Here is a 288,358-nt window from a genome sequence, read left to right on the forward strand (position 1 = left end):
TTGAATATTTTAAGTGTAGACATTACGAGCTCTTAAAAAGCCAAAATTACAGCTTTTCAAACTAGAAATGAAAAGGCACTGAAGCATCCTACAGGTTTTAATTTCTAACAAGATATTGATAGGCATAACCCATGTAAACAAAAAGCCCTTTGGGGTCCTCAATTTTTTTTTTTTTTGTTTTTGGCTGCTCCGCTCGCGGCATGTGGAACTTCCCTGACCAGGGATCGAACCTGTGTCCCATGCAGTGGAAGTGCAGAGTCTTAACCACTTGACCATCAGGGAAGTCCCTAATTTTTTTTTAAGAGTAATGGGTCTCACTTGAGATCAAAAAGTGAGAAAATCACTGTGGTTATCCCCAACTTTGTTGATAGGTCTGTTTCTTCCTATGACCTCATAAGGAACTATTGTTTTAGAATTCCAAGAACCAAATAAGCTCCCGGTTAGGACTAGTTTATTAGTCCTTCTGGCTCAGTAAGCTGCTTTTCAGTGACCTGAGGGACTTTGACGAAAGTCAGCTTGTTTCCTCCTTGGCATTTTGGTCTATTTTAGTTGTTGGGGTTTATTTTTTTCCCCCATCTTATTTTTTCCTCACTTCTTTTCTTTATTCTTTAATTTTACTTTTATCATTTTTCTTTTCCCTCAATTTTTTCTTTTTAAATTTAGTTTGTTAGTATTTGCTTCTGTTTCTTTTTAGTTTTGTCTGGCATTGTGTTTTGATTCAGTCATAAAGACCAGTTCATGGGGTGAACTTTGAACTGATTTTCTTTTGATTTGGACCAAGCTTCTCACCAGCTCTTCCCAGATGTAAGCCGACCTTAGGACGCCTCGACTCCAAGCGCAGCAGTGAGTCCAGCGTGCTGTGGGGCCTCTGATCCGTCTCTGCTGAGGAGAGACCCAGATTCACATGGCCTCCTCCAGACCCTCGAGACCGTCGGCAAGGGAGACTGGGCTACGGTGAAGTTGGCCGGCACATCCTGGCTGGGAAAGCGAGAGCCGTGAAGATCCTTGATGAGACTCAGGGGAACTCCTCCAGCCTCCGGAGACTGTCCCGCAAAGCAGGAATCATGAAGGCTTGGATCATCCCAACATAGTGAAGTATTTGAAGTGACGGAGGCTGAGGAAACTCTCCGCTTGTCAGGAGGACGCTAGTGGAGGAGAGGTGTCTGAGCACCTCGTGGCTCATGGCAGTAGGAAAGCAAAGCAGCTGAAAGCAGAGTCCACCAGGAGGGTACTGTCCACAGAGACTTAAAGGCAGAAAACCTGCTCTTGCATGAGAACACGAACATCAGACTTTGGCTTCAGCAACAAATGCACCTTTTACAACAAGCTGGACACCTTCTGGGGTGGTCCCCCTCATGCTGCCCGGAACTCTTCCAGGGAAGAACCACAGGAAGTCATCCTGTCTACACTGGCCGATGGATTCCTGCCTTTTGATGGACAGAACTTCAAGGAGCTGCCAGAGGGGTACTAGAACAGAATATATTATATTCTCTTCTGCATGTTTATGGAATGAAAATCTGTTTAAGAAATCTCTGATTCTCAGTAAGAAGTAAGAACAAATCATGAAGGATCCGTGGATTACTGTGGGTCATGGCTATGAGGAACTAAAGCTCTACATGGAGCCACTCTCTGACTACCAGGATCCCGGGCAGACTGAATTCATGGCATCCATGGTTACACGTGGAGACAGAGATCCAGGACTCACTGATAGGCTGGAAAGACAAGGTAATGTTCCAGTATCTGGTCCTGGGTTATAAGAGATCTGAGCCAGAGGGCTACCCGGCCACCCTGAAGCCTCAGCCTTCAGCGGATCTAACAGCAGCACTCCTTCCCCCGCCCCCAGGAACGGCACAGGGCCCCCGCCAGCTGCAAGCAGCACATTCCCACCTCTAACTGCTGCTCTGAGAACACTCCGAGGAGGAACGCAGATGTGGAGGAGGATCAGGGCACGGGGCGGAGGGCCACAGCACAGCCAGCGAGCCGGCAGGGGAAGACCGCTGCTGCCGCCCACCCCCCAGCGCCCTTTCCACCGGCACAAATCAGAGCAGGAATCCCGCGCGTTGGGAGAGAGCCAGCCTTGGCCAGGCCTCCGTGCAAAACGGCCAAGGCAGCCTAGCCTAACCGTGAGGGTCCGGGGTCCCCTTGGCTGGTGCTTCTGCCACAGTCTAACCCGGCCCCGCCTGCACCAGGAATCCAAGTGCAGCCCACGCCGGCCTCCGGCCCCGCCCCACGGAGAGTACCTGTGAGAAGCCCAAGGCCAGCACAGCCCCCAGCCTGTCCCCGAGTCTACCCGTCTACCTGCAAGGTCAGTAGGGAGTGGAGCCCCAGGTCTGTCCAAAGGGAACTCCGCCCACAGGGGCAGCCCGACAGGTGCCAGACCCAGACATTCTGCCCTGAGGTGAGACCCCAGACTCTGCCAGTGGCAGAAGTCACAATCGGCTCCACTGGGAGCTTCTTCAGGAAGTTCAAGTCCAAATCGACAGGAAGAAATCGAGGTTTGCCAGAGGAACCTGAATGAACCTGAAAGCAAAGACAGAGGGAAGACACTCCTCCCTCACGTGGTGAGCAGCCGAGGCAGTGATAAAACAGTGAGCCGCGCTCACTACACTTGAGATGGACGATGGAGACCACGAGCTCCGTGGAGCGGGAGGAGATGATGCGGAAACAGGAGAGGATGCGGGGGCAGGAGAGGATGCGGGGGCAGGAGAGGGTGCGGGGGCAGGAGAGGATGCAGAGGCAGGAGAAGATGCGGGGCCAGGCGGTGCTCCACGCGAGCAGCTGCCGGTGCAGCAGAAGCAGGACCAGCCGCTGTGCGGGCAGCCGGGACTCGCGAGCAGGGAGGGCGGCCTTCCGACCCGGGGGATCGAAACGCAGACCCTCGTCCCCACGGCTTCCAGAAGCATCGCCTCTAGAACCACCGCCCGGGGACCAGAGGAGGCGCCGCCCCGAGCTGAGGCCGAGCTCGCCCACCTGGTCCAAATCGCAACCAGGCCGGGCGCCTCCCTGGAACCCTGCTCCCGCCGCGGCCTCCTCCTCTTCTCTTCCACCCAGTGGGGAGGCGCGATGCCCTGTAAGATAAACACAGGCGACTCCAGTGAGAACACACAGCTGTTTACTCAGAGTCGGTGGAGTGGCCACCATCACTTGCATCTGGCAGGGATCCCAGGCAGGCAGGGCAGTGGGAAGCTCCCAGGTGGAAAGGGAAGGCTCGGGGTGCGTTGATGGAAGTTGCTGGCCAGCGGCCCCCTCTCCTCCCCGCTCCACTGGGACACCGAGACTGGATCTCTGGAGTTCCCCGGGAGGAACACTTCTACTCTACCCGCTCCGCCCCACTTTCCCCTCCAAGCAAACCACCAGCGCAGCCTGCCCCGACCTCGGCCCCTGGGCTGCAGAGGTGAGGGGGGGCGCCTCTGGTCTCCTTCCACCGCGAGCCCTGAGCCCTCCCTCCTTCCCCAGAGCTGGCGTTTCTCCACAGGGCGCTGTGCAAGGGGTGGCTGTCCTCCTTGCCAGCTCTGTGCCATCCCTCCCCCACGCACTCTGGGGCTGGGAGTGTGGAGGGGCTGCAGGGACATTAGGCTCCCCTGGGGCCCCTGGGTCGTTAGTCTCCCTGGTGACAGGGACACAGCAATCTCCGTTCTAGGAGAGCCTTTGTCTGAAAGCACCACTACACCACCACCCACCATCCTCTTCCCCATCGCTTCTCTGGATTGCACTGATCTGGGCCACATCTAGTTCCTCTGCAGTGAGCTCCTCCCACCGGACCCTGCTGCCTCATCTTTCTGTCTCCCAGCCGTCCCTTCCTGACAGTGTCGCCTGTCCGTGGGCTGGGGGACAGATTGGGCAGAGTGGCTCCCTGCCTGCTAACCCCGCAGCTGGCGTGGAGACGGATGGTTATGGGTGCTGGCCGGTGATGGCACTGCATCCCTCCCTTAGACCAAGGGCTCCCCTTCCCTCCACTCCCTATTCCTGCCCTGTGGAACAGCCTGGATGCTCTGAGGGGTCCAGGAAAACATGGCTTTGCTCCCAAATGGGGTGGGGGCCAGGGGGACCCCAGCAAGTGGCCCCTCCCCTCCCAGCATCCCCTCCTGCACTTAGTTTCTCCTGGGATCAAATGCAGAGTAATGAGAATGTTTTGAGGGGAAAAACTTTAGTCCTCTATAAAAGACTTTTAATCTGAGAGGAATGGGGAGACATTGGGGAGTTTTCACAGAGAACTGACATTGGCTGATGCTATGTTTTCTCAGGATCCCTGTGTTGGATAAAGCGTTTAGGGGGACAAGGGCAGAAGCAGATGGATGCCAGGAAACGGTGCCACATTCCAGACGAGTGGTGATGGCAGACTGGACCGGGTCATGGACGCAGAGGTGGAAAGAGGAGTGTGTCCCTCTGGCTGGCGGCTTGCACCTGCTGAATTAGCAATGATGGCCTCCAGCAGGGCTCGCTCCGCCTCCCAGACCCAGTATGGCCTCCCATCCTCTTCTCCTGATCTCTTCTCCAAGACCCCCTCTTCCAGCTAATATCAGAAGATTCAAGTAGCATAGGCCAGGGGAGTGCTATAAGATGTAAGTAGAGAGTAAAGGAGTAAAGGAGAGATGACACAGAGAAAGACAAGGCTATCGGTTCATGGGTCTCAGCTGCAAGCAACGGAAACCAACTCAGGTTGAGTTTGACAAGAAAGGAATTTATAATGTTGGGTAGATCACGAAATTGCCAATATGGATGGAGAGCCAGGTTCTATGAAACACAGGATCAATGCCCACTACTACGTGGCACAACTCATCAAGTGTGGACATCCCTACCACCACCAGCAAGCAAAAGAGTCTACATCTTGCACCACCAACCCCTCTAGCACTGCACCCTGCATACCATTTGCTGCCACTGCTGCCCTAGGAACTCAATCCATGTGGAGGCTCCCAGTCCCTACCCCTTTGAGTCACTGGTTCCTACTTCCAAGTCACTGTAAGTCACTGGACCATGCCCTAGCTGCAAGGGAGTCTAGGAAAGCAAGAGTTTGGCATTTTCATCTCCCATTGAGTGAGGCAACCTCTGCATCCCACTATGGCTAATAAGGGTGGGAAAAGACCAAACATCCAAGGGATTGCAGATGCAATACACAAGTGTCCATAAGAGAAAGTATATCAGTTGGGGACCAGTGAATGAACTATGATTATAAAATTACCAGACCGATTTCACTCTGTGGCTCTAATCCACACTACCTGAAGGAAAACCCAAGAGAAAAATTACTCTCCTGAGGGAACCACCTGAAATGAAACACTTGTTTGGATATTTGTTTAAATATTATTGTCAACAGCCTGATAACATTTTTATGAAACAATGTTTCTGACAGATAGATAAATAGATAGACAGACACACATTACACTCAAATCCGGACAATATCATTTGACACCCCCTCTGATCCAGCTGTAACTAGAGCTGAATAAACCCTTGGAACTCCCAGGTATTCAAACAAATAAATTACCTTTTCAACCAGTTAGTTTGAGATGAGTTTCTGTCACTTGCACCCAAGAGAATCTGAAATATTTGAATAAAATTGGTACTTAACATTTGTTGATGCTCTTTGTTTGTACTACAGACATAAATAGACTTATGTGAGAGTACTTTTAATTCATATCAGAAGGAAATGGAAAATAAAAACAGAAATGATTGTAGATTTATTTTTATAACCCTTCATCTGTGAGAGCTGTGATAAATTTTATTTTCTTTACAATTTTTTCTTAGTTTTTAATGTTTAGTTTTTTTTAATATTTGTAAGTGGGACAAAAGCATGTTTAACAAAAAGATGAGGTCCTACTGTATTTTGAAAAATTTATACATTCCAGGCAAGGCAGGTTCTACTTGTTCCTGGAAAGGAACAAATATTGACATAGATTTAAGGCCAATTTGTGAAAGAATAGATGTTAAAACTTAAGCTATTTATAAAATATGAGGGGAAAGGAACAAAGAAGATTACATTTGTGATTAAATATAGTAATAGTATAAGATTAGGGTCAATTAAACACTTGAGTCTAGCACTGATGCCCCCTTATCCCCAATACACACACACACACAGAGCAGTTACTTTGCTCTAAGGGTTCTAGGACACTAGATTAAACTTAAATAGTACATAAAATGTGTATAAGAATTTTATGAGATAGTTCCCACTAATCATCAAAAAATGAACAAGGGCATTTACCTCCCCGCCCCTCCTATAACTCCTAAAATGATAGTAAAAGGAATAATTTACAAGGTCAAACCACAAGGATAAGCAGAAGTGGCAGGAAGACAATAGCAATAAAAGTTTGGAAGCAAGAATGCGTGTGTACAAGTAGTAACTTTTCTGCAAACATGAGGAAGCCAAACCCTAACCAGCAGCAACAGAGTGTGAGCAAGCTCTTCCCTGCTGCGGCTCCTGGGAAGCTCTAGACCAGAGGCGTCAGGGACCCTGTGGAGGATCAGGTGGGTGAAAACTCGGGGGAGTCAATGCAAGTCTGAACACAGTGGCTGGAAGCCCATATCCACTCCACCGGTTGAAGACTGGAGGTTTACTCCCTGGAGATGCTCATTCAACAAAGCTCTGGACTCTAGGGCCCCAGCCTCCCGTGTAGGCAGCAAGGCTGTGCTGAAAACACGGGAACAAGTGAGAAGCTACACACCAAACAGTGAGCCTCTTGTCCGCTAGGGTCCCCGAATATTGGGGGTTAATTTAGGGTGCAGCCTTCAGGCTACCTTTACTCTCTTCTGTTTATATTTATATGTTTTGAATTCTTTACAATAACGTGTATCATTTATGTATGTAAACAAAATTCAGGTGGTAAATTACTTCCAACTTAGACATACCAGGCGCCAAAGAATGTGTGGCTTTGCTCCAACACAGAAATGACATCTTGAAGAGCAGCTAAGTTGGAGTGACCATCCGAGTAAGTAGATAATTCACTGTTATTCACCAAGATCCACCTGCCCTTTGCATAGACATAATTGAGCAATCCTTTAAAGAGAAAGAAATTGGGGTTAAGATTGCACAACTGATAAGTGTCTGACCAGAATTCAAACCCATTTGTCGGGCTCCAAAGTCTAAGCAGACGTCCCACACCGTAAGACCTCAGAGGCTCTGTAATCACATCAAGTTGCCACCCACAAATCTGGACTTGCAGATCCATCACTAGGAATTAGTTAGTCTCACTTTTTGGTGAAGAATACATTTTTTTAAAAAATCACCCTCTCCCAAACATTAAATAAATTGCAAGGTGGGTACCAAAGTAAGATCCAGTCCTCCCACGGTAATTGAATGATCTCTGATGGAAGTTTAAATCATGGCTGGCTTTCTAGATGGTCGTTTGGTAACGAATCAACATCCTTAACGGCCGCAATGGGCGCGAGTGGCAGGACTGCCGGGGGACCGAGTTGTCCGTCGCCCTCCAGCCTTGCGCCCCTGTCCCCGCTTGGAGCCCCAGCTCCTGGGACTTGGGACGCCGAGTCCGCCAGAGCTCTGGGAGGCGCTGAAGCGCGAGGCGAGGCTTTGACAACGACAAAGTCACTTGCAAGTTGCCTACCCAGGGTGAAAAGAGCTTCGACTCTGTGGCCAAACTGCACAACATGAGGAGCTTGGAGGAAACGCGAACAGTTTCAGCCCGTAGACCGTGCACGAAGGCGAAAAGCCACTGCGGGAGAGGATGGGGACCCGGCTAAGGCCCAGAATTCTGACAGTGATTCGCGACATTTTATGACCCGTTCCTGGCTGTTCCTCTGCAGATAACAGCAGGTCATCTAAAGCAACCTCACACAAACAGGAACTGCGCAGTCCCCTTCATGAACGAGTCCGCAGCGACGAGCACCGGCCTTGCAGCTGTAGAGCCAAGACAAAGAAAATGATCAGGGATAAAGAGGGGCATTACATAATGATGGGTCGATTCCCCAAGAAGCGATAACAGTCTTTAATGTGGATGAACCTAACAACAGAGTGTCAAAATTTGTGAGGCAAAGATGGATAGAATTGAAAGGAGAAATAAACCAATCCTCTATCATTGTTGGCGACTCCAACACCCCTCTATCAGAAATGGACAGATCCAGCAGGCAGAAAATCAGTTAAGGATGTAGTTGAACTGAACTGCACCATCAGCCAATTGGATCTGTTGACATCTATAGATTACTTCATCCAGCACTGCAGAGTATACATTTTTCTCAACCTCACATGGAACATTCACCAAGATAGACTACATTCTGGGGTGTAAAACGCACTTTAACAAATTCAAAACAGAAATAATACAGTGTACTCTCAGACCACAATGGAATTAAACTAGAAATCAAAAACAGAAAGATAGCTGCAAAACCCCCAAATAGCAGAAGATTAAATAACATACTTCTAAATAACACATAAGTCAAAAAACAAGTCTCAAGAGAAATTAAAAAAAATTTTTGAACTAAATGAAAATACAACTTATAAAAATTTGTAGTATCCAACAAAAGTGATGCTAAAGGAAAATATATATAGCATTGAATGCATGTATTAGAAAAGAAGGAAGATCTAATATCTGTAAGCCTCCACCTTACTAAACTAGAAAACAGCAAACTAAATCCAAAATAAATAGAAGAAAAAATAAAAAATTAGAGCAGAAATCAATGAAATTGAATATAGGAAATCAATAGAGAATATCAAAGAAACCAAAAACTGGTTTTCTGAAAGATCAGTAAAATCGATAAGCCTCCAGCCAAGCTAACCAAGAAAGAGAAGACACAAATTGCTAATATCAGACATGAAAAAGAGGCCAGCACTACTGACCCCACAGACATTAAAACAATAATAGAGGAATGTTATGAACAACTCCATGTGCACAAATTCTGTTGATCTTTTTAAAGAACCAAATTTAGGTTTTGTTGATTTTCCCTATTGTTTTTTCTATTCTTTATTTCATTTATCATTTCTCTAATCTTTATTATTTCCTTTCTTCTGTGACATTTGGGTTTAGTTTTCTCCTCTTTTTCCAGTTATTTAATGTAAACAATTAGGTGATTGATTTGAGAAATTTCTTCTTCATTGATATATGTATTTACAGCTATAAATTTCCCTCCTAGCACTGCTTTGGCTGTATCTCATATTTTTTAGTATGTTGTATTTTTTTTTTAACATCTTTATTGGAGTATAATTGCTTTACAATGGTGTGTTAGTTTCTGCTGTATAACAAAGCAAATCAGCTATACATATAGTATGTTGTATTTTTATTTTCATTTTTCTCATGCTATTCTCATTTCCCTTGTGATTTCTTCCTTGACCCATTGGTTCTTTAAGTGTATGTTGTTTAATTTCCACATATTTGTGAGTTTTCTATTTTTTTCCTTCTGTTATTGATTTCTAGTTTTATTCCATTGAAATAAGAAAGGTACTTTGTATGATACCAATCTTTTAAAATTTATTAAGTTTTGGTTGTGGATTAACATATAGTCTATCCTAGAGAATATTCTATTTGTGCTTGAGAACAATGTATTCTGCTGTTGTTCAGTGAAGTGTTCTGTATGTGTGTTTTAGGTCTAACTGGTTTACAGTGTTGTCAAAGTCCTCTGTTTCCTTATTGAGCTTCTGTCTGGCTGTTCTATCCATTATTGGAAGTGGGGTATTGAAATAGTCAACTATTACTGTAGAATAGTCCACTCTTCCTTCATTTCTGTCAATTTTTATTTCATATAACTTGGGGCTATGTTATTAGACAGGTATTTGTTTATAATTCTTATATATTCTTGATGAACTGAAACTTTTATCAATATATAATATCCTTTCTTGTCTCATAAACTTTTTTGACAATCTATTTTGTCTGATAATAATATAACAACCCCAGCTCTCTTTTGGTTACTATTTTCATGGAATATCTTTTCCATCCTTTTACTTTTAATCTCTTTGTGTCTTTGTATCCAAAATAAGTCTCCTTTAGACAACATGTGGTTGTATTATACATATACAATATATATATATTATCTGCATGAGGAAAACTACAAAATTCTGATGAAAGAAATCAATAAAATCTAAATAAATGGAGAGATATTCCATATTCATGGACAGGAAGACTCATGTTAAGATATCAGTTCTTCCTAACTCGATCTATAGATTCAACACAATCCCAATCAAAACCCTACCAAGTTACTTTTCAAATACCAACAAACTGATTCTAAAGTTTATATCAAAGGCAAAAGACCCAGAATAGCCAAAACAATATTGAAGAACAAAGTTGGAGGACTGACACTACCGACTTCAAGACTTACTATAAAGCTACAGTAATGAAGATGGTGTGTATTAAAGAATAGACAAATAGATCAATGCAACAGAATACAGACCCCAGAAATAGACCAATACAAATATAGCCAACCAATACTTGACAAAAAGGCAAAGGCATTCAACGGAGAAAGGATAGTCTTTTCAACAAATGGTGCTGGAACAACTGGACATCCACATGCAAAAAAAAGAATCTAGACGCAGACCTTATACTTTTCACAAAAATTAACTGAAAATGGATATTATACCTAACAGTAAAATATAGAACTGTACTCCTAGATGATAATATAGGAGAAAACTGAGGTGACCTTGGGTTTGGCAATAGTTTTTATTTTTATTTATTTATTTATTTTTGGCTGCACCATGTGGGATGTGGGATCTTAGTTCCCTGACCAGGGATCGAACCCACATCACCTGCATTGGAAGCACGGAGTCTTAACCACTGGACTGCCAGGGAAGTCCCTTGGCAATAGTTTTTAGATACAACACCAAAAGCACAATCCATGAAAGAAAAAATTGATAAGCTGGACTTCATTAAAATGAAAAATTTCTGCTCTGTGAAAGACAACTTTAAGAGAATAAAATGACAAGCCACAGACTGGGAGAAAATAGTTGCAAAATACGTTTCTAGTAAAGGACTTGTAACCAAAATATACAAAGAACACTTAAAACTTAATAATAAGAAAACAACCCCATTAAAAAGTGAAACAAACGTTTGAACAGACACCTTACCAAAGGTGGCAAATAGCAGATGAAAAGATGCTATTTCAATATCAAATGTCATTAGGGAATTGCAAATTAAACAATGAGATACCACTATATAGCTACTAGGATGGCTAAAATCCCAAACATTGACAATGCCAAATACTGGCCTGGATATGGAGCCACAGGAACTCTCATTCATTGCTGGTGGGAATGCAAAATAGTAGAGCCATTTTGGAAGATAGTTTGGTAGTTTCTTACAAAGGTAAACATAGTTTCACCATACAACCCAGCAGTCATGCTCCTTGGTATTCACCCAAATGAGTTGAAAACTATGTCCACTCAAAAACCTGCACACAGATGTTTATAGCAGTCTTATTCACAATTCTCCAAATGTAGACGCAATCAAGATGTCCTTCAATAGGTGAATGGATAAACTGTGGTACATCCATACAGTGGAATATTATTCAGCAATAAAAAGAAATGAGTTATCAAAAAAAGAACTTGGAAGAAACTTAAATGCATACTGTTAAATAAAAGAAGCCATGCTGAAAAGGCTACATACTGTATTATTCCAACTATGAAATTCTGGAAAAGGCAAAACTATAGAGACAGTAAAATGGTTGGTGGAAGTTCTAAGAGGAGAGATAGATGAATAGGTGGAGTACAGGGGATTTTTAGGGCAGAGAAACTATTCTGTCTGTACTGTAATAATGGTTGACGTGACATTATGTATTTGTCAAACCCTTTGTACACAGACTGTACAACACAAAGAGTGAACCTTAATGTAAACTATAGACTTTAGTTAACAATAATATATCAGTATTGATTTGTCAATTGTAACAAATGTACCACACTAAAGTAAGAAGTTAATAATAAGGGAAATTGTCTTGGGGTGGTAAAGTGGGGGAGAATGGAGCATTTTGGAATCCATACTTTCTGCTCAATTTTTCTATAAACCTAAAACTGTTCCCCCCCAAATAAAATTTATTAAGTTTTTAGGGGAATTCCCTGGTGACGCAGTGGTTGGGAATCCACCTGCCAATGCAGGGGACACGGGTTCGAGCCCTGGTCTGGGAAGACCCCACATGTTGCGGAGCAACTAAGCCTGTGCGCCACAACTACTGAGCCTGCGCTCTAGAGCCTGCAAGCCACAACTACTGAGCCCACGTGCCACAACTACTGAAGCCCGAGTGCCTAGAGCCCGTGCTCTGCAACAAGAGAAGCCACCGCAATGAGAAGCCCGCGCACCGTAATGAAGAGTAGCTCCCACTCGCTGCAACTAGAGAAAGCCCGAGTGCAGCAGCAGAGACCCAGCGCAGCCAAAAATAAATAAATTAATTAATAAATTTTAAAAAATCTATTAATTTTTTAAAAGTCAGTTAATTTTTTAAAAAATAAATTCATTTTATTTTATTTATTTATTTTTGGCTGCACTGGGTCTCCGTTGCTGCGGGCGGGCTTTCTCTAGTTGCGTGGAGCGGGGGCTACTCTTCGCTGCGGTGCGCAGGGTTCTCACTGCGGTGGCTTCTCTTGTTGCAGAGCACTGGCTCTAGGCGCGCAGGCTTCAGTAGCTGTGGTACACGGGCTTAGCTGCTCTGCGGCATGTGGGATCTTCCTGGACCAGGGCTTGAACCCGTGTCCCCTGCATTGGTAGGCAGATTCGTAACCATTGCACCACCAGGGAAGACCAGTCAGTTGATTTTTAACATAAAATGGGAAAGCACTAGAAAGACTTTAGTCAGGAAAGCGACCTGGTCAGATTAGGTGCGGGGTAAAGCTGTCTCAAGGCAGTGTGGAAAGGAATGGGGGTAGAGTGAAGACAAAGAGGGAAATATACAAAGCCTGGCTTCAAGGAGTCATGCCCGGTCCACATCGAAGATGGAGACAGTCTCAGCTAGGGTAATGAGGAAGGGAAAGAGGAGATGGGCTTGAGAAATGTTTAGGAGGTCAAATAGGCAAGATGTGGTGGTTGGTTGCATGTAAATGGTAAGAGAGGGAAAGGAGAGGATGACGCCCTGGTGACCAGGTGGGTAATATTCTACCTGATTAGACAGCAGTCCCCCTGTTGACTCTCAGATATCCTCTGGTGTCCTTTCCTTTGTCATCACAGATTAAAATATGTACTCATTTGTGTGCTTATTTGCTTAGTAGCAGTCTGTCCCTCCAGACTGAAAACGCAGTGGGGTAGAATCATGTCTGGTTTTGCTCATCCTTGTACCACCAGCACTAGCAAAGTGAGTGGCACATAGTCAGCACTGAATAAAAGCTGTCCAAAAAATACACAGAATGGGAAACGGAATATACAGGAAGAAAAGACACTTCAACGAGTTCCTTTTTGGACATGGTAAGTTTGAAATGACTGTACAAAAATCCAGGTGGCAGTTGGAAATGAGCCTGAAAACTCACGGAGAGGTTAGGTTTGGAGATAGACTTGAGAGTTACCAGAGTGTAATAAAAGCCTGAAAGTGAGAAGCACGTCAGGAGCAGACCTGATGAAGTTCAACAATTAAAGGGATTTACTTCCTCCTACTTCCTAGTCAATTACTTTTGCTTTCCAGATGTACACCGTCACTGTTCCCTGGGCAGCTCACAGAGCCGGCTTACGACAGCTCCAGGGTGCACAATTCTATGTTGTGCTCCAGGGAGTACCCACCCAAACCTTTAGGACCGTTCCAAGGAGACCTCATATGCCTATAATATCTTCCCCCTATTTTGCCAACTCAATTCTCCCAAGTTCTTTAAACAACCCCTTATTTCCGAGAAATCCTATTCCATGAAATTCTCCTGCACTAGACCATAGAACAGCAATTATCCTGAATATCCTAGCCATCAAATAGCAAATTGCCCACTCTGCTTAATCAAAATGTAGAAATCTTACTCTTTCCCAGTTCATTTTCCAATTAGATACCTTTGTTTCTCGTCTGTCCACCCTAAAGACCAAATTAGGCCTGCGTTGATACAAATACCTGTTTTTTATTACGATTTGGTTTATTATTTCTGTTCTGTTGACTGTGTGTTCAGTCACAGCAGGGGTCTGTACTTTAACCTGGTGCCAACCCTGAAGAAATCACAGACTATATCAGGTAGGGTGACAGGACTTCCTGGCTTTTCTAGTACCATTGTGTTGAAAATGTTCACCCTAACCAAGTGGTATGTCGAACTAGGGATTTTGGCTCAGATAACGTTCATCAGGGAAGGATCCAGGCTCCTCCTGCCTGTCCTCTCTGACATCCTTAATTATACTGGCTTTTATCCTCACACTTGTCATCTCATGGACAGTGATGGTTATTCCACCTCCAAGTTTTGTGTCCCCAGGAATATGGAGCAGGAGGAGGAGGGAACAAGGGAGAAAAGGAATTTTTTTTGTACTAAGTCTTATCATTTCATTCTGGAAGGGAAGACTCCCTAGTGTTTTTTACCTACATCTCATTGACCATCTGCAGCTAAAACGGGACAGAGATTAAGATTGTAGCTTTTATAGCTTCTATGAGCTTCTGTGATAGAGCTTGGCAAGAGATGGGAGAAACTGAGAGTTGAGAATTGCCAATCAAGTATTTCAGATTTAGGAATAAACATAAAGGAGAATTCCCTGGTAGTCTAGTGGTTAGGACTCTGCGTTTTCTTTGCTGAGGGTGAGGGTCTGATTCCTGGTGAGGCAACTAAGATCCCACAAGCCGCATGGCCAAAAATAAAAAAATTTAAAAAAAGAAATAAACGTAAGGTTCATTATTATGTCTGCATATTTCCTAAAATCCTGTGAGCATATCTTAAGCTAATCTACTCATGCTGATGTTGATTTCTATTTGCATAATTCTTAATTTTATTTCAAAAATTTCCACTCTATAATATATCAACAACGCTACCCATCCTTTTTTATTTTCAGTTTTTTTTTAAAATTTTACTTTATTTATTTATTTATTTTTGGCCGTGTTGGGTCTTCATTTCTGTGCGAGGGCTTTCTCTAGTTGTGGCGAGCGGGGGCCACTCCTCATCGCGGTGCGCGGGCCTCTCACTATCGTGGCCTCTCTTGTTGGGAGCACAGGTTCCAGACGCGCAGGCTCAGTAGTTGTGGCTCACGGGCCTAGTTGCTCTGTGGCATGTGGGATCTTCCCAGACCAGGGCTTGAACCCGTGTCCCCTGCATTGGCAGGCAGATTCTCAACAACTGCGCCACCAGGGAAGCCCTATTTTCAGTTTTGATGTCAGTTTATATGGTCTATTTTATCAAAGTGAGCTAGAAAAGGAATTGAAAATATTTCTAGATGCTAGTTCTGGGTGAATAAGATGTATTTTTCTCCACATGTTATTCCTTAAGTTAGACCTGGAACTTTTGCCAGTGGTGGCAAGAACAGTACCAAAGATGATTTTACCTATCTTCTCACATTTGTGCTGCCTGGCACATTACATAAATTGGAGTTGACGCAGCAGTGACTTCGGAGAATGGGTTTTATGTGGGGCCTTTTTCATGGAGAAGTGCTTTGTCTCCCTCTGGTGGACACACTCATCTTTGCAACGTCAGTGGTAATTCTCAGGCCCGGGTGCACTTTAGGATCACCAGGGGTGCCACAATCCCAATATGTGCTAAGCAAACACACAGACACACACAAACAGACACACACACACACAGACACACACACACACAATTAGACTGGTCCCTGGGCAAAACTGTCAAATAATTTCAACCCAATTTTGATACCCTATGTATTTATCAAAAACTTTCTCACGTATTTTCTCATTTAATCCTCTCAAGAACTTGTTAAAATAAGTTTTCCCTCTTCTCATGAGTACAAACACTCACCTAAGAACACAGAGCCCTTGCATATCTTAGGTGCACATTCAGACCCTGCTTTTCCCTGCATCTTTGTGCATTAAATCTTACAGTGCCAGAACTGGCTTCCTTCTCAGTTTGCTGTCTTTTCAAAAAGCTTCTCAAATTAATTCCCACTGACAATGGATCAATTTTAGTTATTAAAAAGGAGATCAAGTTCTGCTTCTGGCAATGGTTGACCAGATGGTTCTGTGCCCTCTCACTGAAAACAACTAGGAAAGTACATACTATTAAAAGAGTGAAAAGGCAAGCCAGAGAGTGAGAAATAGTATTTGCAATGCATGTAACTGACAAAAGAGCTCAGATCCAGAATACATACAACTCTTATGACTCACTAAGAAAGACTGGCAACACAATAAAAAAAAGGGGGGGGGCATGAGACTTCACAAAAGGGAATATTCAAATAGTCAATAAAGACATGAAAAGGCTCTCATCTTCATTAGTATACAAAGAAAAACAAATTAAAACTACAAAGTATTCACCTACCACACCCATTAGAATGGTCAAAATTGAAAAGACTACAATACCAAGTGATGCGGAGCAACTGCAACTCTCATACCCTGCTGGTGAGGGTGTAAGTTGGTACAACCACTGTGGAAAATTGTTTGATGGCATCTCCTAAAGTTGAACATACATGGTTATCTATGACATAGCAATTTCACTCCTAGGTACACCCACAGAAATGCATGTAAGTGTGTACCCAAAGACATGTTTAAGAATGTTTATAGCATTATTTATAAATAACCAAAAACTGGAAACCTAAATGTCCTTTAATAGTATAATGGATAAATTGTGATATATTCATACAATGGAATTCTATAGAACAATAAAAGTGGAAAAAACTATAGCTACACACACAATAAATGGGTAATCTAACATGAAATTTTGTACAAAGTCAGGCACAGGCAATGCATATTTTAAAAATTTCATTTGTATAAAGTTCAAAGCAGGTAAAACTAATCTATGCTGTAAGAAGTCAAGATAGTGGTTACCTTTAGGTAAGAGGGAGAGGTAGAAAGTGTAAAGGGGAAAGGGATAATGATACAATTCTTCCCCTGAGTTGTCAGTACACAGATGTGTTCACTTTGGGATAATTCACTGAGCTGTAAACCATTTTGTGCACTTGAGTAAAAGCAATTTCTAAAGCAAAACAGAATATTCAAAAATAGTTTTGTAAAACTAACTAAAAGTCTTCCTTGTGTTTTTCACTGTAAGTGAGGAGAGTTTTAATTGATGGGGTGTTATCAACAGTGTTCCCCAAACTTTACTGTACATATGACTCATCTGAGAATCTTGTTAAAAGGCAGCTTTGATCCAGTATTCTGGTGTGGGGCTCACAATTCTTGCATTTCTAGTGTTAAAGAAAAATGCACAACATGAGAATTGTGGGTTTAAGTTTGACTCGGGGTCTTACTGAGGACTCCCGCCAGGGAGACAGCCACTCAGTAGCTCTGAGGAACTGCTCTGAAGAGGTGGGCGAGGAGCCAGGGTACACATGACTTTTTGGGGCTGGGAAATACGTGTAGTCAGGCACGCATCTTGGTAAAAGATCACTGCTAATCACAAAGAACAGACGTCTCAAGTTAATGATTTTAGGTTTTTCTACGTATGGGAAGATCCAAGAATCTGGGGTCACTGAAATTCTTTCTGAGACTTCCCTGGTGGCGCAGTGCCTAAGAATCTGCCTGCCAATGCAGGGGACACGGGTTCAAGCCCTGGTCCTGGAAGATACCATATGCCGCGGAGCAACTAAGCCCGTGTACCACAACTGAGCCTGTGCTCTAGAGCCCGCGAGCCACAACTACTGAGCCCATGTGCCACAACTACTGAAGCCCGCACGTCCTGGAGCCTGCATGCCGCAACAAGAGAAACCACTGCAATGAGAAGCCCACGAACCGCAATGAAGAGTAGCTCCCGCTCGCCACAACTAGAGAAAGCCCGTGCGCAGCAACGAAGTACCAACGCAGTCAAAAAGAAAAAAAAATAAAATAAAAGAAATTCTTCCTGAGATATGCACCTAATTATCTAGGGGCCAAAGCACAGAATGCCTCATCCTGTTTTTTCATCCTGAATTCCCCTCAGGGTGCACTGTTGGTGGGTTCTGATTTAACCCACTTGTATAACTGGGTGATGAGTGACGCTGTTTATTCTTTTTTGTTCACAGTCTCTCCCCTTTTGGTCATAAATTCAATTAAGGTTTGAGAGGCATTTTATGACAAATTTGTCCCATGGTGCTAGGAAGACTCATTCCTAGGTTTAGTGAGGATTTCATTGAGAGGCCATTCAAGTGCTATATCTGGATTAAGTCCTGTTAATAACCTAAAAATTCTCTGGATCATCTGTTTTACTAGTCTATTATGATCCAGGAAATGTTTCTCCCTTGTTGCTTCTTCCTATATCTATAAAAATTAATTTTATACAGAGCTATATATGTGATCAATTGCCTCAAGATGTTTAGCTGTCATCAATTTTGTCAGAGAGCTGGTTACACAGCAGGTGATGCAAGAAACAACAATCATAAGATAACAGGATATCACTAGTAACATTAATAAGATTATAGTACAGCAGCAAGAGACACAAAGCATAAACAGTTTAAAAACTACAAAGAGAGATCAATTAGAACAATGATTAGTATAACTAGTTGCAACCTGGATCATAATAAACCACCAAGTCCAGAGGGGAGCCAGCCAAAGAAGCCAAATTCTGGATGGATCAGGTAGAGAGAAATAGATGTTAACTAACTATAACTTAAGAAGGCTTATCATCACTTATTTGACAATGCTTCCCATGTAATTTAACACACCACATAAGTCTAATTAGTTTAATACCTCTCTTTGAGATGTTTCAGGGGCCCTCTGAAACATCCCAAAGTTAGCTAGAGGTCAAAAGAACTCTATTTAGAATCTGATTTGGGGAAGTTTGTCAAAAATATCAAAAGTTTTAAAAACACTTGATCAATTAGGATCCTAGCGTAGATCACTGTGAAACAGTACTTATTCATTTAACCAAAGTGATAACAAAAGATTTCAAAGGCAAATATAGAAAGTTACAACAGATTACTTAAGAGGTAAAGAAACTGTTATCAAAAGCAGATATTCCAAAAAAACTCTGTCCTCTTAACAGAAAGAATCAAATTCTAGTTTTGTACAACCTTACTTTTAAGATTCATTTATTTAATTTGTTCTAATCCTAGCCAGTCCTAACCATACACAAAACTCTTTTCTCAGGGTTCCTTTTCCATAACCTTTCTATAACTTCCTTTTTTTATCTTTAACCTTAGCCTCCATTAGGACCCCATCAACAAGTCTTGGTCTTATAAGGAGTTCCAGAAACTCTTCCTTCTTATCCGCCAGCTGTTTTATCCATTCCTGTATAAAAGGCTTTGGGGTCCCCAGTGAGGGGTCCAGCCAAGGAACCCAGGCCCTTTTGTCAATGTTTAACTTGATTAATTGGCCTAACTGTTGCTCCAAGCAATTGCTGATCGGGTCTCTCAGGGTAAATTTTCCCTTCCAGCCCCTTAATTTTTTCCAAACTGGGGTAAATAGAGCAAACTTGTTTGGGGCCCTTTAATATTGGGTGGACCCACAGAGGGTCCCTTTGGCTCATCCAAACTTAAGTAGTGCTGTTTCAAAGCCTTTGTTTTAATCCCATGAATATCCAAGCCACAGGGCTTTTCCCTTAATAACCCTTTCTATTCCCTTGTTAACCTAATTAACATTAATTAACCTAATGTTTTATTAGCATCTGCAAGACCCAGTGAGGGAAGCTGAGATCACAAATTCAAATAGACTTCCCGAACAGATGCTTTTTTGTTTTTTTTTTTAAACTAAGAGCGTTCTTAAGGTTAGTCATTACATTTCTTTGTGTCCACCTTTTAATTTGGTTTTTCCATAGCTACCAATAAAATAGCTGTTTACAAGGAGAGCTCTCTAAAAATTTACCAGAAGTTTTTCCAATTTAAAGGATCCATCATTTGGCCATTGATGAGTAGGATCTGAATAGGGATTCAAACGAGTAAGACACAAGAGGTGTCCCCATAGGATCGTGCAAAGGATGCAGCCCTCACAAGATCCAGAAAGTTTATTTGCAAAAATAGTCTAAGAAAGTAAGGGCCTTTATTGTACAGGTGGATCCAATGAAAGTTGACATGATGAAGGCCCCTTATGGATTAGGAACCCTTATGACAAACTCTCCTGAGAGCTGGCAGGGCCAAAGGGATTGCTCGGAATCCTAGTCTCTTCAACTGGCTTCCAAATGGACACTGTATGAGTACCTTCCAGATGGCAGAGGCCAGAAAGAGTTTTCTCACTGATCAACAAACCAAGCTCTCAAGACATAGAACAAGTTGCCTAAGAAGATCAGGTACATTTACATCTCAAAGGCACAGGGAGATAATGCGAGTTCCTCCTAGAAGGGTGTCTGGGTTTCTCTCTCCAGCCAACCAAAACCACCATGGGTGCTCAAGCACTGGATGGCCAGTTCTAATGTGTACAACTGCAGATGAGCGGATCTTTAATTAACGAGTGGGTTTCTCTACGGGACCGCTGCATGGTATGAGGACTTGCCTCTACCACTCCTGTAAATTTCTCAGTTGCCTGAGAAAGCTGTAACCAGCTGGCAGGAGCTTTTGTCTCTTATTTTGGAGCTAAAAGCTCTCATATGGTGTCTTCATTTTTATTCCAACAAACTCTGTTAAAGTAGCCCATTCAAGGAAAGACACCAGCTTAGCCCTTACCTAATCACCCAGTCCAAACCTTTCCAGTGTCTTTCAGCTAGACAATTTTCTCAGTGCATTTGAACTGAGCAACCTTCCCAGTGTCTTTCAACTGAGAATTCAGGTACCTCTTCTTGAACTGCCTTAAGTTCAAGGAAAACCTACTCCTCATAACAAGTTTACCAACCACTGAATAAAACTCAGAATCGTCAACCAAGACGGGAGATCCAAGACCAAGAGAGACTTACCCAGTCACTGAGGAGGTGGATGGGCCTTCTCTAAAAGTTTCTTTATGTCCTTTGATCCCATCTGCTGACCTCAGTCTCCAGGCAATCACCGATCTTCCTTCTCACTGTAGTTTTGCTCTCCTGTTGGCTTAAATTTGCATTTCCCCATGACTCATGATGTTATCTTTTCAGGTACATATTGACCATTACTTACATCTCCTTTGGTGAAGCATCTATTGAACTCTTTTCCAACATTTTTGTCTTACGAGTTTCTTGTATATTCTTATATATAAGTCCTTTGTCTGATTTACGTATTGTAAATATTTCCTCCCAGTCAGCAGCTTGCCATTTTCTTTTCTTAATGGTGTCTTTTAAAGAGAAGACAGTTTTAAACTTGAAAAACTTCAATATGTCCATTTTTTCTGTGATGGTTAGTGACTTTTGCATCCTAAGAAATTTTTGCCTAACAAACTTCGAAGAGATTTTCTCCTATGTTTCCCTGTAGAACTTTTACAGTTCTAGTTTTTGTGTTTAAATCTGTAGGCCTTTTTGAGTTAATTCTGTATATACTGTGAGATAAGGGTTAAGGTTCTTTTTTTTTTTTTTTCCCATAAGGATATCCAGTTGTTCTTGAACCATTCATAGAAAAGACTACTTTTCCCCCATCAAATTACCATGACACTTCAGTCAAAAATTAATTGAAAGTAAGGTGGGGCTCCATTTCTGGACTCTATTCCCTTCCATTGATCCATATGTCAATCCTTAAGCCAATACTCACTAGCTTGATTATAGTTTCATATAAGCCCTGCTATCAGGAAGGATAAATTTGTTCTTCTTCAGAATTATTTTAGCTGTTCAAGATTCTTTGCATGTTCATGTAAAATTTTAAATCAGCTTGTCTGATTTTAATGTCTGCCCAAAAAGCCTGCAAGAATTCTGACAAGCATTGCTTTAGAATCCATAGCTCAGTGGGGAAAAACAGATGTCTTAAAAGCACTGTCCTACAATCCATGAATATGGATTTTGTCCTTTTATTTGGGTCTTTAAAAACTTTCCTTCAGTAACGTTTTGAAGTTTTCAGTGTACGGGTTTTTCACATTTAAAAATATTTTGCCCCTAAATACTTAATTTTTTGGTGCTATTATAAATTATTTGAATTTTGTGGACAGTATAATTTTTTGACATAAAATTGATTTGTTAATGTTATTTCCTGCAATCTTGTTAATTCAATTATTATAAGTACCATTTTTGTAGTCCTTAGAGTTTTTTTGGTATGTGCTCATGCCATCTGTGAACAGTTTTACTTCATTCTTCCCAATCTTTATTGTACTGACCAGGACCTCATATACAAGTTTGAAAAAAGTAGTGAGAACATACATCCTCATCTTGGTGCATCTCTTAGCGTCAAAGTATTCAATATTTTATCCTTACTTATGATGTGACCAGTAGGTATTTTTTAAATTCCCTTTATTAGGTTGAGGAAGTTCCCTTCCATTTCTTGTTTGCTGAGAGCTGTTAGTATGAACTTTGTAAAATGCTCTTACTCTACCTATTGAAACGACTATGTGGTTTTTCCTCCTTAATTCTGTCACTATGGTAAACAATACTAATTGATTTTCAAATATTATACCAACCTTGCATTCCTCCCACTCTGTCTTCATGTAAAGTTGGTATAATATTTGAAAATCAACTGTATAAAAAAATTCCTTTTTATACATCGTTGGATTCAAATTGCCAACATTTTGTTAAAGACTTTCAGGACTTTTAAAAGGGTAATTGATTTAGAGCTTTCTTTACTTGAAATACATTTGAGTTTGGTATAAGGGTAATGCTGACCTCATAAAAGGGTTCCCTCCTGCTTTCTAAAATGTAAGATTGGTATAATTTCATCCTTAAATGTCTGATAGAATTCACCAATGAAGCCATCTGGGTTTGGGATTTTCTTTGTGGAAAGGGCATTAATTCAATTTCTTAAAACAGATTAAGGGAATATTCATATTTTCCATTTCCTTTCATGTCTGTTTTGGTAATTTGTGTCTTTCAGGAAATGTACCTCTTTCATCTAAGTTGTCAAAATTACTTGTCTATAATGTCTAAACAAAAACAAAGGGGACACAGGCCAGACCTACCTTTGGGCGAGACCCAATTCCTGACTACACATCGACCATGTTATTAGGAGATACTTGATGAAGTATTTAGGGGTGAGGAGCCACGACATCTACGGAGAGAGGAGGGAGCAATGCGCAGCAAACATTATTAAACTGGTGAATACAGGGTGAAGGCTATATGGGCATTCACTGTACTATTTCTACAACTTCTGTAGGTTTAAAACTTTTCCAAAAAGAAGTTAAATGATATATTCATATTCTACAACCCAGTGATTTAAAGAAATAATCAGAAAACCACACACATACTCTGTCTACACAAGGAGTTTTATCATGGATCAGAGTTTGAAAACACCCTAAATATTCCACTCTTAAGAGGACTGGATAAACAAACTACAGTATGACACCAAAAACTCAACAACAATGACAACAACAACAAATACCACAAATTTCCCAAGAGTATCCACGTGGAAAATTCTCAATATAGATAGACTATGGAAGGAAAAAGTTGTAACACTGAATATATGACCCCATTCTACATACACGGGAAAAAGACTGCAAAATAACAATGCAAAAAATGTGGTTGTCTTGGAGTGGTGGGGTTACAGATGAACTTGACTCTTCTTCACACTCTTGTTCAGAATCACTTGAAGGATTCCAGATCATCTCACCACTCCAGGGGCGACAGCAAGGAGAGCTTGCATTGATTTAAGGGCCTAGCAGGCCAGGAGGCATGGGTCTGGATTGACTCCAAGAGGGAGGGAGATCCCAGTGGTGATAACTGTCCACAAGGGAGTCCAGCAGAGGGGAAACAACAGAGGACTGGAGGAGAGGCACATACACTCTTGAGACTTGGTCTCACTCCCTCCAAAATAGGCAAAGGTTGGGAGACTGAGTAAGGTGGTATCTGTGAAAAAAGTTAAGTTTCATACACATGTAAAAGCAACTGCCCTTCTACTCTGTTCCACAAGTACCTTTGTAGACTTGGTACCCATTATTACAGGAAATCCACATGGAACAATGAGAATTAGAGTTTAAAGATCTGAGTGGAGGTTTGAATCCGTGCTTCTTGCATGGTCTGGGGCAAACTGTTTAGCCTTTCTGAGCCTATTTTCACTTCCGAAAACCTGGGATGATGATAATTTTAATCATCGTCCTCCGATGTCAAAAGATTGGGTGAGAAAAGTAGCAATTCAGTACTACCAATAAGCTTTGCCACAAGAAACCATGGAGTGGTCAACGTTCAGGTTGATAAGGACAGTGAATGAACTTCATTGGATGGGCAGCACAGAATACTAGGGATCTAGAAGCCTACTGGTCAGAGGCCCTTCCAGGGAAGGGTTAGGAAGGCAGGAACCATCCTTACAAAGGGAGATGAGTATGTGAGAATCCTTGGTTTTCACCATAAACATGCTGCGAATAAGAGAAGGGGACCAGATGATTCCCCTCACACACCATGAGAGAGGGGGAAACTGCACCAAGCCCTAAAACCTGGGGTGGCTCCAGGCCTCCAGATGGGGCAGCTGTGTCCTCCCTGAGCACAGAGCTGACCATGTGCCCTGCACTACTGTCCTAGGTTGGAAGCTGAAGAACAACCAGATTCCCTCTTGAAATGCTTGATCGAACCAGCTGGTAACCACACGAGTAGAAAGATTATTTTGACAGGGAGTAAGAAGCCAGGGATCGGACAAGATATCTGCCTAACCTGCTGCTGGAGACATGCGAGGAAGATGAGGAGAGAAATATTTTTTCTACCTTCTGAATTCTCCTCCCTGTAACTCACAGGACAAACCTTTCTGGGTTTGGGGTCAGCAAGGAGTTCAGCCTCTCACACTGAGATTCCTGTTTTACAAAAGTGATCTACTCTTAAGACTGTGAAATTGACCCATTTATTTGACTAAATCACTGTTACCCAGATTCACTTAGAAAAAAAAAAATCCACTGCTTTCTACATTAGGAACACTGAAAGCAAGAAAGATCGTCAAATCGGGATGTTGAGAGGTAGGTTGAGGACTGGCCACTGAAACTGTAAAAATACAAATGCAAACTCCAGAGGTGAAATTCAGGCAATTTATTGTAAACAGGATTACCCTAGCACTCTACCACGTACTGGCTGTGTCACATGCTCTCTCTTCCACATCAAGTAGTGAAAAAGAAGACTTTTCAAAAAGTCACGGGTAACTAACACCTTAGTGTGTTTCACAAATCTCATTACTAAGCGCTGAGTGAAGAGCAGTATCCAGGTTGTCTGTTATTGCTCAGGGACTGCAGTTTGGACCCATGTAGCTGAATCCATAAGTATGCCTGAGTGACCCCACAGTAGCTCTGGATCCAAAGTGGAAACCAGACAATGCTGGAGCACGCTCGAGAGCAACCACAGACTCCTGTAAGACTACATGAGATGTCGTTCAGATTTCTTCACGTGACTTTCTCATAAAAATGACATGGTTAAATTTCACCCCCTCCCTTTTTTTTTAAAGAGCTAAAAGTTACCCAGTAGCACATAATTTTCCACAGAAAAGATATAAGTGGATTATTTACTTTTCCAGTGGTGGATTTATGCACTCAGGACTAGTTTTTGATCCCTCTCGTATATATTTGCAGTTTGATGAAAAGCTGCATAGTCTACAAATGCATAAAACCAGAAGGAAGTGATGATGACTCACGTACCTTCTGATGGACAAAGACAGGCTTCATACAAGGAAGCTCTTGAAGGTAGGGATAAAAAGACGGTTACAGCACCACATATATCTGACAGTAGAAAGGGAGCCCTGCTTTCAAAAGCAGCCTCCACAGTTGTAATTATCATTCTTGCCCCAAATTCAGATTATTCAGAAAAATAGCAAATGTGAAAACTTAAGATGTGAAACGACATGACTCTACAGAAAGAAGTCCTGGCAAATCAAGTCATATGGAGGTAAAATGTCATTTCAAAATGCCATTCTTTACTTTGCCTGAGTTAGTGAACTACAGGGCCACTTACTGTTACTAGTGCCTGTAGGTTTCCAATTTCTCTTTAAGTTTTAGTAACAGTAAATATTTCAAAACAGCTGTTAAATCTACAGTAACAATTTCATCCAAAATTGTATCTCATGAAAAAAATATTTTTTAAAAGTTCACTCCAGTCATCATCTGTGTGTTTGTATGTTTGAATTTATATATTCAAAAAATAACTTTACACTTAAGGCAGTATTAGACTGGTAACAAAACAGGATTTAGAGTCTCTATGGAGGGCATGCTATTTAAGAATCCAAGGCTTTCCTTTTTATACCTCCAAAAAGGTGTCTTTGCACGTGTTGCCTTTTATATTCATAATGGGGCAAATATTTTGGTTCGTATACTGACTGCAATTTCGTGGTAGTAAAAAGTTACAGGTGTTTAGAATAGATGATGTTGGAAAAGCATGTCACACACTCAGTGGGATCTGAAGTTGACCCTGTTTGTTTTTGTTAAATAAATACAGCAACGTGTTGATGGGAAAAAGTGACACTGATGGAACACTGCAAACCAACTATGAACAACAAGAGTGTCAATATAATTCAATCAGAAAAAAACAAATCACAGTAATCCTGAGAAATTCAGTTTGGGACAAAATTGATGTAAGGTAAGTCTGTATTTGTAGCACTGTAAATAAGTAGGGTGTTCTACTAGAGTTTTCCAGCATTTCACTAGTTTGAATAAAAAACATGTTCAAATTCTATAAAAAGATTAAAACCATGCCTTATATAATCAGCAATTTCACTAATAAAAGAAAACTACATTGCTTTGTTCATTATCTGCCAAATGTAATGTTCTCCATTATTTACATGAAACCATTAAGTAGAAAGCAAAATTGAGGATACATTTTTAAAAAGGTATTATCTCTCTATATGTTCTGAAGTCTTTTCTGTCAACCTAGGAGGCTTTTAGAAAAAAGCTAACATATTTTTCTTCTGACAAGTGACTATTTTACAGAATAAGGAAGAAAGTTTCTATAGGAATATCATCCATCATTTTAAGTATTGTTATATAAGGGACATTTCTCTTAGTAATGAAAAGAAAACTTTTAAAATATTAAGAGGCATGTATTTTAAAAATATTCTACATCTATAAGATTTTGTAATTTAATTACTTTGGATTTTTAATATTTCTACATAATGACATTTGACAACTTTTTTTTTTTCTGTTTGTCTCTCTAATAGTGAACCAGAAAATATTAAAGTGGCCAAGATTGTTTTCCTAGCCCTTGGAAGACTCAGGAATGCATCCACTTGCACTTTCCCGCCCATGAGGAATCTTCAGAGTTTTGCAGCCATGAAGTTAATATGTGGTTTCACAAGGGGAAACAGTGGCAAACCACGCTTGAACTCAGTCATGTTCTGAATCACTTCAGGCTGCAAAGAAAAAAGTTTTAGTGTATTTAGCCTAAAAAGCAGACTGAACAGGACATAAACTTTATTTTTACATATACATACTAGTTTCTACACTATATATTACATATTATATCTACTGACCTCTCTTCCTGGATCAGTAAGGTCAGAGGGTCTATGCAAACCTATGGTGAATGTCCCCAGTGGGACTCTGGGCCAGAGGGAAGAATCTTGGCTTTCCTCCGGGCACTCAAGGGCAGGCCTACTGAGGGCTCAGGACCACCGCTTTGGCGGAGTGGTAGAGGCCAGTGTGCCCACCCGGCAAGAGCCTGCTTACACTGCCAGCTTCCTCTTCTTGCAAGTAAATCCCAACCTTTCCAGATGATTAAAATGCACAAGTACCATGGAAAAGGCTGGGACAAATGTGGCTGGAGATGACTCATTGCAGAGTAACACAACTGTTCAAGCTAGAGGACAAGGCGGACAAGGGCAAAGGCTGAGTCTCTGCAGCTGAAAAAGGAAAGAATGGCAACCTGGTCTTCACGGGAGACCTAAAGTAGATGCCCGAATACCTCGTAACCTGAAATCTCTAGGTCTTATGTGTCCTGGTGAACAAGCTCCTTCTAAGTAGAAAGTCCTCTAACAGGGCAAGCTAACAAGAAATCTATATTTCTTACTTGTGGCAAGGCTGGTGCTTGTGACAAATTTATATCATTTTGACATGGGAACTCTCCAACCACAGGACCTATAAAAAACAAAAGGTTTAATGCTTTGTACTTATTGATACTTGTACACAAGAGCAAACAAACAAACACAAACCAGACTCAGCTCACTAAAAATCTGCACCAGGCCCCGTTCATGTACCTTTCAGATCCTTTTAGGGTGTGTGCTCCCAAGGCCTTGTTCGCTTGTCCTGCCTCCTATCCAGAGTGTCCCTAATGATGGTTCATGACGTTACTGTGCTTAAATAGCCTTGGCCGCAGCTGCTTTAATGCCCAGCTCTGACCTCACTGGATCCTGAGGCTCTGGCCACCCGGAAGGACCCAGTAAAACAACCTGGAAGGCTGGGGGAGTAAATGGTCATGGGGCAAACCCTGGCCAGTCAGAGACAGGCGATGGGAAGGACAGATAAACTGCTCACCCTTCCCCCGCCACATGCAGTTGTTTCATACAGATTCTTTGGAGATGTCCTACCAGCACCTGGCCTTGTTTTCTTATGGAGCTGTGGCCAGCTCGGCACTGTGTCATCTGCTGTTGGCTCCCTCCTTCACTGCCTCGTTTCCTTTTTCCCCTTATTTTTGCTTTGACAGAGCAGACCTTGTCTCCAGTTAGTTCCCCTTCTGTGCCCCTTTACTTCCTGGTGCTCTATAAAGGATGTGGCTATGGCATGGTACAGCTATCGTGTGCCTAAAAACACACTTTTGAAAAAGTCAATACTCAATACTTACAAGAATCCATTTCTCTGGCAAGAACATGGACGGATACCTTATGTCTTCTCGGGGCATCTACCGCCAACATTTCCTGGGTGGAAAGAATAGCAAGGTCACCCTTTTGCCCCACTAAGGAACTTAAAATGAGGTGCTCTCTTACGACCATGAACAATCAGCTCTCACGCAGTCAGAAACAGTAAAGACGCCTCCCTTTCTTTCCCCTTACCTACAGCATTTCATTTGAACTCCACAAAGATTAGGAGGGTAGGCAAGAATTATTCTTTTTTTTTTTTTAATTAATTAATTAATTTATTTTTGGCTGCGTTGGGTCTTCATTGCTGTGCGCGGGCCCTCTATGGTTGCTGCGAGCGGGGGCTACTCTACATTGCGGTGCACTGGCTTCTCATTGTGGTGGCTTCTTGTTGTGCAGCATGGGCTCTAGGCGCGCGGGCTTCATTAGTTGTGGCATGCGGGCTCAGTAGTTGTGGCTCGTGGGCTCTAGAGCACAGGCTCAGCAGTTGTGGCGAACGGGCCCAGTTGCTCCGCGGCATGTGGGATCTTCCCGGACCAGGGCTCGAACCCACATCCACTGCATTGGCAGGCGGATTCTTAACCACTGCGCCACTAGGGAAGCCCAGCAAGAATTATTCTTAACCCCATCTTACGATGAGAAAACTGAGTCCAAGGAGATTAAGTGCTCAAGCTCCTACGGCTAGTAAGTACCTGGGCTGGGATTAAAACCTTAGCTTAGTTCTCACTGGGGTGTGACGCAGGGCTGCACCTAGTGATCTGCAGTGTCTGCAGAGACAATGGCCTGAGCTTAGTTAAGGGATGACCACAATGCTTGCCCCCCTAAGAAAAGAAGAAAACTAACATCTCTTGAGTGTCATCTTGTATCAGCCTCTCTCCTATGTTAGCTCACTTGATTCTCTGTAAGCTAAACATCATGATGATTCCTATTTTAGAGACTCTGACTCTAAAACAAAGAGTCACACAGCTGGAGTCACACAGCTTGGAAGGGATGGTGCCAGAAGTGAGGTCTGCTTGTTCTCTCCATTCCACCACGTTGCTCTGAGGGACTCCCCTTAGTTACTACCAAGAAAGCCAGGAGTGGTATGTTGGCAGAAGGATCCTGTGGGGAAGTGTCTCCTCACACTTTCCTTGATGCTGGACCTGTATCTGTCTTTTGCAAAGGGAAAACACGAGTTGCGATGAAGTTTCCCCTGATGCCTCAGCCAGCAGCAATGTTTTGTAACCTCAGAGGAAGAGATCATCAGCAAAGCCAGACTGACTCACGGTTATTTACGTAACGTTATTTATTGCAAGCCTGGCCCTGTGCAGCTGCAATGGAAGCCCTGCTGAGGTTGCACAGCAAGCTTGCCCACGGCTCTGCCAGCTGGCAGAACAGCCTCTTTCAGGAGCTCAGCCCAGGTCGGCCTCCAGTAACATGCAGTGCCTCATCTGAGAGCATCTTACTTACTGGAGTAAAACGTTTGCTTCCAAAGATCTATTCTTGATCCCTTTTCACCCAAACCTTCATTGCCCTCTTAACCTGTATCGGTTACAGCAGAACATCCTGTTTAATTTCCTGACCAACTTTGGATAATCCCCATTTTTCTAAAAACCAACCAATTGCATTTTCTTGCAAACTCTATTCTAAGGAACACTAGAGTCCTAAGAGATATTTATAGGTATTCTGTGCAAAAAAAAAAAAAAAGAAGTGTCCATAGTGATAGCAGCTTAGGAAGTATTTTGTTAATCAAAACTAAACAAATGCTGGGCTAAAGAAATCTTAACTATGGGGTTCTTAGAACTTTTCAAAAGCTAACATGCTCTGTGATTCTCCAAGAATGAGAATAAAGAGTAGTCATTCCCAAACGTACATGGTCACGAAACCCTTCTTTCTAGGTACCCCCTATTAGTATCTTGTACCATGGAATATAGCTAGGGAAAGCCTGTTCTAGATTTAGCGTAAGCTTGGTAATAAATACTCTTATTTTTTAAGACAAGAAAGTCAGTCTTATAACTGCTATTTTCACAAATTCAATAATCAGGTACCACCTGCAACTTCAAATAAATAACAGAATTTGTGGAAGGAAAGAGAAATCTTCATTTCTTCTGGAAACATCACAGTAAGTCATATTAAGTCATCATTCTTTTTGAACACACATAACTAATAATGTCTTAAAATAAATGTCTTAGGGCTTCCCTGGTGGTGCAGTGGTTGAGAGTCTGCCTGTCAATGCAGGGGACACGGGTTCGAGCCCTGGTCTGGGAGGATCCCACATGCCGCGGAGCAACTAAGCCCGTGCACCACAACTACTGAGCCTCGCGTCTGGAGCCCGTGCTCCGCAACGGGAGAGGCCGCGACAATGAGAGGCCCGCGCACCGCGATGAAGAGTGGCCCCCGCTCGCCGCAACTGGAGAAAGCCCTCGCACAGAAACGAAAACCCAACACAGCCAAAAATAAATAAATAAATAAAATTTAAAATAAATAAATAAATAAATAAATGTCTTAGGAACCAAAAAGAGCTGAACACGAGCACCATCTTTTGCAGGCAGTTGAGGACAAGTAACTAACTTCACAAAGTGTAACAGTCTTAAGCAGTAAATCAACACAACTAAAATCCACTTTATAACACCAAGGAGGAAAACATATTCTGATCTAAAACATTCTGATTAAAATATTTAAAAATCCTAAGATTGAGTATTACTAATAAAGAGATAACAATAGAGACTGTTTAATAAATGCTACTAAGTGCCAATCACTTTACATACCTCATTTCAATGAATACCCCATAATCTCTATTTTGTAAATAAGGAAGCTTAAGTAATTTGGCCAAGGTCACAGAGCTAGCTAGTTGGTGATACGGCTGAGCCCCGAGTCTGTGCTCAGGGGCCACATGTGCTCCTGCTGCTGCCCCACAGACCACTGAGGGAGGCCAGCAGCTCTGAGCAGGGCTCTGGACGGCTGAACAGCCTGGCAACGGACACGTGTCCTGGAGCCCTGCTCTCACACCCAACTCTGCCCACCACGGTCCTACTGCAGCTCTCTCTCCACAGACACAAAGACTACCTGGCGTTACATTTCAGAACAGAATCTTATTTTATATATTGTTTTATTTAAAAAATATGTATGTGTTGGGAGTTCCCTGGTGGTCCAGTGGTTAGGACTCTGTGCTTCCACTGCAGGGGATATGGGTTCGATCCCTGGTCGGGGAGCTAAGATCCCACATGCTGCATGGTGCGGCCAAAAAATAAAAGAAAAAATTTTTTAAATTAAAAAAAAAAAAAGTATGTGTTTTTGTTACATACATACACACATTTTTTTAAAATAGATTTTATTTTTTAAAGCAGTTTGGGTTCACAGCAAAATTGAGTGGAAGGTGCACAGATCTTCCATATACCCACTGCCCCTTCACAGGCCTAGCCTCCCCCTTGTGAAAATATATATTTTTTAAAAGACTATCACTGCAAAAAAGCACAATTCCTCTACACAATGCAAGGGAGCCATGAGGTAAAGAAAACAGTAAATTGCCCAGGCAGCCATGTCCATAGCCAAAATGGTTCAAATCCCATTGCTGAGAAAGGAACATTCAAAATACTGTCTTTTACTGTCAAATTTTGAACCTAAAATTGCTACTGTCTCTCTTTTCTTATTGCTAAAGTGTTACTGGCTATATGAATACATGTTTGCACATACAGAGACCAGAAACCTTGTCGTCCTGCAGAGGATCTGGGGGGAAGTGTAAGTAACTGGCAGACAGTGCTAAATCACCCTTTTCTTCTATGAAACTATCAGCACCTCCAACTCAGGGCTATTTCCTTTTCCTCACTCTCCCACACAGCACCAACCGTGGTGAATTAGATCTGATTAGCCTTCACTGTACAACTAATTTCACAAAATCATTCCAATGAGAACTGCAAGCACCACTCCTGTTACGGCAGTTACAACAGATCCCTGAAAAATGACCTTGAAAAGCAGATGACATCCCTCCCAGAGATGTTAGCGTGAGGCAGGACCTGAGCTCCCAACAAAAAACCTGGTGTCTGATAAATCAGATATGAACCAGGGGAAGTGGCTAACGATACTAGATAGAGTATAATTCTAAGGTACTATGGTAATTATGGAGTAGAATTTTGTTCCTTGTCCTAAAAAACAGACATAAAAGTATTTTACACAAATTAGAGGTCCCAATACATTACAAAGAATATATATAACACTTTAGGTACAACTCTATTGCAGCATAAAATTTTAATTTCTGCACTTAGCATGGTTACTACACATTATATGCCCACTTAAAATTTTTGCTACCCTTCTATGAATTCTGTTACAGGTGGGGAAAATTTAGATGGTGTAAACCTCTTCAAGCTGTACTGGGAAAACTTTAATGGTGGTGCCTCTTTTCTCTTGATGAACTTTCTCAGTGAGCTCAGGCATTTAAAGCTCACAAACCTGGGACTTCCCTGGTGGCGCAGTGGTTAAGAATCCGCCTGCCAATGCCGGGACACAGGTTCTAGTCCTGGCCTGGGAAGATTCCACAGGCCGCAGAGCAGCTAAGTCCGTACGCCACAACTGCTGAGTCTGCGCTCTAGAGCCCACGAGCCACAACTACTGAGCCCGCGTGCCACAACTACTGGAGTCTGTGCTCCGCAACAAGAGAAGCCACTGCAATGCGAAGCCCGCACACTGCAGCGAAGAGTAGCCCCTGCTCACCGCAACTAGAGAAAGCCTGCGCACAGCAACGAAGACCCAACACAGCCAAAAATAAATAAATAAATAAAAATAATAATTAGTATAAAAATTTAAAAAAAAGAAGTCTTTCATTCTACTTTAAAAAAATAAAAATAAAACTCACAAATCTCTAGTTTGGGATTAGCAGATATAAACTACTATATATAAAATAGACAAACAATAAGATCCTACTGTATAGCACAGGGAACTACATTCAATATCTTATAATAACCTATAATGGAAAAGAATATGAAAAAGAATATATATATATATAAACTGAATCACTTTGCTGTACACCTGAAACTAACACAACATCGTAAATCAACTATACTTCAGTGAACACAATTTACAAAAAAAAAGACTCAGAAGATCTCTGAACACATTTCAAAGGTGAGTAATCATTTATTTTTAAAAGGAGCCATAGTGGCACCTAAATTAGTGAAGATGATTTATAGTTGTCAGAGACTGGAAAATAATCTGATTCCCAAGTTCTATTTGTTTTCTTTGCTCTTTCTTCCCACCAAAAGCTCAGCGATGTTCTTTGTGGGCTGGGGCGAGGAACAGAGAGAAGAAACAAAAGGGCAACCTAAACAGGTGGATCTGGAAGTCAGGAAGGGCCACCATGGTCCTCGGTCCAGAGGGAGAGAAAAACAGTACTGGGTTCAACAGGGACTATCTCTTCTTCCTAACAGTAATATGTGTCAAAAATACTTAGGTCCATAAAAATGCCTTCATAAATCCTGCCTGAATGGGTTCAAAGCAGCAACACACAACACAGTGCATACAATATTTCCTTACCAGTCAAAATCTAAACATGCAAATTGAACTTACCTTATAGAATTTGATAATATCTTCCTTGGTAAGTGTTTTTAAATAGGCAACTTCTATATTATCTGAAAAAGTAATCAAACAAGAATTTACAATATTTTCATTTTAAGTATCCCAGGATACTACACTAAATGACAATATACTTCACTCCAACACTCTTAAGAATCCACCTTTTTGAGTGATCATCTGCTCCTGCAAGTAGTAAGGGAATAAATTTCAAGTAAAAAGTAAGAGGATATCATGTCTCTCTAGTCATGAGCTGTTGGGTCTTGGGCTAGTCACTTCAACTTTTCTGAGCCTCAGTTTCCTCATCTAGAAATTGGGGATAACAACTACTTAACTGACAATAACACAATACCAGGGGCACAGGGCAAATGCTCAATAAGTGGTAGGTACTGGGTTGGCCAAGAAGTTCGCACAGGTTTTTCCGTAACATCTTACGGAAAAATCCGAACGAACTTCTTGGCCAACCCAGTACTATTAACGGTGAATCCAACTGCTAGAAAAATTACAGGTAAGGAAACAGAGGCCCAAAAAATGTGACTTGGCCGAGATCTTTGGCTTGTTGGTGTCACAATGAGAACACAACCCAACTCTTTCTGACTTCTAGTGTAGCTGAGCGCACTCCATTGTTAAGCTCTGTTCTAAGAAAGGCAAAAGGAAGCTGATAAGCAGGACCCTTTGGGGAGCACAGCTCTCCCAAATCTAAAAGCACTGACAAATTTTGGGAGATCCCTAAAGGAAAACATTTGAACCCCTGTGCCTCCAGGGCAGCACCTGTCTCAAGAGAGTTCAATTTGCACATCTTCCATTTACAGTTATGAGAAATACCTACATATCTGTGCTCAGAGCCTCAGGGGCGTACTGAATGAACACAAAAAGTGAAATCAGATTTATTATTAGTGCATTATTATGAGATACAGATAGACCCAGCTCTAGTTCAGAGAAGGAAAAAAAAAAAGATAAAGTTTCTACTAGGAAATCGTTGTTACATTAAATAAAGGTTCTTTAGAAGTGGTATGCCTCCACCCCCATCCCAAATCATACTGGAACATCACCTACAAAACAAATACCATTTTGTAGAATGGCATCAATGCCCTCAAATGTTTTACTTACATGCCATGAATGTTGGGGCCCTAATTTTGCCTTACCTCTGTCAAAATTGTATTGCTGGGAGATGATTTCCCCCCAGTATTTAGCACACTCTGCAGACAGTTTCTTTGGTTTGTCTAGTCGACGAATCGCTAACGCTTGGATGTGTTTTTGGAAGGCCTCTTCTGTCATGTCCTCTATGGACTTTTCCATGGTAATTAAGAAAGCTTCCACTCGGCTTTCTAGGTAGTGAGGTGGCTTTTCCGACTGGATGATGAACCGTAAGCCCTGTATGCCATTGGCTCGGCGTGGCCCGCTGAAGACAATATAGCCTGAAACGCAAACACCAGCCAGTGAGGATCTTGGCATTTGAGACATGGGTCACTTTTAATCTTTCAAAAATTATCCTGTCAGAGCAAATAAAATCTACTTTAGGGCTTCATATTATTCACCTCTGAAGAAATGAGCTATTAAAATATCTTCAGTTCCTAAGCACAGGGCAGAAGAGCTCTCTGAAGAATAGTTAGCAATTTGGAGAGAAAACCCTTGTTCATCTTTCAAACTCAATATTCCCAAGCTCCTCCCTGTCTGCTAGTTAATCCCCTTCAATCCATGTTAAAGTTATTCTCATCCCTATGAAATGCTGGACTCATTTTCATCCCCTAACCATTGTCCTAGCTCGCCTTCCTTTCACATCCAAGCTCCTTATGTGAACTTGCCTCCACTATTGCGTTTCTTGCTAGATAACCCATTCCTGGACCAACTCCATTCAGACTGCAAACCTTTAGACCAAGTAACTGAAGGTCATACTTCCATTGTCACCTTGTGAGCTCATACACTACCTACCGTCTACATCTTTCCTAAACAGCGTTTGTGGCTTGCCTTCTCCAGCTGCTCTGCCTCAAAGCACACCTCCCTACCTTCAGCATAGCCTTTAGAGTTTGAACACTCTTAGTAGCATTTGCCAAACTGTACTAAAATTATTCCTTACAGGTCTGCATTCCTGACTAGACTGTGAGCTCCATGAAGGGAAAGACCATCCATAACTTATCCATTTTTGCTGTCCAGCATCTACCACTGTGGTTATTTAAAAAAAGATTGTTACTTGGGGACACTCACCCAAATCCTTTTTCATTGGTTATTCAAAGTACATTACTGGGGCTTGTTTCTTTCCTTAATTGATCAAACCTGTCAGGATCTCCAAGGCTTTTAACAGTGCCTAGAACTCTGCCGAAACAATTCCTCAACAGACACTTACTGAGTACCTTCTATGTGCCCCAGGCTTGGGAAACAAAGATGAACAAAAGAAAATACCTGCTCCCTCAATGAACCCAAAATTCAGTAAATTTAAGCTTCTGTGGATGGCTTGCTTCCCACCTTGTCACCCATAACAGACTTCCCTTAGCATCCTACCCAAAATGACCTTTTTATAGACTCGTATGTAATGTAAACACAGTATCATCTCCTTAAGAACTGCTCTAATGTTCATGAGATGTTAACTGCTTATCTTCTAGAAGCGGATTCCCCACAAACAAGGCTTTCACAGTCTTTCTGAGTAGAGCATGCCTGAAGCATCATGCTAGGGGACTGTACATGTGGAGAATGCTCTCGAGGACAATGGCTGTTCCTCAAGGACTGAGGTATCCTGCCATCCCCTGCTCCCCCCTCACCCAGCTGTTCCTTGGTGCGCAGGGTGTTGAAGCACGGCTCGGAGATGATCTGACAGAAGAGCTCCAGAAACATGTTCTCCGAGGTGCTCTGCATGTCTGTTTGGTAGTATATCTCGATGCCACAGTTATTGTGAACTTCATTCCTCTGCTGATAGACAAACCATCCTCCTAGGAAGTTTCAAGAAGACAGCAACACGTTCAAAAATTTATTTAGGGTTTAATAAAGTTACTGTTTTGTTTGGCTGTTATGAAGTTGTTCAGTTTGGTTGGTGTCTTTTGGCAGTTCCAAACTATTACAATTAATTCATTACGAATGTGAAACTCAACTTACCCAAGGGAATCCTAATACAGTGATCTGTACTTGGTAGGCCCTCGATAAACACTCACTGACTTTAAAGGGCAAAACACTTATAAAAAACCCATTTTATGACTAAGTATTAATGCTAAATGAGATCCATAGTTAATGAAATCTACAATGTAGTGTACATACTAGATTAGAACTAGCTAATATCTATAAGAACTTCAACAGAAATACTACCTATGTTTTAATAACCACACAAAACAATTTTTAAATTACTAGTTGTGCCATTATCTATTTAGCATTCTATTCCTAATATTGTTTACCAACACCCACAATGAAGGTCAATTCACAAATTTACACAAATGTGCACAATGCTTAGAGATGACTTAGCCTAACACCTTACTTTAGAGATGAGGAAACTAAGACCCTGAGAAGCAGGGTGACTTGTCCAAGGACACAAAGTTGGATGGTGGAGAGCTAAGACAAAAACTCAGATATGCTGATCAAGTATTCATCAAAGTTATAAACAGATGGCCATGCTTTATGATCTGATAACTATTTCATGAGCAGTAAATGTGACTAAGCAAATACACAGTGTTTAGTCATTGCCTGATGACCATGTGCTATGGCTTTTGAATGGCAGTTTGTTCATTCATTCAATCATTTGTTCTTTCAGCTGTACCGAGCAGCTTGTGGGATATTAGTTTCCCAACCAGGAATCAAACCAGGGCCCTAGGCAGTGAAAGTGCAGAGTTCTAACCACTGGACCACTAGGGAATTCCCTTGAATGGCAGTTCCTGATTCTCCCTCTCTGCCATGCTGCGGTGACTGAGGAACAAACTAAGTGAAGTTTGAAAGTAACCATTACCAGGTCTGTAATGACTGGCCATGCAGAATAGCAGTGCTGTGCTCAAAGTGTCTTTGAGCATTCAACAAAGAGATCCTGAGGTAATGCTTTAGTAGCTACTCAAGTGAGCCAGACACAGACCCCAGCCTTAAGAAATGTATAGCCTAACAGGGGAGATGGAGATGCACTTCAATCCCAATACAAGAGAAGAAGTGCTGAGTAGGTTAAACAAGGAAAGGTTCAGAAAACCTGTGCTGGGGGGTCAGAAGAGGAAGTGATTACTTTTAGAAAAAGTTTAAAGAAAAAAATCAATGCTTCTCATCCCTGGTCTAACATACTTCCCACCATACCATTCTGAACAATATTGAAAATAATGCTTAATGAGTTCTATATCAAAGGAAACCACTGTTAATGTAAAAGTAACCCAACATTGCAAACTCCAATATATTATTATCAATTCTTTATATTAATTCCTTATCAAATATGCATGCAATGAATACATGGTGTTATCTGCACCTGTGAGTCTTCTGCCAAAGACTCCTATGCACTCCTAATTCTGATTTACATTTTTTATAAATAAATTTTATTTCATGCTTCACAGTCAACATTTCTTTAGTTTTGTGATTTTTTTCCTAACTCCTCTACACTCAATTACCAGTCAATTCCAGTATCATTCTCTTCAAAATAATTGCCTACCTCCAATTTTACCTCTCTGGCACTCCCACAGATAGTTTTCCTGCAGAATTATCTACCTTTAGCTATAAATAGTAGAGGATCCCAGTAGATCTTTACCATAAAACTATATATTATCATCCAAGTGACTTCAACCCATCTGTAATCACACACAATATTATGTCAAAGTAGTCCATTACCAAAGATATAACATTTCCACTTACTGTCAGGGAGCTGAACTTCTCTATACCGAACCAGCTGACTTGGAAGGAGAGGTTTTGTATGAGCATGTTCAATAAGGGTGTCTTCAACCATCTGCATAATTCCTAATGCAGCCTGTGGAAGAAGACAGGTCATAGCACATTACAAATCACAAATGTATCTTGATTAGACAGTAGTCCATGCAATATGAAACAACATGCTTGTGAAACAAACTAACCTAGTTTATCATAAAAGTGGATTTTTAAATCTTAAATACATTTGATCCTGTTCAAATGGATAAAAACTGAACTCATCAATTTGCAACAGAGTCAGTATGGTAGTAGTGAAGAGAAACAGAGACCCAGACAATCATCAGCACTGATCTCGATTCTGGGGAAAAGGCACTGCCAAAGCTGGAGAGGTTACTGCTGATGGAAAGGTGGTCCCAAGTCAATGACCCACACCACAGACACCTGGGGTTATAGCAAAGCAAAGGAGGTAAGCATGAGGCTTTATTCTGAATAAAACTGACCTGGGGAAGAATACTGTCTCAGCCACTTATTAGCACCTGACCTTGGCATATTGTTTTGGAGGCAATATAACAGAGTGGTAGAGAGTGTGGGCTCTTAAGACAGACTACCAAGGGAATCTGGAAGGCTTTCCACGTGCTAAACACTTGGAATGTACTATTTAATTTAATCCTTATAAGTAATTTTACCGATAAGGAAACTGAGCATAGAGAGATTAAGACGTTTTCAGAAGATTACATAACTTGTAAGCGGAAGAGTCAAGATTTGAATCCAGGCTGATTCTACACCATGTGCTCTTATCCACTACACAGTCCTGCTGTCCTACAGAGCAGGGATAATTATTCCCATTTCCTTCAATGATTGCACGAGGCAGGCAAAAACAGAGGAGACAGCTGTGAAAGTAGGTCCACAGTTAACCATGATCATTCTGCTCCCCCTATACCCTCCCCTACCTTCCTGCATAGGGCAGGGAAGCCTGAGTCAACATTAATGTGCTTATACAGCCACACTGTGGTGGTTAGTTAGTAATCTTAGACCAACTAGGGTAAAATTTTCTCTTGCAATGATGCATAAAAGATTATTGCTAAAACCTCAATCCCCCACCTGCTTTGTTATGTTTCCATGGAGAAGGGCTTCAATGTGCAGCCGTGACAGGAGCTGAGGTATGAACGCCTTAAGGCGAGGAAGGGTAACATCTGTAAACAAGTGTAAGAAATAGTAAGCTCTACCTATAAGGTTTTTTTAAAAAAAACTCTGAGATAATTTGAGACTTACAGAAGAGTTGCAAAAATATTACAGGGAGTTCCTATATACCCTTCACCCAGTTTTCTCTTACGTTAACATCTTTAACAACCATAGGATGATGATCAAAACTAAGAAGTTAACACTGGGACAATACTATTAACTAAAATACAGACTTTATTTGGATTTCAGGTTTTCCACTAATATCCCTTTTCTGTTCCAGGATCTAATCCACAATCCCACCTTGCATTTAGTTGTCATGTGTCCTTAGTTTCCTCCAATCTGTAACAGTTCCTTGGTCTTTCCTTGCCTTTCCATGACCTGAAGATTTTTAAGCAGTACTGCTCAGTTATTTTATAGAATGCCCTTTATTTGGGCTTGTCTAGTGTTTTCTCATGCTTAAATTGAGCTTCTGTATTCTTAGAAAGAATACCCCAGAGGTAATATGTCTTTCTCAGGGCATCACATCGGGGGCACATGATGCTGTTATGCTGTAATACTGGTGATGTAAACACTGACCACGTGGTTATAGTGCTGTCTGCCAAGGGACTGCTTTAATCTTTTGGTTATAATTAAGTAACTCATGTATGCTCTACAAGCAATTAGGAAAAGCCACCCCACCAATGCCTTCTTTTCCCATTATAATTTTAAAATATTTACTTCGGAGGAAATACTTTGAGACTACACAAATATCTTGTCCTTACTTAACTTTTACCCACTAATTTAGCATCCAGTGGTGGATACTGCCTGTATCAATTATTATTATGGAATCCTAATAGTGAATTTTCTATTCCTCTCATTACTTTTACATGTACTGATTTAATTCTTCAGTAAAGAAGAGTTGTCCCTTCTCCATTAGGACACCATACTAATAAATGCTACAATGGATGCTAAAATTAGTGAATAAAATTTAAAGAGAGACATAGGAAGGGAATTAACAAGTGCTTACTATGCATCAGGCATTTTATAGATGTTATCTTATAAACTATAAATTATGTGCTATTATCCCCATTTTAAAGGTGAGAAAACTGAAGTTAAGAAAATTTAAGTTTCTTGTCCAAAGTCATCAAGCTAGTAAGTGGCAGAGCTGCATTTGAATCTTAGTCTAATTCCAAAATGCATACCCATCCCACTCCACTGCACTGCCCTACAAGTCCCCTTCACTAGACCCCCTCAGCTCTCTCTGCAGACTTCTGTAACAATACTCAGTCTCTTTGCCTCTACAAAAAACAATCTGTTTTACATTTATGCTTTGCCACTAGACTGGAGCTCCTTGATCCAAGAAACCCCACCTAATTGATCATTTTTTAATCTCAAGCACCTGCAGTCTGGCACCTGGTGCATAGCAGGCAGTCAGTAAATGCTGTTGGACCACACTGAATTCTGAGGTTCTTGCTACCCTGGCACCTGGATAGCTGACAGACGTAGAGTCACGGGGGAGCCAGCCTCTCATATTGAGTTGTCTCCAGATTAAGCCATGTTGGCATTACTGGATTATTGATGAATATATATATCAAAACAGAATGATTATTAGAGCAGAAAATTTCAGCCGAAAAAGTGCTAACTTTCTCTTTATAAAACACATTTTAGGAAGGCATCACATGCTTATGTGAAACTTTAGAACTAATTCTGCTTACAATTCATATACCATCTGACCCAGAATCTAACAAAGGGGGTGGGAATCCCCAAATCTCTGCTCTTGGATCATGCTGAATGCAGGTTCGGTTTCTTGAAAATGTATTTAAAATCAATTTGTGGTATTTTTTTAAAAAGGTAAAATTCCTGCTGTTACAACCAGATGTGACTCATAATCATTTTGCAAAGAAAGGTGTATTAACTGTCCAGATTAAAAACGTATCTGTTCTAGTTAATGAATTTTATAATCTATACGCCTACTCAACCAATAAAATAATGACCTTCAATACTTCGCTCTTGATTTGTCACTAAAGTCATCAAAGGCGTAGTGATACATAATAAGTAAGGACTTGTCATAAAAGATCATTAAAAATTCAACACGTCTTTTTTCTTATTGCTGAGCATGTAGGAAGAAAGATTAATTGGTAAAGTAATGCTGAGAAGTGGAAAGATAAAACAATAATAAAGGGTAATATTGGTCTATATTCTTTCCAATGAAACAACCCTGAAAGTAATTTCATTCCACTGAATAGACATTCATTAGACACACATTGAGGGCATAATATACTAGATACTAAATGAAGAGGATAAAAGGAAGGCATAATTCACTGCCCTTGAGGAATTTAGGACTTTAAAGCAAAAGCTCTGAAAACTAGATTTAAGATTTTAGGAAAAAAGCAACAAAAGATGACTCTTTAGGCTTTACATATTTTCCATTTTTTAACCAAACTGAATAGATCTAAAAATGCCTAAGCATTCTTTCTGTGTGATAAGACTTTCAAGCTCAGCCCTTTTTTCCTTTTCTGAAAACTTCAATATTAACAAGGTAAGTGCTTGGGTCAAAACACTGTCATCTGCAGAAATCTATGAACAGTAATAAGTGACTGTTGTGGGTCCAGGTTGAAAACAGCAAATGTGGTTAAACTGCCTGAATACAAAAGCCACTTCAAAGGCCACCACTGCTTTTGTAAAACAAAAACAAAAACAAAAAAAACCAAAAACCAGTATGCACAGCTGGCTTTAATGGAACTACAAGTTATTAGAAAGCATAAACACTAGGTAATAGGATAAACCAAAATGATTTTAGAAAAAAATGAAGAAAGCATTAGGCTATAAGTAGAAAGAGTCTCACCATCCAGGGCTTCTTTCAATTCATCTTTAGTCCAGGCCACTTCAGTCATCAGCAAGCGGAGGTAGTACATGGCGTGCTGGTGTGGCTGTTCAGCTCGGAAATTGTTAAGAGATCGCATATACTAGTGAAGGGAGACATGGGTTTGTTAATTTTATCGATCTTTTTAAAATCATTTCAAAAGGTCAGCTATAATCAAACTTCATTTTGCATAAATGATGTGTTAAATGGGACGCAGGGATATCTGCTTCATCCTCCTTTTCGAAGTTATGTAATTTAGAATGGGACTTACTCTTCTCTTCCTTCTGATACTTAAACTAAAGAGCATGCTTTTTCTTTTTTCTTTCTTTTTTTCTGAAGTCTTATTTTTTTTTAAAGTAATTTTTTTGTTTTTTGGCCCCATAATTAAGAAATGTAAAGTTAAAGTTAAGAAATGTAAAATGTAAAATTCTGAGAACAGAACTTCAATTAAATTCAATTAACATATATGTTCCTTATAACACCAGAAATAGTATCAGGAGTGAGGTGTGTACACTGAGTCTTAAAAATGATTGCGGACTTCCCTGGTGGCGCAGTGGTTAAGAATCCGCCTGCCAATGCAGGGGATACGGGTTCAAGTCCTGGTCCGGGAAGATCCCACATGCTGCGGAGCAACTACGCCCGTGCGCCACAACTACTGAGCCTGCGCTCTAGAGCCCGTGAGCCACAACTACTGAAGCCCATGTGCCTAGAGCCCATGCTCTGCAACAAGAGAAGCCACCACAATGAGAAGCCCACACACCGCAACGAAGAATAGCCCCCGTTCACCGCAACTAGAGAAAAGCCCGCGTGCAACAACGAAGACCCAACGCAGCCAAAAATAAATAAAATAAATAACTTAAAAAAAAACCGATTGCATGTTGTATTTTCAAAAGGTTTTTTTTTTTTGCCATACTGCATGGCATGAAGGATCTTACTTCCCCGACCAGGGATCAAACCTGTGCCCTCTGCAGTGGAAGCTTGGAGTCTTAACCACTGGACCACCAGAGAAGTCCTGAGCATACTTTTTCTTTGTCCAGGCTGCTGCTTTACCCCCAGCATCTGACATATACTCTAAGTACCTTCACTACGGGATCTCTTTCATCCCTCAGAAAGTTATCCCCAGTTTTCAAGGCCTCCACCTCTTGGCATCCTTTAATTCTTCACCATAAGGTCATCCCAAAAGTCTCTCTAAGCAAGCAACATGGATATGTATATATATAAAATACTGAATCTTAATTTGAAAACTGATGATAATTTCTTTGGGTGTACAATGAAGGTCATAGTTTGGCTTTTAAAGTAGGTATCCATCCCATATTTCCATTACTGGGCCAACCATGAGTTGAATTTAAGTGGAAGATACATCAAGCCTAAATAGTCTGCCCTAATGTGACCAAGGCTGTCATGGAAGGCTGAGGTCCCTGCCTGCAGAATAGAGTGTTCTTTTCTTCCCCCCCCTTTTTAAAATTAATTAATTAATTAATGGCTGTGTTGGGTCTTTGTTGCTGCACATGGGCTTTCTTTAGTTGCAGCGAGCGATGGCTACTCTTCATCGCAGTTCACGGGCTTCTCACTGCGGTGGCTTCTCTTGTTGCAGAGCACAGGAGCTAGGCACGTGGGCTTCAGTAGTTGTGGCTCACGGGCTCTAGAGTGCAGGCTCAGTAGTTGTGGCGCATGGGCTTAGTCGCTCTGCGGCATGTGGGATCTTCCCAGACCAGGGCTCGAACCTGTGTCCCCTGCACTGGCAGGCGATTCTTAACCACTGAGCCACCAGGGAAGCCCTGGAGTGTTCTTCTTAAATGGAGGCTGGATGAAACCTTCAAGGAGTCCCTGAAAGCCGCTAGGTCTACCTCAGGCTCCTCTCTGAAAGTCAGTGCTATCCTAGCTCTTAGGGCCTACGGAGAAGGGGGCCAGGTGTCCACCAGAGTCTCCCAGGCTTTCCTTCTGGACAGAGTATAGGATTTAGCAAAGATAGGATAAAATGACTGCCACAGGGTTATGAATGCTTCTTTTCCTCCTCGCCTCTTTTTCAAAAATGTTCATAATGTGGCAATATCACCTTATGAATAAAAAAATAAATTATAAAAATAAGTTGAGAAAACTTACTGCCTCCTTGATAATTTCAAATCTTTTTTCATCAATCTCAAAGGTAGCCATTTTCTCAATGATCTTCTTTAGCAAAATTGGCTGCTTGTCATTATAACCTTTCACCGAGAGCTATGGAAAGAGTTCAGGATATTAAAAGTCTAAAATTAACATGAAACACCTTCAATTTGACTTTAAAACATGTAGAAAATCCCCAAACCAGGTGTATCAAAATAAAAATAAAACAAGAAATTAAATAAATTTAATTTCTCATAAATATAGTTCAACACTTAGGAAGATAACATTGACCATCTTTATTTACTAATATCCTAAAGCATATGCTTTTCCTAAACAAAAACAATAGCAGGAAAACCTACCTGGTGCCAAACTATGGCAGTACACACTATATATCATCAAAATTCAAGTTCTCATTAAATCAAAATTAATTATAGAATGTGTTCTAAATTTAACCTTCAAAAAGAATTTCTAAAGAATGGCAGGCTTAAGATTTTTATAGTTGTGTTAAGAAGGTAAAAATCAGAGGGGAGGGTTACCTAGCCAACTACTGGATACGTCCCCAAATTGTTTATATTTAAATATTTTAAAAAATCATCTTTTAAGAAATCAGGAAGCCCCAATTTTGTATTATATGGCATTTTGCCACTTTTCTTGTTCAATGTTGCCCAATAATGGTCCATAGGTCTCACTACTTGCTTGTTTGATGAGTTCTGCTGATGTACCAAAAGCCAGTGGCAAAACAGATGTGAAGTAAGGATACACTCTATGTACTGTCTGGATTTTGCCTTAGGACAATTGACTTTAATAGTTTCTGAAAGCATAACATTTTGAAAAGCAGGGGAAGCCTATTATCACATTTCCTACTATTATATTGCCACATGGTGGCACCCACAGAAGTAGAGGATACACTGCAACTAGAGTATCTCTGGACGCCTCTACCTTATGAAAATTGATAGGCAAGAATCTCAGCAGGAGTGAAGGTCACTGCCCATGGAAAGCACATCATGTACCGTGGGAACTAGACTGACAACTAGCAGAAAGCCCATTTTGTCACAAATTAAAAATTATTTATTTTAATGGTGATATGCTACTAAAATTCAACAGCAAAAAATAAACCATAGATTATTACTTTTCTATTTGGATTTTATTTTGATCTCTGAGCTTCAAATTTCCCTGGACTCTGAGAATGGTTAGGTTATATACATTCTTATACGTGAAACAAAAACTACCAGAAAAGTTACTTGTATGAAGAAAAAAAGTCACTGCAAAATCAATAAAATTTAAAAACCCTAAAACCTTTTGTACAGAAAGAGTACACAGTGCATGCTCTCATTTTAGTTGTTATGAAAACATACAATATATTTTTAAGAAAAGTGAAGATGAATGTGTGCCAGAAGAGGGATGTTAATTTGGAAATGAGATATAAGTTTGGAAACATAACAGAAACGGTTTCAAGAGAAAGGATTTAGTTATTTCTTGGGATGCATTTAATGTTTATCTTAAAACACACTTAAAAGTAGTTAATGATACATGCTACAAAATAAATTAAATGAAAATGTCAGACGTGTTTGAACACAGGAACTTTCTACTACTGTCAGCAGAAATAAAGAAGCTCATAAGTAAAATTCAGCACCACAACAGTAACTATGGGTATCTTTCACTTACAGATGTTAATATATTCAAATACATGGAAAGAACAACATGCTTTCAGGATTAATATATTAAACATTTCAAGCAGAGGAACATGCAAATAAATGTAGCACAAATACATGTTCACAAGATGCACTAAACTCTACTAAATCATTTGTTAGTGGAACTAATACTAACTTGAGTTCTTCAATCATTAAAAAGGTGCAAGGAAAAAACCATCAATCTTCTTGTTTTAAAATGCAGAAGTTAATAGTTTTCCCAAGCTCAACATAATGCTTAAACGGTGTGACGCCTTTTCTTTCGTGTTCATTTTACTTACAAGTATTGCATTCATTCCTGATGCAATGCCATAGCTCAAACCTGAGAGGCGTGCTGCATATGTATACTCTTTTAAATCATCCTTCAATAACCTGATAAACAGGTATGTCATGTTGCAATGGAGAGGATCAGCATAAATGTAGCGACTAACAAAAAGAAAAACAAAAGAAATGCTTTGATACCTCAAGCAGTGGCATGGTAATGAAGAAACATGACCGAAGAGTATGAATATGCAGCCTCATGATCTGAATTTCTAGGGAAATAGTATAGGCCAACCTTGTTTTACAATGGCAGGAAGACTTCATTCTCTGTTGTCAAAGACCAAGACTTCAGATACAGAATGGGAGAGAGCTAAACCTAAATCAGGGTCCAATTTTGTTTTGAGGAGAAAAATATGACAGTCTGATGAAAGATGTTTAAAAAAAAAAAGAAATCAAGGAAAATTTGCATAATATGAATGGTATATTGCTGAATACTTAAGAGTAAGAGCTAACTTAAAAATTAAATGATGCGAAAATATGATTAGTCACAAAAAAAAGAAATTAAACTCACACCCTCAATCAAAAATGCTTCCAGCAAATCAATATAAAAAATGTTGATGAGTGGAAGGCTCTAAGACGTGGGTACTTACATACATCCCATAGATGGTATTTTGGAGGTCATAGCTCAAGCCTGCTAGCTCTGCTGCATATGCATACTCGTTGAGTGAGTCTTTGAGGAGCTCAAGGTACAAATAGGCCATGTTACAGTGCAAGGGGTCCACATAAGCAAATGGGCTGGAAGAAAATGTTGACAGTAAAATAGCTGATTTATTACTTCCCAATGTGATATGGCCTTTCGAGATGGATCAAGGAACTGAACAGGGGTTAAAATAACTTCCTGAAGATACACTTTTAATTCCTGAATCTGACTCTTCTCATGAGGAAAAAAAACAAGATGTTTAAAAAAGAAGCTTGAAATATGCCATGTGTGCTGGTAGTGGTGAAGAGGGAGAAGGAATTGCTTACCCCAGATGGCGTGGTAGAACTGACAAGTTGGAAACACTGGGTAGGTAAGGAGGAGGAACAGGCCAAAACGCATGCCTACATTTAGGCTAATAGGACAAGGCATGGCTGATAGAGCTGATACAGCACGTGCATGTCCTCTTTCCCCCTCTAAGCAAGCCATACCCTTGGGGGACAGGAGGATGAGATTGAGAAGTTTGTGTGCTATGATTATATAAACTTAAAAGGGAAAAACTGAGACGTGAAAGACAAAAACTAAGACCTGTGAAAATGTTAGCTTATCTCTGAGTTTCCTCCCAAGCCAAGAGACTGGAACACCGTCAGTAAAGTAATTGATAATATCCATCATACAACTACAGCCAGAACTAGGAAAAAATATTAAAACAGGAAAATTTTTAAGTGAGAAAGAGCAACAAAAGAGAGGAAATAATTACAGAGTGCAAGAGCTAAAGGGGACCACAGAGATGACCTAACTTAAATCTTCATTTCCCAAATAAGAAGCATCATTTTCCTCATGTCACCTGGGCTAGTAGCAGCAGAGTTAGAATTCAGATTTAAGTCAAATGACCTATTCATCTGACTATGTGACACTGCTTACCTTTATGAGAAGTAAAAGATTCCTTCATTCAACAAATATGTACTACATTCTCACTACAGTGCTAGGCACTTCTCTAGGTACTGGGAATAAAGAAGGAACAAATCAGGCAGAGTCCCTGACTTCACAGAGTTTAGAGCCTAGTTGGAAGAGACAAATGATACATTTAAATATGATACATCAGGTGGTGATAGTGTTATGGAGAAAAATTATGCAGGGTAAGAGGAATAGGAGTGATGGGTAGTGGTGGTGGGACAGGAAGACTGCTAATTTACATAAAATTATTATTAATAAATTAAATTGTTATTATTAAAATTCTTACTAATTATTAATCAAGGCCACTCTGAAAGGTGACATCTGGGTCCAGACCTGAAGGAAGCAAAGGAGCAAGCCCTGGGGATATCTGGGTGGAGAACTTTCCAGGCTGAGGAAACAGCCAGTACAAAGGACCTGAGGTAGCCTCGTGGCTTGGTTTGTTTGGCAGCAAATTAAAAGTTTCACTCTATCTATAGCACAGTAAATATAACCAACACACTGACATCAGAGCCAGAAATTTTATCAAAAACTGATAATTAAGTAAAAATAGGGGTAAAATGCTTAGCTACAGAGAATTAAAATCAAAGAGAAAATTCTAAAGCTACACATTCTCCACCTGGCAAATCTAAATAACACTCTGTCATTTAATTTTTTAAGTATTATACATGATGAAGACTTCCTTCTTTAGTCAAATAGAAGGAAGCAGTTCAGAAACTTACTAGCACAACTCACAAAAGCAGCAAAACAAAAGAGAGTCCTTGAAAGGGCTCATCCCCACAGGCACCCTTAGGTGGAAGTGAAAAGCTAGAAAAAAACAAATGTGGGAGTTCAAAGTCATATGGATCAAGCTCAGAACGCAATTCCAAGAAGTGTCCTAAAATGCTGCATCCACAGCAGCTATGCTGGTGAATTGGAGAGGGTCCTAAACCAACTTTTAAAAGAGAACATGATTCAAGTGGAATGCTTAAATCCTGGTTCACTTGTTAATTTAAAACATATTATTTTGTAACCAGATGTTATATGCTTAAATATGGATCACAGAGTTTTAAAAACTGTACATATGCATAATATTATCCTATTTCTGAAAAGATTAAAAGGATATACACAAACAGAAAATTTATTTAAGAACGTACAAGAAACCTAATAGTGTTTGCCTCTAGAGAGACCAGAACACGGAGAGGGATTGGTGGGAAGCAGACATTTTAAATTCTGAGAACTATGCTAGGCAGTTTAGAGAACACAAACACGTCAAATGGTCTCTCAAAAGGTATTCTGAAGCCAAATCATAGAAGCCAGATGGGAAAGTGTGACAAGCTGCTTAGAGTGTTAAAAATATCACCCTGAACTATCAAAAAATAAAACCAGCTTTGTAATGCTCTCTACCAACAGTAAGCCATAATCAGAAAGCCCATGTTTGATGTAAACAAACAAACAAGCAAAAAACAACACCAACAATCTCAGTGCAGCTCTAGATAATTTATGAATCTCATGTTATAAATAATGTTTACATCTCTACAATCTCAACATACTTGTTCGTGAACTATTAACTTCCTACTTAAGAGATTCTTTTTCTCTTTTCTAAAACATTTAAAACACATCCAGCTTTAATTTCATGCCAAGCAAATCAAATAAAAATTAATGAAAAAGTTGATCATTATATTGAACATTATTAAAAAATGATAGGTTTATTTTATAAACACAGACCACTGAATTTTAGAAATATAAAATTATAGAGTGCAAACTCACAAAGTAAAATTTGAATTGAGTGATAACATTATCACACAAATAAAATGAGACAGAGATAAACTAAAGATTTATACTGAGAAATCATTGTAACAGTAGCATTATTCATAAATTTTATTAAACATCTTCTACCAAGCCAGGAATAGAGAAAGCAATATCTGAGGGCTCCAGACAATTAAAGGGCTGGAAGGGATTCAAGATCATTTATTAACTACTACCTCTTCTTCTGGGCAAGTTCCAGGAATACAAAACCAAAACCACAACAAAAAAAAACACCCCAAATTATTTAATCTTTCTTCAGTGAAACTTCTGGTGAGTCTACAGCCTTCCCTTAACAGGAAGGAGCAGCCTTCCTTTGTCTAGGCTAAAAAACTCTAATTCCTTTTATTTCCAGACATAGGTCCTTAAGGAAGCAAAGAAAACTTTCAGAAATGTAATTGTTGATTTTCATAGGAAGCTTTGTAGCTAGATTCATTTTACGTACCTGAAAAATTCAAAGTTGAGACAGGCCTTGGGCAAGAAAAACTTATCATCTTGTTTGAACCAGAGTTTGCTCATAGCTGTATCCTGTGATGGAGAAACAGTATGTTTAGGGAAATACAGGCACATTCGGCAAAAATCTTCAATCAAATCACTCTTCAAGAGGAGGAGGACAGAGGCAATAGCTGAGCTTTGTTCTGGAGAGACTGCTGACCCATGGACTTGAAGCATACTCAGAGGGTCAGCTGGTGGGAAGCTGGAGAGATGACTGGTGATTCCAGTAGTAGAGAGAAATCACCCTCTTAACAGCACCCTGGGTCAAAGAGATGGGGAGACAGTGGAGGAAGAGACAGACAGGTGAAGCCAATACCAACTGTCCTGTCCCTGTCTTTCTGGATGCAGGAGTCCTTGGGGGGTGGGTGTGTGGCAGCCAGCCACCAAAGTGGGCCACACGGATCCCTGCCTGCTGGAATTCACACCCTTGTGTGGTCCTCCCTCCTGCACTGGACCAGGGTTGGTCTCTGTCTGACCAACAGATTATGGCAGACGTGATGACACGACACTTCTGAGATTAGATTATAAAAGACACTGTGACTTCCACCTTGATCACTCATTTTCCCTCTTGGATCACTCACTTTGGGGTAAGCCAGCTGCCATGTCACGCTACTCTATGGAGAGGCCCATGTACCGAAGAACTAAGGTCTGCCCAAAGCCACACAACTGAACTTGGAATAGAATCCTCCAGCCTTAGTTGAGCCTTCACATGACCAAAGTCCCAGCCCACAGCTTGACCATAACCTGAGAGACCCTCAGCCAGAACTACCCAACTAAGCTACTTCCACATTCCTGTCCCTTGGAAACTGCATGAGATAAAATAAGTGTTTGTGGTTTTAAACTGCTGAATTTTAGAGTAATTTGTTATACCGCAACGGATAACTAACACAGCCAAGGATGAACAAATAAGCCACTCCTTTGCCTCTCCACTCACTCATTCATACTATATTTTAAAAAGTCTTAGGGACTTCCCTGGTGGTCCAGTGGTTAAGAATTCGCCTTCCAATGCAGGGCATGCGGGTTCGATCCCTGGTTGGGGAACTAAGACCCCACATGCCGTGGGGCAATTAAGCCTGTGTGCCGCAACTACTGAGCCTGCGCGTCACAACTAGAGAGCCCGTGTGCCGCAACTACAGAGTCCATGCACTCTGGAGGCCGCATGCCACAACTAGAGAGAAGCCCACGCGCTGCAACAAAGAGCCCACACACCGCAACGGAAGATCCCGCATGCCGCAAAGAAGATCCCACATACCACAACTAAGACCTGACGCAGCCAAATAAATTAAAAAAAAAAAAGTCTTAAAGTTCACTTGAAACTACCTTGAAACTCTGACAAGAGATATAAATGGTTTAATGTTCTCCTTAGTTTATGCTTAGATGGCCTATTTAAAACAAACAAAAAATAAAAATAAGAGAAGTAAATAAGCTTTCTCTTTGAATAACCTAACCTATAACTCATTAAAATGTCATTTTTAAAGAAAAATGATTGTCTCATTAATAATCTAGTTGCTTGAGATAAATTAAATTTCATAGTCCTAAACACTAATTCTCATCTCATTGAGTTAATCTGAATGTTAGGTCATTTGAAGAAAAGGGAAAGAAAGATGTCTGTCTATGGTGGTAAGCTTAGAAAGAGTTAGTTTTAAAGTTTAGAAAAAAGGATGTGCTGTAATAATTTGATCCATTTTTCTACACAATCTACCCAAGGTGTGAAATAATGACATGAAAAGAACATTCTGAAAAAGAAAACCCCCTTCTCAGTCATTCTTCCCACTGGCTTATAACTCCATTAACTTCATATAGCGCTCTGCCAAAATGAGAAAGAATTGTTTTTAAGGGCAGGAAATCCAACAGCTTCCCCTGGATATGCTCTCTTCCAGGCTTTAGAGATTCTTTCTTATCTCTAACTTTCATGATGCAGCATAAATCTACTTCCTTATTGGGCCTTCAGTGAACATGGAAAAAAGTCCGCTTTCAATAGACTTGTAGTTACATTCCAGACTTACTATTTTATTGTCTGCAAAGAAAACAATTCCCTAGATTCTATGCTGTAGAGTAGTTTTGTTTGTTTTAAAATGTCTAGCCTTTTAATATTTCTTGTAGTTATTCTCTCTGCAACTTTTCTGTTATCTATAGGGTGTGAGCCCCGCAAATCAACATAGTACCAAATGCAAGAAACCATCTCTCTAGTCCCTTCTATGTAATAGGCCTGTCCCCTAAATTTAATATCAATGATTAACATATTACCTTAATAAGGGAAGGGTATGGTGTTGCTTCTTTTTCTAATGATAAAATCTCAAAATCTGTAGGAATAAATTCATTCTTCGTTGGAAGTTTAAATTTCCCATTCAGATCAGCATTTTGCCATTTCTGGATGAATAGTGAAAAAACACACACACACACACAAAAGCAATTAGAATCTGATTTAAGAGTTTAAAACAGTCACATTGCTTAATATCTAGGCAAATAATAAGAGAATAAATGTCACACAGCATTCTCTTCCATCATATATAAAAAGGCTACTCCCAAGATCTATCAATGACTTTTCACGAAACTTGAATTGGAGTCTCTGGAACTAATCAAGGTTTTACACTTATCTATCTTTCCTCTTTACACATGTCTAAAATGACCAGTTGAGGTGAAGGAACAATCTGAGACTGTGGAACTCAGGCTAACTGGTCCATATGAAGATCATGTTTGCTCCAGCTCTTTAAAGAATGGAGAATAATCTGCACAGAGATAAATACCCACAACTGCTAGACAACAGGTCATTTAAAAGAGTTAAACTTTCAGCTACACTAAATTACTTGCATGTATGGCTTGAAAACGAGGTTAAAGGGGGCTTCTTTGACTTCAGCACTTCTAAAGGCCTGGTCTACTTCTCTCCCAGACGACCACATGCATTTTCAAGTGGACCAATATTTCAAGCATAAGGTTAAGGACAAAGTTGAGATTTAAATCTGGATTGTGGAACAGGATTGACACAACCTGCAGGTTGGATCTGTTCCATGGGCTACTTCCAAAAGCTAAGTGAGGCAGATCAGACCACGATTGATGAACTCTGATTTATAAGACTTTTCATTATTTAAAAAAAAAAAGCAACCAACTGCCAATGATTCTGGGTTCAGTAATTTGGTCTCCAGCTCATGTGGCACAGCCTTGCAGCTCTTGTAGTTCTATTTTGGTCCCTGCATTTGTGTCTTTTGGCACTGGGATGGTGGGGATGTTGGCCATATTATTTATATGTAGCAACTTAAATCCCCAGTATGGCTGAATTGTAGGGACTGGTAAACACTTAGCAAGTAATTTCACTGCTGAGCTTCCAGATCAATTTGTTTAAATTCCCATTTGGGGCAGGTTTGTCATGGTCAGAATTTGGTGAACAGGGGTTTTCTCTTGTTTGAGGGTTAGTTCACACCCAGCACTAATTCATGGGAGATCAGCTTTCCTCACAGTTTAGTAAGATGGACATTTTCACATACTAAAGGGCTTCAGTCATCTCCTTATGTGCTGTGAGTATGTCAGAAAAGTACCAGTAATAATTTTTCTTTCTTAAACTACTTTTTTCTGTATCGTCATTACCCTGGTACATTTAAGAAATATCCATTACCCAAGTTTAACTAGAACTTAGTCAGAGCAAGGCTTTCTGGTGTCTCCCCATGAATAAAGGACACAGTCTCAAAGCTACACAGCCAATGAGAACCAAAAAAGAAAAAGTACCAGACAAGTAGATAAGACTCACAAACAAAATCCTGACTCCTGATGAATGGGGTAACATACTATCTATACATACCTGTTTTGAAACAAATCATAATGACCCTATGTTGACAATAAGAGCAACGATACAATATGAGGCATAAAATACAGCCCCTCCTAAAGTGAAGATGGTATGAATCCCAGACATTGCTCCCCACCTGTGTTCACAGCAAGATCGTGAGCTCTCAGCCCTTGCATCTGTCTTTCAGGTTCTCTATTTCCATCTCTTCCTGCCTGTCTTGGTGCCTTTGCAACCCTGTGTACTTTGGACTTCATTGATCTTTGACAGCATGAGACTTGGAGTCTGCTTTACAGCCCTGCTGGTCTGACAGACAGACGAGAAGGTGGCTACAGTACCATTTCTTCACGCAAAACCTAAGCTCCAGCTCTCCACCTCCCTGTTCACTCCTCTGGGGATGGTACAGGCAGTGCTGGGCCATCACTCTCCACACTTTGGGCCGTGAATTGGTTGATCTAGGGAGCTCATATTCTCGTGTGTCCCTCACACATCAGCTTATTCACAGATGGGTTAACCCTACCTTAATGACTTCATCTGGCACAGCTTCTTGTTTGTACTGGGTTCCGTACCACTCTTCTGTGCGATCAGTTTTTCCTTCAAAAGATTTGGAAACTATTGCAACCCTAGAGACAGATGGAAAAAAAACCTATAAACTCATGTTGTATACATAAATTTATAGAATCTGACTCACGAAAATATAAATAATATCCAAGAATGTGTTGGGCCTCTACAACCCTGTAAGTCCTATGAGGCCTAGCTGAAACGGCAATGTATGTATAGAAGTCTTTGATCATACTCTCTTTTATCCTTTGGTTATAGCCCATCGTTTTTGGTATGAAAAGCTGCTTGCAAGAAAGATTCTTGTTATGAATGCTATTGACTAAAATCGTAAAAGAAGAGTAGCTATGGAAAAAAGTGGAACCAGGTCAGTTGAAAAACTGTCCTTAAAAAAGCACAACAAAGTACTCCTTCCCAGGAACAGCTCAGGCCCCAGGGTTACAAGAATGGATAAGAAAATTTGTTGGCTCATTCAGAGATCCAAAAAAAATTAAAAACACACTTTCATTATAACTTGCTAAGTTTGTACTCTGTTATTTTTTTTTCCTGCCAGACACCACCATCAACTGTATGTACTACATGTACACTGGCCTTCCTGCTGCTAGGGGAGACAGGAACAAGACCAAGAAAACATCTCTATCTTTCTCTGCTAGGGTAGTAGAAAGAGCACGGAAGAGAAGTCAGAAGGAAAAAAAGTTCAGGGAGGGAAGGTAGAGGTAAAATAATGTCAAAAGATTACAAGTAGAGGAGCGAAAGGAGCTCTGTACCAGTGGAGCTTCTGTCCCTGTGCGGATCGTCACGGACAGTTCTGCCTCTGCTGCCTTTTAACTATCGAAGTTGGAATCATTTCACTCTCACTAGCAGCCTCAACCCCAGGCTGGGACCAATCCTACTTTGAATCTTGCAGATAGAGTGCTGGGCCAATAGCTTGGAAGGCTTGCCATGCAGTCTGTCCTGTTATTGGTTTCACTTCTTCTTTATGTCCCAATTCAAATAACTAGGTTCATGTTGTTCCTGCTTGTTCTCACTTGTCCTCCCAGAGGTTAGGTTCTAGCCTCTGAATGTCGGTCTCACGGCTGAAAGCCCACTACTTGCAGTCAAAACTTCCCTCTGCTGAACACCCATTAATTTTCAGAATCCTGATCTCTGTGTTCCAAACACCTGCCCATCGTTGGACCTCCTCCATTTCAATGCCTGACTGTCTGAACCACCATCTATTCCTTATTCATTCTAGATAAAATACTCTACCTGGCTAGCTAGACTTGGCTTTCTCACTTGCTTCAGGGTAGATATCATAAGCAATCTGACTCACCTATCTGTTAGAATGACTGACTAATCTTCCAGTTTAAGGTGTTCCTGATCTGGCCTAGCTGCCACTGACCACTAGCAGTTCTAGAAAACATGCTAAATAAGAATATGTTCGACAGAAACATACAGAAGAATCATAGGGTTTAACAGATGAAAGAGTTCTGTTATTGTATCTAGAAGAAGTGATACATGTTGGCTATTTGAAAATCCCTTATGAGGGGTATGTGCGGTGTATACAGAACGCACATGGCCACATGAAGGGTATGTGATGTTTCTTAAGGGCATTCATTCAATACATGACAGAGCCAGCTAAGAGTCAGTCATAGAAATTGCTTCTATTCCTGTTGATTTTTCAAAGAATGAATGGATTGATTCTCAGGGAGACCTCTGAAAAACACGTTAGGAAGTAGAATTCCGGGGTAGAGAGGTGGTATTCCATCTTCTCTTCCATGAGATGCTTGATTTTGGAAGTTTATTACATAGATGGCTCTGGTTTCCCTGAATGACAGCCCATGAATCAGAATAATGAACAAGGGATTGATTACAACTTGTGAAGACTGGAGCATTCATTTGGCAGTGGACTTGCCCTCTGGAACAAGAAAACTTTAAACTCGGTTCTGAGAGAGAAAGTGAAAAAACTCGGGAAAAGCTATCAAATGCTCTGGAGGATGACTATATGACACAAAAGGAAGCAGACCCTGGAGGCTGTCCAGTAATGCTCAGGTTAAAAAAGGAGGAGAAGGGAGATTTATTAGTTACAATCCTAAGGGATCTAGATAGTTAGATACCAAAGTAAAGTCTATGGGGTAACAGTTGACATGTTACCATAAGAAGTAAATATGAAGTAGATAAGCGTAGCTCCTCAAACTAGGGAAATACCAAATATTGGCCTAACAAAAAGAGATACCTTTGCAGACCAAGAGTTACTGTACCATCGAGGAATTCAAAACTGAAATACAATAGAAGAGTATGTATTTTCAAATAAATTACGAAGGGCGAATAACAGAAGAGACAGAGTAGACACATGTCAAATGTATACAGAAATCTATGAACCAGAGTGTGGAACCGCGAGAGCACCTGAATTAGGAGAAAAGGAGAAAAGAGTCACAATAATTGAGGTACACCACAGAGAGCTGCAGTATATTTAACTGCAGACAATTGAGAAAAACTGGCACAGACACTGCAGCATCTTAGACTACCTGCTGGAAACCTAATTATACTAAAAAATAGTCTCCATGAGTTTTTTTCTTAAATATGTGTGTGTGTTGTGGGGTGAGGGGGGAATGCTACTCTTCAATTCCACCCACAAAGAATTGGCTACTGACATGGTCCTTAGAAATGTGAGAAGAAATGGCCTCTTATTTTCATACTGAAGCTTACAACAGTAAGAAAAGGAAACAGTGGGCTAGAATGAATGCTGACTGTTGACTTCAAGTCAGCCATTTAGAAGTGTTCAGTGGGAATGAATAGCTGTTGCTGCTGATGGAATCCATTCAGAAATAATCCTGACTACAGACATTAAAAGGCAATATGGTTCCCCAGGAATGAATTCTCATGAGACCTTTGCAAATAATCCCGGAGAGAGAAAAGAGGGAAGACAGCCAAGAATGAGAAGAGGCTTCACAAGTAACCGTGATAAATTAAAAAAGAATTAGTAGAAAGTGCACAGACCTGGCCATGAGAAACTTGGATTCTGGTCGATACCGTGACTCACTTTCTTTGAGATCTTGCCAAAATCACAGTTAAGATCTAAATTAAGCAAGTCTCTGGGCTTCGGTTTCATTACTTTTTAAACAGGGATTCAAACTAGATGAACTCTGTCCTTCTACTAGTAGATTTCCACAATATCATGATATCAAATCATATTTTTAAAAGATACACAACAGAGGAAGAAAGAAGGCACAAAAAAAATCTACTAATGACAGACTCTAAATCAAACTTAAAAAACAGTGACAGGAAGGCTAAAGTGCTAAGAAATTGAAGTTCATGAAAAGTGCTCAAAAATTTTTTTTAAAAAGGGTTTCTTAAAGTAAGAAGGAATCAAGAAAGGTTAGGCTAAAAGTTTAGAGAATTCAATCAGCTTGAATTCTGGGCAAGATGTTTTAAAACATAGTTCCTACCTGGCAGGAACTCATAATCCAATGAGACACATGACCTAAAGCAAAATGTGATATGCTGGGACTTCCCTGGTGGTGCAGTGGTTAAGAACCCGCCTGCCAATGCAGGGGACACAGGATTGATCCCATGTCCAGAAAGATCCCACATGCCTCAGAGCAACTAAGCCCATGTGCCACAACTACTGAAGCCGTGCGCTTAGAGCCAGTGCTCTGCCACAAGAGAAGCCACCGCAATGAGAAGCCTGTGCACCGCAACAAAGAGTCGCCCCCGCTCGCCACAACTAGGGAAAGCCTGCGCGCAGCAACGAAGACCCAACACAGCCGAAAAATTAATTTATTAATTTAAAAAAATGTGATATGCTGATCCCATGTTAGCAGATACAGGACTTCATGGATCTTTAAAGTGCAAAGGTGGACCAAACAACAGAAAAAAAGAGTTGAAGCTCAGGACAGGTGAGTGAGCCAGCCGGGTGACTCAAATGAACTCACACCTGCAACACAGATGAGTCACATTCTCTGATGCTTAGGCAACTAACAAATCCCAGCGGGATCACTGCCTATCACCTTTTATAATTAATGGATGACAGGAGAAGAGGCAGAAGACTGAAGATGGGCAAATGCTCTGATTTTCAGAAAGGAAAAGGAGTGTGGCCTAAAAACCATAAACCAGTGGATTAGGCACTGACCTCCTGACAAAATTCTACAGTCAACTGTCAGACTGTCAAACATCTGGACAAGAAGACAGTTATCACTGGGACCTACATGGATTTACCAAGAATAACTCCTCCCAAACGAATGGATTTATTTATGACCTAAGCAAGGCATGTGGCAAAAACTCTATAGCTGTATTTGTAGGTTTAAAATGGTAAAATGGGCACCAAATGATAGGATCAAAGAAGGTGGGTGATGATGATGATGATGATGAAATAGTAACAGGTAAACATCTTTGAAAAGGTAAATCAAGTCTCAACATTGAAAAGAACTCTCTAACAATTAGAACTGGCAAAAATGGAACTGGCTACCTTGGTATTTAATGAGTTCCCCATCCTTGAAGGAATTTAAGCTGAGGCTGGTAACTACTTGTTAGAGATATTGCAGAAGAGATATATACTTGACAGAGGTTGGATTAAATGAACTTTAAGGTTCCTTTCATTCTGAAGGATTTTCCTATTAATTTTCCTACCTGGTTGCAATGTTAAACTTGTCTCAGTGGGTATTAAACAAAATAATCTTACCCTCCAGCAACCCCAATCTGGCTTGGCAGTTGGCATTATTATCCCAGGCTGTTCTGCACTACGTCACTGACTGCAGTTATAATTATAACAGCCACAGAGATCAATCCTATAGAGAAAAAGTGCTTTCTCATTAAAGGTGAAGGTAGAGAGAAAAAGAGGTTCTCAACTCTAACTGTATAAGATATGGAATTTAGAAACAGGCAATTTAACAGAAGTAAAATGTATGCTCCGGCAAATTCACTCCTGTAAAATGTTTCGGGGTCTGGGAATTCCCCGGCAGTCCAGTGGGTAAGACTCCACACTTTCATTGCCGAGGGTGCAGGTTCCATCCCTGGTCAGGAAACTAAGATCCCACAAGCTGCGCAGTGAGGCCAAAAAAAAAAAAAGAGAAAGAAAGTGTTGCAGGGTCAAATAACTGGATCTAGGGCTGCAAAAATTATACGAACATAATTAAATCATGATTTTTCTTGCCAAAAAATGCACATCTTTGTTATATGATATAATCTTAAATAGGATTACCTCGTATTTGTAAAAGTTTTCAACTTTGCTAAATCATTTTGCATCACATAGAAAGATAAAGCACTACTTCATTTTTCAGGTGGGCAATTTTCCAGGAAATTAAATGAGAGTAAGTGTTCATGACATTATATAACTTTTCACATGTCCCCTTTGCAGAATAATGAACTCTGAGGTTTCACATTAGTTACTCAATAAACACTGGTTGAAGGAAAAAAGTGATCTCTCCAAGATAGCATGACTAGTAGGTGAAGAAACCTTAAAAAGTGTTTATTGAGTTTTATGATTAAGTTTAAAGCTCTTTCTGCTCATTTTGATAGGAGGTTTTTTTTTTTAAACATCTTTATTGACGTATAATTGCTTTACAATGGTGTGTTAGTTTCTGCTTTATAACAAAGTGAATCAGTTATACATATACATATGTTCCCATATCTCTTCCCTCTTGCATCTCCCTCCCTCCCACCCTCCCTATCCCACCCCTCTAAGTGGTCACAAATCACCGAGCTGATCTCCCTGTGCTATGCGGCTGCTTCCCACTAGCTATCTATTTTACATTTGGTAGTGTATATATGTCCATGACACTCTCTCACCTTGTCACATCTCACCCTGATAGGAGGTTTTGTTTTTAGAAGGTATATAATAAAATTCAACAGAATTTAGGTTTTTTTTTTTTTCAGAATGTATAAGCTACTTTGAGGAAAATAGAAATAGGTAAACTGTTTTTACTTACTTAAAATGATTTAGCGTGTGTTCTGAGTATTTTTCTTCCTTGTATTTTAATCATCTAAGCAAATGCATAAGTCACCTTAAGAACAGAAGTTCTTAATCTTGATGAAGTCCGATTTATCAATGTCTTTTCTTTAATGGTTACTGCTTTTTATGTTCTAAAAAATCTTTGCTTATCGCAAGGTTTTAAAGATATTTTCAAACTGTACTTTCTCCTAGAAGTTTTCTAGTTTCAGCTTTCATACTGAGGTCTATGATCTATCCCAAATTAATTTTTATGAGTGTTGTGAGGTAAAGGTCACATTTAACCTTTTTTCCATGTGGCTATGCAGCATGTGGAAGAGCACCATTTGTTAAAAAGACTTTCCTTTCCCATTTTAATTATGTCAGTGCTTTTGTTAAAAAAATCAACTGACCAATGATGATTGGATAAAGAAAATGTGGTGTATACATACTATGGAATACTATTTAGCATTAAAAAGGAAGGAAATCCTGTCACATGCTACAACATAGATGAACCTTAAGGATGTTATGCTAAGTGAAATAAAGACATGTTTCACGAGTCCATCTATATTAGGTATCTAAGTAGTCAAACTCACACAAAGAGAAAGTAGAACGGTTGTGAACAGGAGATGGTGGGGTCGGGAAGGGGTAAGAGGAGTTGTTGTTTAATGGGTATAGATTGAGTTTTGCAAGCTAAAAAAGTTCTGGAGACGTTTCACAACAATACAAATCTACTTAACACTACTGAATTGTACACTTAAAAATAGTTAAGATGGGGACCTCCCTAGCGGTCCAGTGGTTAAGACTCCGGGCTTACACTGCAGGGGGCATGGATTCAATCTCTGGTCTGGGAAGTAAGATCCCACATGCTGCGTGGCGTGGCCAAAAAAAGGTTAAGATGATAAATTTTATGTTATGTGGGGTTTTTTTACCACAATAAAAAAGAAATCAATTGATCATATATGTGTGGGCTTATTTCTAGACTCTGTTCCGTACTAATGATTTCTTTGCCTATCTTTATGCCTATACTACAATGTCTTAAGTACTGTAGCTTTATAGTAAGATTTCAAATCTGGCAGTTTTAGTCCTCCAACTTTTGTTTTTTTGTGCAAGAGTGTTATGGGTAATCAAGGTCTTTTGTAGATCCTCATCAATTTTGGAATCAGTTTACCAATTTCTAAAAGAAAAAAAGCCTACTAGGATTTTGATTGTGATTATACTGAGTCTGTGAATCAAATGTGAGAGAATGGACATTTTAATAAAATCAAGTCTCCTAATCTACAAACAAGGTCTTTAATATCTCTGGGAACTGTTTTGTAGTTTTTTGTGTAGAGGTCTTGTTTATCTTTGGTTAAATTCATTCCTAAATATTTTGTTTTTGTTGCTATTGTAAATAATTTTTTTAACTTAAAAAGTTTTTGTTTTGATATAATAATAAATTCCTACAGTTAGGAAGTTGCAAAAATAGTACAGGGCGGAAAGTTTAGTTTATTCAACAACTCAGCATATAATCAAGATCATCATGTGATCATGATGTTTTTTGATGGCCAGGGCACTATCGGTCCTGAGGCAATTGTAATAAAATAAAGATTGCACTGGCTTGCAGAAGTTTTGGAAATTTCATTGTTGCTGTGATGTTTGGCTGGAGTCCTTGGAACTAGGGTGTGGCTGTCTCCACTTCCAACTCCAAAGTAGAGTTCTGGATAAGAAAGGAATCCCCTTCCCTTCCCAGTGCAATATTTTGCAATCTCTTCAATAATTCAGCTCCACCCCCACCTCTACCTCTGATACCTACAAATTCACACCAAATGGCTGGGTTTAGGAGTAATCATCCTGGGAGACATAGGAAAAATCAGTCTGCTCTTCCAAAATTTACAAATAGTTGAATATACTGAGAGTTCTTCTTCTCCTACCTCCTCTTTGGAGGAGTTTTAACATTTTCCCCATCTTTGTCTGCAAGGATGAGGATGCTGTCTTCATCCATCATCTTGACTAAAGTGGCATTGCTTGTTTTCTCCACATCATGAATAGATTTTACATTGGTAAAAATGTCATATGTAAGCATATAAACTAGGAGCATAGTGAAGAGAAAACATATGTATGTTGTCATGTGGCTGGTTCTGTATTAGATTAAGAAATGTAAAACAGACAGCTATAATGTTCCTTTATTGTAGAGCAGTTTTTACTTTTGCCACCATTGTTTCAAGCAGGAGTTATACTATTGGTCCCAAGGTTCTAAATGAAGCTTCCCTTAACACATGGAAATAGATAATCTAGACGAGACGAAATTAAAGCACACACACACACACACACAAAAACCAAGTCAAAATAAAAATAACAAAAATGTGTACACTCTCCAAAGAAGACATACAGATGGCCAAGAGTCACATGAAAAGCTGCTCAACATCACTAATTATTAGAGAAATGCAAATCAAAACTACAATGAGGTATCACCTCACACTGGTTAGAATGGGCATCATCAGAAAATCTACAAACAACAAATGCTGGAGAGGGTGTGGAGAAAAGGGAACCCTCTTGCATTGTTGGTGGGAATGTAAATTGATACCGCTACTATGGAGAACAGTATGGAGGTTCCTTAAAAAACTAAAAATAGAATTACCATATGACCCAGCAATCCCACTACTGGGCATATACCCAGAGAAAACCATAATTCAAAAAGACACATGCACTCCAATGTTCATTGCAGCACTATTTACAATAGCCAGGTCATGGAAGCAACCTAAATGCCCATCGACAGATGAATGGATAAAGAAGATGTGGTGCATATATACAATGAATATTACTCAGCCATAAAAAGGAATGAAATTGGGTCATTTGTAGAGACATGGATGGACTTAGAGACTGTCATAAGTCAGTCAGAAAGAGAAAAACGAATATCGTATATTAACACATATATGTGGAATCTAGAAAAATGGTACAGATGAACCGGTTTGCAAGGCAGAAATAGAGACACAGATGGATAGAACACATGTACGAACACCAAGGGGGGAAAGTGGCAGGGGGTGGTGGTGGTGGGATGAACTGGGAGATTGGGATTGACATATATACACTAATATGTATAAAATAGATAACTAATAAGAACCTGATGTATAAAAAAATAAATAAAAAATAATGTGTACACTATGGAAAAAAAAATAGTACAGGGCGGTCCTGTGTACTCTTCACCTAGCTTCCCTCAATGGTTACATTTTACATAATTATAATACAGTACAATATCAAAAGTATTATAAGTTGGATTATAAATTGGTGTTGGTGTTGGTACAATGTTGGTACAATGTGTACAAACAAAATTGGTGCTGGTACAATGTGTGTGTATAGTTCTATGTCATTTTATCACATATACAGATTTGTGTAACCAGCAATAATATTCCTTTTAACTTAATTTTCCTACTGTTTGTTGCTAGGATATATCTGAAAAAGTTCAAACAATGGTAACTAGGAAAACAACTTTGATAGAATAGTTCTGTCAGAGGATTTTTTCTTCAAAAAGTTCTACCAGATTGTTGATTTTATTCATAAAATGACTATTCCAAAAAACATATTTACTCAATCACTAAGTTCCCAGGAGAATTTTGGAAACATGTGCTCAAAAGAGGAGAAAAAGAAAAAATGCAAAGTATGTGCCAGCCAAGTGTATTCCTTTTATTCTTGACTTCAGAAAATATAGATGAAATTAAATTTTAAGGCAGAAATATCATGTGGTAGTTCATAAGCTCTTTAGGGCTGACCCTCCTCTAACAGGAATACTTCTGTTACTGTAAGAGCTTCTCCAACTTTTGATCTCCTGGTTAACCACTGGTCAGTCAGAAGCATTCTGAGATTGTAATCCTTACTTCTACTTAAAAAAAAAGAGGGTGTCCTCACTTGCTTTTTAAACCAGATAAGTGAGCTGACACTTCCGGTATCTGAGTAAGGATGAAGGCTGGTTAAGACGATCTATTACTATATTTTATTCATAATGAAATTATGATTATGTTAAAAAAAAAGAATCTTCATGTGTTCGAGATATTGATTTAAAATAATCTAGAGTGGAGGGAGGGGTCTTCCCTGGTGGCACAGTGGTTAAGAATCCGCCTGCCAACACAGGGGACACGGGTTTGATCCCTGGTCCAGGAAGATCCCACATGCCGCGGAGCAACTAAGCCTGTGTGCCACAACTACCGAGCCTGTGCTCTAGAGCCTGCAAGCAACAACTACTGAGCCCACGTGCCACAACTACTGAAGCCCATGCACCTAGAGCCTGTGCTCCACAACAAAAGAAGCCATTGCAATGAGAAGCCCGCGCACCACAACGAAGAGTAGCCCCCATTCACTGCAACTAGAGAAAGCCCGGGCGCAGTAACAAAGACCCAACGCAGCCAAAAATAAATAAATTAATTAATTAATTGAAATACATAGAGTGGAGGGAGGATGAGTGAACGAGTGTGGGTAAAGATAAAAAAGACCGGCCGTGTATTGACTGTTGAAGTTTGGTACTGTTTCATTCTACTTATTCTCTCTACTTTTGTAATCATGCTTGATAAAAACTTTAAAAGCACTTTATTCACAATTTCAAATTTTCAGATTCCAATCATTATTGAAAATTTAGTATGTAACAGTAAAATCTGTAGAGCAACTCACCGGACATTTTCTGGTCTGAGTTTATCAAGAACCATCTCTATTAAATCGGGTCTAAATTCTTCCAGTAAATATTCAGCTGTGAGCACTTCTTCTAGGGGATAATACTTTTTAAAAGGAAAATAAATAAATAAAATTTGCAAGGCTACAATAGAGTCTAACTTATTAAAGCAAACAGATCTCTAACATGTTAAATCCTCTATTTTACACCCCCCTCTTCCCTTCAATTAAATTTTACTCCACTGGAAAAATTTCTGAATCTTTTCTCTTTCCTACCACACTTTAAGCAATTTAATATTGTGGAATGATTCTGCAGTTAATCCCTAAACACATTTACATTATAGAGAACAAAATCACATTTTTTCAGGGAAAAATGTGAGTAATACCTCTAGCTAAAACTGAGTACTTGTTAATAAAGAAAATTTGATGATTAAATGCTGACACCTGTAGGATTCTTAATATAAAGTACATACATTTTAATAAACAGAATTTCTACTCAAATTTCTATGAATGAAATCAGACAAGCATTTAGAAAGTTGTTGTGCAGGAAAAATGGCTTATATTTTCAGTTAGTAAAGAAAAATAATGTAGAAGATGCTTTTTAGTACGAGCAACTTACTGAGAAAGACTGATTCATTCATTCAACAAGTATGTAATGAACACCTACTCTGTGCCAGGCACTGTTCTAGGTGCTGCTGTGGATACAATGGTCGATAAGACAGATGATATCCCTGCTCTCTAAGGAGCTTATATTCTTTTTTTTAGGAGCTTATATTCTAATTGGGAGGGAGGCTGACAACAAACAAACAAATACTGTCATTATAGTGATAGGTGCTATGAAGAAAATTTTAAAAGGGGCAGGGTCATGATGGGGAGGTCAGGGAAGGTCTCTCTGAGGGAGAGACATCTGAGTGGAGACCCAAATGATAAGAAGAACCTAGTCATGGAAAAACAGAAGTGTTCCAGGCAGAGAAAACAGCAAATGTCAGGGCCCTGAGAGGGAGGAGTAAACTTAATGCCTGAAGATTAGGCACATAGCCAGTGTAGCTGGAGTGGAATGCGAGTGGTATGGAATTCAGTCAGAGAGAGGCTGGGACCAGATGGCCATGTAGGTCAAGGTAAAAATTTAGATCTGTTCCAACTCTGATGGGAAACTTACTTGACACAGAGGAGTGGAACAATCTGATTTGGGTCTTCAAAAGATCACTGAGGCTGGAAAAATAAACTAAGGTGGGGCAGAAGAAGGCAAACAGGGAACCCAGGTAGGAGACTATGATTGTAGTCCAGGTAAGAAATGCTGGTAGCTCATATGAGGGTGGTAGCAATGGAAATGGAGAAAAGTGGATGATTTATAGCCTTCACGTAAGTAGCACCTGACACATTGTAGAATTGAAAAATATTTAAAGCCAACAAGCAAAATGTCTATGATATGAAATCATCATATTACAGATGATGATTTTTAGGATGATGAAAATTAAGATTTAAAGAATGTCTTCACATCAAATTTTAACTGGTTGCTACGAAGTCTAAAGTTTTAGACTATACCTTCAATTTTTATCATTTGTGTAGTAATGAAAGTAATATTATTTATACAAGATCACTGAAATACTCTACATGCCAATGTATAGAGTAAAATAACAATAAACTTACATGCAATATTCCTGCAATCTTAGAGGTATAACCCCGTGGCCTCTCTTTATCTTTAAACCTAAAAGCAACAGCATTCAAGTCCTAAATGAAAAATTAAATCAGTTAGACATAAGTCACCTATTATTTAGAAATACTATTTTTGGGGGGGGATTGGTTTGCACTATAGACTTTCTACTCCATATTTAACTATCACACTTTCTGGAAAAATGGCTATGCTTGACTTAGGAATGTACAGAACATGAATGAAAATAACAAACACAGAATATGACTCTGTTGAAACTATTAGTCAAAGAATTAGGAAAACTGTGGAGGAAGCTTGTGAGATCCAACAGTTGCATACATGATGATTTTGCTGACTCTTTCAGAGAACTGCAGCCTGATTAGAAGTTATTGTCATAAGTTTCACAAGCAGAGATTATACCTTTAAACTTTTATCTATGTAAAGAGGTTATCTCTTATCCTAAAATACATTTCAGAGTCTTGATAGTCCTTAATTATATAGTAGATATTTTAAAAAACTCTTAAAAGAAGGCTTTAAACATTTAAAAGACAAATACCTTCTGTTTTATGCAAAAAAAAAAAAAAGGCCAGGCTTTTCCATACAAACGACAATAAAATCACTTTTAAGAACACAATCATATATATAACAATTCACTGTTTCTTTGAGAGTATGCTACAAATTTTTATCACGAGATCTGAAAATGACACAGCTCATGCAACTTCAGGCCGGCAGAGAATAGAGTAAGCCCTGATAGATAAAACCTCAAGAAACTGCTGACTTTCTTCTGAGGGATAGAAAAGCAATCTGATTTCTTTCCTTTTCCTTATATTTAAATTAATTCACATATATTTGTTTCTTGAAAAATTTCCTTAAGAAAAATTTTGGTGAAACAAAAGTACCTTGCACTCTTGGAAAACCCATTCTTGAGGTCCTTCCGCACGTAACTTCTGAATGTATTGAAACATGTGCAAAATTATATCTTCAACATGTACTGGAAAAAAGGGGCACACTTAAAAACCATTCAGTCCTCGAATCCTTCAAAGCAATGAGCTCACTCCTAAGGTAAAGTCAGGTAAGTAGAAGACGGTCCCTCTTAGAGATGGGAGTTCTCACCTCCCTGAGACTGGTTTTAGGGTCCCACATACATGGCCCTCCAGGATTTGGTATATGTGACTGAAGGGGCTTTGGGGTAGTAAATGAGCAAATACAAAGTCAGGTACACATTTTACAAGTGCAACATAATGATCAGTTGTTAAGGAGGGAAAATCATCCATGAAATGAAGTTACACATGAAAAATACAATGGATAAAATGGTATGAATTAAAGTGTTTATAGCTTTACAGCAAAAAACAGATCCACAGCATAAGTTAATAAAAGTAAATCATAAGAAATCAATTTTCATTCAAAAACAAAAAGGTCAATACTTACATAATCCTTCCTCAGTCAAGTCCACATTAATGATAAAAAACATAAAACCTCGGGCTCCTTCCTTTTGCCCACCAACAAGAGTATTTACCCAGCCTGTAACATTCAAAGGAAATCAACATGATTGCATGTGTGTCTTCTTTTAAGACAAGGATTTTTTTAAAAAAATTCATTCTGTATGTGCCCAATGGAACACATAGAATGGCCCTCTTGCAGAAAAGATTGGAAAAAAAATCAGTTCAGAAAAGCACTGAAAAGCAGTTCAGACACTGCAAAAGATTCAAATGATTTTTTTAGTTTGGGAGCTTTCCTTGGGACGCTTCAAATCATTTCCCAAATCAAGAGTAGACGACTGTGCTTAAGTGTTATATAAAAAGAGTCTGAGTGGAGAGGAACCTTGGAAATCTATTGACTGATCCTAGTATACCCTTTGGTTTGATGGATAAGAGCAGGCAAATAAATATTTCAGCACATTTCATAGAGATGGTAAAGAATACCCAATGTGAGCTTTTACTTTTTTTAACCTCTATCTTATTTAAAACATGCACTACAATACCTTTTGAAATATGTAAACTTCACAGCTCAATACTGAAGGATAAAACAAATTATGGAAAAAGACAAAAACAAAAATCCCAAAGCAAAAAACAAGTGTACAACAACCAACACCTCACTCTCATCAACCCTAAACGGTATCATCTGAAAATGTTCCTTCACAGGAAAATATTTAGGAGAAATGAGAGTCAGAGTAAAAAAATATGGTGGAGGTGGGGTACTACCCTCAGAAGCTGGTGTCCAAGAGACTCACCCTTTGATTTAAGTTCTGATAACAGACTCCCAGGACCTTCATGCCCAATGAGATGACCAAGATAATGACCAGGATTTGATTTGTAGTATTTCTGAAGGTCAGGTATGGGAAATGTCACGTAAAGATTCCTAATGTCCTTAATGGGTACTATTTTGTAAAGTTGCTGGGGAAAAAATAAAACAAACAAATCACAAAAGGTTAGCTATGTACAACTCCTACTGAATAAAATACTTACAAACTATGAAGAATAGTGATTTTCAAAAAAAAAAAGAATACCGATTTTCATGGAAAAATCCCAAATTCAGGAGAGAATCAACTGCCAGAGAAAACCATACTGACCACACAGAAATAAACGACCTGGGCTCTTTCTTAGTGGGATTTCATTACAGTTGGTATGCAGTCCATGTTTGGTCCCCTTGACCATGCAGCTCAATACTTTTGGATACTTGCCTTCTGGCACTGGATAACAGCTTCTACAGTCTGCCAAGGTTATAGCTACCAAAACTACTTTTAACATGCAAAGATCAGAACATATTGTTATCTTTTTGGTGATACATGTCCCTAATAAATGTGAAATTGATTTGATTTGATTTTAATATAAACCAGACAAATATTAAAAACTATATAAATAATGGAACCTCCAAAAATGTTCATGTACTCTTTGGTAAACCAGGCATATATTATGTCCATAAATTTAAAAAAGAAAAAAATACTAGAAATACCTGCACTTACTTTAAGATGTTCTTCTTGGAAAGGATGTTCAGGAAATTCTGGCAATGGGACATTTTTGTTCTCCACTTCAGAAAATAACTTCACCACCAGATCAGTCAAGTCATCTAAAGATTCTACAAGAAAACAGACAATGGAAACAGAACTTAAACTAATCATAACACATGATGGGTAGTATTTAAAAATCTTAGGATTATATACACATATATAAAATCACTATGTTGTACACCTTAAGTTTTTTTTTTTTTAATAAATTTATTTATTTTTGGCTGCACTGGGTCTTCATTACTGCGCACGGGCTTTCTCTACTTGAGGCAAGCGGGGGCTACTCTTCATTGCGGTGGCTTCTCTTTGTTGCGGAGCATGGGCTCTAGGTGTTCGGGCTTCATTAGTTGTGGCACACGGGCTCAGTAGTTGTGGCTTGCAGGCTCTAGAGCGCAGGCTCAGTAGTTGTGGTGCATGGGCTTAGCTGCTCCGCGGCATGTGGGATCTTCCCGGAGCAGGGATCGAACCCGTGTCCCCTGCATTGGCAGGCGGATTCTTAACCACTGCGCCACCAGGTAAGTCCCTGTATACCTTAAATTTGTACGATGTTATATTTTAATTATATCTCAGTAAAGCTGGGGGGCGGGAAGAAAACACCTTACAATTGCCTGAAAAATCGCAGGACTATTAAAAGGAAAACCTAGGAATTTTTTAAAAACTCCATCTGATAAAGTTGAAGCGTTCAGTAAAATCCCACCAGTGCCTATATAACTTCTGAAGCTATGCAGTATTGATATTGATTATACCTCACACGTATCTGTCTCTTTATAGTTTAAAAAACTGTTTTACAAATATTATCTTGTAATAAATTTCAAACAAATATTGGAAACAATAATAGAATAATGAGTGGCATTTGGAAACTATTTTATCTACGATTCCCAAAAGGCACATACGAAACCACTGACAGATTATAACATTAACTTAATAAATAGACACAGTCTAAACCCATTGCTAAAAGTCAAATATTAGAGTTTGTAAGTAATTGATTTTGTGGGGGAATAGTATAAAATGGTGAGAAGAATCCTGGGTCTTCAATTCTAACCCCAACTTCACCAACCAATTATGTCAAGAGACTATTTGGACAAACTGTTTAACCACTCCAGGTTCTATAAAACATGAAAGCTGGGTAGGATGATCACAAGTCTCTTCAAGGTCTAACACTATATGATTCTGTACCATACTGTGTCAACCTCATGCAAAGATTTGTAATTGTTGATAAGATTATATAGCCACTTATGTGAAGTTCTTCTATGTTATCATCTATCTATATTTTTAATAGAGAGTTGTATTTGCAAAAGTATGAGATGTTCACTGCAACACCATTTATAACAACAATAAAAACTGGAAATGACCTAAACATCTATCAACGTGTGCATGTTACAAAAAGTCTGTATATTGGAATATTATGTAGCCATTAATGAGGGAGAGGTCTGTATGTGCTGATATGAAAATATCTCAAAGCTCTATTAAGTGAAAACCACAGACTTCAGTGCCATGTAGTATAATCTCATTTAATTTCTTAACAGACACACATAAATCCAAGTATATTAACAAAATTCTACTTTTGCAAGTATAACAAAAAATGATATAAAGTGACTATCTTTGAGGAGAGGGCATAGTGGTCAAAAGGTGGGATAAGGAAGAAGAACGTGATTTCCATTTTATATCTTTCTGTATGGGATAAATTTTTTTCTGTGCACACATATTACTATTATTCTAAAAAGAAAAAAGTGGAAAAGGTTATCTTTTTATAAACAAGATAACCACTCACCTTGATTCTGCCTCCTCAAAAACAGGTTATTTATAAATGGTATAAACATTCATTACTTGTCACTGTCAGGAAGCATTTGAATCGAATAAGAAATTTCCCTTGATATTCTAGGACCCATTTTGAACTTTTCCATGAACTCTCTAAAAAGCACTTACTCACTATATGAGAATTGCCTATAGATAGTATGAAGTTCTCTTTTAGGTCTATGAATGTGGGCATGTGCACTTTATTTATAAAACATATGTATTTTTACTTTGATTCTTTTGACATGTATGAAGGACCCTAAAATGTCCAGAGCCAAATAAAAGGCCAGCCCGTGGCTGTTTGTTATATGACAAGTGAACTCGGGAATGAATCGGGTGTATTTGGAGCAAGAGATGTCAGAGACACCCGACATAAAGACATAAAGAGACACACAGATGGGACACGTAACTGGAAACAAGATGGGCAGTCAACAATGATTTGTCACCCTGAAGTGAGGACGACAGCGAGGCCCTTTAGAGCAAGGTTCTACTAGGGTATGCCTTTCCTTTTAGAAGCACAAATTCACCATGTAGCTTTTTTTTTTTTTTTTTTTTTTTTTTTCACCATGTAGCTTTTTAAAGGTAAGGCAGCTGTACAATAATGCACCATCTGTCTTCACTGTGAGCTACCAGAGATCAGGGAACTGAGTCCCATTCATCTTTACATTACCAGGACTTGGCAATCCTAGGGTCTCTACTTGACAGTTACCTATCTGTCAAGTGTCCAGGTAATTGGTGCTGCCACAACTAGAGGGAGGACCCCGTGGGAGAAGAGAGAAAAACTTTTTTGTCCCTTTGTGACAGAGATCCTTCCACATGGTTACTCTTCCTCTCCCCTCGTCCTAGAAGAAGGAGCGGATTATCTATTAATCCTTTAAGAGATCCTGTTTCCTCCACACACCACTGTACTGTAAGGACACTTCTCCCAGACATGCCATCAAATCCACTGAGCTGAGCACAGGAGGTCAGTCACACTGGGAGAGGGAACTGGAACAAAGAAACTCTTTGTCTCTTTCAGATGCTTATTCTGTCATTTCCACTAAACCAAGAACACTGAGGGCAGGGCTTATGTATGCGTCATCTGCTGTCATTATTACTTGCCTAATAAGTGCGTAATGAAATCATGTGTTTTATCTCAAGATGACATGGACAAAAATACAGCTTAGAAACCTACTCCCAGGACTAGGCTCTAAATACCAAGTGATATTTTTTAACACTCTACAGATCTACCTACCTTTAGAAAGCACACAGGATTATAATATACATTTTTTATTAGCCTTACTCCTTGGATCCATTTTATATCCTTGTTCCTATTACCAAGTTAAAATATATATAGTTGTTTATTTACTACCCACAAAAGTAACATTTGCCAATAGCAGAATACTTTGAAAAACAAAAGCAAAAAAACAAAACCAAAAACAAAAGAAGAAAACAAAAGTCGCCCATAAGCTCATGATTATGGAATGCTGAAAGTAGCTACCATTTATGGAGCATTTTACTGTGCTGCCAGGCACTATGCACTTTTTCTGCATTATCTCTATTAAACCTCACAACAGGTATGAGGTACCACCTCCATTTTACAAATGCAAAACCTGAAGTGCAGAGAACTGAAGTAACTTTGTTAGCTCATAGCCACTATATACTGAGTAGGTGGTATATTAGGAATACAAACCCAAGCTCTCAGACTCTAGAGCATGAGTTCTTAACTACTATACCACATTATTAAATTTCTGGTATGTTTTTCTACTTTGTCTTATGTCTCCCATTTATGTCTATTAGAATTTTTTAGAAATCCCCAAATGGGATCAGATAGCACACAGTGCTTTTATAGAGTGCTTTTGTTTTCTATTTAATACAATAAGAATATTTTCCCAAGTTATGAAAACACTGTCATGAAACTATTTATTCATGCAATATTTACTTACTGAGTACTTATGATGTGTCAAGCACTAACCCAGACAAAGCAGTGAACAAACAGTTTCTATTCTCAAGTAACTTACATTCTGGTACAGCAGACAACAATAAAGAATATTTAATATTTCAGGTGGTGATAAATGTTTTAAAGAAAAATAAAGCAGGTGAGAGGGGAGGAAGTGGGAGAAGGGATGCTATTTTCTATAAGATGCTCTATTATATACCTATAACATCACTATTTAACCAATCTTCTGTTAATGAACATTTAGCTTGCATCTAACTTTTCACTAATAAATACTATACTGAAACATCCTCGTACATCACCTGTTTGAACAACTCTAATTATTTCCTTAGATTGCACTTCTAGAAGTAAAAATGTACTTTATAGGGTGATGCATCTTGTTAAACTGTCCTCCAGAAAGTGTGGAGGAATTGCATAAATTGTATACACCACAAATACAAAAGAGCACCTCTCCTCATAATGGGTATTAGTTAAAACAAAACCCAAATCAAAATTATGGTAATTTAATAGGGGAAACAATATCAAACTTTGTTGCTTTCTAATAGTTTTCCTAGTTTATAATCATCTGTCTTTTATTTTTTTTTAGTTTTTTTGAATTTTATAAGGTCAAATCTCTCAATCTTGTCCTTTATACTTCCTTTCCTTGCTATTAATTTATATTTTCTTCAGGTCTCCATTTAAAATCACCTAAGCTTCTTTTTAGAACACAGTGAGTTAAAAACAAAATTCCCCTCCACATATTCTCCAACAAGATCATTTTCAAAAGCCTCTGAACAGATAAAAGGAAGTGTCTTATATCCTTCTTCCAAAGTGAAAAAGCCAAAGTGGAAAACTAAGATTATCCAACACCATGAAAAAATTTTAACGATTCTTACCTCGACCTAAAACACAAATAGCCATTAAGTTGGATGAATAATAAGTAGAATGGAATTTCAGTAGCTCTTGTCTTACATCAATGCCTTCTTGGTTTGGTCTAGTCTCTAGAGTATATTTGTTACCTGAAAGGAAGGAAAAACATTTCTAAGAAAAAGCAAAATATGCAAATTTTAAAGTCTTATAATTATTACTGACATTGTTATAAGGTAAACTTAAAAAATAGAGTCCAAACACATATAATGATTAGTCAAATATGTTTGACCATAACCTGGATAAACAGGATAGTATAGTACAAACTAATAACATTTTAATCTCTAGAGAGTCTTCCCTCAAGAGCTTAAAGTACCTTATAAAAATTATACTTCTTAAAATTCCTAAGAGATAGTAGGTATTATGAGCACTTATAAGACAAAATGAGATCCACATGGCCTCCATTCACACTTACTTTAACTTCCAATTCCCTAGGTGCTCCGTAATTAATTGAACATAGTCACTGGGGGATCTTTTTGGAACTTGCCAAGTTACTTGTGGAAAGAAATGTACTATTCTTGGCTGAAGCACTAAATTTGTGATGTGAATTCTCATGAATTTGACCTACACTGGTAAAAATAGGATGCAATGCTATTTTTGTAAGTCTCAAGCGATGTACACAGCGTACCACTATGAGATGTCTTATGAAATTTAATAACTAATTCAATTAGGATAAAATATGCATGTGAAAAGCAAATAGTCAAACTCTCTAAGTAGTACATTTCTAATAAAGATCTTGCCATTTAAAGGCTGGGAGGTGGAATTTCAATGATTGGTATCTTTCTAAAAATGGCATCTTCACTAGAAATACCCTAAGATCTAGTATAATAATTTTTATTATTGTTCCTGCTTATACTATTCAATGGGCTACTCTTTTTCACCTGCATAGATGAAACTATGGCAGAACATATTCTTGATGTGTTTTTTCCCCTTGGGTTATTATAATGGCTGAGGAACTGGCATTGGGAGAGTGCCCTTCACTAAACTGGATATCTAGAGAGAGCCATCAGATGGCGTTCTCAGACCCAGTCTTTAGCCACGTAGAGCTGAAGATTCTGAGCCAAGATTCATGCCCCAGAATGCTTCAATCAACAGATCTAGTGGAGTGTGCAAGAAACAGCCCAGCCAGTACTCGTTAACCTTTCTCTAGTCAGAAAGCAATCAAATGTACTCATATTCACTAGCATAGCCTGCTAATCAAGTCTCCAGGTCCTTTATCAGTCTTCTCAGTTTCACTAAAGATCCAGTTCAACTCCAGATCTGCTCTGCTAGGGGTCCTAAAATACCCCCTCATTCTACCTGAGGAATCCAGGTGATCTAAAAAGTATCCAGGGTCCTAACTCCTCAGAAAAAAAAAAGAAAAAAGATGTAAAAAAGCATAAGACTAATATTTAACAACCAATAAATAGAATAGAAAGTCTGATGACACCAGTGTTGTGGTGATGGTGAAATGAGAACTCAGACGCTGCACGAGGGAGTGCAAACTGGATCAACCACTACAGGAAACAACTTGGCAATATCTGTTTAATCTAAAAGATGTACATATCCTAATATACAGTAATTCCACTCCCAGAACCCTAGAGAACTGTGTACAAGGAAACATGTATAAGAATGCTTATAGCAGCAATGTTTCATCAACAGGAAAATGGATGAAGAATCATATATGCATTTAATAAATTTTTCAGATAGCAGCAAAAAATAAAAATAAAAAACTTATCAGAGGGGGCTTCCCTGGTGGCGCAGTGGTTAAGAATCCACCTGCCAATGCAGGGGACACGGGTTCGAGCCCTGGTCCGGGAAGATCCCACATGCCACGGAGCAACTAAGCCCGTGAGCCACCACTACTGAGCCTGCGCTAGAGCCTGCATGCCACAACTACTGAGCCCGCATGCCACAACTACTGAGCCCGCATGCCACAACTACTGAAGCCCACATGCCTGGAGCCTGTGCTCTGCAACAAGAGAAGACACCGCAATGAGAAGCCTACACACCACAACGAAGAGTAGCCTCCGCTCGACACAACTAAAGAAAGCCTGCGTGCAGCAACGAAGACCCAACGCAGCCATAAATAAATAAATTAATTAATTAATATATTTTAAAAACTTATCAGAGGCACACTCTCTAATATGGATAATCCTTACAAATATACCACTGAATGAAAAAATACAAGTGGTAGAGATTACTCACAATAAAATACCATTTTTATAAAACTAAAAAAACTATACAACATATTGCTTAGAAATAAATGCATGACAGCAATGTTTTATAAAAAAAAAGCATGAGAGTGACAATCACTAAAGTTAAGATAGTGGTTATCTCTCGGGAGCAGGGAGAAAAATGCAATTGGAGAAGTGTACAACAGATGCTCAAACTGTATTAGTAATGTTCTGTTTCTTTAAGTAGTGTGTAAAGAATGATCTGGCAAATGCTTTTATACTCATCTCTTTTATGACAAATAATAAATCTGTAAAAATGTTACAGAATTTAATATAATACTTGAAGTACAGCAGAAAATAGGCAATAAACAGTATCTACTTCTGTTACGATTTGAATTGTAGGAGGGATTCCTGGCTTCTGAGTACAGCACAGAAACCGTTCCACCAAAGTAGGGAAGAAAGCTCAGTAAATGGTCCAGATGACTTTCCTCTACCTAAGAATCCATATGTGGAGAACAATGTGAATATGGCTGGGATAACAAATACCAGTTCAGTCTCTAGACATATACTGTCCTAATTTAACACTAATTCAGCTGGGTCATTTATATCAAATTAAAATGCTGCTACAAAAATCTTGAATCCTACCTTTCTGGCTCTCTCACCGTAAGAGTGAGCTCCAGCAGAGGCTTGAGGATGTCAGGATTGCTGACCCACTGGGACCTTCCGCTCTGGGCCTGCCAGAAGACAGCACTGGCTTGGCAGTTGGGAGATTCAGGGTCTCCCATCCCGACTCCATCCTTGACTAATGAAGCAACCTTGGAAAAGTCTACAAATATCTCCAAGGGGTCATTTATTTTATCTGTAAAATGGGGCTAATATGGGTACATGCCCAATTGTTAAAAGCAAGGGTCAATCCCTGACCCCTTCGTTTACTAGCTGTGAGACAAGTTTCTTAACTTCTCTAAGCCCCAGTTTCCTTATTGGTAAATACGAATAATAAGAGAACCAGCCTCACAGGATTGCCATGAGGATTAAATGAATAATCTGTGTTAAGGCTCAGCATAGCATCTGTCAGACAATAATTACTTAATAGGAACTTGGGTTGCTGTGAAGTTTACGGGAAGTGATAACGGATATGAAGACGGTTTTGTAAATTGTAAGCTCAGTAAATTTTATTTTATATTTTCATTATAAGAACTATAAATTCTATTTTAAAAAAAGCTTACAAACTCAGTACTAATATATATGAGTACTGATTTTCGAGTAAATAGAATGTATTTTCCTGGAAAATTCTAAAGCCAGCCAAATATTTCTTATACTCTGTGGGAAGGACTGAGTTTGAAGTTTTAGAAATGTGTTTTAGAAATCAAAGCTGGCTCCAACTGTATGTCTCATAAGGTTCTCAGGGAAAAGTCATTTGATAGTTATAACCATGAAACTCTTAATTGCTCTCTGAAAATCTGAGATTCTGAAGGTTAGGTTAATATATCTACGGTTAGTTACTTGGAATTATTATAACCTCTTTTTTCTTTTTAAGCTCTTTCTTCTTGCTATAGCAATCTTCTAAAAATCCTGGAAGAGACCAAAGCCTTTGGAGATACATTAATTTTCCTAAAAAATTAAGAAGGACAATTCTCCTGCAGCTGGGTAAGTACATGTAAGTACAAGATGTGAGTTACAAAAGAAAAGGGGACTTGAAGTGAAAGCCTCTTAAGTGCCATAATAAAGCACCTGTACACTTGTTTTCAGTTTTCAATTTCTAGTTTTCCATAGACACATTTCCTAGCAAGGAAAAAAAAAAAAAAGATACTAACAAAAGCCAGGGGAAAATTTGGAGAATAATACATGACTAAGTGGGCTGAAACATATCAAATATTTTTATATCTATGAGTTTAGCATGATACTAAAAAAAACAAATTAGTCATCATTCAAGGATGCTAGGGAACCAACTCAATATTTTGAAAACTGGTAAATAAAGGGAATGAATCAAACATTTGTCTTGCCTTTCCTATAATAATTGTACCACTGGGTAGGCAAAAGTAGAAAAAGAGATCTTCTGTTTATAGTAGTATTCAAGCAAATCAATATGAGAAAAAAACAACAGAATTAGAATTAGAGAGATGATGCATTGAGGATGGTTGCAACATCATAAACAGAAAACTAGACATTATACGCCCCTGATGAAAGAACACATCACCACCTATGAAGCCCTCCCACAAAAAAGACAAAAATGAATCTGACCAAGCCTCTATATCCAACTGCCAATTTGTGGAAATACAGAAGACAGAGGAATATGTTAAACTACACTGTTGGGAATGCAATCAGCAAAAGCTAGGCTATGAAAAGTTCTACACAATAAATATCCTGATTCTTCAATAAATAAATTCCAGGGGGTCAAAGGGAGGGAGCAGAGGAGAGAGATGAAGAATGAACCTATAGACTAAAAATTTAAAAGACACATTAATCACTAACAATTGACACTTAAGTAGATCTTTCAAATAAACCTTTAAAAATTATGACTTTTATGAGACAACTAGAAATTTGAACACTACCTGCATAGTTGATGATATTAATGATAATGGTACTTTTACCTTGTTTTTTAAAAGTCATTATCTTTAGAGACATATATTGAAATATATGTGAGTGAAATGATATGATGTCTGGGATCTTTTCAAAATAATACAAGGGGGTGACTGGGAATGCAGATCAGACAGGACTGGCCAGGGCAAAGTGATGTATACACAGGGTTCGTTACAGTATTTTGTCTACTTTCGTACATTTTAAATTCTTCAGTTAAGAAGAGGAAGGGATGGAGGGAGGAAAGGGAGAAAAAAGTAAATGATTAACTTTTATTGGGGTCTAATTTTTTGTGTCATTATCATCATCCCAGGGTCAAGAGATGTTCAACTACCTTCTGGTTCATATTTCACAATATTTTTTTTGGTCCTAATCCATTTTCCTACTCCTTCCTACAAAAGCATCCTTTATTACGGCCAATAACAGCCAAGGGCTCACTCCTTGGTCTTTGCTTCTTGTCATGGTTTTGGGGGTCAACCTAACATTATCACAAAGAACACAGGCTTAAGAGTTCAGACTGATTTGATACTGAATCCCATAACCTACACAGACACTTCTGCTACCACCCTCCCTTTCTCCCTCCTCCCTGTATTCCCCACAAGGCTATGAAACTTTGGTCTAATTATTCTGTCAGTATTAGTTTTGGCATCTGTCAAATGGGATGATGAAAATTTCAGTATTGTGGTTAAAGTTAAATGAAATCATATTAGGTAAAACACCTACCCAGTGTGTGGCACTTAATACTCATACAATAAATATTGTTCCTTTTCTTCTTGAGTGGCTCTTCCTCTACTTAAGAAAATCCTACCCAACCTTCAGGAAAATTCAATTTGCGTCTCCTCTGAGATCCTGGAGAATTTAATTCTAGGCAAACCTAAAGCAGGTAGAATAGTAGTTAAAAGCACCAGACCTGGCTCCAGCATTCAAAAAGCTGAGTGACCCTAAGCAATTTAATTACCTTCTCTGAAGTCTTAGTTCACTCATCTATAAGACAGAAATAATAAGAGCACGTACCTACTGGGGATATTGTGAGAACTGAGTTAAATAATCCAGGCAAAGTGCTTAGTACAGCACTCAGTAAAAATTAGCAAGGAGGAAAAAAGAGAGAAGAGATTATGTTCCTGGAAAATCAAATCTGAGATTATATTCCAGTGAAATCCTGGGTTTGACTTGCTCTCCAACTAAACCAGAAACATCTTGAGTGCAAAGACACTGATTATACTTCTTTGCATTTTCTAATGCACTTTACATGTAGAGGACCTTTAAAAAATTACTTGTCAACTGAGAGAGAAGGGGAGATAATCTGAGCGCACTTATAACACCCTATTCAGATTCTTAGGATCCTGTGGTACGTGCTACAAAACATAAATGCCACATAACAATTAAGAAAGAAAAACATCACCCATATCTAAATACAGCTCCACCCTCTATTTCCAGGCACTCTCCCACTTTGCCTTTCATTCTATCAAGGAGTGCCTGTTTTGTTTCCCTCACCCACATCCTGACTTCCTTCTTTTATTTCCTTCTCAGCTGACTAAACCCAGTTGCTCCCACAGTGTCTGTGGGGTTATGATTAGAGAAACAGATCACTAAAGAATAACCAGAACTAAGTTTTCCCTTTCCTGTTCCAAACTACTTTTAAAAATTCAAGTGCTTCTGCTTTTATTCCATGGAGACGCAGAGAAGAAAATTTTTAAAGGCAACAGGGCAGAGAAAAGACATATAATTTATCAGGAACTATGGAACTAAAACTAAAGGCATATGTGAGTGATAAATGAAGGGGCAAAGGGAATGTGGTCACCAACCACTGGTTCAGCCTAAAAAGAGAACAGGAGAACAACACTGCTCTAGTAACACTGCCCAATAGTCAGTTCATCAAACCCACTGACTCTTCAAGCAGCCCTGGCTGCCCCTCACGACTTCATGGCAAAGACCTTTTCAAAGTTTTGTTGTCTTTCACAGCTACTGATCCTCTATTACATTGTTATTATGGAGGCTACTATCATTTACTGAGCACCTTTATGGCCAGACTTTTGGCTAACCACTTCACATGCACAACCTCTTCTTTTAAAATTTATTTTATTTATTTATTGTTGGCTGCATTGGGTCTTCGTTGTTGTGTGTGGGCTTTTCTCTATTTGTGGTGAGTGGGGGTAACTCTTCGTTGTGGTGTGCGGGCTTCTCATTGCAGTGGCTTCTCTTGTTGTGGAGCACGGGCTCTAGGCGCGCAGGCTTCAGTTGTTGTGGCACGTGGGCTCAGTAGCTGTGGCTCACGGGCTCTAGAGTGCAGGCTCAGTAGTTGTGGCGCACGGGCTTAGTTGCTCCACGGCATGTGGGATGCTCTCAGACGAGGGCTCAAACCTGTGTCTCCTGCATTGGCAGGCGGATTCTTAACCACTGCACCACCAGGGAAGCCCTACTCAGGCATTCTTTTATATCCATTATATATTTCTTGCTCTTCTGTTAGAGCTACTTCTAAATACCTTATAGCTATTTTTATATTGTAAATGAAATAATTTTTCCTGTAGCATTTTTCTAATTGATTACTATTGATACAAAAATGCAATGTTAGTGTTTCTCTTCTTTTGGCAACGCTGGTGAATAATCTTATTTTTAATGACTGATCTGAAGAGTTCTTGAATTTTTTATGTAATCACATTATATGGAAATAAGGAAAGTTTTCTTTTGCTTCCTTTCAACCTCTTACTTATCACGTTTTTTTCCCTTAACTTCCTGCAATGACTAGTACCTACGGCACAACTGAACAAAAAAGTGATTAGAGGGTATTCTTGTTTTGTTTTTGCCTTTCAACAGAAATCCCTTTGAAACTTCAGAATTAATCATGATGTCTGGCATAGGTTGTTATCAACTCAAGAGTTTTTTGTTGTTTTGTTCATGAAGGAGTTTTATCAAATGCTTTTCCTGGGTCTACTGAAATGACTGCCTTTCACTCTGAATTACTTAAACTGTAGGTTGGGACCCACTCGATTGTGATGAAATAAATTTAATGTATTGGCAGACCAGAATTTTTTTTAAAAGAAACAGAATATAACAGAGGGTACCAGACTACATCTGAAAATATAAGAAAGATATTGTTTGGTAAAACTTTTGTTTCAGTTGCTCACACAAACACGCATACATGTGCTCTGGGTAAAATATGTTTCTTACTGTGGGTTGTATAAAGAAAAAGTACTGCTAAGGACAAACATTTTATTGTAAGGTTTTCTTAAAAATATAGAACACAATGCTTGGTTTTTGTTCATTTAAAAATACCCAGCTTTTCCTGATATTAAATAATAATATTATTAAAATAATATTTTAATATTTTAAATATTAATGTTAAAACAATAAATCATAATCCCTTGATGGACAAAATGGCCTGCACTCACAGAAACATCTTAAGTTACTAAAAAATAAGAGAAGTAAATTAAGTATGAACTTCTGACAAGGATTCTTCTGCAAGAATAACTTTTGCAAAATTTTATACGTGTGTAATTTCTAAGGTAAGGGTATACAGCTTTCATCATACTTTCAAACTTGTCTGTGTCCTTAACAATCGACAGAACCTCTACTCCAAAAAGTTCAGTGTTAGTTTATATTTCTAAAATCAGTAGGTAACTTGGTATTTGCATTACTTATATCACATTTTCTGTACTTCTGTACTGAGTCTGGCTAACTCACCTCTTAGCTGTTTATATTACCTCATATTTTGCTAACTGCCCAGCCTTGTCAGTGGTTAAAAAACAAATATGCTCTTAAACTCCACCTCCACGTAACTGACCATTCAATGTTTTTCTTTGCCCATCACTCCTGAAACCTTCTTCTAGGACATTTTAAGATTGTTTCTTGTTTGTGACCAGAGGTAATACTGCTCACCTTACTCACTGGATTTATTTCTGGAAGATTTGTGGCTGCTTCCTGATTATGCTGATTGTGATTTATCACCAGTGAGACTATTTAAAAGAAGGCAACTCCCAAAGAGGAGCTCTAACATGTTCTGCACAATAGCAGCATTGTTGGTGGAGGTATCTAACCTGCCAAAGGGACTATTTAAAGGACAACACTCATTTGGATGTAGTGATTTTGAAATTTGGTTTTTAAAACTCAGTCCCTCTTGATATACCATGTATGCTGATGTTCTCTACGAAAGCCACTTTTCAGATAATCATTACATAGACATTTTAGAGACCACAATATTCACCTTAGCAATGATGCTGTCACAGGGTGCCAAATATTATAAGTCTAAAGAATACAGTATCACTGCTTCTAATTACAATTTTTAAAAATTCCTATTTCTATAAAGCTATGCTAATTCCCTGGCTGCTGCTAGATATATTAGAATGGTATCCAAACTGAAAGAAAGCTGTCTTTATAGTCTTTTTTTAAAGTCCCCCAAATTAACTTATGTAATAAGCATAAATTTTAAGTATACTAAACAATCTATTATTTTTATGCTATTTCATAATGCCCAAAGCAGTATTTTAAAATCACAGCAACCTTTAACGATGATTACATCTGGTGAAGTGGTAATGGCAAGAGTAGATGAAGAAAAGGGCAACTTTTTGTTTTTGCTTTTTAAAAAAAATACTTTTGTATCATTTAAATATTTAAATTAAATGTACTTTTTAATGAAAAACTGAATAAAGAAAAAGGGTACAATCGTAAAATCAAGAATCTCTACATTTATTTTATTCTACTCCCTGTTATCCCCACCTCTAATCTCCTACCAGCATGTTGTAGCACTTTGAGAGCAGGGACCTTGTGTGTCTTCTATAGTCATGCCCGGAGCAGATGCTATGCATCTACCTGTAGATAGTAGAGGTGGAGGTGATGGGAGCAGGGGGGTTCAACAAGCCTTGAAGTGAGCATTCTATTTATTCAGAATAAAGAGATCTATTATCTCCTCCCTTTGAAATGCTGGTTAATATCTACTCACGGGGACTTCCCTGGTGGTCCAGTGGCTAAGACTCCAAGCTCCCAATGCAGGGGGTTCCAGGTTCAATCCCTGGTCAGTGAACTAGATCCCACATGCCGCAACTAAGAGTTTGCATGCTGCAACTAAAAGATCCTGCATGCCACAACTAAAGATCCCACATGCCACAACTAAAAGATCCCACGTGCTACAACTAAGACCCGATGCAGCCAAATAAATAAATAAATATTTTTAAAAAATATTTATTCACAACTCTAACTGCTCTGTTCCTTAAACAGTCAGACCTCTATTTGTATGGGATGGCCAGAGTAACCTCTAGAGGGCTAAATAACTGCTTAGGTCACTGTTACTACAATTTTGAGAATATCATTCCACGTATTATGTACAAAGTCCAATGCCAGAATCACTCTGTTGTACACCTGAAAATTACACAATATTGCTCATCAACTACACCTCAATTAAAAAAAATATCCAATGCCAAGGGCCCAACTCCTGTTGACATCCTTCTTTTTGAACTACTAGCCAAAATGTTACTCATCTGTTAAAGGGATTATTGCCACTTCATTCTTACTATTTCTAAAATCTAAATTCAATTCTATCACCTTGTTATCCAACAAACTTGCTTCATATTTGGTCACTCTTCTTCTCAATAAACTATCACCTTCTCCATGAAGCTCACATACCTAAGCTTTAACCTCTTTTTAGGTCACGAATCACAAATATAGGTGTCTACATAGGGACCTGCCAGATAACATATGTGTAGGGGCATGGTTTAAGAAATACCAAGGAGTAACAATGATATAACAACCATTTATCAGCTCCAGACTCTGAGTTTATGAACAACAGGATAGGTAGGAACAAGGAGTTCTGCAATCTTCTATCCTGAACTGTAAAATACAATACTGGGCAAAGGGGCCATGGTTTAAATGAGGTCAAGGAGAACAGATGCATTAGAGCCGCAGCTGACAAACCTGTTCCAAATTTGTTGAAGGGGTGTTTGGGATTCCCTGTAGCTTTTTCCAACTGAAAGAGTCTCCAAGCATCATTCATCACATTCTTCTCATGTTCTGAATCAACTGCATTTACCTCTCTGTCTTTGCAACTCTCATCAAACAAGGGGCACAGGAAAAACTGTGCAAACCTAAGGGTATGAAACATAATTAACAATTTGAAAGCTGTTATTTTAAGTGGCCTTTTAAAAATATGTTTAAAAAAATATGTTTGAAACTTAGATAGGAAATATGAATTCTACAGAATAAGAAAAAACTACCATTGCTGCTAAGAAAAAAGGAATATAAGTTCTAAGTAACAGAAGAAAAATATAATATCATACATATGTAAATTCAGAGAACTCTGCCCCAGATATGTTAAATAATTAGTGAAAATATAAAAAGATTAACAACTCTGATTCTGACAATTCCCACGTGTTGTTACCACACCACCAATCAATTCTCCGACACCAGCTGGGTGGCCTAAAATTCAACTCAATACTGATATCATCAGATCTCACAGGTCCTACAAGACTGCCCCCAACTTCGAACACCAATTGCAAGTCCAGGTTGTCACCTGGGCTTCTGACCAACTGGCTGTAGATCAGAGGTTCCCGTGACCTCCTCCTCGGGTTCGATTAATTTCCTAGATCAGCTTACAGGACTCAGAGAAATGTTTTACTTACTAAATTATTGGATTTATTATAGGATATGGATATGGATATGATTTATATATTTATATAAATATTATATATTTATATTATAGGATATGGATAAGGATATGATTCAGGAACAGCCAGACGAAAGAGATGCATAAGGCAAGGTATGTGGGAAGGGTATGGAGCTTCCATGCCCTCTAGGCAGGCCACCCTCCCCAAATCTCCATGTGTTCACCAACTTGTAAGTTCTCCAAACTTCGTCAGGATTGGGTAAATCACTGACCCCTGGTGACTGAAGTCAATCTCCAGCCCCTGGACTGAAAGTTCCAACCCTTAATCACAGGGCTGGCTCCCCAGGCAACCAGCCCCCAAACTCAGATTATCAAGGGACTTCCCCAACGTCACTGCATTAAAATAACAAAAAGCAACCTCTGGCTCTCATCACTTAGGAAATTCCAAGGGTTTTAGGAGCTATGGGCCAGGACCAGGGACAAAGACCAAATATATATTTCTTATTATAAACCACAATACAGCAACAACAAAAAGTCAGGGCAGACTTATGAGACAGCAGCAACGTACTTAAGATTTACAATTCGGCATGTCTATGAAAATCCCTGTTGTATATGGCTAATTCTCCAAGAAAGGAAAAGGCAGGTGATGGTTCTTAGGCAATAAATCTTACATTTACACTTTTAAGTGCAATTTCACTAAGACTCAGGCATTTTAGGACAAACTAAGTGACCTATTTTTAAAAGGCTCTATCTGAATATTTTTCCTTCTTATAAAGAAAAGGAAACAAACTTTAATTAGTGGAAAAAATAATGGAGTGAAAAACCTATGACACAGTAGTTTGACTAAGACATAATTATGGGCTTTTATGAAATATTAAGAGAATTTTAAAAATTTAATAAGCAGTGGTTCAACAAATAACATGGCATGTAACTTTAATATAAGTAACCAATATGCTTTTCTTGAGGCTATTCTTTAATAGTAGTACCAAAGCAGAACTAAGATTCCTTTAGTTAATAAATTAACTCTCCTATATCAGGTTGAAATTTAAATCATGATTTCATATAGTAATAAGTCTTCTTAAGAAACTTTAGACCCCATCTATAAAAAACAATGTCCAGAATTCAGATGAAGCCAAGAGAAGAGGCTCTGTCTGAATGCGACTACTATTCAGTGGGCCTAAGAGACTCCTGGGTTTATAAACATCTCAGCAACTGCACCTCAGTCCAGCTGTCAAAAAGACTGTTATCATTACTTGATATTATTTTAAGCACATAGTGAATACAATCCTGTGCTAAGTACTTTACGCATACCAATCCAAAGGGAAACTCCATCTATCTGGAGCCTATATTCAAAGATATATGGAAACATAATTCTAGACATATAACCACTTTTATCTACCTCAATTCAGGCTGGGAAAAGTGCCTAATAGCTACATACCATAGCTGGACAAGTTCACATAAAGGGTCATGATTCTGACACAGTATAATCAATATCTTTGAAAGATGCTCTATATAAGTGGTTTTTTTACTCTGATCCAAGTAACAGACATCCGCCATCAAACAGAGATCTATTATATGAACATCTGCTGAGGCATTTGTAAAGCAGGAAATTAAATTCAGTGTATGATCCCAGGGAACTCATTAATGGAAGTCTTCTGGGAATACATATAAAAGATGATTACACCTCCAAGCTGCTGCCTGAAGACTGAAACATAAGCTAGAATAAATAAGAAACAGGCTACTCCGACCCAGTCCTGTATCCTGAACCCATGGCCTTGTTCTGTTAATGTTCTTTGTGCTACAGAATAAATTCAAACTATTAGGTTTGAAAAAAAAATGACTATTAATATAAGTAAGCAATTAAAGCTGAGAATTACTAAAACTGTGAAATCAAACTTCATTATAGACCCATCAAAAGGCTGCAGAATTACACCTTCTTGGTAACACAGAAAGCTGTAAAAATTCACCACGGGAAAAATTACACTTTGAACAATGAATCAAATCACTGATATGATAAAAAATTATATATTGTTAGCTGTATAGAAAATTGACCAAGAAATTAAAATAGCCTAATGGAGTTTGCTCCAGAAAATACTTTCACAAAATGTCCCCAGGGTTGAAACAGCAGGTCAAAACATTCTGTATTCACTAAGTATCCTTGAGGATTGAGGAACTAAAGGAGAACAGACTATTTAAGTTCTAGCATTCTGGAACAGGAGTATGGTTGAAAGGAGATCCATGACTCTATTACAGTTTATTCTTCATCACATGCTTCATATGTAATACCAGTTACAGTGGGAAGGCCTGGTGAGAATTTTATAAGTCAATAAAATATTTTGTAGGCTTAAAGGCTGGTTTAAAGTCATGCCATTATTTTTCCTCTACCACAAAGTAAATATATGACATCATTCATTATTTTCTTTTTTATAAAATCCAGAGGGGGAAAATACTGGTTAAAATATCTTTTGTTAAGCTATAAAGCTGTGAAGACATCTTTGTAAAAATATTAATTATTATTATTAACATGATAAGTGAACAAAGGTGGATAAATTCATAGGGTATTTTCAGCATTACCTGTCTAGGGCACCTTCTAGGTGTTCATGAGAAACATCAAAATAGTAATTGGTATGCTCTCCACTAGTAAAGGCATTTGAACTTCCTGCATGCTCACTGAGAAACTGGCTGTATTCATTTTCTTTAGGGTATTTCTTTGTTCCTAAAAATAGCATATGTTCACAAAAATGACTTAAGCCAGCAATATTTGCAGGATCTGACAAGGAACCTGAAAGAGAAGAGAAAATATACATATATAATAAATCATTTTTTTAAATGTTGAAAGCTGTGGAGTACAGATGAATCACAGATGATTTGGAACTTCTGTTAGCATGATAACTCCAACCACAGTCAGAGAAAGTTAAGCATAGGCTACTCTAAATGGTGCAGTTTAGATTCAAGCCCCAGCTTTTGACATCAGTTAGTTGGTGGCCTTGGGCAGATACTTATCTCCTCTGGACATTAGTTTCCTCACATATCACACTAAGAGGAAGAGTTGAATTCACTGTTTTATAAGAGCTAGAAACTTTCTAGCTCTTATATTTTATTGCAGGAGACAATATAGCATAGTGCTAAGAGCATAAGTTTGGGGGTTAGCAGCTCTACTAGCTGTAAAACTTTGAGCAAAATATTTTGCTTCAGTCACTTTTTTTTTAAACATTTTATTTATTTATTTATTTTATTTATTTTTGGCTGCACTGGGTCTTCGTTGCTGCGCCCAGGCTTTCTCTAGTTGCGGTGAGTGGGGGCTACTCTTTGTTGTGGTGCATGGGCTTCTCATTGCGGTGGCTTCTCTTGTTGCAGAGCACGGGCTCTAGGCATGCGGGCTTCAGTAGTTGTGGCACACGGGCTCAGTAGTTGTGGCTCGTGGGCTCTACAGTGTAGGCTCAGTAGCTGTGGCGCAAGGGCTTTGCTGCTCCGCGTCATGTGGGATCTTCCCGGACCAGGTCTTAAACCCATGTCCTCTGCATTGGCAGGCATATTCTTAACCACTGCACCAACAGGGAAGCCCTCAGTCACTTTTTGTATACATACCTTACTTAAGAGAGTTGTGCAATACAAATTAGATGATAACTTGCAAAGCACACTGAGCTGTGCTTGGCAATAATTATTTGTTCAACTTATGATGGTTATTATCTTATTTTCCCAATTCTAAAATGCCATTGAGTTAAATAAAAGCTTTTCAGAGAGGAAAAAAAGAAACTAAATGTACATATAAATAAGAAATAACTTGATTAAAGCAGCATTAAATGTGGAAGAAATGTGCACACAAGAATTTAGGAAATATGGTATTCCCTAGTATATCAAAAGTTTATAAAAGTAAAGGCATTAGAACTGTTACTGTCTTAAAGGATGGGAATGAATTTCCTTGTTTCTAGGTCACCTTAGCTGGGAACCTAACAAGATACTTTTGGTAAATGTAAGGTGATTTAACTTAGACAACTGTAGATTACCTATAGCTGTACAGGGCTACTGTACAAAGTAAGGTACATCGAACTGGTAACTACCAGGTCTCCATTCGCACAAATATGGAGAGTTCTAATAATTGTCAACATTAGGTCAATGAAACTGAACAAAGCTTAATTCATAATTTTAAACTGTACCTATGTGTACATCAAGTGCTGCTGATGATTTATCTGTTGTGGGATCACTGATGAGAAGTACTTTGATCCCATTGACCAGCTCTAGTCCACGGTATTCTCGCTTGTCTTCAGGAGATTTGATGATATGATTTCCTATTCTCTTGATAGCTGGATTATTCATTTTGCTGTAAGTCTTTTTTTGGAAACTGAAAAGAAGAAAATTATTAATTGTTGGATTGTGCTTTTTTCTTTTAATGAACAAAGAGTAACAAGCAAACCCATATAATATATCATCAGATTAAAAAATGTGTACAATGAAGTACAATTAACATACAATATTAGTTTCAGGTGTACAACATAGTGATTCATCACAAACTGATCACCACAATAAGTCTAGTAACCATCTGTCACCATACAAAGTTCTTAAAATATTATTAACTATATTCCCTACATCCCCATTGACTTATTTATTTTATAACTGGAAATTTATACCTCTTAATCACCTTCACCTATTTTGCCCAAACCCCCCTCCATCCTCCCCTCTAGCAACCAAGAATTTTTCCTCTGTATCTATGAGTCTGTTTCTGTTTTGTTTGTTCACTTATTTTGTTTTTTAGATTCCACATATAAGTGAAATCATACGGTATTTGTCTTTCTCTGTCTGACTTATTTCACTTAGCATAATACCCCTCTAGGTCCATCTGTGCTGTTGCAAATGGCAAGATTTCATTATTTTCATGGCTGAGTAATATTCTTGTGTGTGTATATGTGTGTGTGTGTGTGTGAGGTATGGTACACAGACACACACACAAACACACACACACTGGAATATTACTCAGCCATGAGAAATAATGAAATTTTGCTATTTGCCATTTATCCATATCTTGGCTACTATAAATAATGCTGCAATGAACATAGGTCTGCCTATATTTTTCAAATTAGTGTTCTCATACTTTCTGGATAAATACCCAGAAGTGGAATTGCTGGATTGTATGGTAGTTCTATTTTTAATTTTTTGAGGAAACTTCATACAATTGGGGCATTGCATGAAGTCCACCAATAGTGCGCAAGGGTTCCCTTTTCTCCATGTCCTTGCCAACACTTAATTTGTTGTCTTTTTTTTCTTCTTCACATTTCTTTGTACCTGTCTTGTGATGATTGGCAATTGGCACTTCTTGCTTACATTGATTTGTTAATATTTCTGATTTCACAGCTTCACATCTCAATATTCAATTATAAATTCATATTCCAAAAGTTACACTAAGAAAAGATTCAGAAGGATCCAAATATAAAACGAATAATTCAAGCTTTCAATACAGAAAAAATCATGTTCAAATTGTTTTTTTTTTTAATTTAAAGTAACAATGGTTCTTAATTGTTGCCTTTTTGATGACAGCCATTCTGACAGGCGTGAGGTGGTTTTGATTTGCATTTCCCTGATGTAGTGATGTTGAGCATCTGTTCATGTGTCTGCTGGCCACGTGTATGTCTTCCATGGATAAATGTATATTCAGTTTTTAAATGCCCATTTTTTAAATCAGATATTTTTGATATTGAGTTGTGCGAGTTCTCTATATATTTTGGATATTAACCCTTTATCAAATATGTCATTTGCAAATATCTTCTACCATTCAGTAGATTGTCTTTTCATTTTGTTGATGGTTTCCTTAGCTGTGCAACAGCTTTTTAGTTTGATGTAGTCCCATTTGTTTATTTTTGCCTGAGGAGATGCATCCAAAAAAATATTGCTAAGAACGATGTCAAAGAGCATACTGCCTATGTTTTCTTCTAGGAGTTTTATGGTTTCAGGCCTTACATTTAAGTCTTTAATCCATTTTGAGTTTATTTTTGTATATAGGATAGGAAAGTGATTCAGTTTTCCCAGCATCACTTGCTGATGAGAATGTCTTTTCCCCAATGTATGGTCTTGGCTCCTGTGTTGTAAATTAACTGACCCACATGTGAGTGGGTTTATTTCTAGGCTCTCTATTCTGTCCAATTGATCTATGCATCTGTTTTTGTGCCATATAGTTTTGATTATTATAGCTTTCTAGCATAGTTTGAAATCAGGAAGCATGATAGCTCCAACTCTGTTTTTCTTTCTTAAGACTACTTTGGTTATTAAGGGCCTTTTGCAGTTCCATATGAATTTTAGGATTATCTGTCCCGTTCTCTGAAAAATGCCGTTAGTATTTTCATAGGGATTGCACTGAATCTGTAGATTGTTTTGGGTAATGTGTACATTTTACCAATATTAATTCTCCTATCCATGAGCATAATATAATCTTTCCATTTATTTGTGTCATCTTCAATTTCTTTCATCAACGTCTTATAGTTTTCAGAGTTCAGGTCTTCCACCTCCTTGATTAAATTTATTCCTAGGTATTTTATTCTCTTTGATGCAAATGTAAATGGGATTATTTCCTTCATTTCTCCTTCTGAAAGTTTGTTATTACTATACAGAAACACAACAGATTTCTGTATACTGATTTTGAATCCCACAGATTCACTGAATTCATTTATTAGTTCTAACAGTCATTTTGGTGGAGTCTTTAAGGTTTTCTATATACAGTAGCATGTCATCTGAAAATAGTAATCCATTACTATGTTGAATAAAAGTGGTGAGAGTGGGCATTCCTGTCCTGTTCCTGATCTTAGAGGAATAGTGTTCAGCTTTTCACCATTGAGTATTATGTTAGTTGTGGGTCTGTCATATATGGCCTTTATTATGTTGAGGTTGTATTCCCTCTATACTCACTTTGTTGACAGTTTTTCTCATAAATGGATGTTGAATTTTGTCAAATGTTATTTCTGCATCTGTTGGGATGATCATATGATTTTTATTCTTCGTTTTGTTAATATGATGTTTCATGTTGACTGATTTGCAGATGTGGAACCATCCTTGAATTGCTGGAACAAATCCCACTTCATTGTGGTATATGACCCTTTTAATGTATTGTTGAATTTGGTTTCCTAATATTTTGCTGAGGATTTTTGCATCTTTGTTCATCAGGAACACTGTCATGTGATTTTCTTTTTTTTATAGTGTCTTTACCTGGTTTTGGTATCAGGGTAACACTGCCCTTGTAGAATGACTTTTGAAACGTTCCTTTTCCTCTTTTTTAGAATAGTTTGAGAAAGACAGATTGATATTAAGTCTTTTTTAAATGTTTGGTAGAGTTCACCTGTGAAGCTGTGTGGTTCTGGACTTTTGTTTGGAACTTTTTGATTACTGATTCAACTTCATTTCTAGTGATCTGTCTGTTCAGATTTTCTAGTTCTTTGTGATTCAGTCTCAGAAGATTGTATGTTTCTAGGAATTTATCCATTTCTTCTAGGTTGTCCAATTTGTTGGCAAGTAATTGTTCATCACAGACTCTTATGGTCCTTTGCATTTCTGTGGTATCAGTTATAACTTCTCTTTCATTTGTTTTTATTTATTTGGGTCCTCTCTTTATGAGTCTGGCTAAAGGTTTATTTGTTTATCTCTTCAAAGAATCAGCTTTTAGTCTCATCGTATTTTCTATTGTTTTTTTAGTCTCTATTTCATTTATTTCTGCTCTGATTTTTTTTTTAATTTTTATTTATTTACTTATTTTTATTTATGACTGTGTTGGGTCTTCGTTTCTCTGCGAGGGCTTTCTCTAGTTGCGGCAAGCGGGGGCCACTCTTCATCGCGGTGCGCGGGCCTCTCACTATCACGGCCTCTCTTGTGGCCGAGCACAGGGTCCAGACGTGCAGGCTCAGTAACTGTGGCTCACGGGCCTAGTTGCTCCGCGGCATGTGGGATCTTCCCAGACCAGGGCTCGAACCCGTGTCCCCTGCATTGGCAGGCAGATTCTCAACTACTGCGCCACCAGGGAAGCCCTGTTCTGATATTTTTTATTTCCTTCCTTCTACTAACTTTAGGCTCTATTTGTTCTTCTTTTTCTAGTTCCTTTAGGTGTAAGGTTAGATTATTTATTTGAGCTTTTTGTTTCCTGAGGTAGGCCTGGCTTGCTATAAACTTCTTTCTTAAAACTGCTTTTGTTCTGTTTCACTGATTTTGGAACATTGTATTTCCATTTTCATTTGTCTCAAGGTATTTTGTGATTTCCTCTTTGCTTTCTTCACTGGCCCACTGGTTGCTTAGCATCATGTTGTTTAGCCTCCATGTGTTTGCGTTTTTTCCATTTTTCTTGTAACTGATTTCTATTTTCATACCATTGTGGTCCAAAAAGACGCTTATTTAATATAATTTCAGTGTTCTTAAATTTTCTGAGACTTGTTTTGTGGCCCAGATGTGATCTATCTGGGAGAATGTTCCATGTGCACTCGAAAAGAAGGTATATTCTGCTAGTTTTGGGTGAAATGTTCTGTAGATATCTATTGAGTCCATTTGATATAATGTGTCACTTAAGGTCAATGTTTCCTTATTGATTTTCTCTCTGAGTGATCTATCCATTGATGTAAGTGAGGCTTTAAAGTCCCCTACTATTATTTTATTACTGTCAATATCTCACTTTACATCTATTAATATTTGGTTTATGTATTTAGGTGCTCCTGAGTTGGATGCACACTTACAAGTGTTATATCTTCTTGTTGGATTGATACCTTTATCATTATGTAATGCCTTTTTTTTGTCTTCTCTGACAGTCTTTGTTTCAAAGTCTATTTTGTCTGATGTAAATATTGCTAACCCAGCTTTCCTTTCATTTCTATTGCATAAAATATCTTTTTCCATCCCTTCACTTTCAGTCTGTGTGCATCTTTAAATCTGAAGTGAGTCTCTTACAGGCAGCATATAAATGGGTCTTTTTTTAATCCATTCAGCCACCCTATGTCTTTTGATTGGAGCACTTAGTTCATTTACATTTAATTACTTACAGGGATATACTTATTGCTATTTTGTTAATTGTTTTATGGTTGTTTTTACAATTCTTCTCTGTTTCTTTCTTATTCTCTTGTTCCTTCCCCTGTGCTCTGATGACTTTCTTTAGTGTTATGTTTGTATTCCTTTCTCTTTATTTTTTGTGTATCTGTTATAGGTTTTTGTTTGTGGTTACCATGAGGTTCATATATAACAAATCTGAAAATCTGTTTTGCTAGTCCTCAGGTCATTCTCAGAGATAGTTGTCTATATGTAGTTGTAGATTTGGTGTGTCCAGGGGAGGAGGTGAGCTCAGGATCTTCCTAATCCACCATTTTGATCCAGATTCTAGAGGAAACTTTTTATAGCCTATCTATAGGGTATAATCATTCCTCTCCTCCCTCTTAACCATCATTCTTTCACAGAATGATAACAATATTGTTTCTGAGGAGCCATATTTGTACCTAGGAGGACACATCGATGGGGATCTGCAACAGGACTGGTTGTGCCATGAGTTGGTCAGTGTGCTGACCTAGAAGAGTTTTCAATTACCAATAACTGCTTTTCACATATTTCAGAGGTATCTACTAGAGCAAGTGAGGTGAGAAGTTGTGAAAGTATTATTATTGGGTTAACCAAAACACTGCTCAAACTTATGATATTCAGAGATAGGGCAGATCTGGAACTGATGGGTTTGATATTCACATGCTCAAAACCTAGGAAACAACACCATTGAGGAAAAATCCTGTGAAGTCCTAATAAAAATAAGAGACCTGGGTTGTCCTATGAAGGCAGCAAAAGCAAACACATAAAAACAAACATACAAAAAGTTGGAAGGACCCCAAGAAACTTTTGTAATCTGGTGAAGACTTGAATGTCAGAGTAGGAACAGTCCAATGATCTTAACAGAGATGTTTGATTTCTCTTACAAAGGACTTCACTTCCTCTGACAATCCTCTCCTTTCTTCTCTAGGAAGGCTGGAGTTACACTGATGGGAAGGGACCTATCCCTTCACTGCGCCCGTAAGTTGGTATGAGTGCAGTGAAAAGATTTTCCAGATCTGCAGCATGTATGTTTTTGAGACTAAGAGTGAACGCTATTTTTGTCTATGTTGGGGACTGCTTAAGAGACAAAAACTGAACCTGGTCAATATACTAATCAGGTAAAGCCAAAAACTTATCCGAAACTACAGAGAAAAAAAATGATCCTGTGCTAACACATATGCTTTTTACCTGGAACACAAAAGAAGTGGATCTAACTGCTCTTTAAAGACTGACAGACATCCAGATTTAATGGTAAATCAGAGGTGACATAAATAGGCACGCAATTAATTTTGGATAAAATATTTTTCTGTGTTAAAATCACTGGAGATTGGGACTTCCCTGGTGGCGCAGTGGTTAAGAATCGGCCTGCCAAAGCAGGGGACATGAGTTCGCGCCCTGGTCCGGGAAGATCCCACATGCCGAGGAGCAACTAAGCCCATGCGCCACAACTACTGAGCCTGCACCCTAGAGCCCACGAGCCACAACTACTGAGCCTACACGCCTAGAGCCCGCGCTCCACAACAAGAGAAGACACCGCAATGAGAAGCCTGCACACCGCAACGAAGAGTAGCCCCTGCTCGCTGCAACTAAAGAAAGTCCGCGCACAGCAACGAAGACCCAACGCAGCCAAAAATTAATTAATTAATTAATTTTAAAAATTGGTACTGGAATGTGCCTATGTTTTAAAAAAAAAGTCTCTGGAGATTAAGAGAGGGAAAAATCCAGTTTGCTTCTATCAGAATATCTTTCTCTATGAAATCATCTGTAACTAGTCTTCTGGGTAACAACTGAACAACTGATTAAATAAAGAGGTTCACTCTTATTAAGAATGTCCCCTAACCTACTGTATAGCACAGGGACCTATACTCAGTGTTTTGTAATAACCTATATGGGAAAAGAATCTGAAAAAGAATAGATATATGTATATGTATAACTGAATCACTTTGCTGTATACCTGAAACTAACACAACATTGTAAATCAACTATACTCCAATATAAAATAAAAATTATAAAAATAAAAATGTCCCCTAGATCTTCTTTTGAGGAGAGTATTTGGAATTCTGGAGATCAACACTATAGGTCATACTAAATGTGTAATACTGATTTTTTAAAAAAACACATAGTACTTTATAGTATTAATAATCTTGCCCTCTTTATAGTAAAAACTAATTTCTTTAAAAATAAAGCATAAAATATAATACTAACATTTTGGAGCTATAAGGCCACCATGGACAATTCAAAAGCAATTTGAAAGTGAAAAGGCATTATTATTATTAAGAACTCCTTTCTATTTCATTAGCTATAAGCTACTTAAGTTCAATATCGAAGACAAATTAAAATGTCTAAGTGGAAAGTCTTCAAATAGTGTTCTGTTGTTAAAAAAAAATTCTCAGGGTAATAAAAAATGGTCTATCTAAGCCTCCAAAGAGGGTCACAACAATAATAATCCTGGTTAAGGTATTTCCCAAAAGACAACCTGTTTGGACTGCAGCAAATGCCTTTGATACACAGCTGGCTTCAAAAACTTTAATTTGGGTTCAACATACATTACTATTTTAAAAATGAGTTCCAACCTAGCAGCAAGATTAAGATTAAATAAGCCACTAGGTAGCCTCCATTAAGACCCCCCAGCAAGAATGACAGCATTAAAAGGCAACATTAGGGACTTCCCTGGTGGCACAGTGGTTAACAATCTGCCTCCCAATACAGGGGACACGGGTTTGAGCCCTAGTCCAGGAAGACCCCACATGCCTTGGAGCAACTAAGCCCACGCGCCACAACTACTAAGCCTGTGCTCTAGAGCCCGCGAGCCACAACTGCTAAGCCCACGTGCTACAGCTACTGAAGCCCGCGTGTCTAGAGCCCGTGCTCTGCAACGAGAAGCCACCGCAATGAGAAGCCCATGCACCACAACGAAGAGTAACTCCTGCTCGCCGCAACTAGAGAAAGCCCGCACGCAGCAACGAAGACCCAACACAGCCAAAAATAAATAAATAAATTTATTAAAAAAAAAAAAAAAAGGCAACAGTAAAAAAAAGCTCCATGTGCACCACAGAGGATGCCTAAGCTCCCTACTGTAAGGCTCTACCAGGAGGGAGGGAGAAGGTTGGAATTCTAGCGATGGATTCCACTAAGTGGGAGCAAAAACCAAAGGCTATTTATTTTGGTTCCATTGCCATTGCTTATACCCAACTCCCTCTACTGTGTTTGTCCCAGCTAGTTTGAGCTAGGGGAACCAAGGGTTACAAATGATTAAAATGCAATGATGATGATGATGATGATGAAGCAAGCTCTAAAACTTCTGTTCAATCCACAACCATAGTCAGGACATGAAATACAGCTCACTTTGGTAGGACAAACTGTCTTATTCTGTGGGAGGTGAAAATTTCATTATAATTAAGATAACCACCCTCAACTATATGCTACATTCTGTACTTTTTTCATGGTTTAATTTCCCTTGTCCAGATTTTCATTTTCTTAGAGGAAAAAAAAATGATCAGAGTCCATCACAGGCATGTATATAACTCATTTGGACATTGAAGCTATGTCCGTTTAATATTCCTGGTGTGGTTAAGAGTAAAGAGATGGATTTTTTTTTCTATGAATCAAACATAAAAATTAACCCAACTACTTTTAGACATCTGTACACCAGATCAAGGACAACTATAAATTTCTAAGCTGGCAATGCTCCCAAATCAAATATCGTGACTTCTTGAGGAAGTAAAAGCTAAAAGAAACAGTAGCGACGTTTTCAAACAAGACCCATCCCCAGCAATCCATATTCAATAGGTACAGTCTGCCTTTACCTACAGCATATCTATCAATATGTCATATGACAATTTGATTCCCACCTTCTGGAGAACTGAAAGAAATGATCAGGAACTCCTCTGATGATGATGAATTTCTCAACAGCTTGCCTGCTTGTATTTATACTGATGAGATCACATGTCCACCCATCTCAACTCCCTCATTAGCACTTTATTTATTGCAAATGTTCTCTAACATGCACCAAAGAGCAAGCAAGCAAGTACTGACTTTTAGATGACAAGCTAGTGCTAACTCAAATGCTTTTCCGGACATCTATTTGATATTTTTAACCTGTCGAAGTCAAAATCTTGGAAGTAATACAGGGACATTATCATACAACTTCATAATAAGGCACAGAATTGTCAGTGTTTCACATTCTGATAAACTGGAGAGATGTTTAGCAATTACAGCATATCTTGTAATTTTGTTCAGCATTTAAAACAGTGACTAAAATCACAGAGGGTAAAAGCTGGAAAAGCCATTAGATGTTATCTAGTCCTTTGTAGTTCTTGAACCGGCAGCACTAGCTCTTTCTTGTAAGCTTGTTAAAAATGCAAAATATCAGAAACCACTAGAGACCTACTAAGCCAGAATCTGCATTTTTAACAAGATCCCCAGGTGAGCCAGTCCCCTCATCTTACTTTTAAGAAAACTGAAGATCACTTGTCCAAGATGATACAGCAAAAAGTTACAATTAGGACTTAGCTCTTAACTCCCAGTCCTTGTCTACCTCAGCACCCTGATAGCCAAACAGTTAAGGTCCAGACACCACACCATACACGCTGGCTACAAAGATGAATACACCAGAGCCCTTGCTCTGAAGGAACCTAGACTTATGACAGAGATGAAAACAAGACATTATTTTTTAAGTGTGGTGACAAAGTTATCCCCAGGGAACTATGGGAGTAATAAAAGGGGCATCTAACTCAGTCCAGGAGGGGAGACAGGAAAGAGAGCAGGTGAGTAGAAGCATGCCAAATAACAGGAAGGGGAGACCTGAGCAAATGAATGGTGGTGAAGAAAAAAATGTGAGGCATTCAGCGGAAAACCAAGAGCTTGATGTTAACAGAACTACAACCAGAACTTCCACTGAAAGATCATGGACTTTTATCTAGGCTAGGCCTAAATTGCAGGTCTGCAAAAACAAATTCCCAAACAGATCAATTATAACTTCCTGTACCAAGAGGAAAACTTTTACACAAATAATCTTTTACTCAGATGACCCTTTACAGTCTTTTTTCTCACGTCTCTAAGTGTTTCACAGCTGATTTAATAGAAGATTGAGCAAGTTTACTCTGCCGTTTGCTCCCTACCCACCCCATAGCCTGAGACATATTTAAAGTTAGACCTGATCCATTTCTAATTTCTAAATGGATGACCTATAAACCTGAACACATAAATGACTGGGCTAATAGTCAAATTATAAATCAAAACCTCCCTTCTGTGGAATCCATCCATCCACTCCCAAAACCATAGGCGGAAATGAAGCTTACCTATGGCACTCCTGAATGTGGAGGAGGTACCCAGAGAGAAAATGCCTTGAATCAGAACCACTCCACAAACACCCTTTCTTCCCTGTACAAGGCAGAGGTTAGTAAAACAGAATATCAAGGCAGTGGTGATACGAGCCCTCGGATGTCTCACTATAAGACCACATATTCCCCAATACTATCCATGTTACTTGACCTAAAAAATGACATGTCTCAGGGAACCATCTACCCCAGCGGTCCCCAACCTTTTTTTGGCACCAGGGACCAGTTTCGTGGAAGACAATTTTCTACAGATGGGGGTGGGGGTTGTGGGGGTGGGAATGGTTCAGGCGGTAATTCGAGCGATGGGGAGCGCTGGGGAGCGCTGGGGAGCAATGCGGAGCGATGGGGAGAGATGGGGAGCGATGGGGAGCGATGCAGAGTGATGGGGAGCGGCAGATGAAGCTTCGCTTGCTGGCCCGCTGCTCATCTCCTGCTGTGCGGCCCAGGTCCTAACAGGCCTCGGACTGGTACCAGTCCCCTGATCTACCCCATGGCTCTTCAGTTACAAGACCAGTGTATCTCACTTCATGCGCCAGATAGATCATAAAGGTGGGTATAAACTAAAATCCTGTCAATTAAGTCTTACTTTCCCACGATGTGATGCTCTGCCTTTGTGCCAGGCAGCATGTCCGCTGTTCGAACTCTGTGCCCTCTGGAAAGGAGTTTACAATGAAAAAACAAACCCTTAAGTGAACAAGGGTTATTTTAATTTAAAGGAATCCTACAGCAGTATCATTTTAGAGAAAAGAGCTTTTGCAAATTTTGTTTTAGCTTTGGTACATACATATCAATGGTTGTTCATTCCAAAAGTGACAAGCTTAGCTATGAACAATTTATAGAGACTTTACGAAGGTTTAAACAAATTAACAAAACCTCCATTTTATACCTCTTGCCACAGTTAACTACAGGTTTCTTACAGTCGTAGTTTGCGGGCCGAGGGTGTTTCACAAGCATCCTTCTTCCACAGGTAACTTTCAGGCTGTTAGAAAATGTGAGATAGATGCCACTGTAGAAAACTAATCCTAACAACCACTCGTGGAGGGGATATGGGGATATGTGTGTACAGCAGAAACTAACACAACATTGTAAAGCAATTATATTCCAAGAAAGATATTTTTTTAAAAAATCGTTCGCATTTTAGAAGCGTCATATGCTTTATAAACTGCTCGTTGAATCTTTCCATTTTCTGTAAGTGGCAGGTCACAGCAGCTGTTCATGGCCATTCTCCTCAATCTCAGATGAGGAAACAAAAGCTCAGTGATTAAGTGACTTGTCCAAGGTCATTTACACAATTGATTTGTGGCAAAGCTGGAACTATAAAGAGGAAGCGTGGGAAGGGGAGGAGCAGAAGGTGAGGCTTAAGGAAATCACATACGGCTTTCTTCCCCAGATCCCCGTCATCACCCCCTCAGCCCTTCCCTGACCCCATTCTCCTCCCTTACAATCCCAAATAACAAAAACAAGGAAATAAAAATTAAAATAGGTCAAAATCATGCTCTAAGGAGATTTTTCAGTTTTTCACTCATTCCTCCCTATATAAAATAGACAGAGGTAGTGGTAGGAGCCTGGAAGAATGTTTCCAATCTGCCAAAGTAGTCTCTGGGCTGAGAACTATATTATCTACTTTGCTGATAAAAAATAAAAAGGAAAATGTATGGTAGGTTTAAATGTACAGCAGGTTTAAAGAGAGAATTGTCTCTCTGTACAGAATTGTCTCATGGATGAAAGGGAATATGAAAATAATATTACAGCAGACATGGTAAGATTATACGTGATTTTTCAGAAGCATACATTAAGCCATAGGAATAGGGGAAAAAAAGAGAAAGTCATATAATCATCTTGGTACGTGCAGAAAAAGTATTTAAATTCAATAACCATTCATGTCTTTAAAAAAATGTCAGCAAACTAGAAATAGAAGAGAATTCCTTCATCAAAAACAAACTACAAAAACCACAGCAATTGTCATACACAATGATAAAATAATGCATTCATTCTCCATACCTACAAAAAAGATGCCACTATCACCTCTTCTATTAAACACTGTACTGGTAATTATGACCAGTCTGATAATGCAAGAAAAAAAAAAAGATGAGAAAGGAAGGGGGAAAAAAACTAACATTACTCACAGGTGACATCGCTGGGCACACAGAAAATCCCAAGAATCTGCTGACAACTTCCACTTTTGCATAGGATATAATAGGTCGTGCCAACCTGATTCAGCTTCAATAACTAGAAAAAGCCACAAAAAATTTAAAAATCACATTCTCATAGATGTTGGAGAGTTGTGGAAGCAATGAGGGTTGGATAAACTGGACTTCCAGAGGGGAGAGCCCTCTGAGGTGAGTGGATGATCATCACCTATTCTCTTCTCTGGAGGTATCTGCCAATTCTGGGTGCAGACTAAAGATCATACTTGACCCAAGAAGAAGGACTCTACTAAGGCAAGAGAAACAAATGAGGCTCTGGTGGGTGCATGAGCTTGGTTTGACAGATTAAAGCTCTAAGATGCCCCAAATTCACAGCTGATTTCTGCCACAGGAGGTTTTCTGAGATACCACTACATACCAACCAGAATGGCTAAAATGAAAAGAATAAAAAACACCAGTGATAGAGAAGTCAGGGCGCAACCCAAACTCTCATACACTGCCGATGGGGATGCGAACTGCCACAACTATTTTCAAAAACTGGCAGTATATACTAAAGCTGACAATATGACCTAACAGTTCATGTATTAGCTATATACCCCAAATAAATGCATTTATATGTTCATAGCAATACTATTCATAATAGCCAAAACTAGAAAAGATCAAATGTCCATCAGCAATGAAAAGGTAAATACACTGTGATATATTCACACAATGGAATAGTATACAGCAATGAAAATGAATAATCTAGAACAAAGAACAAAAATAAGGATGAATCTCACTAATGTAAGGTTGAGCGAAAGAAGTTAGATGCTAAAGGGTAAATGTTTTTTTTCTCCCATTTAAATAAAGTGCAAGAATAAGTAAAATCAAGCTATGCTTTATGTCAGGATGGTGGTTACCCTTGGGGGTAGTGGGTAGTGAACAGAAGAAAACATGAGGGGGGCTTCTGAGATGCTGACCATGTGCTGGTTATACAGGTATGTTCACAGAAGTATGGTCAGTTTGTGAAAATTCATCAAGCTGAACACTTATGATATATTTCGATTAAAAGTTTTTTAAAATAGAGTTTTTGAAAATATAAAACATAGTAAAATAAAAGAGGAGGGAGATAAATGAATTACTCAAGGCTGTAAAGATCATCCATCAAAGGTCATCCTGGAGGGACTTCCCTGATGGCGCAATGGTTAAGAATCCACCTGCCGGGCTTCCCTGGTGGTGCAGTGGTTGAGAATATGCCTGCCAATGCAGGGGACACGGGTTCGAGCCCTGGTCTGGGAAGATCCCACATGCCGCGGAGCAATTAGGCCCGTGAGCCACAACTACTGAGCCTGCGCGTCTGGAGCCTGTGCTCCGCAACAAGAGAAGCCACGATAGTGAGAGGCCCGCGCACCGTGATGAAGAGTGGCCCCCACTTGCCACAACTAGAGAAAGCCCTCACACAGAAACGAAGACCCAACACAGCCAAAAATAAAATTAATTAATTAATTAATTAAAATACTTTTTGAAAAAAAAAAAAAAAAAAAGAATCCACCTGCCAATGCAGGGGACACGGGTTCGAGCCCTGGTCCGGGAAGATCCCACATGCTGCGGGAGCAACTAAGCCCGTGCTCCACAACTACTGAGCCTGCGCGCTTAGAGCCCATGCCCCGCAACGAGAAGCCACCGCAATGAGAAGCCCGAGCACCGCAAGGAAGAGTAGCCCATTCACCGCAACTAAAGAAAAGGCCACGTGCAGCAATGAAGACCCAACACAGCCAAAAATAAATAAATAAAATAAATAATTTACTTTTAAAAAAAAGTCATCCTGGAAATAGTACCACTTAGATGTTGAGAAGTAGCTATCCATATCAAACAGGTGCTAAACTAAGAAGGCTCAGAAGAAATAATAGTCCAATTAACATAATAATTATCTAAACCTTCTCAGGTGTGTCCTGAGACAATTCTTTCTGTTGATGTCCTCTTGGCCACAACAATAAGGAGACCCATGTAATAAGCACAGCATGAGTCAACTGAGTCAATAATATGTTAAATCATTTAACAAGTCTTTACTCATTATGTATGATTTGAAGGCTAGCTTTTAGTAATTACTTTAGACCCCAGTTAAGATATAAAGATAAAACTTGACACTCCCAGCAACCAATTAAGAGTGACAAGCATGAACACACCAATCACAAGCAATGAAATTGAAACTGTGATTAAAAATCTTCCAAGAAACAAAAGTCCAGGACCAGATGGCTTCACAGGTGAATTCTATCAAACATTTAGAGAAGAGCTAACACCTATCCTTCTCAAACTCTTCCAAAAAATTGCAGAGGAAGGAACACTCCCAAACTCATTCTATGAGGCCACCATCACCCTGATACCAAAACCAGACAAAGACACTACAAAGAAAGAAAATTACAGACCGATATCACTGATGAATATAGATGCAAAAATCCTCAACAAAATACTGGCAAACAGAATCCAACAACACATTAAAAGGATCATACACCACGATCAAGTGGGATTTATCCCAGGGATGCAAGGATTCTTCAATATATGCAAATCAATCAATGTGATACACCATATTAACAAACTGAAGAAGAAAAACCATATGATCATCTCAATAGATGCAGAAAAAGCTTTTGACAAAATTCAACACCCATTTATGATAAAAACTCTCCAGAAAGTGGGCATAGAGGGAACCTACCTCAACATAATAAAGGCCATATATGACAAACCCACAGCAAACATCATTCTCAATGGTGAAAAACTGAAAGCATTTCCTCTAAGATCAGGAACGAGACAAGGATGTCCACTCTCACCACTATTATTCAACATAGTTCTGGAAGTCTTAGCCACGGCAATCAGAGAAGAAAAAGAAATAAAAGGAATACAAATTGGAAAAGAAGAAGTAAAACTGTCACTGTTTGCGGATGACATGATATTATACATAGAGAATCCTAAAACTGCCACCAGAAAACTGCTAGAGCTAATTAATGAATATGGTAAAGTTGCAGGATACAAAATTAACGCACAGAAATCTCTTGCATTCCTATACACTAATGATGAAAAATCTGAAAGAGAAATTATGGAAACACTCCCATTTACCATTGCAACAAAGAGAATAAAATACCTAGGAATAAACCTACCTAGGGAGACAAAAGACCTGTATGCAGAAAACTATAAGACACTGATGAAAGAAATTAAAGATGATACCAACAGATGGAGAGATATACCATGTTCTTGGATTGGAAGAATCAACATTGTGAAAATGACTATACTACCCAAAGCAACCTACAGATTCAATGCAATCCCTATCAAATTACCAATGGCATTTTTTACGGAACTAGAACAAATCATCTTAAAATTTGTATGGAGACACAAAAGACCCCGAATAGCCAAAGCAGTCTTGAGGGAAAAAAACGGAGCTGGAGGAATCAGACTCCCTGACTTCAGACTATACTACAAAGCTACAGTAATCAAGACAATATGGTACTGGCACAAAAACAGAAACATAGATCAATGGAACAAGATAGAAAGCCCAGAGATAAACCCACGCACCTATGGTCAACTAATCTATGACAAAGGAGGCAAAGATATACAATGGAGAAAAGACAGTCTCTTCAATAAGTGGTGCTGGGAAAACTGGACAGATACATGTAAAAGAATGAAATTAGAATACTCCCTAACACCATACACAAAAATAAACTCCAAATGGATTCGAGACCTAAATCTAAGACTGGACACTATAAAACTCTTAGAGGAAAACATAGGAAGAACACTCTTTGACATAAATCACAGCAAGATCTTTTTTGATCCACCTCCTAGAATAATGGAAATAAAAACAAAAATAAACAAATGGGACCTAATGAAACTTCAAAGCTTTCGCACAGCAAAGGAAACCATAACCAAGACGAAAAGGCAACCCTCAGAATGGGAGAAAATATTTGCAAACGAATCAACGGACAAAGGATTAATCTCCAAAATATATAAACAGCTCATTCAGCTCAATATTAAAGAAACAAACACCCCAATCCAAAAATGGGCAGAAGACCTAAATAGACATTTCTCCAAAGAAGACATACAGACGGCCACGAAGCACATGAAAAGATGCTCAACATCACTAATTATTAGAGAAATGCAAATCAAAACTACAATGAGGTATCACCTCACACCAGTTAGAATGGGCATCATCAGAAAATCTACAAACAACAAATGCTGGAGAGGGTGTGGAGAAAAGGGAACCCTCTTGCACTGTTGGTGGGAATGTAAATTGATACAGCCACTATGGAGAACAATATGGAGGTTCCTTAAAAAACTAAAACTAGAATTACCATATGACCCAGCAATCCCACTACTGGGCATATACCCAGAGAAAACCATAATTCAAAAAGAGTCATGCACCCGAATGTTCATTGCAGCACTATTTACAATAGCCAGGTCATGGAAGCAACCTAAATGCCCATCAACAGACGAATGGATAAAGAAGATGTGGTACATATATACAATGGAATATTACTCAGCCATAAAAAGGAACGAAATTGAGTCATTTGTTGAGACGTGGATGGATCTAGAGACTGTCATACAGAGTGAAGTAAGTCAGAAAGAGAAAAACAAATATCGTATATTAACGCATGTATGTGGAACCTAGAAAAATGGTACAGATGAGCCAGTTTGCAGGGCAAAGGTTGAGACACAGATGTAGAGAACGGACATATGGACACCAAGGGGGGAAAACTGAGGTGGGGTGGGTATGGTGTTGTGCTGAATTGGGCGATTGGGATTGACATGTATACAATGATGTGTATAAAATTGATGCCTAATAAGAACCTGCAGTATAAAAAAACAAACAAACAAAACAACTAATACTAAACTTTCATTGGGTTATTTGCATGGAAATATGTTAATATAAATGTTTCAGACATTAAAAAAAAAAAAAAAAGAGTGACAAGCAATAAATGTGATCCAAATAAAAGCAAAATAATTAAACTTAAAATAAATAAATTCTCCCATCAATTTTCAACATTTACATTAAACAACAACTTCTAACCCAGGATTTTTTTTTTTAACATCTTTATTGGAGTATAATTGCTTTACAATGGTGTGTTAGTTTCTGCTGTATAAGAAAGTGAATCAGCTATATGTATACATATATCTCCATATCCCCTCCCTCTTGTGTCTCCCTCCCACCCTCCCTATCCCACCCCTCTAGGTGGTCACAAAGCACCGAGCTGATCTCCCTGTGCTATGCAGCTGCTTCCCACTAGCTATCTATTTTACATTTGGTAGTATATATATGTCCATGCCACTCTCTCACTTCGTCCCAGCTTACCCTTCCCCCTCCCGTGTCCTCAAGTCCATTCTCTACGTGTGTCTTTATTCCTGTCCTGCCCCTAGGTTCTTCAGAACCTTTTCTTTTTTAGATTCCATATATATGTGTTAGCATATGGTATTTGTTTTTCTCTTTTTGACTTACTTCACTCTGTATGACAGACTCTAGGTCCATCCACCTCACTACAAATAACTCAGTTTTGTTTCTTTTTATAGCTGAGTAATATTCCATTGTATATATGAGCCACATCTTCTTTATCCATTCATCAGTCAATGGACACTTAGGTTGCTTCCATGTCCTGGCTATTGTAAATAGTGCTGCAATGAACATTGTGGTACATGACTCTTTTTGAATTATGGTTTTCTCAGGGTATATGTCCAGTAGTGGGATTGCTGGGTTGTATGGTAGTTCTATTTGTAGTTTTTTCAGGAACCTCCATACTGTTCTCCATAGTGGCTGTATCAATTTACATTCCCACCACTAACCCAGGATTTGAATTAGACAGGTTCTTTTCTTTTTTTAAAACAAAAAAAGAATACTATATAAAGTGAACATTTCTTCAAACTCAGAATTAATTTTACACATGGGTCATCTTCCTCATAGATTCTCCATGACCTCAGAAGAGCAAGGACAGCTCAAAGATCCCTATCATGGTCTCTAAAGATTAATTCAAATCACAGTCTAGGAAGAGTTACCCATCTGTAAATAATTCTCTCAAGACAGCCCTCCAAGGAAAGCAAACCACAAACACTCATGTTCTGTACCAAGTGGTGAATCTCCATGCGAAGGCTCAGTTCCACTGACATGTACACCCTGGTTCTGACAGAAAGAGAATCCTGCCCTCTTCAGATAACGCTGGTTCAGAAAGCTTGACCTGTACTCTGCCTCAGTATGATTCTCCATGTCAGTACTGACTCAATGACCACTTCCAGACAATGTTCAGTAATTATATACCTTCACCTTTACCAAATGACCCCTATGTTGCTCAGATCCTGGATCCTATTGAACTCTTGGTCAAATGGCTTTGGGGCCTCATCTGGTACTGCCAATCAAGAGTCACATGAAGTGTTCATATGGGTGCACTAAACTGACAGAGGTACCTAAAGTTGCATCAGACTTGGACAGCCTTTACAGCTTTTCTCCTGTACAATAGGTATAAATAAACTTCACCCAGGCAGTGTCTGGTACATAGTAGGCACCCACTAATGGTAACCTTATAATCATCACCATTATTATGTTCCTAGGGTGGTAAGAAGCAAATAGACCACCTCAACAGCCACCATGTTATTACTGGCATCCTTAACATATACTCATGCAAATTCCAGTTGTATATTGTCACCTCCAGGACAGCCTGGTAATAGGATGGTACTTTATAACACTATCGGAAAAACAGGCAAATAATTATCCCTTTATAATCGCTATAGGCAAGCCACTGTTTATAGTCAGTGGTTCTCAACAGAACCACTCGCTTCCCAAGGGGACATTTGGCAATGTGTCACAGATGAATTGTCACAACTGAAAGGTACAACTGGCAACTAGCGAGTGGAAGCCAGGGATGCTGCTAAGCATCCTACAATGCACAGGATAACGTTCATGACAAAATTATCTGGCCCGAAATGTCAACAGTGCTCAGGCTGAAAGACCCTAGTTTATAGTTCTGACTTCATCATCCAAAAATAATGGATAACTGCAACCAATTTAGCCCACTTAAAATAAAACCAGGAGATAGACTCATCAAAACACAGAAAGCTGTTATCTATTAAACGCCCACCTATTTATTTTTATTTTTAAAAATTTATTTATTTTTGGCTGCATTGTGTCTTTGTTGCTGTGCACGGGCTTTCTCTAGTTGCGGCGAGCGGGGGCTACTCTTTCTTGCAGTGCGCGTGCTTCTCATTTGGTGGCTTCTCGTTGCAGAGCATGGGCTCTAGGCGCGGGCCTCAGTAGTTGTGGCATGAGGGCTCAGTAGCTGTGGCTCACGGGCTCTGGAGCGCAGGCTCAGTAGTTGTGGCGCACGGGCTTAGTTGCTCCGCGGCATGTGGGATCTTCCCGGACCAGGGCTCGAACCCGTGTCCCCTGCATTGGCAGGCGGATTCTTAACCGCTACGCCACCAGGGAAGTCCTACCTATTTATTTTTAAAAATCTGAACCAGAAAAGGCTTAAATGAAGAGAGGGGGAAAACTGATAATGAAGGAGAAAGAGAGAGGTTTGTAGAAACCTTGTCCTTGAGTAAGCAATCTAGTACACAAGTAAAGGGATCTGCCTTAGAAGGAGCACAGCCAGGGTACTGGGACAGACTCTTACTGAATGCTCAGTCAGTATTTTACACAGCATAAACTCTTCGTAGGGATTATACCTTCAACAAACCCCTTAGGTAGATCCTATTATTCCTGTTTTTCCTGGATGGGGAAATTAAACCTCATAAAGTTATTTGGCTAGGGCCACACAAGCATTAAATAAAAGGACTAAGATTTAAACCCAAGTCTTTAGACACCAAAGCACCATGCTCTTCTTAATCACTCCATCAAGTTAAAAAGCTTATCTTATGTACAGAGACTAAATCCCTGGAAGGATACTCGCAGAAATGTTCAGTATGGTTATCTATGGATAGTAAACTATTAGGTGGTCTTTATTCTTTGTACTTTTCAGGTCAGTACAGAAAGAATCTTTTAAAAGATAAAAGTTAATGGACTTGAACTTGAACATATTAGTCTCTGCTTAGTAAATTTATAAGCCCAAAGTGAATTTTTTGTTACTGTTGTTAACTTGCATCAGCAACATCACAATACATCAAGCTCATTAATAAAGAAAAAACCTGAGCTCCATTTCCATTCACTGTTGCTGCTGACAACTTGGTTCCCTTAAGAAACTAGTTTGTTGGCTCACAACTTGGGCAATTTCCAAACAAATTTTTTTGAACCGTTTGTGATGTGAGGTAAAAGCTTTAAGCAGACAATGGAACAGAACCCACAGCCTAGTTCCGGAACCTACTTTCTCAATTGCTGACCTAATGTGGTTTGGCCCAATGTTGCTGTCAATTTTAGGATTCATTTTGTTACTTTCTACAAATAGGATAAGAATTTTAAGTAGTTTTGTAGGTAAGAGCCTAGATTCTGACAACTTTTTTTTTTTTAATTGCAGATGCTATTCTATTTAGATAGACTTTAAAAAAACTTACCCCTCAAGCCCCATCTAGGTGGCTGCCTACAAACTTTGAAATTACACCCCTGTTGTTGCATCCAAAAATAAAATACATAACACTTTCTTCTCCTCTTCATAGCAATGGTGGCATTGTTACTGTTATTAGTCCACATTTATTGAACACTTAACTATATGATGGAGACATACACATTACATGCATTTCCTCATTTCATTCTCACCACAAACTTGTAAGGTAGATACTATTATTGTCCCCATTTTGCTGATGAGGGAAAAGGCTTGAACAGGGCAGTAACGATTACCAGGCCACATGAGGTGAATGGCAGAGTCCAGGTGTTGTGGCTCCAGGATCCCAACAGCAATGCGAGCCAAAGAATAATTATCTACATTCTCGTCTAGTCCCAAAAGGATCTGTACCAGGATGGACTCTTCCACAACACTATGACCAATCCATAAAAGCAACGTTCAAATATCCAAGACTATTAGGTAAAAGAGCAAACCCACTTTGTGTTGCCTCAGCAGGCAAAACTAAGTTTAATGGTGGAAGGTGGAAGGAGAGCTACTGATGCTTATGTAACCGATGAACAGTTAGAATAGTCTTCACTGACTAGGTCGTGTCAGAAGCACCTGACCACCTAGTATTAAAGTAGAGGCTTGAATACTATTCATAATGTGATTCCCAAACTATTTTTTTTAAAAAGAAAATATGCTTCCCTCTACTGAAATCTTATAGAAGTGCAAATCATAAAACTCAACTACTCTGGTTCAAGAGGAGCAGAGGAAGTCAGAGTCCCCACCTCACCATCTCAGGGCCCCTCAGGGGCAGTGATACTGTCAAGCATTCCCAAGACTCTGACAGTACAGTTCAAAAGTTAATACAGAATCCCAACATGGATGAATCTTGAAGACGTTATGTTAAGTGAAGTAAACTAGTCACAAAAGGACAAAGACTGCTTGATTCCACTTATATGTGATATCTAGAGTAGTCAAATTCAGAGACAGAAAGTAGAATGGTAGTTGCCAGGGGCTGAGGGGAACGGGGAATAGGAAGTTACTGTTTGCCGGATACAGAGTTTCAGTTTGGGAAAATGAAAAAGTTCTGGAGATGGATGGTGGTGATGGTTGCACAACAATGTAATCACACTGATGTGATACAGTTAGTGCCACTGAACTGTACACTTAAAAATGGCTAAAATGGTAAACCTTATGTATATTTCACAATTAAAAACAATAAAAAACCATTAAAATCAGTCAGGATGTTAGTGTGCAAAATAAAATAAAAATACTAACAAAAGAAACGAACTGTATTAGAAATGAACATAATCATACTGAAGAGGGTGGGAAAGAAATGAACTAACTTGAGACTTCCCTGGTGGCGCAGTGGTTAAGAATCCGACTGCCAATACAGAGGACACGGATTCGAGCCCTAGTCCAGGAAGATCCCACATGCCGCGGAGCAACAGCCCGTGCGCCACAACTACTGAGCCTGCGCTCTAGAGCTCGCGAGCCATAACTCCTGAGCCCGCGTGATGCAACTACTGAGGCCCACACACCTAGAGCCTGTGCTCCGCAACAAGAGAAGCCACCACAATGAGAAGCCCGCGCACCGCAATGAAGAGTAGCCCATGCTCGCTGCAGCTAGAGAAAGCCCACATGCAGCAACGAAGACCCACTGCAGCCAAAAATAAAGTAATTTTAAAAAAAGACAGAAATGAACTAACTTTAACTGGAAAATAGTATTTTGACTGGATACAATACAGAAAGAACTGTACATAAATGTTATGATATAGTTATCAAAAGTGTTTCTTACAGAGGTGTGGGCTAGCAATTATGAAAGCACTTTATATGTATACCAGAACTGATCAAATAAGTAAATAAACTGTAGATAATGAAATCCAGTGTAGTTGTTGTTAGAGGAAGAAACTATAAATAGGGAAAAAGAAAAGACTAAAATAAGCTTTGTAATACTAAATTGGAATCAGAGATATCAATATAAACTCATGATTTGGAATATATCTATCCAGATTTAGAAACATAAATGTTTATGTGTGGGGGTAGCTAGACTATCCACTAAACGCAATGACACCTCAGTGACAGTAAGTACATCTAGTGTCCAGACTGTGATCCCTAAACATCATTTTCCAATAAAAAGAACCAAGCAGTTGATTTCAGGGCTAGGACAAAGAAAATACGAAATGAGTCTGAAACACCTTATAGTGTCAGAAGTAAAGAAGTTCTCTAAAAAAGATGGGGGCTTATTGAAAGTACACAGGAGCCAACCCAAATGCGTTCCTAATGGCCAAAGCTAGAACAATTTGTTCAACACATAAATAATGATAGCAATGAATTTTAACCCGTAGAGTAAAATAAATATCTGTGAATCCATACGGAAAGAAATAAGTAAATAAGTAAACAAATGAGGGAGAAAAAGTTCTCCCTCACAGAATTTCAATTAATAAATAAAAAGGGAAATAATCATCATTTAGTGCAGTACTAACTGTTGCAGAGATCTACTGGTGGATGCTAAAAAGTAAGGTAAAAAAGGATTTGCACAGTCGCAAAGTATCTCCTACAAGATATCTAACAACTACAAAGGTAAAGATATTAATTTCTTGTTCTTGATAATTATACAATGATTAAGTATAGGGGAAGTGTATTATTTCTGCAACTTTTCTGTAAGTCTAAAATTAGTTCAAAATAAAAAGCTTTTTAAAAAATTAAAAATACATCTGTATCCAGACCCTCTGTCCCCAACAACAACAAAAAAAGGTTGGGCTTCCCTGGTGGCGCAGTGGTTGAGAGTCTGCCTGCCAATGCAGGGGACACAGGTTCGAGCCCTGGTCTGGGAAGATACCACATGCTGCGGAGCAATTAGGCCCGTGAGCCACAACTACTGAGCCTGCGCGTCTGGAGCTTGTGCTATGCAACAAGAGAGGCCGTGACAGTGAGAGGCCCGCGCACCGTGATGAAGAGTGGCCCCCGCTCGCCGCAACTGGAGAAAGCCCTCGCACAGAAACAAAAACCCAACACAGCCAAAAAAAAATTAAAAAAAAAAAAAAAAAAAAGTTAACGCATTGGGATGTCTACACTACATTACGGAAGATGTTAAGAGCCAGGATTCTATGCTACTAGAAGGCCAAAGGTAGAAAAAAACAAAACTAAATTAAACTAAATGTTTATCAAAGGCTTTCCTAAGAATATGGGCACATACGTTTTTCGTTTTTCTTCTCCCGTATCCCAGGACCATCAAGCAAAAGTTCTCAGTACTGGGCATTTAAAGCACTTGTTTTATTTTTATTTCTTTTATTTTATAATTACTCATATAATAAAAGAAACAAAGTTATCCATGCTACTTGTATATAGTTTTTTTTAAGTATGAGGAAATACAAATTACCTAGATTCCACCATCTAAAGATAAACACATTTTTAATGTGTCTCCTTCTAGAAAATGTGCTTATATACTTTTCCCATATAAATGGTTACAAATTTAAGTCCAACAACCCACTCTGCACCTACGACTTCCTATTCAAACACCACCTGTTTTACAGCCACCAACCAGAAAACCCCTAGGAAAAAAGACAAGACAGTGTTGTTTTTGAGTACGTGGTTACCCAAACCCTTTTCCATCACTTTCTATTCCCTGAATTTTATAGACAACATACAAAGTTAGGCCTTGTACTCGGCTCTATTTACAAACTTTAGGGTATTTAAAATAAAGGCTAATGCAAATTTCAAAATATCCCCATTCCTGAGTGGGGTGAGGAGAGAAGAATTGCTCTTGGTGGCCCAGCATGGTAGTTGAGGCCCAAGCAGGGTTAAGGAGGCATGCATACTTTTGAGAAAACAGCCTCAAGCGGGGTGTCAAAGCTCTCACAGAATAAAAAGGGCAACCACTCCTGGGGCAGCCCAACACAGGGCGACAGTGCCCAGGAAGCACCTCAAAGGGAAGGGGGCCGCGTCAATGATGAGATGTTGGTTACATCTAGCGGGATGGATTAAATAAGTGTATTTAATAAGAATAATAAGAACCAGGGTCCTCACTATCAGGGCAAAGAATTACAAACACGGAAAGGAAAAAAGCTAAAATGAACTTTGTAGTCTTTGACTGGAATTGGAGGTTATCTGTATGGCTCATGGTTTTCAATATACACATATAGACAGACAGGAAATAAATACAGATGTTAACATGGGTCTGTGTACAGAATATCTGTCTATATCTATGTATCTGTATCTATATCAAATACCTATTTATGTATATACATGTATCTCTGGCTCTGTCTAATAAGAGGGCCTGGAAGTAGCTATCTTCCTCCTCTTCCTCCCCAAACAGCAGATGAGTACATTTAGCACCTAGAACTTGGTTTCTAAATTTTATTCTCCACTAAAAGGAACCAGGGTTCCTTGGAGAAATGGTTGATTCCAGGACTGGGACAGGGAAATGAGACAATGAGCCTGGTATATCTCATTGTGCCAAAAAATACAATAATACCAAAAGAAAGATGGATGTTAAATGGATACAGAAGCCAGCTTGAAAGGGTCCCCACTGCCCATGTGTGGGACAATCTGAGCATCAGATTAAATCACAACAGTAGCAGAGTAAAACTCTTTAAGTAAAACAGGACAACACAAGTCTATACTGATATAAATAAATAAAATGAATAAGTTGAAAGTCTGATAAGGAACATTATAGTTACATAGTTTTAAAGTATCTCCCCTGAAGATATTTATAGCAAAGGGAAAAGAGTAATTTTACAGTGGAGAAGCCTGGGAGGAACTATCTTAAAGTGATCAAAGTAAATATAGCCAATAAAGGACAAAACTGAGTGTCAACTGATAGGATGCAATGAAAACATACACTGCATCAATTTTGTGATATTTCTGCCAAAGCTGGGTACCTGAATTCGATCATGAGGAATAATCAGAAAAACCCAAATTAGGGACATTCTAAAAGTAACCGGTCTGTAAATTCTAAAACAGTCAAGGTCATGAAATGCTTTGGCTGTGGAACTTCCCTTCTGAAGAGACTAAAGAGACATGACAACTAAAGACAACGCTAATTCTGAGATGAATCCTTTCATTAAGGTATCCTTCAGTAAAGGATAAAACTGGACAACTGGTGACATCTGAATGGGATCTGAGATTTAAATGGCAGTAATGAATCGATGTTAATTTTCTGATTTTAACGATCATATTGCGGTTATATAGGAGAATGTCCTTGTTTACAGGAAATCACAGTAAAGAATTAGGTGGTGACAGGGCATCAAATTGGCAGCTTACTGTCAAATGGTTCAGGAAAAAACTTTGTTTAATATATTTGCAATATTTTCAATGCCAAGTATGAGGCTGTTTTTAAAATACATCTTTTTTTTTTTTAATTAATTTATTTATTTTTAGCTGCATTGGGTCTTCGTTGCTGTGAGCGGGCTTTCTCTCTAGTTGTGGTGAGCGGGGGCTACTCTTCCTTGTGGCGCGTGGGCTTCTCATTGCAGTGGCTTCTCTTGTTGCAGCGCACGTGCTCTAGGTGCGCAGGCTTCAGTAGCTGTGGCATGTGGGCTCTAGAGCGCAGGCTCAGTAGTTGTGGCTCATGGGCTTAGCTGCTCCACGGCATGTGGGATCTTCCCAGACCAGTGTCCCCTGCATTGGCAGGCGGATTCTTAACCACTGTGCCACCAGGGAAGCCCAAAATACATCTCTTCATACCTATTCATAATGAAGTCAAAAAACTAGGAACAGAAGGGAACTTCCTCAACCTGATAAAGGGTGTCTATGAAAGAGCCACAGCTGGCAACATAATTAAAGGTGAAAGACTGTTTTCACCCTAAGATCAAGAACAAGACAAGGATGTCCACTCTTGCCATTTCTATTCAACACTGTACTTGAAGGTTCTAGCCAGGCCAATTCGGCAAGAAAATGAAATAAAAGGAATCCAAGTTGGAAAGGAAGAAGTAAAGCTAGCTCTTTTCACAGAAGACATAATCTTGTATATAGAAAACAAAAAATCAACAGTACTTCTCTATAATAGCAATGAACAAACTAAAATTGAAATAAGAAAACAAGTCCATTTACAATAGCATCAAAAAATGAAACAGAAATAAATTTAACAAGGAAGTAGAAAACGTATACAGTGAAAACTGCAAAACTCTGTTGTAAGTAATTAAAGAAGATCTAAATAAATGGAAAGAACTCCATATTCATGGATTAGAAGATTTAATATCTTTAAGATAGCAATACTCCCCACATAGATCAAAATCCCATCTGGTTGCTTCTTTGCAGATATTGACAAGCTCATCCTAAAATTTGTATGGAAATGCAAGGGACCCAGGATAGTCAAAACAATCTTGAAAAATAAGAACGAAGATGGAGGACTCACACTTCCTGACTTCAAAACTTACAATAAAGCTATAGTAATCAAAGTAGTGTGGTCTGGATAAGGACAGACTTACATATTACTAGAATAGATTGAAACCCTCACCCTTACAATCAACTGATTTCTGACACGGATACCAAAACAATTCAATGGGGGAAAGAATAGTCTTTCCAACAAATGGTGCTGGGACAATCAGACATCCACATGCAAAAAGATGAAGCTGGACTCCTACCTTACACCATATACAAAAATTAACTCAAAACAGATAAAAGACCTAAATGTAAAAACTAAAACAATAAAACTCTTAGAAGGAAACATAAGGGTAAATCTTTATGACCTTGGATTAGGCAGTGGTTTCTTAGGTATGACCTCAAAAGCGTAAGCAGTTTAAAAAATGATAAATTAAACTTGATCCAAATTTAAAACTTTGTGTTTCACGGACTTCCCTGGTGGTCCAGTGTTAAAGAATCTGCATTCCAATGCAGGGGACGAGGGTTCGGTCCCTGGTCAGGGCACTAAGATCCCCCATGCCATGGGGCAACGAAGCCCGCGTGCCACATCTACTGAGCCTGCGCACCTCAACTAGAGAGCCCATGTGCTGCAAACTATAGAGCCCACGTGCTCTGGAGCCCGCACGCCACAACTAGAGAGAGAAAACCCGCACACCACAACTAGAGAGAAGTCTGCGTGCCGCAACAAAGATCCTGCGTGCCACAACTAAGACCCAACACAGCCAAAACTAAAAAATATATAAGTAAAACTTTGATTCTTCAGTATATGCAAATCAATCAATGTGTGATACATCATATTAACAAACTGAAGAATAAAAAACCATGTGATCATCTCAATAGATGCAGAAAAAGCTTTTGACAAAATTCAACACCCATTTATGATAAAACTCTCCAGAAAGTGGGCATAGAGGGAACCTACCTCAACATAATAAAGGCCATATACAACAAACCCACAGCAAACATCATTCTCAATGGTGAAAAACTGAAAGCATTTCCTCTAAGATCAGGAACAAGACAAGGATATCCACTCTCACCATTATTATTCAACATAGTTTTGGAAGTCCTAGCCACGGCAATCAGAGAAGAAAAAGAAATAAAAGAAATCCAAATTGGAAAAGAAGAAGTAACACTGTCACTGTTTGCAGATGACATGATACTATACATAGAGAATTCTAAAGATGCCAGCAGGAAACTACTAGAGCTAATCAATCAATTTGGTAAAGTTGCAGGATACAAAATTAATGCACAGAAATCTCTGGCATTCCTATAAAAATGAAAGATCAGAAAGAGAAATTAAGGAAACATTCACCACTGCAACAAAAAGAATAAAATACCTAGGAATAAAACCTACCCAAGGAGGTAAAAGACCTGTACTCAGAAAACTATAAGACACTGATGAAAGAAATCAAAGATGACACAAACAGATGGAGAGATATACCATGTCCTTGGACTGGAAGAATCAATATTGTGAAAATGACTATACTACCCAAAGCCATTTACAGATGCAATGCAATCCCTATCAAATTACCAATGGCATTTTTTACAGAACTAGAACCAAAAATCTTAAAATTTGTATGGAGACACAAAAGACCCCGAATAGCCAAAGCAATCATGAGGGAAAAAAATGGAGCTGGAGGAATCAGACTCCCTGACTTCAGACTATACTACAAAGCTACAGTAATCAAGACAATATGGTACTGGCTTAAAAACAGAAATATAGATCAATGGAACAGGATAGAAAGCCCAGAGATAAACCCACGCACCTATGGTCAACTAATCTATGACAAAGGAGGCAAGGATATACTGTGGAGAAAAGACAGTCTCTTCAATAAGTGGTGCTGGGAAAACTGGACAGCTACATGTAAAAGAATGAAATTAGAACACTTCCTAACACCATACACAAAAATAAACTCCAAATGGATTAAAGACCTAAATGTAAGACCAGACACTATAAAACTCTTAGAGGAAAACATAGAAAGAGCACCCTTTGACATAAATCACAGCAAGATCTTTTTTGACCCACCTCCTAGAGTAATGGAAATAAGAACAAAAATAAACAAATGGGACCTAATGAAACTTAAAGCTTTTGCACAGCAAAGGAAACTATAAACAAGACGAAAAGACAACCCTCAGAATGGGAGAAAATATTTGCAAATGAATCGACAGAGAAAGGATTAATCTCCAAAGTATATAAACAGCTCATGCAGCTCAATATTAAAAAAAAAAAAAACCCAATCAAAAAATGGTCAGAAGACCTAAATAGACATTTCTCCAAAGTAGACATAAGACGGCCAAGAGGCACATGAAAAGCTGCTCAACATCACTAATTATTAGAGAAATGCAAATCAAAAGTACAATGAGGTATCACCTCACACCGGTTAGAATGGGCATCATCAGAAGATCTACAAACAACAAATGCTGGAGAGGGTGTGGAGAAAAGGGAACCCTCTTGCACTGTCAGTGAGAATGTAAATTGATACAGCCTCTATGGAGAACAGTATGTAGGTTCCTTAAAAAACTAAAAATAGAATTACCATATGACCCAGCAATCCCACTACTGGTCATATACCCAGAGAAAACCGTAATTCAAAAAGACACATGCACCCCAATGTTCACTGCAGCACTTTACAATAGCCAGGACATGGAAGCTACCTAAATGCCCATCGACAGACAGAATGGACAAAGAAGATGTGGTACATATATACAATGGAATATTACTCAGCCATAAAAAGGAACTAAATTGAGTCATTTGTAGAGACGTGGATGGACCTAGAGACTGTCATACAGAGTGAAGTAAGTCAGAAAGAGAAAAACAAATATCGCATATTAACGCATATATGTGGAATCTAGAAAAATGGTACAGATGAACCAGTTTACAAGGCAGAAATAGAGACACAGATGCAGAGAACAAACGTATGAACACCAAGGGGGGAAAGCGGTGGGTGGTGGGGTGGTGGTGGGATGAACTGGGAGATTGGGATTGACATGTATACACTGATGTGTATAAAATGGATGACTAATAAGAACCTGCTATATAAAAAATAAATAAATAAAATTCAAAAAAAAAAAAAAAAGACCTCCCCCTACTCGACCCCAGACAAATTGGAAGGATGGATTTCTCATGTTCATAGTGCTGAGGGGACTCAAAGGGTCACACTGTGCGGCTCTTGATCTCAAGGAGCGTACAATCCACTATGTGCCAGGCACAGTGCCAGGCACTATGGATAGATACAGTAAGGCAGGGAGGGGGCTCATGGTCCAGATGGTAACATAAGTATCAATTCAAGAGATATCACTAGGTAGTGAATAATGGCGGCCAAAAGAATGATAGAGATTGAGTTTTCAATCCATGGCCCTTGACTCATTGGTGGATCATGAAAGCAAACTTAGTGAGTGGTGGATGTGATCAGCATCTTTTTTTTAAACAGTAGAATAGAATGAAAAATAATGAAGCTTATGGCACATATTTCAAATACTGCTTTGTGAAACTTTTCTTTTTCAGTTATATATCAAGCTGCATGTGTTTCAGTCATGATATAAAATATATTTATTACTGTGGATTACAGACATAAAGTTGAAAACAACTGACTTCACAGGAAAGAGTGATCAATGTACTTATGAGTAGCCAGGGAAAAATACCCCAGAAATACAGGACCCACCACTGAGTAGGTGCTCCAAAAATGTTTATTGGCTGTGCATGCTATAGGACTTTAAGGGAAGGCAAATAAAGCAAACTCAAAGGCCCTAACAAGCGAGGGGAAATTCATGGGATCAAATGTGGAGGCTGCTCAGGCAATGTATCTTGTATCTGGGATCCGTCCACTTTGCTCCAAGGCCATTGCTGCCATTCTAATGCAGGTCCCTGTCATCTCTGGTCTGGACTCTGACAAAGGCCTCTAAACTGGTATTCCTTCTCCTCTAGCCCTCTGTACCAGGAAGTAGTGTGTTCAGCTGTAACAGGAATCCCTACCTCAGTGGTTTAAATAAGTAGGGATTTATTATTCACATGTAACAAAAAGTCTGGATGTAGACTGACCAGAGCTTATATAGCAGCTCAAGGGTATGATCTGAAAACCAATCTCTTCCTATCTGCCTGCTCTATATCCTTAGCATGAAACCTTCATCCTCATGGTTTCAAGATGACTGCTGTACTTCCAAGCATTGTATCCTTTTCCCAGATAGGAAGAAGAAAGAGTGTAGGATAAAGGAACATACCTTTTTTCAGTAAAACAACAGCCTCCCCTGAGACTATTTAAGTCCACTCAGTAGACCTCCCGATTATATCTCATTAGCCACTTATACTGTCACATGGCCTCCCAAGAGGTTCCTTGTGCCAAGGGAACCAGTTTGCATTTTTGACTGAACACACTGAAGCCTTGACCAAAAAACAGGGTTTTGTTAGTAAAAAGAAATGATGTCTAGAAGCATCGGCTACATTCCCTTTAACATAGCCCTTGCTTCTAATCTTTCAATGGTTTTCCATTGCTCTTAAGAGCAAATCTGAAATCCTTAATGTTGCTGTTATGGACTGAATTGTGCTCCTCCCCCCCCCCCCCCCCCAATTCATAAGTTCATATGACTAAAAGATAAACTAAGGCATATTAAAGATTTTAAGAGTTTATTTGAGCAAAAATCAATTAGAACTGGGCAGCAGCCAATGCAGCAGATAGAAAGGAGCTCCAATTATACAAGGCAAAAAAGCGGGTTGGTTATTGTAAGGTCACCTTCCTTTAGGGGATGACAGAGGTCTCTCGGGCAGATTATCTAACTAGTGCAGATCAGACAATTCCTGATTGACTGGTTTAAGATTCCATTTCTGGGAGAGCCAGAACTGTAATTAAGTCTCAGTTTGATGACATGGGGCTTATAAGCAGCTCCAAGTTGTATAAGCAACTCCATTTTGGGCCTGTTGTCTTGCTTTTTAACATCCCACTACTTCAGAATGTAACTGTATTTGGAGATAGGGCCTTTAAAGAGGTAATTAAGTTAAAATGCCTTTAGGGTGGGCTGTAATCAAATCTGACTAGTGTCCTTATAAGAAGAGATTAGGACATACAGAGACACCAGGGATGCATGGGCACAGAGGAAAAGCCATGTGAGGACACAGAAAAGGCAGCCACCTGCAAACCAAGGAGAAAGGCCTCAGGAGAAAGCAAACTGCCAACACCTCAATCTCAGTCTTCCAGCCTCCATTTCTCCACTGTGAGAAAATAAATTTCTGTTGTTTAAGACAAAAAAACCCCACAAAACTTTGTGCTTCAAAGAACACCATTAAGACAACCTACAGAATAGGACAAAATACTTGCAGATCATATATCTGATAAGAGACATATCTAGAATATATAAAGAACACTTACAACTCAATAACAAGACAACCCAGTTGAAAAACATAGGCAAAGGATCTGAATACACATTTCTCCAAAGAAGATATATAATAATGGATAATAAGCACATGAAAAGATACTCAAAATCATTAGCCAGCAGGGAAATGCAAATCAAAACTGCAATGAAATACCATCACACACAGCAGGACGGCTATAACAAAACACATATATAATAACAAGTGTCAGCAAGGATGTGAAGAAATTGGAACTCTCGTACAGTGTTGGTTAAGAATGTAAAGTGGTACAACTGCTTTAAAAAAGTCTGGCAGTCCCTGAAAAGGTTAAACACAGTTTCCATATGACCTAGCATTTCCATTCCTGGGTACACACCAAGAGAAATGAGAACATATATCCACACAGAACTTGTACCTGAATGTTCATAGCTGTCTTATTCATAATATTTCAAGACTGTAAACAACCCAGATGTCCATCAACTGATTAATGGATAAAACGTGGCATATCCATATAATGGAATATTAATCAGCAATAAAAAGGCATGAAGCACTGACACATGCTACAACATGGATAAACTTTGAAAACATTATGCTAAGTGAAAGAAGCCAAACACAAAAGATCACATATTGCATGATTCCATTTATATGAAATATTCAGAATAGGCAAATCCTTAGAGAAAGAAAGCAAATTAATTGTTGCCAGGGGCTAGAGGAAGAGGGAAATGAGAAGTCAATGCTAAAGGGTAAGGGATTTCTTTTTGAGTGGGTAAAGATGTTTAAAATTGCCTGTGGTCATAGCTGCAAAACTCTGTGAATATACTAAAAGCCACTTAATGGCATACTTTAAATGAGTGAATTGGATGGTATCAATAAAGCTATTATACATATATACAGCATTTATATTATTACAACCCCTAATTTGTCCATTACTCTAATATTTATGGAAAGATGCTTTGTATTTTGCTGAGTCATGATAACATTAGTACCAGTCTGGCTGGTCGATTTATAAGTTTAAGTACAAACAAATACCCATTTTACCTTAGGGGAAAAAAAGTCTATTTTTTTTTTTTTTGAAGAGCTCCTGACTTATTTATTTATTTATTTATTTAATTTTTTGGGCTGTGTTGGGTCTTCATTTCTATGCAAGGGCTTTCTCTAGTTGTGGCAAGCAGGGGCCACTCTTCATCGCAGTGCGCGGGCCTTTCACTGTCGCAGCCTCTCTTGTTGCAGGGCACAGGCTCCAGACGCGCAAGCTCAGTAGTTGTGGCTCATGGGCCTAGTTGCTCCGCGGCATGTGGGATCTTCCCAGACCAGGGCTCGAACCCGTGTCCCCTGCACTGGCAGGCAGATTCTCAACCACTGCGCCACCAGGGAAGCCCAAAAAGTCTATTGTTTTAACCATGTATCCAACTGACCAGACAGCCTTGTCTACTCAGCTTCTAGGAATGGTATCTTCCCAGTGTCAGTGTGCACATCTGCCTTATTTATCTGACCTGATCTACCAGAGACCCTAATGTAGTCATCTTGTTTCTCTTGGCCTTCCCCACTCTGTTACATTATACTTATCATCTTCTTGACATGCTGTACGCTAATTTTTTCACTTTTCCCACTCTCTTCTTGTTGGGCATCTCTGGAGATGCCTCACAGATTGGAAGAGACTTGCTACTCCTTTTATGTTTGCCCATCTAGCCCAGGTTGACGGCTCTACCTACTTTCCTAGAAACAAGCTTAATGCTCTTCTACACCCACCCACTCTCACTCCTTCAGCCTTGCCCAGGTTCTAGACTATAAGGTGAATTCAGAGGCAGCAGAGCTACCTGAATTGAATTCAACTTCTTAAGAGATGTAGGATTCTTTTATTTCTCTGTCAACTACATTCAGTTGCCATAAGGATCAAATAACATGATGTGATAATTCTTTGTAAACCATAAACAAAGCAGGGGGTAGTCCTGATTACACAATCATTTCTGTAGCTTCAGAGCAATTTATATGTGTATTTTGCTTCATTTTTACTATTACCAAAAACTATGACTAAAAACTAGTAAGACTGATTTCTTCTAATCACTTCATAGCAAGGCTCATGAATCTACATGCTTACAAGGCCAAACAGGTAACATAAATGAGCAAATTGTGGTGAGAAGGAATACATGTCCCACATGAAAGGGAAGTAAATCTCAGCTCAGGCCAACTGCTGCCAGAGAGTAATGTGGGCCCAGTATCACACATCATGCCACTTTCCCTAAAGGGACTGAACTCTTGGGATTTTTAAGTGTTTATACACATTTAAAAAATAACAACTGCAGAGACTTCCCTGGTGGCACAGTGGTTAAGAATCCGCCTGTCAATGCAGGGGACACAGGTTCGAGCCCTGGTCCGGGAAGATCCCACATGCCGCAGAGCAGCTAAGCCTGTGTGCCACAACTACTGAGACTGCGCTCTAGAGCCCACAAGCGACAACTACTTAGCCTGTGTGCCACAACTACTGAAGCCCACACGCCTAGAGTCCACGTTCCTCAACAAGAGAAGCCACTGCAATGAGAAGCCCATGCACCACAATGGAGACCCAACGCAGCCTAAAATAAATTCAAATAAATAAATAATAAAATAAAAAATAACAACTGCAAAACATATTTGCATGCCACATCTCAGCCTACTGGTCCAGAGCCACATACTTTATAGTTGGCCAGAATCTCTCTAAAATAAAAACAACACAAAGTGAGGAGACAGCAACATTTTAGCACAAGAACACAAAAGAGATTATACATCAGTAGAAGCCAATGCTGTTCAGAAATCAAAACTTATTGGACTCAGGGATTTTGAAGCTACTTAGTCCAATGCTTAGTAAAAAAAAAAAAAAAAAAGGCCCATGCAAAGTAACCCGTTCAAGATAACGAAACCAACCCACGCCAAAGAGGGCTTTAACTCAGGTCTGACTACTAGACAGTGACTTTTCCACTGTATAACACTGGCTCCCAAGGGAATAGACTTATAGAAAGAATAAGACATTTTGTCACGGGATGGCAGTTTGGAGTACAAACTCAGAACCAGGAGTCCAGTTCACTGATATCTTCTTGGAACAGACTCTGAGCTCAAGAATATTTTACCCTAAATTAAATGGTGCCCAATACCTAGCCCCTTCAGATAGTGGCTAATGATGTGTACACGGTGACTTGTATTAGCCATCAGCAGAGCTAACAAAAACCACCGAGTAGCCCTAGGGAAGAAGGGAAGGTGGGAAAACTTTCACCAACCAAATAAAGAAGGAAAAAAGAAAGCTAATGTTTGTTTTCATTTCTTCTTGTTTGAAAAGCAAAATCTCAAATGCACTTGCTCCATAAAAACAAATCTTTTAAGTTCAATTAAAAACAAAGGATTTCATTCTTTTTTATGGCTGAGTAATACTACATTTTGTGTGTGTGTGTGTGTGTGTGTGTGTGTGCACCACATCATCTTTATCCACTCATCTACTGATGGGCACTTAGATTACTTCCACATCTTGGCTATTGTAAATAATGCTGCAATGATCACAGGACTCCATATATCTTTTTGAATTAATGTTTTCATTTTCTTCAGATACATACCCAGGAGTGGAATTGCTGGATCATATGGTAGTTCTATTTTCAATATTTTTAGGAACCTCCATACTGTTTTCCACAGTGGCTGTACCAATTTACATTCCCACCAGCAGTGCACAAGGGTTCTCTTTTCTCCACATCCTCACTAACACTTCTTGTTGTCTTTTTGATAATAGCCATCCTGACAGATGTGAGGTGAGATCTCTTTGTGGTTTTGATTTATTTCCCTGATGATTAGTGATGAGCATCTTTTCATGTGCCTGTTGGCCATCTTTATGTCTTCTTTGGAAAAATATCTATTAGATTCTCTGCCCATTTTTTTTCTTTTAGATTTTTTTTTTTTGATGTGGACCATTTTTAAACTCTTTATTGAATTTGTTACAATATTGCTTCTCTTTTATGTTTTGGTTTTTTGGCCCCGAGGCATGTGGGATCTTAGCTCCCTGATCAGGGATCGAACCCACACCCCCTGCACTGGACAGCGAAGTCTTAACCACTGGACTACCAGGGAAGTCCCTCTCTGCCCATTTTTTGATTGGGTTGTTTATTTTGATGTTGAGTTGTATGAGTTCTTTGAATATTTTGGTTATTAACCCCTTATTGGATATATCATTTCATTGTAGCATGACTTACAATAGCCAAATTATAAAATAATCCAAGTGCACATCAATAGATGAATAAAGATGGGAGAGATACATGTGTGTATATGTGTGTGTATGTGTGTGTGTGTATATATATATATATGTATATATATCTCAAACAATGGAATATTACTCAACCATAACAAAGAATGGAATCTTGTCATTTGCAACAACATGGATGGACCTAGAGGGTATTATGTTAAATGAAATAAGTCAGAGAGACAAATACTGTATGATTTCACTTGTATGTGGAATCTAAAAAACAGAACAAATGAACAAACAAACAGAATCACAGATACAGAGAACAAACAGGTGGTTGCCAGAGGGGAGGGGGCTAGGGGAGGAGAGAAATAGGTGAGGGAGATTAAGAAGTACAAACTTCCAGTTACAAAATAAATGAGTGATGGGTATAAAATGTACAGTGTGGGGAATATATTCAATAATTATGTAATATCTTTGTATGATGACAAATGGTAACTAAACTTATCATGGTGATCATTTTGAAATGTACAGAAATATCAAATTGCTATATTGTGTAACAGGAACTAACATAGTGTTGTAGGTCAATTATACTTCAAGAACAAACAGGGACTTCCCTGGTGGTCCAGTGGTTAAGACTCTGCACTCCCAACACAGGGGGCCCAGGTTCGATCCCTGGTTAGGGAACTAGATCCTGCATGCCACAACCAAAGATTCCACATACTGCAACTAAAGATCCCGCACGCGGCAACGAAGATCCCGCATGCTGCAACTAAAGACTCGGCACAGCCAAATAAATAAATAAAATATTAAAAAAAAAAAACAAAAAACTCCTAGAAAAAGAGGTCAGATTTGTGGTTACCAGAGGTGGAGGGATAGGGGAAGGGGGAACTGGATGAAGGCAGTCAAAAGGTACAAACTTCCAGTTATGAGATAAATAAGTACTGGGAATGTAATGTACAACATGATAAATATAATTAACATTGTTCTATGCTATATATGAAAGTTGTTAAGAGAGTAAATCCAAGAGTTCACATCATGAGGAAAAATATTTTTTTCTATTTCTTTAATTTTGTATCTATATAGATGATGGATGTTCAGTAAACTTACTGTAGTAATCATTTCAGGATGTATGTAAGTCAAATCATTATGTTGTACACCTAAGACTTACACCATGCTGTATGCCAATTAGATCTCAATAAAACTGCAAGAAAAGAATAAATAAAATGGAAATACGCAAAGAACAATCAAAAGAAAGGGGAGCAAAAGAAAAGTTATATGTCTTTTTTTGGTCAAAGTTCTGCAAAGGGCCTCTTCAAAAGTTTGTTGCTTTAACCATTTGCTAAATAATCTGTAAAATCATTTAATTCTCAAGTATTTAGAATCCTACAACTCTAGAGCTGGATGGAAGAGTGGAGGCCATTCAGATCATCTTTCTCAATTTTGTAGATTTATTCTACAAATATGTAGATTCATACGAAAACCCAAATCTACACTTTTCTGTTTAGGAAATCATTAGAAGATCTTTAAACAGTTATCTCCCATGTGCTCTCTTTCTCAAGAAGTTACTGGAATACATGTTTCAAATATACCACGTATCTTTTGAATGAAGGAGCAAACCAAGATAGAACAAAATATGAGATTCAGGAAATTCATTATTAGATAGAAACAAAGGGAAAGTCCAGGCAACCACTTCACAGCAGGCCTGGAGCAAAACTAGTCCAGACTGCAGCTCAGGGGAAAGCGTCTGGAGGGAAAGTCTCCAAGGAAAAAATATGGAATCAGTACATCATTTAATAAGTTTGGTCATGTGAGAAATTGTACTAAGCGGCTGTGGAAGCAACTGGGAAGAAGCAGAAATAAGTAAACAGAAAATGACAAAAGGCAAAAACAAAAATATGAACAAGAAAAAGAATGTAATCAGATTACACTACTTAGCCTGGCAGTGAATAATATTTGCAAAGGCATAATAATATAAATACTGAAGACTGCTATATCCAAAATCTGTGATATAACTAGTTTGGTAAGATGGAGCAAGAAGGAAGGATAAGGGAAGAGAATTAAATCTTTATCTACTGTGAAAACAAATCAACAGATAATTCCTAAAATTAAGAAATCAAGGAATAACAGTATTAGCATATTATTTGGAAATATTAAAATAAATTTCAAAATAAATAGCTTAAAAAGTTGAATGTGGGGACTGCCCTGGCGGTCCAGTGGTTAAGACTCTGCCCTTCCACTGAAGGGGACGCAGGTTTCATCCCTGGTTGGGGAACTAAGATCCCTGCATACAGCACAGTGCAGCCCAAAAAAAAAAAAAGTTGAATGTGGTTTCCTCTGGGAGCAGGGAACTGCTGTTTTTGCTGTAAACCTTTTAGTACTATTTAACTCTTAAAACTCTGCCTGTATTACTTTGGTAAATATAAAAATTAATTTTTAAAATCAGCCATGTATTAAATAGATTCATTTAAGTTTTCCCTTAAAAGGCAGAATGTTTGATTTTTAGCATATATGTAGTAGGTCATGTGTTCTTCAGAAAAAAAATCACCAGTGCAAGTACTGAATTCAGAATCTCATTCCTTAAGAAAGTCAATTACGCATTAGGTTTGCCCCACAAGGCATTTTTTTTGTATTTAATAGACAGAAGAAAACAAAAACAAAAACAAATGAGTTGCAGGGCCCATTATGCTAGTCATTGAATTGCTGGATATTTTTTATCCAGTTACTATTGCAAGTGAACTTGGATCCTTTGTGACAAAAAGCTCCATAATAAGCAGTATTATCTTCCTCATAAACTGATCTTGAGTGAGACTTTGTTGCTATACTACAAAGGCAACTATACAGCTATTTAAAAAATTAAAACTATTAAGAGCACCGATTACAAACATTGATATGTATCAGATGAGCTGTCAAAGGAATATTCTTTATTATTATAATGGTTAGAGTGGCAAGTGCAGAAGCAAGGAAACTGGTTAAGAGGCTATTATAGTAATCTGGGTAAAAGGGTGATTAGAACCAGGGTGGTGGCAGTGAGAAGAGTCTGAATCTGGATGTATATGCTGACTGGATGAGGGCTATGAGAACAATAAAGGAGTTAAGGATGATTCCAAGTTGTTAGCCTAAACAAGTGGAAGAGCAGAGGTGTCATTACCTGAGATAAGGGAGAAGTTGGTGGCAGGAGTAGGTTTTGACGTAGAAGATTTGGTGACAGGTTTTGGACATGATCAGTTTAAAATGTATATCAGGGGCTTCCCTGGTGGCGCAGTGGTTGAGAATCCGCCTGCCAATGAAGGGGACACGGGTTCGAGCCCTGGTCCGGGAAGATCCCACATGCCACGGAGCAACTAAGCCCGTGTGCCACAACTACTGAAGCCCGTGTGCCCCAACTATTGAAGACCGCACACCTAGAGCCTGTGCTCCGCAACGAAGGGGAGCCCCCACTTGCCGCTAAAGAAAGCTCGTGCCCAGCAACGAAGACCCAAAACAGGCGCAAAAAAAAAAAAAAAGAAAAAAAAAAAAGGATGTATATCAGACATACAAAGGAAAATGTTGAGTAGGAAGTTTATTACCTAAATCTGAAATTCAGGGGAGAGGTTCTGGCTAGCGATACACATTTGGGAATTGCCCGAATACAGATCAAGCCAGTTTCATAAAACTTCTGTGATGATGGATATACTCTATATCTGCACTGCCCCATTTGGCAGCCACAAGCCACATATGACTTGAAATGTGGACAGGGTGACTGAGGAACTGAATTGTTAATTTTAGTTAATTTACATTTAAATAAGCACATGTGGTAAGTGGCTACAAATTGGATGAAACACATATATGTGATGAGAACCCTGGTGAGTGTAGGTAGAGAAGATTGGGTACTGGGGCAAGCCTACCACATGGATTATTTGTGATAGAAAAAAAAAAGAAACAACTCAAATCTCCATCAACAACAGAATAAAAAAATAATTAGTGACATTCTCACATAAGATTGTCTTTCAACAGTGAACACATACATCTATGTGAATGAATCTCAAAAATACTGTTAAATGAAAAAAAGTAACTCAGAGAAGAAAATTTTCCATAAAGGTCAACAACAGACAAAACTAAACAATGTACTGTTTAGGAATATATTAAGATTGATAAAGCAATAAAGAAAAATCAAGGGAATTAATATCCAAATTCAGGATAACATCACCTCTCCAGGGGAGGTGAGCACAAAGGGCTTCAAAGTTACCAGAAATTTCCTAAACTAGATGGTGGGTACACATCATTCATTTTGTTATTCTTCTTTGTCCTATACACTCTGGCATGTATAATATTAAATAATTAAAAGAGTCAAAAATTATGAGGCAGTATATGGTTAAATGTAAAATGGGTATTTCAAAATATCTTAAAATCATTAAGTTCAGAAAAAGGAAAGATAACTGTGTGACCTGTATAAGGTCTAAAAAGGACAGGTTGAGTCATATAAAGAAAAGAGGGAAGGGCATTCTAGAATGGGAATCAACAGGTCATGTACAAGAATCAGTAAATTAGTGAGTCTGACTGGAGAAGAGCGAAGTTAGGTTGAAAAGTTGGGCTAAGATCAGCTTATGAGATGCTTAAATGCTAGGTCAAGAAGTTTGGACTTGATCTTGAAATAGTGCATAACCACTGGTGGTGTCTAAACAAGACAACAGCAATGATAAGCATCAACTAATAGGAAAATAGGAGGCTGGAAAAATCAGTTATAAAACTTGAAGATGTGAGATGTCAGGGAAGATTTATTATGGCCTGAACTAGGATCCTGATGGATAATCAAGTTTACTCCAAGAAACTTTAAGATGAAAGATTGAAGAGAGTTTGGTCTTGGGAATAGGCAGTGAAGGGAAAAGAGAGATTCATAGATCACTCCAATTTTCAAGCTAAACTGAGAAAATGATAACACCAACATATGCAAAACTAGGAAAATCAACAGAGAAAACCAGTGTTGAAGGAAGACCATTAATTCATTCATGGGATAAATATGTCAAGCAGTGTGATATCTTCCCCTCGGGAAACAGCCTGTGAGTCCTACTTTTTTCTTTCTTTCTTTTTTTTTTAGTTACATACTTTTAATAGGCAAAGAGAAAGTATACAGTCCTCTGGGAAGAATAAAAGCTTTTATAGCTTTTAACTCTATAAGAATTTTATAAGTACCATTTTATTTTATTTATTTATTTTAAAATTTATTTATTTGTTTGTTTTTGGCTGCGTCGGGTCTTCATTGCTGTGCGTGGGCTTTCTCTAATTGCGGCGAGTGGGGACTACTCTTCATTGCGGTGTGCGGGCTTCTCATTGCGGTGGCTTCTCTTGTTGCGGAGCACGGGCTCTAGGTGTGCAGGCTTCATTAGTTGTGGCACGCGGGCTCAGTAGTTGTGGCTCACGGGCTCTAGAGCGCAGGCTCAGTAGTTGTGGCGCATGCGCTTAGTTGCTCCGTGGCATGTGGGATCTTCCCGGACCAGGGCTCGAACCCGTGTCCACTGCATTAGCAGGCGGATTCTTATCCACTGCGCCACCAGGGAGGCCCAGTACCATTTTAAAAGAAGAGTACTGTGGGGACTTCCCTGGTGGTCCAGTGGCTAAGGCTCCATGGTCCCAATGCAGGGGGCCTGGGTTCCATCCCTGGTCAGGGAACTAGATCCCACACGCGTGCCGCAACTGAAGATCCCGCGTGCCTCAACGAAGACCTGGCACAGCCAAATAAATAAATATTTTTTTTTTAAAAAAAGAGGAAAACATGATCTACTAATTTAAAAAAAAAGAGTACTGTGATAATAATACTGAGTTGCTTTTCAAAATAAATTGAAAGAAGGAACAGAACACAAAAATGGAGATGTTCAGTGAAAGGTCAGAGGTGAAGGAATGGACGAGTCACTATATGACTGAACACTCCTTGAGGACAGAATTTATAACTAACTGTCTTTGCATCCCCCACAGCACTGAGCACAGTGAGTGATCACTACAGAACAGACATTCAAGTAAGGCTGAATGAACAGACAGAAGAGTGAGGGCAGACTGAAGACAAGCCAGTTAGGAAGACACTACCCAAGCCTTCAGAGCCCAACATACCTTAGAGGATCTAACCCTATGGAAAGAGAGTTTAGCCTTATCACCCTGGCTGAAAGGTAGGCTGAGCCTCTGGTACCTGTTTAGGAGATATAAAATACCAACAGGAGAACGGAAAGGAAACCCATTCTCAAGGAAACATATACTGAACTTCCGCTCCCCACATTACTCTCTAATGAGACCGTGCCCAGCTCTAACCTTTAAGGCAGATAGGCAGAATGTAACTTTTTATGTGTGTGGCTAATGCTAAAGATATTCAAGGGCATCCGGTCCTTTTAAATTGTTAAAAGACATTGTTCTGGTTAAAAGTGGTTTAAAAGCCTGAATCTTAATAGGTAGCCCCACCTGGCAAACCACTGTTTCTTAAGCCTGTAGAACAGAGAAAGGCAAAGTAGAGCTACCTGCAAAGTGAGATGACTGGTGCTCAAGTGCTTCAAGTGGTTGCCAGGAACTGGGCTATTACCTCCAGGTTCCCCTAGGTTCAGATGATTCTGCAGAGCTCCCGTTTATCCAATATGGCTGAACAGAGAACAATGAGGCTGCTTTTTAAATGAATTGATCTTATACAAATGCTGTAAGACCACTTCTTTCTCAAGAGGTTAGAACAGGAAACGAATGCCCAAACACTGGCAAAGGCAGTATAAAATAACAGTTAAGAGCTCAGGCTCTGGCACCAGACAGACACTGGTTAAATCCCAGCTCTTCCAGTAAATAGCTACGTAACCATCTCTGTTAACGCATTCTTCCTACTATGTAGAGTAGGATTGAGTGCCTTCCTTAAGATCAGAATATATGGTAACTTCCAGTGTTAGTATGTTCCCTCCTAAAACTACACCCTGATCCCTTTGATTGGACCTGCATTTTCCTTACTAGCTTCAGACACTAATTTTTAGTGTAGAGCTTTCTAAATGATTGATCTCATTTATTATGCTTTGAATCTCGAATTTCCCTCTCTGAGAACCACCATATTTTGAAGCTCTGGTTGTTCAACCCATGCCCTGGACTTCATCAATGAAAGTGAAGAACAGTGGCAGAAAACCATAGAGAAAAGTGAATTGCAAGTAGAACATATAAACCTTTTAGTTGTATAAAACTTAAAATTGATGCTTTCTGTAAAATCACAAATTCTGTACACTGGAGATAAGGTGGAGCGAAACACAGCCTATTAGCAACAATTTTAAAAAGTGTTCTGACATGAAGGAGGCCCAGGAAGGTACTCCACCTATGCTCAGCACCTCCACTTCCCCTTCTAAACTCAGGGATCTTTTTGCATGTTGTAGTGGATTCTGGGATGTAGAATCACAAGAGGGAAAACAAGTTCCACAGATTCTTCATTTGCATTAGGCCTCCTTTAGTACCATTACTACTATCCTAGTTCAGGCAGTAAAGACTAAGGCCCAACCAGTTTCTCTGCCTCAGGCCTCTCCACTCCCTTACAATCCTGCACACAGCTACCAAACTAATTTCCTAAACAACCAGTTTCATTAGATCACTTCCCACCTCAAAAACTCCTAATGGCTCCCAACCTATTATTCACCAGAAAAAGCCCAACTAAAATCCAAAGGTCAAGCTGGCATTATCCTACTTTTATAACACAGGACTTGTTTCCTCCTAATTCCCCCAAGGAAATTCTCTAAGGCTCCGACTAATCTGCTCACCGTCCTCCCAACACAGACAGGCTAACCTGCACACCTAGGTAGGATTACACCCACCTTCTGCCTCTCCTTCAAAGGCCAGCCCAGACCCCCTCCTCTGTCTTTGTCCCGCACCATTCTCCTAAAACACATCCTGCCCAGCTTCTGACCCTCTCAGCTGGCTATGCTCTCGTGGCATCTCAATCCGCTCCAGCAATTATGAAGGCAGACCATATTACACAGAGGGTCATCACTGTACCCTGCACTTATTAGGTCCCAGATACTTGTTAAACCAGACGAAGAGTTCAAATAATGTACCTAAGTAGGGCAAGACAATACTGCCCATCTTTGCCAATTCCTCTTTATTCACAGTAAAGGGTATTCAGCGTTCGCTACAACGCTGACAATTTCTACCACACACAGAGCAGCCAAGTGGAGAGAGCACGCCACCGGATGGCAAAAACCTGCGTCCCAATCCTGGTTTCTGCCACAATCTCTCCTGGACCTCGGTTGTCCCAGGTGTAAAACAAGGGAGCTGCGATGAAGGATCCCAGGGTATCTTTCGGCTCCCAAATTCCCTCCCACAGTAAAGCCAACATTCGGCTACTCGCTAAGGCGGAGGCCGGCAAACTTTTACACTTCCCAAGGCTGGCATTTCCATAGAGGAGTGGAAACTCAGTCCGCAGAGGAAAAAGCGGAGCTGAGAGGAAGGTGAGAAGCGGTCTCCCTGGACTCAGATCCTTTACCCCATGGCAAGGGACAGTCCGCCTCGGCTTCCCAGTCCCTCACAGGAAGACTCTCCGGAGAGTGGCGCGGCCCGGCGCGGCTCCCGGGAGCGGGCCGGGGTGACTGTCCGCGCCCGCGCCCCGCGCCCCCCGCACTTGTGACACACTCCCGCTGACCCCGGGTCACAGCCTCCGTCCGCCCTCACCGCCCGAGGGACACCTTCCTCTCCGGGCAAGGGCCCTAGCTCCCGCCCCGCGAGCAGCCCTTCCGGGCCCCGGGCGGCCTCAGTGCGGCCGTCCGGGCCCCAGGCCGGCGGGACAGGCGGCGTGAGGGGCGGCGGCGGCGGCTTTAAGTGCTGAATCACCACTTTGCAACCCGAGCTCCAAACCACCGTGACCCAAGGGCCCCGAGGGCCCAGGCGCTCCGCTCGGCTTACCCACAGAGGCGCTCCAGACGGGGCAGGCGGGCGCCGAGGACCGAGCGGAAGGTGCTGGACAGCGCGGGGTGCAGCAGCCACGTTAGCCGGTACTGCATACCCCAGCGCAGCCGCCGGGACCACAGCGAACGCTTCCTTCTTGCGCCGGAGCCGGCCTTGCTCACTGCGCATGCTCAGTCCGCCGCGCCGCGCCGCGCCGCGCCGCGCCGCCTCCCGGGAGCCTCCGAGCGGCCGCCTCCCCGGGTTTTGCCTGGAGCCAGACAGGGCGGGGACGGAGGGCGGCCAGGGCCGGAGCTAGCGGGCGGGCCGGAGTCTGGCCGGGGAGCTGTGGGAACCCAGCCACCAGGCTTCCCGGAGCGGGGAGGGGCCCGGCCGGCTCACGCCAGGCGCACGCGTGAGGGCGGCGATGTGTATCTGGCTCTGTGTTAGCAGGGGTCAGGGGGCTCACGAATACTGTGAGGACCCAAGGGACCACGTTTGCGGAGGCGCCCTCGTTGGTTGTCGGCCCCGGCAGTGCAGGTGTTGGAACAAGGTCCGCGGACTAGGCGGCCTCGCATAAAACCAGTCGGCGGCGGGCGCGCGGCCCGCGGGCTCCCTCTAGAGCGCGGTGGGGACGTGGACCGCGGGGTAGGGGACCGGGGAGAAGTTAGACTCGACGGCCCCCCCAGATGGAGGCCGGGACCCTGGGAGGAGTTTCCATCCTGGGAAACTAGCAACCCTTCAAAGAGCAAGGTGGAGATGGGACAGGCCACAGCAAAACAAGGCTTTCGGGGGTTTACAAATCTAGAATAGAAACTACCACTCTGTACTACTACTACTATATTGTTTTAAAAAACATTTATATGTAGTACTACTACTATTGTCAGTGTACTTCAGTCACTATTTGTTAAGACAAGACTTTTTTCCTCCCGATGGCTTTCTGCTGTTTTGCATCCGAAAATAATTTAATAGTTGTTATGAATCTGACTTTCCGTTACATTATTTTACAGGGGTCTTTAAAGAAAAGCGAAATTAGGGTCAGCAACTCTCTAGCTTAAGTGCTTTTAGGTTCTTGATGTGGCATACCGGAGACTACAGCCAAAGACAGTGCTCTGAATCCTGTTATAACTTCAAATGGGAATTCAGGAGGATTCCTTAATCAAGTGGTTGCTTCATCAAAGAGGTACTCGGGGATCTTTTTTACCAGTTTCTGCTAAAGGCAAACCTTTTATGGATGAAAACTGAGATAGCAGAGAGAAGGAAGCATTCCTAGTACAGTGTAAGGTAAAATTTCACAATGTTACTTTCTAGTTCCAGCCCATCTGTATTAGTTTCCTGTGGCTGCCATAACAAATTACCACAAACTTAGTGGCTTAAAACAACAGAAATTTATTCTCTCACAGTCTGGTTGCCAGAAGTCCAAATCAAGATGTTGGCAGGGCTGCACTCCCTGCAGAAGGTCTTAGGGGAGAATCCCTTCTTTGCCTCTTTCAGCTTCCGTGGCTTGAGGCCATATCACTCCAACGTCTGCCTCCGTCTTTACATTGCCTTCTCTTCTGTGTCTTTCTTCTTTTGTCTCTTATTAGGACATTTGTCATTGGATTTAGGGCACAATCAGGTAATCCAGGATGATCTCATCTCATCCTTAACTTAATTACATCTGCAAAGACACTTTTTCCAAATAATGTAACACAGGCTACTGGGTTTAGGACGTAGACATATCTTTTGGGGGGCCCTTACTCACCCCACCTTTCTAGCCTCTACACCTGCCATCCACCAACTCCAATTCACACAGCTGTCACAGCTAATTGATGCTTACAACAATACTAACTTGTCAGTGCTCTTTCAAGCCCTGTTGAAAAGGCATTGCCTTTACAAAACTTTCCTTCAATTCCATTCCTCACATACCCCATTGGAAGTAACACTCTCTGATCTGAGCCGCCACTCTCTAAAGGCATTTATTTGACTCTTAACCTTCCATATGGGTAAGAAGCAGTAGATTAGGAATGATGTCTTTATCATTTTTGTATATCATCTGGCAGCAAGCACAATGCTTAGGCAATGCTTGTCAAGTGCATGTTTGCTGAATCTTATTAAGCCTCTAGAAGTAACTACCATTTATAGGAAATACAGGGGACAAATGTGTTAACTTACACCATAAGGATACAATCAGCAAAGTTTAGAATATTTGGAACATTACACAACAAATGACTCTATTACTTTGACAAATAAATTGCAAAATAAAAAAGAGGAAGGAGAAGCCTATGGATTAAAAGGGACTTACAATTGTCAGGCTATGACAAGCTGTTATAAAATTTGAATGAAACTGCAAAGGGCCAGGAAGACCCAAGCCAATCTTGAAGCAGAATCTGAAACACTTAACGCTACCAAATTTTTTTCTTTTTTCTTCTTTCTTTTTTTGCCACACCACGAGGCTTGTGGGATCTTAGTTCCCTGACCAGGGATTGAACCTGTGCCCTCAGCAGCGAGAGCACAGAGTCCTAACCACTGGACTGCCAGGAAATTCCCACCACCAAATATTAAAAGTTACTATTAAGCTATAGTAATTGAGATAATATGTTAATGGCATGAGGGCAAATAGACCATGGAAAACTATTTAGTAGTATCTACTAAAGCTGCACACATGCGTATGTTATGACCCAGCAATTCCACCTTTAGCTGTATACTCAGAAATGTAAACATACATCTACAAAAATACATGTAACTAGAATGTTCATAGCAGCATAATTATTAATAGTCCCAAACTGGAAACAGTTCAAATGCCATCAAGAGTAAAATGCGCAGGAAAAGTAAACTGGGGAATAGTCACACAATGGAATACTATACAGTGATGAAAATGAACATACACAAATTACACTGGATAATATGAATGAATCTCACAAACATGATGAAAGAAGCCAGACCCAAAAGAGTATATGCTATATGAGTCCATGCTCTTTCAAGCCCTATTGAAACCAGACCAAACTAATCTATAGTATTAGAAGTCAGGTTAATGAGTACTCTGGGGTCTGCAGTGACTGAAAGAGAATGCAGGGAGCTTGTTTTACATGGGTGTGTTCAGTTTTTGAAAATTAATTGAGCTTATGATTTATATACTTTGCTTTTTGCAATACTTCAATAAAATCTTCAAAAACAGATCATCTTCAAAAATGTAAAGCAAGAAAAGAGACATTAACCAAATGAAATGCTTGGTTCTTGTTTAAATCCTGATTTGAACAAACCCATTGTGGAAAAGAAATGTTTATGAGACAATTAGAAAAATAAGAACACTGACTAGAATTTTGATGATATTAAATAATCAATTTGTGGGTTATGTTAGTGGCTGTTCACAGCAGCTTTTTTTTTTAATAGAGTCCTTTGAAATAATATGATGCCTAGGATTTGGTTCAGAATAATTCCATCTTCGGTGGAAGATGAGGTAAGAGGGGGAATATTGGTCATGAACCGATAATTACTGAAACTGGATAATGGATGTCTGGGGGATTTATAATACTATTCCCTTTGATTTTGTATATGTTTGAAATTTTCCATGATAAAAAGTTTTATAATGTATATTAGTTTTAAGTACAGTACTATGGTAATAAAATACCTAAAAGCAACTTTAATTTTTTCAAATGTTTATAGATAAGTGATTTATTAATTATAAATTTATTAAAAGTTTTCCTAAATGACTCCTACTTGCTAGTCCTTAATGGTGAATTTGAGTTACTTTATGGGCAGTTCTTGAAATATTAATGTAAAAATTTATAATTCATATTTTCCACAGTTAAGACTACTCTTGATTTATCCATTCAACAAATATGGGCCCAGGCCTTGCTTTAGATGTTGAGGATACCTCAGAGAAAAGAGCAACCGGGTTTCTATTCTTGTGGGGTTGATACTATAGTGAGAGAGAGTAACAAATAAATTAATACGTATATAAAGTAATTATATAATTTGATTAAAATAATGTTAGAGGGGACTTCCCTGGTGGCGCAGTGGTTAAGAATCCACCTGCCAATGCAGGGGACACGGATTCGAGCCCTGGTCCAGGAAGATCCCACATGCTGCGGAGCAGCTAAGCCCGTGCGCCACAACTACTGAGCCTGCGCTCTAGAGCCCGCGAGCCACAACTACTGAAGCCCACACACCTAGAGCCCATGCTCCACAAGAGAAGCCGCCACAGTGAGAAACCCGCACACCGAAACGAAAAGTAACTCCCGCTCGCTGCAACTAGAGAAAGCCCGCGCGCAGCAACAAAGACCCAGCGCAGCCATAAATAAATAAATAAATAAATAAATAAATAAATAAGTAAGTAAGTAAGTAAGTAAGTAAGTAAGTAAGTAAGAGTAACCGCGGTGGATTTTCCTGCTGTCAGCGTCACCCAATTAACAGTTCTGGGACTTCCCCTCCATCAACTCTACTGCCCCTCTGGGTAGAGGGAGGTGGCAAAGATCTCACCATCTATGCTGAGGGGCCTTATGCATGTCCTGGGCTGTTGACAACAGGAGTGTGCACATGGGACAGTTTAGGTGGATGTGCAGCAAAAGTTCAGAGCATAGGATTCAGGGTTTGGGCTGCATAGGCAGCTGCCAATGGAGAGCCAGCTTCCATGGCCCTTCTCATTTGCTAACTCTCCACCAGTTCCTCTCCTGGGATTTATATGTGTGTGTGTGTGTGTGTGTGTGTGTGTGTGTGTGTGTGTGTGTGTGTGTTTTAACAGCCCCTGACCTCCATTAGCTTCTTCCTCCTACATCCCTTTCTCTCCATCTGAGGTACCACCCAGGAGTTTCTCAACTAGAATTTGAAAGTTGTGGAGGGCAGTCATCTGCTTCTCTCTCTGTCACTGCCTTGCTCAGGGTTCTTCTCAGGGCCTTCCCTTAAGAGCCTAGTTTGAAAATTACACACATTGAATATTGTTTTTTCTCTTTGCATTCCTGCTATAAGAACACTAATTCTCCTGGACACCCTCCGTCTCTAGAGAAAAAGTCCTGAGGTACGGCAGATAAAGGAAAACAGAGAGAGTAAAATTTCAGCATCTTCTTTTGCTATGTGGAGAAAGAAAGAAATGGGGTTTCGGGCTTCCCTGGTGGTGCAGTGGTTGAGAATCTGCCTGCCAATGCAGGGGACACGGGTTCGAGCCCTGGTCTGGGAAGATCCCACATGCCGCGGAGCAGCTGGGCCCGTGAGCCATAGTTACTGAGCCTGCGCATCTGGAGCCTGTGCTCCGCAACAAGAGAGGCCGCGATAGTGAGAGGCCCACGCACCGCAATGAAGAGTGGCCCCCATTTGCCACAACTAGAGAAAGCCCTCGCACAGAAACGAAGACCCAACACAGCCATAAATAAATAAATTAAAAAAAAAAAAAAAGAATGCAGGATCTAGCTATTAAAAAAAAAAAAGGTATTTCATGAGAGAGATTGGGGGTCTCCTTTAGACAGGTAGTTGGGGAAGGACTCTCCGAGGAAGTGACATTTAAGTTGTGACTTGAAAGGTAAGAGGGAACCAATTACAAGAACAGGTGAGGGAAAGACTCTAGACAGCAGAAACATCAGTCACAAAGGTTAAGGACAAGAGAGAGTCTGGCATGTTCTGGAACTTGACAGAAGTTCAGAGTACTGGAAACCTCTTCTTTCCCTTTCTCTCCCAATGAATCTTTGCTACTGAGATGCTACTATTAGAACACTAAATAGTAACAAAAATTTGCATTTGGGGAAACTCAATACTTAAGCATTTCAGGATTTTTTTTTTTAACACATTTATGTACAGTTCATGAACTGATTTTTCCTCGGTTTATAAGCACAAGCAGACATGCTTACTATTTTTTCTCTTTGGCATTCATATCCATAGACATACAATAATTAAACCTAACATGATTCTGGCAACTATGGAAAATGATAGCTAAAGTCTATTACTCCTTGACTAGTCACTAAAGAATTGCATAGATGTTGCTCAAGAGCCTTAAAAGGTCATACAAGTAAAAATATTCATGAACACATTTTTAGTGCTTGGAAGAATGTTTAAGTTATGTTAAATAAAAATTCAGGTTGTGAAACTACATATTTAACTATGATTTCAATTATTAAAAATATAAATACAGACATTGGAAAGAAATACATCAAAATATTAATAGTAATCACTAGGTAGTGGCAATCTATTTTATATATATATATAGGAGTTTAAGAAAGAAAGAACAGAAAAAAAAAAGAAAACCAGTAGAAATATTCAATGGATACTTCAAAATTATTTTCCAGAACTGAAGGAAATGAGTTGCCAGAGTGAAAGGATTCACCAAATGTCAGCTCAGTGGGTGAAAATAGATGCACACCAAGTCAGATTATTGCAGAGTTTCAGCACGTTGAAGGGAGAGAGAAGATTATTTAAGGTTCCAGAGAGAGAGAAAAAAAAAAGAGGCCACAAACAAACGACTGGGAGTCAGAATGGCTATGGACTTCTCAGCAGGAGCAGAACCTAGAATACACTGTCTTCAAAGTTCTGGGGCAGCAATGCCCTTGTCCTAATGGTGGCACAAAAGCAGCAGAGTTCCCACTCTTCAGGAGCTATATGCAGTTGCACAATAGGCATATCAGAAGTAACTCACATAAATCAAAGCCTGGAGGGCTCTTCCCACGTGTTTTTCTCTGTATGAAACCCCTGGACCTTTGCACATCCCAGAATGTGAGTTGTGGGGGGGATCTACAATAGTAATCAAGGTTGAAGTTCCAGGTGGAAGAGGAACTCAGGGTCACCTTTAATATCATTTAAATAAAATAAAGTAATGTGATATTTCTTACACCACCCAAGATTGTGGTTGCAAAATCATATCTGCTATAATAGTTATTAGGGTAAAATTTAAGGACATAAAAATTATGGTAATAATCATAGGTATAAACTAATTACTATGGAAAATCAAATGTCGGTGAGTTGGTGGTTTATATAAAACACTAGGTTCTCCAGATTACTAATAACTTCCAACAGGTTTCACATAGAAGTTCCAAGATAGTAGCAAACGCCTGCCATCCTTAAATTATTCTTCGAAAAGACCTAGCTTCCTGCTTGGAAGGAAATACAGTGAGAACAAAACACAGATTTATATTTCAATAAAATATAATTCTGCACTAGGATAGTAGGATGCCTATTTAAAATGCTTTTCTTTATTGTGAAGGTAAAAATAAAGCTCTGTGAAATGAACAGAAGCACTTTTTTTTTTCAAGGTTTTAAAGACTATTTTTTTTAAGACCAGTTTTAGGTTCACAGGAAAAGCGAGAGAAAGTTTCCGAGATAGCCCATACACTCCCCGACCCCGCACTTGCATGGCCTGCCCGACTATCAACATCCTCCACAAGAGAGGTATATTTCCTACAATTGATGAACCCACATTGAAACATCACTACTACCCAAAGTGCATAGTTTACATTAGAGTTCACTCTTGATGTTGTACATTCTACGGGTTTGGACAAATATATAATGACATGTATCCATCATTATAGTGTAATACAAAGTATTTTCACTGCCCTAAAAATCCTCTGTGCTCTGCCTATTCATCCCTACTTCCCCTCTAACTCCTGGCAACCACTGCTCTTTTTACTGTCTCCATAGTTTTGCCTTTTCCAGAATGTCATATAGTTGGAATTATTCAGTATGTAGCTTTTTCAGATTGGCTTCTTTCTTTTAGTAATACACATTTAAATTTCCTCCATGTGTTTTCATGGCTTGATAGCTCATTGCTTTTCATGGCTGAACAATATTCAATTCTTTGGATATATCACTTACTAAAAGGATATCTTGGCAGCTTTTAAGTTTTGGCAATTATGAATAAAGCTGCTATAAACATCCACAGGCAGGTTTTTGTGTGGACATAAGTTTTCAACCTCTTTGGGTATATACAGTGGTCCGTCAGTACCCACAGGCATTGGTTCCAGGACTCTTGTGGATACCAAAATCTGCGGATGCTCAAGTCCCTTATATAACTTGGTACAGTGTAGGTGGTCCTCCATATTAGCAGGTTCCACATCCTTGGATTCAACCAACCACAGATCAAAAATCGATCTACAGGGCTTCCCTGGTGGCACAGTGGTGAAGAATCCGCCTGCCAATGACGGGGACACGGGTTCAAGCCCTGGTCTGGGAAGATCCCACGTGCTGCAGAGCAACTAAGCTGTGCGCCACAATTACTGAGACTGCACTCTAGAGCTCGTGAGCCACAACTACTGAAGCCCGGGCACCTAGAGCCCGTGCTCCGCAACAAGAGAGGCCACCGCAATGAGAGGCCCGCACACCACAACGAGGAGTAGCCCCCGCTCGCCGCAACTAGAGAAAAACCTGCACGTAGCAACGAAGACCCAACGCAGCCAAAAATTTAAAAAATAAATTTAAAAAAAAAGATTAAAAAAAAAATCGATCGACAGGGAATTCCCTGGCAGTCCAGTGGTTAAGACTCCCACTTTCACTGCCAGGGGCCCAGGTTCGATCCCTGGTTGGGGAACTAGGATTCCACAAGCAGCATGGTGTGGCCAAAAAAACAAAAAATGAAACAAAAACAAACAAACAAAAATCGATCTACATCTGTGATCCACTACGAGTTAATTTTTGTGACGGGTGTAAGGTCTGTGTCTAGAGTCATATTTTTTGCCAGAAACACTTTCTGTGTTTAAAAATTAATCACTGCAGAGAGAAGATGCAGAAGTACTTCTGTTTCAAATACCAAAAATCACACTGAAGAATATTTTTACTGAGATATAATTCACTTACCATAACATTTGCCATTTAAAAGTGTACAATTTAGTGGTTTCTAGTATATTAACAAGGTTGTGCAACCATCACCACTAATTTCAGAATATTTTAATCACCCCTAAAAGAAACACAATCAGCAATCACCACCACCCCAATGCCCCCCTCCCCCAGACCCTGGTAACCACTAATCTACTTTCTGTCTTTACGGATTTTCTTATTCTGAACATTTAAATTTTTTTTATTAAAATTATTTATTTATTTGGCCATGTCAGGTCTTAGCTGCCGCATGCGGGGTCTAATTCCCTGACCAAGGATTGAACCCAAGCCCTCTGCACTGGGAACGCGGAGTCTTAGCCACTAGACCACCAGGGAAGTCCTCTGAACAGTTTATACAAATGGAATCATACAATATGTGGTCTTCTGTGTCTGGCTTCTTTCACTTAGCATAATCTTTTCAAGGTTTATCCATGTTGTAGCATGTATCAATACTTTATTCCTTTTTATTGTAGGATAGTAAGTAGTCCATTGCTTAGATGTACCACATTGTTAAAACATCCATTCATCAGTTGATGGACATGTGGGTTGTTTCCACTTTTTTTCCTATTATGAATAACGCTGCAATTGAATATTTGTGTACAGTTTTTACGTGGACATTTGTTTTCATTTCTACTGAGTGTATACCTAGAAGTGGATTTCCTGGGTCATGTGGTAACTCTCTGTTTACACTTTTGAGGAACTGCAAGACTGTTTTGCAAAGAGGCTGCACCATTTTGCATTCCCACCAGCAATGTGTGTGGATTCCAATTTCTCCACATCTTTACACTTGTTATTACCCACTTCTAAAAAAATATAGCCATCCTAGTGTATGTGAGGTGGTACCTCCACACTGAGATTTTAAAAGTATTTGTGGAACAATTACTGATTGTAGACTAAATACTGATTGTAGAACAAATATTGATTATTTTGATCAGTGAGTTTTTCAAAGCCCAAAGTTCAGTTATTTCTGAAGTGATTAATGAGAGTGTAGTTAATGAATAATCACTATCTCCTACTCTAGCCATGTTTTATGACTTCCCACAAGTATCTATATCAAGTTACACAACCCAGACAATTATACAAATATTGAGTGATTGTGTTTGTGATGGATATAAACGGGCTATACAATAAAACCACTGACAGCTAGAGGGTCCTGTATAACAGCTCACAGAAAGAGAAATCTACTTTTGATAGAGAACAGAGTATAGCTACATTAAAAAAAATTTTTTTTTTGGCTGCACGGCACGGCATGTGGGATCTTAGTTCCCTGACCAGGGATCAAACCGGTGGAAGTGGAAGTGCAGAGTCTTAATCACTGGACTGCCAGGGTAGTCCCTAGCTACATTTAATATTTTTTTTTAATACATTTATTTATGGCTGTGTTGGGTCTTCCTTGCTGCTCGCGGGCTTTCTCTAGTTGCGGTGAGCGGGGGCTACTCATCGTTGCAGTGCGTGTGCTTCTCATTGTGGTGGCTTCTCTTGTTGAGGAGCACCGGCTCTAGGCGTAAGGACTTCAGTAGTTGCAGCGCGCGGGCTCAGTAGTTGTGGATCGCAGGCTCTAGAATGCAGGCTCAGTAGTTGTGGCGCACGGGCTTAGTTGCTCCACGGCATGTGGGATCTTCCCGGACCAGGGCTCGAACCCATGTCCCCTGCATTGGCAGGCGGATTCTTAACCACTGTGCCACCAGGGAAGTCCGCTACATTTAATCTTATTTGGGATATTTGTATTGGCTTGTTTAATCAGCTAACCAAAGCTCTTAAAAAAAAAATCCATTAGAGTATAAATTCAGGTTCCTTATCAGCATTAAGGCATTTAACAGAACAGCATCAAAATAAATAAGGTATTTTTATGATATCCTTCCTGTAGTAGGCTGAATAACAGTCCCCCCAAAGATATTTATATCCTAATCCTTTTGAATGTTACCTTATGAAACAAAAAAGGACTTTGCAGATGTGATTAAATTAAGGACCTTGAGATGGGGGTGAGTATTCTGGATGACCTAGGTAGGCCCTAAATGTAATCACATGTATCCTTATAAGAGAGAGACAGAAGGAGATTTGACACAGAAGTGAAATCATGGAGGTAGATTGGAGTGATGTGCCACAAGCAAATGAATGCTAGCAGCCACCAGAAGGCTGGAAGGCACATGGAACCGATTCTCCCCTAGAGCCTCCAGAGGGAGCCTGGCCCTGCTGACACCTTGATTTTTTGTTTTTTAAGGATGTTCTTTTTTTCTTAATTAATTAATTAATTTATTTATTTTTGGCTGTGTTGGGTCTTTGTTGCTGCCCACGGGCTTTCTCTGGTTGTGGCGAGAGGGGGCTACTCTTCGTTGCGGTGCATAGGCTTCTCATTGCGGTGGTTTCTCTTGTTGCAGAGCACGGGCTCTAGGCACACTGGAGCTTCAGTAGTTGTGGCGTGCGGGCTCAGTAGTTGTGGCTCACGGGCTTAGTTGCTCCACGGCATGTGGGATCTTCCCAGACCAGGGCTCGAATCTGTGTCCCCTGCATTGGCAGGAGGATTCTTAACCACTGCACCACCAGGGAGGTCCCTGACACCTTGATTTTGATCCAGTGAAATCGATTTCAGACTTCTAGCCTCCAGAACTGTGAAAGAATAAATTTCTTTTGTTCTAAACCGCCAAGTTTGCTGTGATTTGTTACAGCAGTCATAGGAAGCTGATAAACCTCTCAAAAAAAAAAATCTGAAGTAAAAATACTTAGAATCTGGAACTCTATGTATAACCTACCTAGCAATCAAGAGTCAGAGTAGAATAAAAACATTTTCAGAGAAGCAAGTTCTCAAGAAATTTATCTCCTCTGCACTGTTTCTCAGGAAGCTACATGAGTAAATAAGGGAGTAAAGCAAGAAAGAGTACACAGATGAGATCCAGAAAACATGATCTCCAACCCAGGAAACTGGCAAAGGAATTCCAAGATCCTGCATGCCACACAGCATGGCCAATAAATAAATAAATAGGAAAAAACCAAAAACAAGCCAAGGGAAACCCTAGGATGGCAGCTGGTACAGGCCTAGAGAGTAAGCAGTTCAATTACAAACAACTTGAAACTGATAGATTTCTGTTGTGATTGAATTGGTGGAAAGTTTTACTGAGGGGCTATAGGAAGAATTAGGAAAATAAGGAAAACTAATCAAACAAAACTGGGCAGTTATTAACTTTAGAATAGACAAAAAGTAAAGGAAACAATCTCACTAGATTGAAATGCTCAGCTATGAGTAGGCATATAACCTAAATACAGGTCTTTGATTTAACAAAAATTGTGATATTGTGGGTATGGGGAAGGGAAAGCAGAGGGGATAGTAAGGTTTGAGAAATAAATCCTCATCTTCCATAAGAGGAAGTCAATAAATGAAGTCTAAAATTGATTAATCAAAAGGTAACAGTACATACAAATTCTTTACAAAAATGAAAATGTGTAAATGCTAGAAAAGTAGCTAAGTTGAAAGTAGTTGTTTCTGGAGTGGAGGTCTGGAGGGATTGGGGTGAGATAAAGCAGGGAAATAGCTTTTTTGTTGTTGTTTTTATAAGCCCTTTAGAAACTATTTAACTTTCAAAATGATGTCCACGTTTTAAGAAAAATAAAATTCAATTAAAAATAATTTATACAAGAAATATACATACTCTTAAAAGAGAGAATGCCAGGTCAAACACATGGCCAATGATATTGCACTGGTAGAATTTAGGTTAACTATTCCTAGAGTATTAAAAATAATTTCTAAACATGGGCAAACTTTCAAGAGAGAAGTGTTGACTCGCTTGAGTAGTTTGAGCTCTACAGAGACAGTGTAAAATAACATATCAATGACAGCCACCTGCCTAGTGGAACAAAACTCTTACAAATTTCCATAAGACCCCGGCCATCTCCATTAGATTTAGTCTAGTCTTGAGGGCAGGAACTATAATTCAGCCTATTTCTACAATGCCTGGCTTGTAATAAGCAACTCAATAAGGGTATGATGAAAATGGGATGCAGGTACACTGACCACATGAAAAAATTAGGTGAATTAGATGAGGGAGATAGCAGTTAACAATCTGGGATTTGGGATCAGAAAGAATTCTGAGTTCCTTCTCTGTTATTTATTAGCTGTAGACTACAGACAATATACTTAGTTGGCCTGTTTATTCATAAAAGAGTGAGAAATACTAGTTTCTGTTTCAAAGAGTTGTTCTGAAGATAAATAAGATGGTGCACACAAAGTCTTTCATAAAGTCTGACACATGGTAGCCCTAGATAAATGGCAGCTATAACTATTAACAAATGGAGACTCTTGAATTTCTTGCATCAACCCAAATGACTGCTAATGTAAATATTGTTTTTTGTTTTTTTATTTTTTTGGCCGTGCCACACGTCTTGTGGAACCTTAGTTCCTGGACAGGGATCTAACCTGGGCCCTAGCAGTGAAAGTGCTTAGTCCTAACCACTAGACTGCCAGGGAATTCCCTAAATATAGTTTAGATATTTACTAATGAGAAAGAAAAGGAGAAGAAATTAACATTTTTTGACCTATTATGTGCCAGGTACTTTACACATGTTATTATTTTAATTCTTACAATAATAGTAATAATTATTCTCCATTTTACAGATAGGGAAACCAAGGTTGAGAGAGGTTAAGTAATTTCCTACAGGTACTCATATATTTTTTTAGTGACTACTTTGTGTAAGGCTCCATTCAAGACACTGGGAGGGACTTCCCTGGCGGTTAAGACTCCGCGATTCCACTGCAGGGGGCACAGATTCCATCCCTGGTCGGGGAGTATTGAGCAAAACAATCACAGTCCCTGAAGAATCTTTCATTCTAGCAAGGTAGACAGACAATACAGTGACAATGTAATTATAGATTATAGTAAGTGTTATTTAGGAAATAATCAGCATCTTGAGACAGAAAATTAAAGGAGGAATATGCTTTAGATAGAATGGTCCAGAAAGGCGTTTTTAAAGAGAAAGTTGAGTTGAGATCTGAAGGATGAGAATGGGTAAGCCATGCAAGGAGCCAAATGAGAGAGCTGTAGGGAGATGGTACAGCAAATACAAAGGTCTGGCTGCAGGAAAGAGCTTAGAAGTTCTGGAGCATGGTAGTAAGCTGTGTGGATAGAGGCTGGAGTTGTTTGTGTTGGCCAAGGCCAGACCATGAGGGTGTTGGGGCCCATGATAGGCTGCCCCAAAAATGTACCTCAGTGGCATATTGATGATTTGGAATTAAAGTTACTTAAGAAAGGGTCACTGCCACAGGGACACGTTGACCCTTCTGTCTCCCTGCGAGCAGGAAATAAACCTCTCACGTGAAAGGTGCACTACCTGCATCTAGAGGTAAAAGGACACCCTTATCGCCAGAGACAGGGAATTCAGGCAAGAAGCCTATATAAACAGATCTTGTTACTTCTTTAATTTGCTACCCCAAGCCTAAACTCTGTTTAGATTATTCACTAATTGAGCACCCCAAACTAAGTTTCTCTGTCCTGTCAATTTTTCATAAATTTATCGTTTGTCTAAAACTTACAAGCTGCCTGCTTTGGCCACTTCCTAGGTCCCATTTCTATGAGACCTCCTTGTGCTCCAATTAAAATTAGTTTTTTCTGCCTGTTAATCTGTCTTGTGTCAATTTCATTATTAGTCCAGCAACAAGAACTCAGCATGGGTAAAGGGAGAAATTTTTCCCTTCCTGACAAGGGCTTTACAGAACATGGTAAAGAGTTTGGATTTTATCCTAGGCATACAATGAGAAGCTAATGTAAGGTTATAAAGTACATGAAGGGCATAATCTGTTCGTTTTTAAAAATAGCCTTCCTTTTGCTGAATGGATGCAGTGGGAATGGAAAAGAGCAGAAGTGGCGAGACCTGTTAAGGAGGTTGTTAAGGACAGTTATTCAGGGAAGAGATAAAAGAGACTTTGAATAGAGTGGAGGACAGAGGTGATAAAAGCAACAGGACTGCACTGGACAGGGAGAAGAAAGGAATCAAAGGTCTGGTTAGCACCACGTGTCTAAATGAGAAAGATGAGGGTGGCGGTAAGGGGGGTAAAGAGTTCTGTTTTGGACAGGTCCATTGTGAGATGCTGGTGAGCCATCTAAGAGGAGATATCAGTAGGCACCTGGCTATGCAGGATGGAGAGGACCATCCATCTAAGCTGTAGATGTAGATGTTTCCTTGGGGGAATGTAGGAGGTTAATAAGCAGAGGAACACTTAAAGGGGCCTGAGAGCTTTCCACCCCACCTGGCTGTCACTTAAGAAACTACAACGTATCTTGGGACTTCCCTGGTGGCACAGTGGTTAAGAATCCGCCTGCCAATGCAGGGGACACGGGTTCCAGCCCTGGTCTGGGAAGATCCCACATGCCACAGAGCAACTAAGCCCATGAGCCACAACTACTGAGTCCGCACGTCACAACTACTCAAGCCCACGCACCTAGAACCCGTGCTCCGCAACAAGAGAAGCCACTTCAATGAGAAGCCCGAGCACCACAACGAATAGTAGCCCCCGCTCGCCGCAACCAGAGAAAACCCGCACGCAGCAACGAAGACCCAACGCAGCCAAAAATAAAATTAATTAATTAATTAAAAAAAAAAGAAACTAGGATATCTAGGTTCCCGTGGGCTAAGTGTGGCCCAGAGGCGCAGTTCCCAGAGCCGACTATGGCACAGGCCCATGATTCATTATTTCCTGGGTCCACAACCCACATCTAAGCTCGTCGAGTCACCCCAAGCACTGCCCAAACGCCCAGAGTACCCTTACGGAAGCCAGCGGTCACTGAGGGCGAGCCGGGCCAGGGTGCGTGGGCTGCCGGGATTTGTAGGCTGACTGGGGCGGGCGTTTGCGCAACCTCCTTGAGACTCTGCCGGACGCTGCGCCACGTAGACAGAGGGAAGTGCTCCCGGAGCCTGCAGCAGTTACTGCAGGACGGCTGTCGGAAAGTGCAAAACTGATCTTGCTTTCTTTCTTCGAATCATTTGGGGATGACGATTTCTCATCAGTTGAAGGATAAATTCCTAGTCCTAAAGTGACATTCAGTGTCCTTTTCATCACCATTTCGTACCCGTGGTAGCCTTAACACTTCCTAATTATTCTTCAAGACTAGTCTGGACGTTTCCTCCGAGAAAGGGGCTTGCTTTGCACCTCTCTTCTGTGCTTCCACAGCACTCTCTTACAATTCTCTAATAACAATTATAATCACGGCCAGCCTTCCTGAGCGCTTCCATGCTCTAGTCTAAGCTATTTACCCGCACCACCTCATTAACTCTCACACAGCTCTCTGAGACGGTTGCTATTATTCCCATTTTGCAGATGAGAAAATTTTGGTTTAGAGACGCGATGTAATTTGACCAAGTTGAGCAAGTTGAAGTGTAACACTACTAAGCCCGGCGTCTCTCCCACTAGACTACGAGTTCCGGGTGGGCATGGTCGGATCTGCTATTTACTTTCCCGCGGGCCACGCCCCGGGGGCGGGATCTGGTGACGACACCGCGTCCCATGGTGCCTTGCGCGCCTGCGCTGCAATTGGCCCGGAGACTCGGCTCCTTTTTCAAATTGAGGCGCCGAGTCGTTGCTTGGTTTCCTGGGCTTCGGGCGGAGACTAGGTCGGTGATTCGAAGGCTCGGGCGGGTGCAGGACAGACGCCGGGGCCAGTCACAGTCCCTGGTGGAGAGCGATTTCCCCGGCCACGCCAACACCCGACAGGGGAGGAGGGCACCCGGGTCCGCGCCGGCCGCCGAGCCGCTCCACGCCCCACGGCGCCCGAGTCCGCGACCAGGCCTTGAATTTTCGGCGGGGACCGTCATGGCGTCTCAGCCGAATTCATCTGCGAAGAAGAAAGATGAGAAGGGGAAGAACATCCAAGTGGTGGTGAGATGCAGGTAGGCCGAGCTTGGCATGATTCCGAGCCCCGGGCTTTGCTGCAGGGCTCCTTCCTGCGAGGTCCGAGGAGAGGGCTTTTGTTTGCAATTTCTGAAGGGACCAGACCTTCCTGTTTCATAGTTATCTGCGTTCTGTTTGATAAAATGACACCAGGTTGCTGTGAGGAGTAAATTAGTATTTTTTCTTTTTTTTTTCAGAAGAAAGGACATTTATATCTGAGTTTATAGTTTAAACTGCTATTGAGAAGGAGAATTTGGTCGCCGTTCTTTAGTGAAATGTGTTCTTTTCTAAAAAACTACTGTCGACAAAGATTTAGGTGTCACTCCTTGCAGTTGGTCCGTTTGGAGATGACTGCACACCTACTTTACAGATGTTTTAGCACTTATGTTGGGATTACCATCCTCTCCATCACCTCTAAAAACGTAATCAGTCCCCTCTTCTCTTTATTCTAGATGCAATATTTCCTTAATCCCTACTAAACAAGTAAACATCACTGTATTTAAAATTTAAAAATTAAGTTGTAGAGTGAGTTTATGTTTTTAAGATCAAGGAGAAAACTTAAGTTCTGCTACATTTCCCAGTGGGTGGGTGAAGGGGTTCAACTCTCCCCTGATTGGTTTCCATATCACTTCCCAATTTTAAAATGAGCTAGGAGAGGAAGAACATACTTGAACATACTTGAGGCCCTCCACAGTTTACTGGTATTTGTGTGTTTTTTATGTCTGTTTTTGCTGCTGTTGTTTTAAAAACTACCAACTATCAGAAACTTTTCTGTAAGTCCAAACATATTCTAAAATTAAAAGGTTATTTAAAAAGTGTATTAACAAACTTTCTTAGGTTATTGCCTACACAGCTTTGGTGACTTGAGTTGTAGATATCAAAGGTAATAGCTAACTTTCTAAAGTAGATGCCAGAGAAGACATTTGGTGGTAACCTTAAGTCTAGCCAATTACATTCTAGTTGCACTCTAGGGCTTCTGCTAATAGTTACTTGTTTTCAAGATTAAAAAAAACAGCCTATATTCAAATGCAAATTTTTAGATGATTTTTGATTGTTTAGTAAAGTCAAGTGGTATTACCTTTTCTGTGTGGCTTTATTTTCTTTAATTTCATTTTTATTGTTAGTTACAGAATATGTCAGACCTTTAAAAATTATAGAGAACAATGAAACAGACATTTGCGTATCCATCACCCAGATTAGAAACAGAACAATCATTACATCTAGAGTCCCGGAGTATCCCTCCGCATCCCTTTTCTCTACCCCAAGAGTTAAACATTATCCTGAACTTCATGTTTATTATCTCCATACATTTCAAGGCTTAACTTAAAAAAGATTTCTTTTACTTTATCACTAATGAAAATTGCTTAGGTTGTGTCTAATGTTTACAATAATTTCAGTATAAAGAGATGTTTTTCTTTTCAAGTTAGCCTTTTCTTTTTCAAATAGCCTTCCTAATGCAAATATGTCCATAAACTTTACTAAATAAACAACTTATGAGGCCCTCGGAGGTTGTCAAATCTTTTCTGTAAAGGGCCCAGATAGTAAATATTTTAGGCTTTGCAGGCCATATGTGGTTTCTGTCACATACTCTTATCTGATTTTTTCCCCTGGTTTTTTTTTTAAATTTATTAAATTTATTTATTTTTGGCTGCATTGGGTCTTCGCTGCTGCGCCCACGGGCTTTCTCTAGTTGCGGTGAGCGGGGGCTACACTTCATTGCAGTGTGTGGGCTTCTTATTGCGGTGGCTTCTCTTGTTGTGGAGCACGGACTGTAGGCGCGCAGGCTTCAGTAGTTGTGGCTCACGGGCTTAGTTGCTCCGTGTCATGTGGGATCTTCCTGGACCAGGGTTCGAACCTGTGTCTCTTACATTGGGAGGCAGATTCTTAACCACTGTGCCACCAGGGAAGCCCTTTTCCCCCAGTTTTAAACTTTTAATTGGCACAGTTTTTTGTAGCCTAAGAGATCAGCAAAATTTGAAGAGGTGACTTCATTACTTGATTACAATGAATACAGTCTTTACGATGTTCTTTACTTGTACAACAGCTATATGAATATTTATGGAATGAATGAATGGATTTAGCACTTCATTCAAAAAGTCCGCTGGACACGACTTTTTTTTAAAAAATCCTCAGTCTTTCTTTACCATTTTGGTTGTTTGAATTTTAATATACTGTAGTGAGGCCAACTAAAATTGATGGGTTTGCTAGTGTCATCAGCAGAAACCTTGCAATATCTAATTAAAGAAGTCTGGATAGGAAAATAGTTGCTTAGCAGCACTCTTTATTGTAGTGCAAACAGTCCCTTAAGCTTCTCTCTGGGAGCTTTGATAACTCTTAGGAATGTGTGATTTGTGTGAATTTCTACTACTCTGCCCTGACAGCTTGAATGGTATTCATTTGGTAACTTAATCACACATCCAGGCAAGAGATTAGACCAATTGGAAAAGGTTTAACCACGTGAGAGGAATTCATTCCACTTGATACTTTTGTCCTACCTCAGTACAAGTTGGTATTGACTTAATTTTGTTGAACTTTTAATAATACTGCATACTGTGACTTATGTGCATTGTGTAGGTTTCAGTACATTTGACAAATGACAGCATGACCAAATATTACTTGGAAGTTACTGAGTTAAATTTCCCAGGATCACAAATTTGGTCTTCTGACCAGTCAAACATGCTAGGGGGTGGGGCATGCCAGAGGACACTGAGGTATCCTTCTTAAAATAAATAGCACCTAGGTTCGTCTAGTAATGAGGGGAAAGATAATTTCCTATTTGGTGTTTCCTGTCACAGTATGTGATAATGAATGGGAAAAATGACCTCAGGTCAAGAGTACACCTTTCCCTTTGGCCCAGACGTGCGTTAAATATATCAATATCTTATAGATGCTATTCTGTGGACTATGGTTCTTTTTAGCTTTCCGATCATTCCCCTTAGGATGACATTTATTAAGCAGTGTAGTATAACAGATATTTGAGTGCCGACTGTGTGCTAAGCATAGTAGACACTGGGGAAACAATAAATTAAACAGGATTTCTTTCCCTACACTGTGAGGTTGGTACTATTACCAACCTTAATTTTCAAATGAGGAGACAGGCACAAAGGGCTACATTTCCCAAGCAGACTGGATGGAGAGTCCTCACTCTACTGAAATGCCTAAGGAGGCATTTATTATCTTAGATTACTTCACAGGGAGTCTTTCCCGTCACCCATGCCTCTCCCCTCTCCCACCCTGTCCCAATTAAGGCCACATTAAACTTTTGCTGTATGTTCCTACCTTTTACGTACCCTTTCTAAACATCACCTCTCTTATAATCACTTGTTTTATGTCACTGTTCCCCACTAGACCTCACAGTGCTGTGAGGACAAACTGAGTTAATACATGTGAAGCACTTGGAACAGTGAGTACCTGACACCTAGTAAGCACTCACGTATTAGTCATTATTTTAATCTGTTTTTTATTTTGTGCCATTTATCCACTGGCAGGTTAATATTTTGAACTCAAATCTGGCATGTTATTTCTACTACATCATAACCTAACTTGACTGGATTCTAAGAACAGTGGAAATAGAATTCTAAAAAATCAGTTTGGCATTTTTTACAAGTTAATTCTGTTAGCATCTACTCCAAGAAACTGTCAAAGTTGTACATGTCTTTCAAAACTTTTTAAGAAACTAATTTTATTTCTGGGAATTGAAACCTTAAAATTCTGCTGTCTGCCTTAGCAGTGTCATTTACTCCTCATTTAATCTCTATCACCAACAATGTAGTTAAAACTTCACATTGTTCTTGTCTGAGGTATTAACAAAAATGTCATCAGTAACCAGATAACTAAGAGTTCTTGAATAACCTTGTGTGTTTCTTTTTACAGACCATTTAATTTGGCAGAGCGGAAAGCTAATGCCCATTCTGTAGTAGAATGTGATCACATACGGAAAGAAGTTAGTGTACGAACTGGAGGATTGGCCGACAAAAGCTCAAGGAAAACGTATACTTTTGATATGGTACTTACTTCCTAAAATGCTTCTACTTCTTTATTATTCACTAATGTAAAGTTATCCTAGTACACATATTTTCTGTAGGTTCTAGTGTACAGTTACAAATTTCAGTTAATCCTTTAAGTTGTCAAATGGTTTCTAGTGGGCTGAATAAGTTAATATATTAAAAACAAAATTATTAAAGTTATTCTGAAGTTTTTTTTTTTAAGAAATGCCTTTTTTTTTTGGATAGGTTTTTGGAGCATCTACTAAACAAATTGACGTTTATCGAAGTGTCGTTTGTCCAATTCTGGATGAAGTTATTATGGGCTATAACTGCACTATTTTTGCGTGAGTGAAACACTATTTTTCAAATTGATGAAAAGGTTTAGATGAGTGTATTCATTTTTTTGTTTAACACTTTTGTTAATTTTGACAGATATGGCCAAACTGGCACTGGAAAAACCTTTACAATGGAAGGTGAAAGGTCCCCTAATGAAGAATATACTTGGGAGGAGGTATTTATTGTTTATAACAGACTTCTGTCTCTAAAGTGGCTGAAGAATAGCCAAATAAAACTTGGTTGAAGGCCTGTCTTGAAATGGAAAAGATCACAGTACCCATGTCAAACATGAATTTAGGATAAACTACTACTACAGTAAAATTAAAGTATATGGTATGGCTTTTGTTTAAGAAACATACATTCTTATTGGGAGAGAGAGGAGCAATACATATGGCACAGTTAAGTGATAAGAGAAGGGTCTGTTTCGGAGAGAATAGTTAGAGCAGACTATGGTGGGAAAGTGGAATGTGAGTAGGGCTTGAAGGGGAAAACCTTGCAGTGCGGGAGTTAGTATCATAAAGTTAGCATACGGGGGAAGCGGTATGGTACTTTATTAATGATGGCTTTGAGTGTTCAAGAAATTAAGATAGCTGTATTGTTGGATATTATAGAAAGCACATAGTACGTTTCACAAAGATTTCTATCAAATGTGTTTAAATGAGTTTAATAACTAAGTTAATTTTCCGTATTATCAACATTTAGGTAGATCCTTTTTTCTAGTGGTTACATACCTGAGGTATTAACTTACTTTATGCATGGATAATAAAGTTATGGAATTGTAATCATAGGAGATATGGAACAGGATTAAAGCACAGTTTCAAAATTTAGAGTCGTAACAGTTTTATTAAGGATGCTTAGACATTTGAGAAACAACTTTGTTTTATGTCAGAATTAGAGAATATACTGTTAGATGAACCACTTCTGATTAAAATGATGGTGTTATGTTCTCATGAGAAAACTTGGAAAGGATTATTGAAATTGGCTTTATAAGTAGCTTGGTTCAATTGGTTTCTGTGTAATGCTCAGGCATAAAGTGGCTGACAGGAATGACAGATTTGTGGAAGGTGTAAGGAAGAATAATTACTGTTAAACAGACTGTTGTAAATGGCTTGGCTTCTCCAACAGGTTAGTTTTTGTTTTGTTTTTAAACCTGTTTTGACATACTTATGTTTAAATATACTATAAAGGAGGCCCTTGTTATATGTGTTTTAACTATTGCAGTAAACGGCATTCTTTAAAGTCTTTATTAACATTACAATTTCAGGATCCTTTGGCTGGTATAATTCCACGTACTCTTCATCAAATTTTTGAGAAACTTACTGATAACGGTACTGAATTTTCAGTCAAAGTGTCACTGTTGGAAATCTATAATGAAGAGCTTTTTGATCTCCTTAATCCATCTTCTGATGTTTCTGAGAGACTACAGATGTTTGATGATCCCCGTAACAAGGTAACTTCAGTCTTTGAGAATGAAATGTCTCCAAATGTTAATGTGTGATACTTTGGGAAGTCCATATATATATATATATATATATTTTAAACCAATCTAATGGATGCTTTTTTGATATTTTGTCAGAGGGGAGTGATAATCAAAGGTTTAGAAGAAATTACAGTACACAACAAAGATGAAGTCTATCAAATTTTGGAGAAGGGGGCAGCAAAAAGGACAACTGCAGCAACTTTGATGAATGCCTACTCTAGGTGAGAAAGCCATTGTTTCCCCCACCGCTCCATTTCCTTTTTAAGAAGAATTATGAACTTGGGGAATCAAAGTGGGGTGAGTCAAGGTATGTGAGTCACACGTCTAGATTGTATGCTAGATTGCATGCCTTAGTAATTGGCTTGAGATTTATAGGGAGAGCACCAATGTTGGGAGAATGTTGAAAGGAGAACAAAGACAAGTTGAACTTGAGCAGAAGTATTAAGTCTTTTTAAGGAGAAGATTTCTTTTCCCAAATGAAATTATACATGGGAGCCCAGATTAAAATGTGGCTGCTGTAGTTGATTTGGCAGTGGGATGCTCAGAGGCTAACCTCCTCAGCCTTAGGAAGGTTTGCCCTGAGCACTTTTCTGGAGCCTCTCAGTGTACTGAGAACACAGTTTGAAAACCCCTGATTTGAGTAAGGATTAGAAGAAAATCAAATGACTTTATTTTATTTTTTTCCAGCTTTATTGAGGTATAAATGACAAAAATTGTATATATTTAGGTTGTGCAACGTGATTTTTTTTTTTTTTCCCCAAATGGCTTCATTTTAATGTAGGAAGACAAATGGTCACTAACACTGGCTTTCAAGAGGAGAAAGGGGCATATTTGATAGTACCCCTTATAGGATGCATCCCAAACTCTCCAAATGCAGTTCACCAAGTCAGAGGTGATTTTTTTTCTGCTAGTCTTTGAAGGAAACATCAGAATGTAATTGAAAGAGCTATGGATTAGGAGTTAGATATTTGTGTTTAGTTCCAGTTCTGCAGTTAACTAAATATGTTACTTCAGGTAGTTAAACTTATCTGAATATCATTTTCCCTGAGCTACAAAATGACTTTTAGGGCTAACTCTCATTTCTTTGCTCTCTTATAGTTGGACATTTCTACAATATGCTATAACGATTATAATTGCAACTCTGTAAAAATATGTATGCATTTAAAGAAAGAAGAAAAATAGCATAACATGAAAGTAATTAAGATCATGGAATTATGGGTGCTTTTACAATTTTAATTAAATTTTCCTATAATAGCTTTCCATTTAAAAAATTAAGTTATAAACCAATCATAGAATGAAATTTCCATTTTCATTAAATGATTGGTTTATAACTTTATTTAGAATTTGAGGAATGAACTTAAGAAAATTTCTTTTCTCTAAATACTTTTCTCTGAAATATGAAATTCTTATTCTGTAAATTTGCATAATTAGGGATTCCCTTTTTTGTACATAGACTGGAATAAAGATCTCTTCTTATGAATGTATGTGATAAAGAGAAGGAAAACGTAATTCATTTTTCCAAAATCAGACTTAACTTTTGTGCTTAATTACATTAATTCCATAATCTTCAATTAAGAATGGATAAATTATGGTAGGAAAACATGAGATGCATGTTATAATTCAAATCTATAGTTTATATTTTTCCATGTGCCCTTCCTCTTTTGTTATATAAAATAATTCAAATAATTTTGTAAAAATGATACTTATTGTAAAATTTTCCAAGTAACGTGAAAAGTACAAATGAGGAAATTAAAAATTACCATATGCCAACCATCAATGACATTAACAAACATAATGTCATTTACCAAATGTCACTGATGCAGAAAGGAATGATGTCTTTGGTTGTCTATATGATTTTGATATCTCTCAGATAAAAGTTGAATGTCAGTATACAGCATAAGACAGACTTTGGAAAACTTTATAGTCTAGCAGTGATTATCTTGTAGTGTTTTGGTAAACACTGCTGTTTACTAATTTCTGCTGTTCAGTGGAAGGAGCTACCTATCTCTGATGACATTCTCAAAGCAGAGCAATGTACTTTTAGAACAATTGACTTTGAAGGGGAGTAATCAGATGGCTTGCCTGGTGCTGTTTGAATTTATGGTAATGACATTTCAAGTGGTTCTTTTTTTAAAATTTTTTAATTTTTGGCTGTGTTGGGTCTTCATTGCTGTGCACGGGCTTTTTTCTAGTTGGGGGCGGGCTGCTCTTCGTTGCGGTGCACGGGCTTCTCATTGCGGTGGCTTCTCTTGTTGCAGAGCACGGGCCCTAGGCATGCAGGCTTCAGTAGTTGTGGCTCGTGGGCTCTAGAGCGCAGGCTCAGTAGTTGTGGTGCACGGGCTTAGTTGCTCTGCGGCATGTGGGATCTTCCTGGACCAGGGCTTGAACCCATGTCCCCTGCATTGGCAGGCGGATTCTTAACCACTGTGCCACCATGGAAGCCCCTCAAGTGGTTCTTATAAGTAGAAAGATCGATTGCAAGCCTTCCCTTTTGGGATCTCCCCTGCGGGCAGCAGGTACAAAAAAACAAAAACCTAGCATTCTATTCATCCACTGTCTTCCAAAATCTTATTAGTATCTTCTCTGATACTATCTTTTTCTACCCTGGTGGATTTAGATCTTTCTTTGCTGTTTTCAATATTTTATAGAAAGCAAATAATGTTTTGTATTATAATGACTGGACAACTTGGTCTTGTTTTCTAGTCGTTCCCACTCAGTTTTCTCTGTTACCATACATATGAAAGAAACTACAATTGATGGAGAGGAGCTTGTTAAAATTGGAAAGTTGAACTTGGTAAGCATCATCAACCTTAATACCACTGTTTCATTCTTTCTGTTTTTTTTTTCTGGTTTTATTGAGGCATAATTGCCGAATAAAATTATGTATTTAAAATGTACAGTGTGGCAGGATATCCTTTCTCATGGCTGAATAATATTCAAGTGTGTATGTGTGTATCACATCACATCTTCTTTATCTGTTCATTCATCAATGGGTACTTAGGCTGTTTCATACCTTGGTTATTGTGAATAATGCAATGAATGTGGGAGTGCAGATATTTCTTTGACATAGTGATTTCATTTCCTTTGGATACATACCCAGAAGTGGGATTGCTAGGTCAGATGGTAGTTCTATTCCAATGTTTAATTCTTTATCACCTCATAAAGCAGCTTGAAGGTTTGTATTTATAGACAATATTTTTGTAGTCACTGGGTTATTAGGTTTGTAGTGGATTGTTAATTATAGAAAAATTACTGGCTATTTAATATATTTATGTACAATACGAGAATGAAAGTCTTCTATTCCAAATCCAATAGACTGAGAACTTACTTTTATTTTTAAAATTTAAGGTTGATCTTGCAGGAAGTGAAAACATTGGACGTTCTGGAGCAGTTGACAAGAGAGCTCGGGAAGCTGGAAATATCAATCAATCCCTGTTGACTTTGGGAAGGGTTATTACTGCTCTTGTAGAAAGAACACCTCATGTTCCTTATCGAGAATCTAAACTAACTAGAATTCTCCAGGACTCTCTTGGGGGGCGTACAAGAACATCTATAATTGCAACAATTTCTCCTGCATCTCTCAATCTTGAGGTAAGCTCTTTGAAAGGTATCCGGAAGTGTAGTAGCTATAATTCTTATTTAATATCACATATTTTTAAAGTTCATCAATTGGCTTCATTCATTCTATACTACAGTAAAAAGAATCTGGACATTGCATGTGGACATGTAGAGGAGGACACCACTGAAAAAATTGTCTTTCTCCTTTCTGACAGTTTTTAATCTTAAAAAACTACTTACTGGGACTTCCTGGGCACGGTGGTTAAGAATCCGCCTGCCAATACAGGGGACATGAGTTTGAGCCCTGTCCGGGAAGATCCCACATGTCGCGGAGCAACTAAGCCTATGCGCCACAACTAGTGAACCTGTGCTCTACAGCCTGCGAGCCACAACTACTGAGCCTGCGTGCCACAACTAATGAAGCCTATGCACCCTAGAGCCCGTGCTCCACAACAAGGGAAGCCACCGCAATGAGAAGCTCACACACTGCAACGAAGAGTAGCCCCCACTCGCCGCAACTAGAGAAAGCCAGTGTGCAGCAACGAAGACCCAATGCAGCCAAAAATTAAAAATAAATAAATAAATAAATAGTTACTTAAGGGGGGTGGGATGAATTGGGAGATTGGGAATGACATATACACACTACTGTGTATAAAATAGATAACTAATGAGAACCTACTGTATAGCACAGGGAACTCCACTCAGTGCTCTCTGGTGACCTAAATGGGAAAGAAATCCAAAAAAGAAGGGATATATGTATACATATAGCTGATTCACTTTGCTGTACAGCAGAAACTAACACAACTTTGTAAAGCAATTATGCCCCAATTAAAAAAAAACCAAACTAGTTACTTAATTGCATTTTTCCACACAGTCTTCAAAGAAAATTGCTGTGGTCATTAGCAGTGGATGGTCTGATTGAGGACTTAGAAGTGGGTTAAGTGAATGCTACTGTTTTAGAGGCTGCTTAGAGAGCACTGAAGATGGGGTTGGATGTGTGGGAACAGGTAGGAAAACCAAGAGAAACAACAAAGATGGTAAAATCTTTTATTGGGTTATGTGCTTTAAATGGAATTAGGAAAGGTCTCTAACTCCCCTTTCATTTAAAAAAATATCTTTATTGGGATATAATTCACATACCATAAAATTCACCCATTAAAAGTATATAATTCAGTGATTTTACTGTATTCACAGAGCTGTGCAACTATCACCAAAATCTAAACTTTTTTTTAAAATTAATTAATTAATTTTATTTATTTATTTTTGGCTGGGTTGGGTCTTTGTTGCTGCACGCAGGCTTTCTCTAGTTGCGGCAAGCCAGGGCTACTCTTTGTTGCGGTGCGTGGGCTTCTCATTGTGGTGGCTTCTCTTGTTGAAAATTAATATTTTCAGTAATTGGCCTTTTCTTTTCATCACAGGAAACTCTGAGTACATTGGAATATGCTCACAGAGCAAAGAACATACTCAATAAGCCTGAAGTTAACCAGAAACTCACCAAAAAAGCTCTGATTAAGGTATTTGTGAATTTTTGTGGAGTAATGTAATCTTGCTTGACAAATGTGAAAATGAGGAACTGAAATAGATAATTGTTAAAAAAATTTATTAAATTGCCTATGGTAAGGCTTTCCATCTAATGATTTGAACTAAATACCCTATGTGTTAAAATGTTTTTCCTAATGCTAATATGTTGACTTTACCAGCTCTATCAAGTCAGCAAAATTTAAGTGTATAATGGTGCTTCAAGGAAGTTTTAATTAGTAGTTCCCTAATGAATAATGATATTGAGCATCTTTTCACATGTTTATTATCCATTTGTATATCTTTTTTTGTGAAATATCTACTAAATCCTTTGCCCAATTTTTTTTTTTTTTTCCAGCTGATTCTTTTTTTTTCTTTATTTTTTATTTATTTATGGCTGTGTTGGGTCTTCGTTTCTGCGCGAGGGCTTTCTCTAGTTGTGGCACGTGGGGGCCACTCTTCATCGCGGTGCGTGGGCCTCCCACTATCGCGGCCTCTCTTGTTGCGGAGCACAGGCTCCAGACGCGCAGGCTCAGTAATTATGGCTCACGCCTTTGCCCAATTTTTAATTGGGTTGTCTTTTTATTAAGTTGTAAAGAGTTGTTCATATCTTCTTGATACAAGCCCTTTATGAGATTGTTTGTAAATGTTTCCTCCCAGTCTGGCTTGTCTTTTCCTTTTCTTGGTATTGGTTTTTTTTTTTTTTTAATTGAAGATTTTATTGAGGTAACTGTAGATTCACATGCAGTTGAAAGAAATAATACAGAGACATGCTTTGTACATTTTATCAAACAAAATAGTAAAAAATCACCACAGGGATATTGACATTAATAACAACTCACTGATCTTATTCCCCAGTTTTCCTTGTATTCACGTGTGTGTGTTTAGTTAATGCTATACAATTTTGTCACATGTGTAGGTTCATGGAGCCACCACCACAGTCAAGATACTGAACAGTTCCATCACAATAAGGATTCCTCATTGCCCTTTTATAATCTTTTCCTTCCCACTTTCACCTCCCCTCCCTAATCTCTGCTATCCACTATCTGTACTCTATTTCTAAACCTTTGCCATTTCAAAAGTGTTATTGAATGGAGTCATATAGTATGCAAACTTTTGGAATTGCCTTTTTTTTTTTTTATATTTATTTATTTACTTTTGTCTGCATTGGGTCTTCGTTGCTGCGCGTGGGCTTTCTCTAGTTGCGGCGAGCGGGGGCTACTCTTTGTTGAGGTGCGTGGGCTTCCCATTGCAGTGGCTTCTCTTGTTGTGGAGCACGGGCTCTAGGCACACAGGCTTCAGTGGTTGTGGCTCGCGGGCTCTAGAGCACAGGCTCAGTAGTTGTAGTGCACGGGCTTAGTTGCTCTGCGGCATGTGGGATCTTCCCGGACCAGGGCTCGAACCCGTGTCCCCTGCGTTGGCAGGCGGATTCTTAACCTCTGCGCCACCAGGGAAGCCCTGGAATTGCCTTTTTTTCACTCAGCATAATTCCCTGGAGGTTCACCTGACTTGTGCATATCAATAGATTTTCCTTTTTAGTGCTGAGGAATATTCCATGGTATGTGTATACCATACATACAGTTTGTTGTCACATTCACCTGTTGAAACACATATGGGCTGATTTCAATTTTTCACAATTATAAATAAAACTGCTTTGATCATTTGTTTACAGTAATTTGTGTACACATAAATTTTCATTTTTCTGGGATGATTGCCCAAGAGTATAATTGTTGTATGGTAATTGAATGATAAGTTTTTAAGGAACTGCCAAGCTGTTTTCCAGAGCGGCTGTACCATTTTACATTCCCACTAGCAATGTATGAGTCATCTAGTTTCTCCACATCCTTACCAGCATTTGGTGTTGTAACTATTTTTTATTTTAATCATTCTGATGAGTATGATAGGTAATAAATAATATCTCACTGTGGTTTTAACTTACATTTCTGTACTGGCTAATGATGTTGAACGTCTTTTCATGTTCTTATTTGCTGTTTGTTACCCTCTTTGGTGAAATGCCTGTTCATGTTTTTAGGCCCATTTTCTAATTGGATTATTTGTTGTTGTGGTGGTGGTTTGAAAGTTTTGAATATATTCTACATACTAGTCCTTTGTCACAAACATGGTTTGCAATTATTATCCCCCAGGCTGTACTTGTCTTCTCATCCTCTTCTTATGGGCTTTTGCAGAGCAAGTGTTTATGATTTCGATGTGGTCTAATTTGTCAATTTTTTTCTTTTATGCATTGTGTTTTTGGTGTCAATTGCAAGAACTCTTTGCCTACCTCTAGATCCTGAAGATTTTTTCCTTTTTTTTTTTTAAATGAAGGTTTTGTATTTCTACATCTCACATTTAATTTCATGATCCATTTTGAGTTGATTTTTGTATAAGGCGTAAGACTTAGATCAAGGTACATTTTTTTCACCTATGGGGTGCCTGGATGGCTTTAGCATTCTTTGTTGAAAAAGCTATGTTTTCTCCATTAAACTGATTTTGCACCATTGTGAAAAATCAGTTGGGTATATTTGTGTGGGCACATGTCTGGGCTTTCTATTCTGTTCCATTGATTTATGTCTGTCCCTCCACTAATATACAGTTTTATTTTTTTATTTTTATTTCTTTATTTTTTTTTATATACAGTTTTAATTACTGTAGCTTTTTAAAAAAAATTTTTATTGGAGTATAGTTGATTTACAATGTTGTGTTAATTTCAGGTGTACAGCAAAGTGTAATACCTCTTGGAATCAGGTAGACAGTTTAAAGGAAGTTTATTTGAGAAAACCTCTTTTTTCATAAAGAGCCTCAAAATTGTCAGGACCTGAGGAAAACTACAGTGATTTTATAGTCATTGTTTTTAAAATGCCAGGCTCCTTTATAAGCATTCATTTTATTTAGACACTTGAATTTTTGAACCCTAATGTTATTATTAAATCTAAAATATTTAACAGTAATTCTTTAAGATGATAAAATATTCGGTCATTTTAAAAATTTCAATTGTTTCAGTGTATATTTTTAATAGTTTGTTTTAGGATCCAATTAAGGTTTACCCTTTGCAACTTTTGGATCTATCTTTAGGTTTCAATACATTGGTTCTTCTTCCATCTACTTTCTCTCTTATAATGTATTTGTGGAAGTATCTGTATTATTGTCCTGTAGAAGTTTCCTATACTATCTTGACATGTTCTATTCTTCGTATTTTCTATAAATTGGTAGTTGGATTTTGAGGCTTGATAGATGCAGGTTTTATTTATTTATATATTTTTGGCCAAACTACTTCATAGGTGGTGGTATATTCTCCCACTAGGAAGCACATAATGTGTGGTTCTTTCTCTTTTTGAGGGGAATTGATTATATTCAAGTGACTTGATCCATTAGTTCTTTAACGATCGCAAAATGATTATTTTCTAATTCAATTATTCTTTCTTAGTTGATTGCTGGACTACCTCTATAAAGAGGAACTTTCCCTCAGCTACCCAAGTGTATAATTCTTATAGGAAAGGCAGGACAAATGCTTGATTCATTTCCTTTGACAGTTTTGAGAATAATGAGTTGGTTTCCCAGCTTTCTTAATATCATTATAAACTCATGGACTTAAAACATTTGTGCTTACCAATTGTAGTTAATATCCTCGCTGATGTTCAAACTGTCCCGTCTTTGATCAGTGGGTACCTCTTAAGTGGGTTCTTGAGTCCTTTTCACTAGCCTAGGCTTCTTTGGCTTTCTTCCTATTTTCTTTGACAAGATGTTGCAGGTTCATCCTGAATGTTTCTTGCTCCAGTCCTAGAGTCAGACACTTCTCTAAGAAATCCTGGTTCCTTTTAATGCGAGATGCTATTTAGAGACCAACCTGGGTACTGGAGGTTGTGTTTTTTCTTCAGAAGCCTGTATTTTTATAATGAGTGCATTTAAAGGAGTTTTGGAAGCTGTTGAAACACTTTATTCTAAACAGAGTAATATTGAATGAAAAGTATGGTTATGACTTTTTACCATACATTTTTATGCTTTAAAAAACATAGGAGGGCTAACTTTGTTTTATTTATTGCATATCCTCCCCAAACTGAAGTGCTAAATTGACATGACATTCTTCTTGCATAGGAGTATACAGAAGAGATAGAGCGTCTGAAACGAGATCTTGCTGCAGCCCGTGAAAAAAATGGAGTGTACATTTCTGAAGAAAATTTCAGGTAAGCCCTTGGCTATGGAAATTAATTTCTAAGAATAAGCATTTTCTGGTAATAGACTATTTGAAGTGCCTCCTATAGATGCTTCTTTTCGTTTTGACATTAACAAGTAGTTATGAAACAGTTTAAAACTCTTTTTATGTAACTTTATTTTTAGATAATGATAGATTCATATGAAGTTGCAAGAAGAGTACAGAGGTTCTATGTATTTTTCACCCAGTTTCCCACATCTTAAGTCACTGTTTGTACAGTATCAAAACTGGGAAATTGACGCTAGTACAATGTGTGTGTATAATTCTACCTCATTTTATCACATTTGTAGATTTGCTATAGTTCTACAGTTAAGATGCAGATTTATCCTATCATTACAAACATCTTGCTCCTGCTACCCCTCTGTAGTCATATTCATTCACCCTTCTTCCCCAATGATCCCTAACCCCTGGCAACCACTAATCTGTTCACTTTTTTTTTTTTTTAATATTTATTTATTTATTTATTTATTTGGCTGTGTCGGGTCTTCGTTGCGGCATGCAGGATCTTAGTTGCGGCACATGGGCTTCTCTCTAATTGTGGCGTGTAGGCTCAGTAGTTGTGGCATGCGAGCTTAGTTGCCCCGCAGCATGTGGGATCTTAGTTCCCCGACCAGGGATTGAACCCGCATCCCCTGCATTGGAAGGCAGATTCTTAACCACTGGACCACCAGGGAATTCCCTCTGTTCACTTTTTAACCCTGGAGTAGTTTGTTTTAAGGAAAGCTTCTACTGAAGCTTCATGTAGAAACAACAATAATAACAGAGGCAGAAGGCAAGTGGGATGCTAAGGATTATAACTTGAAAATTCCTGAATGCGTTTATCCCTGAAGATACTAAGGAGGGTGACTTTCACAGGGCATTTCTGATAATAACCAAAAGCATTTTAATATAACCTTTTACTCTTTTATAGATGTTACATTACATGATCATTCTAATGGTGTATAAATCATTTAATAAACTCATTTTTTCCATTTATTTTCAATTACCATAATGTGCTATATCCTCCTGATCGTTGTTCATATGTTAGTTTTCCAAATGCTCCAATTTATATTGTGTATTTATATTGTGTAGGGTATTAAACAATAATTCTCCTTTTATTCTTCCTATGTGACTTTAGTTTTGTTTGTTCCTTTCATGGCCCATACCCAGTTGGCAAAAACATTTTTACAAAAATCTTTTGTAAATTTGTACTTAATTCTTAAACTTGGTATTTTAAAATGTTTTCTTTTTTCTGTTTCTCTGGTTTTCAGATATACTCCTCTACCGTACACACTAGTGCTGCATTATTTTTTTTCAAGTGTTCACTTTACAGGTGTCCCTATTTCTATCATTTTAATATTTTTTATATGTTATATCTTACTCAATAAAAACATTTTGTATTTTAAGTTTGGTATCAGAATGCTAGAAAACCCAACTTAAACTGACTTAAAACAGCAAGGATATTTAGTCAGGTAACTGAAGGATCCTGTTTCCTGTCCTGAGTGGTAACTCTCTTCTAGGGCTAGCTGTTCATCAAGGAAGATGGTCAGCAGCAGAACAGCTACCTTCTCTCGTTCATGTCTCGTGTGGATGAGAGGCTGCCTGTCCTTTAACCATCAGAACTGGCCAGGGGAACATCACTTGTTGATTAGTTTAGTCCTCAGTTATGTCCTTGTATGAACCAATACAAAGGCAAAGGAGTTGAATTTCCCTGATTGTCTTGAGCCAGTCAGGCTTATTCCCTGGATTTAGGGATGGATTTAGCTCCCCCACCACCCCGGCCCCCATACAGGTTGGCTGCTGTACAGTCAGGGGAGAGTAATTCCCCAGAGGAAATCTGGATGCTGGAAATAGGTGCTTAGTAGGCAACCAGTGGATATCTACAAGTGGTTTTGTCTCTTGATTTGCTAATATGGTATCTTCTGCTGTTAATAGTCAAACGTTGGACACTGCAGACTAATTTTCTTATCTTCTGTTCATCTCTTTGATGTAGTTTAGATTAAGAAATAACTTTAGTTTGTCCATCCCATTATTTTAAGGACAGTGTGTACTCATAATAGGCATGAGGCATGATCTGAAATAAAGTTCATTCTGAAAAAGCTCTTAGAATTATTATACTATAAGTCAGAGAAGGATCACAAAAGCTGCAGCCAACATTTAAACATTTATCCCAAGTTTAATAGACCTTTTAAAACTATATTAAAACTATATCATTCCCTCCAGCCTCTGCCTACTCCAGCTGGCCTGCCATAGCAACCCAGCACATGCTGTCTGCACAGGGGATGTGTCTATACAAGGACATCCATGCCTTTAAGACTGGGAGAGGTAGTATACTAATTGGAAAAGATATATGTTCCCATATGTTCATTGCAGCACCATTTATAATAGTTAAGATGTGGAACCAACCTAAGTGTCCATTGACAGATGAATAAAGAAGATGTGATACATAAATAATGAAATACTACACAGCATGAAAAAGAATGAAATCTTGCCATTAATGACAACATGGATAGATCTAGAGTGTATTATGCTAAGTGAAATGAGTCAGATAAAAACAAATTTATGATTTTACTTGTATGTCGAATCTAAAAAACCAAACAAATGAACAAACATAATAAAACAGAAACAGACTCATAGATACAGAGGACAAATTGGTGGTTCCCAGTGAGGAGGGTGGTGAGGGAGTGGGCAAAAGAGGTGAAGGGGATTAAGGGGTACAAAATTCCAGTTATATAAGTAAGTCACAGGGATGTAATGTAAAGCATAGGGAATATAGTCAATAATATTGTAATAGCTTTATATGATGACGGATGGTAACTAGACTTATTGTGGTGACCATTTTGTGATGTATAAAAATATCAAATCACTATGTTGTACACCTGAAACTAATATAATATTGTAAGTCAATTATACTTCAATTAAAAATTATTTATCAAAACTATATCATTCATTAAATAACAATGTTGCATCCCTCTTGTATATTCAGTATAGGAAAAGCATTTCAAATATCCCATTCTACTTTAAAGAGCTATTTCCAATAAAGAACTAATATAGTTATCAAAAGACTGTTAGAATTAACTCTCCTCTTATACTTCAGTTCTGTCTTTTCCTTTAATTAACAATATCTCTAGCTAATAATTTGAAGAAATCTACATTCTTAAAATTCTTTGCCATTTAAGCACAGTGTGGAATAGAAAATGATTGGTAGTTACGAGGGAACTAGAAGAATGCAAAAGATAGCACTGACTTCTGAAACTTGCTAATGCTCAAAAAATCAGAGAGCCCCGTTAAAGCAGACCAGAATTATCTGGTCCAAAATGTCAGTAGTGCTAAGGCTGAGGAACTGTGCTTTAGAGAATAATCGTTTATCTCATGAGGATTTTTGCGGTGGTGTGACAGTGGTATGTGTGTGTACGGGGGTATGGGTGCTGGGGGCAGGGGGTGTAATTGCTCTATATACATACTTTAGTTTCCCAGGTTTTAGCCCCTTACCTCAACCCTTCCTCCTGTGACACCTCATGCCTTCACATCACAAGCCTCTCCTGGATTCTTTGTGTCTGGTTTATACTTTATATTCCTGATTCCTGATAGACACCTAGCTGTATGTCCCACCTCTACTTTTTTTATGTGGGTTATAATCTTCTGTCATCTTTGTAGCTTCTTAAATTATATATACACACATGTTTTTTCCCCCTCATAGGTAGGGATTCTCAGTTTCAAAATGGAGAAAACAAGAAAAAGTCTATTTATAAACCAAGGACAAAGAATACATTTGTTTTCTGCACTTAGTATCTATCGCTTGACACTTAGGCATCATTGTCATGATAGTGATAAATGGTAGAGATTATATGTAACTGCCTCAATTGTGTTAGAATAAATTTTATAAGAATTAGGAAAACATATTAACTGTCAAACTCCTTTCAAATTTTATTTTAGAGCCATGAGTGGAAAACTAACTGTTCAAGAAGAACAAATTGTAGAATTGCTTGAAAAAATTGCTGCTGTTGAGGAAGAGCTAAGTAGGGTAAGCATTCAAAACTGTATTGAATGTCATGCAAAAAGCAAATGTTAAAAGACAATTTCAGAAGGTGAGGAACCTGATATTTTTTCTTTAAGATTTTTTTTTCTTGCTGACCTTTAAACTAAAAGTAAGTTGTATCACAATTTTTTTACTATCATCAATGATAATGAAGAAGCTATTTTGACACATATGAATGCAACATTTTAAGAAATTAACTGAATTGTACAATTTAATGTTAAAGCTAAATAGTGAATGCTGAGACACTTTCATCAACATGTTTATCAGCTGAGGAAATGCAGATGTTGGGAGAAACCAGATGTTAAATAACTAAGGTAGAAAGACCTGACCCTTCAGTGCCACCCTCACACTGGCAGTGTTGGAAGGAATCTGAAGAATTAACACCACTCCATTAGACCTATTACTTGTTTTTTGTTTGTTTGTTTGTTGCATGGCTTGTGGGATCTTAGTTCCCTAACCAGGGATCGAACCTGTGCCCCCTGCACTGGAAGCGCAGAGTCCTAACCACTGGACCGCCAGGGAGCTACCCTGTTACTTGTTTTTAATGAATTTATAGGAAGAAACCAGATGCCGTATAAAATGTTCTAACCTACCTGGTAACTTGTTACAACTTTTACATGGAAATAATTTGTTTGGTTCTTCTGATATTATATTATGAACTAGCCAGGTATCTCAACAACCAGTTCAGCATTTTTTAATTCTTAAAAAAAAAATGTTTAATGTGTTATATATAGGTTACAGAATTGTTTATGGATAATAAAAATGAACTTGACCAGTGTAAATCTGACCTGCAAAATAAGACACAGGAACTTGAAACCACTCAAAGACATTTACAAGAAACTAAATTACAGCTTGTTGAAGAAGAATATTTCACGTCAGCTTTGGAAAGTACTGAGGAGAAACTTCATGATACTGCCAGCAGGGTTTGTCCTTTGTTTTAATTTGTACTTGCATTAAAGAAATTAAAGAATGGGTAGAAGTAACTCTTAGCTTAAGCGTTAATTGTGAAATTCTATTTATCCACCCCAAATGATACTTCCATCCATTTAAGAAACATTATTTTACTATTTTGTATGAATTTTCTTCACTGGAGATGCTAAGTTAAGAAAAAACTATTCCTAAAGTTTTGAAAATAGAACATGACTTTAATATACTTTGTGGATGTTTAGAATAATGGTGTTGTAATGCTTTACCTGTGGTCATGGTTGAGATTAATCAGTCTTCAAGAATTTAGTATCTTCTAATGAGTATTCAATTTTTTTATTAGGTGTACTTTTCCTAGGAATTAGTAACACATAATGGGGAAAAAAATTTGTGAGGGAGCATAATTACTAAAATAGATTGGCAAAATCAGTTTTCCTTGTCTAGATGGCTAGGGGAGGGGAAATAAACATTCCTGGATAAATTAGCATAAGTTTAAATTTTTCTTCTGATACAATATATAAAATTTACTAGTTCTTATCAGGAGAAATCCTTATGAAGCACAGATATTTTCATTAGACTGCTTTTGTCATATCCATCTTATCAACACTTATTTTTAAAAATCATATATAGTTGCTTAACACAGTTGAAGAAACTACAAAAGATGTATCTGGTCTCCATTCTAAACTGGATCGTAAGAAGGCAGTTGATCAGCACAATGCAGAAGCTCAGGATATTTTTGGCAAAAACCTGAATAGTCTGTTTAATAGTATGGAAGAATTAATTAAGGATGGCAGCACAAAACAAAAGGCCATGCTAGAAGTTCATAAAACCTTGTTTGGTAAGTTCAGGCATTTCTAATTCTAATCTTTGTGTGTTTAGTGTGAGACTAATTTAAAAACTGATAATTAAATATCATAAAAACTCAGGTGACAGTGTCACTAGTCCCCTCCAATGCACACACTATTCAGACTAGGGATTAATGCCTTTGAATTAAAACAAATGTTAGTTGAGTTTTTTCTATAAAACTCATATTACATATCTTGTTACATACCTTGTGTTTCCTTATTGAAATTTTCTGTGCATAAACATTGTCCAACTTTTTTTTCTTTTGAGAATGTGTATTTTGAATGTTTGCTATATTGTCAGAATATGTGGGTATTATTTTTAACCATAACCATTGTTGTTATCTTCATTTAGGAAAGTAAGTATCCATTCGTTTATTATTATTATTATTTTAAATTTATTTATGTATGTATGTATGTACATATGGCTACGTTGGGTTTTCATTGCTGCACGCGGGCTTTCTCTAGTTGCGGCGAGCCAGGGCTACTCTTCATTGCCGTGTGCGGGCCTCTCATTGCGGTGGCTTTTCTTATTGCGGAGCATGGGCTCTAGGCTCCTGGGCTTCAGTAGTTGTGGCACACGGGCTCAGTAGTTGTGGCTCGCGGGCTCTAGAACGCAGGCTCAGTAGTTGTGGTGCACAGGCTGAGTTGCTCCCTGGCATGTGGGATCTTCCCGACCAGGGCTCGAACCTGTGTCCCCTGCATTGGCAGGCGGATTCTTAACCACTGCGCCACCAGGGAAGTCCCCCATTTGTTTATTATTAAAGTATTGTCTTCACTATAGAAAAGTTGGAAGATGCAGAAATGTAAAAAATTGTAAAAATCACCTAGAGTCTAGTCACTCTAAGCTAACCACTAAAAATTTTGTTTATTGATTTCTAGTTTCTCTTCTTTAGCCTCTTTTATCTACAGTAATACTGTGTATTACCTTCAGTTAGAGATTAGTTTTTAGAATATTCTAACTCTTGATTTACACTGAGTTACAGTTTTGGGTCTGATACATCTACAGATGTGCCAAGTGCTTACTGAGTACTGCAGGAACGTATTTAATTTATATTTACAATAATTCCATGCTTATGTAGTGAGCCAATTATTTTAAGCTTATTTGTTATTACAAATTTCCACAACAAGGATATAATTTTGCCAACCTCTTTGAAGGTTGTATTTGTATTTAAATATATTTATTGCCGAGTTTAAATATTCTTTTTCTTTTTTCTTTTTGGTATAGGTAACCTGCTGTCTTCCAGTGTCTCTGCACTAGACACGATTACTACAACAGCACTTGGATCTCTCACATCTATTCCAGAAAATGTGTCTACACTTGTTTCTCAGATTTCTAATATGATATTAAAAGAACAGTCATTAGCAGCAGAAAGTAAAACTGTACTTCAGAAATTGATTGTTAGTAAATCTCTTATTTTTGAAGGGTTACATTTGATAAGTCTTCAAAAACAATGTTAACTGCTGTTCTTTCATCTTAAGCTTTACTAGACACAATGGTAAACATATCACTTTAAGAGAGTAGGTTTATATTTTTAAAGGTAAATCTCTTCATTGTTTTTTTCTCCCAGAAAGATTAATTTCCAAACGCATATATACAACTTTTGAAATTTTTTTCACTTAAATCCTGTAACATAAAGAGTAGGAGTTAGTAAGCCTTTTAATAACTAGAAAGAGTAGGTTTAGCTCCACATGAATTCAAGGGACCCATGACTTGTTAGCTGGCTCAGAAATTGGTCATTCATCTTTTCCTCAAGGGTTATGGAATAGTCATGCTAATGTTACACTGACCCAACCAGGAGATATTAGGTAGTTAATTTTAAAACTACAGAAATACAGAAAAATATACAAGAAAAATGACTTATAGAATTTGGAGAATGTATATAATAATTTGTGGTGTCAGGTATGTGTGGTCAAGCCCTTCTGGACTTTAACTGTGAGGTTGTTTTTCATCATTCTGTAGAAGCCAGCCATCTAATTACATAACGTTGTTTACCTTTTCCATACTTGATTTGTATATACCCTTTATTTTGTAACTGTATCATTTGTCTAGGAAGTTCTTGGTCATCTCACTTTTTTTTCTTTGTACAGGCTCTCTGCCTCCCTTTTTGAGTTTAACATATTTGTTGAACATTTTCCAAGTGAATACTGCCAGTGTTCACTGACACTGCCTAAATTCAGTGCTGTATGACATTATTTGGTAGATTTCTTCAGTCACCCAAATTTAACAAAGTTAAAAGATACTCTGTTGGTACTAACTTTTTGGTAATTGATTCATTCACTAAATGGTAGTCTGTATTTATTGATGTCTTTCTATCAAGCTATAAGCAAGCTTGAGTCTGAGGAGATGATTGCTGCTCCCACAGAATGAGTTGAAATTAGTATGCTTGCTCTTCTTTCAAAAGAAAACCAGTACCCTTTTAAGTATTTACTAATTATTTCTGTTATAGTTCCTCATGCTTGCTCTAGTAAAAGGAGCTTGGTTCAGAAGTTTTTTCTTCTTTTTATAAAAATTCCCAATCTACAGTACTTTCTCAACTTTTCTATGTAACTTGACAAGAACAAGAACCTTGACAAGTTCTTCTGATACAATAGGATATAAGTTGCCAGGTCTTCAGATTTAAATACCTCCTGCCCAAGGCCTACTTTTGAAGACTATTTGGTTTCAGCCTTTTTGACTTAGTAACCTAAACTTGTTTGAAATTTATTTCGTTAAAATATAGTTGTAGGTGTTTTTTTTTTCTTCCTTTGTTTGCAATGCTGAAATCTTATCAAATGACTGTCATTTTCCTCTCATCTGAATTCTTCTGACTTCTGTTGCATTAGACTGTTAAAAATCTATTGTACATGAAGCAACCATTTTCGTAATTACTGTATGCAGGATTAAGTAATTTATGATGAATATAAACTCTAGTAATAAATAGGCTCTGTAGGGTATACAGAATAGAGAATGGATACTTAGGATTTTAATATGCATGTGTTCAGTTAACACAGTATTTAAGATATTATCATTTATTTAACCAGCCAGATTTATGGAAGTGAAAATATTCTTTTTAAAGAGTTGTTTGTTTATTTTCAAAACCAGAATGTACTTAAGAGTGACCTCCTCAGTTCACTGGAAACAGTTTTATCCCCCACTGTGGTATCTATACTGGAAATCAATAGTCAACTAAAGCATATTTTCAAGACTTCATTGATACTGGCTAATAAGGTAACAAATATTCTTATTATCTCAAATTGTTGTTTAAGAAAGAAACTCTATCTGTGGCCACATCTAGAGAGATGTCTACATGCAAAACCCATGGGTTGTGAGAAGGAATCTGGAAGAGGGAGGAGATAGGATGCTCTCTGCCATTGATGTGGTCAGCAGAATCATGGTGAAGAAAAATAAGAGGGAATGATCTTCAAGATAAATATTTAACTTCACATAGTAGCATATATAGCGGTCTATCATATGGTGGGGGAGGAAGATACACATATGAACGTATACCCATATATGTATGCATAAATGCCTCAACATGGATAATAAAAAATCTCTGAAAGTGTTTAGAAATAGTAACAATCATCTCTCAGAGGTGGGAGTGGGACTGGGTGAGGTTCTAGGGGCTGAAGGGGAAAGGGACTTTTCTCTGCATACTGTTTTCTACCTTTTCTATTTTGTATGTATTCAAAAAAATAAAAATAAATAAATAAATAAACTTAAGACCTTTTTCTAAAACTTTTATTTATTTATTTATTTATTTATTTTTGGCTGTGTTGGGTCTTCGTTTCTGTGCGAGGGCTTTCTCCAGTTGCGGCAAGCGGGGGCCACTCTTCATCGTGGTGTGCGGGACTCTCACTGTCGCGGCCTCTCTTGTTGCGGAGCACAGGCTCCAGACGCGCAGGCTCAGTAGTTGTGGCTCACGGGCCTAGCTGCTCCGCGGCATGTGGGATCCTCCCAGACCAGGGCTCGAACCCGTGTCCCCTGCATTGGCAGGCAGATTCTCAACCACTGCACCACCAGGGAAGCCCAAAACATTTTTAATTTAAGAAAAGAAATTAATTTTTTTTAACATCTTTATTGGAGTATAATTGCTTTACAATGGTGTGTTAGTTTCTGCTGTATAACAAAGTGAATCTGCTATACATAAACATATATCCCCATACCTCCTCCCTCTTGCATCTCCCTCCCACCCTCCCTAACCCACCCCTCTAGGTGGACACAAAGCACCAAGCTGATTTCCCTGTGCTATGTGGTTGCTTCCTGCTAGCTATCTCTTTACATTTGGTAGTGTATATATGTCCATGCCACTCTCTTACTTCGTCCCAGCTTACCCTTCCCCCTCCCCGTGTCCTCAAGTCCATTCTCTATGTCTGTGTCTTTATTCCTGTCCTGCCCCTAGGTTCTTCAGAACCTTTTTTTTTTTCTTTAGATTCCATATATATGTGTTAGCATATGGTATTTGTTTTTCTCTTTCTGACTTACTTATTTCCACTATTTTATCTTCCGGGTTACTTATCTGTTCTTCTGTCTCAGTTATTCTGCTACTGATTCCTTCTAGAGAATTATTAATTTCATTTATTGTGAAATTTCATTTATTGTATTGTTTATCATTGTTTGCTCTTTAGTTCTTCTAGGTCCTTGTTAAACGTTTCTTGTATTTGCTCCATTCTATTTCCAAGATTTTGGATCTTCTTTACTATCATTACTCTGAATTCTTTTTCAGGTAGATTGGCTACTTCCTCTTCATTTTTTTGGTCTGGTGGGGTTTTACCTTGCTCCTTCATCTGCTGTGTTTCTCTGTCTTCTCATTTTGCTTAACTTACTGTGTTTGGGGTCTGCTTTTTGCAGGCTGCAAGTTCGTAGTTCCCGTTATTTTTGGTGTCTGCCCCCAGTGGCTAAGATTGGTTCAGTGGGTTGTGTAGGCTTCCTGGTGGAGGGGACTGGTGCCTGTGTTCTGGTGGATGAGGCTGGATCTTGTCTTTGTGGTGGGTAGGACCACGTCTGGTGGTGTGTTTTGGTGTGTCTGTGACCTTATTATGATTTTAGGCAGCCTCTCTGCTAATGGATGGGGCTGTGTTCCTGTCTTGCTAGTTGTTTGGCATAGGGAGTCCAGCACTGTAGCTTGCTGGTCGTTGAGTGGAGTTGGGTCTTAGCGTTGAGATGGAGATCTCTGGGAGAACTTTAGCCATTTGGTATTACGTGGAGCTGGGAGGTCTCTGGTGACCAATGTCCTGAACTCGGCTCTCCCACCTCAGAGGCACAGGCCTGACACCAGGCCGGAGCACCAAGACCCTGTCAGCCACACGGCTTTTGGGAAGTCAGAGGTCTTCTGCCAGCGTTGAGTAGGTGTTCTGTAGGAGTTGTTCCACATGTAGATGTATTTCTGATGTATTTGTTGGGAGGAAGGTGATCTCCACATCTTACTCCTCCGCCATCTGGAAGGTCTCCTCGAAATTATTATTTTTTTTTCTTCAAAGATAGAAGATCAGAAGAAGGAAATGGATGGATTTCTCAGTACACTGTGTAACAATCTGTATGAACTAAAAGAAGATACAATTTCTTCCTTGGCTGAAACACAGAAGCTACGTGAAAACTTAACTGAAGACCTGAAGACAATAAAGAAAATCCATTCACAGGTATCTTATTTAGGTGATTTAAGGAGTGTAAAAAGAAAGTATTATGATCTTTAACTTGATAATCCCTGTTACAGACTGAAAGCTATATAACTAAATTAGAATCCTGAAAATACCGTAGCCACTTTTGCTTATGACAGTAATTAATGTGAAATAATTGAGAGTACTTCTCTTGATCAGTTAATATTTGATGATTTGCTACACGTAGAGCCCTATGCTAAAGCACAATAAGACATACAGTCCTTTCCTCACATCAAGAAGAAAGATGAACTGCAGAAATATACCATCAGGAGTACAATTAGAAGAAAATGGTCGTAGCATTTAAAATGAACATGTATCTACATTTAAACTTGATGATTTTTGTTGTTGTTGTTTTTGTTTTTAATGTAACATGGATAGTTATTCTCTTTCACAAACTATTCCCTGCTTTCTTTTACTATTTTTGTCTCATCAGTATCAGGCATTTACATTGTAGTAAATTGATACAATTCTTAATTTTTATTGATAAATGTAATTTATGACTTTCTCCATGTAAACTATTCCTCAGTATATGACGCTTTAAATCAAAACCAAACCTTCAAGCCAGGCAAGTCATAATCTATAAATATCAGATATATGGAAAATAATTTCTGGTATTCTTAAGCCCTTAGTAATGAATTCTGAAGTTCTGTTAAATGAGGCTATTACTACATGACAGAACTCTTTGGTCAGTGAAACTGTTGACATGGTTTAGTGACCAGTAAAGAATTCTTTGTTTTGGGAAGTGAGGGAAAGGGAATTCATATCCATGTCACCTGAAATGAGAAGGGAAACACATCTAAGGTTTTTAGATAAGAATTAAAGCAACTTTAGCTTTCTGCCCATGGACGCCGCTGAGCAAGCATTGTTAAAGTCTCCCCCACTCCAGGGCCCTCATGTCTAAGTCAGAGTCTCCCAAAGAGCCCGAACAGCTGCGGAAGCTCTTCATCGGAGGTTTGAGCTTTGAAACAACTGATGAGAGTCTGAGGAGCCATTGTGAGCAATGGGGAGCGCTCACAGACTGTGTGGTAATGAGGGATCCAAACACCAAGCGCTCCAGAGGCTTCGGGTTTGTTGTGTATGCCACTGTGGAGGAAGTGGATGCAGCCTTGAAGGCAAGGCCACACGAGGTGGATGGAAGAGTTGGGGAACCAAAGAGGGCCGTCTCAAGAGAAGATTCTCAAAGACCTGGTGCCCACTTAACTGTGAAAAAGAGTTTTGTTGGTGGCATTAAAGAAGACACTGAAGAATACCACCTAAGAGATTATTTTGAACAGTATGGAAGTGATTGAAATCACGACTGACCAAGGCAGTGGCAAAAAGGGAGGCTTTGCTTTTGTAACCTTTGATGACCATGACTCCGTAGACAGGATTGTCATTCAGAAATACCACACTGTGAATGGCCACAACTGTGAAGTAAGGAAAGCCCTATCTCAGCAAGAGATGGCTAGTGCTTCATCCAGCCAAAGAGGTCAGACTGGTTCTGGAAACTTTGGTGGTGGTCGTGGAGGTGGTTTTGGTGGGAATGACCACTTTGGTCGTGGAGGAAGCTTCAGTGGTCGAGCTGGCTTTGGTGACAGCCAGGGTGGTGGTGGCTGTGGTGGCAGTGGGGATGGCTATAATGGACTTGGTAATGATGGGAGCACTTTTGGAGGTGGCGGAGGCTACAATGATTTTGGCAGTTACAACAATCAGTCTTCAAATTTTGAACCCATAAAAGGAGGAAACTTTGGAGGCAGAAGTGCTCTCCCCTGTGGTGGTGGTGGTCAGTACTTTGCCAAACCATGAAACCAAGGTGGCTATGGTGGTTCCAGCAGCAGCAGGAGCTATGGCAGTGGCAGGAGGTTTTGATTACTTCCAGGAAACAAAGCTTAGCAGGAGAGGAGAGCCAGGGAAGTGACAGGGAAGCTACAGGGTCAACAGATTTGTGAACTCAGCCAAACAGTGGTGGCAGGTCCTAGCTGCTATAAAGAAGACATGTTTTAGACAATACTCGTATATGGGCAAAAAAACCTCAAGGACTGCATTTGAGACTAATTGTATAACAGGCTGTTTTAGTTTCTGTTTTGTGGAAAGTGTAAAGCATTCCAACAGAGGGTTTTAATGTAGATTTTTTTTTTTGCACCCATGCTGTTGGTTGCTAAATGTAGTAGTCTGATCATGACACTGAATAAACATGTCTTTTTTAAAATGTGCTGTGTGAAGTTAGAATTTCTTCATGGTGATGCCAGTTTCCAAATTTATTTACAACCTGCTTGGGTGGAGAAGACATTGTCTTCAGAAACCTTGGTGTAGTTGAACTGACAGTTACTGTGTTGTGACCTGGAGTTCACAGTTAAAAGGGTCACCCAAGCAAAGTCATGGAGGTTTTTGGTTATTAATATGATTGTTGGCACATCCTTTGCAATATATCTAGGTTGAATTATGGTACCAGATAAAGTTCTAGATGGGAATGAAGCTTGTGTATCATCCATTATCATGTGTAATCAATAAATGATTTAATACCCTCTTGAGGGAATTCCCTGGCATTCCAGTGGTTAGGACTCGGTGCTTTCACTGCCGTGGCCCAGTTCAGTCCCTGTTGGGGAAACTAAGATCCCGCAAGCTGCACAGCACGGCCGAAAAAACAACAAAACAAAACCCTCTTGAATGGAATGAAAAAAAAAAAAAGAAAGCAACTTTAAAATAAGATTATTTGTTTCCCTAATTGATAAGCATGAAACTTTTCAGACAAAAGGTTAATATTGGAAATTAGTACAAATGATAGTTAACATTTATTGAGCAACTCACTATGTGTTTATTCCTCCCACCAATATAGATACAGGTTCTATTACTAGCCTAGTTTTCTAATGAGGGAACTGAGGCCTCAAGTGCATCTAACAATAGTTAGATCCCCTTATAGCCATGGTGGTGATTATACTGCCTGAAAGCATCCATTTATGAGGGGTTCTTCTATATGTTTCTAGAACATATTCTTGCTGTTTGAAATTGCAACAAGTTTACCTTAAACCTGCCTAGATCTTTTTAGGTATGTAGATCAGCTTTTTATTAATTAACTGTTTTGAAATGTTTAAAATTGGCAAGCAACTGTTTAAAAACAAAGAAAACGGGACTTCCCTGGTGGTCCAGTGGTAAAGAATCCACCTTACAATGAGGAGGGCGCGGGTTCAATCCCTGGTCAGGGACCTGGGATCCTGCATGCCACGGGGCAACTAAGCCCGTGCACCGCAACTACTGAGCTCATGCAACTTAACTAGAGAGCCTGCGTGCCGCAAACTACAGAGCCCACATGCTCTGGAACCGTCGCACCACAACTAGAGAGAAGCCTGCACGCTGCAAGGAAGATTCCACACGCCGCAATGAAAGATCCCGCATACCTCAATGAAGATTCTACATGCTGCAACTAAGACCTGACACAGCCAAAAAAAAAAAAAAAAAAAAAAGTGCTCTTAAAAACATCCTAATATTTAAAAAAAATTAAAAAAAAAAACCCACCTATGCCGTGAAAAGTATTTTAGCATGAGTGGTTTGACTTCCCTGGCTTAAAGGAAGCAAGTTTACTAACTGAGCTATTTCTGAGATATTCTAGAACTTGAGGTTAGTGCTGACAAACCAGTGATGTAAACTCTGAACACCTGGTTACATGTAGATAAATCTGAAAATACCTGCATTTCCCTCTACTTTGAGATTAGTAAAAATACTGACACTCTATTCATAATCAAAGTGTTAGATGTGTATTGTCAGCTTATGTGTTGTTCAGAAATGTGTTTAAAGATCCCAAGTATGAGAAAAGGTTAAGCTCTATTTATTTATTTATTTGGCCACACCTTGAGGCTTGCGGGATCTTAGTTCCCCAACCAGGGATTGAACCCGCACCCTTGGCAGTGAAAGCACAGAGTGCCAAGCACTGAACTGTCAGGGAATTCCCTCTATTTACATTTTATTAATATGATCCAACTAAGTTCTGTAAAATGTTTCAGCTCTATTAACTGATAATATTTTTGGACCTCTTGACCCATTAGATTTTCAGCATTACTTTGTCTTCTAGTAGTGTTATCAGTTAAGAAGCAACTATGTATATCTGTCAAAGTGGTTCTCAAACACAATGTGACATTTTGGTGTATTTGGTTAGTTTTGAGGTACACAGAAAGTAACTTGTTACTTATAGTTAAAATAAGAAAGTTTGCTAATTATTTACTTTTTAAAAAAATGCCTGTAATATTATTATCCTTTTAATATCACTTCCACAAATCTCCTGTATGTGAGAGAGATGGAGTTAAAGATCTCTTGTCAGGAATTTTTATAATTCTCACCTATGGGAAAATACTTTATATCAGTATAGAAAAAATGTTTAACTGTTATAATTTCAGTCTTTTCCTTCCCCACACCTTTCTTACAGGAACTTTGCCAGTTAATCAGTCTTTGGAAGGAGAGATTCTGTGCTTTGGAGGAAAAGTGTGAAAACATGTGGAAACCACTTAGCAGTGTTCAAGAAAATACAGAGCAGTAAGATGTTTTAAAATTCTTTTTAATATATCTTTTCTGAATAAGTTACAGTCTTTATAATCTCCACTTTCCCCCAGATACTTCAGTGTGTATCCTAAAAACATAAGCTACTGTCTTATATAATAATTATTTTATTTTTAAAAAATTTTTTTATTTTTTAACTTTTTTGGAGTATAGTTGATTTACAATGTTGTGTTAGCTTCAGGTGTACAGCAAAGTGAATCACTTATACATATGCATGTATCTATTCTTTTTTAGATTCTTTTCCCAAGCAGGTTATTAAAGAATATTGAGTAGAGTTCCCTGTACTATATAGTAGGTCCTTATTAGTTATCTATTACAATAGTTATTTTAAATTAGAAAATTAATATTGAGAACTACTATTATCTAATATACAGACCTAATTCAAATTTTGCCAATTCTCTCACTAATGTTCTTTATAAGAAAAGAAAAAGATTTTCCTCCTGGTCCAGGATTTAATTCAGGATCACACATTGCATTTAATTGTCATGTCTCTTGAGTCTCCTTTAATCTGGAGCAGTTCCTTAGTTTTTGTCTTTTATAGCCTTTTCTTTTTCGAAGAGCATAGAATATTTATTTAGTACAATGTCCCTCAGTTGGGGTTGGCTTTCATGATTAGTTGCAGTTGTCAAGAAAACCACAAAGGTGGTATGTTCTTAGTGCATCTCAGATATCAAGAGGTTTAACTTTGATAATTTGGTTGTAATGTTGTCCTCTAGATTTCCTTTGCAATTGATAAAGAACATAAGGGGAGATACTTTGAAACTATATAAGTATCCCGTTCCTCTTAGAATCTATTGATATGTATTTCTGAAACGATTATGATAGTGGTTGTCAAATGATCTTTTTTTCTAATCCCATCATTCCTTCAACATTTGTTAGTTGGCATTCTACTGAGAGGAAGAATTTTCCCTTTGTCCTGCCATTTATTCTTTTTTTAAAAAATAAATTTATTTATTTTTTACAGCATTGGGTCTTTGTTGCTGCATGCAGGCTTTCTCTAGTTGCAGCAAGCGGGGGCTACTCTTCCTTGCAGTGCGTGGGCTTCTCATCGTGGTGGCTTCTCTTGTTGCGGAGCACAGGCTCCAGGTGCGCTCGCTTCAGTAGTTGTGGCACACGGGCTCAGTAGCTACAGCTCGCGGGCTCTAGAGTGCAGGCTCAGTAGCTGTGGTGCATGGGCTTAGTTGCTCCACGGCATGTGGGATCTTCCCAGATCAGGGCTCGAACCTGTGTCCCCTGCATTGGCAGGCGGATTCTCAACAACTGCACCACCAGGGAAGTCCCCTGCCATTTATTCTTATTCATTTATTTATGTTAGCATGTACTCATGGATTCTTTTATCCTCTGGGTATAGTCCACTATTATTTATTCTGATGTTCAAATTATCCCAGTTTTGACTAGTAAGAGCCTCTTCAACTTGTCTCCTGTGTCCTTTTGATATGATCTGTCCTTTTTGAGCATTTTCTTACTTTCTGATATAGCAAGATATTCCAGGTATCTTGTACTTTCTCAGCTCTAGCTCTGAAATCATACTAATATAAACCAAGATCTGGGCACTAGATGTTCTTTTTTTTTAATTTGTGTCATGCTTTATTTATTTATTTATTTATTTTATTTATTTATGGCTGTGTTGGGTCTTTGTTTTTGTGCGAGGACTTTCTCTAGTTGTGGCAAGCGGGGGCCACTCTTCATCGCGGTGCGCGGGCCTCTCACTGTCGCGGCCTCTCTTGTTGCGGAGCACAGGCTCCAGACGCGCAGGCTCAGTAATTGTGGCTCACGGGCCCAGCTGCTCCGCGGCATGTGGGATCTTCCCAGACCAGGGCTCGAACCCGTGTCCCCTGCATTAGCAGGCAGATTCTCAACCACTGCGCCACCAGGGAAGCCCACTAGGTGTTCTTATTGCTACTGGGGTGTCATGTCTTCTAAGGCTCCCCAGGTGGACATAGCTAGAAATACATGTGTGAATGTGTATATATATGTGCACTTAAATATCTTTCTATTCTGTATTTGTACTCCCTTTTCAGACAGAAACCTGGCTCTCATCCACAATATATCTACCTATTTGCTCAATTTTAGAATACACATTAAGTAATTTCACAATTTCTAACCCATATCCATGATGAAATATATACTTACTAATTAGAGTAGGGTTTGGCAAACTATGGCTGCTGGGCCAGATGCCTGCTACTTCAAGTAATTTTATTGGACACAGTCATGTTGGTTTACTCAATCTGCCTATTTGTTTATGTGTTGCCTTTAGCTATCTTTGACTGCCTTTGCACTGCAAAGGTTACATCAAAGACTATATACCTGTAAATCTAAAATATTTGCTATCTGGATTTCTAAGGAAAAGTTTTTAAGAAAAGCTGATTCCTGCGCTAGTGTTTAGTGTTGCTTTATAGCCTCATTGCTTGCCAGTCTCACATCCTTATTATATATTCCAATCAGCTTTATGTTTTCTTTTAGAAGTTTTATAGTTTTATGTAAGATTTAAATCCATGATCTATTTTTAATTTTTTGTATAAGGTATGGGGTTTGTCAAGATTCAGTTTTTTGCCTATAGATATTCTAAACTCATGAGGATCAGGGTATTCTGATATTTACCCCTATTTTTGCCCATTAAATTGTTCCTTCCTGAAGTTCCAAACAGGTCTGCTGGCCACAAATGCTATTTTCCTTTGTCTGAGAATATCTTGATTTTCCTTTCATTCCTGAAAAATATTTTCACTGTCTATAGAATTCCGGGTTGACAGGTCTTTTCTTTCAGCACCTGGAATATGTTGTTTCATTTCCTTTTGGTCTCCATGAGATGAGAAATCCCATCATTTGAATCCATGTATTCAAATGATTGTTCACCTATAGGCAATTTCTCTGTAGCTGCCTTCAAGAATTTTTCTTTGTCCTTAGTTTTTAGAAGTTTCATTATATTGTGTCTTCTTATGTATTTCTTTGAGTTAATCCAATTTGGGTTTGCTCAGCTTCTTGAATCTGTAGACTTATGCCTTTCACCAAACTTGGAAATTTTCATCCATTCTTTCTTTTCTTTTTTTTTTTTTAAACCAAGAATTGTTTGTCTGTTTGTTTGTTTTTTGGTGGCACTGCTTGGCTTGTGGGATCTTAGTTCCCTAACCAGGGATTTAACCCAGGCCACAGCAGTGAAAGCACTGAGTCCTAACCACTGGACCACCAGGGAATTCCCTTCATTATTTCTTTGAACATTTTTTCAGCCTTATATTTTTCTCCTCTGCTTCTAGAACTATGATGACACAAATGTTAGATCTTTTATTATGGTCCCATAGGTCTCTGAGGCTATAGATACTAGTCTATTTTCTCTTCGTTGATTGATTGAATAAATCCTGTAATCTGTCTTTGTCTTTATGTCCACTGACCCTTCCTTTGTCATCTCTAACCTACTGTTGAACCCATTCAGTGAGGTGTTTTATTTCAGTTACCACGTTTTTCAGTTTTATAATTTTCATTTGCTTCTTTTTTTAAAATTCTCTTCCATTTCTTTGTTAAGATTCTCTCTCTTTTTTTTTCTAGATGTGTTTTCTTTTTTTTTTTTTGGCTGCACCTCACAGCCTGTGGGATCTTAGTTCCCCAACCACGGATTGAACCCAGGCCCTTGGCAGTGAGAGCATGGAGTCTTAACCACTGAACCGCCAGGGAATTTCCTTTAGATGTGGTTTTTTTTTTTTTTTGAATTTTTATTTTATTTATTTTTTCATACAGCAGGTTCTTATTAGTCATCAATTTTATACACATCAGTGTATACATGTCAATCCCAATCGCCCAATTCAGCACACCACCATCCCCAACCCCCCCACGGCTTTACCCCCTTGGTGTCCATACGTTTGTTCTCTACATCTGTGTCTCAACTTCTGCCCTGCAAACCGGTTCATCTGTACCATTTTTCTAGGTTCCACATACATGTATTAATATACGATATTTGTTTTTCTCTTTCTGACTTACTTCACTCTGTGTGACAGTCTCTAGATCCATCCACGTCTCAACAAATGACCCAATTTCGTTCCTTTCTATGGCTGAGTAATATTCCATTGTATATATGTACCACAACTTCTTTATCCATTCGTCTGTCGATGGGCATTTAGGTTACTTCCATGACCTGGCTATTGTAAATAGTGCTGCAATGAACATTGGGGTGCATGCGTCTTTTTGAATTATGGTTTTCTCTGGGTATATGCCCAGGAGTGGCATTGCTGGATCATATGTTAATTCTATTTTTAGTTTTTTAAGGAACCTCCATACTGTTCTCCATAGTGGCTGTATCAATTTACATTCCCACCAACAGTGCAAGAGGGTTCCCTTTTCTCCACACCCTCTCCAGCATTTGTTGTTTGTAGATTTTCTGATGATGCCCATTCTAACTGGGGTGAGGTGATACCTCATTGTAGTTTTGATTTGCATTTCTCTAATAATTAGTGATGTTGAGCAGCTTTTCATGTGCTTCTTGGCCATCTGTATGTCTTCTTTGGAGAAATGTCTATTTATGTCTTCTGCCCAGTTTTGGATTGGGTTGTTTGTTTCCTTAATATTGAGCTGCATGAGCTGTTTATATAGTTTGGAGATTAATACTTTGTCCATTGATTCGTTTGCAAATATTTTCTCCCATTCTGAGGGTTGTCTTTTCGTCTTGTTTATGGTTTCCTTTGCTGTGCAAAAGCTTTGAAGTTTCATTAGGTCCCATTTGTTTATTTTTGTTTTTATTTCCATTACTCTAGGAGGTGGATCAAAAAAGATCTTGCTGTGATTTATGTCAAAGAGTGTTCTTCCTATGTTTTCCTCTAAGAGTTTTATAGTGTCTGGTCTTACATTTAGATCTCGAATCCATTTTGAGTTTATTTTTGTGTATGGTGTTAGGGAGTGTTCTAATTTCATTCTTTTACATGTAGCTGTCTAGTTTTCCCAGCACCACTTATTGAAGTGGCTGTCTTTTCTCCATTGTGTATTCTTGCCTACTTTATCAAAGATAAGCTGACCATATGTGCGTGGGTTTATCTCTGGGATTTCTATCCTGTTCCATTGGTCTATATTTCTGTTTTTGTGCCAGTACCACACTGTCTTCATTACTGTAGCTTTGTAGTATAGTCAGAAGTCAGGGAGCCTTATTCCTCCAGCTCCGTTTTTCTTTCTGAAAATTGCTTTGGGTATTCGGGGTCTTTTGTGTTTCCATACAAATTGTGAAATTTTTTGTTCTAGTTCTGTGAAAAATGCCAGTGGTAGTTTGATAGGGATTGCATTTAATCTGTAGATTGCTTTGGGTAGTATAGTCATTTTCACAGTATTGATTCTTCCAATCCAAGAACATAGTATATCTCTCCATCTGTTGGTATCATCTTTAATTTCTTTCATCAGTGTCTTACAGTTTTCTACATACAGGTTTTTTGTCTCCTTAGGGAGGTTTATTCCTAGGTATTTTATTCTTTTTGTTGCAGTGGTAAATGGGAGTGTTTCCTTAATTTCTCTTTCATATTTTTCATCATTAGTGTATAGGAATGCAAGAGATTTCTGTGCATTAATTTTGTATCCTGGAACTTTACCAGATTCATTGATTAGCTCTAGTAGTTTTCTGGTGGCATCTTTAGGATCCTCTATGTATAGTACCATGTCATCTGCAAACAGTGACAGTTTTACTTCTTCTTTTCCAATTTGTATTCCTTTTATTTCTTTTTCTTCTCTGACTGCCGTGGCTAGGGCTTCCAAAACTATGTTGAGTGAGAGTGGACATCCTTGCCTTGTTCCTGATCTTAGAGGAAATGCTTTCAGTTTTTCACCATTGAGAATGATGTTTGCTGTGGTTTTGTTGTATATGGCCTTTATTATGTTGAGGTAGATTCCCTCTATGCCCACTTTCTGGAGAGTTTTTATCATAAATGGGTGTTGGATTTTGTGAAAAGCTTTTTCTGCATCTATTGAGATGATCATATGGTTTTTATTCTTCAATTAATATGGTGTACCACATTGATTGGTTTGTGTATATTGAAGAATCCTTGCATCCCTGGGATAAATCCCACTTGGTCATGGTGTATGATCCTTTTAATGTGCTGCTGGATTCTGTTTGCTAGTATTTTGTTGAGGATTTTTGCATCTATATTCATCAGTGATATTGGTCTCTAATTTTCTTTTTTTGTAGTATCTTTGTCTGGTTTTGGTATCAGGGTGATGGTGGCCTCATAGAATGAGTTTGGGAGCGTTCCTTCCCCTGCAATTTTTTGGAAGAGTTTGAGAAGGATGGGTGTTATCTCTTCTCTAAATGTTTGATAGAATTCACCTGTGAAGCCATCTGGTCCTGGGCTTTTGTTTGTTGGAAGATTTTTAATCACAGTTTCAATTTCATTACTTGTGATTTGTCTGTTCATATTATCTATTTCTTCCTGGTTCAGTCTTGGAAGGTTATACCTTTCTAAGAATTTGTCCATTTCTTCCAGGTTGTCCATTTTATTGGCATAGAGTTGCCTCTAGTAGTCTCTTAGGATGCTTTGTATTTCTGCGGTGTCTGTTGTAACTTCTTCTTACGTTTCTAATTTTATTGATTTGAGTCCTCTCCCTCTTTTTCTTGATGAGTCTGGCTAATGGTTTATCAATTTTGTTTATCCTCTCAAAGAACCAGCTTTTAGTTTTATTGATCTTTGCTATTGTTTTCTTTGTTTCTATTTCATTTATTTCTGCTCTGATCTTTATGATTTCTTTCCTTCTGCTAACTTTGGGTTTTGTTTGTTCTTCTTTCTCTAGTTCCTTTACGTGTAAGGTTAGATTGTTTATTTGAGATTTTTCTTGTTTCTTGAGGTAGGCTTGTATACCTATAAACTTCCCTCTTAGAACCGCTTTTGCTGCATCCCATAGGTTTTGGATCGTCGTGTTTTCATTGTCATTTGTCTCTAGGTATTTTTTGATTTCCTCTTTGATTTTGATTTCCTCTTCAGTGATCTCTTGGTTATTTAGTAACATTGTTTAGCCTCCATGTGTTTGTGTTTTTTATGTTTTTTCCCCTGTAATTCATTTCTAATCTCATAGCGTTGTGGTCAGAAAAGATGCTTGATATGATTTCAATTTTCTTAAATTTACTGAGGCTTGATTTGTGACCCAAGGTGGGATCTATCCTGGAGAATGTTCTGTGCGCACTTGAGAAGGAAGTGTAATCTGCTGTTTTTGGATGGAATGTCCTATAAATATCAATTAAATCTATCTGGTCTATTGTGTCATTTAAAGCTTCTGTTTCCTTATTTATTTTCATTTTGGATGATCCGTCCATTGGTGTAAGTGAGGTGTTAAAGTCCCCCACTATTATTGTGTTACTGTCGATTTCCTCTTTTAGAGCTGTTAAGCAGTTGCCTTATGTATTGAGGTGCTCCTATGTTGGGTGCATTTATAATTATAATTGTTATATCTTCTTCTTGGATTGATACCTTGATCATTATGTAGTATCCTTCCTTGTCTCCTGTAACATTCTTTATTTTAAAGTCTATTTTATCTGATATGAGTATTGCTACTCCAGCTTTCTTTTGATTTCTGTTTGCATAGAATATCTTTTTCCATCCCCTCACTTTCAGTCTGTACATGTCCCGAGGTCTGAAGTGGGTCTCTTGTAGACAGCATATATGTGGGTCTTGTTTTTGTATCCATTCAGCAAGCCTTTGTCTTTTGGTTGGAGCATTTAATCCATTCACATTTAAGGTAATTATAGATATGTATGTTCCTGTGACCATTTTCTTAATTGTTTTGGGTTTGTTTTTGTAGGTCCTTTTCTTCTCTTGTGTGTCCCACTTAGAGAAGTTCCTTTAGCATTTGTTGTAGAGCTGGTTTGGTGGTGCTGAATTCTCTTAGCTTTTCCTTGTCTGTAAAGCTTTTGATTTCTCCATCGAATCTGAATGAGATCCTTGCTGGGTAGAGTAATCTTGGTTGTAGGTTCTTCCCTTTCATCACTTTAAGTATATCATGCCACTCCCTTCTGGCTTGTAGAGTTTCTGCTGAGAAATCAGCTGTTAACCTTATGGGAGTTCCCTTGTATGTTATTTGTCGTTTTTCCCTTGCTGCTTTCAATAATTTTTCTTTGTGTTTAATTTTTGCCAATTTGATTACTATGTGCCTCGGTGTGTTTCTCCTTGGGTTTATCCTGTATGGGGCTCTCTGCGCTTCCTGGACTTGGGTGGCTATTTCCTTTCCCATTTTAGGGAAGTTTTCGACTATAATCTCTTCAAATATTTTCTCTGGTCCTTTCTCTCTCTCTTCTCCTTCTGGGACCCCTATAATGCGAATGTTGTTGCATTTAATGTTGTCCCAGAGGTCTCTTAGGCTGTCTTCATTTCTTTTCATTAGTTTTTCTTTATTCTGTTCCTCAGTAGCGAATTCCACCATTCTGTCTTCCAGGTCACTTATCCGTTCTTCTGCCTCAGTTATTCTGCTATTGATTCCTTCTAGTGTATTTTTCATGTCAGTTATTGTTTTGTTCATCTCAGTTTGTTTAATTCTTTAGGTCTTTAATTCTTCTAGGTCTTTGTTAAACATTTCTTGCATCTTCTCCGTCTTTGCCTCCATTCTTTTTCCGAGGTCCTGGATCATCTTCACTATCATTATTCTGAATTCTTTTTCTGGAAGGTTGCTTATCTCCACTTCATTTAGTTGTTTTTCTGGGGTTTTATCTTGTTCCTTCATCTGGTACATAGCCCTCTGCCTTTTCATCTTGTCTATGTTTCTGTGAATGTGGTTTTTGTTCCACAGGCTGCAGGATTGTAGTTCTTCTTGCTTCTGCTGTCTGCCCTCTGGTTGATGAGGCTATCTAAGAGGCTTGTGCAAGTTTGCTGATGGGAGGGACTGGTGGTGGGTAGAGCTGACTGTTGCTCTGGTGGGCAGAGCTCAGTAAAACTTTAATCTGCTTGATTGCTGATGGGTGGGGCTGGGTTCCCTCCCTGTTGGTTGTTTGGCCTGAGGCAACCCAACACTGGAGCCTACCTGGGCTCTTTGGTGGGGCTAATGACAGACTCTGGGAGGGCTCACGCCAAGGAGTGCTTCCCAGAACTTCTACTGTTAGTGTCCTTGTCCCCACTGTGAGCCACAGCCACCCCCTGCCTGTGCAGGAGACCCTCCAACACTAGCAGGTGGGTCTGGTTCAATCTCCGCTGGAGTCACTTCTCCTTCCCCTGGGTCCCAATGCACACACTACTTTGTGTGTGCCCTCCAAGAGTGGAGTCTCCGTTTCCCCCAGTCCTGTCGAAGTCCTGCAATCAAATCCCACTAGCCTTCAAAGTCTGATTCTCTAGGAATTCCTCCTCCCGTTGCCGGAACCCCAGGTTGGGAAGCCTGACATGGGGCTCAGAACCTTCATTCCAGTGGGTGGACTTCTGTGGTATAAGTCTTCTCCAGTCTGTGAGTCACCCACCCAGCAGTTATGGGATTTGATTTTACTGTGATTGCACCCCTCCTACCATCTCACTGTGGCTTCTCCTTTGTCTTTGGATGTGGGGTATCTTTTTTGGTGAGTTCCAGTGTCTTCCTGTCGATGATTGTCCAGCAGCTAGCTGTGATTCTGGTGTTCTCACAAGAGGGAATGAAAGCATGTCCTTCTACTCTGCCATCTTGGTTCCTCCCCTTTAGATGTGTTTTAGTTGCTCATTGAAACATTTTTATGATGGCTACTTAAAATCCTTGCCAAATTGTTCCAACATTTGAAGTATCTCAGTGTTGGTACCTGTTATCTTTATTCATTCAAGTTGTGATTTTCCAGAGTGGTTTTTAATTGTATCTTGAACATTTTGACTATTATGTTAGTAGGTTCAGAATCCTATTTAAGTCTTCTTTTTTAAGTAGGCAGGTCCTGGGCCACTTTTTTGGGCTGTGGTTCCAATAACAATTTAATTTTCAGAACATTAGTAGTTTTATTCTGGCCTGCTTCGTTCCTATGCTACACATATGTGAAAAATCTGTATTCTGCTTTTGATGGATGAAGTGTTCTAAACACATCAGTTAGGTCAAGTTAATTGGTAGTGCTGTTCATGTCACCTGTATCCTTACTGAGTTTCTGTTTACTTATTCTATCAATTACTAATAGAGGGGTGTTGAGATCTCCAGCTATAATTGTAGATTTCTCTATTTTTCTTCTCAGTTCTGTCAGTTTTTGCCTCATATAAGTGATGCTCTGTTGTTAGATGTATACACATTAGGGTTGATACATCTGTGATAATTGACCCTTTTATCATTATGTAATGTCCCTTTTTATCCTTGATAATTTTCCTTATTCTGAAGTCTACTTTGTCTGAAATTAATACAAAAACTTCAGTTTTCCCTTGATTGCTATTGGCATAATATAGCTTTCTCCATTCCTTTACTTTTGGCGTGAGTCTTTTTTTTTTTTTTTGGCTGTGTTGCTTCTTTGTTGCTGCACGCAGGCTTTCTCTAGTTGTGGTGCGCGGGCTTCTTATTGCGGTGGCTTCTCTTGTTGCGGAGCAGGGGCTCTAGGTGCAAGGGCTTCAGTAGTTTTGGCTTGTTGGATCTAGAGCACAGGCTCAGTAGTTGTGGTGCATGGGCTTAGTTGCTCTGTGGCATGTGGGATCTTCCCAGACCAGGGCTCAAACCCATGTCTCCTGCATTGGCAGGCGGATTCTTAACCACTGTGCCACCAGGGAAGTCCCTTGGTGTAAGTCTTTATATTTAAAGTGGATTTCTTGTAGACAACATATAATTGGGTCTTGATCTTTTATCAAATTTCACGATGTATGGCTTTTATTTGGTGTGTTTAGACCATTCTCATTTAAAGTATTGATATAGTTGGGTTAACGTCTACCATTTTGTTTTCTGTGTGTTGCATCGTTTGTGCTTTGTTTCCTTTTTTCCTTTCCTAATTTAAGTTGAGCATTTTTATGTTTTCATTTTATCTCTCCCATTGACTTATCATTTATACTTTTAGAATTACTTTTTTAAACTGTTTTTTCTAGGATTAATAATATATATTTTAAAATAATTTTAATCTACCTTCAAGTAATTTGCTGTTTCATGTGTAATGAAAGGACCTTAACAGTGTATTCCCAATTCCTCCTTCCTGTCTCTTATGCATTGTTTTCATGTATTTTACTTCTACATATGCTATATTTACCCAATACAGTGTTACTCTGATTATCTATTTTCTTTTTCAGTATGACTTCTAGAAATTTTTAAATTACATATGTGGCTCACATTATATTTCTACTGAATGATTCTGCTCTAGAATTCTGGCTATCACCTATCCTACTACCTAACTCCTATCATCTGTTTTTCAATCCTGTTGTTGGTCTATTCATTATGTCATGTTTCCACTCTGAATTCTTCTTTCTAGATTCTGAATCTAGAAAGTGTTTCCCCACTTTTTATTCCTAGTGGGTTTTGATTCCTTGAGGGGATAGATTTGTGTTGATAGCCTCCAAGCTTACCACTTAATTTTCTTTTCCTTTTTCAATTATTTTCACTTAATTTTTAGTTGAACTTCGGTTTTCAGCACATTTGCTTCCTCATGTGATTTGCTCACATGGTGTACCGTCTAGTGGTAGTAGAGGGTAACCTTCATTCCCCAAAGTTTAACTCTGCTCCTGTGAGATGACTTTGAATGCTATTATAGGGAACTTTACTGAGAGAAGGAAGCCATCAATGAATTTTAAATGTATATTTTGATATTAGTTTTATATCAGGGTTATGTTACATTGTACTATGTGTGCTATATGTATAGTTTGTCTCACCCCAATATAATTTTCTTTTAATTGTTAGATAGCTTTATAGTTGACTTTGTTTTATAATATTTATAATTTTTGTGATTTATTTTGTATCATAGGCAAGGCAAAACTGCTTAAGAACAGAATAACTAACTGATTGTGGACAGTTTAGGGACTAAACTAGAGGCTAGAGGCTGTAGGAGGTGTCCTTAAGTAACATAATCTAGTAGGAGGAGTAAAACACATGGGCAGAGTTCATTTTAATAACCATATAGTTAATATTCTAAGAGGTACAAAGTAAAGTGTCATATCTGGAAAAGGTTTTATAAGAAAAGAGATATTTTCAAAGGTCATTTAGTCGTAGATGTGATGCCGGTCTGCTGTGAAAAGACAATTAAGGGCTTGTGCTCTGGAATTAGACTGCTTAGGTTTGAATGTGCCATTTTTGAGCTGTGTGATCTTGGACAAGTTATGTATCCTTTGAGTCTTAGTTTTTCAAGTTAACAGTGTTATTCTCTTTTCCTATAGGAAATCTAAAGATATAATCAGCAAAACAACTTCTCACAATGAAAAATTTGGTGCTGATTTTGATGACTTGTCAGCGGAACTCAGACATTTTAACCAGGAAGGTACAAAACTGGTTGAAGAGTCTGAGAAACACTGTGATAAACTCAGTAGCAACCTTGAAGTAATATCTCAAGAGACTGAACAGAGATGTGAGGCTCTGAACACAAGCACACTTTGTTTTTCTGAACAGTGGGTATCTTGCTTAAATAAAAGGGAAGAGGAACTTCAGAATTTATTGAAGGTAATAACTTTGTAACTGGAACCTCCTTTGGGGAGAATAGTGATAATCAGAAAATTAAATATTCTTGGCTAAGAATTGGTTTCAAAACACATGATATTTTAAAGTATAATTTTTTTTTTTTTTTGGCTGCATTGGGTCTTCGATGCTGCGCGCGGGCTTTCTCTAGTTGCAGCGAGCAGGGGCTACTCTTCATTGCGTTGCGCAGGCTTCTCATTGTGGTGGCATCTCTTGTTGCGGAGCGCGGGCTTCAGTAGTTGTGGCTCGCGGGCTCTAGAGCGCAGGCTCAGTAGTTGTGCCGCAAGGGCTTAGTTGCTCCACGACATGTGGGATCTTCCCGGCCCAGGGCTCAAACCCGTGTCCCCCGCATTGGCAGGCGGATTCTTAACCACTGCGCCACCAGGGAAGCCCTTAAAATATAATTAATGACTTAAAATTTTAAGTGTAACAGTTGGTATGCTTATATATGATCTTGTTTCACATATATGTTTCCTAGATCTTCAAATTATTTAACATTTATCTGATCTGTCCTATATCTATCTGTGGTTTTTGACTTGTTAGTTCCTTCAGTTAAGAGCACCCTGTCTTTTGATATATAATACTTTTCACTTATGTATGCTTTTTACTTTTCTCCAGGTACATTCAAACCTGTTATTGCTTTAATTATTTAGGATATTGTTCTGGTTACTCAGAAGATATCTGATAGATTTGTGGGTTTGCTTGAACTTAACACTTGCATGAGCCCTTTGTGGCTTGGTTTTTCTTCTGTGCAATAAAAGGATTTTACTAATATTCTCAGGAATTAGGTAAAAGAACTTAAGTACTTTAAGCTATATAAGCTATTTTCACTAACAGGAACCATGACTAGTGGAGAAATAGGTAATTTCAGGTTTGGAGCAGGAAGTGTACCAGATGAGCCTACAGATCTTGTCATACCAGAATGTAAGGAAGCTGTTAAGGATTAGTGGGGCTGTGTCAAAAAGACTTAGGAGCCAACTTGATGACACTCCCCTGTTTAAAGGTGGTACAATTTGAGCATCAAAAAGAGTAATTGCTACAATAGATTAAGATACGTCAAATATGTTAAAATTGATGAATTCATAAAAATATCATTAGTCTCCTTTGGATCACTCTAGGGAAGCAAGAAATGATTCTGAGAAGTGGTAAATAAAGGGAAACAATTGAGCATCCATCTGTCTTTCCTGAAAGAACTCTATTTTGGTTCAGCAGGGTAATGGATGAAGAAAACTGTTTCAAAGAAGAATCCCAGCTAATAAAATGCAGAAGAAATGACAGAATTAGGATATCACAATTTTGCAACCCTTAGTGAAATAATCCTTGTGGACATTAATGACTGCTTACACCATTTGATTAAAAGCTGAAGGAGATCTTTATAATTAAGAGGGTGACCACACTCTAACACACGGATTAATCTTTTTTTTTGGCTGTGCCACGTGGCTTGTGGGATTTTAGTTCCCCGATCAGGGATTGAACCCAGGGCCTCGGTAGTGAAAGCGTGGAGTCCTATAACCACTGGACCACCAGGGAGTTCCCCACACTGATTAATCCTAACGTGAGAGACACGACCAGGCATTATGTGCTTTCAGTACCACCTATGAAATATGCTTGCCAAAAAGTTAAAACCTGATTTAGATCAAGGCTTTAGATCTAACTAATTTGTAGAAAATACAGAGGACAGATGAACATGTGAAAATAACAGCTTAGAGGTGCAATCGACAAAATCCAGAAATTGAGATATTCAGTAGAGCACAAAGACCTGGTTTCTTCAATGAAAATTTTTTTCAAGGAGAAAAGTATGAGGAAGGATAACTTATATCATGAGAGAGTTAAGACTAGAGGGCCTTAAGACCCGGTTTTCCTGGGATAGTCCTTGTTTATATCTATTGCACTGGGGTTATTATTATTAATGGCCCTTTTTACTCTGAGAATATCTCAGTTTGGATGATAAATTATGTAGTCAGTTAAGACATATCAGCCAAATATAATGATGAATTCTGATTCAAACAAAACAAGTCTGAAAAACAGACAATTGGTGAAATTTGAACACTGACTAGACATTTGATATAAAGAAATCAATGTTAAATTTTTTAGACGTGAGAGTGGTCTTAAGAAGCTCTTAACTCTTAGAGAAGTATGCTGAAGTAAATGGATGAAATGATATAGGATTTGCTTCAAAATAATCCTGGTGGAGAGCAGGAGTAAGTGGCCAATCTTGTTTGATCTATATCCCATGTAGTAATAAATGTTGAGGCTGGGAGTGAATATAAGGGGGTTATTATTATTATTTCTACTTTTGCAGTTTCTAAAACTTTTATTATGGAAAATTTCAAGGTAAGGAGAAGTTAAATATTGCATAAAGCACCGACAACTTTGATTTTAATAATGAAGTCTCATTTGCATCATTTACAGGTTGTACAACAAGGTTGTGAGGCTTCAAGTTCAGAGATTACTGAAAAATTAATTGGACATAAAGCAGCTAATGAGAACCAGCATAACATTCTTCTTGGTCAGATAACTGTTGATGAAGAAGAATTAATGACACAAAGTCAAGAACTTAATAAAACTGTAAAAATTGGTTTGACTAAGCTTAATTGCTTTCTGCAACAGGATCTGAAACTGGATATCCCAACAGGTACTTTAAAAGGGAAATGGAATTGTTAAATTTTTTGAAGTTGAATTCAACTGTATACAGTGCTAGATGTTCAGAAAAACCAGGTCCTGCCATTGCCTGATAGGAATTTACCATCTCACTCTGATCAACTCAAATATGGAAAAATTAGAACACCAAAATAGCTTTGATCAAGCATTAAATGATGCACATGACATATACTCCCAGACACTTGGGCATCATAATTCAGTAAAAGTTTACAAACACTTAGGGAACTGGCTTTGGTTAAGAAAGCACATTTTAAAAGCAAATAAAAAGAAAACCAACCATCTATCTAGCACTGTTTATAAAAGGACATTTTAATACCAAAAATAGTGGAGGAATGTAATTAAATAAATCTAGTTTAATGCAGAGCTTACCACATTGCGCATTTTCTTATGTGTACCTCTCATTTTGTCATGACTGTTAGATTGGCATTTAGGAATTACCGTTTTGGGAGGTCAGAGATGGCAAGGATCAGTGTAGGCTATAATGATTCAGGTACGCCTTCATGAAAGAAGGTGTAACAAACTGTTTCACACAGGATGCGTAATTGAGTTATTCATTAGATTGTGGTAGGGGTTGCACACCCTGTAAGTTTAGTAAAAATTACTGAGTGAATTTTGTGGTGTGTAAATTACACTTTAAAGCTTTTTTTTTTTTTTAGCAATTATAAAAGAGGATGGCACTAAAGGATGTCAATTTATTTTTTCCCCAAGACTCTTGATATTTATTGTCCACTTTTCAATGAAATAAGGAATATAAACATTAAGTGAAAAAGCAAGTGCCTGTGTAAATTATGAGAGCATGAGCTATTATAAAGAAAGGTAACTGGTTAATATTTAGCTGCCACCAAATGTAGTGAAATGATTATCCCCGTCAAACTGATCATGCTGCCATTCCTCAGAACACTCTGAATCCTTTTAGAGCCTACAATACATCTTCTATACATGCTCAGAGATGGAAAATTTCATGTTTTGGTGTAGGTGGAATCTTGAAAATGGTTGAGTCTATTTAAGATCAGTTGTCAAGTTAGGAAATATTTTAAGCAACATATGCCTGACAGATAGCAAGACTGATTCTCATATGTGGCAATGGTTCTATTTTTGGAAGACAAAGACTTATTGGGAGGTATAAGTTCTAGCATTAAAAAAAATACCTCACTCATATCCCACACTTCAATTTTTACCACTTATATTATGTCCACTAAAGGTACGACACCACAGAGGAAAAATTATTTATACCCATCAACACTGGTGAGAACCCAGCCACGTGAACAGCTCCTTGATCAGTTGAAAAGGAAACAGCCTGAGCTGTTAATGACGCTAAACTGTTCAGAAAACAACAAAGAAGAGACCAGTCAGGTAAAATTTATTTTAGGCATCATAATTTTAGAACTCTCCCATGAACTCTTTTTTTAAAAAAAAAATAGTTATTTATTTATTTAGGTTGTGCCAGGTCTTAGCTGCAGCAGGCAGCCTCCTTAGTTGCGGCTCATGGGCTCCTTAGTTGCGGCATGCATGTGGGATCTAGTTCCCTGACCAGGGGTCAAACCCGGGCCCCCTGTATTGGGAGCTTGGAGTCTTATCCACTGCACCACTAGGGGAGTCCCTCCCATAAACTCTTGATGTCATCATCTTCACGAGAAGAATTTTATTCTTTGCCCTTCAGTCCTACCCAGTCTCATTAACGATAGTTGACTGCTAAGCCTGTTTGTTTTAATTGGGCCATTTTTTATGATTAGACTCATAGATAATTATAATAGACAATGTTTATGTTGTGTTTATTATGTGCCCGACACTGTTCTAAACACTTTACATATATATTTACTCAGTTAATTGTCTCAATAACTCTATAAGGTGAATGCTAGTACTATCCCCATTTTAACAGGTGAGGAAACTAAGAATTACCTTGTCCTAAGTCACAAGGATGGAGCTGGAATTAGAACCTAGCTCCACAACATGTGCCCTTAACTATAGTAATTATAGAAAAGTTGGGAAATTGGAAAGTAACAAAGAAGATAAAAAATAAACTGTAATCTCTTTATTCTGAGATTACCATATTTAACATTTTATTATAAGTACTTCTCTATATGAAAACATAATAGGAATTATTTTCATTACTTTGTAGACTTCCTACTGATTTTGTTGAGGTTTAACTTTTATGTAATGGACATTGTGTTATTTTCAAAGAAGAAAACTGCCTTTACTTGTGTGAAGGTTTTTAAGCCCTGGGACTTAATCACTTATCAGCTTCTTATTTTAGGACTTGGATGAAGAAAAGGCGGTTCTGGTGCACACTGTTGAAGAACCTCTAAGTCAAGAGCCATCTGTAGACACTAGTTTGGATTGTTCATCAAGTGGTGGGGTTCCATTTTTCCAGGTACCTCATTATATCCTATCAGATAACCCTTCCACATCTGATGTAAGTCAGTCATTTGCGATTCAGTATAAAGGCATTACTCTTGGTGGGTGGAATAGAAAAAATATTTTAGTCATTCCTTTGGGATGGCTTGTTAACTTTTCTGATTTAAATTATTTACACAAGTATGATAATCGATTAGCGGTTTTTGGTAGGATAAATAAAGGCAAAATATGACTTAATCCCATCCTTAGCTGGTAATCTTCTGCTGTTATATTTATCCCTTTTCTGCTTCCTACATACTCAGAGCGATACTAAAAACAGTCATTTCTCTCTTCCCTTCACCTTTGACATGGAAGTCCTGGAGCCTGTCTCTGTCTATGATCAGACTTTGAAGGCTAAGAAGTTTAAAAGATTGAGAGACCAAATGCCTCTCTGTTAAATGACTGATTCTCCAACTTGAGGCTTTTCTCCTATTCACTATTCCCCCACGTAGCCTCCTGCCTTGATCTTGTGTGTTTAAATCCCATGCCCTCTCCTATCACTTTTTCATCACTGCTGGGAGTATGGCACTGTAAACTATCTACATCTTTCCCTCTAATTTGAAGTCATGGGCCTAGACAGTCTGTGAGGTAAGGATTTCCTTACTTACATAGGACATTGATGTCTACATTTTATAGTTGAAGTGCTGCTTCTGATATGATATGCTTGTACCTGTCTTTAATAGACCTGCAGGTCTTTCCACCAAGATCTAAAGATTCTCCATCCCTGATTTAAGCTGTTAAAACTTCTAGCTCAGATTTTATTAAATTCCTCTCTGTCTGCATCAAGGCAGTTTTATCTCCAAAGTCTTCCTACCTTTTGCTTCATTCTTTACTATTAGAAAACTCTAGATATATTTCTTTCTATTTATCGACCCTCTCTTCTATCTTATAAAGTTAAGAAAAGGGGGAAAGGTAAGAGAAGAGAACCTTAGTGACTACTTAATCCCTGTTTGGAAATCCTTTTGTTATTAAAGTTTATGATGTTTTGAAGGCCAGGCTTAGTGGTTCAGCTATGGCAAAGAAGTTCCTATAGTACCAGAAAAGACTTGGGATTGGATTTTAGACCTTTAGCTGAAGTACAGAAATTATTTTTACTCTGATAGCAGTCTGATATGGGGAAATTTTCTGGGTTAAAAACTTTAAAGTTGGTTTATGATTTGTCTAAGAATTGTTGAGTGGGTCTACAATGAAAGTCGTCAGTTACTTAAAGCCTCTCTAAGGGCAAGTACAAGGATTCCAATGAAATATTTCCAAATGAGAAATATAAGTTTTTTTAAAGATAAGATACAATTTAAATAAAAAGTGTCTTGAGGTAGCCTGTATATCAGATTCTGTGCTTAAAATAGAATTGCCTTTTTTTTTTTTTTTTGCCCGCACTGCACCTCTTGTAGGATCTTAGTTCCCTGACCAGGGATTGAACCCAGGCCCTCAATAGTGAAAGCACAGACTCCTAACCACTGGACCACCAGAGAATTCCCAGAATTGCCATTTTTGTACAATAACAAATCTTTGTTTCCCTAGAGCAAGATTTCTAGCAGCCACACTATTGACATTTTGAGCTGGATAATTCTTTGTTGTGGTGACCTGTCCTATGTGTTATGTTTAGCAGCTTCCCTGGCTTTTGTCCACTAGAAGCCAGTAGCAACCCCCTAGTTTTAACAACCAAAAATGTCTCCAGACAGTACCACATGTCCCCTTGAGTGCAAAATCTCCCTACTGAGAACCATTGCCCTACAGTAAAATCTGTAATTATTCCTTGGAAAATCATACAGAAAATTAATATTTCTTTCACCCCCCTCTTGGTGATAAAATGAAGAAGGCATTCATTTCTACTTGCCAGATTGTTGGCTCAAATTTGTGCTGAGTGTTTTCTAAAGTTTTCCACACCTAATTTCTTGCCTATAAACCAGAGAACTATGAAAATAGAATATGATTAATATGTATCAGATGTTACTTTATATTGACTTAATTTTCCCCCTTAAATCCACAGCATAAAAAATCACATGGAAAAGATAAAGAAAACAGAGGCATTAATCCGCTGGAGAGGTCTAAAGTAGAAGAAACTACAGAGCAATCTGTTATGAAGAGCAGATTACCTCTACGAGCCCAGAACAATTTTTAGTTAACTTGAGGACAGGTAATTTTACTTTCTAAGAAAAATGAAAAATAAAACCTGTAACCCCAGAACTTGAGCCTTGTGTATAGATTAAAAACGAGTAGAAAATATCAAGGCAGTACTGTAAATTAGTTGAATTTATTATCTACCCATTTTTTCTGTCATTGCTGTAGTTTACTGTATATTAAGTTGGGTTTCATTTGGGATTTGCATTGAGTAAATATGCATTTCTAGCTTTTGATATAAAATAGCTCTTTCATAACAAATGAAAAATATTTTTCTAGTATATTGCTAAATAGCAGATATATAGAAGCTGCAGTGTTCTTTTAGGCTTGAACTTATATACGTAAATATCACCAGCGCATGGTTTTAGGAAGGACCATATCCTTTCTTTTCTTGGTATGATTGAATTATGTTTATATTTGCTTGCCTCCTTCCCTAGACTTTTTCGTTCTGTCTTCTCAGCAAACTTTCTCCCTTTTTTTTGTCACCAAACCATTTGTAGAGCTACAAAATGGTATCCATTATTATTATGAGATAGCCAGAATTTTACCTAGAAATCTTTTACACTTTTCTGTGGTTATCGCTAAAATTGCTGTCAACAATAAACACAACCCAAGAAGTATCCCTTCCTTCAATATTTTAATTTGTTTCCCCCTAGATATGAAAGCATTTCATTCCTTTATGAGGCCTAACACATTAGTCCCCACAGAGTTCATAAAAAGCCATCTTCTCCAGAATATAGATTGCTATTATGAGAGAACTACCTGGAGTTCTGATTAATGGCTATGTGACCCTATTTTGAAGCCTGTATCTTGTGCAAAAGCTCAAAGTGTTTAAGCGCTTTTTGAAGCTATTAATTATGACTATCATTTATATTCTTTTGTTTACCTGGTGAAACTTGTTGTTCTTTGTATATAATAAAATATGTGTGTATATATTTTTCGCTATTGAAATCTTAACCCTTATTAGAAGGGCCCTGACAATTTTGATCTGGCAGCCAAATTTCTGGAAGTTGGGATGTTTGAGCATGAAGAACCAGAGCACTTAGAAGGAATATATGTGAAGAATAAATTTTGTGCACACATCAAGTTTAAGTGTATAAATTCAGATTTGATTCTGATAGCTAAGTAAAACCAAACCCTGTTGGAGAATTAGAAAATGTGCTACTTCAAGGAACTAAGTTTGCCTTGCAGAGTGCTAATTATCTTAATAAAAATGATCATATAATTTCTCTGCAAAATCAGATGTCAACATAAGCTATGGATAATATCTAAAAAAATAAGCTACCCTCAGTAAATCCATGATTAATAAATTTGGTTTCTACATTAACTTATTTGTCTCATTATTTCTTATTTGGCAATGGGTATGTTTACAGAGTTAAGCCAGTTATATTAAAATTCCTAAAATAAAACTTCTACAGAAGTACCAGCAAGGAAGAAGGGCCTTGGTAAACATCCCGGCTTTCAGTTGCACTTGAAGGGGCTATGATTTAGTGTAAGATTAATGAGAAACAGATTGGGCCTCACAGGGCCTGAAGTCCAGCTTTAAGTCATCTCATTCCCTAAGTTTTAAAGTTATCTAGGAATGCTAATGCAACTGGTTGAAGTGCCTGGCAGAAGCAAAAATAAATCTGGAGAATTTTAACATCCAGAGCCTTAAATTAGCTCTGTAAATTTTAATATACAATGTCAAGGACTCAAAAAATAACCCTCAGCAAAAACAGAGTAGGTAGCTTCAATGACCCATTCCTCCTCAGAGGCAAAAACATTCAGAAGCAATTTTGTCAGAACTTGGAAGCAAATGTTGAATCAAGAACAAAGTGACTTAAAAACTAGGAAAGCTTTTTGGTGTTTTACTTGCCCTTGTTCCATTCCCCTTCCCAGCTATGTGGTGGTCTTGAAGACATGCAGAAGCCCATCGTTCTCAGAGTGAGACCCTGTTCCCTGGTCCTGAAGGAGCAGAGGAGATCTTAATCTCAGAAAGTTGTTTGTTGAAACCTGTCTAAGCCAACCTGAAGGACTGAAGCAAGGCACTTGCCTTTGTTTCATCTAACTCAGAACTCAGGGTGGAAAAATGGCAGGTATTTCTCAAAAATATTGTAAGGCAAATGAACAACCTGCTGCCACCTTTGGCAAAGGATTACAGTTGAGGTAAATAAAGGAGTGCCTAAAGCCTGAGAGGAAAAAATGGGAGAGAATTTCCTAGGGAAATTAGGCTACTCAGAAACAACAATGTATACTAGGGAACTGAGAAAGCCATCAGTTAGGCCAAGTTGCATGCTTAGAAAAGACCTGAGAAGACCTAAGTGTTCACTGCTGGCTGAACTCTAGGCTCAGCACAAGCAGGAAGTGAAGGCTAAGCAGATTTAAAATGACCTAGCTAAGCACTTAAAGGAGTGCTCCAACACAGCCAACCTACAAAGACTGGGAGGATTTTTTTTTTCCTTTTTTTTCTTTTAATTCTTGTTTTATGTATTTATTTTTTGGCTACTAGCATTCAAGGAAATCTGTCAACACACTAGCTGAACACAAGCAAAAATATAGTCTTTAGAGACTACGTAAGTCAAAGAATTGAGACTTTACAAAAGAATAGTTTAGAAAAGTCACTAAATATATTGCTACAGCCCACAGCAAGGAACAAAAACAAACCCTGAAGCATGAAGAATCTGATTTCCAAAGTTACCCTATTATAATATTCAAATGTTCAGTTTTCAACAAAAACTAGGAATTACGCAAAGAAAGTATGGCTCATTCACAGAAGAAATGAACATAAACCATCCCTGAGGGAGCAGAAACTTTGGACTTTAAATCAACTGTCTCATATATGCTCAAAGAGCTAAAGGAATCCAGTATGAAAATGTCTCAACAAATAGAGGATATCCGTGAAGAAACCATAAAAAGGAACCATACAAATTTGGAGCTGAAAAGTAAGATAACTGAAATGAAAAAAATCACTAGAGGCTTCCAGTAGTAGATATGATCAGGCAATAGAAAGCCAGTGAACTTGAAGCTAGATCAATTGAAATTGTCCAATTGAAGAAGCAAAAAGGGAAAAGAATGAAGGAAAAAGTAGAACTTAAGAGACATGTGGAACACAGTGAAGCATACCAATATTTACAAAAAAGAGAGTACCAGAAGAATAGGAGAGAAAGAAAGAGGCAGACAATACTTGAAGAAATAATGGCTGAAAACTTCTTAGATTTGTTAAAACACTCAAATCTACACATCCAAGATGCTCAATAAATCCAAACAGGATAAACTCAAAGAGATCCACAACAAGACAATCAAACTGTTAAAACTGAAGACAGAATCTAGAAAGCAGCAAGAATGTAGTCTTCAGGAAAATGCAGATCAAAACCACAATGAGATATCACTACATCCACAAGGATAGCTATAGTAAAAACAGAAAATAACAAGTCCTGGTGAAGATGTTCAATGGGAACTCTCATATATTGCTTGTGGGAATGTAAAGTGGTTCAGCCACTGTTTAAAAGTTCGGTGGTTCATAAACAAGTTAAATGTAGAATTACCATTTCACCCAGCAGCTCTACTCCTAGGTATCTACCCAAGAGAAAAGAAAAAATTTATCCACACAAATTTGTACACAAATGTTCATGTTAGCACTATGAGCTAAATGGTATAAACAATCCAAGTGTCCATCAACATATGAATGGATAAATGATATGTGTTATATACATATAATGGATTATTACTCAGCCATAAAAAAGAATGAAGCACTGATACATGCTACTGTGTGGATAAATCTTGAAAATATAATGCTATGTGTAAAAAGTCAGATGTAAAAATTCATATATTGTATGTTTACATTTTTATGAAATATCCAGAATAGGTAAATTCATAGAAACAGATTGGTGGTTGCCAAGGCTGTTTTGAGTTGAGGGAAAGGGCATGATTGCTTAATGAATATCGAGTTCTCTTTTGGGATGTTAGAAATGTGTCGGAACTAGATAGACGTGGTGGTTGTACAACGTTGTGAGTATACGAAGTGCCACAGAATTATGTACTTTAAAATGATTTATTTTAGGGACTTCCCTGGTGGCACAGTGGTTAAGAATTCGCCTGCCAAATGCAGGGGACACGCGTTCGATCCCTGCTCCAGGAAGATTCCACATGCTGTGGAGCAACTAAGCCTGCGTGCCACAAATACTGAGCCCGTGTGCCACAACTACTGAAGCCCAAGCACCTAGAGCCCATGCTCTGCAACAAGAGAAGCCACCGCAATGAGAAGCCCACGCACTGCAACGAAGAGTAGCCCCCACTCACTGCAACTAGAGAAAGCGCGTGCAGCAATGAAGACCCAATGCAGCCATAAATAAATTAATTAATTAAAAAAAAATAACCTACTATACCAAGAGACAGACCAAAAACCCACAGAAAAGACAACAGAAACAAATTACAGAAATTACAGCTAACTGAGTTGCCAAACAAGATCTTTTATTTATTTATTTTTGGCCACACCATGCAACTTGCAGGATCTTAGTTCCCCGACCAGGGATTGAACCCAGGCCATGGCAGTGAAAGTGCTGAGTCTTAACCACTGGACTGCCAGGGAATTACCCAAATTCTTTAAATGTTTACTTTTATGGAATTCCCAAACAAGATCTTTTAAAATTAAAAAAAAAAGAATCAGATGGAAATTCTAGAACTGAAAAATACAATAAATTATGAATACAGGGGATGGGTTTAGTTGCTGAATAGACAGTTAAAAAGAGTTTCAAAAAGTGGATGGTAGGTTAGAAGAAAATTGTTACACTGAAGCATAGCAAGACAAAAGGATGAGAAATATGAAAGAAACAGGATGTGGTGAAGATATCTAACATCCATATAATTAGTGCCTCATAAGGAAAAAGAGAGAATGGGACTGAAGCCCTATAATTCCTGAGCAGGATAAATGCAAAATCACACCTAGGTACACCATAGGCAAACTGCTAAAAGGTTAAATGAAATAAGAAAGTCAAAAAAATAGAGATACTTAAACTGCTGAAACAAAATAACTGATTGCCATCACAGAACTCTATACCTAATGAAAATATTTTTCAGGAATGATGGTTCATTAAAGGCATCTTATGTGTCTAAGAAATGAAAATTGATTTTTGTCATCACCAAACTGGCACTAAAGGAAACACTAAAGAGTGTTCTTTAAGTGAAAAGAAAATGATACCAAATGGCATCTCAGAGATGCAGGAAAGAATAAAGAACAATGGAAAATATAAATGCATCAGAAAGGTAAATAATCACTACAAAACAATAACAATGTTTTATAGGGTCTAAAATATATATGGAATTAAAACCCTCAAGAATAGCACATAAAATGGAAGAAGGATGGGACTTCCCTGGTGGTCCAGTGGGTAAGACTCCATGCTCCCAGTGCAGGGGGCTGGGGTTTGATCCCTGGTTGGGGAACTATATCCCATATTCATGCTGCAACTAAGAGTTCACGTGCCTCGACTAAGAAGCCTGCATGCCTCAACTAAGAAATCTGTATGCCACAATGAAGATCCCATGTACCGCAACTAAGACCCAGAGCAGCCAAAAAAAAAAAAAATATGGAAGAAGGTTAAGAGGAGCTAAAGGATTCAAAGATTCTTTGATTATCTGGGAGGTAGTAAAGGTTCTAATTAATATTAGACTGATAAGCAAAGTCTAAGTAAAATATTAAACTTGAAAAGAATGTATTTTATCATTGGATGGATTTTTCTGTAAATGTCAGACCAAGTTGATTGATAAGGTGGTCAGGTCTTCTGTAACCTTACTGATTTTTCTGTGTAGTTGTTCTATTAATTAAAATGTTGAAGTCTTGAGAATTCCCTGGTAGTCCGGTGGTTAAGACTCCATACTTCCATTGCCAAGGGCCCGCGTTTGATCCCTGGTTGGGGAACTAAGATCCCACAAGCCATGCGGTGTGGCAAAAAAAAAAAAAAAAAAAAAAATTGAAGACTCTAACTACAACTGTGAATTTTTAAATTTCTCCTTTCAGTTCTTTCCATTTCTAGCACCTGTGTTGTGACGTACATACATCCTTAGAATTGTTATACTTCTTGATGAATCGACCCCTGTATCAGTATTGTCCCTTTTTATCCTTTGTGACATTCCTTATTCTAATGTTAACTGTTATATTAATGTAGATACCCCAGCTTTCTCTTTTTTTTTAAATTTCCTTTTTAAAAAATTAATTTTAAAATTGAGGTATAGTTGATTTACAACTCCAGCTTTCTCTTTCTTAGTGTTTGCATGATACAGGCATACCTTGGAAAGCCTGCGGAATCAGTTCCAGACCACCACAACAAAGTGAATATAATAAAGCAAGTCACACAAATATTTTGGTTTCCCAGTGCATATAAAAGTTATGATTACACTATAGACTGTAGTCAGTTAAGTGTGTAATAGCATATGTCTAAAAAAATAGGGATTTCCCTGGTGGCGCAGTGGTTAAGAATCTGCCTGCCAGTGCAGGGGACATGGGTTCGATCCCTGATCCAGGAAGATCCCACATGCCGTGGAGCAGCTAAGCCCGTGTGCTGCAACTACTGAAGCCCGCACACCTAGAGCTCATGCTTCGCAACAAGAGAAGCCACCGCAAATGAGAAGGCCCCACACCGCAGTGAAGAGCAGCCTCCCCTCGCCGCAACTAGAGATAGCCAGCATGCAGCAACGAAGACCCTATGCAGCCAAAAAATAAATAAATAAATAAAATAATAATAATAATGTACAACCTTAATTTAAAAATACTTTATTGCTAAAAAATGCTAATCATTATCTGGGCCTTCAGAGAGTCATAACCTTTTTGCCGGTGGAGGGCATCACCTCAATGTTGATGGATGCTGACTGTTCAGGGTGGTCTTTGCTGAAGGCTGGGGTGGCTGTCGCAATTTCTTAAAATAAGACAACAGTGAAGTTTGCCACATCTATTGACTCAGGAACGAGTTCTCTGTAGCATGCAATGCTGTTTGATAGCATTTTACCCACAGAAGTACTTCTTTCAAAATTGAAGTCAATTCTCTCAAACCTCTCAAACAGTAGGCTTAAAATATTTAGTAAATCATGTTGTAAAACGACATGCTGTCATCCAGCCTTTGTTGTTTCATTTGTAGAGCACAGGCAGAATAGATTTAGCATAATTCTTAAAAGCCCTAGGGATTTTGGAATAGTAAATGAGCATTGGCTTCACGTCTTCACTAGCTGCATTAGCCCTAAACAAGAGAATCAGCCTGTCTTTTGAAGCTTTGAAGCCAGGCATTGACTTCTCTCTAGCTATGAAAGTCCTAGCTGGCTTCTTCTTCCAACAGAAGGCTGTTTCATCTACATTGAATCTGTTTAGTGTCGCCACCTTCATTCATTATCTTAGCTCGATCTTCTGGATAACTTGCAGCAGCTTCTTCATCAGCACTTGCTATTTCACCATGCACGTTTATGTTGTAGAGACAGCTTCTTTTCTTAAACCTCATGAACCAAACTCTGCTAGCTTCAAACTTTTCATCTGCAGCTTCCTCACCTCTCTCAACCTTCATAGAATTGAAAAGAATTAGGCCCTTGCTCTGATTTAAGTTTGGCTGAAGTGACTATTGTGGCTGGTTTGATCTTCTATCCAGATCACTAAAACTTTCTCCATATCAGCAATAAGGCTGTTTCTCTTTCTTATCATTTGTGTGTTCACTGGAGTAGCACTTTCAATTTCCTTCAAGAACTTTTACTTTGCACCCACAACTTGGCTATTTGGCCGTTTGGTGCAAGAGGCCCAGCTTTTGGCCTCTCTCAGCTTTCGACATGCCTTCCTCACTAGGCTTAATCATTTCTAGCTTTTGATTTAAAGTGAGAGATGTGCAACCCTTTTATTCACTTGAACACTTAGAGGTCATTGTAGGATTATTAATCAGCCTAACAATTTCAATATTGTTGTGTCTCAGGGAACAGGGAGCCCAAGGAGAGGGAGAGAGATGAGGGAATGGCTGGTAGGTGGAGCAGTCAGAACACAGGCAACATTTATCAATTAATTTCGCCATCTTACATGGGCATGTTTTGTGGCACTGCAAAACAATTACAATAGCAACTTCAAAGATCACTGATCACAGATCACCATAACAAATATAACAATAATAATGAAAAAGCTTAAAATACTGAGAGAATTACTGAAATGTGACAGAGACATGAAGTGAGCAAATGCTGTTGGAAAAAGGATGCCAATAGATTTGCTCGATGTGGGGTTTACCACAAACCTTCAATCTGGAAAAAATGCAGTATCTGTGAAGTGTAATAAAATGAGGTATGCCTATATGTCTTTTTCCATTCTTTTCCTTTTAATTGTCTATCTTTTCTATTTGAAGTGAGCTTTTTATAGATGACAATTGCTCTTTATACAGTCTGACAATCTTTTAATTCATTTATTTGGACTACTTATATTTAATGTGATTATTGGGTTTAAATATATAATCTTGCTAGTTGTTTTCTATTTGTTCCCTCTTCTTTGTTTCTTCTTTTTGTTTTTTTAGCAGTACAAATTAAATTTTTTTATTTCTTATCTTTTTTTAAGGTTTCTTTTTTTAAAGATTGAAGTATAGTTGACTTACAATGTTGTGTTAGTTTCAAGTGTACAGCAAAGTGATTCAGTTACACATACATATATATTTTTTTCGGATTCATTTTCCTTACAGCTTATTACAAAATATTGAGTATAGTTCCCTGAGTTATACAGTAGGTCCTTGTTCATTATCTATTTTATATATAGTAGTGTGTATATGTTAATCCCAAACTCCTAATTTATTCCTCCCCACTTTCCCCTTTGGTAACCATGTTTGTTTTCTATATCTGTGGGTCTATTTCTGTTTTGTATATAAGTTCATTTTTATCATTTTTTTTTTTTTTAGATTCCACATATAAGCAATATCATATGATATTTGTCTTTGTCTGGCTTACTTCACTTAGTATGATAATCTCTAGGTCCATCCATGATGCTGCAAATGGCATTATATCATTCTTTTTTAGGGCTGAGTAATATTCCACTGTATAAATATACCACATCTTTATTCATTCATCTGTTGATAAACATTTAGGTTGCTTCCATGTTCTGGCTATTGTAAATAGTGCTGCAGTGAACATTGGGGTGCATGTATCTTTTCAAATTATGGTTTTCTCTGGATATATGCCCAGGAGTGGGATTGCAGGATCATATGGTAGCTCTATATTTAGTCTTTAAAGGAACCTCCATACTGTTCTCCATAGTCACTCTACCAATTTACATTCCCACCAACAGTGTAGGAAGGTTCCTTTTTCTCCACATCCTCTCCAGCATTTATTATTTGTAGACTTTTTATGATGGCCATTCTGACCACTCTGAGGTGATACCTCATTGCAGTTTTGATTTGCATTTCTTTTGTTCTTTGTTTCTTTTTTTCTCTTTTTCTTCCTCCTTTAGAATTAATTGAATGTCTTTATGAATCCATTTTATCTCCAATAAAAATTTTGTTTAGGGACTTCTCTGGTGGTCCAGCATTTAAGACTCCGTGCTCCCAGTGCAGGGGGCCCAGGTTCAATCCCTGGTCAGGGAATTAGATCCCGCATGCTGCAACCAAAGATCCCACATGCTGCAGCTAAAGACCCAGTGCAGCCAAATAAAAAAATGTTTTTTGTTTAGTTTTTGTCCAAAGGCTTACAATATATATATATTGAATTAATCACAGTCTGCCTTCAAAAAAAAATTATACTGAGTCACATATAGCTTCAGAACCTAACAAAGCACACTTCTAATTATTCTCTCTCATCTTCTCTGTGGTTTTCATTTTACTTTCATATTTGCAATAAAACCACAATACACCAGTACTATATTTCTTTTTGAAAGACAATGATCTTTTGGAGAGATTAAAAATAAGAGAAAGAATGTCTTTCTATTATTTTTATTTTAACCATTTCCAGAGATCTTCATTTATTTTTGTAGATCTATTTCTTTGTGTATGATACCAGAGTCTCTGATATACTCCTCTTGCTTGTAGAGCTTCCTTTAATATTTCTTATAGTACAGGACTACTGGTAATGAATTCTGTCATTTTTGTTTTCTAAACAATTCTTTATTTTGTCTTCATTTTTGAAAGATATTTCATCAGCTGTAGAATCCTGGGTTGACAGTTATTTTCTTTCAGTACTTTAAAAATGTCGCTCCATTGTCCTCTGGTTTGCACTGTGTCTAATAAGAAGCCTGGTGTGTAACTCTTATCTTTGTTCTTCTGCATTTAATGTCTTCTTTCTCTGGCTGCCTTCTAATTTTTCTTTTGGTTTTCAGTAGTTGGATTAGGGTAGGAGCTAGGTTGCTAGAGGGCTTTTTCAGTGTTCCTACTCCATCCTCAGCTTTCAGCCTTCCCTGTGTGCCTGAACTGGGGAAGGGTCTCTGAGCACACTTTTGCCCTTCCGCCATGGGAAGGCTGCTGTTCCCTTCCCTCATTCGTGGGTCTTGCTGGCCTGGAGTTGGGGATTGGGGAGGGTTTTCTGCTGCCCAGGTCCAGCTTTAGTCCTAGCAGGCCCTGTGTCCTGGGTCTCAGGGGATTTGGGCTTTCTCAGTGATCCTGTCCCTCCCTGGGGTAGCAAAACTCTGCCAGTAATTTTGGCAGGTTCTTTGCAGGAGAGAGTTTCCTGCTCCTCCCCTAGAACTAGAGGGTTTTTGTTAGTTTTTTTACCTTGATCTCAGTCACAGTGGTTTTCACCTGTTCCCTGAGAGCCACAAGTTTTTCTACCCTTCTCCCTATGGCTTTGGTCTGTAAGGAAGAAGGGTCTGGGCAGAGCTTCATGCCTTTTTTTGTAGTGGTGGCTGCTCTCTTTTCCAAGCATGCATCACAAATGGCGGCTTTCTCTGGTCTCCTGCCTGGGCTTCTGTTTTTCTTGAGCACCTGGTAAAGTCTGTGAAGAGCCTGTTAGTGTGTGCCAATTCCCACTGTGTCTGCAGCTCCCAGGGATTCCATACTTTTGTGCTAGCTCACATTAAACCTTTGGCAATTTGTTAAATATTTTAGCTGAATTCTTACCTGCTTGCACGGTATCTGGTGTCTCCTCCTCCCAGGTCAGCTACTGCTCATCCCTGTCTCTCTCTGGGAAGTCTTCTCTTTCCTCACATTGCTTGGCTGTCCTAAGACAGCTCTCTGATTGGTTCAGAAAAGCTATGATTGTGTGGTTTGTCTAGTTTTTTCTTGTTAGAATGGCAACAATGGTCTTTTCAGCTTTCTACATCCTAGGTGGGAGCAGAATCAGTGTACTTTCCTGCTAACAACTTCTAACTTGTTAGATAAATAGTGGGACTGATTTCAAGAGAGGTTTCCTTTTTAGATGTGTGCCTGTTTTGTTCTCATTTCACTCTTCTTAAACAAAATTGTTATATGTTTACTTATTATTTCTTCCGGCCCCTTAGCAGCCGAGTCTTTCTCAGTTTTTATGGTCACCACCCATGCCTTCAAAGATACTTCCCCAATGTGTACTTGAAAAGTCCTGAGCATATAAGAATTTGATCTGGGACTTCCCTGGTTAAGAATTTGCCTGCCAATGCAGGGGACACGGGTTTGATCCCTGGTCCAGGAAGTTCCCACATGCCATGGAGCAACTAAGCCCGTGAGCCACAACTACTGAGCCCGTGTACCACAACTACTGAAGCCTGCACGGCTAGAGCCCATGCTGTGCAACAAGAGAAGCCACTGCAATGAGAAGTCTGCGCACTGCAACGAAGAGTAGCCCTCGCTCACCGCAACTAGAGAAAGCCCACGTGCAGAAACGAAGACCCAAAGCAGCCAAAAAAAAGAATTTGATCTGATATCCTGTTAGGTTTAACCTAATCTCCATACTGAAAAGCTTTTGTTTTGAAGGAAATTGAAAACCTTGCTATTGTACCTTGCATGGCAAATTATCTGCTGGAGCAAGTGGCTTTGGTTCAACAGAAGCATCAGTGGCGGATCTCACTTGGTACTTTTTCCCCCAAAGAGGAAGAGAAAGAAGAGAAACCGGTAAAAACCATTTCGTAGATATTTTATTAAAAATATTATTTTAAATGGCTGTTGTTACTTTCTCACTGAATTATAGATCACTTGGTTGGATAACTCAGAATTAGAAGAGCAAAAACAAAATCAGGCTCACTTTTAGAATCACTCTGATTTTTCTTTTTATCAATGGGGATAGACCATGAATTGATGAACCTAATAATACTTGCTTGAAGTTTCTATAAGGATAAATAATGGGCTTATTTTCTATCCTTTGTATGAAAAAGTGTCTTAGACTTATTTAAAATACAATATTGGATGATTAAAATGTAATCAAAACAGTTTTAATTTATGGAGTTGAAATAACCTAGTGCAAAATTGGAGAAGTTCCCGGGCAGCTACGACACCAGAAGCAGATATTCTTGCCCTGGCTACAGGCTCCAGCACGGGATCCGGCTCCCACTCCTGCTGCAGCTCCAGCTCCAGCTCCTGCTCAGCCCAAAGAGCCTCCACCAGCCTGTGCTTTAGGAAATTCAGCCCCTCCTTATACTTCAGACTGCAAGGCCCTGAACCAAGATTGCAGAGTAGAAGGATGTGCTCTCACTCCCTCTTGCGAGAACACCAGAATCACAACTAGCTGCTGGACAATCATTGACAGGAAGACACTGGAACTCACCAAAAAAGATACCCCACATCCAAAGACAAAGGAGAAGCCACAATGAGACGGTAGGAGGGGCGCAATCACAGTAAAATCAAATCCCATAAATGCTGGGTGGGTGACTCACAGACTGGAGAACACTTATACCACAGAAGTCCACCCACTGGAGTCAAGGTTCTGAGCCCCACGTCAGGCTTCCCAACCTGGGGGTCCGGCAACAGGAGGAGGAATTCCTAGAGAATCAGATTTTGAAGGCTAGTGGGATTTGATTGCGGGACTTCGACAGGACTGGGGGAAACAGGGAATCCACACTTGGAGGGCACACACAAAGTAGTGTGTGCATCGGGACCCAGGGGAAGGAGCAGTGACCCCAGAGGACACTGAACCAGACCTACCAGCTAGTGTTGGAGGGTCTCCTGCAGAGGTGGGGTGTGGCTGTGGCTCACCATGGGGACAAGGACACTGGCAGCAGAAGTTCTGGGAAGCACTCCTTGGTGGGAGCTCCCAAACTCATTCTATGAGGCCACTATCACCCTGATACCAAAACCAGACAAAGATACAGACTGAAAGTGAAGGGATGGAAAAAGATATTCCATGCAAATGGAAATCAAAAGAAAGCTGGAGTAGCAATACTCATATCAGATAAAATAGACTTTAAAATAAAGAATGTTACAGGAGACAAGGAAGGACACTACATAATGATCAAGGTATCGATCCTAGAAGAAGATATAACAATTATAATTATATATGCACCCAACATAGGAGCACCTCAATACGTAAGGCAACTGCTAACAGCTATAAAAGAGGAAATTGACAGTAACACAATAATAGTGGGGGACTTTAACACCTCACTTACACCAATGGACGGATCATCCAAAATGAAAATAAATAAGGAAACAGAAGCTTTAAATGACACAATAGACCAGATAGATTTAATTGATATTTATAGGACATTCCATCCAAAAACAGCAGATTACACTTTCTTCTCAAGTGCGCACAGAACGTTCTCCAGGATAGGTCACATCTTGGGTCACAAATCAAGCCTCAGTAAATTTAAGAAAATTGAAATCATATCAAGTATCTTTTCTGACCACAACGCTATGAGATTAGAAATGAATTGCAGGGAAAAATATGTAAAAAACACAAACACAGGGAGGCTAAACAATACGTTACTAAATAACCAAGAGATCACTGAAGAAATCAAAGAGGAAATCAAAAAATACCTAGAGACAAATGACAATGAAAACATGACGATCCAAAACCTATGGGATGCAGCAAAAGCAGTTCTAAGAGGGAAGTTTATAGCTATACAAGCCTACCTCAAGAAACAAGAAAAATCTCAAATAAACAATCTAACCTTACACCTAAAGGCCCTAGAAAAAGAACAACAAACAAAACCCAAAGTTAGCAGAAGGAAAGAAATCATAAAGATCAGAGCAGAAATAAATGCAATAGAAACAAAGAAAACAATAGCAAAGATGAATAAAACTAAAAGCTGGTTCTTTGAGAAGATAAACAAAATTGATAAACTACTAGCCAGACTCATCAAGAAAAAGAGGGAGAGGACTCAAATCAATAAAATTAGAAATGAAAAAGGAGAAGTTACAACAGACACCACAGAAATACAAAGCATCCTAAGAGACTACTACAAGCAACTCCATGCCAATAAAATGGACAACCTGGAAGAAATGGACAAATTCTTAGAAAGGTATAACCTTCCAAGACTGAACCAGGAAGAAATAGATAATATGAACAGACAAATCACAAGTAATGAAATTGAAACTGTGATTAAAAATCTTCCAACAAACAAAAGTCCAGGACCAGATGGCATCACAGTTGAATTCTATCAAACATTAGAGAAGAGCTAACACCCATCCTTCTCAAACTCTTCCAAAAAATTGCAGGGGAAGGAACGCTCCCAAACTCATTCTATGAGGCCACCATCACCCTGATACCAAAACCAGACAAAGATACTACAAAAAAAGAAAATTAGAGACCAATATCACTGATGAATATAGATGCAAAAATCCTCAACAAAATCCTAGCAAACAGAATCCAACAACACATTAAAAGGATCATACACCATGATCAAGTGGGATTTATCCCAGGGATGCAAGGATTCTTCAATATACACAAACCAATCAATGTGGTACACCATATTAACAAATTGAAGAATAAAAACCATATGGTCATCTAGATAGATGCAGAAAAAGCTTTTGACAAAATTCAACACCCATTTATGATAAAAACTCTCCAGAAAGTGGGCATAGAGGGAACCTACCTCAACATAATAAAGGCCATATACGACAAACCCACAGCAAACATCATTCTCAATGGTGAAAAACTGAAAGCATTTCCTCTGAGATCAGGAACAAGGCAAGGATGTCCACTCTCACCACTATTATTCAACATAGTTTTGGAAGTCCTAGCCACGGCAATCAGAGAAGAAAAAGAAATAAAAGGAATACAAATTGGAAAAGAAGAAGTAAAACTGTCACTGTTTGCAGATGACATGGTACTATACATAGAGGATCCTAAAGATGCCACCAGAAAACTACTAGAGCTAATCAATGAATCTGGTAAAGTTGCAGGATACAAAATTAATGCCCAGAAATCTCTTGCATTCCTATACACTAATGATGAAAAATCTGAAAGAGAAATTAAGGAAACACTCCCATTTACCACTGCAACAAAAAGAATAAAATACCTAGGAATAAACCTACCTAGGGAGACAAAAGACTTGTATGCAGAAAACTATAAGACACAGATGAAAGAAATTAAAGATGATACCAACAGATGGAGAGATATACCATGTTCTTGGATTGGAAGAATCAATATTGTGAAAATGACTCTACTACCCAAAGCAATCTACAGATTAAATGCAATCCCTATCAAATTACCAAGGGCATTTCTTACGGACCTAGAACCAAAAATCTTAAAATGTGTATGGAGACACAAAACACCCCAAATAGCCAAAGCAGTCTTGAGGGAAAAAAATGGAGCGGGTGGAATCAGACTCCCTGACTTCAGACTATACTACAAAGCTACAGTAATCAAGACAATATGGTACTGGCACAAAAACAGAAACATAGATCAATGGAACAAGATAGAAAGCCCAGAGATAAACCCACGCACCTGTGGTCAACTAATCTATGACAAAGGAGGCGAAGATATACAATGGAGAAAAGACAGTCTCTTCAATAAGTGGTGCTGGGAAAACTGGACAGCTACATGTAAAAGAATGAAATTAGAACACTCCCTAACATCATACACAAAAATAAACTCAAAATGGATTCGAGATCTAAATGTAAGACCAGACACTATAAAACTCTTAGAGGAAAACATAGGAAGAACACTCTTTGACATAAATCACAGCAAGATCTTTTTTGATCCACCTCCTAGAGTAATGGAAATAAAAACAAAAATAAACAAATGGGACCTAATGAAACTTCAAAGCTTTTGCACAGCAAAGGAAACCATAAACAAGACGAAAAGACAACCCTCAGAATGGGAGAAAATATACGCAAACGAATCAACGGACAGAGGATTAATCTGCAAAATATATAAACAGCTCATGCAGCTCAATATTAAAGAAACAAACAACCCAATCCAAAAATGGGCAGAAGATCTAAATAGACATATCTCCAAAGAAGACATACAGATGGCCAAGAAGCACATGAAAAGCTGCTCAACATCACTAATTATTAGAGAAAAGCAAATCAAAACTACAATAAGGTATCACCTCACCCCAGTTAGAATGGGCATCATCAGAAAATCTACAAACAACAAATGCTGGAGAGGGTGTGGAGAAAAGGGAACCCTCTTGCACTGTTGGTGGGAATGTAAATTGATACAGCCACTATGGAGAACAGTATGGAAGTTCCTTAAAAAACTAAAAATAGAATTACCATATGATCCAGCAATGCCACTACTGGGCATATATCCAGAGAAAACCATAATTCAAAAAGACACATGCACCCCAGTGTTCATTGCAGCACTATTTACAATAGCCAGGTCATGGAAGCAACCTAAATGCCCATCAACAGACGAATGGATAAAGAAATTGTGGTACAAGTATACAAGGCAATATTACTCAGCCATAAAAAGGAACGAAATTGGGTCGTTTGTGGAGACGTGGATGGATCTAGAGACTGTCATACAGAGTGAAGTAAGTCAGAAAGAGAAAAACAAATATCGTATATTAACGCACATATGTGGAACCTAGAAAAATGGTACAGATGAACTGGTTTGCAGGGCAGAAATTGAGACAGATGTAGAGAACAAACGTATGGACAGCAAGCGGGGAAACCGGCCGGTGGGTGGGGATGGTGGTGTGCTGAACTGGGCGATTGGGATTGACATGTATACACTGATGTGTATAAAATTGATGACTAATAAGAACCTGCTGTATAAAAAAATAAAATTCAAAAATTAAAAAGAAAAAAACAATAACCTAATGCAATTATTATAATTTTAAAAATAAAAGGTGGTAGAAATCTAATTTATTTTGAGCATGGTGCTGATTAATAATTTTGTATACACTGTATCTATATACGTATGTACTTATGTACCTGATCATAATAGACAATATATGCTTGCTTATACATTTAGATTAATAAAGAGACTTCCCTGGCAGTCCAGGGGCTAAGACCCCACGCTTCCACTGCAGAGGGCACGGGTTTGATCCCTGGTCGCGGAACTAAGATCCTACATGCTACACAGCATTGCCAAAAAAAACAAAAAAAACCTTTGCTCTCCTTTTGTTTTCTTTCGTGGAGACTTCCTGTTTTTCACTTTAATGTCCCAGAATACCCAGGAATGGGTGCATATGCAGGGAATAAAGTGATAGGTATGGCCTTCTTGTTTAAAAGTAGTACTTGCACCTCTTACAATTGCTTAACCAATAGCAACGGCTTTATGGCACCACAGAAAGATCTTGTTCAAGAATCATATCCAAGATTAAATCCTTGCTTTGCTATTTATTCGCTCTGTGCCTTTGGACAAGTTGTTTAACTTCTCTGGGCGTGTTTCCTCATTTATAACATGGAGTTGTTACCTATCTGCTGGATTACAAAAAGGGAGCAAAAGTTTCTTGGGTTTCCAGCCTTAGAGGGTTAATAAGGTGGAAAATAATGAGCCTACAGTCATTTTGTGGCTAGTTTTCCATCAACTCGAAGGCTGGAACTCCATGTGTAACATCCTCCTGCTCTACTTCCACAATCATTGCTCCTGATGATCAAGAAAGAGAAAGGCCTCACAAACTGTGGCTCAGTGCCATGAGCCACCCAGTTTAGGAGCTGCTGTCACCACAGCAACTGCCCCTGTGACTGCTGCTCTTGTCCATATTCCTTGTCCTCATTCCCTCTGAGACTTCTTAAATATTCTGCTCCATCCAGATGTTCACCTTCTGATTCAGAAAAACAGAATGGCTCGTTCTCCCTAGAAACCCAGCAAGCCCCTTTTGTACTCAGGGTTGGGCTTTCAGCCTATATAATCCTGCTCTTTCTCCGAGAAGTGCTGGGGCGATACTCAGTGACCCACATTTGATGATGCCATCCTGATGCCAGGGACAGTGCTGGGTGCTGGTGGAGGACAGGGATGACTAAGACACAGCTCCTGCTCTTCAGGAACCATTAGGCCTCTCCCGTCCTGGGGACTGTACGCTCTTAAGTTCAGTCCCCCAAATCAACCTGGGCAGTCATCTTCTCTTTTCCTCTTTTCCACTACTCCCACTTCAACTATTCAATCTCTCTTCTCTCTGCTTCCCTCTTCCCCATCTCAAACACGGCTCTTCTCTTTTTAGCTTCAGTGGCTGAGTGGCTGGAGGGACTAATAATCAAGATCATGAACTCAGAAGGAGAAACAAATCAGAACCATCTTCCCTAAACTAGCAAAGATTTAGGAAATGTACAGCCCCGCTCCTTTTATCAATTTTGTTTTCCTTCAACATAAGCCATGCAAATAGTATTTTGTATAATTTATGAGGTTAAAAAATCAAACAACCAAAAATTGTTTGCCTTTCAACTTGGGAGAAGGAAAGACGGGCTAAACTAATTTCTTTATAGCTTATTGCTTGCCGCCAGGCAAAATTTATTCTACTCCTTTCAAATAGAAGGAAATTGAGAACTGACCGGGTCAGGTACAGTGCTAAAAATTTTAAAGGCAGTGGTACATTTAATCCTCACAACTGTATGATATGGGTGTGATTATTAGCTTTTTTTTTTTTAGGCTAAAATAAAAAACATAGGCCGAGAAAAAGTAAATGCTTTGCCAAGGTCATAGAGTTAGGAAATGTCAGAGAAAGGTCCATGTTTTTAACCAGTGGGTAATACTACCTTTCATATCTATGCATATATAAAAACAGTATACAAAAAGCCCAGATGCTAAGCAAAGAAGAGGGAAGAAGATTCAAATGTCGTCCATGTGATATCTGGTTCATTGCTACACTAAGAACTGTGATAACTGCAGAATCTTGAGTATTAGCTTCATTGAACTTTCCAGCTCTTGAATCTTCATGCAGTGTGTTCATTTTAATTAATTCACTACAACAACAGCAATCAGATAGTCTAGAGTTTGTTTTTAAGACATTCATTCACCCATATTATTATAACAAAGCTCCTTGAGGGCAGGGACCTTTTCTTATTAATCTTTATATCCTCTACAGTATAATAGACCTCAAGTACATTTCTAATTGAAAAACCTCCCTGTAATAAAAGATTCCCGGGCTTCCCTGGTGGCGCAGTGGTTGAGAATCTGCCTGCTAATGCCGGGGACACGGGTTCGAGCCCTGGTCTGGGAAGATCCCACATGCCGCGGAGCAACTAGGCCCGTGAGCCACAACTACTGAGCCTGCGCGTCTGGAGCCTGTGCTCTGCAACAAGAGAGGCCGCGATAGTGAGAGGCCTGCGCACCGCGATGAAGAGTGGCCCCCGCTTGCCGCAACTAGAGAAAGTCCTCGCACAGAGACGAAGACCCAACACAGCGAAAAATAAATTAAAAAAAAAAAAAAAGTTAAAAAAAAATAAAAATAGAAATAAAAGATACCCAAATCCAGATGATGCACATTTATTTCAAGCAATATTGACTAGAGCAATGCTCTATTTTCGTAGAAGAATTAGTAGATCCCTCTGGTCTGCTTCTCTTCCACCATTGTTGTAGTTGTCATCATCATCATCATCATCGTGATCATCATCACAGCAACTACTCTTTATCGACTGTTTAGTGTATGCCAGTGATTTACATGCAATAACTCATTTAATCCTCATAACAGTATTATGAGAGAGACATTATCACAATCCCTATACTGCTTTTGAGGAAACTGTGGAGCTCAAAATGGTTAAGAAACTAATCAAAGCTCGCAATAAAAATGGTGGAGCTAGCATTAAAAAATCACGTTGTTTTTTTTTTAATTGAAGTAGAGTTGATTTACAATGTTGTGCCAATCTCTGCTCTACGGCAAAAAATCACATTTGTTTGACTCCATTCACCCTTTCAAAAATATCTATTGAGCACCTACTACATGCCAGACACTGTTTCAGGAACGGTGTTCAAAATTCAAAAAGTACAAAAGGGTATACAGCATAAAGCCACTTCCCATCTCATTCACACTCTCCTCCCCTACATCTGTGCCACCATGCCATTCTCTTCTAAGCAACTGATGTTATCAGTTTCTTGGGACCTATAACTTCAGGTAGGAATTTCCCTTTTAGGTCATACACTGGCATGATCAATATTTCCCACCCCTCCTGATAGTCTCAGACATCTTTGATGAGTTATCTGAAACAATTCAGTATTTCAGAACCATTTCACAGCTGGGGGAAAAATGTGTCCTCGGGAAGCCAGATTATGTTTTATCTGAGGTCATTGCCAAGCAAGAGAGTGGGTTCCTGTAGGCAGCTCACAGTGTCTTTACCATGAAGCACTTTACTCAGTTTTCTAGGAGGTGATCATCTCCAGCTCTTATTGATTCCCACACTTAGGATTTCCAGAATGTTTCCCCTCTACCTCTCTGAACTGAAGATTTCTTTATGACCCCCACAGTCCTGCTGAATAAGACCTGCGACTTCTTTGTGGTCGGGGCATCATGACATTTGTTGCCTTTTCCTTTTCTCAGAATAGAATGTTGTTTTTTCCAGCTAAACTATTTTTTAAACATTTTTATTGGAGTAGAGTTGCTTTAAAATGTTGTTAGTTTCTGCTGTATTGTAAAGTGAATCAGTTATACATATACATATATCCACTTTTTTAGATTCTTTTCCCATATAGGTCATTACAGAGTATTGAGTAGAGTTCCCTGTGCTATAAAGTAGGTTCCTATTAGTTATCTATTTTATATATAGTAGTGTGTATATGTCAATCCCAGTTCATCCCTCCCCCCTTTACCCCTTGGTAACCATGTTTGTTTTCAGAATAGAATCTTTAGGGTGCTCCTTAGAGTTAAGGACAGGGGAATTTTATGCCCATAAGATCTCAAATGATTTCATGAAAATTAAAAAATCAGGACCAGAATCTAAACTGGCTTTAAATTTTTCTTCCGACATTTGGTTCCTTGGTAATAAACTTCTTCTTCCTCTCCTTTCTAGGGGGTGATTAGAAAGAAGGACACCTGCCTGGTGAAAAAATGCAAATGAGGGAACACAGGCTCCAGGGAAGTAGGTTGGTGTGCTGAATAGAAAGGACCCATGGCTTCCCTGGTGGCGCAGTGGTTGAGAGTCTGCCTGCTAATGCAGGGGACACGGGTTCGAGCCCTGGTCTGGGAAGATCCCACGTGCTGTGGAGCAACTAGGCCCGTGAGCCACAGCTGCTGAGCCTGCGCGTCTGGAGCCTGTGCTCCGCAACAAGAGAGGCCACGATAGTGAGAGGCCTGCGCACAGCCATGAAGAGTGGTCCCTGCTTGCCACCAACTGGAGAAAGCCCTCGCACAGAAATGAAGACCCAGCACAGCCAAAAATAAATAAATAAATACATAAAATTAAAAAAAAAAAAAAAAAAAAGAAAGGGCCCATGGTCCACACAGCAAGAGTCCTGGTTCATCATTTCTGGTTCTTTCTCAAGGATTGTTGCCTGGGAGCTTAGATGAATATCCACAGATTTGGATTACATGTCAAAATATCACTTCTGACATTGTAGCCTTTGTTAAAATTATTATTCATGTGACGTCCTTTCATCATTAAAAAATAACATAACAGCTCTACTTAGATATAATTCACACCATATAATTCACCCATTAAACATTTTTCTTTTCTGGATACTCTCAAAGTTGTGTAACCATCACTACAATAACTTCTAGAACATTTTCATTACCTCAAAAAGAAACTCTGTACCCATTAGCAGTCCACCCTTCATTTATCCCCAACTTCCTTAGCCCTAGGCAACCACTAATCTACTTTCTGTCTCTATAGATTTGCCTTTTCTGGACATTTCATATAAATGGAATCATCTAATATGTGGCCTTTTGTGTCTGGCTTCTTTCACTTAGCAAAATGTTTAAGTTCACCTATGTTGTAGCACGTGTCAGTACTTCATACCTTTTTATTACCGAATAATATTCCATTGCTTGGATGTACATTTTATTTATTCATTTATCAGTGGATGGACATTTGAACTGTTACCGCTTTTTGGCTACCATGAATACTTCTACTATGAACATTTGTGTACAAGTTTTTGTATGGATAAATGTTTTCATTTCTTGGGTATACACCTAGGAGTGGAATTACTGGGTCATACGGTAACTCTCTGTTTAACCTTTTTAGGAACTGCCAGAGTGTTTTCCAAAGCAGCTGCTTCATTTTACATTGCCACCAGCAATGTACAAGGGTTCTAAATCTACACATTCTTACCAACATTCATTATTTTGTTTTTTTATTTATTGTTGGCTGTGGAGTCCTCACCACTGGACTGCCAGGGAATTCCCGTTTAGAGTCATTCTTTTCTTTTTTTTTGTTTTCTTTTTGGCCACACTGCACAGCATGTGGGATCTTAGTTTACCGACCAGGGATCGAACCTGTCCCCCCTGCAGTGGAAGTGCAGAGACCCAACCACTGGGCCGCCATGGAAGTCCCTATTTTGTTTTTTTAAAAAGAAATTATTATAGCTATCCTAGGAGGTATAAAGTGGTATCTGCTTATGGTTTTGATTTTTGTTTCCCTGATGTCTAATGGTATTGAACAGTTTTTCACATGCTTATTGACCATTTGTGTATCTTCTCTGGAGAAATGTCTATTCAGATCTTTTGCTCATTTAAAAAATAGGGTTCTCTTTTTGTTATTGAGTTCTTCATCATTTTTTTAAATTGAGCAAATAAATATCATAAGCTCCACCCAAAGCTCAGTGGTTGCTAAAATTTACCCACATTACAGTGTTATGTAAAGTACATTACAGTATGTAAAATGTGAACACCACTGAATCAACATCGTGATGACTACTGCCTGTGTTTTCCAGAGCTCTGATCCCATTCATGACATGGACAAGATATTTCTTTTGATCGCAGTAGCATCTTTTAAGTTAGTAAAACCCTAAAACACTAATTAATTAGATTTTGTCAAATTTTAAATAAACTACAATACAGTGAAATAGAATTAAATGTTATAATAAAATCAATTCATGCTCTCAAGCTATAGCTCATTTGAAGTTTTACTTCTATGTACATTTAATTACTGAAAATAAGTTGCAAAAAATTTACCTAAACTCCTACTAGATAAACTAGAGGTGAGAACCACATTCTCTTCTTACAAAGTTTGGTATCTTGCACAATAGTAGTGACTAAAATAAATGGTGCCAAATTTTTAAAGTCTTCTTTAATTCAGAATATAATTAAAATCTCATGTAGCTTTATTGGTTTTAGTATCCAGCAGAGAAAAAATATTGAAACTCCAAGAGATTCTGAATTAAATAGCTATAACAGTTTTGTTTTATTAGTTCTGACTGGGTGAAAAAAAATTTTAAGGACAACTTTGGGAAAATCTAGTTCTTTTAGAGCCCCAGATGACTTTTAACACAATAAAACAAACTATAAAACCTACACAAGTGATATTAAAAATTATGTAGTTCAATGAATGTGACATTCACAAATGTGGTTGTAATTTTTTTTAACTATAGCGAAATGAACACGGATCTGACGATTGGATTTAGAAGACATGGTGTTATACAGCTTAACAGAATTAAGTGCTTCAATTTGCTGGTTAGGATTATGTAGCTGAGTTGGAATGTTATACCAATGCCTTATTAGATCCCCATCACCTCACAGGGTCTGTGCCTAAATCAAAGAAAGGAATGATGCTTCCTTTACCTATATTGATTATTTCCCTAGTATTTTAATATATACTTTTGGAATGTTTGTAGACTTAGATCTTTTTGGCTGGTGGCTGAGTCATGCACAGAATAAACTATAAACTCATACTATTTATAAAGATGGAGAATGAAGGCTGGCCAGTGATTTACTGTAAGGGCATTAAATGAGTTGGAGTAATCATCTCAATTACTTGCTAGGTAGAAGGGGCAGGAAAAATGAGAAAAAGATGAGGGAGAAACATTTTGTGAGAAAATAATAATCACAGTAACCTGCTTAGTTTAAAACAGACATAACTTCTGAAGTCCTTTAACATAACAACTGTCCTTTCTTTGTCCCCAAATCCCGTCTCTGTCCTTGATACACAGAAGAATACACTTCACTTTCAGTCTCCCAGCACCTTCCTGAATTCTCCATCAGGCCATGTGAGGAGAATTATGGCTGGTGGAGGGGGCACGACATCAGACCAGACCCCAGAGAGACCGATGATTCGCAAATGGCCCTCCACAGATGGTTTCCAGGAGGAACGCACTGCCTGAACTTGTATGCAGACTTAACAAATAATTCAAATAATTTTTAGCTTTTAAAAAAGCCGAAACAGTGTTTTTATTTTTTAACATATAGATTCATACTTATTTTCAAAGTTTTTATATTAAAAAATTTCAAACCTACAGAGAAGCTGAAACTAGTACAATGAACATCTGTATACTCTTCACTTAAATTCACAAATAAATAAATTTTCTAATTTGGTTTATCTCCCTCTTTGTGTATATACATATACACATATGTATATATTTGTGTATGTGTATCAATTGGAAAGTAAGTTGCAGATTTCATGACCCTTCACACCCAAATACCTTAGCTTGTACCTCCCAGAATAAGGACGCTTCACCCACAATACCAATATCACACCTAAAACAACGAACATTAATATAATAATGTCATCTAACATAAAATCCCTATTCAATTTTCCCCTATTATCCCCCTAAATGTCTTTTAGAGCTTAAAAAAAATCCAGAATCCAATCAATTGTGGTGATACTATGAGATCCTGTGAAAATCCTCATCCTCAACGATGTTTCACTTGATGGTTTTGGATGATTCTTGAACGAATTAATACATTTTCTGATTTTATCAATGTTTCCACATTTGTTAGCTAGCATTCTTCCAGCTCTACCATCTACCATCCCTTTCTCTCTCTGAGTATCACTATGAACAGTAATACTATGAACTCTTATAATCCATAGTTTTGACGCTTAAATTACCCCAAATTTGGCCAATGGAAAACCCTTCAAGCCGGTTCCTGTTTTCTGTCTGTGGTTTCTGGCACAAGATACCTGGAGCTCACCTTGTACGTTTCCTGCCCCAGACCTAGAATCAGCCACGGCTTCAAGGACCTACTTATACGATGAATAGGTCACACATCCACACAGTTCAATTCTCCAAAGAGTCACAAAGTGTACAGTACATTCTCCCTCCATCTCCACCTCTCTCTTCACAGACAGCCAATGTTATTAGGTTTTTGTGTATCCTTCCAGAGATAGTTTGTATAATAAAGGCACAAATATTCTTACCTTCTCCCAACGTTTTAACTGAAATGATAGCATATTACACTTGCTGTGTTTGTCTGTAGCTCTTGTCTGTCGTCAGATTTTGAAAGACGCCTATGACCCCAACCCAAAAAGATCAGAAACCTTTAGGTTAAGCCCTAATTGTTTCAGATGAGAAAAGCTCCGGGAGGGTGACTTGAAAAGTTGTATTGAGGACACTCACATGTTATTCCCTGGACTTGAAATGTTAGTTCCTCTCTAGGCTCCTAGACACCTACTCATTTTTCAAACATCACTTCCTTGGGGAACACTTTCTCTTCCTTAACACATCTCCCTCACCCAGCTAGGTGGTGTCCGCTTGTTATAAGGTTTCGGGTTATCACGTACTTCTCCTTCCTAGCACATATATAAGTCACTGTATTAAAATTTGTTTCCTGCCACTGCGAGGACAGGAACTACATCTGTTCTGTTCACTGCTGGCACACAGTAGTTGCTCAACAAAAAAAGTGCGGACTGAAACTTGAACTCGGGCCATCCGGCTTCCAGCCCACTCTTCCTACCGCCTTCCCACTGCAGTCAGAGAAATAATCCCAAGATGTAAACAAAAACTCTCAATAGAAAAAGCCGGGAAGTTTTTTCATTTCCACGATTAATGGAGGACCTTGGCAGAAACCGCTCACCGCGAGGTGTGACAGCCGCAGGAGGGCGTCAATCAAGAAAATGCCCCCTTGCCCCGTAGGCGAGTGGAGCCGCACAGAGCTGAGGCCACACCGGGTAGCGTCACAGCTTCAATAGCAAACACGTGCAAAAAGGGAAAGCGGGGCTGCGCGCAGCTGCGATCCCCCAGGACCCGGGGATAGGGGACAGGGAGCAGCCCCCACTGGGTCAGAGAAGACTGCACAGCTTCTGCCTGGCGCCGTAGGATGCAGGCCTTCCCTTGATTCCTGCCCGAAGGGACTTCTGCCAGCGTCCCCGGGGAAGTGGCTGAGTCCCGGGGCCCACAGAGGAAACGGGCTAGAGAGCAAGAGTCCGCACCACCTGAAGTCTAATCGTCCTTACCACGCTGGGACGCAGGCAAGGACCGTAGATCTCTCTCCTTGGAGTTGCCCCAGGAACCCAGGGCACTCTCTCCTGCTACGAACACTCCCGAGACGCCCGGGGCAACAGCCAATGCTACCGTTACTCCAGGGAGCGCGCTGACCACGGAGAGTGCTCTCAGGCCTGCGAAGGCGCGGCCCGACCAGGGGCCTCTACGCCTGCGGGGCACGAGTCCAGTCGCCCCTTGCCTGGGCCGGCTACCGTCTCCCCGGTCCCGGGCCTGGACCAGTGCCCCCGAGTTTCGGTGTAGATGCCTCGCCGCCGGGGCTAGGGCCGCTTGAGGCCGCCTTCCAGGCAGCTGCTTGCCTCGCGCCTCGCCTGACGGACGCGGCCCTGGGCTTCCTTCGAGGGCGTCCCGGGGCAGGGTGCCTGGAGCCCCGAGCGCCGGCGGCGAGGGTACAGCTGGGCGCAGGGTCCTCAGAGCCTGGGAGCAAGCGCGTCCTAGGGGCGGGGACCTCGGCCGGCGGGGGCGGGCCAAGGGTGGGGGCGGGAGACGGCTCCGGGGGCTCCGCGCCATTGGCCGCAGGGCCCAGCGGCAGGAAGGGGCCAGAGAGCGCGGCCCCACCCCGCGGCCGGCAGAGCCTATAGCCGGGAGCGCGGAGCGCGGATAAATGTAGCGCCGCGGCGCGGGCCAGCAGCTCTCCGAGGGCCCGGAGCGCGGCGGAGCCATGCAGTACCCGCACCCCGGACCGGCGGCAGCGGGCGCCTTGGGGGTGCCGCTGTACGCGCCCACGCCGCTGCTGCAGCCAGCGCACCCGACGCCGTTCTACATCGAGGACATCCTGGGTCGCGGGCCCGCCGCGCCCACCCCCACGCCCACGCTGCCGTCCCCCAACTCCTCCTTCACCAGCCTCGTGTCCTCCTACCGGACCCCGGTATACGAGCCCACGCCGATCCACCCCGCCTTCTCGCACCACTCCGCCGCCGCGCTGGCCGCCGCCTACGGACCCGGCGGCTTCGGGGGCCCTCTGTACCCCTTCCCGCGGTCGGTGAACGACTACACGCACGCCCTGCTCCGCCACGACCCCCTGGGTAAGGCGGCCGGGGTCATGGCGGGGCCGAGCCCGGGCGGCGGCGAGAAAGGCGCCACCCGGCAGGTGGCAGCGCCCAGGAGGCGGCGGGGGCGGAGGGGAGGCAACAGAAAGTTGTGGCAAAAGAGATTGAAAAGCGGCTGTCGGGCGCGCGCGGGGGACGGCAGGCGCGGGCCCCGGCGGCGGGCAGCCCAGTCTGCCCGCACCATGACTCAGATTGGTTTTCCTGCACCTTGCAGGCGTCGGGGCGCGCGGGCCCGGGCCGGACCTCGGGCGCTGCCGCTGGGGCCCGCGGCTGGAGGAGTCCTGGGGTCGCGTGTCGCCCGGGTGGGGCTCCCTTAGCTGGAGGGACTGGGAAGGGAGAGCCAAAGCGCCCCGGGTCGCCCCTGCGGGGCAGGGATAGCTGCCGGGCCGGGGTGGTTACGGGGCTGGACCTGGTTCAACAAGCTTGTGCAGTGAAAGAGCCTGACCCTTTCCGTTCATACAGGAAATCTTGAGTTCTCGATAGGAGTAAATCTGGTTTCAGAAGCTGTTAAGTGTTTTCCTGGCTGCATGAAGCAGACCCTTCCCCCGGAGTAGTGCACGCTGCTGATTATTTTATCGACATCCTCAATACAGACAAATTCAGGAAACACTCGACTTCTGATAGCCGGGATCCGTTTTTCTGATATTGTTCATTTCCTCTGTGTGGGATGTGACTTTATGGCAGCTAAAATAACCAGTTGCTTCCCTTTTTTTTTTTTTGAGGCTGTTTTGCCCCAGTCTGAATCCTGACGTAAGCAAAATCTCGAAAAAACAACATTGCCAACTTTCAAAGCATTTAGCGCAGGCCTGCAGACCCACGGACGGACGGACGGACTGACCCACACGTCTTTGGAATAGGAAGGGCAGCGCGGACACGTCGGCCGCATAGAGTTTGCGGGACTTGTCCCCTCAGTGCGTGGCCTAAGAAATAAGCCACCCATAATCTGCGCTCCGGGTGGCCCTTGGTGCCCCCGGGTAAATAAAACGGGGCTCCTTGCCTTGGGCCGCCAGGGTTTTAAATCTACTCTGTTATTGGCAGCTTCTGCAGGCACCCTGGAGACAACTAACATATTAATTAATTGACATTTTAATGTCATCAATATTATGGTGTGGCCCCTCACTCAGTTCTCCACCTTCCTTTCTCGTCGCTAGAGATTTGGGGGGGATTATATTTTAGTTCTTTTTTTTTTAAGTTATTATATTGTGTTTTTGATTCCATTCTTGAGGGTTTGATGGCGCAGGCCCGGTGCGGCTCTGTTTGCCTTCTGGGCCCCGAGGGGGACCCTCAGCCAGGCCGGGCCTGGGGGCAAACGTTTTCACAGAGCGCGCCCTGGGTTTCCTTGGGTTACTGCTGGGACTGCGCAGGAGGAAGCAAAGGGTTTTTCGAGATAGACCAACAGGAAACACATTGACGGAAATGTTGCCATAGCCCACGGGGTGGCTCTAACTGGCCGCCCCCACCGGCCGGGTGTGAAATCAGAGGAGGCCCGGCGCCCTCCAGCCAGGATTGGAAGCTCCACGCGCCCTGAAGCTTGCTCTCGGGCCGGAGGGCTTCCGTTGTAGCCAGGCCGCCGGCCCCTGGCAGCAACGCCTTGGCTAGTGTGACAGACCCACTCTTCCCCAACCTAACGGGTATTTGGAAAGTGCGGTTCACCAAGGGAGAGGACCTCTCTGCAGGTCCTCTAGACTAAAAAAGTTGTGTATAAATTTTGAGAGCGACTGATTAAAGAGGGTCATGGTATTTTAAGCTCAACCTAGAGTCGGTGTTCTTTTGGGGATCAAAATAATTGTACTTAGCCATGGGTGTGATGGTGGTGTGTGTCTGTGAGCATACACGTGTGATCTTTGTGCACATGCCGTGTAGGTGTGTGACTTTGGATGTTCCTGTGTCTCTGGGTATGATGTGTATTGGTGGGAGCGTGTTGGGTCCACGTCTCAGGGGGTATACGTGAATGTGTCTGCTTGCGTGTCCCGTAGCCTCCCCTCGCCGCCTTTGTCATCCCCAGTGCAGGCAGGTCCGGGTGGGCCACGCCGCTTCAGGGCCCTCACTAACCGTCTCTTTTGCCCGCAGGCAAACCCCTGCTCTGGAGCCCTTTCCTGCAGAGACCTCTGCATAAAAGGAAAGGCGGCCAGGTGAGGTTCTCCAACGACCAGACCATCGAGCTGGAGAAGAAGTTTGAGACCCAGAAATACCTCTCCCCGCCCGAGAGGAAGCGTCTGGCCAAGATGCTGCAGCTTAGTGAGAGGCAGGTGAGCTCGCTCGCGGGGCGCAGGCAGGCTCCTGGGGCGGGGGTCGCGGGGCAGAAGGGAGACAGTGGAGCCACCGGGAGCTCTGGCGCGCCTGGAGCGCTGGTTGGCTCAGCAGCTCCTGAACGGCTTCTCCCCTCCTCCCCAGGTCCCTCGGGATTCTGGGCTCCTGGCAAGTTTTCTTTCTGTCTTTCCTGTAGGTCAAAACCTGGTTTCAGAATCGACGCGCTAAATGGAGAAGACTAAAACAGGTATTGACATGGTTCTGTTTCTATGGAAATAAATATTTTTATCATGTTATCTCAATGCGAGGCCTGTTACAGGTTGTATGCAAAAGTCATTTGAGGGACTATTTAACCTCTTCACCTTGATTAAAAAGGCAAATAGTCCTGCTGAAATTCAGGATGAGTTGTTCAGGCGGCAGTAATGCTAAAAGCACCTAATGCGGTTCCTATATCAATTATGCTTGGGTTTTCACACACTGGCTAGTAAAACTCCCAGCTAATTGTTTTATAAACCCCATATGTTGTTTATCTAATTAACGCAGGAAAGATAAAGTAATTGACAGTAAATGACTTAAGCAGTTATCTTTGGGAGAAAATTGTTTCTTTTATTTACACAGCCACAATAAAACTAGGCAGAGCTCAAGGGTAAATATAAGGAAATAAACACTTTTAAGTCTTGTTTGCACTGTTTTTTAGAAGAATTAAATATCAAAGTGTTTAAAAATTATTTTCCCTCTAATTCTAGCTCTTAAAATGAATATAAAAACAGTAAGAGGATATCCAAGCCTGTTTGAAAGGCAGCTTAAACTTTCTAACAGTCTTTCTTCCAATGACCTTGTTACGCAATATGTGATAAAAAGTAAAGGCTAATTCAGTTTTTAAAGAAGCTCTGTTGACTTAAAGCTAAAGATTTGTTTTTGATGTCCTAATCTGGATGTCTTCTCCAAAGTTATCTGACAAATGCTTAATTTTTCATTTGCCAGTCTATATACGGTTTATAATAAATGAAATAGTCTTGAAACAATAATGAGTGGGGAAATTGAAAGCAGCGTGCATTTTAAAATTTAGCGATAAATTTCACATTCCCTCTCAATATCTGAACTTGTGACTTGTTACATAGTTGTAAGCTTGGTAAATCTATTATTCTATAGTCTTGCTTTAGAAAAAAAAACCTTAGCAGTATATCATAATATTTCCTCATAGTGTCTATGTGCATTTTAGACAAAAACAGGATTAAAAATTTACTAACTTATTTGGTTCTTGGTCAAAGGTAGTTTACCAGGGACTTTAAAAACAGTGGTTCCTATGTAATATGGGAATATTTTCCAGGAATTTCCTCCAGATTTTTTAAGTAAATGATATTTGTCTCCCTTTCCAGTTAGCAACATTCTTCCAGTTCTGCATTTTTTTCTTTGCCATGATTGTGTAACTTGCTACACATATTTATGTGTGTATATGTTTGTGAACTTACTCCAGAAAATGCATAAAAAAAGGATTCAATCTAATAATTTTGAAACTTTATCCTTAATTCACTATTTAGCATTCATATTTTTTAAATGTCGGAAGACTTTGTTAATTGGCAAGGTTTAAATATTTGAAGAATAAAGATAGTGTGTATCTGTAGTGATCTAATTTCTTTTTCTCCCTAAACTTTTAAGAACCTTGAGACCATGGGTCTGGGCTGGAGTTAAGCCTTCATTTGACATAACACATTTACATTTATATTTGTGATTGGTTGTTCTTATCTGGCAAGAGTATAATCTTTCTCTGGCTATGACAGGAACTTTATTTCTTCCAAAGTGAGAAAGAAGCACAAGTATGTATTTTCTGAATAAAAATATTATACCTGAAAGCAGTTGATAAACTAAAAATTAAAAAGATGATAGAAGATGAAAAGACATTTGATTTATGTCTCTCACTTCTTCATATCTCATGATCCCACCAATCTCCATTTTCATCCTCTTCATTCAGGAGAACCCTCAAAGCAATAAAAAAGAAGAACTGGAAAGTTTGGACAATTCCTGTGACCAGAGGCAAGACAGTGAACAGAATAAAGGTGCTTTGGATAGCTCTCAATGTTCGCCCTCCCCTGTCTCCCAGGAAGACCTTGAATCAGAGATTTCAGAGGATTCTGATCAGGAAGTGGACATCGAGGGTGATAAAGGCTATTTTAATGCTGGATGATGACCACTGACATTGGCATGTTCAGAAAACTGGGCTTTGGAATAACATTTGCTACAGAAAATCTCCATAGATGAACTGGAAAACTATATGAGAAAGGGAATCAATTTTGGGTATTCTGGAAACCTAAAATGCTTGGTGCACTGGCTAAATAACAAACACATTGAAACCTTAATTTTGACTTAAATAGTTTATGAACTGATTTTAGATTGTATGATAAAGGGACTCTTCACTGATTAAATTCACCCCCTTTTTAAAAAGTAACTTGTTTTTTCTATTTATAAAAAGTAATTTTGAACTTTTTTGTTAAATTTTTAAGTTATAACTTTAAAGATTTTAATAGGAATTTCTTGAATGATTTTTCTATAACCTGTTTCTACATCCCACTTAATGGAAAAGTAAAGGGACATCCCAAATCCAGAGGTATGCCTTGGAAAGGGGGCCCACAATTCAGGCAGCCTTGTAATATTTTAAAGGAAACATTCCTTACTTTTTTGTTACATTCTTACACTGCTGCCTTAAATCCAAAACCACCTCAGAGCTTTTGTCTCGGGGATGCATGTGTTCTTTTTGTCAGAGAGATATATAATCAGTATAAGTTGATAATCTTAAATGCTTGTTTTGCACTGTCACTTAGAACCTGTTTGACCAAGGTGTTAAGGGGATAGTACAGTCCAGTTCAAGCAGAGAAACTGACTCTGATTCAGTGACTAAAATTAATCACAGATGAACTAGAAGTAGCAGATTAATTAAATGTAAGTAGATTGTAGATATTGTGTTTTATATTAAACAGTGTTTATAATGTGTGTATATATAATTGTTCACTGTAAAAAAGACATGGCCAAAATGGTTTGTTTGTTTTTTTTAAATGAGTAACTTGTATATAAAATAAATCCGTCGGTGGGATGACTGACCTCTTTGGACCTCTCATTCTTCGATTAAAACAAACCCACACCTTTTCTTCCAGCGCCTGGGGTGACTGGCGCGGTGCTGGGCGCTGGGGCCGGGGCCGGGGCGTGGGGTCCTGCGCAGGAGCCTCTGGCGGTGCGTCTCGCCGGCGCTCCTGCGGCTCGAGGCCCTGGCGTCCTGGGGGCGCGGTTCTGGGGCTGGCACTTGAAAGGTAGATGTGAGCCTTTCCCCGGGCGTTTGCTGGGGGTTGGCGGTTGAGGGGCGGGGAGTGGTGTGTGTCTGGAGCAGCGGAGGAGGCCAGCAGACCCCGAGCCCCGGGCGCGCCAGGCGGCGGGAAGGGAAGAGCAGCTGCGCCGTGGCGGAGCGCGGGGGCCGCTGAACGCCATCGATTCACCTTGGCTGGCCGGGCAGCCCGGGCCGCCGTCCTTGACCCGCGTGAGTCAACACTGCGTCATCCTTGGGCTGCCGAGCCCGGGTTGGGGGTCCGCTTAGGGGGAGGGGAGTACTTTGTGCCAGGACAGCGGTTCTCCTTCTCCAGCGAGCTTCAGAATCACCTGCAGAGCTTGTTGGAACTCATTGCCCAACCCATCCCCAGAGTTTCTGATTTGGGTAGGTCTGGGGTGGGCCAGGGAATTTACACTTCTGACAAGTGCCCAGGTGTTGTCCAAGCTGCTGGTCTGGGGCTCTAAGGTGCTCCTTGTGTGGAAAAAGCAGGTGGGACCCGCGTTCACCCCTCACTCCGTCAGCTGCTCCCCTCCTCCCGACAATTCCTGCCAGTGTGGGAACTGGAGGCTGGTAGCTTTGAGAAGGAGGACGAGGGGAGGTGGGAGCAGGGTTCCTGGTTGAGGGGAGGGAGCAGGGTTGAGGAAGAGGTATTGTGAGCTGGGGAGGAATGAAGTGCTGAGCTGGGGGTGGGTGTGGAGCTGTGAGGAAGGGTGGGCTGAGGTTTCTGACTGGGCCGGGTATTGCCAGCCCAGCTGCTTGCCTACTTGGGCCGTCAGGTTCCTGACATTCCAGGAAAATGATGAGCGAGATCTGTGAGGGGAGAGTCCAGAAATCTCTTCCTCAGATTGGGATTGACATATACACGCTACTATATATAAAATAGGTAACTAGGGCTTCCCTGGTGGCGCAGTGGTTGAGAATCTGCCTGCCAATGCAGGGGACACGGGTACGAGCCCTGGTCTGGGAAGATCCCACATGCCGCGGAGCGACTAGGCCCGTGAGCCACAACTACTGAGCCTGCGCGTCTGGAGCCTGTGCTCCGAAACAAGAGAGGCCGCGATAACGAGAGGCCCGCGCACCGCGATGAAGAGTGTCCCCCACTTGCCACAACTAGAGAAAGCCCTCGCACAGAAACGAAGACCCAACACCGCCATAAATAAATAAATACATAAATAAAAATTAAACTTAAAAAAAAAGACACAAGTCAGAAACTGTATACTATTACAAGAAAATTTTCACAAGAAAAATAAATATTATTCATAAAATTAAAAAAATATATAGGTAACTAATAAGGACCCTGTGTAGTACAGGGAACTCTACTCAATACTCTGTAATGGCCTATATGGGAAAGAATCTAAAAAAGAATGGATATATGTATAACTGATTCACTTTGCTGTACACCTGAAACTAACACAGCATCGTAAATCACCTACACTCCAATAAAAATGAAAAAAAAAAGAAATCCCTTCCTCTAGCCTGGGCCTCCATGGAGGCCTCTATTTATTGTGGAGTTGGGTGCCTCTGGGCTGAGGTCCTGTGAAGGGATGCCTCTGCCCCTGGCCTGGCTTGACCAGGGCTGTGGCTTCCCAGACATGAGCACTCAGATGAAGAGAGTGAAAAAGTCGTTGCACTTAGGGGGTTGTCACACCCCGCCTCCTTAGATTCCAAGAAGGCCCCTGGAATTACCTGTGAATTTTATTTATTTATTATTTATTTATTTTAATAATTTTTTCCATCAAACTTGCTATATCGCTACTTTCAGATAATTTTTTTTTTAATCAACAGGGGACTCCTTTTTAAAAAACATTTATTTATTTATTATTTATTTTATTTATTTATTTTGGCTGCACTGGGTCTTAGTTGCGGCACGCGGGATCTTCCTTGCGGCATGCAGGATCATTTTTTAGCTGCGGCAAGCGGGCTTCTTAGTTGCGGCATGCATGTGGGATCTAGTTTCCCAACCAGGGATCGAACCCAGGCCGCCTGCATTGGGAGCGCAGAGTCTTACCCACTGGACCACCAGGGAAATCCCTACCTGTAAATTTTAATTTCTGAGAAAATTTGTACTGGGTCCTGAAGTAGAGAGGTGTGCATTGGCCTGGAAGTTTAAAGATTTGGGTTGGAGTTTTAGTTCTTTGCCTCAGTTCTTTCATCTATTGAATGAAGATGGTCTAGTTGATCTACATGACCCTTACCAGCACCCCAATTCCCAACTCAGTTCTCCTCAATGTCGGAGCCCAAAGTAGACATCCAGTGGGAGGGTCTCCTTTCCCCTCAACTGTAGGCTCCAGGCTCCCTGTCCCTGCTTGACAGGTTTCATCAAGGTTTCAAAGATCATAGTCAGTCTCATTTGAAAAGAGGACTGTCTGTATCAGAGTTTGGGGAGAACAGGAGGCTTATGGGCCTAATATTGAATTAAAGCAATCCTGAAATCAGCGTGTGTGTGTGTGTGTGTGTGTGTGTGTGTTTCGCTCCTGGAGATAACCTCTGGTTAATGTTTATTCTTGAGAATAACTGTATCATGACTATCAAGCAGAGGAATACAGGTTTATGTATTGATTGGCACTAGAAAAATTGAGGAGTGAAATCCTGTTTTAAAGTAGACAATCCCTGAAACCAGGCCGTTTTCCAATTTAAAGCTATTCCCAATTCTCTTCAAGTTGATCATGTTCTGAATCTAAACATGTCCTTAAGAATCCACAGCATGTTACCTGGAGGAAGTACAGTATTTTCAGGACACAGGTTGGCATTAACTGTTTTCTAAAGTGCCCCATTGCAGATTGCCAATGAATATTTACAAATTCTTCCTACAATCCAGGCATTTTTCATTTGTTTGTCTTTTGGCTATTTCATGTTGAAGCAGCATGTATGACCTTTACAGCACAACTCCTGTCTTGTTTTTAACTCTTTTTATCAGGAGATTCAACTTGAAAACGGTTATCATTTAGCAGAAAGACAAACAGAAAAGCACATTTTTGTAAGCAAAACGTTAATGATTGGAAGAATTGCCCTAATTTCACCATGACAGTGTGTGATTAATCCCCTGGGTCATGTACTTATACTTTAAGTTATTCAGTTCGTCAGTCTTTGATATTCAGAACCCTTTCTAACTTAATAGGATATTGATTTTGTTGGATGATGTACTTTGACTCTTTAAACAACATCACTTTTAGGAATGACTAGGCCGCTGTGTAGTATTTTATTTAGAGAACTGTTGCATAAGGTTTCTTTTTCTTACTTTTTATGGTTTTCTCAGGGTGAAGGCTGATAAGACATCTTGTGGGAAAAGAGGAAACCATCTCTGATAGTGAAAGTACCTATTCTCTTTCAACATTTCTGACAACCTTTTTTCTGTGTGTGGTTTCATTGTTGTGAATATTCATTTTAGTTAATGGGGGCAGGGCAGGGATTTAAGAAAATGTATCTAGACTTGGGGGAAATGCATTTAGCTGGGGACAGAACACACTTACCAAAAACCCCCATTCCAGTTATACTGCCTTGTGGAAGACAACGGGAACTCAAAATCTCACCCTTTTGATTCTTCTTTAAAATCTAATGATTTCGAAATCTAATGCTCCTCTAAATCTGTGATTGGAGGTGATATTTATGTGAATACTGACAGCATGGGACAAATGTGGAAAACTAAACAATCACTCACGATGCCTCTAATTAGGAGTTTGGTATCTCATAGTAAAAATAATCAGATGTTGTACTAACATTTACTTTTCATCCCTTTGGGTTTCATGAAATTCCAGCTGGAATCTCTATCTAATCTGATTTTATCCCTTGATACTTTTTTTTTTTTTTTGTATTGTTGTTGAATCCGAATGAGAAGCACTTTGGAGATTCCTCCCACCCACCAGTATACCTGAGGTCCAAGGTCTACAGAACATTAGCTACCCCTTCAGATATGGCTGTGGGGAACCCTACTCAGGAATCTTACCGTTGTGGATAAGAGCAGGGCTGGAAGTAAGGCAGACGAGTCCCCTCCACCTCCCTTGCTGGTTGGGGGCCTTGGGCTCAATTCTCAGCCTCAATTCCTCGAGAGGTGGGCGGCTCACCTGAGAGGAGGCATCAATACCTGGCACACAGTGGGCGCCAAGTGTCAGCCAGAAAAGCTAGAAAGCCCCCACTGAGTCCCTTCTTTTGAAGCAGCTCTTTGATTCGCAGTTGCAGGCGGGAAACCTCTTCAGTCGGATGTACACAAATCTCTCCAGACAATAGAGAGGGCCGCGGGGAGGAGACCTTGGGGCTGGAAAAGGCATTTCCTGTCTGCGGAGGATCTTGACTTTGGAGCATCCGGCGGTAGCCGCGAGGTTTTCGAGGCGGCCGAAAACTTTCTCGTGTGGCTGCTTAAAAAAGTCACTGCCAATTTCAAGCGATTTTCTCGATGAAAGCTAAGGAGATAACTTCTCACTTAAAAAAATTTTTTAAGCGTTAGAATTTTTTTTTTTCTAATTTGGAAGGGGAGTTTGGTATCATTCAAAATCTTAAAAATTCAAAAATCTCATCACCCATCTCATCACTCCATAACACTACGACAAGAAAGGGTTAACGTAACCTCATCCCTGCCCGACCCCCAATTCATAGAGACTGTCAGGAAGAGAAATACCTATTCAGTTTGTCTCCATTCAACTTGTTTATATTTTTCTTTTGTAGTTTATGTCCTTTATCCCTCCTCACCTCTCCACGTTTTAAAAATTTATTCCCTTTTTACAACCTTCCCCCCTTTCCTGCATCTCAAGATTCCTCTTCCTCATTCAGTTTATTTCCCCATTAAGAATAGAAAATGACTAGTTTCAATTCTTTAGACGTCACAATGAGGGCTAAGATTTTCTTCAAATATATAGAAATTTTCAGCTTTCAGGTGAAAATTCTAAAGTTTGAGGGCGATGTTGCTGGAGTCCTAATACACTGCCCCCATCCCTCCAAGGACAGTTCTTTTAGTTTAGCTTTTTATTTATTTATTTATTTTCTTTTTGAACCAGGATAAGCAATAATAGTGATAATAATAATCAAAAAGTAATAATACTTGCGTCCCCAGGGGTCAAGCATTTGTGCACTGGGGGGTAGTGGAGCTGCCCAAGAGATGGTGCAAGGGGTAGGCTCAGGATGCCCTGGCAGAGCCTTCCAGAGGTCCTAACGCAGAGGAAAGTAAATGGAGTGCTGTTCTAGAGAGAGAGATAATCATGTTCACAGACCTGGAAGGGAAGGAGGGCAGGGAATAAGTATGACTAGAATCTTCAGAGGTGTTTGGGTTCCAGCATTTTGGAAAAAGGGATTATGGACTGCATCCTCCCCTTCCAGTCACACACATCTCTTTGCTTTTACTTTTGCACTTTCCTCCATCTGGAACTCTCCTTCCCCAGACAGTCTCCTGGCTGGCTCCCTTGCCTCCCTCAGGCTTGGCCTTCCTTAGCCATCCTGTTTAAGATCACAACTCCCTCTTCCCTATTCCCCTCCCACAATTTAATGTTCTCTATTTCCCTTATTACAATTGGATATCATACTTCAGCTTATTTATTTATTACTTATTTGTCTCTCAATGAAATGTTATTGCCGCAGCATAGGAATTTTTATCTGTTTTGTCTACTGCTATGTATCTCCAGCCTGACACATAATAGGTGCTCCCTGGTATGTGTTCAATGAATGAATGAATGAATGAACATATATTGCGCACTTACTATGCATTAAATATTATATGAGTCCTTCACATAGTTTATATCATTTAATTCTCACAAAAATCTTCTGAGGTGGCTACTGTTATCACCCTGTTTTCCTGGTAAGGAAACTGTCACCAAGAAGTTAAGCCCAAGACCTCAATTACTGTACCAGTCAATGTTGTAATGTGAAGTTCCTCATTTAATCTTTTGTACCCTTGAGAAGGTATCAAGCCAAGTCTAATTCTAGCTGTAAGAAGAGAGTTGAGGGTTTTTGTTCATTTTATGTAATCTTTTTGTTTTAATTCAAGTCCGGCATTAAATCTGGAAGGGATTACCACACAGTATAGGGGTTGTGCAGCTTCTGTGTGTATAGCACATTATTCTGTTACACAAGAAACTAATAAGCTGACTGGAGCACCATTTCCAGTTTTCTGGGGAAATGAGCATTATAAAATACACTTTAGGAATTCCCTGGCAGTCCAGTGGTTAGGACCATGTCCACTGCAGGGTGCCCGAGTTCGATCCCTGGTCGGGGAACTAAGATCCCGCAAGCTGTGAGGTGCGGCCAAAAAAAAAAACAAAACCACTTTATATCTGTTAAAGTGTTTAAAAAAATATCTGTCCCTGGCTTATGTTATTTGGTGTTCCCATTATATAAACTGTCTAGTATCATTACATTTCTTCCTCATCTGATCCACTAATGCATATTCCACAAGGGCCTCTGAACACAGAGCAGCTTAGTGGCTTACTATGGGGTCCCCAGCATCTAGCACTGGGTTTGGCATGCAGTAAGCTTTTTTTTTTTTTTTTTGATGTGGACCATTTTTAAAGTCTTTATTGAATTTGTTACAATATTGCTTCTGTTGTTTATGTTTTTTGGGTTTTTGGCCAGGAGGCATGTGAGATCTTAGCTCCCTGACCAGGGGTTGAACCCACACCCCCTGCATTGGAAGGTGAAGTCTTAACCACTGCACCGCCAGGGAAGTCCCATGCAGTAAGCTTTTAATAAATATTGTACTGCAGAATGAAAATGAAAACCACGTGCCCTCCCCAACGGAAAGGAGAGACATTTCCCCTCCTCTCCAAGCCTTTCACTCTCATTATGTTTCCTCTTCCTTGACCATCAGAAATATAGCTTCTCTGGATGGTTCCCACAGCACAGTAGAAAGCGTAGTAAGGGCTGCAAGTACAGGAGAGTCTATGCCAGGCTTGGTCATGGGTGGGAGGAGGAAAGGTTTAGGTCTGTTTAGTGCTTTAAACAAGCGCTAAAAGATGTTCTCCCCCCTCTTTTTATGGACATGAATTTTTAAAAAAATTTTTTAACGTCTTTATTAGAGTATAATTGCTTTACAATGGTGTGTCAGCTTCTGCTCTATAACAAAGTTAATCAGCCATACATACACACATGTCCCCACATCTCCTCCCCCCCACATCTCCTCCCCCCTGCATCTCCCTCCCAACCACCCTCCCTATCCCACCCCTCTAGGTGGTCACAAAGCACCGAGCTGATCTCCCTGTGCTATGCGGCTGCTTCCCACTAGCTATCTATTTTACGTTTGGTAGTGTATATATGTCCATGCCACTCTCTCACTTTGACGGACATGAATTTTAAGAGGAAGTCCTTCTGTGGGTTTATATTGGCCATCTTTCCCTTAGATTTGGCAATTTCATTCAATTTCCAATTCACACTTCTCAATTTCAATCAAGAGTTTCATTTAAAATATACCTGGTTTACTGAAAAATGACACCATTTGGAGTAGCCTGTTATTACCACTATTTTTATCAGCATGATCCATTTAGCAAATGGAAGCAGGAAATCCAGATGTTTTTAAATGATTTCTTAAAGTACATGAATTGCAAAGAAATAAATGTAGAAGGAACATTAAATGTGTTTGCTTCACACCCTGGTTCAATGTTTTAGCTTTCCTCAGCAGCTTATGGAGTCTCTATTACTACGGACTTTCCATTAATTTTAAATTAGGCAGACTAATTCAATAAATGTTTAAAAAATGGCCCCTGAGCGCAGGTTCAGATGTCCAGAGGAAGTGGTTTCTTAGACACCTGCCTCCCATGTATTGAGTTGATGGTATGTAGGTGGAAGGGAGTGAGATAGTTATGATGATGTATGGTGCTGTTGATTAGTTAATTGAAGGTAAAATTTTTAGCTTTACCAAGCAATTACCTGATCTCATTAAGGTCTTTAAAATCACCAAATATGATTTTGCCTGAAGCAGCTGCCCCTTGTTTAGATGTTATTTCAGGCATTAAGAAAAACACAATACTAATGGTAACCAGGGAATTTAAGCCTCCAATTTCTGGAATATATTGTTCTGAATCTTAGCCATTATTGAGTACTATCTGAACATGGGACGCTAAAATATATTTACATTTGTATGGTGTTTTATTTTTCAAAAACTTTTTAAAGTATATGTTTATAAAATATATATTTTTAAGCAAATGAAATTTTTAATGTTGATTTTATTTTAATTTTTAAGAAAATGTCTTAGTAAACTATAATTTACATACAAAGAAGTTCACAAATCATAGGTGTATGGCTCACAAAATGTAGACACCAGGTAACTGGAATCCTTATGATGACATAAAACTACTAGATCCCTAGAAGCTCCTTTTATAGCAACTCTGGGTCACTGTGCCCACTTCTGCCCCAAAGGAAGCCACTATCCTGAGTCCGAACAGTGTAGACTCATTTGTTGATTTTTGAACTTTATATAAATAGAATCATACAGTCCTCTTTTGTCTCTGGCTTCTTTAGTTCACTTTTTTATTTGTAAAATTCACCCACATTATTGTGTGATGTTGTTTGTTCATTCCAACTGCTGTGTAGTAGTTCATTGTATGAATTTTCACGCTACTTTAAATAATCCATCTGAAATTAAAAACTGTACCACAAAGTTTACAAATATTTAAAAACAATAACACTTCACATATTATAACTAGACATTTATTTTTCAAATGACATGATCCATTTGTAATTCCAAGACTCCTAGGTGCTTGGAAGGAAAGAAAGCAGGAAGACCACAGGCATCATCAAGAAGCAAATGACAGGGCTTCCCTGGTGGCGCAGTGGTTAAGAATCCACCTGCCAATGCAGGGGGCACGGGTTCGAGCCCTTGTCCAGGAAGATCCCACATGCCATGGAGAAACTAAGCCTGTGTGCCACAACTACTGAGCCTGTGCTCTAGAGCCCGTGAGCCACAACTACTGAAGCCTGCGTGCCTAGAGCCCGTGCTCTGCAACAAGAGAAGCCACCGCAATGAGAAGCCTGAGCATAGCAATGAAGAGTAGCCCCCGCTCGCTGCAACTAGAGAAAGCCCGCGTGCAGCAACGAAGACCCAAAACAGCCAAAAATAAATAAAATAAAATAAATAAATAAATTTATTTTTTAAAAAAAGAAACAAATGACAGCAACCCTTTGCATACCAGGAGGGTTGGGAATATTAGTAACTAAGCTACTGCCTATTTTTTTCCACTCAGGAAAGTTAAATTTAAAACAATTTTTTTCTAAAAACAACTTTCCAAGGTTAATTTATGTTACACATGGTTGTTCATGGTAAGAAAGCTAAGTAATAACAAGTCAAATGAGCAAAGAAGAACCTCAAATTTATTTTAATTCTGGACATAGGGTCTCCTAGTAGTTATAGTATTTTTATGCAGTAATTTTAGGAATTTTGTTTGCATCCTACTCTACTTTTATGTTCCTTTTACTTTGCAGTTAATGATTATGAAGGTGCCATGAAAAGGTGGCCTGGTTTTGACTCCTGGATTTGCTGTTAAGTAGTGATGTGACTTTGGACATATCCCTTACCCTCTCTGAGTCTGTTTCTTCATAATAAAATGAGGGTCTTGGACTGGGTCTTTTTTTTTTTTTTTAGAAAAATTTAAAATTTTATTATTTTTGTTGTTGGTCGTGCTGCACAACTTGTGGGATCTCAGTTCCCTGACCAGGGATTGAACCTGGGCCATAGCAGTGAAAGCCCGGAATCCCTACCACTAGGCCACCAGAGAACTCCCTGGGTCATTTTTAATGTTGCATTTAACACTAAGATGCTACGTTTTTCTATTCTGTATCTTTCTAAAGAACACGTTAATCTGTATTTCACTGGTTATACATTTGAGGTGTTGAGGGGGTGGAGGAATCTCTCATTTTACTGGCTCTCTGGTGTTAAGTTCCTGTGCTGGGCTGCTGCTTTTACTTGCACTCAGTAAGGTTGACTCAAGGCTCAGTCTCTTTCAAGGCCTATGACAGCTCACCATAGGGAAGTGTTCTAAGGGAAAATCTTTCTAGTAATTCCCAGACTGGCCATAAAATAATAGAGTATTTAAGTATGCTAATGTTGATTACAATTCTTCCATCGAATTATTAAATTAATTCAGCCATTCATTCAGCAAGCATTTATTGAGCACCTACTATGTGCTAGTGGCTATGAGAAGCACTGGGGATATAAACCTGAATAAGACAAAGTAGTGTGACTTTGAAGATCAGAGAAAACATCCTTTGAATTTCCGATAAAGACAAATATATTTCTATTCCAAGCATAATAATGATTTGCTTGCTATATAACAATTCCATACTATTTCAGTTCTTGAGTTTGCCATTACAAAAGCTCTTAACCAAACAATCCACAGCAAAACATTTAATGACACATGGGCAGTCCAGAGTTCTAAATAACCAACTGAGGCAGTCCTGTTTATAGAACTGCCCCACCAATGTCCTCTTCTCTCCTCATTTTCATCCTGGGCCTTATGTGTCCACTTCTTCCCCCAACATAGTGTGATCAAATGACAATCAAAGCATCCCTAACAAATGACATCATCTGGCATCCCACACCCAGAACTGTAGTCTCTTTGTCACCATTTCCTTTCCATCTTCCCTGGCTTCATCCAGGTGACTCCCACTCGGGCAGGTCCACGGTTGGCCAGCTCTCTTCCTTCCTCCTCCTTCCCCTCTAATCCTGCCCTTCCTTCCTTTTCTCACCCTTCTCTTTCTTTTGCTTTACTTGGAACCAAAAAATCCTTCAAGTAAAGTTGAGGAGAGTTGATGTACAATTATGTTGTTTGAAGCCTTTTGCTATTACATGCAATGCTACAATAAATATCTTGCATACGTGTCATTTCTGCTGTAGAATACCTAGGACAAATTCCTAGAATTGCATTTGCTGGGTCAAGTGATATGTGCATTTTAAATCTGGATAGATACTGCCAATTCACTCCCTGTGTTTTACCATAATTGAGATTATACTGAATGTGCAATTTTATTTCCTGTGTTTAAAATATTTTATGTAAATATGAATATTTTCTTTTTTTTTAAATATATTTTTCTTAACCATATTTGCTTATTTATTTATTTATTTATTTTTATTTTATGGCTGTGTTGGGTCTTCGTTTCTGTGCAAGGGCTTTCTCTAGTTGCAGCAAGTGGGGGCCGCTCTTCATCGCGGTGCGCGGGCCTCTCACTCTCGTGGCCTCTCTTGTTGAGGAGCACAGGGTCCAGACGCGCAGGCTCAGTAATTGTGGCTCACGGGCCTAGTTGCTCCACGGCATGTGGGATCTTCCCAGACCAGGGCTCGAACCCGTGTCCCGTGCATTGGCAGGCAGATTCTCAACCACTGCGCCACCAGGGAAACCCTGAATATTTTCTTTTATAGATGTCATTTTAATGATTGCATAATACAGTATATGTTTATGTAGCGATGCCATATTTCTTAATTCCTAATTGTTGGGTTGTGTAACATTGTTTGTTGCTATAACATTTTCTAAATTGAGCTCAATTTACCTCCATTTCAGTTTAATTCATTCTAGAGCACATTCATAGTGAGTCAGAGGGATGAATATTTGATAAATATTGTGAAATTATTTCCTGGGAAAGTTCTATTAATTTACATCAGTGGAGAACAAGGCTCACTTCACCACACCTTCACCAGTGGGGAGTGCTATTTTTCTAATCTTTCTTAATCATACAGGAGGAGAATAATATATTAATTTTATGTTTATTTATTATTATTAAAAATTGAATTATTTTATATGCTCTTTATTTCTTTTTCTTCTTTAGCATATTGTCTTTTGTGTTTTAGTCCTTTCCTTATGGATTTACTTGAACTCTTTATGTTGGAGAATGTGACTTTTTGTCTCATTTATTATAGAAATATTTCTCAGTTTCTAAAATACATGCTTGTAATTTTGACGTGAAAAATTCTGTGTAGTCAAATGTAGCAGTATATTCTTTATGATTTCTTTTATTTCACTTAAGCTTAGAAAGTCTTTCCTCATTTAGAGAGCTAATAAGCATCCATGTACATTAAAAAAATTCCCCCTAAGGCTCTCCCTTCCATTCTCCCCCCAGCCCCTTCCCTTTATCTCTGCATTTAATTCTTAATCTATCTGGAATTTATTTTGCCCTACAGTATGAGGTGAGGAACCAAATGAAAAATTTCCCTCAAATATCTAACCAATATTCAATAGTCATTCATTCAATAATCCTTGCTTTTTGGCCCTTTTCCTATATTAAATATCTAAAAACATGTTGGTTTCTGGACTAATTACAATGTTCTTACAATTTGGTTTCTGTACTTCCTATATTTGTGGCTGGGCTTAAGGACTAGAACTTGTGTTTTGCAGCAGAAGGAAGAGATCTCCTACTCATCCTTAGATATAATCAGCTTTCTCCTTCTTGCAAGGTGTGGGCCAGCTTTTTGAATAGACAACATCTAGCATCCAGTTCTACCATATCTAGGTCTTCCTGCTCATTATTCTTACACCATTATTCAGCTGAAGGGACTGTCAGACGTACAAAGCACCAGACTGAAGAAGCCCAGAACTTAGGAAGCTTTATATGTCTCACTGTCTGAATCATCTGACATGGAGGAGCAGATGCCCTGCTGTCCAGTCCACTCATATTTTAAATTATACTATTTCTGTGTTGTATTAGGCAAAACCTTAGATTAAAAAAAAAAGCTAACACTTACTGGAGGGTTATATTTTTTTCCATTTCTTCAAATCTTCATTAATGTTCTCAGTAAAGTTAAATATTTTCTAGATATAACTGATACTCAAATTTTGAATTTATTGAGGCAAAATACACATGACATGAAGTTAACCTTTGTAAAGTGAACATTCACTTAGTACATTCACAGTGTTATGCAACCACCATCTTTATTCTGTTCCAAAACATTTCCATTACTGCAAAATAAAACCCTGTACCCATTAAGCAAGCACTTGTCATTCTCCCTTGCCCCCAGTCCCTGGTGCCCACTAATCTGCTTTCTGTCTCTATGGGTTTACCGATTGTAGATATTTCATATAAATAGAATAATACAATACATAGTCTTTTTGTCTAGCTTCTAAAACATTAGCATAATGTTTTTGAGGTTCATCCATGTTGTAGCATGTATCAATACTTCATTCCTTTTTGTGGCTAAATAATGTTCCATTGTATGTATATACTACAATTTGTTTATCTGTTTGTCAGTTAGTAGATATTTGGGTTGTTTCCACCTGTTGTCTATTGTGAATAGTGCTACTATGAATGTGTGTGTTCACATATTTAATTGAGTACCTGCTTTTAATTCTTTTGGGTATATACCTAGGAGTGGAATTTCTAGGCCATATGGTAATTCTATAACTATTTGAGGAACTGCCAAAACGTTTACTGTAGTGGCTGTACCATTTTACATTCCCACCAGCAATGTATGAGGAGTCCAATTTCTCCATCTGCACTGGTACCTGTTATTTTCCTTTTTTTTTGATTATAGCCATCATTGTGGTGTGAAGTGGTATCTTGTGGTTTTGATTTGCATTTCTCTAATGACTGATGATGCTGAGCATCTTTTCATATGCTTATTTGCAATTTATATATTTTCTTTGGAGAAAATGTCTATTCAAGTAATTTTCCCATAAATTGGGTTGCTTGTCTTTTTGTTGTTGAGTTGTAAGAGTTCTTTACATATTCTGGATAAACTAATTATACAATTTACTACAGCCTTATCAGATATATAATTTGCAGATATTTCCTCCCATTCTCTAGGTTGTCTTTTCATTTTCTTGATAAAGTCCTTGGACACACAAAAGTTTTAAATTTTGATGAAGTCAAATCTATCTATTTTTTTCTTCTGTTGCTCATGCTTTTGATGTCATATCTAAAAAATCCATTGCCAAATCCAAGGTTATAAAGATTTACCTCTATGTTTTCTTCTAAGAGTTTTATGTATTTTGCTCTAATATCTCAGTCACTGGTACATTTTGAGTTAATTTTTGTATATTGTGTGAGGTAGGGGTTCAACTTCATTCTTTTACAGGCGGATATCCAGTTTTCCCGGCACCACTTGTTGAACAGATCATTCTTTCCCCATTGAATGATCTTGGCACCCCTATGGAAGAGCAATTGGCCATAAATGTATGGATATATTTCTGGGCTCTCAATTCTATTCCATTGGTCTATGTGTCTAACCTTGTGCTAGTACCACACTGTGTTGGTTACTGTAGCTTTGTGGTAAGTTTTGAAATTGGGAAATGTGACCTTTCCAACTTTTTTTTTCAAGACTGTTTTGGCTGAGAGTTTATTATATGCCAGATACTACTATAAACCTTAGCACACATTATGTTATATAATTTGTGCGACAACTTTGTAACGTAACTATTAATATCCACATTTTTCAGGTTAAGTGGTTTGGCCAAGGTTACAGACTTGGTAGTAGATATAGGATTAAAACTAAGGTTATCCAACTCCAGAGCCTGCTTTCTTAAGAATTACACATACTGTCTCTGTCAAAGATGAAAGATCACTGGAGCTTAGTAACATTGTTTTCTTTAGGTAAAAGGCTAGAAATCTGTTTGTAATAGTGAACATTTCTTACTTGGTAAGAAATGACCTGGTTACACCGAATAGATATACTGAAACGCACTTTTTTTTTGCATTTAATACTTAATTTTTAAGGTTTGTGACTGCTCAGACAGTTTTGCATCTTCTTCTGCCTTCCTCTTTTTTGTGATCTTATTTTTTTCAGATGGATGTTATTTTCTATTTTGAGAAAATTACACAAATCTGATTTATTATCACAACAGTTCAAAAGTGGTTCCTGTTGAAACCCTCCACATTGTCAATATTGTATGCTTCTGTCATTCTCCTTCACAGGACAGGAAACTACTGAGTATGGGTGATGCTCAATAATGTGTTTTGAACTAAATTGTTGTTGAAAGAAATCTTAACCTCCTTAGATGTGTCAAAGCACATATACAAATGAAGATTTTGCCATCATTTGTGTGTATGACATTGAAAGCAAATACACAGTGCTTATTATATTGGCAAGCTGTTTCTATAGCTTTGATGTAGTATTTATTTATTTATTATTTACATTCAGTAAAATTCACTCTTTGCTGTATACTTCTGTGAGTTTTGACAATGCACCATTGTATAACCACTACCATATTCGTGATAGAGAATGGTTCCATCACCCCAAGAAATTTCCTCCTCATCCTGCCCCTCTTCTCACTCCCAATCCCTGGTATCCACTAATTTTCTCTCTGTCTCTGTAGTGTTTCCTTTTCTAGAATGTCATACAAATGGAATCATACAGTGTGTTGCCTTTTGAGTGTGGCTTTTTTCACTTAGCATAGTGCATTTTCTATTCATCTATGTTCTTACTTTTAGCAATAGTTATTTCTCTTACTGCTGAGTAGTATTCCACAGTATGGATGTGCCACAGTTTGTTTATCCATTCACCACTTGAAGGACATTTGGATTGTTTCCAGTTTTTAGAGATTACAAGTAAAGCTTCATAAACAGTTCACGTAAGGGTTTTTGTGTGAATTTCTCTTGGGTAGGTACCTGAAAATGGGATTCCTGAGTTACGTAATAAATGCAGGTTTAACTTAATGAGAAACTGCCAAACTGTTTTTCACTTTCTTAGAGCTGCTGTAACAAATTACCGCAAACTTGATGGCTTAAAACAACAGAAGTCTATTCTTTCACAGTTCTGGGGCCTAGAAGTCTGAAATCAAGGGGTTGGCAGGGCCATACTCCATTTGAAGGCTCTAGGGGAGAATCCTTCTTTGCCTCTTCCTAGCTTTGATGGCTCCTGGCAATCCTGGGAATTCCCTGGCTTTCAGTTGTGTCACTTCAGTCTCTGTCTCAGCCTTCACATGATCTTCTTCTCTCATGTGTCTTTCTGTGTCCTCTCCTCTTTTTTCAAGGACACCAGTCATAGAATTTAGGGCCCACCCTAATCAATTCTAACCTCATCTTAGCTAATTATATCTGCAAAGACCTTACTCAAATAAGGTAGTACTCTGAGGTTCAGAGTGGACATGAATTTTGGGGGGGACGCTTATTCAATCTGCCACAGTGGAGTCCCACCTGCAGTATATGAGCATTCCAGTTGCTCCCAATCCTTACCAGCAGTTAGTACTGTCAAAAAATTTTTAAGAGCCATTCTAATAGGTCTTATAGTGTTGTCTCATTGAGGTTTGAATATGCATTTCTGTAGTGACTAATAATGTTGAGCATCTTTTCATGTACTTATTTTCCATTGTATGTCTTCTTTGGTGAAGTGTCTGTTCAAATCTTTTCCCCATTTTAAATAATTTGTTTTTTCTTTATTGAGTTTTGAAAGTTCTTTATATATTCTGGATATAAACACTTCATCAGATATGTGATTTGCAAATATTTTCTCCCAGTCTGTGGCTTGTCCTTTCATTCTCTTAACAGTGCTTTTCATAGAACAGAATTTAAAATTTTTGATGAAGTCCAATTTATCAATTTTTTCTTTTATGGCTCATGCTTTGGATGTTGTGTCTAAGAACTCTGCCTAATTTGGGGTCACAAAGCTTTTCTCTTGATGTATTTTTGAAACAATAAAGATTTTTAAAAATTTTATTGATGTATAGTTGATCCAAAACACTGTGCTAATTTCTGCTACACAGCAAAGTCACTCAGCTATACACACATACACATTCCTTTTCATACTCCTCTCCATTGTGGTTTATCACAGGATATTGAGTATAGTTCCCTGTGCTACACAGTAGGACCTTGGTGTTATCCATCCCATACATAGTAGTTTGCATCTGCTAATCCCAAACTCCCAAATCCTCCTTTTCCCCACCCAACCTCCCGCTTGGCAACCACAAGTCTGTTCTCTATGTCTGTGAGTCTGTTTCCACTTTGTAGATATGTTCATTTGTGTTGGGTTTTTTAAAACTTTTATTTATTTATTTTTTGATCATGCCATGTGGCATGCGGGATGTGAGTTCCCCGACCAGGGATTGAACCCGTGCCCCCTGCAGTAGAAGCTTGGAGTCTTAACCACTGGACCGCCAGGGAAGTTCCTGTGTCGTATTTCAGATTCCACATACAAGTGATATCATATGGTATTTGTCTTTCTGTTTCTGACTTACTTAGCCTAGCATGACAATCTCTAGGTCCATCCATGTTGCTGCAAATGGCACCATTTCATTCTTTTTTTTATGGCTGAGTAATATCCCATTGTATATATGTACCACATCCTCTTTATCCATTCATCTGTTGATTGACATTTAGGTGGTGAAACAACAAAGATTTAATTTGGTCAAATATCAAATTGATTTGAGAGAAAATGCTTGGGTTCACTCAATATTAGAAGGAGATTAATTCAGTTAAATTAATTGATGGTTTAGCATTCAATGTCTTCAGGACTCCATCATTATTTTTCAACTCTTCTTTCCTCTTAAACACAGAGGCTTCCATCTCAGGCAGGGTCTCTCTTTATGGTCAGTGACTCCAGGTTTAGCGACTTCAGGAGAGAGAAGTAGTTCTCTTCCCCAACAGTTCCATCAAAAGTCCCAGGACTTTCTCTCATTGGACTGCCTTGGTGAACATGCATTTATCTCTGAACTGATTACTATAGCCTGGAGATGGAATATGACTGTTGGCCATGTCTTGGTCTTGTCCTCACCCCTAAAGGGAGGGATGGAGAGGGGTCAGACCCACCTGAATCCCATGAATTAGGAGTGGGTAAGTGAATTCATAGTAGAAAACTAGGCATATGTTAACAGAAAAGGGGGAACCAAATAATTGTCAGGTAAGAACAACAATTTTCCACTACAATTGGGAAAGTGCCCTTTGTAACTTGCTAGGGACTGAATTTCTATATCCCCAAATTTCTATATTGAAGCCCTAACCCCTAATGTGATAGTATTTGAAGATGGGGCCTTTGGGAGGTAAATAGGTTTAGATGAGGGAGTAGGGCCCTTGTGATGGGATTACTGACCTTGTAAGAAGAGACATCAGAGAGCTAGCTCTCTCTGTCTCCCTCTGCTCTCTCTGCCATGTGAGGACACAGCAAGAAGTGGCCATCTGCAAATCAGGAAGAGGGCTCTCACCAGAGCCTGACCATGCCAGCACCCTGATCTCGCACTTCCGGCTTCCAGAATTGTGACAAAATAGTATCTGTTGTTTAAGCCACCCAGTATATGGTATTTTATTATGGCAGCCCTAGCAGACTATTACTCAACTGTTCTTTATCAGTTTCCAACACCTGCTGTAATCAAAGCAACAGCTACCCTTCATTGATTGCTTTCTGTGTGCCAGGCACTGTGCCCTGTTTTCCCAACAATTCTCTGAGGAAGATACTATTACTCTCATCCTGATATTACATAAGGAATCTAAAGTTCAGTGACATTGGGTAATGTGCCCAAGGTCACATAGCTATTCGGTGGTGGCCCATGGGCCCCAAGCCAGGTTTGTCTGACCTCAGTGCCCACCCTAGTAACCACTATGATATACTGTTATCTCTCCCCAGCCTCCCAACCAGCCAGCCTTCCCTCTTCCACCTTGACTTGACCCTTTCATTGACATGAATAAATTCACCAGGGTGGTGATTTTTCAGTATTTCAGCCCTTCCCCCCGCTGCAGTGACAGGCAAACTCTGCCTCCTACTAAGCTCTGGATTCAGAGCACAGGCAGGTTTCCTGCCCTTTCCCCCATAGCAACTAAATTCTGCTTTGTATTAGTAGGGGATCTTGGGCCCAAGAGGGTTTCCTGTCCCTCACCCAGCTGTTGCAGACCTCTGCTTTGTATCAGAGCTGAATCCTGGGCACACGAGTATCCCTTGCCCCTCCTCCCGGGGCAGACAAGCATCACCTTGTCCTCCAGGCTAGGGCTCGCAGTATGCATGGGCTTCTCCAGGTCCTCCTGCTCCATCCTCAAACCTTGGCAGACACTGTAGGACTGTAGCACCAAGAGAAAGGATCTCTCAGGTCTACGGTCGGCTTCCAATCTTTCTCATGGGTACCAAGTAGAAGCTGATGGAAGAGAGATGGCAAGCAGGTAGGGATTCCTCTTGCGTCTGGAGTGCTTAGGGATTTTCAACTGTCATGCTAGCCCACGCTCAGCCTTTAAAACTTTTTCATTTTACCCAGTTTTATGGTGATTACCTATTCTTCCCACTCTTTGCCATGAGAGAAACAGTTGATATGTCTTTTCTCTCCTCAGAAGGGCTTGTCATCCTGTGGAATTCAGTTGCCTTGGTTGTTTTGCACCTCAGTTCTCTGATGGGCTCAAAAATTTTAGTTTTGTAGATTATCCATTTTATTATTGTGGGAGCAGCATTCCCTTGAGGCTTTCTACATTCTAGGTGGAAGTAGAAGTTCTCAGTTCCAAGCTTAGAAAAATAGTTTCCAAAGTAATTGTTAGAAAAATACCAGCCTCACAGAGTGTGGATATGGGGAAGAAAAGATTCTGGGGTCAAATAAGCTTGCAAAATTTGGCGTACCTTATTCTCTTTTGGATATTTACATGGCCATAATAACATCGTAAAGGCTCTGAGAAGTCCTGCAGAAAAGAGAAATAAATTTAACTTTGTTTAACAAAGTATCCTTAACATTTGTTTGGTCCCAGAACTCTTTGCTTGTGTAGCACCCATTATTTCCCTTAGAATTACTATTCTGTGAACACAGCTTGGAAAATAGAGGCCTAGATAGTCATACTTTATTCCCTGGAAACCTGGGACCATAACAGAAAGCAGAGATCCCTCAAGATAGTACCAGAATCCCTGTGGGTATTCCTAGAACCAAAAGCCATCCTGAAGATTGGGTAGGGGTGATGGGTGGTACTGAAGCACTCAGAAATGCCCTCCGTCATAGTTCGTGTCTAATTTTGTGTGCTGTGACTTCAGAGAGGATACCTGAATGAATGAAACAAAATGATGAATCACAAAGTCAAAATCAAATATCTGAAAGTCTATAGATCATTTCACTGGCTCTCCTGGAGAGTCTGACACACCCCACTACACTTTCTAAAACCAACCATAAATCTCTTCCTCTAGACTATGTTTATACAACTTGCTCTGTTGGCTTGTGGTCACCATACCCACTGTGCTTGGGCTACACCTTGAATATGGAGCTGCTATTGTATAGTAGGGCTGGATGTGAACCTATTCTATGGACCCTCATGCTAGTTTGAAATGAATCTTCAGCCTCAACTTATACACCTTAGCTTTTGGGCCCTGGTCTGTCCTATGGATTTGAGAGTCTCTGCCCTCCACCCCGCAGTTACATTATCAACCTTTGAAGTAGCCTAGACATCTGTTGTTTCCATCTCCTTGTATCCCTTTCGTTCCTCCTCTTGGGACACCACCTCACTTCCTTTGAAGAACTAACCCTCCTCCATCTCTTATTCAGGTGGGTCTGCTAACTGGTAATTGCTGGCAAGGACCAGAGCTGGGATTCAAATCTGAGTAGTCTGACTCCAAAATCTACTTCCATAAAATTACACTAACCTGCTTCCTCGTTCTGAATGGTATCACTTTTCATTTATATAGCATTTACTACTTTTTGTTACTCTGAGTAGTGAATTTCTTTTTTTTTGGCTGCGCCAGGCAGCTTGCAGGATCCTAGTTCCCTGACCAGGGATTGAACCCGGGCCCTGGCAGTGGAAGTGCCAAGTCCTAACCACTGGACTGCCAGGGAATTCCCGATCTGAGTAGTGAAATTATCTTATATTACAGAGTTTCTCCCCAGCCATTTGGATAACCACATATAAGACATATCTGAGTCAAGAGTTAAGATTATAAAAAAAAAGTTCTCATTTCATAATGGGGAAATTATTTTATCTTATTAGTTTTAGTGATGGCACAAATTAGGTTCTTTTTGAAAAATAATTATTTTTGCTCTGAAGTCTTTGGTCCTTTTTATTCCTTAGCTACTTCAGCGCCACTGTGGCCATGAGTGATAATTAGGGAAGCGAACAGCTTTTTCAGAAAGATACTAGCCTAATTAAGCTAGAACTGTTAACCATGAATCAAGAAGTCTATCATGACTTCATTGTTCATTACACAAAAATTATATGATCCCCTATTTCTTCCATGCCTGTCTCTCAGTCTAAAAGTGTATTTAACTAAGCAATCAGGGATATTAACTATTCACAGCCTAGGCAAGTGTGGGCAAATAACCTCTGCAATAATCCACTGGCAGCCTCAGAAATGGCTGGCTGTGAATACGCACACAGCACTTAGTCTGGTCCTTCTTATGTGTTTGCTGATACATTTACAATTTCATGCACAGTTTTAAATGTTAAGCACTAATTGAAAATGGGTACCGAAGCATCAATAGAGTCTACATTTTGCCCCTGTTAATGAAAATGCTAGATACAGATTTAATGCAAAACTAAACAGCTCAGTGTGTGCTACTCCAGTAAATTAGCCAGTGTTTGTCATCTTTTTAAAAAACTGGGAGTTTAATGCCTCATTTCACATGGTTTTGTTAGGGACAGCTAGAAAGCTGATAAACAATCCATTTGTTCTGTTACAGGAGCTCCTAGCCACACCACTGGAGTTAAGCTTCAGTGCTCATTGCCTTTACAAACGCTGTTGTGAGTTGAAGTGGCCTCTTTTGAACATTTGACTGAAGCAGAGCCTTGGCAAGAGTGCTTTCTCAGAGGAACACAGACTCGGCTTTGTTGGACAGTGGCCCCAGAGTAATGGGCTCTGAAATGACCCAGTGAACCCAAAAGAGAACATAGCATCAGTGAGCCCCTCCTGTGTGCTGTTCTAGGTTTTCACATGCATTAGTCCCACAACAATCACCACAACCCCGAGAGATCCATGTGACTACCTCCACCTGCCCAGATGAGGAAACCAGGGCTCAGAGGTGAAGCTGAACAGCTAGTAAGTGGATTTGAACCCACTCACTATATCACGCTGCCTGGCAGCAAGGGACTGCACTCCCCCATCTCTACCAGAAGTGCACTATTTGTCATTCAAGGAGGTTACCTGTGTCACCTCCACTAGGAAGTCATTGCTGATTGCCTGCTTGTTGACTATCCTTGTTAATTTTTTTTTTTTTTGTATAAATTTATTTGTTTTAGGCAGCGTTGGGTCTCCGTTGCTGCACGCGGGCTTTCTCTAGTTGTGGTGAGCGGGGACTACTCTTCGTTGCGGTGCACGGGCTTCTCATTGCAGTGGCTTCTCTTGCTGTGGAACACGGGCTCTAGGTGCCCGGGCTTCAGTAGTTGTGGCTCTTGGGCTCTAGAGCGCAGGCTCAGTAGTTGTGGCGCACAGGGTTAGTTGCTCTGTGGCATGTGGGATCTTCCCAGACCAGGGCTCAAACCCGTGTCTCCTGCACTGGCAGGCGGATTCTCAACCACTGCACCACCATGGAAGCCTCTTCTTAATGTATTTTTATTGCACTTTATCTGTGCCTCCAATGTAGCCCTCAGGACTTTCAACCTTTGATTATATTAGTTGAATACCTGTCTGACTCCCTGTGAGAGGAAGGGTTATCTCTCAGATCACCTTTGTAAACACTGTAGGACTGTCCCTATCAAAGATAATGAATGTTCATTAAAATTTTTATAAAGTAGATGGATCTTAACATCTCAAATCCTATTTCCAGAATTATGAGGAACTCCATGGTGAAGGGGCAGGTCCTGCAGGAAGTCTCCCTCTATTTGAATCCCAGCCGAAAGACCTAAGGCAAGTCACAGAGCTTCTCTGAATTTCAGATTTCTTACTATATAAAGTAGGGACAATAATGGTACCTACCTCAAAAGGTTGTTGCAAAATTTCAATAAGATAAGGCATGCATAGTGCTTGGAACAGTGCCTGGTGCATAGAAAATGCTCAATAAACGTTGGCTGTTATTCTTCTGAAAGCTGGAGATTCTACAACATAGCAAGAAACTATGTGGCACTTGATTTGTCTACAATTTTAAAATCTAAAAGAAGGGGGATTGAATTGAGCTATGGTGGAACTGACAAACCTGAAGGACCATTTGATGATGACCAATCAGATAAGATATGGAAAGAGAAATGATTGCAAAGACCCAGGTTTTGGCAAGCCTTGGATTCACCACGTGCTTGGACCCAACAGTGTACTCCAGCTGCAGTCCAGGATGTGGGCATGAGATTTATGTGAGGAAGACGTGTAGGCAATATGTATAATGCTTTCTGACAATGACTTTCCACTGACACAGGTGTCATATTTTCCAAACCTACCTAATAATTATATACCAGAGGGACAGACAAAGAGAGAGATGCTCACACAGTTCAGAGAGCTAGTTTGGTAAACCAGGGGGCCACTCTGTCCCTGTTCTGGATCGCTAACAAATGAACTGACTAACTGCTTGCCTATTTAACACAATTTGACTCAGGGTGACCCTCGGAACATCTCTTTGAGGCTGAATCTTCATAGATAAATATGGGTCAAAATACAGATACCTCCCCTCTGTTTCCCTCTCTGGGCCTCAGTTTCCCATTCGTCAAATGACCACGCAGCCTCTCAGCCCCTCCCCTGGCCAACCTCCCATGGCTCTGCCTTCCTTGGATGCTGTGAAGTCAGTTCGGTAATATTGACCAAGCTGTTTTGGACTTCCTGACCCTGGCTCTGCCAGATACCAACCGACCAAAAGAGTTGATGGATACAAAGGGAAAAACTGTCTTTCTCCCCTGGCAGGAGGACAGCTGCCTGACCGGGGTTTCTCCTGAGTGACTCCTCAGAAAGGAAAGGGTGGGGCAGCTGGACGGCTATGTCTCCCCCGCTTTCCTGGCCACCTGGCCTTTGCTTGCATGTAACAATTCTCCCTTTGGGCAGCAAGCAAGTGGCAGGAGGGCCCAGATGTCTACATTTTCTTAAGCAAACAGGCACCTTCCAGGACCCTTGCCCTGACACAGCAGCCTCACTCTCATGGAACTCTAGAAGGGAAGAGAAGGGCAGGAGGTCTTGCAGCCTAGACTCTTTGGCTCCAGCCGGCCGGAAAAGTCAACAGCCTTAAACAGAGGTTCCCAAGCCCCGTGTACACCAGCAGCATCTGGGGAGGTTGTTCTAAGACAGATTTGTGGGCTATAGACTAGAACACTCTGATTCAGTAGGTAAATGGTGGGCCTGAGCATCTTATTTTTAACAAACTCCCCAGGGGGTTCTTGTGCACAGTTGGGCTTGGGAATCCGGTTGGTTTAGGTCATAGTGTGATAGAGGAGATTAGAGGAGTCTCGTTGGCAAAACACTTCAGCTCCACCCATGCCCCAGTGGTGTGGGCCGTTTCTGGTGTCCCAGCTCCTTCTAGCTGTGCCCACGGTTGTTAACATCTCAAAGCCTCAGTTATCGCATCTCTAAAATGGGAATCATGGTGATGACCCCAGAGTCCTAATGTGCAGGTTAGATAGACAGTGTCCACGGAACACCTGTCAGAGGGCTTGGCACTGAGTGAGCATTGAAGAAATGTTAACTGTTGTCATTGTTATTGTTACTGTTGTTATGACTTCTGAAAGCAGTTTGACTCTTCTCTGACTAGTGTGTCAGGAACTCACCCTATTCCAAAGAATCTTTCTGAGAGGCCAGTAAATCTTATACTGACTTAAAAGTAAATAAATAAATAAAAGGAAAAAGGCGTAGCTAGATTTTGGGTGGGGCCTGAGTCTTCTGAAAAGGCAGAGGGAGGTACAGGCAGACAGCTGGAGGACTTCGGGCTGTGGGTGGAGGGGAAGGAGTGCTGCGTGGGAGTCAGGAGATCTGGGTCTAGGCTTGGCTCCGAGCACATGTCAGACCTTGGGTGGGTGGTCACATGACCACCCCTGGCCTCCTTCTCCCCCCTCGTTTGTACAGTGGAACTGCCTCGGATGACATCAAAGGTCTTGTTCTCTAGATGATTTACCCCAGAGCCCCCTGAGGAATCACACTTCCAACACTTTTTACAAAGATGGCTTATGGAATTAGGCCAAAAATATGTCAATATCTGTTCAATCGCATACATGCCTGTTAGAATATTCCTTCAATTGCTTGTACTTTTGAAATATTTAACAACCACAACAAACTAAGCTATCATTTACAAATGCCAGCTTATTGGTTCACATTAATCCCGGCTGGCATGACCCTGATTGAAATGGGGAAGCAGGCAAAATGGCGTTCAGTGGTCCTCCAGCTGTGTGACTGCACCCCCCTTCCCTTTGGGATTCCCCCCTGCACTCCCTTTCAAGTTCTTCAGCCATCCAAAGCCTCCATTCCTCAAGGACTTGTTTTTCCAAGGCTCCCGATCTCATTGTGGGACTGCTTGGACCTGAGGTCATGAACAGCTGATGTGACTTAATTTCAATTCCTGCTTCTATTCATAAACCAAACGGCATGTGTGTCAGACCCATGCTTGTGGGTGCGGAGGCTGGTGAGGACGATTTGTTGGGGGGTGGAGGTCACACACTGCCCCTCAGACTCAGATCTGAGCACCAAACAGATTTTTTCCATTTGATTTCAATCCAAATGATGGATCTTAAACTGAAAAGCTAATACCCTTCTCTTGAAGTGATTTACTGTTATTTAACTCTTACAATGATCCCTTATACAACAGGTGACTACATCCCATACTTCGGAGCTCTGGACCCTTGCAGAGGGTCTTCTAATCACACTACTGGTTCTATCCTGGCCTTAACCCACCCAAGCCAGCCCCTCCAGTGTTAGCTTTAGATGTCTTGCATTCTCTCCCAGGGCTCTTCTCCAAGTCTCTCGGGCCTTTGCACCTTGCCTCACCAGACACTCATTCGAGTCTGTGCTGAGGCAAATTTTGCCCAGGCATCAGTCTTCCTAACCTCTGCCTCCAAATATTTCCAGGGAGGGTTGACTGTGTAGCCTCTCAAAGCCTCTATTTCGTCATCTGCAAATCGAGGAAATATAAAAATACTTGCTGCGAGGATTAAATGATCCAGTGAAGAGAAAGTGTCTTGCACATGGCCATAATAAGTGCTCAGTAAGCAGTAGCAACTCTTGTTAGCCATTAAGACATTAAGTCTGACCCCAGTGCCAGCTGCTTTCAAACACTCAGCTCTTAAGCCACCCCCTTAGCCCTTGCTACACGCATTCACTGACTCTAACAAATGCCAACAAGTGATCGGTTTACTTAAACTCCTGGTCAGTGACGGTTGATTGTCTGGAATGCCATTTGTGTTTGCATGGTACATCTCAGATCTGAATTAGCCACCAAAGTCAAGTAGCTTGAAAAGGAGTGTGATTGGAGGGCATGTCATTGTTTCCCAACTGAGAGGCTCATGGCTTCCTGGGGAGACCTTTGTTTTTCTCCCTTAGTGGACATGTGTAGAGGGGCAGCTTCTAAGAAGGGATATGGCCTTTAGCTCTCAAGGGGCTTTGGAGTGGCTGTGTCCTCCTGCCTATTGGGCAATACATTCATGGTAAGTGCAGTTCCTTTGTGTGGGCCTTTCTTTGACTTACGCACTAGACTCTTGGAAGCCAGGCTCATCCTCTTATAAAAGGATGCCGAGCAGAGAGTCATACAGTAAAGGGAGGTAAACATTCTTTTAAACTAATTTATCAATTTAACACAGCATAGTGGTGTTGGGTTACTGGGGTCAACAGCCAGCAGTCACATTCCTCAGTTGTTTGATTGGTGAAATGCATTAACAAACAGCCAGTAAAACTCTTTCTGATTAATTATGTTGATAAGTTTTTTTTTGTTGTTGTGTGCTACTAGCTTTTTAATTTAATCTGCTTGGACAGCAGCCATTCTGATGAAGTGTCTTGACTTATCTAAAGAAGCCTTGATGAGAAGGCTACCGGGCCTGGAATTTTACTGTGGTATCATGTAATCATTAACGCATGTGGCTACTGCCTTCCTGCATTTTGCTTCCTTTCTTGAAATGAAGTGTTTGTAGGGTGAGGGCGTTAGGTAAGCAAGGATGAGCTCCAGAAGCAGTGAAAGGAAAGGAGGATGCTGTGAAGAGCTGAACGTGAAAACATAGTCTTATTGTCAGGAATAAAAATATTTGAAAACGCTAGTAAGAACTGCAACGAGCACTCATCTTTTAAAGGCAAAAGAAGGCAAGTCTACATTTCTCTCATGAAGTGGAAATCTAGATCGGGGTTTTCCCACCTTGGTACTGCTGACACTTTGGGTTGAGTAATTCTTTGTTGTAGGGAGCTGTCTTGTGTATTGTGGGATGGTTAGCCTCTACCTAGTAGATGCCAGTAGCTCTCCCTTCATTCCTTTGTGGCAACCAAAAATATCTTTAGACATCACCCAATGTCCCCTGGGGGACAAAATTGCCGTCAGTTAAGAGCCATTGTCCTAGATGTACAGTTCTAAAATTTCAAATAACCTATTATGACTCTGCTGACCCCATTTCATATTATTTAAGACACAACTGAACATTTAATTCTTCCAGGGGTCCTTTGTCACCCGGACTGTTCCTTCATCTGTTCTCTCTACATCAAGACCTTCAGTCTACACTGTCTCCCCCTCCTGCTCCTTTTTCTCTTCTTCCTCCTCCTTCTTTCATACACAGAAGCCTGTACTGAGCAACTGTTCAATACCAGCTTGCCAATTAACCGGGGGATTCTTTCTCCCTTAGGTTTGAGGCACCTCGGAGGCAGTCTAGATAAAAATCCCCTCAATTATTCAGAGATTAAAATGAATATTCTTTAATTAAAAATAGATGTCTAAATGATAGCAATTTAAATGGGGTGAGAGGCAGCAGGAAGAAGTGGTAGAATTGCTGAAATTAAACATACTTCACCACTATTAAGTACTTACTAGGTACCACACGCACTACCTTATTTAACTAGATGTTATCCCCATTTTACAGATGAGGAAATAGAGGTTTAGTGAAGTGAAGTAATTTGTTCAGTTACTTGAACCGGAGCTGAACCGGCAGACAGGAGTGCCTCAGGGGTGGGCAGTCAGCCCCTAGTCATACAGCTGCAGCCCTAAACAGGTGGAGGATCACTGAACGAGGCTGGGGACCAGGAGGAGTGACTTTTCAGGAGTTGTAAGAACAACTCAGCTGAATTCTAGAGGCCCCAGCTTTCAGTGTCTCGGCTGATGCAAATCTTGAAGTGAAAGTGGTCCCATTTCTTTGTTTCCATCTGTCTTAGTGAAACTGTCTCTGCTTAGCGGTGTGGAGTATTGCTTTCCCAGTTTAGAAAGTTAATTTAAAAATGCAGCTGAAGTGAAGAATATGGTTCAAGAGGGTGCCCAGCTGGCAGGTGTTAGGGGAATAGGGTGGGGGCAGGGAATGCAGGGCTGGAGAATCGAGAAATAAATTGAACCTTTGACCCTTGAAGAATGTGAGAAAAAAGAAAAAAAAAAGTATGGGCATAAGTCCAGAGCCTTGGCAGTACCTATCCCTGGACCTGTCCTAAAAAGCCCGTTTTTGCTCATTTTGTAGTTCTGACACAAAAGCACAAAGAAGTAGTTGTTTCCAATGTCTTGGTGGCAAAATTGTATGCAAACACTGAAAAAGATTTCCCCACTCCCTTCTATGTTACAGAAGTAAACATGTTTACTGGAGAAAAATTAGAAACAAGAAAGAAAAATTTAAAAATAACCAACAATCCCATCACATAGCAGAATCCACTGTTTACATATTGTGAACCATACTCTTGCAGGTCGCAAAGAAAGTCTTCAAGTGAGTTGTAATCAAATGATCGGATGAACAAGATGGGAAGGAGGGAGGAAAAGGGAGGCCATGGTAAAGGCCAGAGTGAACAAAATCAACCCTCTTGTATCAGCTGCTCTCGGCCTGCTTTAATAAGCCTTACGCGTTTTGCAGGGAGCAGAATGTCAATCCCTAAAGATGGGACCCTCCTTTACCACTGACCGTAGGCATCATCTCTGCCTCGCTCTAAACCCCCTCCTTAAGCCTGGAGCAAGGCCGCTCAAGGGCCTTTGATAACTCTGCATCCCCCCTAGAGGACCCTCCAGGAGCCAGCCATCCGTGCATGCGTTCCTGAACACGCTCTCCTGGCCGTCTCTCCTGAGTAGTGCTTCAAGAACCACAGCCCTAAAAGACTCTCTGAACTCTAGGGTTCTCTCTAGAAACTACCCCTCCTGGGCCTTCTGGAGGGCTGCACCACTGGAAGGCGTGAGGAAAGATAAAGTCACACCATCATTGGGAAAGCTCTTCTTTGTGCTGAAATCTGCTGTCAGCCTGTCTTCTGCTCCATTGCTATGTAACCCAATGTTGTGTGTCTGTGAGGATGGGAGATGTTTTTCTCCTAAAATGATTGTTTGATTTGCTTTTTTTAAACCCATAACATTTTATTTATTATTATTACTTTTTTATGGAAGTATAGTTGATATACAATGTTGTGTTAGTTTCAGGTGTACAGCAAAGTGATTCAGTTATAGATACATATATTTTTTTTTTTTTTAAGATCTGAAGGTCCTACCTCCTTTTTTTTTTTTTTTTTTGATTAACCAATTTATTTATTTATTTTTGGCTGCATTGGGTCTTCGTCTCTGTGCGAGGGCCTTCTCTAGTTGTGGCAAGCGGGGGCCACTCTTCATCGCGGAGCGCGGGCCTCTCACTATCGCGGCCTCTCCTGTTGCGGAGCACAGGCTCCAGACGCGCAGGCTCAGCAATTGTGGCTCACGGGCCCAGTCGCTCTGCGGCATGTGGGATCCTCCCAGACCAGGGCTCGAACCCGTGTCCCCTGCATTGGCAGGCAGACCCTCAACCACTGCGCCACCAGGGAAGCCCATAGATACATATATTCTTATCCAGATTCTTTTCCATTATAGGTTATTACAAGATACTGAATATAGTTCCCTGTGCTATACAGTAGGTCCTTGTTGTTTATGTATTTTATATATAGTAGTGTGTATCTGTTAATCCCAAACTCCTAATTTATCCCTCTCTTGCCCCTTTGCCCTTTGGTAACCATAAGCTTGTTTTCTATGTCTGTGAGTCTATTTTGTAAATAAGCTCATTTGTATCATTTTTTTAGATTCCACGTATAAGTGATATCATTTGATATTTGTCTTTCTCCATCTGACTTACTTCACTTAGTATGATAATCTCTAGGTCCATCCATGTTGCTGCAAATGGCATTATATCATTCTTTTTTATGGCTGAGGAATAGTCCATTGTATATATGTACTACATTTTCTTTATCCATTCATCTGTCGATGGACATTTAGGTTGCTTCCATGTCTTGGCTATTGTAAATAGTGCTGCTGTGAACATTAGGGTGCATGTATCTTTTCGAATTATGGTTTTCTCCGGACATATGCTCAGGAGTGGGATTGCAGGATCATATGGCAACTCTCTACTTTTAGTTTTTTAAGGAACCTCCACACTGTTCTCCATAGTGTCTACACTAATTTACATTCCCACCAACAGTGGAGGAGGGTTCCTTTTTCTCCACACCCCCTCCAACATTTATTATTTGTAGACCTTTTGATGATGGCCATTCTGACTAGTGTGATTTGCTTTGAATGGAAAATCCATCAATAGTACAAAAGGGCACATACAGTGAAAATTGTCTCCCCCAGCCTCTTTTACCTAATCTCTCAGTTCCCTTCCCCAGAAGCAACCACTACAACTAATTTCTTGTGTATTCGTCTGGAGAGATTCCATGCATGTGCAAACGTGGCCCCTTCGATCTTTTCCATGTGGTCAGAGTGAATATTTTTAATGGACAGCTGAGTCTGTCATTCCCTTTCGAGTCTTCCCAGGACACAGAGGACCGAGACCTTTGTGCTCCAGCCACACTGGCCTGCCCTCCGTTCCTGCCTCGGGACCTTTGCCCATGGTTTTGGGACCTGGCCACTCCACCTGGGTGCTCTCTCCCCTTGTTTTGAGCAACCAAGCTCCTTCAGGTCTTCATTTACATACCACTTCCTCAGAGAGGCCTTCCTGACCTCTGTCTCTAAACTGAGTCCTTCACTGTCCTCTCAGCACAGCCAGATCACCTTGGAGCATTTTCTTAACTTATGCTTATATATCTGTTTGTGTGACTATGTGTTTAATGTCCCTCTCCTGCTAGACCATGAGCTCCCTGAGGGCAGGGACCCCAGCGTCCTGCACAGCGAGGGCACACGATGTCCCGCACAACAGTGCTCCAGTTACTGAGGGAATGCATGAAGTCCTGACTAAATATTTGGTTGGTTTGGAGGCAATTGTGCTTTTGTGTGTTTTCTGCCTTTTTATTTATTTGTTTATTTTTTGGGCCCCACCGCGCAGCTTGCGGGGTCTTAGTTCCCTGACCAGAGATTGAACCCGGGTCCCGGAAGTGAAAGTGCTGTGTCCTAACCACTGGACCACCAGGGAATTCCCTATTTTCTGCCTTTTAACTTAAAAAAATTTTATGGAAAATTTCAAATATGCATAAAAGTAGGAAGACGGATACATTGAACCCCTATGTACACATCACCTAGATTCACCAGCTGTCAAGATTTTTGCCACATTTGCACAATTTTTCCCTCTTTTACTTTCTTTTTTCCCCTAGCCTTTTGAAGGCACAGAAAAATTAATGATAGCTGGCATTTATTGAGTATTTACTATGTGCCAGTAACTGTGTTAGATGCTTCTTACATACATCAACATTTAATCCACTCAACAACCCTGCTAGTGGGCATTATTATCCCCATTATTTTAGAGATGAGGAAGCTGAGACAGTTTAAGTCATTTTGTGCAGGGTCCCCCATTTAGTAGATGGAAAAGCTGGGATTCAAACCCAGGTCTCCCTGACTCCAAAGCCCAGGTTCTCAACTCCCAAACTGCTTGATGCAGACTTCATCAATGCACTTCTCTCCCACCTGCCATTCTTCTTCATACCTATAGACTTTAAAAATGTTCAAAGCATTTTTATTGTGCTTAAGCTGTAAGGGAAATGCTCTCATGCATGTGAAAGGAGTGCAGCAATTGGCTTTATTATTCCTCTATAAAAAAACAGCAATTCAGCCAATAAATATTTATTGAGCCCTTTTTATTTACCAAGCACCATGTTAAAAGCTGGGAAAACAGTAGTGAGAAAAAATAAATACCGTCCCTGGTCTCATGGAGCAGAGCCAAGTCAGGTCCTTCAACATTAATTCAGATAGTTTGTGGTTAAATCCATCCTATGTAAATATACTCTTGGTTTTTCAGCTGAGGCTGTGGGTTTAGAATGAGAGAAGTAAGATGGAACAGCCGATGCCGAGAGTTCGAAAGAGTCAACTCCATTATTCAGAGGCTCCTGCTCTGGGATCCTCTGCTACTTTTTGTCTTTCCTTCTGCTCCATGACTACCTGAAGCAATACTGCTTTCAACTCTGACTGGACAGAGGAAGGGAAAAGATACGTAGTTCACAGTGACTCTGATAGCTTATCAGGGATGCTGTGGACAGTTGCACAGTTGGTGCACCGCAGTTTAGGTGCCTGGTTGAGGAGGCCAGTTGGAGCTGCATCCAGCCTGAGCCCTACTTGCCAAGCTGTGGCCCTGGCCTGAGGCTGCACAGCCCTGAGAAAGAGATGTCTTCTTCTTCCCCCAGCCTTCCCCCAGGCTTTGTGATACACAAAGGCATCACAAAAGTTTGAGGTGGTTCTCTTGGTAGAGCTGGAAAAAGAATGGAAAGCGATATGGTTGAAACTGCTGTGTCAGATTCATGTTGTGTGAAATTTACCATTTGCGTTCTCCATGTCTCTGTTGACTCAGTTGATGTAATTCAAAGTGCTTTTAGTTTTTTTTTCCTTTATTTTTCAGAGCAATTTCAGGTTCACAGCAAAATTGAGCAGAAGGTACAGAGATTTCCCGTGTACCCTTTGACCCCACACATGCCTAGCTTCCCGAATTGTCAATATCCTCCACCAGAGGGGTGCAAGTGATGAACCTATATTGACCGTGTCATTGTCACCCAAAGTCCTTAGGGTTTTTTTTTTCCACATCTTTTTTGTTTGTTTGTTTTTCCACGTCTTTATTGGAGTATAATTGCTTTACAATGTTGTGTTAGTTTCTGCTGTACAGCAAAGTGAATCAGCTATACATATACATATATCCCCATATCCCCCCCTCATGAGCCTCCCTCCCACCCTCCCTATCCCACCCCTCTACGTCATCACAAAGCATTGAGGTGATCTCCCTGTGCTATGCAGTAGCCTCCCACTAGCCATCCATTTTACAGTCCTTAGGTTTTGATGGCAGTAAGAATGCAAGTATTGGTTCAACATAGGAAAAATGCATGGTGGTTAAAAGCATAAGCTTAGCAGGATACATATTGTGACTTAAGAAACTTCCTGCCAACATGTAACTGGGAATAATGAGAAGAATTGGTAATACTTTTTAGCTGGTTTCTTCCTTCCTTCCTTCCTTCCTCCCTCCCCCTCCCTCCCGCCTTCCCTCCCTCCCTCCCTCCCTCTCTCTTTCTTTCTTTCTCTCTCTCCCTTTCTTTCTTTCTCTCTCTCTCTCCCTTCCTTTCTTTCTTTCTTTTTCTTTCCTTCTTTCTTTCTTTCTTTCTTTCTCTCTCTCTCCCTTTCTTTCCCTCCCTTCCTTCCTTCCTTCCTTCCTTCCTTCCTTCCTTCCTTCCTTCCTTCCTTCCTTCCTTCCTTCCTTCCTTCTTTTTTGGCTGTGCCCTGCAGGGCTTGTGGGACCTTATCCCCAACCAGGGATTGAACCTGGGCCACCGCAATGAAACTGCCGAGCCCTAACCACTGGACCGCCAGGGAATTCCCTAGGTGGTTTATTCCTTATACTTAATTTCTACAGTTAAGTTGATCATCTCATCATAATGATGAAGAAAATAATAACAACTGTATAGACCTCTATGAATAAACCCAGAGGTTTCCCATTTGGAACACATTCACCCTGGTTTTCTTTTTTTTTTTTTTACTGAGGTATAATTGACCTGTAACATTATCTAAGTTAAGGAATACAACATGTTGATTTGATACCTCTATATATTACAATATGATTGCCATTGTAGTGTTAGTAAACACCTTGATCACATCACATAATTATCATTCCTTTTTTGTGGTGGGAATAATTAAAATCTAGTCCCTTAGTAAGTTTGATGTTTATAATACAGTATTGTTGTCTATAATCACTATACTGTACATTAGACCTGCAGGACTTATTTATCTACTAGTTGTAAGTTTTTACCCTTAAACAACATCTCTCCTATCCCCCCACTCCCCAATCCCTGGTAGCTACCAGTTACTCTCTGTTTCTATAAGTTTGGCTTGTTTAGATTCCACATGTAAGTGATATTCTACAGTATTTGTCTTTCTCTGTCTGACTTATCTCACTTAGCATAATGTCCTCAAGATCCATCCAAGTTGTCACAGATAGCAGGATTTCCTTCTTTCTCATGGCTGAATAATATTACATTGTATATATATCACATCTTCTTTATCCATTCATCTGTTGACAGACACTTGGGTTGTTTCCATACATTGACTACTGTGATTAATGCTGCAGTACACATAGGAGTGCATATTTCTCTTCGCTATCCTGTTTTCATTTCCTCTGGATACATACCCAGAAGAGGAAATGCTGGATAATATGGTAATTCCATTTGCAATGTTTTGAGGAACCTCAGTACTGTTTGCCTCAGTTGCTACACCAATTTACATTCACACGAACAGTGCACAAGTGTTCCCTTTTCTCCACATCCTCATCAGCATTTATCTTTTGTCTTTTTTTAATTGAATTTAATTTTATTTATTTTTTTTATACAGCAGTTTCTTATTAGTCATCCATTTTATACACATCAGTGTATACATGTCAATCCCAATCTCCCAGTTCATCACACCACCACCCCCACCCCACTCTGCTTTCCCCCCTTGGTGTCCATATGTTTGTTCTCTACATCTGTGTCTCAATTTCTGTCCTGCAAACCGGTTCATCTGTACCATTTTTCCAGGTTCCACATATATGCGTTAATATATGATATTTGTTTTTCTCTTTCTGACTTACTTCACTCTGTATGACAGTCTCTAGATCCATCCACGTCTCAACAAATGACCCAATTTCGTTCCTTTTTATGGCTGGGTAATATTCCATTGTATATATGTACCACAACTTCTTTATCCATTTGTCTGTCGATGGGCAGTTAGGTTGCTTCCATGACCTGGCTATTGTAAATAGTGCTGCAATGAACATTGGGGTGCATGTGTCTTTTTGAATTATGGTTTTCTCTGGGTATATGCCCAGTAGTGGAATTGCTGGGTCATATGGTAATTCTATTTTTAGTTTTTTAAGGAACCTCCATACTGTTCTCCATAGTGGCTGTATCAATTTACATTCCCACCAACAGTGCAAGAGGGTTCCCTTTTCTCCACACCCTCTCCAGCATTTGTTGTTTGTAGATTTTCTGATGATGCCCATTCTAACTGGGGTGAGGTGATACCTCGTTGTAGTTTTGATTTGCATTTCTCTAATAATTAGTGATGTTGAGCAGCTTTTCATGTGCTTCTTGGCCATCTGTATGTCTTCTTTGGAGAAATGTCTATTTAGGTCTTCTGCCCAGTTTTGGATTGGGTTGTTTGTTTCTTTAGTATTGAGCTGCATGAGCAGTTTATATATTTTGGAGATTAATCCTTTGTCCGTTGATTCGTTTGCAAATATTGTCTCCCATTTTGAGGGTTGTCTTTTCGTCTTGTTTATGGTTTTCTTTGCTGTGCAAAAGCTTTTAAGTTTCATTAGGTCCCATTTGTTTATTTTTGTTTTTATTTCCATTACTCTAGGAGGTGGATCAAAAAAGATCTTGCTGTGATTTATGTCAAAGAGTGTTCTTCCAATGTTTTCCTCTAAGAGTTTTACAGTGTCCGGTCTTACATTTAGGTCTCTAAACCATTTTGAGTTTATTTTTGTGTATGGTGTTAGGGAGTGTTCTAATTTCATTCTTTTACATGTAGCTCTCCAGTTTTCCCAGCACTGTTTTCCTCACTTGCTACACCTATTTACATTCACACGAACAGTGCACAAGTGTTCCCTTTTCTCTACATCCTCATCGGCATTTATCTTTTGTCTTCTTGATGATAACCATTCTAACAGGTGTGAGGTGATATCTCATTGTGGTTTTAATTTGCATTTCCCTGATGATTAGTGATGTTGAACATTTTTCATGTACCTGTTGGCCATTTGGATGTCTTCTTTCGAAAAAATGTCTATTTAGTTCCTCTGCCAATTTGTTTAATCAAATTGTGGGTTGTTTTTGTTGTTGTTGTTATTGAGTTGTATGAGTTCTTTATATATTTTGGATATTAACCCCCATCTGTGTTTATTATTGTGTATTAATAGTATTAAAAACTTAAATTTAGTGAGCACAGATATTTGCAGGGCATCGTGCCGAGAATTTCACATATGTTGCTTTATTGAATTCTATTCATAGCTCCATAAGGTAGGTATTACTATCTCAGTTTTATACATAGGGACACTGACATTTGAGTTACCCAAGGTTACATAACAAAGAAGTGGTAAAAGTGGGGCTTGAACCCTGGTCTATTTGACTCCGAAACATACACATATAACTACGATCTTTTATACTCCTTTGTTGTGGAAGGAGAGATCTATTTAGTCCGCTTTGAGGTCTCTATCCTGACCTGGGTACCCGCGGCACAAATTTCAGACCTTCATAGAATATTTCCAGTCTCCTCCAAGTTGGAATCTTTCTCAGCTTTCGTTATACTTGCTACCCTCATAATGCATAACTGATGACCAGGAATCCTTCCTGGGTAGTGCAGCACAATGACTACTCTCCTTAGTTGTTATAACCACAATTCACACTTATGTCACAAGCCCTGAATCGATCCTGGCCTTTTATCTCTGCCAGCCTCATTGCTTAGCAGAACTACTGACATAAGAGTGTACAAAATCTCAGAAGGATTTTTCTCTTTGACAATCTCCTCATAGCTGTTCATAAGAGAGGACAGTAATTTATAAGGAGTAAGTTGTATGTAATGGGATTTGGGGGGATCAAAGAAACTTCAGTTTAACAGGATGAAGAATGTACTTCTGTGGGAAGTTGGGGCAGGAGGTGGTGGCACTGAGAGATGGTTTTCATGGTCCTAAGATCACAAGTATGATCAGGAGTTGACTGTAATTATTTTTTGCTTTGGGTTCAAGCAAGATAATTGGTTTGCAATTGGCTAGCATGGTATTTCATTTCACCTTTTAATCTAAGGGGCCCATAGTTTTCATAAGACAACCTCACCAGTAATAATAACTCACATTTATTTTGCATTTACCCTTGACTGTTATAGGCACTTTATAGACTTTCTGTCATTTAATCCTCACAACCATCCTGTGAGGGAGGTACCATCATCGCTGGCATTTCATAGATGACAAGACAGAGGTCCAGGAGGGTAAATAACTTGCTCAAGATCACAGGGCTAGTAAGCAGCAGAGCCTGGATTCACAACCAGGCAGCCTGCCTCCAGGCTGGGCTCTTAACCACTGTTCATGTACCGTCTAAATTCTTTCTGGGGAATTAAGGATGCTGATACAATCCATTTTGCATATAGAGATTGTTGGTAGCAAATGCTTAGAATGCTTCTGGCCTACTTTTTGTTTCCAAGGTGAGGGGTTTTCCCAAAATACTCTTGGCATCTGTTCCATCTTCACTCCTCCCCTGGGGAGATGGAGTGAGTTACCTGAGTAGGAGGGAGAAGGGACCTGCATGGCCTATCTTCTTTCTCTCATTCCTCCCTTGGGGTGCAATCTGCCTATGGAGACTGCACATTTTGCTCTGCTCCCTGTGGGTGGGGTGGGGAGGCCTGCAGTGGTCCAGTGCTCCAGTGTATGGAAGTCTGCCTAACTTTGGGTTTCAGTGTGAGGAAGCCCCTTGTTCCATATAATCAGTCTCCATATCAGCTTAATAAAGAGGATACTTGGAACCCTATTTGATTATTCCTTTGTCTTCTTTCTCAGTTGGTCTAGAACTCAGATGGATAAGAGAGGTATTATGTATCATCTCTGCACCCTCCCCCAAGAGCTATTGAGGGAAATAAATTTAAGAATATAGATAAGTAATAAAACATCACATGAACTAAAGACTCTTGATCTAACATCCAATGAATCCATCCCCTTCCAAGGTAACCAGTTCATCAATTAAACTAAAGAAGGGGAACATAGCAGGTACTTTTCTTACATGATCTCATTTAACTCCTGTAACAATCTTGTGAGGTGAGATTTATTATCCCTGTGTTATCAATAAGGAAACTGTATCTTAATCAGTCAATAAATATTGGGTGTGACCCATAGGCCAGGCTTTGTTCCAGGAGTCTCAGAGAGGTAATGGGAATTGCTCAAGGCTATATAGCTAGTCAGTGGAAGAGGTAGGATTTGAACCCACATCTGACCAGTGACACAGGTTAGGCATTCCTTGAAGAGAAGAGAGAGTGGGAACGCATTTTTAAAATGATAATAAACACATATTGAGCCCTGGTTTTATACCAGTGTGTAGCTTTATACCACTCAGTGCTTTGTGGTGCATTATCTCATTAAATTCTTGCATCATCCTTATAAAGTAGGTGTCAACTTCCTCACTGTACACACAGGGACCCTGAGGTTCAGTGATGTTAAATAATTTTCCAAAGGCTACACAGTGAATGGCAGAGCTCCAACTGTAAGCCAGGTTCTTCTTGTTCCAAACCTTTAGCTCCCGCGAAGAACTGCCTTTAGTTTTTCTGGAGCTTACAAAGGTAAATGGGAGACATAGCCTCTGAAATGACACCGGAGCATCTTGAAATCACTAATTAACAAATGCAGATCAACCTGGTGGATGTGCATGGAGGTGCTGAAGGTCAGGGAGGGAAGCCAGAGGAAGAGGTATGTGGGAGAAAGTTAGGGCAGAGCAGAGTGATCGACATTGGGTAGGTTCACCCAGACTTCATGGAGAGGACTTTTCAGCTAGGTTTCAGCTGATACATGCTTGATGATGGTGAAGAAAAATAACATGATAAGTTTGAGAATCAGGGAAAATTTTTGAATCGCCTGCCTTTGTACATGGTAAGTTAGTTGTAAAAAAGAAACCAAACAACCCAGCAGCAATAACAAAACCCCATCCTCTCTGAAAGTAAGGAAGAGCCCTGGCAAGGAGATGGCTTCCCTCCAGGTCTTGAGAATTTTGTTTCGGTGAGGCTCTAAAGACCCGGATCTTTCCATGGCTTTCTGTTAACTAACTGGTGACAATAGGGAGTCATTTAACATTTCTAGACCTTAATATCTTTATCTCTGAAATGGGGAAGTAGAATATGTGCCCTCCAAATTTCCATTGAGCAATAATATTCTTTCTGTTCCCTTGCAGAGCAGAGAAGAGTATTAGCCTTTCCCAGAGTTTCTGACACATAGATGATGGTTAATAAATGTTTGTTGAATTTAACTAATTAAAGGCAATGATACTAATTGAAAAACACATTCCCCCACATAGTAGGCATGTCTTGTTTGCTATATTCTTGTTGCCTATGTTCCATACTTCATCTCTTCTTGCCTCTGAGTCATCAAACTTGTCACTTCCTTGTTGAGGAAACCTCTACCCACAAATCACTCTGGTTCCTTCATTCTGAACTCTGTCTAGGATGGGCTCAATCACTCTGTGAATTCCTTGTATTCTTAATCCTGTTTACGTAGCCTTCTGATCTCCTAGTTCTTAACTATAGCTAAATTGGCTTTGTGCATATTCTGCATTTTTCATTTAATAGACGTGTGGAGGGCTTCCCTGGTGGTGCAGCGGTTAAGAATCCGCCTACCAATGCAGGGGACACGGGTTCGAGCCCTGGACTGGGAAGATCCCACATGCTGTGGAGCAACTAAGCCCGTGCGCCACAACTACTGAGCCTGAGCTCTAGAGCCTGCGAGCCACAAATACTGAAGCCCATGCACCTAGAGCCGGTGCTCCGCAACAAGAGAAGCCACTGCAATGAGAAGCTCACGCACTGCAACGAAGAGTAACCCCCGCTCGCCGCAACTAGAGAAAGCCCGTGCACAGCAACGAAGACCCAACGCAGCCAAAAAAAAAAAAAAAAAATAGATGTGTGGAGAGTCTCATTTGCTCCTGCTGTAGCTGAACAAGTATCTGCATGAAGGGTGTGAACGAAACCATATGATTGAAGGAACAACACCTAGTGGTAGCAGGCTTTAATTGCAGGCTCAAATTTTGACTGAATTAACTTGAAATTTGAGTTTTGAAATTAAATGTATACAGTGATAGGAATAACATTTCAAGGAGGAAAGATTATTCCATATTTAGGATTATAGAGATAAAACAACATGTATTTGATGGCGTTTTTCACTTTCATCCACAGGGCTTTGCAGCATATATGCAGAGCCTGAATCTCTCAGCTCAAAATTCTAAATTGAAAAAGATGGCTTTCATGTAAGATTCTGAGATTGAGTCAGAGCCTTGGAATCCAGGTGATCTGGCTGTCTGTGGCAGTAGTGTGGCAGACACTCCTGGCTGACCTCACAATCTCCAGTCTCCAATTGGATTCTTCACTAACAGATCTCCTGTTGTGTTTAGGGCAGCAATGCACTCGTTCAGGAACATGCACCTTCTTTAAGACTACTTTGAAGCTAGAGTGGCCACAACCCAGGTCTGGCCAAAGAGATACAGGTAGCAGTTTCCTGTGTGGAGCTTTCAGGAAACCATTGTTTTCCTGATAAAAAGAGATGAGTCCAATTGGCAGAGGCATTTTGCCTTTTACTCTTCCCCTTCTTTCTGCATAGAGTATGGATACTATGTTGGAGGGGAAACAGCCCAGCTTTCAATTCTGAGGAATAAAGTCAGGCACTAAGAGTGGCAGAGAAAGAAGCTAGAAGGAGTCTGAGACCTTGCTGACTTCCTTAAACAGCTGCCTCAGCCTTACCTCAAAATGTCTATTATGAGAGAAAGAGAAAACCTCTGTTTGGTTAAGCACTATGGTCAGTTATTTTCAGCTACGTGAAATCCTAACTGATGCAAATATAAAATAGAGGAAAATATGAAGTTTTTAGGCTTCAAGAAAAGCTTAACATATCTTGAAGATTTTGGCAATCAAATGTACCAGATCATAAATATATTTTGCCAAGCTTTGGTCTATCCAGATTTTGTCAGTGTTTACTTGAATCTTTTCCTTCCTTCTTTCCTTTTTAAACAAATTTTGTTGACTAGCTTCTCTATGATTTATGTGCTGGAGATGTCACAGTGAGCAGAACAGGCATGATTTCTGCCCTCAAATAATCATGCAAATATATAATTGTAAAACAATATAAATACAATGAAAGGAAATACAGGGAACAATGAGAACATGTAAATGAGAGACTACATCTGGTCTGGGGAGGCTTCTCTGAGGAGCTGAGGCCTGAGCTGAGGCTAGAAGGATGAACAGGGGTTTATTAGGCAAAGGTGGTAGACAGAGTGAAAAGAAGAAACAGCAAGTGTAAAGGCCCCAGGGCTGTAGAGAGCAAGGCACTTTTGAGGAACTGAAAGTAGTACCCTGTGACTGAAATATTGAGAAGAAGGAAGAAAATAGCACAACATTTGGCTGGAGAGGTAAACGGGCCAGATAATGCAGGGCCCTGTGGTCATTTATATTACAGACTTGGGTCTTTATCCTAAGAACAATGGAAAGTCATTGAAGATCCTAAGCCTTTAAGGATGACCTGGCAAGATTCAAGTTTAAAAACCCAAATGCTGTTCTATCCATATGAACTAGAACTGATTGGTGATATGAGGCTGTCGTTAATGTGGGGAGTCTGGTTAGGTTACCAGATGGAAGATGGTGGGCAAGGTAAGAGATAGCTTGGATTTAGGGGGTGGCAGTGGAGATGAAGGAGAGTTGTGGGATTTAAATACCATTGAGAAAGTAAAGTCAATAAGACCTGGTGATGGATTAGACACAGAGGTTGACAGGTGGGAGAGTCTTCCAAGGAAGACTCCTAGATTCTGACTTGCAGAATTGGATGGCTGGTTGCGGGGTGGCGGCGGCGGCGTGCGGGGTGGGGGGCAGGTGGCATTTGCTGAGAAAGGAAAGCTGGAGGAGGCTTGAGTTGGGAGGGGTGCATTATGATGAGTTTTCCCCAAACACATTGAGTGTGAGGGCCCTTGAGACACCCATGTGGGTATGTCACATAGGCAGGTGTGAGGAGAGGTCTGGGCTGGAGGCATCGGCATGTAGGTGGTGGATGAAGTTATAGATCATGAGATCATTGGAAGAGAGAGGACAGAGTGAAAAGAGAAGGGGGCTCAGGACCAATTTGATACATAGATGAATAACCTTGTTCTCATCCTCAGGAAGCTTATGACTTGGTAGAGGTGTTGAGTTACATGCATGTATAATTATAGATAGAAAAGGATTTGTATCCTGCCAATGGCATAAATGAGGCATTCAGGGGAGGGAGGGAAACTCTATATCAGCTGAAGGGATGAGACTGTTTCACGGAGAAGCATTTAAGAACATCTTTGCTAGCTAGCTAGCATAAAGTGAGGTAGATGAGAGGAGGAATAGGCTTCCTTCCAGGTGGAGAGGATGACTGAACAAAAGTTCGGAGGCTGAAAAGCAAGACACATGGAGGGAATTCCAGGGTTTTCAGTTTATCTAGAGATGGGGTATAAGTAGGGGAGTCATGAAAAGGTGAGTTGGAGCCAGATTGAGGAGGGTGGTAAATGCCAGGCTGATTTACTGTAGGAGTGGGGACCTGGCTAAGGTTTGTGTGTATGTGAAGGAGAGGGTGACGTGCTGAAACAGTAATCACGCCTCTGGTTTTCCATGTGGGGTGCACCGGAGAAGACAGATACTGGAAAAGGGGACACCAGATAGGAGGCTGGCGTGGAGATTGTTTGAATGCAATGACTGAACCTACAGAGCTAGTTAGCTTTAAAGGAGATTTATTGAAAAAAATATGAAAATCTCATGGAAGGCAATCCAGAAGTCCAGTTGGCTCCCAGGAGATGGACAGTTGTCAGGCTCTTTCTGTACCTCCCTCTCCCTGGAGACATGTGGTCTTTTGTTTCTCTTTGCTTCTCTCAGAACTCGTAGTCTTTTCCGACAAGGTTTCTCTGTGAGGCTCTTGGCTTCTGCTCTCCCTGCACCATGGTTTGCGTGGGGTTTGGGTTGCCATGGCACTCACTCTGACCTGAATCCACAGTATATCTTACAGCTCCAGAGCCCTCCAGTTTTTGCTACAGTGTCTACAATGATCATGGCATGAAGACATTCTATACCTTTGGGTGACAAAGTAGACTCCAAATTGATATCCCAGTCACCATCAATACAATAATATAACAAATGTTCTTCCCATGTTGCATGTTGGTGGGAAATCATAGCATCTGTACAGGTTTGCTGGGCATGATTTGACTCCCAGTGTTTCCACATTTGTGTAATAGTAGGTTATCAACTGCTCCCAGAGTGGGAACAGAGACCATGTTAGTCTTGTCCACCACTGTGTCTATTGCTATATAGCAATTCACCCCAAAACTTGATGGCTTAGAACAATAATAGATATTTATTATTTCACACTTTCTGTGGGTCAGGAATTTGAGATTAGCTTGACTGGGTGGCTGTGGCTTGGGGTCTCTCATGAAGTTGCAGTCAAGATGTTGCTTGGCTGCATCATCTGAGACTTGACTGAAGCTGGAGGATCCACTTGCAGGATGGCTCCCTCACATGGCTGTTGGCAGGAGGCCTCAGTTCCTTACCACATGGACCTTTCCATAGGGCTACTTGAGTGTTCTCACAACACAGCCGCTGGTTTTCCCCAGAGTGAGTGATCCAAGGGAGAGCAAGGAGAAGCCACTGCCTTTTATGGCCTAGTCTCAGAAGTCATACTGTCACTTGTACCGCGTTATGTTTCTTAGAAGTGAGTCACTAAGTCTGGCTCACACTCAAGGAAAGGAGAGTTAAGCCCTATCATTTGAAGGGAGAATTGTAAAAAAAATTTTAGACACATTTTGAAGTCACCGGAACCACTATAACTTCAGCACCTGGTACAGTGCCTGACACATAATAGGTGATTAATAAAGATTTGTAAAAGGAATGATTATTCTCTCTTTTAAACTTAGAGTCACCAGCACTGAGACAGTAGTAGCACTAAGGCAGGCAGTCACACTGAGGAATGGCCATCTGAGGCTTCATTCAGCATCAATGTATTCTGCTATATTATCCCATCAGCCAAAGGGCCATTTTGAGAAGTTGTCTGGCCATTCACACAACATGTGAGCTGCTAGGATTCCTTCCAGAATTGGTACAAAACTGGAAAAAGAAGTATGAGGTCTCAGAGGTACATGCAAGTTAAGTTTTGTTAGTGAACTAGAATTGTAAATGAATGTTTATAATAGGGACCATTATTATTATTATTAATTATTATTATTATTTGAGGAGCAGCTACTTTATATTTCTTTAAAGACTTGGGATCTCTGATATACTTAAGATCAAGTACAGAGCTTCCCTGGTGGCGGAGTGGTTAAGAATCCACCTACCAATGCAGGGGACATGGGTTCGAGCCCTGGTCCGGGAGGATCCCACATGCTGTGGAGCAACTAAGCCCGTGTGCCACAACTACTGAGCCTGCGCTCTAGAGCCCGTGCTCCGCATCAAGAGAAGCCACCGCAATGGGAAGCCTGCACACCGCAACAAAGAGTAGCCCCCGCTCACCACAACTAGAGAAAGCCCGTGCACAGCAACAAAGACCCAATACAGCCAAAAATAAATAATTAAAAAAAAAAAAAAAAAGATCAAGTAGAGGTCAGAGTGGGTGCTACGGGAGCCCAGACCCCACACAAACCAAAGGGGAGGGAGAGCAGAATGAGGTTCTTTAATACAGGTTTTTAAATCCCGGAGAATTTCCAAGAGAAAAAGAGGTGAGTGGTAGGTGCACCAGTGATGGAGGTGTGCCGCTCAGCTCTCTCTTCAAGAAAGAGCCTGGCTTTCATCTGGGGAGAGTGCGATTAGTACAGCACCTCTGGCGTCCACCCTAGTTTTGTAGTTTCGAGCTGAGGCTGCACTCTTCCGGCGGCCCCCAGCCAATGACAGAGCATGGTGAGGGCAGGCCTAGCTCTTTCTGTGTAATGTGCTCCAAAGCTCCTCACGGAGGTGGCTGAGACTTCGTCAGATGTGCATTGTGATCTGAGGCTCTCCCTGCCCTATTCCGCAGCCTCCTCCTTTATCTTCCACAGGCGCCTCCCTCTCCCCAGTAACCTCTTGCACTTGTAACTCCTTCTCAGCATCCTGGAGGATCCGAATGGACACAGTAGGGATGGTGTAGCGGGCATGTGGTCATGGTAATTATGGAGCTTGCTTAAGTAAAGGACAGCAGAGTGCAGTGGTTAAGTGCTTTGGAGGCAAACAGGTCTGGGTTTGAGCCTGGCTGTGGTATCTACTAGCTTTGTGATATTGGACGAGTAACTCAAACTCTTTATCTCTCAGTTTCCCCTTTGGGCAGATGGAGAGGATAATATGAATCTACCGCTGAGATTTGCTGGGAGGATTAAATAGGTTCATTCTTATAAAGTGCTCAGCATCATTCATGATTGAGTCAGGCAAAGTTCTTAGTTGTAAGCAACAGAAGCTGACTCAGGCTGATTGAAATAGGAAAAGAATTGATCACAAAGACAGTGGGCAACTCTCAGAATTCCCAGAGAGGCTGGGGAAGGAGCTCGGAAAAACAGAAACAAAGGCAGCAGCCAGGGCTGTAGTCAAAATCATGCTACAAAATCAGCCTGACAAGGACACTGCTGCTGCCACTCGTGCTCACTGGATGCCAAGGCATGTCCCACTGCCTCCGCCATTGCCATTCCCAGTTGTGGACCCCAGACCCTTCCCCTGGCCTTGCTGCCACTGTTTTCTGGAAATGTGATGTAGCTGTCCCTAACCGCACCAGCCCAGCCATCAGAATAGCTTCTCTGTGGTCCTCAAGATCTTTTCTCCTTTCCCCCCTCTCCTTCTCTCTTCCTTTCTACTTCTCCTTCTCCCTTGCCCCCCCCCAGCTTTTTCTCTTCCTCCTCTTACTTCTGTGTCTCTGTCTCTCTCATGTTTATCTCCAACTCCATCATCTCTTTCTCTCCATCCCCCTTCCTTTTCCTCCTCCCCCTCCCCCTCCTTCTTCTTCTCTCTCATTTTCTCTCTCTCTCTCTCATCTCTATCACCTCTATCTCTATCTCTCCTTCTATTTCTTCCCTCTCCACTGGCTCATTGTCCTTGTCAAATAGCTGTACCAAATCTATTTAAAAAAATGTGACCCAATGATTTCTCTTTAACTTCCTTTCTATCCTCTTCTTTCCTTCCCCAAACTTTGAACAAGTCTGTATTTCTTCCTCACTTCTTATTCACTCTGCTACAATCTGGCTTCCATCTCTTTTACTTCACTGGAACTTCTCTTTCCAAGGTTGCCAATGACCTCTGTGTTATCTTGCCGGGGGCCACCTTTTCTGTCCCCCTGCTTGACTTCTTGGGAACATGTGATTTTGTTGACCATGACCTCCCTTTGAAATTCTTTCCTGTTCTTGGCTTGGTGATGCCATACTTTCCTGGATTTCCTCCTTACTTGGACTTCACCATCTTGGTATCCTTTGTAGGCTTTTCATTCTCTGTTTACCTCTGTATTTATTCTCTAGGGCTGTCAAACAAAGTATCACAAACTAGGTGGCTTAAGCCAGCGGTCCCCGACCTTTTTGGCACCAGGGACCGGTTTCGTGGTAGACAATTTTTCCACGGACTGGGGGGTATGGTTCAGGCGGTAATGCGAGCAATGGGGATGGGCAGATGAAGCTTCACTCACTTGCCCGTCGCTCACCTCCTGCTGTGCGCCCCGGTTCCTAACGGGCGGCGGACCGCTATTTGTCCGTGGCCCAGGGGTTGGGGACCCCTGGCTTAAAGAACAGAAAATTATCGTCTCAGGGTTCTGGTGGCTTGCAGTCATAGATCAATATTTGGCAAGGTTGGTTCCTTGGTTTGTGAAAACATCACCCTGATCTCTGCCTTCATTGTCTTGTGGCATTCTCCCTATGTGCATGCCACTGTTTTCGAATCTCTCCTTTTTATAAGGACACCAGTCATATTGGATTAGCCTTCTCCTCCCCAATGACCTCATCTTAACTAATTACATTTATAATGATCCTAGTTCCAAATAAAGTCATATTCTGAGGTACTGGGGGTTAGGACTTCAATATATGAATTTGGGGGCAGTGGACACAGTTCAACCCATCACACCTTCTAAGCATTGTTTTCCCTTGGTCTCATCCTTAGCTCCCCTCTGAAAAGCTTCATCCAAACCCATGGCTTTAACTACTGCACTACCTTTACAGTGAGGATAGATACCCAAAGGCGTTTCTCTTAAATAATCCTCTCCCACTGAGTTCTGGAGGGACAGTGGACATGTTTGGAGGTTTACGAGTCTCTTTAAATTTATAATGTCCCAAACTGAATGTATCTTTTTCTCAAAGCTTCTCCTTCTCCTGAGTTTCCTGTCTCAGAGATGGGTTCCATCATCCATCTGACTCCTCCAGCCTACCCTAGGAAGTATCCGGTAGGCTAGCTCTAGCTTACAGACTTTCAGTCTCCAAGTCCTGCCAATTCTACTTCTTCAGTAGCTCATTGCATGGCTCATTTTCTCTTTTTTCCCCCTGCTATCACTTCCTTGGTTCAGTGTGCATCTCTTCTAACTTGAATTATTATGACTAATGATGACAATAACAAGCATTTATTGTGTGCTTACTATGTGCCAGGCCCTTTCATAAGATGCCTTCTAGTGTTACCCCTTTTCAGTCTATCCTGATTCCAGAAAGACTGCTATAAACACACATGTAGCAGGTATAAGTGCTTAGTCCCCCAAATTCAGAGGATCAAGAAAAATATAACTTTTTTTCTTATAATTCAACTTAATGATTATTTTAAACTTTCATTTTGTCTGATGGCTGAAAACATAATCTCAGATAATTCTGAGTAAATAAGTAATTCCTGCACTGTGCTTTTTCATTTACTATTTCTTAATATTATAATTTTTACTACGAGTACAACTGCTACTACTACTATTGAGACTGACATCATTTTTTTTGGCCGCATAGTATTCCAATATGAATGTACTAAAACTTTTAGCCAGTTCCCTATTTATGAACCTTTAGATCATTTGCAGTCTTTCGCTATTACAAAATCTTTGTGACACATCTTTGCATAAATGTGCCAATATAAGTGCAGGGTAAATTTCTTGAGATGGAAATCCTTGATTGAAGGTTATGTACATGTAAATTTTGATAACTGTTGCTAAGTTGCCCTCCAAAGAGCTTGTGCCAGTTTATACTTCCACAAATAGCATATGAAAATGGCCGTTTCCCCTCCTCAGCCCCAGTAATAGGTATTACAAAACTTTAAAATATTTGCTATATTTGTCATAATATATTTCTTTAATTATTATTTAATTTTTCATTGTAATATAATTTTTCATTAAATTTTTCATTAATTATGATTAATTTTAAAATTATATACTATTTTTAACCTTTCCTCCCCCTACTTAATTTAACATGAATATATTTTCCTTTAAATAAATATTCATCACTCCAGATGTACTTTTGGGCATTTAGCTTCTAGTTTCAAACCCATAAGACCACACTAGACAGAATCTTTCTTGGAATAAGAATAAAATGTTGATGACTAAGAATTCTTAAGTGGATTCTAAGCCTTAGAATAAACAACAAGCCAAGAGTCTAAGCCAGCAGCACCCCAAAGAAATAAAATGTAAACCAAAAATGCATACTCTATACATAACTTTAGATTTTTCTAATAGGCACATTCAAAAGTAAAAAGAAACAGATGAAACTAATTCAATAATCTTTTTCACCCAATGTATGCAAATAGTATTATTTCAATATGTAATCAATATAAGATTATTGAGATATTTTACATTCTTTTTTTTTGTTTAAGTCTTTTGAATCCAGTGTGTATTTTACACTTACAGCACATCTCAATTGACTAGCCACATTTTAAGTGTTCACTAGCCACATATGGCTAGTGACTACTGTATCAGACAGTACAGGTAAGTGTTGTAAAGACACTTCCCAGCGTGCGGCATCTACAACTAACACTCAAATAGCTTAAAATTGCACGTGACCAACTTGCCTAGTTTTGGGAAGCCAAGTTCAGTGCCTTTTAGAGAGGAGGTACTCAAAGTTTATTTTTCTAATTGAGTTATTTTTATTTTTTCAATTAAATGTTTGCACTTATCTTACGTAGAGATGGTTGAAATACCTCATTGTAGCAATGAATCATTTTGTTAGTCATGAAACAAAAAAAAAATTCATATGTTTTACTTTGTTTCTCAGAAATGAGAGATGTTTTAACAGTGTGTTTTCAAAATATTTGCCAAAATTTTTCATCACACAATAGGTTTTTTTTTTTCCCTCTTCCTCTTGGACAATTGTTGAGTTGATGAAGCTTTTAAGATAGGTAAGAACAGATGTGTTGACTCAAGTTGGGAAGGCAAAAACAATTTTACTTGAAGAGAAGCCCTCAGGGAAATGACAGTCTCCCAGAGGTGTTTGAATCCAGTTTTAGGAAGTACTAAGTCTTTAATGAACATTATGATTGGGTTAAGAGCCAGCAGAGCTTGGGCAAACTGACAGTCCTCCAAATATCACAGTGCAGTATTAGGACCAGTCTCCCTAACTTGACATTTCTTAAGAGGATTTACATTTTAATTATTTGCTCAAAATTTGCTCCCAAAATTGGTCCCTTAGGCAAATGTTAATCCCATTTACTTCTCGAATTTTAATGCTCCAAAATACCAACTTAGGGAAGGAAAGAGAAGTGTTCTGTGAAGTTATGTAAGTACTTTATAATATGATATGAGAGAGAAGTTCTTTTCATTAAAATGTTATCAATGCTCAATTCAGACATGGAGGCATTAGAAATGGAATTGGAGAATATCAGGTGCAGAAGCCCGACATAACATTGAATTCAATCCTATCCATTTGTCTCACAAATTAGAAAACAGACTCAGAGAGGTGGAGACGCTTCCTTGGACTTTCTGATATCTGGACCAGTAGTTCTCTTTGGTATGAATTATAGCCAACATTTACTGAGCACTTGCTGTGTGCTAGGCTCTGGGCTAAGTGCTTTTCGTAAATGTCAACAATTCACAGAATCCTTGCAGGGTAAAGTATTACAAATTTAAAAGAAAAAAAATCATCATTCTTCTCTAATGATATTTTTTCTTGAAACTTCATTTGCTTTCTTAAACAGAAGTTGTTGACGCACAAACTATTCTCCACTTCTAAAGTCAAAGTCTGCCAGAGACTCCCAGGTATATGCCACCGGGCTATGTTTTGACAGCTATTCACAACTCAAGCCCAATATATTTCTACTAAGGATGCAGAGAGGTTTGGAAAGCACAGCTTTTTTTATTTTTTAATTTTTTTAAAATTTTAATTTTATTTGAGTATAGTTGATTTCCAATAGTTTCAGGTGTACAGCAAAGTGATTCAGTTATACATATATGTATATTCAATCTTTTTTAGATTCTTTTCTCATATAGGTTATCACAGAAAATTGAGGGGAAATCACAGCTTTTTTCCTCTTTTCCTTCCTTACTTTGTTCACTAATGATTTCTTCCCTCTGTTCCTTCCTTTTTTCCTCCTCCCCCCCTTCCCTCCCTCTCTTCTCTCCCTCCTCCCCCTCCCTTCCTTCCTTCTTTCCTTCCTTCCATCCTGTTATAGAAAGTGAAGTGTTAAGGACATTTTCTGTCAAGATTCCAAACTCTTTTTGATTTATCTTGGATATGCAGAATATTCAAAATACAAGGGCCTTAGGGGTCATCTGAAGGGAAGTAGAGGCCCAGAGAGGTAAAGGATTTTATCTGAGGTCAACTAAGTGAAATACTACCAAGGTCAGAAAACTACTGCATAGCAGGAGTCCAGTCACCCCCAACTTGGAAGGCTGTCAGAAGAGCAAAGGCAATGTCTACCTGGCTCTGGAGGTGTCATCCTTTTTTAATAACTTAATTCAATCTTAAAATCAGCAAGTTCTTCAGCTTCCCCTGAGGCCAGGATCCCTCACTAAGAGGCTCAGAATGAAAAGAAAATCTCTAATCATACCCAGCACTTCAAAAGCCCTGGTGCTGAGGGCCAGGTAGCTAGTAGGGCTTAGAGACACAAGGAATTAGGGCTTGGAAATACAAGAGGAGGAAACAGGACTTTTATTAATCTGTGCCTTAAAACTCTTTAAGTCACTTGATTGTGGAATAAAACCAACACATTAAGAAGACTTCAAGAGGGAAAACTTGAAACTGGTTTTACACTTTGGAAGCCCAGGATTCCAGATCTGCCATCCTTAGTGACAGACTGGCGAGGTTCTCAACATGCGACATTCACATTCCCATCCCAATGACTTCAGCAAAGGAATCTCCAAAGTCAGTTTCTAGGCTTTAACTTCTTCCCTTGTTAAAACAAGAGAATTGGTCCACACGACTGCCAAGGTCCTATCTATATGTAAGAGCCGTGTGACTCTACAATCATATTAAAATTATAAAAAGTAACATGTGATTCAATAGCTCGTTAATTTTTTTATCGTCCTGATTTTTTTCCCATCCCAGTTTGTGGCTTGGTGGGCAACATGAACTTAGGAGAATACCTTTGATGCCCCAAATTACTCGTAAGAATTTTATCTCACGATTTTTTCCCAAAGGATGTTAGGGCTGCTGCATTCTCTCTGACATCCTTGCCTATAAAACAATCTAGAAGTGGACCACTATTAGAGG

General features: G+C 39.6%; 3 protein-coding genes and 1 pseudogene across 7 annotated transcripts; 3 read left to right on the forward strand and 1 right to left on the reverse strand.

Moving 5' to 3' along the window:
- Positions 1 to 24,892: 24,892 nt before the first annotated feature.
- IDE (insulin degrading enzyme) lies at positions 24,893 to 136,445 on the reverse strand. Of its 4 annotated transcripts, none has more exons than XM_068548210.1 (26): positions 136,272 to 136,445; positions 102,985 to 103,087; positions 90,647 to 90,831; positions 89,064 to 89,271; positions 85,802 to 85,971; positions 75,134 to 75,256; positions 70,487 to 70,599; positions 69,755 to 69,917; positions 68,953 to 69,045; positions 68,424 to 68,515; positions 67,524 to 67,604; positions 65,877 to 65,980; positions 55,293 to 55,395; positions 53,245 to 53,367; positions 50,948 to 51,030; positions 47,717 to 47,861; positions 45,121 to 45,231; positions 43,000 to 43,120; positions 40,095 to 40,186; positions 38,985 to 39,096; positions 36,941 to 37,108; positions 35,330 to 35,602; positions 34,182 to 34,243; positions 28,634 to 28,706; positions 27,863 to 27,930; positions 24,893 to 27,209 (listed from the first exon to the last, which is right to left on the reverse strand). In XM_068548210.1, exons 1-26 carry the CDS (start codon positions 136,363 to 136,365, stop codon positions 27,114 to 27,116), a joined length of 3,159 nt encoding a protein of 1,052 aa, XP_068404311.1. In that variant the 5' UTR covers positions 136,366 to 136,445; the 3' UTR covers positions 24,893 to 27,113. The 4 variants fall into 4 exon arrangements, with proteins under 4 accessions (XP_068404311.1, XP_068404310.1, XP_068404312.1 ...); XM_068548209.1 differs by having other exon boundaries at positions 136,268 to 136,330; XM_068548211.1 differs by lacking the exons at positions 47,717 to 47,861; positions 102,985 to 103,087 and adding an exon at positions 47,087 to 47,231 and having other exon boundaries at positions 136,268 to 136,445.
- Positions 136,446 to 152,579: 16,134 nt separating this feature from the next.
- KIF11 (kinesin family member 11) lies at positions 152,580 to 204,910 on the forward strand. Of its 2 annotated transcripts, XM_068548212.1 has the most exons (22): positions 152,580 to 152,887; positions 156,762 to 156,894; positions 157,121 to 157,218; positions 157,307 to 157,385; positions 158,475 to 158,660; positions 158,787 to 158,911; positions 161,394 to 161,484; positions 162,039 to 162,281; positions 163,667 to 163,762; positions 167,859 to 167,947; positions 171,892 to 171,979; positions 172,729 to 172,917; positions 173,549 to 173,756; positions 174,989 to 175,161; positions 176,846 to 176,971; positions 179,221 to 179,379; positions 183,794 to 183,900; positions 196,146 to 196,425; positions 198,853 to 199,075; positions 200,303 to 200,454; positions 201,356 to 201,472; positions 203,486 to 204,910. In XM_068548212.1, exons 1-22 carry the CDS (start codon positions 152,811 to 152,813, stop codon positions 203,615 to 203,617), a joined length of 3,171 nt encoding a protein of 1,056 aa, XP_068404313.1. In that variant the 5' UTR covers positions 152,580 to 152,810; the 3' UTR covers positions 203,618 to 204,910. The 2 variants fall into 2 exon arrangements, with proteins under 2 accessions (XP_068404313.1, XP_068404314.1); XM_068548213.1 differs by lacking the exons at positions 173,549 to 173,756; positions 174,989 to 175,161.
- Positions 180,291 to 181,245, forward strand: LOC137767727 (heterogeneous nuclear ribonucleoprotein A1-like; annotated as a pseudogene).
- Positions 204,911 to 230,823: 25,913 nt separating the features above from the next.
- HHEX (hematopoietically expressed homeobox) lies at positions 230,824 to 236,496 on the forward strand. Its single transcript, XM_068548974.1, has 4 exons — positions 230,824 to 231,203; positions 233,298 to 233,476; positions 233,674 to 233,724; positions 235,450 to 236,496. Exons 1-4 carry the CDS (start codon positions 230,840 to 230,842, stop codon positions 235,660 to 235,662), a joined length of 807 nt encoding a protein of 268 aa, XP_068405075.1. The 5' UTR covers positions 230,824 to 230,839; the 3' UTR covers positions 235,663 to 236,496.
- Positions 236,497 to 288,358: the final 51,862 nt, after the last annotated feature.

The sequence above is a fragment of the Eschrichtius robustus genome, chromosome 7 (assembly GCF_028021215.1).
Source record: "Eschrichtius robustus isolate mEscRob2 chromosome 7, mEscRob2.pri, whole genome shotgun sequence".
In the NCBI taxonomy this organism is placed as follows: Eukaryota; Metazoa; Chordata; class Mammalia; order Artiodactyla; family Eschrichtiidae; genus Eschrichtius; species Eschrichtius robustus.

Bases quoted from the DNA above. Each gene is read 5' to 3' on its own strand.
- IDE (XM_068548210.1), bottom strand. From the start codon at position 136,365: ATGCAGTACCGGCTAACGTGGCTGCTGCACCCCGCGCTGTCCAGCACC. The intron at 103,088-136,271 runs GTGGGTAAGCCG...GGCTTTTTCTAG, and splicing joins GCCCCGTCTGGAGCGCCTCT to TTATTGAAGCTGAATCAGGT. The intron at 47,862-50,947 runs GTACGTAAAATG...ATTTTCTTCCAG, and splicing joins CTCAACTTTGAATTTTTCAG to CCCATTTGCTTATGTGGACC.
- KIF11 (XM_068548212.1), top strand. From the start codon at position 152,811: ATGGCGTCTCAGCCGAATTCATCTGCGAAGAAGAAAGATGAGAAGGGG. The intron at 161,485-162,038 runs GTAAGCATCATC...TTAAAATTTAAG, and splicing joins AAATTGGAAAGTTGAACTTG to GTTGATCTTGCAGGAAGTGA. The intron at 163,763-167,858 runs GTATTTGTGAAT...CTTCTTGCATAG, and splicing joins CCAAAAAAGCTCTGATTAAG to GAGTATACAGAAGAGATAGA.
- HHEX (XM_068548974.1), top strand. From the start codon at position 230,840: ATGCAGTACCCGCACCCCGGACCGGCGGCAGCGGGCGCCTTGGGGGTG. The intron at 231,204-233,297 runs GTAAGGCGGCCG...TTTTGCCCGCAG, and splicing joins GCTCCGCCACGACCCCCTGG to GCAAACCCCTGCTCTGGAGC. The intron at 233,477-233,673 runs GTGAGCTCGCTC...TCTTTCCTGTAG, and splicing joins TGCAGCTTAGTGAGAGGCAG to GTCAAAACCTGGTTTCAGAA.